Here is a 288,358-nt window from a genome sequence, read left to right as displayed (position 1 = left end):
TGGGCATGCTGTCTGAACCCTGTTTGAGTTGCGTGTGTCCCGCACTTGCTTTTCATTTCGGCGCACATTTGAGCACATGTCGCCTATTTTCACAGCGTACCACCTACGGTTCACAGCACAAAAGACAGTGTTAATGATCTTCACCACAGTTTCAGTGTCTATCAGCTGTTACGTGCTGCAGATGCACCCAATGTGGCCCTGGCGTTACGCATTAGCGTGTTTTAACTACCACTTAGTGTTAATTATTAAAATATTACAATAAACATTGTCAGTTGTTTTATATGTAATGATTCAATGTAACTGAGACAGATATGGTGAACTAAGGTAGTAAATACCTTAATTACATTTTTTTTTAAACATGTGAAATAATGTTACTGTCCATAACTGATTAATTTGATGAAAGCAACAATAGATAACTCAGAGGCAGGAATACTATGTTTGGAGAATATTATCAGTAACACCACATTCTCTTTGCAAAGAATGGAATGAATAAAAAGAGATTGGCTTTTAAAATGAACAATATCTCTGGAGAATGAACCAATAATATCGGGATAAAAGAGGTTTTCTAGTCCAGTTGCTTCATCCCCAGTTGTTGATAGACGAGCTGCAGTGTCATGCAGGGTTTTTTCAAGGTTTTTACCAGTCGTCTGTACCTCCACAGTTCAAATCAGTGTTTTAATTTGAAATAGATAAGGCATTTAAGGGACAGACACCTGTTTTACATAATCTTTGGCCCTGAGGGAGACAATTTCTGGTTTTAAAGAGTTTAATATTACTGTTGGTAATGAATGGTCCATATTCTTATTTAATATTCAATAGCATCAACTACCCAGGGGAAGACAGGGTCTCCATGAGGACCAAACGCACTTTCTTGTGGCAGCGCTGACCAACACGTTTGTCTGGTTCTGATGATACCATATAAAAGATTATACAATAGGTCAACAATCATTTTGAGTAAACCTTTACTATTTGTTTGTATCCCTTTCCTATCTCTTGCATACTAGCATACATAAAGGAAACATTCTCTTTTACAAGCCAAATTCCAGCATTTAAAATCATATTCATCATATTTCATATTACATCTTATCTTCCGAAAGTTGCTGTGGGTACCTCTGGCTTTAGCTTCTGCCTATAGGTGGGCAGAAGTACGATTGAGGAGTGATTTGATTTGATGAACAGTAGGTGGAGGGGAGCTGGGAAAGCATTGTGGAAGGAGGACAAGCCGTGGTTCAGTATACCAAAAGCATCACCTGGGTGCAAGGTTTCTATGTTGCTGATTGACCTGTACAGCTAAATGAGTCATGTTGTGCGACGCTTTTGCAACAATAGCCATGAATGTGAGGCACTCCAGGTATACGGAGTTTACAGGTTTGAGGGTATGAACATCCCTGAGGTCTCAGAAAGTAGGAGATGGTGCTCTGTGGTTTCTTTCCCAATGAGCAAGGGAACCCAGTGGAGCAATTGGATTAAGTGGTCATTAAATCTCATATGTCCAACAATGTATCTATGTTATATCCAAATTAGCTGCGTACTTTTGGGGTGAAAATATGGGGGGATTTTTTTAAAGAAATAGGCTATAAACAAAAAGCTGCAAGCTCAATACAACATGACCATCTTGACCCCGAACAAATACAATGGGCCCCACACAGACACTGCTTTATTGTTAGAGGGTCACAAGTGAAAACTAAATTTAAAAGTATTATAGTCAACAGGAGCAGATTACATAAACAGGAGTTCAGACATCCCGCCGCTCCTTCACCCTTCAAAAGGGGGGAGCTGACATGGTTTGGGCATCTAGTCAGGATGCCCCCTGGGCGCTTTCCATTTGAGGTTTACCGGGTAAACCCAACTGGGAGGAGACCCCGAGGCAGACCCAGAACTCACTTGAGGGACTACATATCCCATCTGGCCTGGGAACGCCTAAGGATCCCCCAGGAAGAGTTGGAACGCGTTGCTGGGGGGGGGGGGGGTCTACTCTCTACGTCCTGAACCCAGATGAGAGGAATATAATGGATAGATGGATTATCATTTCAGAAAAACATGTATATTTTGCAGGATATGCCTTGGTTTTGTGACTTGATATATATATTATAACACAGTTATATGTAAACTTATAAATGAAATTAGTCTGTTTAGATGAGTGGGAAGGTATAACGTTTGCAGTAATAACAGTGGGTCCGTCAGTATCTTTTGGTTATATTGAGAGGGAAAATAACCCTTTAAATTTTCCTCTGCCCCACATCCCTTCATGTTTTTCTTGTAAAAGTATGCGGCACCTTTGTGTGGTTATTTGGAGCCAGATTTAAAAGACACCGAGGACAAAGAGGGTCTTCAGTGGTTTGTATTAATATCCTGGAGCTTTTCTGCAGCCCCCCAGACCTTGTCTGTCTGATGCTTGAGCGACAGCTCTTGAGTGAGTTAGTGTCCCTGACCATCAATTAGCAGCAGACCTCACTGTCACACATAAAAAACCCGGCCATCCTGTGCTTTCAGTAATTGCGGGCATGACAGTTTATCATTATCCATGAAAACCGCTGGGTTTTACAAACACATTGCTGTTTTGATGGTCCTCCATCACTTGAGTGTCACTTAATATTGTGCAGCTGTTTGTTACCATGGGATTATTTTTTCCTCTACCAAGGCCAAATGGTCATTTTGCTTTAATGAGCTCACCGTTCTATGAAACACAAAGCAGCAAAGGAGTGTAAAGTGCAAGGTTCCAAATTCTGATTGAGAGTTTTTAACCAAGGCTACTAAAGGCACACAATGAGCAATTACAGCTAATTGCTTTTGAACATCGCTAAAAAACACTCTCCTTTTTCAATTGCACTCTGTTCGTGTTTTGGGATTTTGTTTTTGTTTGGAATGTAATGTCCCTGAAAAAGCTCCATCACTTCTACAGCCTCAGGTTTACAAATCAACAAATCTGTGACAGTTACACATTTGAAGCATTCATGCTTTTCTTGACAACAGATACTTTACTCTGAGGAGTTGTCATTCAAACACAAACAATACCATGAGAGTTTCTGTTACTAAAATGTAACTTATACACCGATGTACTTGGGAACAGCCCAGAAACACATCTAAAGTGTCAACACTTGACGCCATGATTACAATTTAACAAAGACATTGTTAATTACATCTGAGAAGTTAAGTGAAGTGCTGGCGGGGAAGCATTGATACATAAATGAAGCCTTTGCCCCCCTTCAGCAAAGACAGATAATGGGATTCCACATCAATAAACACTTAAAGAGATTATGTTCACATCTCGTGTTGGCATCCTGCAGGAAAAAGTGCTATTTGACAGAATTATTTACCCTGATGTCACTCAGGAGATTTCTGTCCAACAGTGCTCCTATTTATTTTTATGTGACTTTTATTTGTTTTGGTTTTTTATTTTCTTTTAAAGCCAAATCATTTGATATCTCTTGGTCTTGAAACCTTGTTTCATATAACATCTTCCAGCTAAGATAGCCTTGCCTCCTATCTCTTGAATAATGCATGGCTTACAATCCAATACTATTGGATTGGGGAGAGTTGAATTCAGAAGTTGAATTACAAAACATCACATTCTTTCATCTCATGAAGTTTTGTTTTTTTTACAAAGTGCATAGGTCAATTATGAGTCCTCTGGCAATAGCTGATATGAATAATACACCGGAGGGCTCCAGAACCTTGGGAGAGTTCCTCCACTTGTGTAGATTATTGACGCTGTTACTTTTTTTCTTCCTATCCTCAGGTAAAAAAAAGGACCCTTTGTCTGTGGTCTCCTGCACTGTTCATTGCTCCATTGCCTCGAGGCAAAAGAAGCCTAATTTGCACCGATCTGTTATGGGGCCAATTATTATAATACCAAATGTAGTGGAAACACAATAAAATTGAAAACAATAAAGAATGGGCCTACCAGTATCGTGCATTTTAATAATCATCTCATTAAATATGCATTTTATGTGTTCAGCAATTTGCTTCAGTTTTGCTTCACTCTCTTTAGGCTCTGCCAGATTACCTGCAGAGCCTGGACATCCTGCCCCTGGTCCGCAGAAGGCGGCTGAGAGTTGATCACTTCTGCCTCAGTATAAATCCACTCAAATATTATTCGCATGGAATATGTGAAAAATTGCATGAAGACAGGACTTCATACACCATGAAACTGATGAGTGTGAACTTTAATTAAATCTAATTAAAATACATATTCAACTCGTGACTTAATCTTCACCCCTTCTTCTATGGATAATGACTAAGAGATCATATTACATTGTCACATGAAGTTATTGTCGCAGCGTAATGACTTCCTCATCTAATTCTTTATTTCATATGTGAAATGTGCCTCTTTATGTGATCTCTTCATGGTCTTGCCAAACATTTTTTTTAAATTAGCCATGCTTTGTCTCACATAGTCAGATCTATCTCCTCAGTGCTGTGTCATAGCAAGAGAAAGGTCTGGCTGCACCCATATTGTTCAGCTATTGGGAACTAAGCACTTCTGCTTTTTTTTTTAACTAAAAAAACAACCACCATCATCATGGCCGACACAAAGCCCAAGATGACCTATTGCGGGCTTATTCCACAGTCTACATGCAGTGAGTCAGACTAGTTATCTCTTAAAAATTCTAAGAACAATATAAAAAGGTTGGTATCATAAATTTTTCCTTTGACATGATGCTTACTTCCATAATTAAGCAAGATTATGTGTACAAAAAGGGTAAATATATAGTTAATAGTGATGTATTGTAAAGCAGTGCTTTTCCCTTTATACTGACTGTATAATGTAAAGTATTATTTCTAATAATAATTTAATTCAAATCATTATTTTGCTCAGGGTTGATTGGATAGATTTAACATTACATGCTGAAATGTAGTGTTTACTGATGTTACATTCACACTGGCTTCAAAACATTGATTGATTGATTAGGACTGATAAGATGAAGTGTTGTTAAAATTATTTTGTGGTGCAGAGACAGGGAGGATCTCGACGCAGACAAGCAGTTAGAGGAGCGGAACAAAAACAAGTAGGGCCACCCCACCATCTTTTTGAGCAACTACTCCCGGACAGAGCAAAGACACAAAGGACGGCCTTCCAGAGCTCAACAGAAAAACTCAGTGATGCAAAATGGCAAAGCAGGAGATCTCATTTGGGCAGCCTCAAGACCAGGGAGGCAAACAGGGATGTTTGGAAGAGTTTCTGGAGAGAGATGGAACAAATGGGGGGAAACATTGAAGGTAGAAACATTTAAAAGCATTATAAAGACTCCATGGTGACTATCTAAAAGAGCAGGAGGACAGCAGGAAAGCAAGCAGGAGATCCAGGATGGGCAGAAGAGTGGAGATCAGGTCCATCAGCCATATGCAAGAGTCCAGAGGAAATGGATGGCAGCTAGAATTCTCGATCTCCATCAAGCTTAAAGTGGCCAGCTGAAGACCACAGGAAGTGGGACAAAACAGAGTAATTATCATTGTAATCACTACATGTTGTATAAGATCGTGAAAAAATTTAAATTCTTATGTCCCTATATACCCTTGGGGGGTCACATTGGAAGGAATGCTTCAGAGAAAAGCTTCAATGAATGGACTCTGAGCATCTGTAAGTGTTAGAGCCGGCAAAGAGGAAAGAAACGGAGTCTAAAAGAGTTCAAATGTCAGTAGTTGCTTATATAGGATCCAAATAAACAAACAAACACCAACACATCTCAATCAACATTTTCAATCACAGTATGTGAGTGAAGACCATAACCTTTTATAGAGAACCCCCTGATTGGTCCTTGACCCCTGGAGTTTGTGTTTTTGCCACTCAACCCACTGTCCAGATGTGAATTCAATAAAGTTACCAGCAATCCACAATTCAATGATCAATAATATAAATGGTCAATGGTGAGAAACAATTGGTAACCACCGCAGCCCCTCTCAGACGTGTCCTGTCCTGCAGCAGGACTTGGCCTCTATCAGCACTAGATGTCAGTGTTCTCGCTGCTCTGAGGAGCTGCAGGCAACATGAACTGCAGCCTGGGATACGCTGCAGAAAAGAAATGCATCTTTTTTTTTTTTTTTCACTTGAAAGTCCTCAGTCCTCGTGGATTTCATTCTGTTGCCTCCTGCGTCACAGCCTGATTACTGAGGGCATCACTTTTATCTTTAATGAGCCACAAAGTGCTGGAGCTGCACTTCCTCCTGGAGCCGGTCTCACACAGCACACCGGCTCTCACCACTGGCTGCCAGTTACGTTGTATCTTTCCTCAAGGTTTCCTCAAAGAGATAAATAAATAAAAGATACAACTTTACAAGTCCACAGGAAAAAATCTGTTGAAGGTCTGGGAATGAGTCAGAAAAAGTAACCAAAAAGAGAACCGAGAAAACATGATGACCAAAAGTTCACGCAACTGTTAAGTCTTTTACATAAAAAAAACATGTATATGACTAATAGTTACATTTAGGAGCCTGAGTGAAAAAAGGAAGCTGGATCACAAGAATTCCAGGGGGCTTTACATCTCCTGGGAGCCCATGTGTCAACTGGTTTGTGCAAATTTAATTGGATATGTGTTTAGGTTTATGCCCGACTCATTATTGTGCTTGTTTGTTTAATCCCGTATTATATGTTGAATCAGATCACCATATCTAGCATGAAAGGTTGTAAAAAACGTATATAAAGTGATGCAATATCGGGGCCTAGTAGCTCATTTTGCCCCCAATAACAGAAGAATCCATTGATGGTAAAAGGGACATATATTTTAAACATTAAAATAGGATTGACAACACAGATACATCATTTGTTAAAATTATAAGGCTTAAAAGAAAATACATATTCATCACAAAGTCTGACTCAGCGCCTTGGTTTGAAGGAGAAATAAATAAACTTGTTCCAATTTTCTATTCAACACAATGAACAATTTTTTCATCAGAACATTTTCCTATTTTAATATTATGAGAATAAATGTTACTATGACAATTTTCAATTCGTGACGGGACTCCATTAAATCCTGTCTATTTATTTCGAAACCTCAAAAGAAATCTAAATTAAAATAGCCTTCTCAAAATTGTCTTAGTCTCATTTATTGGTCATATCTGTAATGAAGTTGCCGATTGAAAAGATGGAAAGATGGATTGATCTATTTCAAATAATCAGGGACTAAATCATGACAAATATTCACTTAGACACTAACCCTCAAAATCTGCACATTGAAACACAATTCCCAAAACTCTGGATACCCAGAACAAAAGAACCCAGAATAAACACGTGTGAGATGAATTAAGCAGTGTTTCTCCTGATTGAAGATTAGTTAAAAAAGTAATAGCAAAAAATCTTAAAGTATTCTTCTCCCTTGATTTATTTATATTGAATACACAATAAAACTGCTGCTACCGCTGAGGAGAATGAGGTCTTGCTCTTGTTATATCTCTGGGAATTTGTGCGTTTTAATTACATAAAAAAGAGTTTTCACATTTTACTGTGGTGGTTTTAAGGGCAAATCCAATAAGTTTTGACTAAACTCCTTCAAATCAAACTAAGAGGGAAAAAAAAGGTAATGCAACATAGAGTGTGCTGTCTTTTACTTTTGGAAGCATGTGGGTCAGCAAAAAAAAAAGAGATAGAAAGGTGTTTTTCTTTTGCCCTTTTCAGAATAAAACTGAAATCAAATTTTGTGACACCTCTGGTCCATCAAATCCTAAGTAGCTTCTCCTGAACAGATGTGGTTTAATTTGGCACAAGAGTGTCTCTTTGAAATACGGCTCATATTATGGTGTTGTTACTACCACTAAGTTATAATTTTATATATACAGTCTGTGGTTACTTTGGTATCAGTGCAGCTCCGTGCAGCCGCGTCACAGAGTGGGCGGCCTTTCCTGCTGTCGTCGCTGAGCAGCCAATCAGCGTGCTCGTGTACACCGCATCCCGGAAGCAGGAAGCAGAGGGAGAAAAGAGCGCCTGGATCAAAAATCGGAGACGTTACCTGAAGGAGGAGCAGCTGATCGCCTCAACACGCGAGACAGAAACCACACGAAGACTCCTCATGTAAATATAAACTCCTTCTTACTCTAACGAAACTGCGTTGCTGGGAAAATAACGTTAACATGTTCACTTCTTCTGCGATGTCTCCTTTTATCGCCTATAATGACAGATTCGAGCGATACTGACTAAGTAATACCTCTAGCTTGTATGTAGCCTTAAAGTGACAAAGTCGCTACACAGAAATATATAAACATTTGGTGTACATCTTTGTGATGTATTAACATGCCGGTGCTTCTTTTTACAGAGTTTCACGAGAAAAATAAATATTTTAATCAGTATTATGTATTTTGGTGTACACTAAAAAAATGTGTCATGAAACTCAAGGATACTGTTATTTACTCAAGGCATCAAAATGCCGTAAGATCAAATTTCATAGCTCCTGGAAATTGTCATCAGTGTTATAAATACGTGTAGCTTTTGTTTTTTGCTTGCTCCCTTGATCTGAGCAAACATTATTTGTAAGACTGGAACTTGGACAGAAGATACCCACTTGACTTGTCTGCATCAGGCTCCTCAAACTGTATGTTACCATTAGCTGGACAGTATAATACATGTTGCACAGACATCTGTTCAGTCAAAGTAGGAAGGGATCTCTTAGTTTGCCACTGCACAGGCAGGAGTAATTACAAGTGCATACCTCTACTAAGGCTTAATAAACCGGATCCGCACTATTATCAACTCATTAAATCGATCCCACTCTAATAGATATTTTTGCAATCACAATGAGTTATTCCCTGAAAAATGTACTAAAATATAAATCCCTATTGGAGTGAATAAAAAAAACTGCCATTTAATCAGCGACACCACCGAAATGTCTTGGGTTCTGCCAAGACCCCTTTCCTCTAAGTTTGATCAAATCTGTTAAGTAGCTTTTGTGTAATCCTGCGAAAACAACAAACTGATGCAGGTGAAAACCAAAACCTGCTTGGCATAATTAAGAACTATTCTAATAAATATACATTAGGATATGTTAGTTTGTTTTCAGATACAAAAGTGTGTAAGGGTCTTTTAAGCAAATCCAAACTAACAGCACTTACACACAGTTTATTAAGTGCAATGCCTCACTGTAAACCTGGTCTGCCCTGCTTGCCCTTTTGTCTGTGTAGTGTCCTTGTCAACGTGACCATGAGTGCCTTAACTGGTCAATGCAGCACTATCCAGGAGCAGAGGGACCGCTGGGAGAGGAAACGCAGCCGAACAGCCAAGGAGTTGGTGAAGACGGAACAGATTTACTGCGAACAGTTGAAGCTGGTCACCACTGTACGTAATGTTGCAGTCATACTTTACAAAGACGTGTATATTTGCTTTTATATACACTACTCAGTGTTAGTTTTATACTTGTAATGAATTAGAATTTCTTGTTGTGAACTTCTCCAAAACCACAGATTATAGTCAATCCTAGGGAAATTGCTGAAATGTATCACAACAGTGTACCATTTAAAAGGTTTTATGAGTTTTAATTGAGGATTTTCCTTTTAAATTCTTTGGGGATTTATTTTATATGTCCCTCCTTTTCTTGGCATTAAATCTTTAGTCCATTAAGGGCTATTTTGCTCCAATCAGACCATGACATCTATTTTTTTTGTTTTCTGTCTAATATCTGTAGATACACACCAATATATATAAAATACTGTTCTGTCTTCCCTGGCTGTGTCTACAAGAGACTGAGAAGACACACAGTCATACTGTACCTCTGTGTCAACATTTGGGGAATTTGGGGAAATGTTCTAATGAAAACAGACCAGGTAGAGTTAACAATTCCACTCAGTCTTAAAGGTGCAATGGGGTTATCTAATCAGTCTCCTAAAATCAGTCTGATAAAAACCTTTAATTGTTTATTTAGGTTTTTAATATCTTATAATGAACCTACTAAAATGTATGGAATAATCTACTTCAGGACTTGTTAAAGTCGGGACACGAATAGAGAGTCAGTCAGGACCCTGCCCACACCTTGTTTTATGAATATAATATATTATGAGGTTTAATATTTTCTGCTTTGAAATAACATTTCTGTTGATCAGTAAATTGTGTAAATTAGTGACACAGAATCTCCAGAGTATTTTGAGATTATTTACAACAATCCTTTCCCCAGATGAGTGCAGCTGATTACCACCTTATTGAAATGGGTTGTCATGGCGACATCAACTGTTGGAGAGAGTGCCAGGTTCACACATCAATGTTACATCAGAGAATTTGCAATCGCCTGCTAAATCTCAGACTTGGAAAGTCTCTAGCATTATCTCTAGCAGACAAATTCTACAATCAGTGTAAATATATTTGTAAGATTTTTTTTTTATAGCCAGGAGCAAATGTGGACAAACTGGTCTGACCCGTGTCTGCATTGGTTTCGTGCCGTCCCAATCACAAGCGAAGTGACGTTTGAGGTGTTATCACGTCGGTGATAAGTGTCTTCGTCTGGCAGTAGCACCTTTCATGGCTTCAGGTTCATGCAATTGATTCCATGGACACAAGGCCATCTATCTACTAAGCTCAAATAATTTGGAATATATTGAACTAAAATTTATGCTTCTTATATATATAAGTTACTTATAAGTTATAAGTAAGTTGATTCAATGTGATTTTGTAGTCTAGAACTCTGCCTTAAATCCAAATGCAGACCTCCGAGTAGTAAGTTTGAAAATTATACGAGGTCTATGACTCTGGTTTAGTGAAAGCAGTAAGACTGCTCTACTTGACAGAGGATGGCCTCTATCGAAGGAACAAGGGTTCGCCTGATGGACTGGAATAAATCAAAAATTGTTGTAGTCATTGTCAGCTGGCGAATTAGCACCCGGTCTTTACATCGTGAAGGAGACGCAGTTCTTTGACAGAAAAGTTGGTTGGACTAAAAGTTCTGGCAACTTTGGCTCCAAACACAGCTTTAGTCAACTCACAAAAGTTGTATTAATACTGTTTCCTCAAAATATATTCACAAAAAGACTACAAAACCTCAATGTCAAACATTCTCAGAGTGAAAAGATTGAGCAACCAGGCGATTCCGAACAATGTGTTCCTCTGCCACATTATGAAATGTTCTGTTCAGTATATATTTACAGGCTCAAGCAAGAACTCATGGTAATCTTCCTCCCTGTAGAGAGAACCGACTTTTCCACACAGTAGCCACAATAACTCACCGTTCACCTGTTCATTCCAGTTAGGAGTCATTTTAGACCTAACGCACATTCAAATTGCCAATCTAATTTTCACTTCAATTGACTTAGGACTTGCACAGCTGTTGGTTTATTGTGAACATTGTCGTGCAACTTGTCTCTGTGTTTGTTCTTCAAATGCACAACAAGTCCCTGTTGTTAGAAGTTATGGGTCTTGTATGTTTGGTGCAGTCTCGTCTTAAAGGGATAGTTCACAGCGAAATGAATATTTCCTCCTCATCTACTTACCACTATGGCGATGGAGGGGTGTGTGAAGTGTTTGAGTCCACAAAACACTTCTGGAGTTTCAGGGGTAAACTTTGTTGAGGCAGAATCCAATACAATTGAAGTCAATGGTGACCTAGACTTCAGACGTATAACATGCCTACAGATTGTTTTTGTGGTGGAACCCAAGTGTCCGCATATTTGTCTCCAAACGAGGTCATTTATACCGGGCTAAAATGACACTGAGGTGTCTAAGCTAGCGGACGTAGCTACACGATGGTGTGTCCAAGTGTCCGTGAACTTACCTCATAGGAAGATATCAGCAGGCTTTGAATGAATTATGCTTTGAGTCGAAAAATGAATGTTGTGGCTTGCGGAAACTTGGATGACACCACACGAGCAGTATGGAGCCATGTTACTCCTTAAGTGTTTTGTGGACTCAAAAACTTCATCCAACCCTCCACCAGCATAGTGGTGAGTAGATAATGAGTGAATTTTCATTTTTCTATAACCTTCAATATTCCATTTTCTGGGAGAGTAATTAAGATGTCAGCAGTGAAAGCTCCTCCTTATCCAAATCTAAAGGAGCTCATCAGATTCAACCCGGTTCCAGTTTATTCATACAGATGCTGAGGAATCCTTTTTTCTCCTTCTCTTGTTTCTCACAGTACTTTGTGGAGATCCTGCAGGCTAAAGGAACCCTGAAGCCGGACATTAGAGAAAACATCTTCAGTTCAATTAAAGAAATTCATTCCGTAAACCAGTAAGTATCCTCTGAATAATTTAAAGAATATCTATGCTTGGAGATGTTGGGTGGGGATTATTGCGTTGTATTTTGTCTTCGAATGAAGTCAAGATACACTCTTGCATAAGTACAGTCCTTATCTTCACCGTAAGTACAAGTCAGTAATGTTGTGTTCCACCATCGAGGTGTTCTCCTATCTGATGGATACATTACTGCATATCAGGCTGAATTACTCCAGGTGATATCACGAGCCGAGAGCATTATTGTTTACATTGAAAATTCATGAGCTTGTTACCTAGTCGACCTGCTGTCGGCCGATTAGAACTCCGAGCTGATAGAAGCTGACTGCATGTCCAAAAGTGAATATTGATCTTGCGCTGTTAAAGTAAAAATCTCCAAATGCACTTGAAAGATTTCAGAAAGTTTGGTTGCACAAATAAAAGGTTGATGTTTGAAGTCGGTACCTGTGTAGAGGCAGAGGCGCTGGATTCAGTGACGGTATCCATCAATCGATAAAGAAGAAAAAAAGCAGAACTTATATTAGGAGTGGGTGTTTGAACGATGATACCAAAATGTATGTTTTAGTTTCAAAGAGGTAAGATTTCTACTTTGATCATTCCTATGTCTAAGATAACAATATTTAGTTTTCTCTAAATATTCTATTGGATTTTAGCCCTTTCATAAGAATACTTAGAAAGATGTTTTATCACAAATTGACTAGTAAATGATATGCACAGTACTTAAAGTGCTCTACTGATTGAATATTGTTCCAGTTTTTGATATTCATTGCAACATACGTTTAAAAAAAAATAAAAAAATAATCAGTATTTCAGACCAAAGAATAGATATGATGACAACCCCAGACGATAGCAGGTCTGCCAGTTTATGGATTAAAGCAAGTTACATGTGCAACTATGGTTCTATGACTTCTCGATGACTGCTGGATATATTATGCTGACATTAACATGGCTGGCATATATGTGTGTTGTCAAAGGAAGACATGGAGGGAGGTGTGGCTGCCTTTTAGTGAAGGGTCTGTTTTAACTTTGACGTCTGAAGCAGCGGTCGCAATTGACTTTGAATGTATTGGATTCAGCTGTTACACTGTTTACTCCTGAGACTCCAGAAGTGTTTTTTGGACTCAACTCTTCACCCACCCCTCCATCGGCATATTGGTAAATCGTTCATGAGTGAATTTAAATGTTTCGCCGAACCATCCCTTTAAGTTGATAAAAAAACATTTTTAGCAACTTACAATTAAATCGTAGTTGTAGTAGTTGTAGAAAGAGAAAGGATAAAAACACTTTCTGAATTCACTATTGATGAGTATAAACCTTGTCGCAATGTAAAAAGTGACGGCTCTGGATATGAGAAGCCCATCAGATTTGCAGTCTGCACACAGTGTCGTGGACAAATCCCCCACAGCTCAGTATCACACGGCATGACAAACTGCGGTATGAGAGCTTGGAATACCTTTGATTTTGAGAATTCCATTTCCAGACAGATAATGAGTTGTGTGGGTTCCCACAAGCTCACGTCTCTTGCAGACTGACAGGCTTTCTTGTTGAGAGTTCCACAATGAAGATTGAAGTATGAATTACACAGTCTCATGTATTGGATAAATGGTTCTGCACATCTCATACATCTTCATTATGAGCCCCTCAGTGAATCAATGGTGGAAACATAATGGCAAGCACTCCATTTAAAAAATGGTCCGTGGAGACACAATGTGTTCGCGCTAGACTTATTTACCACTGTTAAGTGATTGATTATAGATTTTCCCATATTCTTTTCACTTTCTCTCACTCTGACTTTTGGCATTCATTGAATATAGGTGTCACAGTGCCGAGAATAATTGATAGTAAGTGGTGATAATAAGCTCCCGTAGATGGATATGTGTTTGACTTTGTCGTCTCTCTGTCACACGTGAAACATCAAGTCTTATATAGTGCAAGTCTTACTGCATTAAACAGGCTGATAATGATAAAAAAGACGTATTGCTGCTGCTTCTGACTGCAAGCATACTGATACTCTGTATGGAGATTGCAGTAGTTTGCAGCTCCAGATTATACTTAATCATATCATAATAAGTAGAAGATGTCTCCAATTCAGTTACATTTTATTTGTATTGCGCCTAATCATACACAGATTATTCCAAGGTACTTTATATGTTATTGACAAGCTCTTACTGAATAGAGAAACCCAACAGTTTGTGTTGGCAAACGTCTTCTAGCTCACAAAGGTCTCCCCGAATAGCTCCTCCATGGCCGTCTTCTTTTGTGGAGGAGAAGCCTCTGAGTCTGGTCCTGTGGGTGTTGACTATGTGGCTTGACCCTGCAGAGAAAACCACTAATCTATTAAAATAACTGGTTTTTTATTTTCAAATTTTATCAAACTAGAACTCTGGCAATAATTCTTTAATAAAAGGCATTATTATTCAAAATAGATAGAAATTTTACATTATGAATAGAGATTTTTTAATTATTTATAAATCAAATACAAACCGTGGGATCAACATGAAAGGCTAAACAAGCAGGGCACAATATGATGAAGCTTCAAATGGATGTTGTGTGCGGTGTGGTTTCTGAAGAATCCAATACTGAGGCAATCTGCGGAGAAGTACTTTAATTGGATGATTTTTTTGCAGCAGGGCACCGTTACCTGAGACGAGTTGTTTGTCCTCACACACCAGCAAGGAACCACTTGCCAGTGTCAGAATCATTCTGTGAGAACTGTGCTTTTCAAATCCACACAGTTGGGTTCTCTGACCCTAAATGCAAGTGCAGAAGGTATATTTATCTGATCGGATCTTCTGTCTTCACTTATCTAAATTCAGAGTTCAGTGGGAAGAGGGGCAATGACCTCTGTCCTCATTAGGGAAAGATTTGAATATATCGATAGGTCGTGCCATTTATTCTGCTTCTAACTGTCCGTGTCAAACAGAGTAGGCAGCAGACGCAGGAACCCAATTATTCCCAGCTACTCACATGACAGACAGGAGAGAGCTGTTGGTGCATTCAGTGAGTAGCAAACAATCTGCAATGAATGTAATGTGATGGGCACGAGGAGGGTTTCTCTATCAGTCGATAAATGTATCGATTATTTTTGTAATCTGTTGATTTTTTTCTAATTAGCATTTAATCATTTTGTTTAAATTAACCAATAAATAGTGACTCTCAGTTCTAACAATTATCTTTCAGCCCTTTACTGAAATACATTGTACATTTATTAGTGAGAACTCATGGAAAGTACTAAGGATTAAAGTTAAGAACCAGTATAACTGAGTGAAACTTAAATTAAGTCCAATATTAAAAAGGATTTTATGGCATCATTCATTTCACAATTAAACTTTTACCTGATGATACTATTCCTTTGATAATGTCAAGTTCAGTGCAGTGGTGGCCCTAATAAGGAAATATGTTTTTTACTATATCAGACCTTGAATTACCACAGGAAGATATGGGTATGATTTACTTTTAGAAGTCATGAGCAGTATGTGACTTAAAGCGCTGTCGCTCTATGCAAGCCATTATTTGCTCTCAGAAGTCATCGTTGAGTTCTTGTCTTAAAACCAATGATAGTGTATAAATAGGAACAATGCGTTTTAACTTCCCACCATACAAAATTATGAAGGCAAACTATTCCCGATACAGGGGCTGCCATGTTATGCCAGTGACGCCTTTCTGTTCAACCAATTGGGAGACTTTCTTAGCTGTCAATCATGACATTTCATGTCAATCATGACATCTCAGGTTTACTATTTTAAATAACTACTTCAAAACTATGGTTGGGTACCGAACTCTGTACTTTTAAGGGTATTAACCGAATAACGTCAGTACAACTGGGTACGATACATGTTAAATCAATCGGTGCAAAATTTCGATACCTGTGAGCTCATCTGGGTGAGAGAGTATATATTCGTGAGTGAGAGTGAAACAGAGAGTATATGTTAGATGAAGAGCGAGAGAGCAAGACAATGTGACTCACCCTGGAACGTGTTCGAGCCAAGCTCATTTCTAATCAGTGCACACAGTCAGAACAATGGTGAGTCAATGGCGCAGGCACCCAGGGAGCCATGCACAGGGAACTCATTTGGGTCTTTTCAAACATGTTTGGAGGGTAAAAAAGTTATCTTTTTCACAGTTCTTACCGTCTCTGTCGCTAATATACCGCTCCTCTCACCAAGAGCACCCTGCATTTCCTCTGGCTCTCAATACTTTGACTAAGTTTACAACCTCTGTTGATTTTACACAGACTGAGTTTACACATGTGTCCGATATCACTGTTTGCGTGTGCAACTGCGTGTCAGCTGAATTATGAATGAATGCTCAACCAGCAATGAAGAAAGATTTGACACCTTGAAGAAAAGTAGGGATCATCATGTGGTGATCAGTGTTGATATTATGGCGTCATTTCAAACAAAGTTCAAATAATACAAACTCTCTTGACATCCTAGTTGAGGACTTCTACGTTTGTCACATTGCTTTTTCACTGGGAGATATATTCTTTTTTTTTCTTTCATTGTTGCGTCTGTCGCGTTTGAGAAGTGTCATCAAACCCCCCACTCGCTAGTGATGAATCCAGCGGGGGATCCCCTGCTGTGTTCCCACATCGACAAATCCTGGATTTCTACAGACTTTATACCAGAAGGCCAGGTGAAGAAAGTCTGCATAAACTACAGAGCGTCTCACTCGGACATTTGCGTTCACACATGTACTTCCTCGTGGAAAAATTTGAGAGGAAGTGCGGAGTCCGGTTCATGTCTGAAAGCAGCTTATACGTGTCAACACAGCGTGAAGCACACCTCGCAGTTCACAGAGAGCCACACAATTGCAGCTCTATTACTGTTTCCTATCAGTGATTCCTGGTTATGTTTATTATTTCAATAATAAGTCATTTATGTCTCGCGGATGTCCTCGCTCCCTGATTACAATTAGTATTCCTCTGTTCAAGCCTTCCTCAAATGAAGGCGTCTCACCCTGAATTGTTTGGTCAAGGTTGTATCCACCCCAGATGTCGCAACTGCTCGGAATTAATGTGGATTAACGCGACGCGCACAGAATGCTAATGTTATCTCCTTCCTTGCCGCTGATGGCCAGACAATTTAATTGCTGTGTGAGGGGGGGAAAAAAGTATAAAAATGTAATCCATAATTTCATATTTATCATAATAGCCTCTGGCAGTGAGAGCGAGAGAGGGGGGGGGGAAACGGAAATACAGTTTTTCCCGCCCTTTACCCTCGTTAGAACTCTCTCGGCTGCTCCTGCATCTCCTGATTATGAACAGAGGCTACCTTGGCACGCAACTTCATTAAAATCTATTTAAATCAACTTCAGCTGCAAAGTGTTCCTTTTTACAGCATGTACGAACAGAAGTCTCTGGGAGCATCATTAGAGAGTAGGACTGTGTGTGTGTGTGTGTGTGTGTGTGTGTGTGTGTGTGTGTGTGTGTGTGTGTGTGTGTGTGTGTGTGTGTGTGTGTGTGTGTGTGTGTGTGTGTGTGTGTGTGTGTGTGTGTGTGTGTGTGTGTGTGTGTGTGGGGGGGGTACTTCCTCTAAGTTTGGATAACAAGCTCCTTCACAAGTGTCAACACCCCCAACCAATTGCGTCCGTGTTACTGTAATGTGCCTGACAGGCTGAACGATTGCTTTGCCTCTGCCTTGATCTGGTTGTTTTGTTCCTGAGTTCAGCAGGCATGTTCTCACTACAAAGTGGCCCTGGGTGCCCCGAAGACAGACCCACCATCTGGGTCCCAGAAATTGCGTCACCCACAGGGAGAGGGGCCTTCAAATGACATGACAGAGCCCCCCACCCACCCCACCCCCCCCTGCTAAACCTCCCATTAACAGGGGAGCAATCCTCTGAACTTTGTTCAACCTCCGCACTTTCTCTAAACATGTGTGCCTTGCGCCGAAAAAGATATCTTGAGGATTGTGATCTTGCCGTATTTGATTGGTGTCTTTCCACTGATGAAAAGCAGCAGTTCATTCGGAACGTACGCTGCACTGTACGCTAACCTGTCCAGTGTGCGTTGACCGGGGAAGAACGACCCCGGAAACAGTGAACATTGACCCAGTGAATTATACACTATAGGCGAACACTCTGCAAATGTTTGATTGTGTTTGATTCAGGGCTGAACGATGTAAAGCAGGAGATTTAGTGGAGTCTAGTAGTGAAGTTGTGTATTGCACCGCCTCGCCTTCTCCTTCCTTTCATGTAAGGCCACTGTATGTTCATACAGTGGCCTTCAGGTAACAACACAAAAACGTTGTCTGTAGAGCCAGTGTTTGTCCTTGCAAGAAGACCAGCTCCTGATATAGAAATGAAGAGATAATTCTGAGACAACAAAAATACAAAAAGTTCTGGTTTGAGATATCAATATATGGTATTGATCCACACACCGGGAAAACGTTGTTGTTACAGCAGCAGGCAAGTCAGAATAAGGTAGACAAGAGAATACAATTAGAAATAAAAATAAAAATGCAGAATATGTACATAATAGACACTGTATTGAGATGTTAACTCAATGCACTGTGGGTGGAGCAGTCTGCTGCTGTAGGAGCTACTCAGGCTCCCCACAGTGTCATGCACAGGATGAGAGGTGTTGTCCATGATGAAATTCAGCTTCGCTCACGTCCTCCTCTCACCCACGTCCTCAGTGGAATCCAGAGGGAACTCCAAGCCCGAGCTGGCTCTCCTAACCAGTTTGCTTAGTCCTTTTTCGGTCCCTCCAAGTGCATCCACACCCACAACAGACAATGGCGACAACACGGCAGAAGCCACCACAGTGTTCTAAATCCTTATTATTGTCCTGCACACTCCAAAGGACCTCAGTCTCCTCAGCAGGTGGAGACAACTGGCCCCTCTTGTACTTCCTGTATCTGTCGGTGGAGCAGTCCAGTTTGTTTTTGGGGTGAACAGCCCCACATCGCTGTTTCCCCAGCTTTCCTCTTACCGCTCCCCTTTGCTCTCCTGTCGGCCCGCAGCAGTTGAAAGCCGTCCAGACAGTTGAGCGAGTCCAGAGTGAATTCACTTAGCCAGATCTCTGTGAAGCACATAATGCTACATTCCCTGAACTCCCTCTGCAGCCTGGTTAGCATCTTTTGCTCTTCCATCTTATACTGAAAAGATCTCAAGTTCCCCATAATCACAGAAGGTCTACGCCGTTTCTTCTCCCGGCACTTAGCTCCAGCTCTTCATCCCCTCCTCCCTCTTCTTATCTCTGTGGGGATCTCCAATATTTCCTCAGGGAGTATCCTCGGGTGATGTAACTCTAATGAAATCATCATTGTCAATATTATTTATATCCATGTATACACTGGTCATATAAAGAAATATTCAATTCACAATTTGTTGGACCGATAACAATATTGTAGTTAAGTCATTCTACGTTAAGTGATAGAGGATATATATGTGTATGTGTGTGCTTAAATATGTCACCTGGTGCATTTGTACATTCTTTATTGTCCCTGTAAGTTCTGGTGTGGTATTATTGTGTTTAATTTTCCCTTTTTTGCAGATCACTTTTGGTCCATGTGGAGAACGGCTACTTTGGCCGAGGCTTCGACCAGTTCTGTCCACATCTGCAGCACTACAACACGTATGTGGACAACATCTATAATGCCAGCAAAGTACTCGGGGTAGGAACTCAACATTTTTCTTTCCACCTGGCTATCACACCTCTGCGTTAGACCTATGAGCAGTTGACAATCTGTTATTCACATTATTTAAATACCAAACATTAAACTTTCATTAACAAAAGTCAGTCAAGCAAGATCATTTTTGCATATTTTCCCTGAATATGCATCAGAATTGTCAAAATGTTACATCCTGGATTTGTGGACTGGGATTCTGGGAACAACCAGTAGTGGTGGTCATATCTATATTGTTTTTTTTAGCAATGTTAACAAAGGACGAGGTAGTGCTCCCGAGTGCTGGGTGCGGGGAATCAGTTTGGCCAATCAGAAGAATTTAGAATTTTAGCGAGGTTTCATAGGGGGGTTTTCCGTAAGGAGGCCCGAGCTAATATTATGACATGATATAACATGACAATATATAAATATTATGAATGTACGTTTCCCCCTCAGTTAATTAAACACGAGAGGCTCAAATGCAGAAACAAGACAAGAAATGGCGCATTAAGCTTTTAACACAGGCTGACTTCTAATGCCTGTTTGCTGCTTTTACCTAAATATATACTTTGCCTGGGGGAGAAGACACGATGTACACAGCTCATTAGTATGACATGTTCTTGTAGTTTGAGAGGCCTACTGCCATTAAACAACATGTAGTCAAGACTGTCTAGTGTGTACAGGACATTTCCGTTTACTCTTTTCATGGCCAAAGGCATGACGAGCATTCAGGTTGGAACAGGGATATCTTTCATAGCCTTACTTTGGATGTAATTTCTCTTGGGTGGGTCGGTGGGGGTTATTTTTAATGTGCTAATCATATATTATCCCATCATGACCCCAAAATACTGGACAGTCCAGGATATCCCGTATTGTACGTCACAAAATATGACTTCTAAATGTGCCTGTATGGCTTAGAGCAGGGGTCTTCAACGCTTTTCAGGCCAAGGACCCCTTAACTGGTGGAAAGCTGGAGCGGTGACCCCCTACTATATATATTGTATAGAATTGTGTTTTAAATTAAATTGGGCCTAGTGCCATATATAAACATAGCTACCCTGTTATTGTGCATTCAATACTAAGCTATTCAAATATTACACGGGCTCATATATTCATGTTTTTAATTTAAACATGTGCTAGGTACAGGATGGCCATGCCTCTGCCATTTATAAACCTACATCTTGCATACAACACTGAGCTATTAGAGTAATTTACAGATTCATGTTTTTATTTTAAACATAAATGTAGAAGAGACAGTGAATCCTCAAGCCATCTGTGGATGGCACACATTATGCACAACTTAACTTAACTTATCTAAGCTTGGACAGATGGAGGTTGTCTGGCAGAGGTTCATATCAGCCTCACAATATGTTGGATGCATGTTAATGTGTATTTACAGCCATTTAAATTTGTGAAAAAAAATTGTTACAAAATAAATCAAAATTATAAAATATTAAAAAAATTGTTTAATCTACAAAACATTTCGCGACCCCCCTGGAGTACTTCCGCGGACCCCTGTTGAAGACCTCTGGCTTAGAGATTAAGAATATGTGTGTTTTTTGGGTGCTTTCTCAGATCCAGCTGAAGAAGAACAAGGCCTTCAGACGTTTCAAGAAACTGCAGGAATCCCGAGCAGAGTTCAAGGACCACAAGCTGGAGGATTTACTGCAACTTCCCGTTCAGCGGATTGATCAGTAAGCCTGCCCTGTTCCTACTGTGTAAATGAAGGAAGTCTAGATGTTCCTTTTCTATTTCGTAGGGTTTGAAACGTTCGTGATACACCAAAGGTTGGGTTAGGTGGAATACTACCTTAAGTTGATCAACTTTGGCACTGGATTACAATTTATGAGCATCAGTGAAAACTATTCAGATTTCTCCATTGTAATACAGAAAATATCTACATTATTATTTGATGTCATTATACTAAACATTATCAGTGTCTGTTAAACCTCAAAGAGATGTCCCCCAAAACACACCATACTCTGACAATGACATTTTTCCAATTGTCTGTATGTAATTCATACTCAAGTTGTATAAAAACAGACAAAGAAAAGACTAATTTGAATGTTTCAGGAGCTGCTGTGGCGCCGCTGTTCCACCATCACGAGTTCTGTTACAAACGGGTCACAGATTTCACACTCGAGTTCCTCGGTGGCTGTTTGGTTGTTTATTTTTTCACCAGTCACCCGCTACGCTGCACAATGTACGGCATCCCGTGACAGATGTAATGATTATTATTTGATGTAGCACACGTGTAGCACTCAGACTGTCCAGAAACTGTCAAAATCCCTTTTGTTAAACACCAGTATTTGTTAGCTGTAATTTCACGCGGCCTTGATCTTGCTCGTTAATTAGTGGAACAAGGAGGAGAAGCGGGCTGAAACGTGCTTCCCAAGGCTGCGGATATCGTGACACTGGTTTATCAAGCTGCTTGCCTCGTGTTTTAATTAAGGGCCTCCTCGTCTTCTCACCTCTCCAGATGTATAGTCGAGCACGCGTAATGTTACATCCATCCATCATGCGAGGGAGATGGGCTGACTCTTCGCCTTTTCAAATCGGAGACACTCTGCTGTATATCTCATTTATGTTCACTTTCTCCTCTGTAACAAAGGATCGGTTTCCCTTTTATTTCCTCACAGTCCCACGCACAAGACTTAATGTGAAACTCTCCATGCAGCTTTTCCAAGCCATGGAGAACGATAGGGATGTGCTAATCCCACCTTTTCTTTTCATACCGCAACTCGGGGTATTTCCAACAATGAGTTTCAACCAGTTTTCTCTTTTTCACATATTCAAAATCTGTGCAGCTCATTGTCTGAGTACCGTGGGTATTATATTAACGTAAGATACATTTTGCATGCAGTGCATCCAGTACACCCTGATGAAGGCATAAGCCAATACGCCTTCAAGCCCATTAAAATGAAGGCCTTTTACGTTTTTCTAACCACTTTGAGTGCCTGCCTAATTTCCTCATATGTTTTGACATTTGCATGCATGTTGTCATATCGTTTGGGGCTCTATTTTCAGGCAAAAAAAACAAATGGGTTCAACCAGAAACTTATTTATTAATTAATCATTTTGTTTTCTATTCATTTGTGGTGACTACAGGCGCTGGTGCAAAACAGCCGCAACCAGGCATTGCCGGATGCAACATGGAGGAGAGGCTGAATTCAATTTTACAGTCAGGAATATAGAATCAGCAGGTGGAGTCGGGCTGAGCTTCAGTCAGGGGTAGACACAAAAAAACAAAAGACTCGCGCCTGAGGAAAATTGCATACAAATTGTGTTTGCCCTTGCACTTGCATTGCCGCTGCAGGAAAACACAGCCCTGGGTTACTCAAAACTGCTGGTTGGTATTTATTTATTTTTGTGAACTCCATAGGTCATCTATTGGTCACTCACTCACAACACTGCAGTGATTTGAAGGGTTGTAATGGAATGGTCGCTGTTTGTTTTTAGCTGCTGGCATACCAAATGCAAACAGGTATGAAAATGGATTGGGCTCTGTAAAGTTGAAGGGAAGCAAATGTGGTTGGACGTTAGCGGTGTATCCTGACCTGTTAGAAGTGCGTCAACACCGATGATACTCAGATGATTTGCCGCCATGTTCAAGTTTTTTTATGTCAGGACTTTACGACAGTTGTGATGTCTCCCATCTGGCCGAAGACACCACAAAACACACCAGTGGCATACAATCTGCAAAGCCATTGTCGCTGGTGGGAGGGATCCTTCACAATGTTGAGGGCATTTTGGGTTCGAGCTTTCTAAATTACCTGGTGGAGGTTATTTCATATTGAGGTAACACTACATATCATAACTCTTTACTACTACCTTTTCTCTCAACCATGTAAATTGGATCAATGTCTTTGCAGATGCCAAAGCCACGTTCACAACACACTAACAAACTTAGCTATATCAAACTCTTCAAAGATGCAGAGAGGATCCCAGTTAAGGCCTGCTGGAAATCTTGTAAGAGTCTGCAACGACTCCAGCTAATCAGAACAAAGGACAGGGTGAAGGTACATGAGGTATTGAGGTGCATCAGGTAGTGATGTCCACTGAAGCATTTCACCTTTGGTGTGAATGTTTATGAGCAGAATGGGAAGGATCAGCCAAACTCTTTGACTTTTCTTGCACGTGTTTTAGTGATCGAGCATATTTTGGAGACCAGACACACTTGCCAGCGGTGAAATATCATGTAGTTTATGATCCCTGTCACCAGTCTGTAACACCTACTGCTTCCTGATCACAAGACAACAAGTCGTGTAAACTACGCAGTGATCCGATGATTTTGAGTCGTGTTCTTTTAATTCAGCTTAAGTCGTAACAGCCAGCAGGTAGTTCCTTCCATCTCCATGTTGCACAATGCACCAACGGAGATTACGCATCAGTGTGGCCCAGGCATTCAACTGTTAGTGAATGATTAAAATATCTCGGCCCTCTCTCACTCTGCCTTTTGCTCCACATTTCCCACCATCACCATTATTGATTCAGCTGTTAAACGGGAGACTCGAGGGACATGTCATAATTTTATGATGATTCTAAGTAGCATGGGCAGACAGTCATCAACGCCGGGTGTCTTACCTTGCTCCGGCTCTGTGGCGGGGAATAGCACGAGATTGTTGTCACTTATCACCATTCAAGAATGATGGATGGCGAGCAGGATGTGTTGAGTGCGGATACTTATGTTGCTGCCAGGGGAGGAATAAAATCATTGCTTTTATTAAGTGGCATTCACTGGAGCCAGCTGGATTGGTGTCCTTCCCACTGAGCCCGCCATTATGACAGTGATGGGGCCTTGAGTTGATTGCGGCACTGAGTAGCAACCTTTTCAGCCTGTGTTGGCCATGTTTCTGTCGATAATAGAGATGCAGCTCTCATAGAGACGGCAGCAATTGGGAATGTATCTGCTCTAGGATGAGCCTCACTTAGTCTAACAAGGGAACGACCCAGCGGCTCGCCTGCTGAATGCAAAGGCGGCAACTCTCCAGAGGTTGTTGGGTCATTGTCATACTTGCTAAGCAGTAAGTGTGTAGCAGTGTCGATGGTCATTTCTAATGTTGTCTTTAATTTCTCATTGTGTGTTTCCACATTGATGTGCACAGGTAGTTCCATCAGCTCCTTCAGCCAAACACTGTGAGGTTCTAAAAACACAATGTTGGTCTTTTGATTAACTTTTTTAAAGGAACTCTGAAAATGTTTCTGAAAGGGCTTCATTCTGTGATCTACAGGCACTGGGCTGTATTTTAGTGAATAGCTTGAATTCCACCTTGTTGTGTTACACAGTTTGTAGAGAGGACGGCAGTAAAGTGCTGCAATTATTGCATGCCAAACTGGTTTGTGGTGAATCTTTACTTAATTGACCCTGAACTTAGAGTCCACATTTCCCAAGTTCAAAATTCTCATCACTGAATATGAATATTGAATATGATTGAATAGTAATTAAAGCCAGTGTGAGCCAATACATCTTTTCTTTTCTATAAATGTTGGTTTTAATTAAAAAGTATGTATTCTGAGAAAACCTCCACATTTATCCTCATGCTTCTCATTTTTTCGGCCAATAAAGATCAGTTGTTGTAGAGTCTGTCTCCCACAGTGAAGATTGAGAGCATAAGAGATGAAGGCAGCATTTCATACAGAATTATTTAAATCATTTTGCAGGGGAGAACATGCAAACCCAGGACGGTCCCTCTCAGGCGCAACAGTTTCTAATAGACGGACACACAGACTAAAGAGTGAGAGAAGAAACTGCATTGATGCTACAGTTGAAACCTTGAGGTCCCCACTGTCTGCGTGGACGGTAAAAACGCTATGGACATTGCACAAGCATGCTGTAGTCGGGCAGGAAGAGGGAGCATGTATCTATTATATAAAATGTAAAACATTTTTTTGGTTCATAAGGAAACTGTGGTGGGTCAAATTAGAATGTGACAGGTCACCACAGTCTAGATAATTAATTGGAAACGCTGATGAAGGCATCTACTGGCTTCCTGTCAGCACATATGAATGCAGTAAAATATTTGATCAAATTGCTCATTTAGACTTTCCAAATGTTAGCATGTCATGTCACCTTGGAAGCAGAGATGGGAGAAGAGACCAAAAGTGTGAATACAGGGTTTCCAAGACAGACCGCCAATACAAAACGATTAGCGCCGCTGATTCAGGATCAGAGCAGAAGCAGCAGATGGTTTGCACCAACACTCATCAGGAGTTGTTAAGACCTAAATAATACTGAAGTTTACTTTGTGTTCCTTTTGATTTGTTCATTTTGTGTGCACTGCAGACACACACAGATGTTTAATATTTATTCAGAAGCAATTAACAGAGCCTGCTATTGTTTTGGTTGTCTGTGGTTTATGTTTTATTTATTCAGGATATATTAATATTTTTAATCCTAATTTAATTCAAATGTCAGGCTGAATATTCTTTAGAATAAAGTTCATACCAGAGGTTTTAAAATGGATTTACAGTGACGACAACAATATAATCTATCGAAATAATTTCTGGGACAAAATATCACCCCAAATTTGTTTTCATTGTGAGAGGCCTACCTTAACATTTTTAAGAATGGACTAAATTAGGGGTTTCTTCGTTCAGTTCACAGCTTTAGCTCCCTGAGAATTTAGTTCATGTCCATGCAAAATTGGCATTGTACCATGAAATATCCTGAAGTAAGTCGATATCCGAAAGAAATGTAATGTAATTGAACCCAGCTCTAGTTAAGAAATCCCAAATCCATATGGGAACTGCCAAGAAAAGTTATCATAGGTGTATTGTTGCGGTGCCATACGGCGAATAAAAAAATGTTGGGGGCACCTAAATGATGTGCTGGTGCAGCCAATGTAAAAGGTTCTCCTGGAGCCCTGTGTCAGGTGAACCCATGCCGGCCTTTTAATGACAGGCTGATGTAGAAGCCTTGGTCTTAAATTGACTAATGCTGCAGCACAAAGTAATAACAGCTTCAGTCCGTGTGCACTTTGAAGTGTTTTGTAATGGCTGCTTTAGTCACACTTTCAGAGAGATAACATGCTCTCTCCACTATTACATATTAATTGCTTAAGTTTGGACCGCGGAGTATCTTGAGTCCTCTGTATTTTCCGCGAATGTACATTCCTTTGCTTTTAAGCTATTAAAGTTGAGTAATTACCCACAAGCCCGAGCCATGTTCACTAACCCATGCAGAAGCCTGCCAGTGCCTCTTGTCTCTTAATTACAAATTTGAATCCTTAATGCATGTATGGGAAGCCAAATAATTAGACAGATATTTCCCTCCTCCTCTTTTTTTCCCCTTTACCGACTTGTGTGTAAATGCCCAAATGACCTGATGTGTCTGCCAGGAGGGAGCCTGCATATCATCTGCATATTACAAAGGAATTAGCAGCTCCTGCTGCAGCGGTGGCAGGCCCATCCCCTCACCAGGACACGCTCTCTGAAGCTGTACTCATTATTAGAATATATATTAACTGTTATAAATATGGTGCAGATTATGTTATTGTCTAATTATCTTTGCTTTGCTTTGCTGCTAATGAGCGGGACAGGACAGCTAAATGGGAGAGTCGGGTTTTACATTATTTGCGATGTGCCGTAATGATGCTCATCAGTGTGTTTCTTTTTTGTTACGCGGTTGCTTTAATTAGCTCTTCGTCTGCACTCCTTAATAAGAAAAGAGGGGCTCCAACGCTAATAATACCTGTAATGTATTTGTTATTACATGATGAGACAAGAAGAGGAAGATGTGAAATTATTCCTCCTTTTAAGTGTCTCTTAATTGAAGGAGGCATAATTGGAGCTTATTGGTGCTTCCGCTTTCATTTCCAATGAGAAGCCGACTACAGGGGCATTTCTCCTATTCCACCCACAGACCCACCACCATGCTAACCTGCTGCTTTCTCCTTCAGCTCCTCTAAAAGCTACAACACACACACACACATACACACACACACACACACACACACACACACACACACACACACACACACACACACACAAACTCGATCAGGCCAAACAGCTTTTTTTCCTGTTAACTTTGACTTACCCAGAAACTGTACTTTAAAGTAACTGTAAAGTGAACAGAGAGGGGTGTTGAAAACAGCGCTGAGTGGGATTCTTTTTGGCGGAGTTTACAGTCTAGCTTCTGCAACTGAATGCTGCATATGTATTGAATCCCGATGCCGATACAGCCTGGATGATACAGTGTGTGGATCAGATATTATGACCTCACAGATGACGAGCAAACACATTAAACGTGTCAGAGTAATTGTTAAAGTTAAACAAATGAGAGAGAGATGCTAGGATGTTAAGCTGTTAGGTGAGTTAAATATGTAGTTTGTCCACTCTGCCATCATTGGACTCTGCTGCAACTAAGTAGGATAAGTGAATAACGTGTTTATCTAATAGAATGGAGGTTATTCAGAAAAAAATCTGTGCTAATGACTATATTCAGTATTTATAAAGATAGAAAATATCATATGTATGTATTCATGGCGTGAAACTAAAGAAAACTCAGGATAACATGTACATTCCAACACACACAGGTATTTAATACAAGCACACACACAAAATGCAAACTGTTTTATTGTTGATATTGTATGAAGGCTATAATTCATATTAAGAGATTCAAACACTAAATACAAGTCAATTAATTCAATTTGTTCATTAACAGAAACATTTTCAAGAAATGATTCCCAACATTTGCTGGCTACAGCTTCTCAAAAGTTTTGATGGTGGTGTGATTTTTGGAGTATAAGTCAAATAAAAAAGAAATCTGAATACACCACCTTTGGGAAATTAAAGAGGCTATACATCTCACTAATTTCTGATATTTTAAAACACAGCAAATATTCGATTAATTGAAAAAATAATTGTAAGATAAATTGGGAATGAAAATAATTAGTGGCCTCCCTAAAGTACAAATCACTTAACTAGTCTAGATGATGAAAATAATTTGACAGCTCTCCAGGTAGTTCCCTGATCTCAATATACAGGATTACCACTCAAAGATTGAGTTAAAACAAGCAGGTTCCTACGAGTAGCTTGAGGAAGCACCATTGTGTTGTTGTTATCCTCTACACACTGTACACAAACACCATCCCACTACACAGTTGTCACTCTCCAACACATGTCTCGTCCCACTCTTGCCACCGAATAGCCCACTAGCAGCGGTGTACAGTCTGCTGGCATCAATAATGGCCTCTCTCATTGGCACCGCTGTGTCTCTGGAATGGGCCCAGACTGCACAAACACAGGGCTGCACAGGCAGACACTGGAAATCAATGTCAATTGTCAATGCACTTCAAGGTAACATCATCCCAGTGAAAAGGATAAAGATTTCAGAGCAAGCCGGTGCTTCGGAACTGTTTCTTTAGATGGAGGTGGAAGCTGGGACAATAAGTTACTTCAATGGGCCACAAATGGATAACGTTTTCTACAGTGAAGGAAGTTTCTATTCGTAAGTTACATGTGCAAGTTTAATAATCAGACTCAATGTAAATTTAGTTACTGGAGTAACAAAAGTTATTAAACCTGAGTACTGAAGAAACAAAAGTAACCAAACCTGGATATTGAAGTAATTGTTTCTGACAGTATGTGTTTACCACATTTTGCATAGGTTCTCACTGATAAGAACCAATCAGCGAGTAATTGTGTCATCGTCTCAGAATACAACATAGCCCTGGAGTTTTCAAACTAAATTACCAAAACTCTGGAATAGTGCTTCCAGCAGGGTGAAACACAGCAGTGATGGTTTTTTTTAAAACTAAAACACACTTGTGTGGATGTAGCCAGAGACATTCAAATGTTATATAAAAAAAAATAGACATGATGGGGTTGAGCCCGTGATTCCCCCCCATCCCCACCCCAGTGCTTTTCTTGGCATGGCTCTGGATCTTTTAGCCAGAAATGCATTGTCGCAATTTCTGTGTAACTCTGGTTCTGAGTCTTACTTTAAAACTGAAAAGTCTCTTCTTTTTATGTTGTGAAGGATGAAACATCAGAACATATCTGAAACGTGTCCTACCATGGTGGAAACATGAGTCATAGAAAAGTTTTAAATATCACGGCAAAGGTTTGTCAGGCAACTGCACTGAGAACCAAGATAAACCATGTTCGTTATTCCACAGTGGATAATGTAAAACCGATGATCTAGCAAAACACTTAACAAGGACTTCAAAGGTCAAGAAGCTTGCTCTGAGCAAAGCATCATTTATGAGAATGTTTGTTTTTATTCAATTTTGCTAAATGTCCATGATGACTACTGTTGTGGATAATTCCTTGTTAAATTAACTCTCAGGTTATTTGCTTAGTAGTTCTATGAATGCTTCTAGGCTGTCAGTCATAGGAACACAATACATTGATTGTTATCTACTCTCTGCCAGCTTTTTGTTCGATGGACTTCATCAGATTTTTATAACTTCTATTTAAAAAGGTGAAAAAGTCAGTTTTATAACCAGGTTGTCTCTTGACTCACTCGATGGAGTAATTTGTTATCTGCCAGGCAATATGTCTGGGGAGGACTCAAAGTAAAAACCAGTGGAGATCTCCATCTCCTGGTGTTCCAGCTGCATCTGTCAGGGTTTGTCACCATCAACAAGTCTTCAAAGCAAAACGCCGTTCTCCCCATCTGCACCACGAGTCTGGAGCCTCACTGTGTGCATCTTCCTGCCTGTTACTTCTGATTTCTCCTGAAGTGTGTTTTGTACGACGCCGCTGGTGCTTCCCCCGCGTTGAGGCTTGAGTGACAGGACAAAGCCACATGACTCAAAAAGTCTGTCGTGCTAATTTCAGCTCGGGTTTTAGACGGTGACCTTTGCTTCTTTTTCTGTTTTCTCCCAGGTATATGCATTTCTTACAGGACCTGACTGCCAACACCACTCCAGACAACCCGGAGTTTGAGCAGCTTTCAAGTAAGTGTCTCTTCTGATCTTGCTGCTGCCCCAATCGTAATTTAGTTTTTGCTTCTCAAGGAAAATTCCTGCAGATTGATCCTGTGTGGGTTTTATCGTGTGTTTCGGGCGACGTGTGTTGAGCTGCCCCCACGTGAACCCAAGGTCGGCGTTGTCGCCTCTCCCGCTCTGTCAGGATCCGCCGTGGCAGCGACCTGACAACAAGCGATGTGTTTGTGTGATGATGTGCTTTGCATCACTATAGACACAGAGACTTCTGGCCCGCTCACAGTGGGACTCCTGCTACCTGTAACAAGCAGCGTGGCGCACAGGAGAGTTAAGCAAAGCTGTACAATCATCAAAACCGTCCAGCCCTCCAACTGTGGGAAAGCAAACAAACAATAACAAGAAAAAGATAATAAAACGCAACCCGTGACAACTTTCATCGCACCAGTCAGACTCATAGTGAAAGACAGCCCTCATTATCTTCATTTGAGGAACAAAGGGAAAGTGCTTCTTCCCTCTCATTCCTCATTTGTTGTTATTGTCACAGCAGCGCGCGGCGAGCGGAGAAATGAAAGCGAGGCGAGCCGAGCTGCGCGTGTAAAGTTCTAGTTTGATGTGGATTTTGACATAATTAATTGGGAGCGGATCAGAGGATATTAAGCGGGAGCTATATTAATAAATAAAATCTCCAACATCAACACGAATCCCGATAATGACTAATTTCAATCGTCAAATAAACAGCAAATCTGACTCAAGTGCGGATGTACACAAGGAATTATTTATGTGTATCAATTAAAATCTCATTGCGGGTGTGCTGCCTTTGCTTACAAATTAAAACAGCCCCTGACTCTAAGATGAAGGTACATATTCTAAATGCGCTCCACCATCGCCTCTTCCTCTTCTCATTAGAGATCCTTTTTATAAACTCCTCTGCCTTTTCTATTGGGGGGCTGGGGGTAGAGGAGAAACTTCATACAGTCAGCCCGCTTGTATTGTAAAGGGAATAATTTAAAAAAGAAATTTCCAGACAAATCACATTGTATCTGATTAAGCAAACGAGCAAATAGAATCACAAGAGGCTTTGTTGTTGTTGTTATTGTTTTCTTGTCGGGCTTCTGCTTTTCCTCGTCTTTGTCTCTTCTTTTTTTCTTTTTTTTTTCCTCTCCTCTTTCTGCCTCCCCTCAAGCCTCCCTCTTTCCCTCGCAGTGCCTTCAGGTCGGATTTAATTGTAGTAATGACATCACTTTAGCAGTTTTCATCCGGCAGCTTTAATATTACACTCTCACAACCCAAACGCCGCTGTAGTCACCATAACCAATTCTGAGCGGAGAAGAGGCGACTGTCCCACCCTGTCAGAGATTTAACAGTAAAAGTTAACAGTCCTCATCCCTCGTTCAAACACTTTTTAAACAGTGAATAAAAGGAATAAAGAGATGTAAGAGGAGGAAGTCGTCTTCAGAATGTGTAATGGGCCAGATGTATTATTAATGCCTCAGCCAGAACTCAGTCCAAGAATACTGTAATTAGGAGCTGTTGTTTTTCTTAAGCTGGCTGTGGAGAAATATTCCAAACACGTACAACAAAGGGAGGGAGAAGAAAAAAAGGAAAGTCTACACGGATGCCTTGTTTGGTTTACATTGTAATTGTTGTGAAGTTAAGCGAGCCAATTAGGCCGTGATTATTTCAGTGTAGACAAGTCGCCCTGAGGATCAAGTTCATCTGCCGAGTTTCAGCGCACGGAACAAAAGCAGGAAAGTTGAGCTTGAAATTAGAATCCATCTGTTTGTTGTTATTTTGGACGCGTTAATGATGTAGGTCTAAATGTTTACAGCAGTTATTGTGGCTGACACACAGTAATTGGATGCTTCTCTCTATTTTGATGATTTGCCTATTTGTTCTGGGGCAAAGATTTTTAAAGCTTTGTACAAAAATAAGTCAGGAATGCAGTTTGTGAGCGAGTTAGTTTCACACAGAGGTTTGGAATAGCACAGTTAATAGAAGATCCATCAGTTTGGTGGAGTTTCATTGAAAAATTTTCAGTTTTGCCATTCTGCTTATTAATTGAGTAGAGCTGGTATAAAACTAGCTTAACTCTGTCCATAATTAAATGTAAGGGAATGTTTTTTTTCATGTTTAAATTGTCATTTAGCCATTTAAACATGCGTAGATAGGATTGTTTTTAAATTAAATGTGAAAAGGCTAATCCTTTGAGTTTCTCACTGATATCTATATATAATTGACAGATCATATGTCACTGCTCCCTCCCATTTAAAAAAAAAAAATTAAGCCAAAATATACAGGTGATGTCGTTTTGTACTTGATAGACGTCCCATCGATACATATACTGAACCAATCACAAGTCAATCTCACCTGTCAATCATGACAACTTGTTTTAGAGCTTTATATAACTAATTAAAACCAATGTGAAAAAATTAGCACTTGATTGAACTTTACATTTACTCAATTGTATTTACATTTATTTTACATTTTGGGCTCCAATTAACAAGCTGCCACATTAAAGTGATGAGCATCCTGATTCTAAACCTGGTCATTTAATAGATACTATTGTGGAATATGCCATTCTCTGCACTCAAAAAGTCTAAAAACATAAAAAGAAAGAAAAGAACAATGTGTTCCCCTCCTTCCTCTCTCTCCTTCTCTCCATCTCTCTCTCACTCCTCAATATCTTCTTCTTCTTCTTCTTCTGCAGCTGCCTCTGGGCCTCCGTGCTCTCCTCAGTGTGCTGGTTTATCCTGAGGCCCACTTTGCCTATTGTTAGACACTGATTAAAATAATAGAAATGCAAGAAAATGTAGTTGTTTATCAAAACAAGATGCTGTTCTCTCACTGTAATCTATTCTTCAAACGCTCCAAAAGACTTCATTTGCATATTATTGTACAGCAGGCTTAGTTTACTTTTTAGTATCTCTTCAGTATCTTTCCACAACTTGAGAACTATGACTGCATTCAGCACCTTTGAGGGCTTTGTCTGTGTGTGGTAAGCTCGCTGGTGGTTGGTGTAGAAACATCACTTCTGAAAAACACGCAGGGTCTTTCAACTTTTCTTCGGACCAGAAAAGTTCAACTGATCTAAAAACACCTTTTGTCTTCTAATCGTAAGCATTGGTTTGAAGAGATATTTTATTTCAACATCCAATTGATGGAAACCACCACCATCAACTCAATGCTATGACAGAGCTTTTTGACAGACTTCTTTATCCTTCTTGATTGAAACAAAGTGACATCAAGTAAAACATCCGTTGTTATTTTGCTAAAAATTTGTGTCCACACTAATATGTTTTCATTTTAAAACGATGCCTGGGACCATAACATTCTTCATTCAGACAAGTGTTCAGGCTCCGGTTTTCTACCACCTCGCCCCTCTCCGCCATTTTTCTCATCTCAACCCCAACTGGTTGAGGCAGATGGGCGCCCACATTGAGTCTTGTTCTGCTAGAGGTTTCTTCCAGTAAAAGAGTTGCTCGTTGTGGCAAATTGAGTTTCTCCATTGTAAGTTATCTTACTATGCAGAGGCCTAAAGATAAAGTATGGATAAATGGAATTCTAATTTGTGTAATTCATTATCCATTTTGCAGTCACCACTTTTTTGAGTCATTACTGATAAGACCCAATTAGGAAGCGGAAAAAATTGACCGCGTCATAATTTCCAAAAGTCTGAGTTTCTGGCTGTCCTGACAAAAGTGCAACTGATGTGTACTAAACTGCACTAAACTGAAACTGGGGCCTGAAGTGTTTCCAAGTGTCTGTTTTAGATGTTAACACACTCATACGTAACAAAAGTGATCCTTTTTAAAACTACAGTTTAGTGTGGATGTAGCCTGTAGCTGCTTAGAGTGTGTTTGCTCCTCCTGTGGTCAATTAGTTTCTTGCCGACAACTTTATTGATTAAAAATATTTAGCTAGTATCAGCTTTATATGTTCATCTCTCAGTCTTGGTGTTGTACAGCAGATAAGGTGGGAAGGGGACTTCTCTTTGTCTGATGTTGAAGTGAACACTTAAACCGAATGAGCTGAGCTTATTTGGGCTACTGTTGTTTGCATACTATTACAGACTGACAGTTTGGCTGATTTGCAGGAGGGCAATGCATTATAAGCTACGAGGGCCCCCGCGGTGGAGACGAGCACCCCCTAATGAATACTACCATGCTTTGGTGCCCCTGCACACGCATTCAAACACAAGACCCAGCCCAGTCTGAGACACACAGCAGACCATCAGGCCCAATCAGGGCTGTCTGGATATTTCAATTTGCGCAGCTCGGTTAAGTTCTCTGCAAGTGCACTGCTGATGAAATCAAGCACAATCAGGCCTCGATGCCGAGTGAGCCTCCAAAAAACAAAGGTTCTTACCTCTCAGTCCTGACATTTCCCCTTTTCTGTGTAGCCTTTGCTAGCCTGCAATGGGCTTAAGTGTATTACCACAAAAGGACCATAGCATATTTGTTGTTTTCATTACATAATTGGTAAAAATGCAGTAATGGAGGGATGGCAGTAAATGAGGACATACAGTTGGAGAACAGCATGGTGTATTGATAAGAGAAGTTGAAGCCATCACATCTTAACAGAGCCCTTCCCTAAAACTACCTGTGATAAAGTATTTTACCGTAAACAAATGAAGACTCAGGTTAAGAAAAAGTGTTCAGGTCTTCATAGCTCCAACCATGTACTTCTATATATACTGTACATCATATGTGCTCCAGGCCTTCTTTCCCTCTTGCGGTTAATGAAAGGGAATTACTTTTTGTCATTTATGGGCATTTTTAACCAAAGAGCACCGGCGGTGGGCTCAGAAAGCAGCATTTGTAAAGGGACTAAAATCCAGTCATTTCTGAAATCTCGGATGACTGCCAGTGGAGGTCACTGACTACTTCAAGCCCCTTTATGTTCTGGATCACCATATATTTTCACAGAAAAGTCTGAAATGTTCTCTGAGGGCACGGCCAGTGTGAACAAACTGGAGCTGTGTCCGCTGAGTGGATGGCACGGATAAATACTGTTTATCATGTCTGTTATGTATTATGCAATGTTTAGTGCAATGTGATTATTACTTGTTGTCAATTTGCTGAATTGATGTTCAGTCTGTTTAAAGTTCATGTGATCATACAGGAATGTTTGTTTTTGTGAAATTAAATACCAGGTGAAGTTACCTGAAAAATGTTTTTTTGCTGTCAACCAGTCATTCTTGGTCATTTTGATCCAAATCTGTTTCATATTATTCCTCAGAAAAGATTTAATCTGTGAGTGTCCTTACATGTACGGTATGACTAAAAGTGTTTGTGCATGTGTGCTGCAGGGGCGGTGACCGAGGTGAGCGATGTGTCCCAGCGCATCCAGAACAATACCAGGCGCCATGAGAACCACCTGCAGCTTTGCCGTGTGCAGAAACTGCTGAAAGGACGGAGTACAAAGGTGCTGGCTGCAGGTTAGAGCCTCTGATCACATATTCCTTTCATCTTGTCCAAGAACCCCCCCCCCCCCCCCCCCCCCCCCCGTTATCCACTGCTCTACGTCCTATGGGACACATGGGAGAGGGGTGAGTATAGAAGTATAGATAAACTGAAGTAGAACTAGCCAAGTATGGAGACATTAGTATGGTTTTTAATCAATGGCATTCTATTAACTCATCCTCGTCATCCTTCAGAATGTGTACTGGGCCAGATGTATTATTCTGGCCCATTATAATAATGGTTCCTTCCCCCCCCCCCCCCCCCTCCTCCTCCTGTTTGTCACGGTTCACTCTCTACTTGTGGAGCTGTGGCCCTCTCCTTCCTGCCACTCCCCTCTCCTGTTGTTGGTCTCCAGAGGGCCCGGCCTCCTCGTTGATCCGCTCGTCCTGCCAATCTCCCCCAGGACCAATTAGAGCCCAGTCTCATCTAACGGACCAGCAGATAAAAAGGAAGCCAAAGTGTGTTTGCTGGATGCGAGTGAGCGAGAGTGTGTGTTTGCTCAGATATATGCAGGCTGGCTTTCTATGTGTGTGTGTGTGTGTGTTTACGGATGTGTTGGTGTGTAGGCTGGGAGCGAGTGCTGAATAGCTGCTCATCTCTCTAATGCCGATGTGGGAAGTTTCAAAAGCTTCCTCTCATCCAGGCTCTCAGGCCCCTTGCAACTCCGCCGGCTTCCTTTCCAGCCAATAAAGCTACGGTCCCACCAGACAGACTTCAGAGCAGGCGCAGCACCACCCCAACCCGTAACCCCATGCAGACCCATTCTACTTCCTTCCCACCATCTCCACTTCTAATGTGGGTAAAAGAAAAGCTCTGCCTTTTACAGATGAGAGGCGTCGGAGCCCCTCAAACATATTAAGTAGCTCTGTCGGAGACGGGGGGGGGGGGGGGGGGGGGGGGGGGGGGGATTGTGAGACACAAAGCCTGAATCAATGGGACACTGATACAGCAGACAGTCGGCCTGTTTCCTGGGAGGCTGCATATTTGTGTCTGCCAGCCTGTTCCTTCAATTTAGAACAAAGATGTTTCACATTCTGCATCGTGTCTCACATTGATTTTTCTCAAATGTACGTCCCCTTATGCCCCTGACTATTGCACATAATTGTGTTTCGTCTTTTGTCATTTATATGTATGCGTTTTCCCTTTTCTTGCCTCAGGTGTCGAGGACTCAGACTACCTCATTCAATTAAGCATTATTGTGAGTCTAAGCAAAATTGGAGAGGCAGAAATAATGAAATGTTTCCTCTATTTCCTTGATAAATTCTTCTCCTACACGGATGTTTTTTCCGCATTTTCGACCTGAAACATTTTAATGATTTAACGGCCAGTTCAAATAAAATGAATTCACACCAATTCGGAGCAGTAATAATGTAAGTCACTGCAGCAATGCCAACCGTTCTCTTGTTCTGGCTTCTCCTGTGTGAGGATTTAATGTTTGCTTTTGTTAAAATGAAAACGGGTTCAGACTTTTGAGCGTCTTGGGGTTGGCCATGCAGGCTGGAGGCTTTTATTTCTGTTGGGCTCCTGAGGGTTGCGTCCAGTTGGGATGAGATCTCTCATGAGGGATGTGAAAACCACACCCTGGGCTAACGAGCATGCTAAAAGTAGGCAATGCTAACTAACTTGCTGCCACAGCCACAATATGACCACTACAGCCTAATGCAATAGAATATATATATAATACCTCTTTAAACAGAGATCTAAACATATAAGAATCATTATGCATGTTTTACTTGTTTGTATATAACCAAACAAAGCTGGCCTGATGAAACCTCAGTGTTTGATATTACATGCTATGACGGTGTTTGGGAATAACTCACTTTCCAAAAGATATTCATTTATTTGGTATTTCAACTATGGTGGCGGAGAGGGGTGTCTAACATCTGACCAACATCTCTCACAAGTGTTCTATTGGGTGGAGAACTGGTGGATGTAAAGGCCGTGGTGCGTGGTTCACATCATGTTCCTACTCATCAAACCATTCAGTGACTCATGCTCTGTGGATGGGAGCATTGTCGCTCTGGGAGAGACCCCAACACTATATTAAAGCGCCAGTTTCCTGATGGGTTAGGCCTCCCCTGCTGTGCGCTCAAAACAAATTCTGCAGACTTTCTGCTGATTTTTCACGAGGGGGCCGGAGGCTCTCACTTGGACGTTTGCGTTTACACGTGTGTTGAGCTTCTCATGTGAGGAAGAATTGCTCTTCTCCTTTTTCCTCCTCTGCTAACGACAATTTTTTACCCCATTTACCGACGTCTTTTCCATTGATCTAAATGCTCCTAATGTTACCCTAATCACTAAGAGCTGCATCGTACCACCTACATAAACTTTCAGCTGGCCGCTCTTGGTTCTTTTGGAATTGCCTCCTCATCTACATAAAACCTCTTACTTACAGTTGAAATACTCCTTGATTTCTCTGACTTATCCTTCATCCTGGCCCACTTAAACCAAGTGTTCGACTTCTCCAACCGCCTTTTAGAAAGTGATGCTTTGATTGAGATGTCATTTAAGTACGACCTCGTGGGTGGTAAGTGCTGCCCTCTCTGGAGCCTCTCTCCCCCTCTTCTGATTTGCACGGCCTTATAATGATAATAATACCCTCCGTTTTGCTTCCATTTAATGTTTATGCAATTTCCTTCTACGTGGATGAATTTGGTCACAGTCCTGATGTGATAATAGCTACTAACACAATTGTTTCGCCTGTAATCTTAGAGAATGAATATTGCTCTCTTAAAGGACATTTTTGTGACTTGCCAAATATTGACAGTATTTCCCTACAATTCTAATAGAAAATTAAATCTGGCGGCAATTAGTTCTTCTTCTCACCAATTTAGTTGATCTATTCTGAAAGACCTGGTTGCAATCAGGTTGTGTCATAATGAACGGATCTGTAACTGTTGAGTTGTTTATCTAAAACATTTTGATGAAACTTTGCAACTCCACATGATGCAGATTTGATAATTGATGGTGAAAATACATCGAGTGTCATCAGTGACCTAAATATTCAAGTTTCCCTTAGCCCTCTGACCTTCAACACACACCTCTGTTATAGTCCATTTAAACGAGGGGAAAGAAATCTTCTGACTTTTCCGTGCTCAACAATGCCCAACCTGACTTGTCCTCATTCTGCCACACTGGCAGCCCTCTGCTCCTGTTATTCCTCTGGCCTTTGACACACCAGGAGGAACAGGACCCTTTGTAGATCAATCTTTATTTCCTGCCCCAGTTTCCACAGCCGCCCCCCACTCGGTCCAGCCCAAAAGACTTTGTAGTAGTGCCGAGGTGCTCTTTGACAAGGGAAGCTGAAAGGCCTGGACATGGAGAGGAGTGCTTGGCACCACCTGCTCTTTGAACCTGCCGCGGCCTCAAAGTGCCGTGGCTGGTCAGATGTAGGCAGGGGGTCTAAAGGGAACCTGGTCCACAAAGAGACTCCTCCTCACCGAGAGCACCTCCAACCCCGTCTGACCCCTTTCAACTCGCCCAGGTAGGGGGTCTGATAGGGAATATCTGATACCATCTCAAAGGTGTGGAAAATCAGAACTTTCCAGTAGGGTCATGTGACATCACAAAACTCTCATATCCTGGGATAGGTCATTTCATAAGCAGTTAATGATGCACATCACAACGTAACACGTTTTATGTAAATATTACTGTGTAAATCAGGTCCATGTCTTAACAGATGTTGATTTCTAACAGCAGCTGTTAATCTCCTTCCATCCCAGAAACTTTCATTTCTCTTCTCATAGGTTGTGTTGCAGGCAGAAGCCTCTCGCAACATCTGAGTCGGGGCTTTGTTTCAAGCACTCCATTCTACTTTGAAACTTTTTTTCTGTAGAAAGTTTTGTGGTTTGTGAGTCTTCGGCTGGGAACGGATTGCAATATAACTTTTTTTAGGTTTTCTGGTCCGTGTCAGACTATTTAAACTAAACCACATTAATGAGACATGTGTCGCCCCGCTAGGTACGAGCTGCTTGTTTTGGCTGATTAGAGTCGTCCTCCCATGTCAACTTCACTCCCCTCCATGTTTGTTGGTGCAAATTCCCTTCCCGAAACCATGTCGTGTGGAAGAACACAAAGCATCGGCCAAACATTTTTGTACGTTTACATATTGTACATTAATATACGCCTATTATGTTCAAGTGTGTACAACAACATTTGTGAAAAGTAACCATTTTCATCAAATGTTTGTATAGTTCAATAGATAATATTTATTGTTCAGCAGATAGTAAGGAATTATGATAAGTGATATTATATTCAGAGTATGAATGTCAGCATCTCCTCCTAAACTGTGAAATACAGGACAGGTGTCAACCTCTAGCACACATCTCCTGGTCAGATGCAACCGTTTGGATACTTGAATCGCTCGTATCGTTTGAATAGTGAAGAGAGCAGAAGATGATACAAACACATCTGGGTAACTGGCAGACTTGATGTCTACTGAAACATGTCAGTTTCGGCACACTGGACCCTGGCAGCATTCGGATGCTTGAGCAGACACTTAACACATAACTGCCCAAGTGTGAATTAAAAGTGATAACACACTGTTATCCCAGAATGCTGCTGTTATGTTCCTTTCAAGCCTGTGTAACCGTACAATCTCAGTCTGATCTGTGAGATGATTTAATCATATTTAACACATTTCTATTGCCACCGTAAATTTGACATCGGGGTCAGAACATTCATCAAACATACATGAAGTTAACAAACTTTGCCATTTAAATGGCCACAATCAACAAATAATACATTCATAGTTTTTTTTTTTTTAAGGAATCCTTCCGATAGAGGTAGAAGTGAGGTTATGAATAAACTCTCTAAAGGGGCATTCTGTAGATTTTACTCAGATGCCATTTTACTCATCATGGTCAGTACTAGGTGAAGACGTATTTGAAAGTAGCCAAACAGAAAATGTATCTCTCAAGCTTTTGCTGTATAGTTTGAGAGTTGTTTGCATTTCCCAGGCAACAAAGGTCTAAAGAATTGTTTCTGAGAAAGTTTTACTTTTCTAGTAGAAATGCAACAGGCCAGTGGTTTTGACTTTCTATCAAAGAAAGAGATATTGTACAGATAAATTTAGCTTGAGAGATTTCGTCTTTATCTTAGCTGTCAAAATACTCCAACTGTGATTCACAGTGTCAATTGAACATAAGACTGTGACTTTAACTTGGTGCCCCTGAAGCAGTCCCCCCCCCCGTTCTTACACTATTATATTAATCCTAGTAACATTGCTATAAAATGGTTTCACTATGATGACAACAATATAATTTATCGCAATACTTTCTCGGACAAAATATAATCCAACAAAATGTAATTGAATGCACTGAGTTAGAGGTTTTAAGCTTAAGTTCGCTGGGAACTTCTTTAATTTTTCAGGCAAAATTGGTATTGTACAATGAAATAACCTGAACTAAATCAATATTGGAATAAATCAAATGGAACCAAACGCAACCCTAGTTAAGAAATGACCAAGGCATATGGGAACTGTCAAGAAAAGGGTTAAAAGGTGTATTATTGTGTGCCTAAAGGCACATTGAAAAACTTTGTGTGCACTTAAATTATAGGCTAAATGAAAAAGTTAGTTGCACCAGTGGAAAAAGGGTTAATCTGGAGCCCTGCTACAAAGTCGTAACACACACCTCCTTGGGCTGTTGGAAATTACAACAGTCGTGTTTCACTATAGTCTGACCTTTTATAGATGAACCAATCAATAGTGCTTTACAATACAATAATCCCCTAAAGAAAACCAGCAAATTATCCCATATATGAGCTGGAACCAGTAACATTTATTTATTGGGCATTCTAAAGATGAAATAACTTAATTGATTTGCCCGATTGGCCTAATGCCGTTTTAGCTTTAAATCAGCTTTTGAAAATCCAACGGTTTAAGGGGGACTTATTTGAGTGTTTCTGTAAATGCAATCCTTCAGATCTTTGACTGGCTGCAGGCTGAATACCAAAAAATAAGAGACAGTAATACATTCCTGGTATACCGTTCTCTTACTGGGAGTTATGGCTATAAGACAGTTGTGTATTCATACTTAAAGGGTGGCTGCCCAGGGCAACACATGTATCCCATTGGAGTACCTTTTTCTTGTACTTGTACCTCTTAAAATCTACTTGATTGTAAATTAGGTGAATGGCCCAAGACTGACCCAGGACTGTCAGTTAAGTTGAGATATTTGTGCAGCATCCAGGTCCCCTACAGTTGTCTTCAACTTGAAAAAATATCTTAATTTCTCTAACTGATCATGTTTGAGTGGTTACTGACTACACACTCAGTAAATGTGTCCTTAAAGAGTTGTATAAGGCTCAAACAGGGCTTTATTTATATCATATTTAATAGAACGATTACAACCACTGCTCCAATCTCCACAGAGCACCTTAGAGAGTCGTGGCATGTCTCTCGACTGTTTTTCCCGTTTGAGACCCATGGCATTTTAAAAGCAATTTGACCCCCGCCTGGCAGTGCCACTTAATCTCAGTAGACTTGTCTGTAGCTGAAAATGTCCTCTCTAAGCCCCAGAGGCACAGCTCCAGCCACTCAGGCTAGCTGCAATCACAGGCTACTGGCTGGGGCAATTACAAAAACATCCTGGAACTCTGGCTCAATTTTCATTTTATCTATCCAAATGTCAGCCTTTTGCTTATTAGCTATCATCACGCCGCTGCCAATCACAGTTGATAGAGATGAGAGCACTCCTCTGTAGCCACACCCTGATATGCCTGCCTCCCACTGAGTCCGTCTCAGATTCTCTCTTGTCTTTTTTGTTCCCTTTGAATAGCCTTCATTTATCTTTCCAAGTCAGCACAGCTTAGTCTCATTATTATTATTTTTTTTGGTTCCCTTCAATTTGATGCTTGGGAGACAAAGGTTATTATCCCTTTTATACTTAATCTGTAAAATGAGATAAACCTGCATTGGTTTGGGGATTCACAACCATCAAGTCAGAATTCAGTATTAAATCCACTGAGTGAATCTGAATCCTTTTGAAATCATTCTTGAATTTATATCTGGTTTAGGTTTCAAAATCTGCAAATGCCTTACGGTAACTAGAATGGCACAACTGGACCAGTTGCACCAGATTGCACACATGCTTAAATATCAGTCCCTGCAATATATCTTATTTTTCATTATTATTATCATTTTATAAAGACCATGAATTATTCCCTAGGAAGTGGGTGAAAATGTAAATGCCCTATCTCTGGATCCATCCCTTCGTCTGGATCCGAGCCATAATTGAATGGGTTCTTTCTTGGCCCATGTCCCATCCGGTCACCAGGTTTGGTGAAAGTCAACCAGCAAACAAACAAAAGAACAGCTGCATAAACATACCCTCGTTGTCAGATTAAGAAAGAGCTTAAACTTAAAGATCTCTATCTCCTTCTGCTGGCAAAGATAATTGTGAGCGCCTAATAGTGAAAACCTTAAAATAAGCTAAGCAGCAAAAATCGTCAAATGTTGATTGCTAAATTATATCAACTGGTCTAGACGTCTGACTGCTTCTGTTTTTCCTTCCAAGTCATGTCCTCAAGTCATTTCTCCAAACACTGATGCACAGACTCGGAGAAAGCTGGAAATTGGATCAATGACCATTAGCTACCGGTGCTGTAATTAGCTGCCGGCTGTGTCTTTTGGAAAACACTCAAATGAGAAGCCTGCTAATCTAACCAGAAGGTCCTCGCACATCTCTATTTGCTAACAAAGAGAAAGAGTCTGCAGAGATAAAGAGAGCTAATGGAATCTGGAGCTTAACTCCTCTGCTCGGGATCCTCCACTAACCTGAAGGTCGGTGGTTCGATCCCTGCCACCAACAGTCTCCATTCCAATGTGTCCTTTGGCAAGGTACTAAACCCCCGAATTGACAGGGGTTTGTGCCAACAGTGTTTGATTAGTGTGTATAAGAGAAAGCAGTGCATACAAAAGTGCTGTGTGAATCTGTGTGTGAATTGGTGAATGTAACTTGAACAATGAGTGGTCAATAAGACTGGAAAAGTGCGATATAAATACAGACAATTAACCATTAAACCCACTGGAGACCAGCTCTAGAACTAGATTTAGAATTTAATGTTGTTTCAATGCCGCTTGTAACACACTCCTCGGAGAGACACCGAACAGGAGGACTTTGTAAGTCTGTGGGTTAAACAGTGATGTACTATAGTCTTTAGTGTGCAAGAGGTATGGGCAGAGTGATGTGTGTCATGTATGAACTGGTCAAGTGTCAAAACCATAGACTGTATATACACATGTCAGCTTTGCAGCAGTGGTTTAGTATATATAAAATGTATACTTGGTGACGAGTTTGGCCATTGCCGTTTGACTATATGCCCCAACATTGGCTTGGTAGATCGGCAACATTGTTGATATCATTTTTGTAATGTGTAAATTATAGAAGTCCTTACTTATTTCGTTCCAATGTACCAGTTTAGTGTATGCCGGTAAAACCCCCAGCTTCCATGAAACTCAAAAAAGGTCTTAGCTGCTGACGAAGGTGACCATTCATGCTTTTGTCTGTTCTCCCCTCCTCTCGCAGGGAGATGGTACATCCGAGAGGGCTGGCTGAAAATGGTTCCTCCGAAAGGCAAGGAGGCTAAGCCCAAGATGTTCTTCCTGTTCTCCGACATGCTGCTGCAGGCCAAGCGCTGCAGTCCCCTGGATCCCACCAATGGAGACAAGTTCACCGGCCAGCACATGTTCCCCCTGAAGGCCTGCAATGTGGAGAAGGTGTTTGGACACACCAAGAGCAAAGGAGGCCTGCTCAGCGTGAGTTACTTACTGTACCCGTGTGGCCCATATGATATAAGAGGGATCAGGGGGTGTCTGGGATATCTTGGAATATTCTATTAGGTTGTTCATCTGGCAGAAAGCAGGCTGAGAAACAACATTAACAAACCAGGAAGGGGAAAATAATGGAGTGTTGACTCATTTATGAACAGAAGCTGAAATATGATAGTAGAGAAAAGAATAACACAAAAGGAAAACAGCAGGAAGTGAATGATTACATTCCTCCTTTCCATACATATACTGTAAGAGACATTCTCATCGACCCCCCCAAGCACTTTCCTAATTTAAAATTGATGAAGCTATTTACCACAATGTGCTTTAATTCTTTATGTTGCATTGATGTCCCAGTTTAAGTCCCTGCACATTTTATAGTCTTGTTAAATTTAGTAAATAACCATTTATCAATTGGTTGAATTGTTGTGCTTTCTGAATGTTATATGTTCACAGCACAGTTGTCTCTACTCTTTGATGAGGGGGGTTCCGATGTAGGACATTTTGAAATATGAGGCCTGGTAACACTAGGCAGATTTGCACAATGTGAATAAAATGGCTCTTCTTGCACGCAGCAATATTACATTTGTTGTTTTTTTCTAAAAACCTTGTGTTGTCAGTCTTCACAGTGCATGTTAATGTAATGGTATGTTACACTAAGAATCACCAGCATCATTAGATCGTGGTCTAAGCATTATCCGTGCTGATTGGCTCTCTGACAGTGATTCAATTCGATTTTGGAAGAGGCATTTTTTAAAACCAGTATCTAACAATTTCAATTAAATTGTATTTTATTTGCATAGCCATCATCATCAATTTGTTTCTATTATTTGCAGAGATATCTTCTGTTGGCTGCCCTTTGATCAATCGAGTTGAGCTCGAGATACAAGTAATAATCCCCAAAAGTTTGTGCATTGTCCACTCACACTCGGGGTTGAAAACAATACCCTTCTTAGCACACAGGGTAATGCTGTTGAATCAAATTTTGAAGTAATCGGCTATCACTGGGTGAGGGTTATATTGTAGGTCATTGACAAACAAGATCTTAGTGTGTAACAGAGCCACTGTAGAGAGGGCTGACTCAGGCTCTGTGATGTCCTGGGGAACTAACTGTAGAAAAGTTGAAAGGGAAAAAGAGAAAAGTTGTTGTCGGGCAGCAGGTGGGGAGACATCTGTTCGTTGGTTTGAGTATACACATGAGTGAGTCCTTAGCAGAGGCATTATTTAATTTCCTCCTTTTGATGAATGCTGCTTTGATTTGTCTTACTTATGGCCTTGATGGCTCCTGTTGTATAATCTGCCAAAGGAGGTTTCCTGAATGTTTTCCAGTCTACCTGAATGAAATGTCATTTAGTTCCGCTTGTCAGAGGAGACCTGCGGTTACCTCGCCTCCTCTTCTCCCTAATCCCTTCAAACCCTTGTCGATGGCGCCCCAAAAGTTAAACTTTTTATTTTTTCTCCTTCTTTTACTGCGTCTTTCCTCTCAGTCTGATCCGTCTTGCAGGTCCCGGTGCAGCTGCTGGCTGACAAATTGTGTCTAAATGATGTAGTTGCTGTCGTGAAACATTCAAAGGGAACGAGTCGCGCGTCATTGAGCAAGTAACCAAAGCGTTTATGCAGCAAGTGTTTAGTGCCAATGCCGCGCGGTATCAATATTCATTTCAGCTGATGCGCCCCTGCTCAAAGAGCTCTTTATGTTGTGTTTCTAATGTGCCTCCCTGTGATGCACAGCGGCTACGGAGAGGTTGGGTTCCTCCTCTGTCTGCTCACACAGCTGGCTCACACACTTTGCGACTTAATAAAAACCAAACAGAAAATTTAGCACTTATAATTAGCTGATATTTTAATTATTGATAAAAAAATATCTGGACAGTAAATAATTGTTCAGGCGACAGTATGAACTCTAAAACCTTGCCGTGCTTATCGACTCAGTTAACGCGATTCGGTGGAGTCTAGGGTTTTTGCAAATGTGTAGTTTATATATTTTCGGATGATGTGCGGCACAGAACACAGATGAGAGGGTGGATGCAGGTAAAAGTAGTTCAGTGTTTAAGACTCCGGCGTGTCCTGCATGTGTGATGGTCTCATCAGCTCGGCCTGCGTGACTTCATCTTTAAAAGGCAGTGGGAATTAGAAGCATCCTTCAGGTGACGAATGAAAAGGCTGCTGATGGGGAGATTAGTCAGAGCTGTATTATTTGGGGTGATGGTGTGTGTGTGTGTAGTGATGGCTGCCAGCTGCAACAGAATCTCTCAGCTGCTGGATCAGATTAGGCTACAGATCCATCTCTTCCGGCCCCTCCAGTAAATACATCTTCCTCAAGCCTGTCGCCGCTCTCTCCGCCGGCCGCGCTGCACATTATCTAATGGCAGAAATGGCATTTCATTAGCCTCTTATCCCGCCGAGGCCCAGATGCATACTCAATAGCATTACATGTAATTTCTCATAAGGACACATTATTGATCCTGGGCCCCTACCTAAGCTCAAAGAAAAGGGCTGTCAGCACTCCAGGGCCCTCGTCAGCCAGGGCCATGAAGAATTAATGCCAAATTAAATTTGACAGCTGTAAATGCCATGGCAATCTATATGCAAAGTTTAGGGGGGGAAAAAAATGCTTTTATTAAAATTCCTGTTATTTTTGCTCTCTCTCTGGTTGCATGTTAGCGGAGAGCCGGCTTTTACATGTGCCTCGGCCCGTTTCCCCCTCTTTTTGTCTTCTCTTCCCTTTTGTCTACCTCGACCTCCCTTCTCCTCTCCCTCTCTCTCTCCCTCCCTCTCTGTCTGCAGTCTTCCTCCTGCTAATATTCCCCCGCTACTTGAATATTTTCCCACATCCCTGACAGATTCTCTTTGATGTATAAATAATCAAGCTAAATTATGTGCAGCGATGAGGCTCCATGCTCTGCCGTTCTTATTATACAAAGTAATTTCTACCTAAGAGGGTCAGATTTCCTGACAAATCCCTAATTACTGCATTCCAATAGAAGTGGAATGCATTTGTGCATAAATCAGCCGCCGTCCCCCAAGTAGCGAGTGCCTAATATCATGCGCCACTCAAAATCGGGCCCCATTCACTGAACTCTGTAATTAGATAATACTTTGGTATTGATGGTACATTTGAAATCTTAATCTATTTAATGCATAATGAGAGAAACTCCCCTCCCTCTGTGTTAAAGCATCATTATGTTTGATGAGCTATATGCTTCTCTGTTCGAGCCTAAAGTTCCGTCTAAATACACATGGAAATGATCAATACCTCATGGCCCGCCCGCTCTCCTCCGCCGCCGGTCGCCCGCGTGGAGGCTGGAGGCACAGGTAAATCGGTGAGGCCATTTAAATGTGGTGAAGGGCTAATTTTGATCCCCTGTAATAGCTTTCCCAGTGTAATTACGCTGGTCTAAAAGCCCCTTTTGTTTGGGCCCAGACGTCTCCCATTGGCTTGTTTGACAAGTACAATCACCGTCTGGCTTTAACAACGTGCGCCAGAGAGTTGATAATTACTGTTGACTCAAAGGAAGAGGACGCTGACAAGCCGGCAGGACGTCTGAGAACACATTTCTGTACAGCCGATTATAGTTTCCCACTAAATGTGACCTGACTGAATCAGATTCTGTCCCCGCCGTTTACCTCTCCGTCTCCTTCACCTTCACATTTCACAGTTGTAGGGCCGATGGATGCCTGTGAGGAGCAGCAGGTTTTGCTCGGATGATGAGGTGACAGAGTGGGATGGATTTTGCTTAATGTGGCCTACCCTCTACTGTTTTTATAGTGTTACTGCAGTTTCAGCCTCTGATGACTGACAGAGGTTGAGGCTTCTAAAATACAACACAAAACGGATAAATAGACAATGTTTATGGTTCCTGTGCCTCTTTAAATACCTCAAATCATGAAACTGTCCTGAGTTACATTTGCTCGCACTACAATCTTACTGTTCTCATGTTTATTGTGCATAGCTGTTCTTGCCATTGTGTATCACAACACACAATCATCCTAATTCATCTCCTCTCCCTCGTCTTCCTCCAGTTAACCTTCCCCAAAGCCAAACTCCTGCTGATGTCCACCAACCAGGAGGATCTGAATGACTGGTACCAAAGCCTGAGCTCAGCAATCAGGTATGCACGCACACACAAACGCACACACAGGCACACATACACACACACACACCTTATTGATCCGATACTCTTATCGGTTCTTATTGGCTCAATCTAAGCAAATAAAAACACTACATACCGTAGTTAAAGGTTGTTATACACTAATGAAAACATAAATACTTTATTCTATTTAAGTTAATAGATCCATTCCATATAGCTGCTTTCAGACTTGCATTGGACTCCGCAGTTCCTCTGTAATTTCTGTCGAGGAGGGCGATGACGCTACTAACATCTGACTGATGCAAAAATGAAAAAACAAAAAGAAAACAAATATCTCCTGGTGAAAGAACGATGTCACAAACATAAAAAGACACCGACAAGGATGTCAGGAGAGTTTGCGGTGATGAGAGCTGACGGCGGTGTCGGGGTGCTGTAAACAATATCACCTGATTTGACGCAGCAGAGTTAATAGGTCACTTCCTGTTTCTGTCTTCTGCACCTGGCTGCTCCGCCTCCCACCTGAATCATGTGGAGGATTTGTTGACGTTGTGAACGCATCTGTGTCGAGAACCTCCCGCTGTGCTCTGCATGTGTGGAAGGCAAACTGCGGGTAAGCTCCCCAGCCGATTCTCCGGATTTCACCCAGAGGTCATGTCTGAAAAATGGCTCATAATTTATCTTGAGTGAAAAACTAAACACAGGACTTTGCACTGCACCAAATCCACTCCAGCTCTGAAGGATGCGAAACTCAAAAAGAAGATTTCTTAACGGCACTTCAGACGATTTCCGATTGAATCTGTGAACGCACACATAACGATCAGCAGTTTAACAGTTACTTTTAAACATCAAGCCATGTTTGTATAAATGAGTTAACTCCTGGTGTTTGGGCTCCAGGCTGCTCGCATACATTACCCTGTTTTACACTAATTACTTAGGCTGCCTCGCCATAGTCTCATTGGTCCCACCACAGTTTCATAATGATCAAACAAAATGTTATATACCTCTCATAAAAACATGAAGGATCCACATGCGTGTTCTCTGGGCTGCCAGGATAATAAAAAATAACATATCTACTATTAGAGGGACAGTTGAAAACGGGTCTTAAACAATCCACACTTTTAAACGTGGCTCAGTGAGAGAGAGAGAGAGATATCTCTATTTTGCGCTGGTAACACTGAAAGAACATCCTAGACAAATGTCTTAATTAAAAAAAAAGAGTTGGTGAGATAAAACGTACAAGATAACTTCTATTGAGCAATAATAAACATGGAAACCTATTTTCTTAATTTCTGCGGTACAGAGAGCGGGACAGATAGCGTCAGAGCTTATCAGCACCACAGTCTTAAATAATTTAGCCCCGAGCTCTGTTTAATGCCAGGCTTCAGTAACTGTCAAAGACCCGTCCATAGTCATAAGACACCAGACAGGTCCTCAACCCACGATGCCCCACCTGAGAAGAGCTGATGCATTTTTAAATGTAAACTCCCCTCCTCATTTTGAATTAAGAATTAAAACCCATCAATGTTATGTCTGCATGATTCCATCAAATGGATTTTTTGGAGATTTCTTTTGCATCACATACATTAAAGTCAGCACACAAACAGTGCTTGGTGTCTTTTCTTTCAAAAACACACTTTACAGATTTATTTTCATTAAATAATTTCCTAAAATATGGAATATTTAAAAAGCCTACATGCCCTCGAAATAATTATGGCACAAACATTACATATATAAAATGATTTCATGACAATATTCATTATTTCTAGCTTCCTATTTTGTGTTACCTGAAACAAGGAGGTCATGTTGTCTTCTGTGTTATTCTTTCTAATAACACAGAGGTTCAAGCAGAGCAAATCGCTTCTGCTGTTGCTGCCTCTCGCTACAGTTTGTATGATCCTCTGTGTGTATGTCTGCTAACACGGAGGACATCAGTTGAGTTCGGGGTCTGCCAATGTTCCCAGGACCACATTCGTTTTCCTCACTGCTAAAAGAATGTAGACACACGTGACCCAGACCACCTCCGAATGTGGTCTGCCGTGATTGGACCGATGTCAGTACGCTCAAACCAGTACTCTGAGATGTCCACAGGGTTTAAGCTGCTGTGAGCTTTGTTGACGTGTAGCTGTTGATTTTGTAAGCATGTATGGTGCATGGTGTATATTCATTGTTTTTACATTTTAGGAAAGTGTCCAACTTGGATGTGTTGTCTCATGTTCTGATGAGAAGCATGTAGCGGTATGAGGTATTAGTAGAAATATGAATATCTGTGAGCGCCGAGCGTTTCCACTCTCACAATGACTCTTAATAAAACTTCCACACACACTGATGCCGGAACCTCAGGCCCGTCTGTCTCTCAGCATTGATCAGCCAGACCTCGGTAACTCCACTCCCTGCCCGCCTGGCCCCCACCTCCCCGGAGCACGGTCCGAGTCAGCCCGGCTACGTGGAAGGGTCCAGCTCTGCTCAGGTCTCCCCCCCACACCACGACCTCTGTGTGCCCAGCCAGGCTTATTAGTTTATCACTCTGTCAGAGCAGGAGAGCGAGAGGAGGCTGTCAGAGAGCTCAGACGCCACCGCCGCCGCAGCAGCAGATGGGGGCCGAGGCTGCAGGCTGATGGCTCTAAACTCCAGGGAGTGTAATTAGCCGTGATGGAGGAGCGAGGAGGGGACAGGCTGAGAGGACCAGGGGTCAGCAGCACTCACACCACTGGGGAGAAGTGCAGGGCGGAGGGGTGTGAGTGTGTGTGTCTACACACAGCTGAATTATTGATTTAACTAAGACTACACACACTCTCTGGACTGACTTCTCTGAATCTATTGGATGTTGCTCTCAGTGATTATCAAACATTTATTATTTTTGTGTGGTTGAGTCATATTAGACTGGTGGGCATGGTTTCGTTATTTCTTATGTCAAAACATCTACTTTACACACACACACACACATTCTTCCCTTTAGCTCCTTATTGAATTTCTTTTCTGTGTTTCCTTTTGTTTCGAAAAAAATCGTACTAATACCTCGTACCTACACACAGACACACACATCTTCTAGCCAGGGGACTTAATTAGTGTGTAGATCAATGCTCGGTGACACTAAGTGAATGGTGGGGCAGGATGAGGCCTGACCACCAGGGATGTAATGAAGGCTAAAGACAGTTTAACTCTGACTTACTTCTCATCTTCACAAGGTGGAGAGGGTCTTCAGGCCGACCTCGAAAAGATAAATTCATAATCGTGTAGCAGGTCACGATTTCCTTATTATCATTTATTAACTCTTTGCTGAACTGAGGGGTTTATAGACAGAGAAGATGTTTATTTATGATTCATTGTTACCAGGAATAACTTAAAGGTGACGTCGCACCAAGACTGAAATCATTGATTGTAACCAAGCTCACAATGTGTGACTAAGTTTCCAGTATGTGTGATATAGGGTGGAGCTGGTGTCAATATGAAGAATAGGGTTCAAATCACACGTTAATGTAACCATACACACTCTACTTTAACTTGGTTTAAGTTATTTTGATTTGTGTATGTTAAATCTAAAATACAGAGGTCGATTCAAGGCGATGTACAGGAACATCAAAGAAAAACATCAGAGAGACAAAAATTACAATTACGTCTGGTTTTTTTTGCCACTGCCGATTTCCTATTTCACTGCATTATGGCCAATTTGTCTTTATTTATCCTTTATTTGTCCAGAACAATGAGTAGACAAATGTGTTTAAGGTCATTCAGTAGAAACATTGAGTCCACTACTACGTCTGTCCACCAGGGGACACTTGTTACATTGTAAACTCAAGCAGGTGAGTCACCTTTCCCCTTTGGATATCCCCCATCTCTACCGGTGGGCATGTCTTTTTTGTGGACTGAACATTGGAAGCAGCCTCTATGAGAAAGGAGGGACACAAGCACAAACGAGGCATAGAGTACGACCACACAGAGATTGACCAGAAACATTAAAAGCTCTTTGCAGTGAGGGTTTCTTGATGTCATTTGGCCGTATGAACTAGATCAGCTGCTAACCGAGCGTGTGTTGCCTCTACAGAAAGCTGCAGTCTAAAGAGACCGTGGTCTATCAAAGAGCTGAGACGCCGCGCAAGAGAGCACTGCACGCCGCCGCTGACAGCCACAACACACCGAGCAGCAGCAGCAGCAACCCCGTCAGGAAGAGAAACATGGTGAATTTAGTCGTCCTCTTCGGTGTAATACTGTACTGTACACATTCATTAAATCTGTCAGACTGGTTTTAATGAAAATAATAACCAGTAAGAGTGATATTCATAGATGTAATGATAGTAATAGTAATAATAATCTTGTAACCCTGATGAGGCCTTGACTGTTCATGGGATCGAATAATAATATTGATGGAAGTGAAGGATTATGGGATGACAGTTGTGAGGTGTCTCTGGTAAAAACCACAAACTAAGGAGGAAAGGATTTATTTTGGATTGGTGATGTTTGGAGTCGAGTAATTATAACCACCACCTTCGCCTTCTGATTTAACCTGTGTAGATCTTTTTCTAACTGGGAGACTTTTTTTTGTCATGTGGTCTGGGGAGACAGTAAAAAATTAAAAAATTGTCATTGGAAACCAAAAAATCTTCCCAGAGTGTCGCAGAGTCATGAAATAATTGCACATTTTTACAGGTAATACTGTGATAATGCAAACTAGAAACATCTAATTTGTCATTTCATGGAGCCTCTACCTTTACCTACTGTATGTACAGTCATGAATGCTGTGAATTTCCTGAGGATATTTCTTTAACTTTAACCTCAGCCGTTGCTTATGTAGTCATTCATATTTTTACACTGCAAGAAGTAAGTTTCCAAAGTAGTTTTTCAAAAGCTTTAATCCTGACCCTGTGTTATTTGGCATCACCACCTCTCTTCAGGAGACCAGTGAGGAAAGGGAACGTGCTCAGAAGCCTCCAGTTGAGTGGGAGGGCAGCGCCCCCAAGAGGATGAAGCAGTCTGATGCTCCAGAGCAGAGGTGGGACAGCTTTAAATTCCATTTAAAAATATGTCTGGCTTATTGTTCCTTCACTTGAATGTTCGGGCTGCACTGTGTAGAATGATGTGCAGTTGCTTCAGGAAGTTATCAGACCGTATTAAGACAGTTTTTTACTTTCATCTGCTCAACAAGAGAAGTTTCTCTGTGCTCTCCTTAAAGCTCAGTTTAGTACATGTAACTGTTGGTTGTTGTCACTCTGTGTTTTGATGTCTAAGAACAGGGGACTACAAATAATGATTTACTAATAATATCAATGATTATTTGGTACCATTTTTTTTTCCCACTTTTGTTTGAGATTCATCTATTATGTTTTTTTATCATTACGAAATAATCCCAAACGTCTTTTTCGGCCTTTTGTTCGGCCTTTAAAAAAAGATGGAGACGTTATATCAGACATCAATAACCTGAACTGTTAAACAACATACACTCTACAGTTTAAAATTACAAAAGCTACAAATTCAAAGATTTCAGATTTTTCAGTGAGGGAGATGAGATATAAAAAGTATTTTGTTTACTTGGTTGTAAGTTGAATTCAAATCAGACTGAAGGAGATCTGTACCGAGCCCAGGCATATTTCAAAGTGAAGGCTGCTGATATTAAGATTATTTTCTGACTGAATATGATTTGACCTGTTATTTGTGTCCAGCAGTGTGGAGGCGTCCACCTCTGGCTGTGTGATCCTCTGATGGACCGACTGGTCCTCAGCGTCTCGGTGGATCCAGGACGGTTTAGTCTGAGAGTTTCGTTTCGGACTGACGTCTGTGTTCCACTCTGCAACACGACGCTCATGCTACTGTTTGTCTGAGCTGCTCACGGCCTCCTTTTTTTATTCCTTCACTGTTCTAACATGAGGTCTGGAGAAGTCTGGCTTGCTACTAACAGCAGCTTCAGCCTCTGCTCACCCTGTGCAATATAAAGTATCGTCGATGTGCTGCTTTAAAACCAAATATCTGATGAATGTTCACCACTTCTGTCCTTATTCACAGTCTGTGCCTAAATGTACATCTCCCGCTCATCTTTTCATTTTCAGTCGGGATTTTATAACACATTTACTGGCCGACTGTGGACAAGAAATGTGGCTCACTTTTCACTGACTTGAAACATGAAGCTGCCACTGAGCTGTTTTCATGTGGAATTCTCTGTAATCCAAAGTGTTACAACATGTGATTATGTGCAGTAATTATGTATGGAAATACAAAATGACCATAAACATTATGAAATGATTTATCTTATTAATAGAGAGTAAAATATCAAATCTATAAACCAAAATTTTTAATGATAAACAAACACACAGAAACATTTTAATATTGAAGTTTATCATAGAAAAATTGTTTTTTCCCAGTGTCCCTTTTATTAAAGACAAAAACACACTCCTACTCATTAATCTTTCTATAGCTGTGAGGACACCCTCATCCTAATCTTAACCATCACTTCTAAATGCTAAGGACTAAAACTGATCCACATCCTGAATTAAACATAATTTTTCCTCTAACATTTAATTGTAGCCCTTCAAAAGGTTCAGCCGACATGTCTTCATGATTGGTAGATGTCCTCATGATGCCAAAATGTCCTTAACACACCAGAATGTTTGCCCAATGATGGTTTTAAACCAAAATGTGTCCTCAGAACACATGAACACATAGAAAGACATGAACGTACACACATACACACACACCCTCCAAAGAAAGATGCTGTTTAGAAATAAACGCTTAAAAATAGTTAATTTTTAAACAACCGTGTCAATAATGACTAAATTCCAATGTAACAATGAAATAACACTCATAAAAAATTAAGAAAAAATATTACACGGTAATTGTATGCTTCGTTAAGCAGTTATTTATTTAGAAATTTATTGGTTCATTGATGCATTTTACCATTTTTAGTAATGTGATTATTTGTTTCATAATGTTTTATTTATTTAGTAACAAACAATTATTATGACTAGGTATTTATTTTTGTTCATCTTCTGCATGCCATCATTTAATCCAACTGAATGTGAATATATAAATGATCACGTTATTGATTCTAGCCAGACGTCATATCACCGTGGGACATTTTTATAGAATGTATGATTTGATTGATTGTTTGTTGCCAAATACACAGCAGGTATTTATAGCTTTGACGTGGGAGACATACAGTGGTGAACTCTGTCCTTTTATACTTGATGTTAAATAAGTGCATTTAATCACGTGCACTGTATTTTAGAAATGACATCATGGGTTTATGGAATTTTCAGTGAAATGCCAACAACCAGGCATGAAAACCTGGTCGTTCAGACAGAAGCTCACTTTGCTGATTATCTAAATACCTTTTATGTTTTTACATTATCACCATTATATCCTTTATCCTATATTATATTATATCCTTAATCAGCCAATATATTCTTCTTTTCTATTTGATCGATTTTACTAACTCTTTTTTGTATTTAAAAGTTCTGTTATTTTTATTTTTTTTATTCTTTGTGTTTTTTAAAGATTCTGTGTAAAGCTGCTTGCAAATCATACAAGGGAATGGAAATTATGGCAACTTTGCAATAAAACTCTTAAAGCAGTCGCTGTGTGTTTGTGTTTTTCATCTCTTTGATTTTCCACTAGATGGATACACAGAGCAGCAGTTCACACTTAAATAAACTAAAAGATTCCTTTCAATTAAAGAGTCAAATTAAAGAAATCCAAAAAATCCCACACACTTCTCTTCATGGTTACTCACATAAGGACCAGAGGCCAGTGTGTGAAAGGGTTTCATGTTTTTTTACAATAACAGTGAGGAGGTCATATGAACACTCATATGTTTTGTCCCTCCTGTTCACTCAGGCCAGAAAAAATAGTGTTGGAAATGGAAGTGATGGGTCATTAGAATAAAGCAAGAATAAGAAGTCACATTAAATCAAGTTGCAAGTTTACTTTTAGTGTCATTCATCCTCACACAGTAAACGGCTGAGCCATCTATCAGTCCAAAGTGCAAAAATAGTGCAAAAAAATCCTAAACCACATGACAGTAGAAATATGTTTCGAGGCTGAATTCACAGATCTCAAGATGTTTGATATAGATCTATCTTTAACTGAGCGGTGGCTCAGGCCAGTGTCACGCTAATGAGGATATTTTAAATATTCAGCGCTTCTATATGTGGACTGCAGAGAACAGGAAGTGATTAGGTTTCTATTTTAGAAGACAGATGATGGTCGGTGGTCACTTCTGTCCTCACACCTCCATCACTGCTTAATTCCAAACTGCAGTACCGCTTTATGAACACAGGGTGGAGGCAAAGACAAATCTGATAAACCGCTGTAGCGCATCCTGAAAAAGCTCAACAGTGTCCCTACTGGACAGCAGGGACAATTGACATAATGATAAACTTTTAATATATTGAAAAAGATGACATTTTTCAAGAGCCAATTATAAATTTGTTAAAGGAATAATATCACAGTGTATAGTTTTACTTTGCTAAAAACATTACTCACAGTTTGTCCCGAGGGTGGCACAAGGAAATATAAAAACAGCTATTTATTTGTTTTTCCACGTCCTTGACAGTTTTAGTTCACGAGCTTCTAACCATTTATTGCAACATTAATAGTATCATCATGGTAATTTTTGTAGCTTATATGTGAAACCAGAAATTGACCATTTAAACAGTGTATTATACCCCAAAAAAGAAAGCTTTTATATGATTTGATTTACTCGCATATCATTCTGAGAGTAGGATAGTAGGTTTAACATCCATCCTTTACTATTCAGTATATTTTCTGTGTAGTCAATGCACGAATGTAAAACGTGAGGTAGATAACGTCTACGCCACGATTTGGTTGGAGAATAAACATTCTGTGTGAACTGTCCATGATGGATATGGTACAAGTTCAAGTTCTCCGCACTGACACATTTATCTGATTCACTGTTCTCTGTTTTCACAGGATCTTTCTTTCATTCTGTCCCTTTAATATATAAACTATAGCAGTGACAGAAAGGCTTTTACATTATGGACTTTCTTGCTGCATCATGACTGAAAACACACTGGTGGCAGATAATTATTCAGGTATTTTATAAAAACGTGCTCATAAGGTCCTTAACTGAGACGACACTGAGTGACAAGGGTTTCATGTTTTCTTGTCACTTATCTATTATTTAATCATTTATTTTACAATAATAAACGTTATTTCTGTAGCACCTTTAAAAAAAACAGTAACAAGTTGTTTTACAAGGTATAAATGAAAAAATTGAAGGCAAACAATAAGAAACAAGAAAAATGGTAGTTGAAGATGAGACAACATCAGTGCACAATTACAAAAAGAAAGGTGTTACAGATGAGAAAAGATTTAAGACAATTAAATTAAACATAAAATGGTTGAAATAATTGTCTAGATCAGAACCAGGAGAATACCCATAAAATTGTGTTATTATTGTCTTTATTTTGTGTATTTAGAGGTATCTGAGGTATTACATGATACACAGAAGCCCTGTAAGCCTCAGAGCCTGAGGACCATTACCAGGACTTTACATAAGGAGGTGACGGCTAAAAGCAGTTTAATTATTCCAAATATATATCATCTGTTATGTCATTTTCACAGGAGTTGAAACGTTTGAGGGCCGTAGAAGGTATTAAAACATCTTAAATACGTCTTCCTAAGTTTCTGAAGAACTTTGCTTGAGAATTTCAATTTTCTCCATTTGACAGCTTCTTCTTTTTCTAATTGGGGCCCGAGCACCGAACCGTAGGAGACCGTGGGAGGCTCTATTGAAATTGTAAGGATTATTAGGGCCCGAGCACCTCCGGTGGGAGGCCCTTTTGTATTTCCCTTTTCCTTTTGGGGGCTTTTTCAGTAGTAATTTGAAATGGGTGTGGAAAAATGGCTCAACAGCGCCATCTAAGGAAAAGCCCCTCAGTTAGCTTTCACTGATCTTGACACAAAAATCGTAGCCCAGGTGTATCATGACCAGGCAAACAAAAAAAGTTCAGCGATGCAATTGGGAAAAAAGCAAGAAGAAGCCCACCATTTTGACCGTTTTAGAAATTTTGACTTTGACATACTTGTCCCAGGGCTTTCATCAGATCAAATTCATATGGACATGAGCGTCATCACAACAAGATGGAGATATAAACTACGCTTCAAATGCATGTGCTTGTTTAATGTTCTATTTATATTTCAACTTAAAAAAGGTCAGAACTCTTTCTCTGTTTCATAGTTTTTATTATTCATTAGTCATAATATTAAACCACATCACTAGGCTGCTGTTGAATAAACACTTTTAAAGACAGAATCATTTTGGTTTCATCACATCAAACAGACAAATGTTCATATATGTTGGATTATTTCATAAGTGAACAGACTTTATGTGATTAAACATGAACCATGTCTCATGAGTGAGTTTTAATAAAATTTGTTGAATGTGAACAATGATCAGCTGTTATTGATAAATGTGTTCTTTATCTGGATCTTCATAAGTTTGCTTGACTTCATGGATCCACACAAAATCTAAATGATAGAAAACATTTTCCATGAAAGTAAAAAACAAACCAAAAGATCAGAAAACAATTAAATCTTTTTACACACGTGGAAAAGTCAACAGTTGAAATAAAAATGAGTGAGAAGTAAAAGGAGAAACAAACAACGCTTTAGAATAATGAGATTAACATTTAAGTTCAGCAGATTTCTCTTAAAGAAATAAACATTACGAATAAAATATATATCTCTAACTGCTCGGATCCAGCGTCACAGAGACATTCACAGGTAACAGCTTCAAGTGATCTCCAGTGCTAAAGTATGGAAACATCTTCTGAGTGAAAGTTTGTGTGAAGGTGTGAATGTTTTTATTAGTATCAGGATCAGAGAATGACAGTTTTCTTCTGTTCCAGTCCAGTTTCACTGTGATCCTCTGGATCTTCTTCACAGAGAGAATAGATGATGCTGATTCTGACACTAATGTGTATTTACCTTCAGAGAACAATATTCCCCATAATCCAGACAGTTTGTCTCCCTTCCTCTGGACAGACTCTGCTCTTACACCCAGTAACCAGTGTTTACTGTCTCCAACCAGGACGTCCCAGGTGTGAGTCCCTGAGTTAAAACCCTCGGATCCCAGGACTGAGGTGTAATAATCAAACCTCTCTGGATTGTCAGGAAGCTTCTCTCTCTCTCCTTGTCTCAAACTGGTCAGATCCTCAGACAGGACGAGTTCTGGATTAGCAGAGTTTGGGTCCAGAACCACAGGACTGTAGGAGACCATGTCCTTCATCTTGTTCCAGATGTTGAAGCTCACATTGCCCAGATGTTTGGCCTGGTCTATCAGAGCTCCTGAGGCCAGCTGTGGATCATCCAGCAGGGGATGCTGCTGAACTCGTTTCCCTGCCGCCTTGTAGTTGAGCAGGAACGAGATGTCTTCAGCTCTCAGCACGTCCTCTGTGGTTCTGATTGTGTCTGCAAGAGCCGTTATGTCTCTGCTCAGAGACTCAATCTTATCCTTCATCATCTGACTCTTCTTCTCCTCTTCCTCCCTCAGTGCAACCATCCTGGCTTCCTCTTCCTCCTCCAGAAACTGATGAAGCTTTTTAAACAGCTCCTTGATCTGCATCTCTGTGAGTCCGGCCTGGACTTTAATGTGTTCTGCTGTTTGTTCAAACTCTAATTTAACACGTTCAAAACACTGTAACTTCTTCTTCAAGGGCTCCAGAGTTTCCTGAAGCTGATTCTTGGGTTGTTGTGCAGCTTCATCGATGGGGCTGAATCTGTGGTTGGTGTGTTTTTTTGAATCTCTGCAGACGAGACACATTGGCACCTCATGGTCCAGACAGAAGAGTGTGAGTTTCTCTGAGTGCCGACTGCAGAGAGCATGTGAAGAGCTCTGATCTCTCTCCTGCATGAAGGTCTCACACAGGTTCTTTAACACCAGGTTACAAGGGGGTTCCATCATTGAAGATCTCCTCTTACAAAGTGGACACTCTTTTACTTCTTTGTCTTTCCACCATCTCTCCACACAGTCTTTACAGAAGCTGTGGCTACATGACAGAAGGACAGGATCTCTGAAGACAGCATGGCAGACTGAACAGCAGAGATCCTCTTCTAATCTGGAAGCCATTGAGTCTCCAGGTGAAGCTGAAAACAGACAGTCAGTCAGTCACAGCTCCACGAACTTCACTGAGGTTTACTTCCTCGAGGTGTTTGTAAAAACTCACGGTCAGTGTGTGGAGCGTCGGCAGGTTGTAGTTTGACTCTTCTCTCCTGTAGCTGGACTCACTCAGGACGTTTGGGCTAGTTTGGTTTAGTTTGGTTTGGAAGGTGAATGTGATCGTCTGGTTTTCAGCCTGCGTCTCTTCCGGAATGAATATATGTTCCTGGTTTCTCAGGTGTGTCAGGACAGGGTGGAGATTAGGGTGCTGGTTCATAAAACCTGTAAAACCTGAAACAAATGCACAAGCAGCTCTTCCAGTAAAAACAAATGCACCACCCTTATGGACTGCACTGTAACCCTTTCTTGATTTATTATATTATACAAACAAGAGCTAAAGATGGGCAATCAGTGTCGGACGGGAGAAATTCAAAGACAAACATAATCAACTGAGTTGTTCCAAAAATGTGAGAAAAAGAGAAAACTGGTTTGGCCCTCTAATGTGGCACTTAAAAACATCTCAACAGGAAGTGGTTTGACCAATGTCTGTCAGGATGTTTTTTCCAAAAAATAAAACTTCCAAATACAGTAAATAAATGCCAAGCAATGTTCCTCTGTGGGACAAGGCCACATTTTACTCAGGTAGCATTACTGGCAAAAACAACAAAACACTCACATCCAAATGAAAAATCTAGGTGTGTAATCTGATTCTGATTTACAAAGATGTTCGGACTTCTCACAGAATTTTGACTGAATTTGGACATTTCTTCTCTCTCCAGTAGAACCTCTGATAATCCATCATTGTGTTGTGGGGCAGTAGACACATGAGGGGAGAGTTTGGAAGCAGCTGACGGCTGTTAGCAGTCATTTATATTAAATAGATGATGTTTTCTTCCTCATATACAGATTGATTTGATCAAAACGTATTTTATTGTGGTAGAGTAGTTAGGTATGTTATATAACAAACACATATACACAGGTGCATCTCAATAAATTAGAACATCATGGAAAAGTTAATTTATTTTGATAATTCAATTCAAAAAGTGAAACTCATATTATATAGATTCATTACACACAATGAAATATTTCAAGCGTTTATTTCTTTTAATCAGGGCCGGAACATTAAACAGTAGGAGACAGTGGGAGGCCCTATTGAAATTGCAAGGGCCGTGCCCTTCCCGTTCCTGGTATTCAGTGTTGATGTCCTCTCGTGCATATTCCAGCCAACCAGCACCCTGCCTCCACAGCCTGCTTTCTCTGCTTATTTGTGCAATAAACTCTTCATTAGTTAGAGATTTGTGTCATCTCAACAAGATGGAGATACAAACGAACACAAAATTGCTCATGCTAAATCAGAGCCCCTACTTGAACAGATCTATTAGTCTGTATTTGAAGGCGCTACCTACTGGAAACAGGGAAAAAGCTTTGTTCTACAACTATCCTTCAATTTTCATAACATTTTCAGAGTGACGTGCAGTGTTGGACAAGTTATGAAAATTTGTAATTAGTTACAGTTATTAATTACTTCTTTTAAAGGTAATTGAAGTATTTCACCAGTAGCTGTATATCAAAAGTAATTAGTTACTAGGGAAAGTAACTTTTAAGTTACTTTTATGTCTGCTTTTTATGTAATGAATATGAACAGTACTGAACAGGCAAACACAGAATATATTGTTTATTTTGTTCTTTATTGTTCAAAGTATGTATAATCTTATTTAAGTTAGAAATGTGTTGTCTTTTTAAGTATAGCGACTCACCTTGCGTAAATGCCTGTAGCTCGCACGGAGCAGACAGATTTAATAGACACACCAAATCTCTCGCTTCCGGTCCTAGCCTGAGACATAAACACCTGCTGTACAGCTGCATCTTCATGACGGTAAGAGCAGGAGACAACAGGACGCCAGCTGTACGGTTTCCCTATCTTACGGACGGTTTATCCTTGTTTAACATGCCTCGCCGAGCGGAATGAGGTACGAAGCTTGTTTGAGTCCCTTTGCTACAGGTAGCGCGGAATGGGAGTCGCTGTCACGTTAACCTGTCAAACTTGTCTCACGCGGTTATTTATTTGCTTAGCTGATGTTTAGGAATTTTGACGGTTGTATTTGTATTTTACTAAATGTTTATGTTTACTTGTTGTCTTCTAGTTTGAAGGTGTTTTCTATGGCGCCTCTATGTGATGTTTAAATAAAGAGCCGTGACGCATCAGTTTAAAACTCTTGTCATTCTTTGCCAGCCAGGGGCTGTTACAGTATCATTGAGCCACCAAGGTCCTGCAACGTCAAATCAGAAGCAGCTAAAGTAGGCCTATCTTGTCTTCTTGTCTGCAAGTGTTCATTTATCACAAAAGAGAGTAACGCGAGCAATGAACCCATTTAAATTTCAATAATTGTAACTGCCTTACTTGATTAAAAAAAATACTTTGTTACATGCTCGTTACCGCTAAAAGTAGTGGAATTACAGTAACGCGTTACTCCCAACACTGGTGATGTGTAATTGATAGTGATGACCGTGATGCGTGATGAGCAATTAACAGGCAAGAAACAACATCAAATGTCAGACGCAGGAAGTGAAGCGTTCATCCTTGCCGCAGTGCACAAAACGCATGAAACGCTTCCAAATGCATGTGCTCGGGCCAGTTCACTGCTGCTTTGCAGCCCTGGGTACAGTTGAGTTTTCACTCTGCTGGGGAGGATGAACAGTGAGTTATGGTATCTTATTACTTACAGCATATTGTGATATTACATGTCAAAGATTCGCAGACACCCTCATGTCTTCATGCTCGTTTCACCACAGCAGAGGTTTGTATGGACACAGCAGAGCAGCACTTCCATGTGTGTTCGGCTACAGGTGGTTTCCATTGAGCCGTCTGTCAGGAGCATCTGCAGAGTAATGTGAGAGAGAAAGTCGGGGGGGGGGGGGGGGGGGGGCTGCTGGACCCTCAGAAAGATCTATAACCAGGACTATGTGTACGACATCATTCTTCTCACCAACATCATAAAGATTCCAGAGCCCCTCACCCCCCTGCATTTAGATATGATCTATGTACAGACCCCCCTGCCCCCCACCCCTCCTCCTCATCTTTACCTGTGTGTTTGTTGAGAGACAGACGGAAGCTTTTCATCACTTATGTTGACCCAAGAAACAAGACTGGCTTTTCTGCTGTTTCTGCTACAGCTAAAATGTGCTGAAAGTGAACAATAATAGTATTTATATATAAAGTAATTATAAAATAGTTTCATTTAATTCAATTAGTTTTATTAGTTCAATACCCCGTGTCATGAACCTCCGGCTGTTTCCAGGTAAAACACAAATTGAGCCTGGAGTTGTCCCGAAACCTGACGAAAAACATTGTGGTTTGCCTGTATATCCTATTCATTAAAGTCTGGACATAATGTACATTCATTTTGAAATGAATCACGCCCTGTTTACAAAAACTAAAGAAGTCATTCAGCAGCTGTAACGGGGACACGAGGTGAACAACACCACTGAAGACCCTTCATGCCCTGTGGCTTGTTCCACAGAGCAGGTTCACAGAATCATCTGGTCATTAGCTGTCGGGTGAATAAAGCCCAGAGCGACCTCACATCTGGAACATCCCACCTGCCTGTTCTCCTCAGATAACTGGGTGAACACTGACCAAGTTACAGTGTTGGTAGAAGAAACAGACTATAAATAAAGATGGAGGACTTCACTGCTCCCCAAAGTGAAGTCAAATCAGCTCAATCACCCCCTGGTGGTTGGCTGCCACATGGGTCATAATTTAGGCTTCCTCCATGTTAGCAGATGGGACATGAACCAAACTAAAAAGTCAAAGTAGACATTAAATACAATTTTTCTAGAAGAAAGTGTCTGTTATCTTAGCTAGTTACTACTGAGCTATATATCGGTATATAAGAGTATACTATTATTTTACCTTCATTTCTGGATAGTGGGAGGAAGTGGAGACGTGTCATCCATCTTTATTTACAGGCATTGGCAGCATGTAACAGGTCTGTCATTCAGTTGTGATGACATTGATCAGCAATGCTGCTCAATCAATGTATTAATGAAAGTAATCTTTGACTTTTACAGATTCGTATGTCATCTAAGTTTTTACTCTTTGCTGTCACCAACTGCTTGCTCGTTGTGAGTTTCTCTATAATGCTGCATTGTGGGGCCTAAGTTTTACCAGAAAATATAAAATAATACATGATATAGCAGCTGTTGGAGTAGTGATAGTTTTTGCTCAGCACACATAAGTAATTTCACTTCTTGAGTCTGAATGTGACACTGATGTCAGGACTCCCTCCCTGCTCTTACCTCCTGCACACTTACTTCCTCTGGTTTGTTTGACAACTCGATTTCAAGATGCAAAGCAAACTGGGGAGATTTCAGAGCTGGAATGTGAAACTGGAGTTCCAACGTGGTTTCAGCTCATGCTAGATAAGCTCCCACAGAGACTGAACACAGCTCGGACCTGCTGAGGCCAAACACAGTGTGGCGTTCAGTGTAGAAAGAGTGTGGACATGATCGTATACCTTTTACTGTGTCTTTAACTTTCAGATCATTCCTAAACTTTACTGGTTCTGCAGCTGAACTGGTTCTTTAACTGAACTAATTCTGCACTGCTGGCTGTGGTCACGTCTCATTAGTATGTTTGCTGTCGTGCACAGGGGGAGTCACAGAAATTGAAATAATATTTCAGCCTCTGCTTTGATTTTGAACATTATGTCTCTTGTAAGATCCTGAGGTTTGTGTCGGTTCAAAAATGGATCAATAAAATCCACATTCCCACTTTAATGATATATTATCTAAGTAAAGCCAATATGAATGTAAATACTTCTGTGGTCAGTCTGTTGGCAGTAATGGGAATTTCTAGAGCTATTTACTGCACGCAGCTCTATTCCACGCCACTGTGTCCAATGGTCCCACCATGTCCACATATTTCTGTATCAAAACAAAACAAAAATGATTTACAGACTAAGACATAAGTTGTTTTTATTTGTTGACTACAAGCTTCTTACATTACACACACACACAAACACACACAACCACACAAACACACAGAGAATTTAACAGCGAGTTGCAGTCGATGGACAGGACAAAATTCACTACACATCATCACTTATAATCAAGTATCAGGTCTTAGTACATAATACACCTGTTACCTGGTTATTATGTGACATAACAGTGTCTTTATTCTTGCAAACACAATATATATAAACAAAAATATTCTACATATGCTCCTGTAAGTAGATATGTGTTCGAATTCAGCTAAAATGCCAAATTTGAATCTGGCTCAACCCAGTAACCACAACATATGTCAACAAGCGACTGCATAATAAACCTGAACAGTTGGTTATTTGTATTCTGCAGCACATTGTTATACATAGCACTGCTCCAATGTGGGAGATCGAGCTGAATAGCTGATGTCAGCTTATAAGGAAGGAGTTGTCCATGTTTTATATGGATATGAAATATTGTTACAATACATATTTGACAGAAAATAAGTAAAAGCATTATAAGTTCCTTTGGACATCTGTGTTTGATGCAAAAACATCGACATTATATCCCATGACATGATCTAATCAAGCTTTATCCACCTTCAGACTTAACCTTAATGGAAATTGGACATGACGTCTTTTCAACCAATCATGCTTGTGATTACGAATGTCATCATCTCGTGGTTACACCTTCGCAAGCTTAACACAAGTCTTTTCTGTCACATGTTTCAAAATAAGAGCCTTGTGCATTCGACACAGCTTCGAAACGTCGGTATTCAGTACCCCATCCCTACTCAGGTCGAGTAAGAGAATTTTCCTTTCAAGCTTCTGGTACGATAGTTCAATGCAATTCAATTCCCGATCTGGCAACGCTGACTTTAAGTCACAGATCACAGCTTTAACTTCATTTGTTTCTCTTGATTTAAATGTTACAAAGTTTTCCTTAGGTTTTTTTTTTTTTGCTGATAACGATCCAAGACACATATCAAGTTAAAAGACCTCAAAGGATCTCGAAGATTAAAAGTATGAATAAGCTACAGAAAGAAGGAAGCAGGAAGCAGGTCATAAAGTAAATACGAGCTGTGTATTACTGCATTATCACGCTGACAGCTGTTTGCACACTAGAGCTGTAAAGGTTCTGAAACTGAAGACTAAACCAGGATACACACCACCACAATCTAATATCACGATTTGGGACGAAGGAACCGCAGTACGCCAACACACGCTAATCAATCAAAGCTAAGGAAAGCTACAATGTACCTTTTGTCTTACAACCGCATGTGTCATGTGACAATATTGGTCCAATCAAGATCAGTGATCAAGTGAGAGAAAAAGGTAATGAGTGATGTGGGAACATTTTGGTTAACCCCCCCACCTCCAAACTAATTCTAACAGTTGCTACACGTCTACACTGTGAGTCAGTTCAATGTAAATCAACAGCAACACTCAACCTAATGAAGTTATGAAGCCATTGGTCCCAGTCTTGACTGACAGCTGTCCTCGTCACACCGATTTCCTCCTCTTGCCAAAGACGTTGTTGATGAGCTTGACCATGGACTTGGAGCCGCTCGGGCGCCTCCTGCGCTCCTTGGCCTTGCTGCCCAGGCTGGCCTTCTGCACCATCTTGGAGAATATGAGCGCCACCTCCTGGTAGTGCTCAGCCACCGACAGCTCGTAGAACTGGCAGTGAAACTCGGCGGCGAGACGCTGACCCTCTTCACGTTGCACCTCTCGCATGTGGCACAGGTCCTGTTTGTTGCCCACCAGAAATATGGGCGAGTCTACGTTCCTGCGGGGAGAAGAGAAGCAGAGCAGGGTCACAGGCGAATCCGTGCAGCACTTTTACATTTCGGAATATGGGACACTCTGCTCAGAAGTTCTGTGTATGTGCAGCACTGGACAGATTTCCACTAATCTCGGTTAAAGGATGGTACAAGAGGGAACTCGTGAAAATTTGGGGAACATCCAGATAGAGGGGCAGATTCAGGAAATGCTCAACTCGTCCTTTTTAATATTGCTAGTTCGGGCTTTAACCTTGGCGGAGGCAGTTTAACAGTGCTCTTGGTCCACACCTTTTGGCAGATCCATGGTGCAGCTCTCGGATCAGGTGCACGATGGCTTTGACGGCGAGGAAGGAGGAGAGGTCGCTGATATCGTACACCAAGATGAAACCATCAGCCCAGTGGATCTGGCTTTTTAAAGCAGACTTACCCTCACAGGCCTGAAACAGAGACAAACACAGTTGATATTAAATCAAGTCAATGCATACAAACATGAATGTTACATTTTGTTGTCACAAGAATTTGCGGAGATCCAACTGTTGTCTGAGTAAATATAAATACTTTAATGGAGGTTTACAGTGTGTGGTTGTGAGGGGACTTTCAAATTTGCGTTGATATCTAACTCAGATGAATGGACCTGAGACTTGACAGTGGTTCAGCTGAGGACAGCCACATGCATGACTGGCTCTGCAAACTGAGATGGATGATATTAACGGGGTTTTGCCGTTTCAATCACACTATTGGAACGACTGCAGCGAGAGGACTTGGCCAAACAACCTCAAGTGCCCCCTGTAGGTTCTTATCTATCATGACCTTATCTATCCGATCAGCCTCAAACATACAGCCGGGATTATATTGAGGCCATAAGAGTCAAAACACAACAACAGTTCACAAATCCTTTCAATTCTATACCACTATCCAGGACTTTACCACTTTGCCACCTCACCTCTTTATTCAAAAGTGTGGTCTTTCAGTTTTAGAGATGGATTTATTAATATCCTGATTCATTTTTATAATGCTTGCCCTCAAGTAGACCCTGCTTGTGCTTAGATTTGCTTGAATCGTGCCCTTGCACTCTGATATTTTGTTGCTTGAACAGATGTTGTGCTGCGCTCCAGCTTCAGTTCTTATCCTTGTTACCTCTGTGTGCGCGTTACACATCGGCTTTTGGATTTCTCCTCTGGTTTTCGATCTTATTTTCTCCTGTACTTGGATTTATTTGTGCAAAAAGTCTGTCAAAATTCCCTAACCAAATGATGGTGATGACAAATTAAATTGTCCAGCCCTTTACAGTAAATATAGGAGAAGACCCCATAAATAATAGTCATTATCCTGAGACTATGTTCCTCTATGAACTTACCTGAGAGCAGGGGTCATAGAGCTCCAGGTGAACCTGCCTCCCATCCACAGACAGACACTTCCTGTACACGCACTCTGTGGAAGACAATCACAGAATCAAAGAGTGTAATTAGGAGTTTAACAAGTTTATAAAGCTAAGGAAAGTTAATTAATGTGATTGTGTTCACTACATTCAAACCAAAAGGTCTTTGTATTATTTTAAGATAAATCTTGGGAATGAGGGCGTCTGCGGATCTCACACAGCCTCTCTTCAAATTCATTGTTTTTTGGCTCGAGCGCAGTTCGATCCCTTGCTGTCAGTAGGCTCATGTGCAGGTTCATGGACGTCTGCAGAGCCCCCCCAAAGTTACATCCCATGGCTGATGATGGACATTGGAGACAATGACGTTACTCAGTAATAAATCCATCAAGGATATTAAATATTGATCAAATCTGTAAGCTCACTTTTTAATACTTGATGTTTTGATGCACGATGACAATGCACTTGTGGATAAAAATAAATTCTTCAAAAACAATGACACGCATTTTTATATATTGTCTGTCTTTGTAGATCACGAACAATGCATGTGTCACCGACAGTCGAACCAATGTCTCTTTCTGCTATGTACTCTGTGAAACCCTTCATTGTGTGACAGTCTGTTGTACAGAGTTTACAACCTTTTGCTAAGAAGTGGTGAGGCTAAAAAAACACTGGATGAAGCCCTGCACCTTCTCTATGGCGAAGTGCATCATCGAATAAACTGTGGAGCCAAATCAACAACACTGAAACTGCCTGTGTGTTCTCAGTTGACTGTAGATCAGGCCAGAAGGTTTCACGTGTAATCAGGTAACTGAGACCAAAGGTAAACAGACTCTGGAGCAGCGCCTCTCAGCTCTGGTGATTTTTTCTGGTCCGAAGGCAAAACGGTGACACACTCAGAGGGAACAAGCTCACATGAAACCAGATTACTCTGAGGAAAACAAAGGCATATTGAGCCTTTATCTAAGAACAGTGTTGAGTCACTATCTGTGCAGGTTACATGACCTTTCACGGAGCGTGGGTCCTCAGAGCAGACGGTGGCAGATTCAAAAATGAGAAGAGATGAATGGATCAGGTCGTTTTAGGGCTCTGCTCTGAAAACTGAGCTGCAGTTAGAAGACAAGCAGGAACAATCTTATACAAGAATGAATAAAGTGCGGCTCACTGTCGGGACTGTTGGGTTTCTCAATATTTGTTTAGGTCTTGACCTTCTATGTAAAGTGTCTTGATATAATGCAGGACATGCATCATTCACGGATCTACTTGGAAAAAGTAATCATAGTAAGTAAGTAGAACAGCTACTTTTTGCACATTATTATTAGTAGTTTTTTATAAACTTGCTGTTTTGCACATTACAAATACATTAGCCTGTCGAGTTAATTTAATTTGGCATTTTATTACAGATAAACATAACGTCACGTAACGTTACATTTTAAAGTCCAGCTGTGCAGCAAAACTGTTTCAACTCCAGGATATCCATCTGGATCTCCTTGTTGATATGTGTCCTGACATGGTTAGAATAGTTTAAATGATCATTTTGTACAATTTAAAGAAATATTTTCAGCGAGTGTCATCCAAAGTTTATTCAATACAATGTTAATCTTGCCCATACATAGCTACAGTAGAAAACTAAGAGAAAGAGAAGTATAATTAAATACATTTACCTATTTATTCAATTGTCTATTTTATTGAATCATTTTGGATAATAATGGACAATAGGACAAATAATTATAATTAGTATTTAAAACACAGATAATTGATGAATTAGTTTATTACCTGAGGATGATGCGTACTCGCCAATAAAACGCCTGGTGAGGAACCGGACGATGAGAGCTGTAGACAGACAAACAGTTAGAGACAGACAGGTACAGACAGGCAGGTGGACAGACAGGTTCAGACAGACACACAGACAGGTACAGACAGTTAGTCAGGTGAGGTCCATGAAATGAAACAAACTTGTCTGAGTTGTCCAGGAACATGTGTCCCAGCTCTCCTACCTGATTTGCCAACACCTTCACCGCCCAGCACTGCAATCTTCATCTCATTCATGTTGGCTGTGGAAACCAGTTCGGGAGCAGTGATCTCCCTCAGATGTCATCCCTCTGAGGAGCCGAGAAGGTAAAGAACCACAGAGCTGATGATCTGCAGGGAAAGAGCTGCTGGAGTCTGCTGCATGCTGGCCAGTGGGCGGGCCCCTCAATTATCCTCCTCCTCCTCCTCCTCCTCCTCCTCCTCCTCCTCCTCCTCCTCCTCCTCCTCCTCCTCCTCCTTCTCCTTCTCCTTCTCCTCCTCCTAGTGTCAGAATCAGACTGCAGGATAGCCTGAGTCAACAGTGTGTTGAATACTGGTTTAAGTCAGTAAATCAAAATGAGAAATATGCACACATAGAAGCTGCAAATCCCTTATACAAGTCAAATCCCAGTAACTATAATCATTATATGATATTTATAATCATAATAATTAACTCATTATTAACTTTTTATATAACTTAAAATAGGTTAAGAGCTTTGGTGACATAAAACAGTAAAACATGGTGCAATACAAGTTTACACAGTTAATGCAAGACATAATGGATGAGATGTCTAATTAAGAGGCCTTTTATAAGCACTGAGGTAAATCTCGTCTGATAAAGGAAGGTTATTTCCAGCCAGTGACAGCTCGACCACCCTCTGTCTTGTCCCGGGTACACAGAGCGACAGCTGCTTAGCAGATTGAAGAGCAGGGGCATAAGTGATGAGGAACTAGGGCCAGTAGGTAATTTATAAACCAAGCATATGATGTTAAAATCAATTCTAAAAACCACAAGGGTCTCTTGCACTATTCCAGTTTGCTCTATACTCTCATCCAATCCACCTGGTACCTTCTGACTGCATACCATGTTGTACTGTGTACTTTGTTTGGAGTACTTATTATGCTGCGTACTTATATTATTATATGTTCTGTCTGACAATAAAGTTGACTTTGACTTGACTTTCACTCTATAATGAGCATTTTACTCACATACTGCTGGAGGTGGAACTAGTTTAACTAGAATGACGAGTTCATGAGATGCTTGATGGAGCTGCATGGAAAGTATAGAAGGAATATTTTATCCTGTTTTAAACAGTGCAGTGGAAATAGACACAAGTGAATGGTATTTTTACAAGCTTATAAAAACTTTTTTTTCTTTGGAAATTCTTTATCTGACAAACAGGCTTATCATCAGCTCAGTGAATTACAGATGATATTTACTGAATAATATTTACAGATAATACAGCACCACTGAATCCCAGTCCCTTGCTTTCTGCCCATTACCTTCTCAGGGTTTTTTTCCAATACAGAATGTGAAGTCAGGGCTGTAGCTAAGCACCTGACACAAACTAAAGAGAAGGTCTCTGATTCTTTCTTATTTTGCATTTGACTTATTTTGTGAAATATTCAGATGTAAATTGAATTTACCAAGCTCATCGTCAATTCAGAACTTTGGGCTCAAACGCCAAGTTGTTTTGAAATGTTTCTTGTGTATTCACAGTATCAAGAAAAGGATTCTTAAAATTGTGGGTGACCCTTGACCTTTCCTCTGGTACCACTGGCACTCATTTAATGCGTACAAGATGGGGACATACAAGAAGGTTTATGCATCGACCTATACACTTGGACACATCATCACTGATAGTAACTAACTGAGACAAGCCGACCAGGAGTGATTAGTTCTCAGTCCATATGAAGTTCATCCTCTTGATGCTGATGCCCAGGAGCCTGCATGCTTGGCACGGTGACTTATCTGCAAAGCCCCTGTCCCCACTTCAATGGGCATGCACTATGCACTCCACCCCTTTACCCTCACCACGTGGTTACGCCACAAGCAAGTACATCCCTCCCTGAATCCTTCAAGACAGCTGCTTAGAAGAGGAGTTCCTCTTCCTCTGCACAAGGGACAATGTAGTGCTTCAGCTTCACCGCAGCCATAGAGGTTGGATGTGCTGCACAACACTTACATAACGCGTCTAACTAGAAAGTAGACTTTTAGGTGTAGTTGATGTATTTGTCAGGTCTGGTAGGTTCCCTTGCAAGATCACATCTGTCCCCATCTTTTCTCCTCAAGTATATCACAGGGCTACTGAAGTAACAAGTGTTGATTCACAATGTTTCAAATTGATCATTTCTTGTGAAGTGGGTCCAGATGTGATACAGAGTCCCTGGATTTAACATGTGCAGGTAAGTCAGTTAAATAACTGCAGTCTTCTGAGGCCCACAGCCCCTCTTGCATTCCTCTTTTTACATAACGCGCTGATAAGCTGCATGTTTCCATTAGCTGTAAACACTGTGGACAACGGGGCCAGCTGAGCTGCCAGTTACACTCTCCTCTGGATCAACGTCGTTCTGCAGAAGGGCTGGAGATGGAAGAGAGGATTTCCTGAGGGATTTACTTCCCGCTGCTCCACCTGGAGCACAGGCTCCTTCAGGGGGTCCAGTAAATTCTGCTGCAGGCCTTATCTGTAGTTTCTCCAAAAAAGGTATAATCATTGAATTTCAGCCTCGCATAGTTTCCATATGTACATCACTGTTTGGAATCAAAGACTAAATCTTATATGAAAAGAAAACATCCTCAATCTTAAAAACTGGTCATGACAATGTCAGATATGTAGACATCCACAGCATAATGCACTGGACAAATCCATTTTATTTAAGTATTTGTCATAATTTGTATGAAATTTGTTGTTCCTAACAGATTGAGAATTGTGATTGTAAAGAGTATGTTAATGGTTCTCTATAAACCAGTAAGAAAAAAATTGGCATTTACAAAAATGACATTTTGACATATATAGCTAATTAAAGCACTTAATGAAATAAAAGATGAATAATATTATCGTTAGTTGTTTATCAATAGCTAGGTAAGTGACACTTCTAACAGAGCAAGGCAACATGGGCAGTTGAGTCTGTTATGAATTATAATTTCAGCATTTCAATATGTGATTTAGTAAACATTTTCAAAACGAAGGGTGATTTTTTTGTTGTCATGCAGAGCATTTTAAAATGCACTGCAGCGCCTCATTGAAAACAGCATGATTGCTTTGAAAAACGCAACCACAACAGCAGACTCACCTAAAATAAATTAAATTATCTAGTTTTCTTACTATAATCCTGTTGACAACATATACTGTACCAATATGTGTGTTAAAAACTCCAGAGATTCTCTGGAGATCCTCCAGACTTTCTCCGTCTGGCCCCCTTGTACATATTCTGCAAATAATCCAGAGGAGAACACGAAACAGACGCAAAAATGTGAAAACAAATAGAATCCAAATATGTCAGGATGAAAAAGCAGTACCTTACATACAGTAAGACACCGAAGAAGGTGTTATGAGGGTTTCTGTTGATAAGGGCCGATGCCGGTGTCGATGTGCTACAAAAACAATAACATGAGAGGATGATGTGAGCTTCTCACAGTCTATACACTTCTGAGTGTCATCAGCATAACAAATCAAAAATATATATCAAAACATGGAGATTAGACTTCACAGTAGCATGTAAATACAAAATAAAATCAGACCGAAAACAGACCCTTGAGGCACTCCATGACTAAGACTTCTTAATGAGGCAGTAAGGGTAGATGGATGGGTAAATATATACTTTTACACAAGACACCTCCAGTTGTTTCCCCTTTCAAATCCATATTCATTGTTGTGTTAACAATATCTGCTCCTCAGGCTAAGATGCAGGTGTATTGCTGTAACCATGGTGACAGAGATTTTCTTACATTGGGGAAGCATTTACTTTGATAATGATCATTTCCTAAAACTATTCAAGTTGATTTAGGGCCCAAATCCATGAGCTTAACCACACATTTAGTACTGTAACCATGACAATGTAGGTCTGGTATGGCTGGGGAGCCATTTCTGGAGACACTTCACTGGGATGAGACCGAGGGTGGGAAGAAGTGGTAGAACTGTTAAAAACATGGAACAAGGTATTCTAAAAGTAAAGTTGGATGAAAGAAGAATTATCCACTGCCCACACATCAACATGTACCAGCACCAACAACTCATCTGCTTCATGGTGACAACATCCTGGTCAACTCAAACTCAAACCAACAGGACTGTCTGGACTCAAAACGTCCTAACTGGACATGAATACAAACCAATAGTACAGAGGCTAAGAGAAGGCAGCCTGGACCTTTATCCAGTAGCTAAAGCAAGTGTGATTGTGACTGACTCTGAGGGAGGCCGACATGGGAGATTACATTATCACCGGCATGTTTACTGACTATTATGCATCTTATCACATAATGTAAATCAGCAGCAACCTGGCATAAATAATTTGAGCTTGAAATAAGCTTTGTCAGAGGAATGAGCTCTGTTCAGTGTCAGAGACGTTTGAGGGGGCAGATCCCCCCCCCCAAGAATTCTGCTGCTCATCATCCGTTTGCAGGATAAGTGGCTGCTTAGTTTGTAGTTTTTAATATTTATAGAAGGTTTTGAAATATCCTCTGCCGTGTCATTTCACTGAACGGGAGCATTGTAAGCAGTGTGGAGATATGAGTCTATATCTGCAGAGGGTCCACAGTGTGACCGTTCTCTCCCACATAGATTATCACAGCGCAGATGTTGCTTCTGCAGGACGGCTGATGGATTATTTTAACACCAGCCTCCTCCTCTCTCTGCTGGCGTTTGGTGGTCTTGCATTTAAAAGGCAGAAACGCATGATTTTATGAAACTCTAGTGCCTTCAAAGTTTGCACTTAGAGTTCTACTCTTTCGAATATTTCATCACAAGCTGTTGTCAATTCGTTTTTCTACAATCCAGTTGTTGATTTTTCCTGTTTCAACATGTTGTTTTGCTGAGACAGGATTGTATTCTTGTCCACACAGGTTATTAATAACATCGTTGCACCTCCTCTACCTGTGTCGTGCTCTACCCATCATGTGTCCACCACCGGCCATCATCTCCAGCTCCAGATGGAGCAATAGGCAGTGTGGCTTCTGTTGGGGAAAAATATGACGAACACAGCAACAGAAGAGACAAGTCGCTGATGACACGAGCACTCTCCGTTTGTGCCGAGTGCCACTCGGAAATAAAGACGTCCATCAAGGGAAATTGTCAGATCACTATTTTCACCCTCATGCTCCTTTCACATGTGGAAACAGAGAGCTCTTTACTTATTTCGCTTGCAGGAGGAGGTCTCCATTAATGGAACACATTTATCTTCCTCAGAAAAAGGAAAATAAATAGGTGAGACACTCGAGGATCTGTCGTGACTACATCAGGGAGTGTGCTCCTCCATAAGACGTCAGTGCCCTGTATTATTTTCTGGAAGCATAACTCCACAAAACATACCTGGCCATAGCCAGGACAAATACTGTGTATTCATCTCATCTTTCAATTATTTTTACTTTACTAGAGTAGAACAATGATCAAATTATGAAAAAATTGAGTAATAAAGGAGCAAAACTGTTATGTGCTGCAGCTGCTCAATTTTCAATTAAAAATCCCTTACATTTTAACCTTGACAAATTATTAAGACTAGACAGAGGAGATAAATGAGCCAAATTTGGGGAATTTCCTGTTCAATAGAATGGATCCTCCAATGTACAATTCTCACAACTTTCCCAGGGAATAATTTATGGATCTGTTCAGGATCAGCTTGATTGACTTTAAAGGAGCTCTACTACATTCCAGTTAGTATTGATTTAAAAAATAGGGATTTCTTTACATCACTGTAAGGTTTGGTTAAGCAGAGGGACCCAGGATGCAGAGTTTAAACAAAAGGTGTCCTTTTAATAGGAAAATGTCCAGAGAAAAAACAACAAACAGAGGAATCTCACAAAAGAGTCTAAACAGAACACACAGGGAACGCCTACAAGAGACGAGAAGAAGCAGGGGATGAAACATCTCAGCCCATGTGATGAAACATAACGACAGGAAAGAGACAGGCATGAAGGGTGATTCCCAGGATTGAATGTAAAAACGGTGGAAGTCTGAGTTTTTGAAAATCCTTGCAAAGGGAGCACTTCACCACATGTGCTCCAACATTAACTTGTTTAGAGTCAAATCAAACAAACAATCAAATTCCATTTGTATAACTCATATTCAGAAATCACAATTTGTATCAAAGGGTTTGACAGGGTGCAACGTCTTCTGCCCTCCACCCTCAGCAAGGATTAAAAAAACCTCAAAGAAATCCTCAGAGAGCCACATGGGCGGATCCCAGGACGGACAGGAGGGCAATAGATGCTCTGAATAACTGAACAAAACAACAACATTTACAACACTGATGAGAAAAACCAGCATCTAACCCAAATGAAGAGGTGTATCAATGCTTTGTATACATAAGAACATGTCTGACAGAGATGAAGGAAGCAGTAATGACAGTTATAATTATAGAGATCTTACCAATAATAGTCATATATATGTGAATAGGCATATTGTGTTGTAATCCACGATATGCCTACTGATCAATATCCACGACAACATCATTTATATTGGATTAAGTTTACCTTGTTTTTATCATCTACTGAAACCATTTGTGTGTTTTTTTTTTCTTATAAAGTGTGTTGTATTTGAAAGGTTCTGCTTTTTCCCAGTCGTATCCAAACCTGATCCAGAAACGTGAGATTGGAACTGGATTGGAACATAGCAACCCAGGCACCTTGTGTTTTGCTCCCATGTGGACACAGATGTGTGGTGGTTGCATGGGACAGCATTTCTAGTTCACTGTCATCTCACTGAACTGTGCTCGAGGAGCCTGTTCGGTATAAATCGGCGTGTCACGGCACCACCACATGTTGTCACTGACTGTCCAAATTCCCACCTCCTGTGAAAAGAAGCTTCATCTTATCTCTGGTAGGTCTGATCTCCGTTTAAGCGGCTGAAACATCTGTAAACACACACCTGGACTCACTGGGGGCCGCCCTCATCCAGCAGAGCCAGGCGCAGTTTCCCCATTTGATGTCAGCCAGCAGGCTTTCTGCTGCTCATACCTCCGTGGAGAGGCCCCCTGCTCTGCTGCTGCAGGCCCACACTGATCCATGACTGATACTCAGCTTTCCTCTGCTGTCAGTGAGCTTTGTCTCGGTCCACGGCCGCCATGGTACAGTACTGTCCCTGCAGGCGGGGGGCCCTTTAATCCAGGTGTGGCGGATTAAACTGTCAGATCCAGGTGTCGGGATGAAGACATGAGGGACTGACTTCTCTTTGATTTAGTGATGGTTGGTTTATGAGGCTGACAAATGAATTTCAAAGAGGACACTACAGGATGACCAGTGTATTACTTGTAGAACCATCTTGTTTAAATGGGGCTCACGTCAATTCTGTGAATATGATGATGTCACTACAGAGAAGTTAAGAAACCTCAAGGATTAGTTTGTCCAAATTAGAAAACGGAAAAAAAAATCACAACTCAAATTTGAAAAGCATTAGAGTGACCATGTCACTCACCAAGTAACATCATATGATGGGGAATCATTTTCTAATGAATATAAGTTCTAGATCCTCTGTTATAAGTATAAGATATCTTGGAAAAGTTGTTCCTCAGATCATCCATCAATCATCACTTTTGGAGCCATCAGCTATCGCCTGACGATGAAATAGCCTCTGGAGCCAATCCACAATATTTTGGTGCGTTTCTTCTGGTGTAAAGAGATAGAGCAATATAACATTTTGGCTAAACTCTATAACAGCTGTCTGTTTGTGATTTCAGGTAAAATAAAAAGCTTATAACAGATGCATTTTGATCCAACTTGAAGAGGTCAAGAGTCAAATCATATTCCTCACAGATTATACATATTCACATGCATGATCTGTTTAAATAGATATTTTTGTTGACCGTTGACCGATCAGCTCCACAAGTTTATCATCAAAAAGTAATATTCAAACTTTTTCACAGACACACACATACACAAACACACACACACACACACACACACAAAACCTGTTCTGGCTAAGCTGGCATGGAAGGTAATACAAATCTGTATGTACACTATCTACAGCACAGACACGACAGATTGAAGTGAACGAGACTGCGTTCCTGTGCCACCTAGTGGTGGATGTACCACAGTGCACCTGTGCGTCACAGTCCATGAGGTCTGTACTTCGAAGGTGTTTGCCCACACGACCAGGAAGAGACCTGAGTAAACTCTTCATGGTGCGTTTGGGTCCGTAAGAAAAATGGTCAGACTAAATCCTGCAGGTTTCAACAGGAACACATAATACTGAGACTATATTCCTCTAGCTTTTTATCATGCGCAATGTTATTACTTACATTTAGTGATAGCAATGTCTTTGAGGGAAATATTTAGAATTGGAAAATGGTTTGGATGCAGACTAATGTGTGTAAAACAGACTATGAAATGGTAAACCTGCTGAGTATATACTAAAACTAGTTCAGGTAGTTACATGTTTTTGCTGGTGTACATAGTTAAACACATCCAAGTGCCATCTAACCATTTATTGAGATATATGAAGTGAGATAGGGTTATTGTCAGTGTGTTATTGTAGGATTTTGTAAGAGTCTCTATCCTCCAGTGAGCTATCAGTGTCTGTGACTGGTCTGAAAGATGGGAAGATGGCCAAACTATTTCTAAGGGGACCATTCTAAGGGTATAAATGGATTGTTGAGTTTGTGTTAAACTGGCTTGTTTCCCTTATTCCAGGGTAAACTTTTGACATAATACAAATGATAGACAATAAGTTCTCAAACACTTGGCACAATAACATCAAGCAATCCCACATGAGCATGACGGGATAAACCCTGACCTTAAATAACCCACCTTACAATCGTGCATATTTCACGAGGTTTCAAAGTTGTGTCCCCCCACTGTTATGCAATCAGGCGATCATCAGTGATTAAGTGAACACTCAAATGCAGCAGAAGTTCTCTGATTTCCCATGTGCTGTGAAGGCGGCATGAGGTAATTTACAGTTAACCGGTTATTTCCTCGAACAGGAAGTTTTACATTTATCCACCTTCAGTCGACACATTCTCATGGTGCTGACACATTGAATTCAACTCACTGTTAGTCGGTAACTTCTTGTTATCATGGCGGAACGTTTTGCTGATTGAACCTGAGAGAGGATCAGTGAGACAGAAGATGATTCTCAGAGGAGTTTTGCTGTGGCTGTGTCTGGGTCTGTCGTCCTCAGTGAAGGTGTTGACATGGCCCCCCCTCAACTGCTCCACACAGGTAACTCCAGCTCTTCAAGTTCGACTTCAACACTCTGTTTCTCAGTGATCCTTTATGGTCCATTATTCTACACCAAGGAAGATCAACAGTGCCAATGTGGATTTTATTTCTTTTGCCCTAATTCAAAGAGAATTAGGGCAAAAAAGAAAATGACACGGAGAGAATGTCGTAAAATATGGAGAAAAGGAGGTATGATATTTTTTTTTCTGATAAAGAAAACAACAACAGATAATGTGGGACAAATCGGAAAAAAAACTAAAAATACAGTGATATAAACAACATAGTGTAATATTGATTATGAGTGCCATGACAAAGAAAAAACAACAACAATGGATCAAATCTGGAACAGAAATAAAACATACAAAGTAATGTTAATGTTGAATACAGAATAGTTACAGTTTAATTTACAGCCACATAACTTTTTTTTACTTTTGAAAAAGATAAAAAAACAGCAACAGTAGATATTGTGAAAAAAGAAACACATATAGAAACAATAGATAAAGGAGAATACAGAAGAGGGACGCAGGTAATGAATACAAACTGTAACAGTAGATTGGGTAAAGAAAAAGAAAAATCTGTAAAAAATAATAAAAAAACATTTCTAGTAACAATAGATTAAGCAGAATCTGGAAGAAGATTAAATCCAATGGCGTCAAATCACAGCAGACATTACCTCAAGGCTCTTTAGGGTCAACACCCGGGGCTTAGTTCTTTTGAAAAAGAAAATGCTTTAAGTAATGTTACAATGTTTTACTATGTTGAAACATTGAGGCTGCTATGAAACAACGATAATGCATCAACAACAGTAGAACTGGGTGGATCAATACAGACAATTATTATGAGAAATTTTACATTACACTTCTAAACCTATTAGGAAGCCTAATGTGGTGGTAGGTTGCAGGCTACTAGGTCATTGTTAATGCTTAACATCAAACGTTAATGCTAAACATTAATACATTACTCTTGTTTAGTGCTCGATAACCAGGAAAATCCCAGCACGACAGTAAAGTGTAAATTTTGGTTGCTCAGCAGGGCTTACTGTTTTATAACAGACTTTGTGCTAATGCTCAAAGGTTGAAAATACAGTCAAATGTACAGTGTATTTGTGGGAATAATAATATACAATCCTCCTTTTTTTTCTGCCACAGGGGTTGGGGTGTACCATCACGACAAGTGAGTAGATGCTGCTCTTGTTCATTCCGAGCTGCATGTAAACAGGGCCCTTCTTTATAAAGGTGTGTATGTGTGTGTGTGTGTGTATGTGCAGGTAACTGTATGGACATAAGTTGGCTGGAGCTTAACAAATACACTCCCAGCAGTCCAGAGGAGCTGCAGGCATCTGTTAAAACCAGGCGGGACAAGGCAGGACACCTGCATCCTGTACTGGACGCCAACTGGACGTTAAGGGATGATGGTGAGTTCGTCTTCGATCGAATTTCAGATTCATGAATCAAAATTAGTTTTTGATTATGACTATTTAAATCAAACACTTAATTAAACAATTAAGGACTAAAGTTAAGTTGATGACTTGATTCCTATAGCTAAAGGTCCAGTGTGTAGGATCTATCGGGATATATATATATGCTGAAATTGAATATGATATTCATAATTATGTTTTTATTAGTGTATAATTACCTGAAACTACGAACTGTGTTCACATTCACTTAGAAGCTTAGAATGTGTCCTTCACAGGGAGCACAGGGACCTTTAGAGAGCCGCCATAGGTTCTCTGTGGAGGGGGAGGGGTCAGATGAAGCTACATCCATACGGCTATATTTCCAATTGAAAAACATCAACTCAGAGTTTTAGAGCTGCTAAAACGTAGAAGTTTGGAAATGCTGATGGGCAGGTTTCGTCTGGAAGGGCACGATGTAGCCTTCGCTGATACGTCAGGCTTCTATCCCACTGGTCACGTGACATGCGTTTTTTACATCACAACGAATATGTTTGATGGGTCAGAGTAGAAGTGAGACAGGATGTGACCCTGCTGTGTTCTTTTCTCAGGAAGCATCAATTACCTAAAGGCCACAGAGCTTCATGTTCTGGTGATGTCCACAAATCAGAACCTGTGTGTTCGATATTCCTTCAAAGGCAAACTCCCGATGAGAAGTCCGTCAGGGGAAAAGGTTGGTGGGTCCAAATCCCTTTTCAGATTGTATTCAAAATGTAAGGCCACATTGATAGTGCATATTTTCAGATCTGTATGTTTCATTTTCATCTCCACGGTATAATTGCTTTTGCATATTGATGTTGTGAATTAAGCGATCAGTGATCAGTTTCCTCCTGGTCATAAGCTTTGGGTAGAGACAGAAAGAATGCAATGCAGATTGAAGCCGACAAAATGACATTTGTCCATAATTTGACTGGGCTCAATGAGGATTTTGGACATCCAGAGGGAGGATAGCTACTCCTGGATGGATGGGTGGGTTGGGGGACGGTTAGATGAATGGCTGGATGCATGGATGGATGGATTTGTGGAAGTAAGGAAGGAAGAAAGGAAGGAATTTATCTGATCAAACTTAAAGGTGTAAGACCAAGAACCTAGTCAAACTTTTAATGTTCACTTTCAGTACTGGACACTTTTTAGTTCACATTTTTAAATTATATATAATCTCAGATTAACCAGAGCAGCAGACACTCAACATTAAATGCTACAGATTAGAGAGAAGACCTGATTTTGGATGACCAGCGTAACACAGTGAACCGTGCTCACAGTTTGTCAAAGTGTAATTGCCTGTTTCCTGTTTCCTGTTTCCAGTGGTCTTTCTCTGCTAACATGGTGATGTTGGAGCCGGGTAAGAGATACCGGGTCTCTGTGTTCAACATCCCAAAACCTGAGCTGGGCCACAGCGACTACGACATCAATAAGGAGGTCAAAGTTCCTGGTGAGTCGATGTGGAAGGCAGCATTTTAGTTATTGCTGTGGACACATAGTCTGTCTTTCTGGTCTGTCCATGCTACTGTCACTGTTTAATTTATGAGTGACTTTGACATGATGTCATCATCCTGGCCTCTGTGACTATGTAACTAATAGATCACCTTTCTGTATAAAGTTGAATATGAATGAAAAGGGGGGCAATGATTTCTTAGAGATTGCTTAAATTCATCAAAAACAATCTAAGCTCATGGTCTAAAGTTCATGAAGCAAGTACACGTCCAAATGCACTTTTTTCTAGATCAACAGCAGAGAAAAGAGTAAAGTACATGGTTCACAATAATGACTAATGGGTGTGTTTAGGGAATAACCAGTATTAAACCATTCACAGCCATTCCTCTGATTACCATTGAAAAACCAGTTGTACTTGCACCCAGGTGGACTTCTTGTTTAATGTCTGGTTAGAAAGAAAGACATGTAAGAAAGTACATGGGTTGTTCAGCCACTATATGCAGGTGCATACTACTTTGATAACGAAACTTCAAAGAACAGCGACATACTGGGCCACTTGTGTTGCTGGTGTTGTGTTTCCTTTCTTGCCACGTCACTAACCTCAGCTAATGACGTCAGTTTTTATGTTTGTCTGTTTGATTGTAGGCAGGATATTGCAAAAGTCAGTTTACCTCAAGACGTCAGGGAAGATAACAAATATTTGTTGATTTTGACTTTCTTTAACATGAGATAGACCATTTTTCAAATGGTCGATTGGAATATTTAGTGTTATACAGGGTTGGCTTCACAGAGAAATGTGGAATATCAGTAAAACCAAGACAGGTCAGACGTCTGTAAATAAGAATACAGTGTGAGATGATATACTCATGCATCTCAACAGCACAACTACTGTAAGTTCCAGGGGGAGTGAAGAAACTAGTGCTTGTGGTGGTATGATTCTCTGCTTCTGTTTGTCTCTCAGATTGTCAAGATCCCACCATGCAGATGACCCGGGTGTGCATCGAGAGAGGTGAGTGACCAACACCCCCCCCCCCCCACGTTCAGGGTGAATGACTGAATCACACGGACCGTTTCTAACACGTGGTCCCATGGTCTGCGCCGTAGGGAGTCTGTGGCGGGCGAACATCAGTCTGGCTAAGGTCCCTGCAGCCGGGGGCAGGTCTGCGCTGGCTGTCAGCTTCAGGCCCGACACACTGTGTGAGGAGTACATCGTTATTGTGAGCTGCTCCGATGAACAACACGCAGACCGCGTAAACAAGGTAAACCCACATGGCACAAAGTATTTGAAGGGTACTCGCGCAGTAGGCCGCCTCTGTCCCTTACAGAAGACGAATGCAGTTTCCTATTTCAGCGATTTGACCTAGAACACGAGGAAATGTAGGGTGCTCATTAAAACATCCTGTGCTTTGTATCTTAACCTACCTTTTACCCCAGTTTTTTTTTTTGTTACTTCACAGAGCAGGAAACTGTTTCTTTTTCTGCTGATCGTGGAACAGACTGCTCATTAGACTTTACAAACAACTAGAGCTGCACAGGCACACACAAAGTAAATCTGGCTTTCCAGCAATGTAGTCTTTGGTGTGTTAAAGTTTATTAAAATGTATTCAGAATACATAATTTGCTACAGTTCATTATTAGAGACATTTCAGCTAAGACTCATCTCTGCCTACTGTTTATAATCATATGCTGTTTGTGAGCCCGGACCCTATGTTTACTGTGCATGTGTCTTCAAAATAGATTGTTTCTTTATTCTCCTGTGTTTTGTTTATTTGCATGTGCTTTCTTTATTCACAGCATGTTGCATTCAAATAATTTTATAATTTTCCTGATAAAGGTAGCAGTAACTATTTACTGTCTTCCAGGGCAATCGCACAACTCTGAATGCGATATTCAGCCTTGATAAATGGCCGAGATCCTGCTGCCAGTTCGACGTTCAGGTAAATCTTTTCAACTCTGCTCTGCTGGGTGACGCCGCGGCCTCCTCCGCCTTCTCTGTCGAGTTAACACGACCGTATTCTTCCCTGCAGGTCAAACCTATCTTCCCACAGTGTGGCCAGGACTGTACCCGTCAGAGAGCAACGCTGCAAATTTGTGATGGTATGTTGGCAGATTTGAAATATCAGTTTCGTGGCCGAGCAGGACAGTGACTGAACGTTCCATCTGGTGGTGGTAATCCCACGTTCAGATTGTGATAAAGATTTGATTCTCTTCAGCTGAAACAGCATTATCTTGTCACCTATTCCACAGTACTTAAACGTCACTTTAGTCAGAGATTTTCATGTCAACAAAGAAGAGCATTCCCATATTTATTTTAGTATCTGAAAACCATTATCTGACAGCAGCACCTTCGCCGTAGTTTGCCATTAGGGTGAAATGAAAAGAGATAAACCTCATTCCTCGAGGCTGGACCACATGCTGGCTGCAAAGAGGAAGTTTGCTCTGACTAAATAGATAAAACAAAGTACTGGATAGGTGCCAGTACAGAAAGATCTTTCCCTGTTTCTTAAAAAAACATCTACAGTGGCTGTTCAGTTTATACCAGGATATACAGCCACCTGTGATCGAACTTCTTGTTGACTTTGGCATGTTTATAGATTTCTATTAGCAACAACATTATCTACTGTACATTCAGAATGGCAACAGGGACAATCAGGCCTTACAGAACAGGTTCAAGCCCCCTGAGCAGTGATCCATCTGTCACTTTTAAGTCCAGGAAGTCACCTTTATCAAAATATGTGTTTCCTTAATTCCTCCTCGACCTTATCTCTTCCTTGTTCCTTGAATGGGAGGGATTAAGACTGAAAGGAGAGAAATAAGACAACATTTAGAGGAACTAGCTCGTAAGGGGAATTAGGTAAACAAAATATCTAAAGGCTAACATGGGTACAATGACCATTTTAATATGTTTTCCATGTTAACCGAAGTAGCTTAGCAGGAGTACGCAAAAAAACACTGAACTGATTTTATTGAAACTTGTTTGAAGGGAGGGGTATTGGCCAAGAAAGAGACCTTTCATTTCTTGATAAAAGAGCGAATCCAGGAACTTTCTATCTCTTTCTCTAACATTGCCAGATAGGGCATTTTTGTCGAAATTTTCATAGATTTACCAGAGAAACAATTCATGGTAATTGATGGAAAAAATCTGGCCTGTTTAGAGGACTGATATTTATACATGTGTGTAATTTAGTGTAGCTCCAAATAAAAGTCTGTACCTAGTGAATTCAAATGTGGATTCATAAGGGGACAGTTGGGCTTTGGTGGAGATATGCTCTATCCTGATTGCCATTCTGGTTGAGCAGGTTATCATGCCAACATTTGCTGAAAAGCAAATACAGCTGAGGCTGAGGTGAATATCATTTGTTTGTCTGAGTTCTGTGTCTACACAGTTACCAAAACATATATATACTTATACATTTTTATACATGGTGAATTGTGTATTTGTCAAACATTTCTCTATAGTTTTGGCATAATTAGGATATTAATTCTAGAGTTGAAGTCAAAAACATGATTTATTGTGACCTATGACCACTAATTCTTATCAATTCACCCTTAAATCTAAATGAATGAATGGTTTGCCAAATTCTAAAAATAAAAATACTTCAAAATCACTGTTTAACAGCAAAGAATATATGTCAGATAGTTTTATGAAACTGGTAATTGTAATTATACTTGTTGCATCCATTTTTATTCTACTATAGGCGAAATAAAAATATTCCGGCTTGTTTGTATTTCTTTAAACCTATCACAGTGGTGACGGCTCCCCAGGAAATGCACATTAAAATGGCTAGTTTCTCCCGGATGAAAACATTGAAAGACGCCTATATACATTATATACGTGTTATAAGTCAATCAATCAATCGATCAAATTTTATTTGTATAGCCCATATTCACAAATTACAATTCGTCTCATAGGGCTTTAACAGGGTGTGACATCCTCTGTCCTTAACCCTCAGCAAGAGTAAGGAAAAACTACTAATAACCCGTTTTAACTGGGTAAAAATACGTAGAAACCTCAGAGAGAGCCACATTTGAGGGATCCCTCTCCCAGGACGGACAGAAGTGCAATAGATGCCACGTGCAGGAAAACATCATCAAGATTAAAGTCTTCAAGATTAAAGATTAAAGTCTCCATCAGCATTTGATGAGGGTAAACATCCCGAAGGACAACCCCAGCATGACATGCCAAGCAGTCCCGCTGCATCACAGTCCATGGTCAGCAACCAGCAGGACCACGATCCACCATCCAGACCAGAACGCCAATCCAGTCCTCAGTCATCGTCCACCGCCGCCCCCCACGAGCCGCCGCCGCCGTCCTGGTCCAATGCCCGTACCCGATGTCAACACGACACAGGGTCCGCCGCCACCACGATCAGCCCACACGACACAGAATCTGCCACACTTGGTCCACCACCACGACCCCCGGTGCGCGATCCACAAACCGCAATCCATGGTGCGGCCACAGAGGCCCTGGATCTGCGGGTGATAAAGCAAAGGGATTCCGGGGAAGGGGGATAGGGATGGAGAAGAGGAAGGAGAAGCTGGAAAAAGAAGCTCCGTGTGTCATGTGTCATAAAATAGAACAAGTAACGTTCTGCCGCACTAATTAGCTCTAACTATAAGCTTTATCAAAAAGGAAGGTTTTGAGTCTACTCTTAAACGAACAGATGGTGTCTGCCTCCCGAACTGAAAGTGGTAGTTTATTCCACAGCCGAGGGGCTTGATGGCTAAAAGCTCTGGCTCTTACTCTACTTTTAGAGACTTTAGGGATGACAAGTAGGCCTAAATTCTGGGAGCGGAGTGCTCTAGTGGGTTTATAAGGTACTAACAGCTCTTTAAGGTAAAAGGGCGCTATATTATTAAGGGCCTTGAAGGTGAGGAGGAGAATTTTAAATTCTATTCTAGATTTAACTGGAAGCCAGTGTAGCGATGCTAATACTGGAGAAATGTGCTCTCTTCTCTTTGTTCTCGTGAGGACACGTGCTGCGGCATTTTGGACAAGCTGTAGAGTCTTTAACGAAGTACTGCTGGAGCCTGATAATAATGAATTACAATTGTCCAGTCTCGATGTAACAAAGGCGTGCACTAGTTTTTCTGCATCTTTTTGCGAAAGGACACGTCTGATTTTTGAGATATTATGCAAGTGGAAAAAGGCGGTTCTAGAAATTTGTTTTAAGTGACTATTAAAGGATAAATCAGGATCGAAGATCACTCCAAAGTTCCTGACTGTTTTGTTGGAAGCAAGGGCAATGTCGTCTAGCGCAGCTATATCATTAGATAATGCATCTCTAAGGTGTTTGGGGCCAAGTATTATAACCTCTGTTTTGTCTGAGTTTAATAAGAGAAAATTGCGGGTCATCCAGGTTTTTATGTCCTTGAGACATGTTCGAAGTTTAGTTAATTGATTACTTTGTTCAGGTTTTATTGATAGAAAGTATAACTGGGTGTCATCCGCATTGCAGTGGAAATTTACCGAGTGTGTCCTGATAATGTTTCCTAGTGGAAGCATATATAATGAGAATAAAATTGGTCTGAGCACAGAGCCCTGTGGAACACCATGGTTAACTTTGGTGCGCACAGATGACTCATCATTAATTTGCACGAATTGGGAGCGATCAGAAAGGTACGATTTAAACCAGTTAAGGGCGGTTCCATTAATGTTAATTAACTGTTTGAGTCTTTGTAATAGAATTTGATGGTCAATTGTGTCGAATGCTGCACTGAGATCTAACAGAACGAGGACAGACACAAGTCCCTGATCTGAGGTTATTAAAAGGTCATTAGTGACTTTTGCCAAGGTTGTCTCTGTACTGTGATTGGCTCTAAACCCCGACTGAAAGTTTTCATATATATTATTTATATTATATATATTATTATAAGTGTGTGATTAAACAATCCAAAACTTGCCTTGAAAATGAAAATTTGAAAATGGTAACTAGTGGTGTCTTTCATGGCATCAGCTAATCAATTAACCATGTTTCCAACAGTAGAACCGAAAGATCCAGCCATCTCCGGGAGTGTTCCCTCGTACACTTATGTCATCCTGATGTTGATGTTGACGTGTGTAGTGACGACAGTTATTTCATGTGCCCTCTGCAGGAAGCCAGGTCAGTTCCAAATACATTCAGTGTCAGCTCTATCTTCATTAAGTCCTAACTTCAAATACCTATTTTTGATTTGTGCCTTGACAGTTATCGGCGATTTCTCTTTCAGGCAAAATTCGTGATGCTGCAGCACCTCTGCCTGGTTTCAAACCGGCACAGCATCAGCTTGAACAGCCTCCAAAAGTGCTGGTCATCTACTCCCAGGACCACTACCTCTACAGGGACATAGTGCTAAAGCTCTGCGCCTTCCTCCAGGTCAAGTGTGGCGCCAAGGTGCTGGTAGACCTGCTAGACTCCACCTCGGTTGGCATGGTGGGTCGCCTCCGCTGGCTGGAGTGGCAACGGCAACAGCTGAAAAATCCGTCCGACAAAATTCTGGTGCTGTGCTCGCAAGGCGTTCAGGCAAAGTGGAGGGCGTTGTGTGGTCAAGATCGGGTGACGCTGAGGGAGGACCTCCTCTCCCCCACAGACGACATGCTCACCCCCTTTCTCCACCTTTTCCTACCAGACATGCACCAGGCAGGCATGCAGGGCAAGTACATGGCGGCATACTTCGATGACATCAGCAGCGAACAAGACATACCATCGTTTTTCGACATCACGGTCAAATACAAGCTGATGAAGCATTTTGAAGAGCTGTACTTCCGCATCTTGGACATTGAAAAGTACCAGCCAGGTCAGGTCAACCACATCGAGGGCATTGGCGGGGACGAGTATTTCAACTGTCCCTCCGGCAGAGCCCTGAAGAACGCCATCGAAAACTTCCAGGCCTACCAGTTGGAGAATCCTGATTGGTTTGAGAGGGAGTGTGTGGAGGATGAGGAGGAGGTCATGACTGACGCCAACCTGCTGATTGAGCAGCTGCAGATCCCTCCAGTCTTACAGTGTGTTCCTCTAATCAGAGACGGCCCTCCTGTCCAAATCCGTGAAGTAGAAATCACTGAAAATTGTGACAGTATTTACGTCCTCACACCCGAACTGAGCTGCCAGCACCCTGGGTCATCAGTGGTAGAACTTACACCAGAAGTAAACCCTGAGTACAACCATCAGTATCCACCAGACCTGGATGAAGTGTTAACAGATCACATGCACCCTCACCGTCCCAGTCCAGAATCTGTCTACATAGTTAAGCCTGTTTTACACAATCCCCCATTGCCGAGACAGAACTGGCTATCACTTGAGGAAGAACCACTGGGCCAAGTTCCCACTGAGGATGATGAAGATGATTCCCTGCTGCAAAGAAGCCAACGCTCTGCTCAGTTGGACCTGAGAAGCTCGGCCCAACAGAACTCTCACAACTCAAACCCTTCAGACTCCTCAGATGCAAACATGAGGAGTGATTATCTCCCTCCGTCTGAAATCGGCCACTCCGTGCCTATGGAGATGGACGAGGATGAGGTTCTGGTTCCCAGTGGAAAGGGTCCAAACAGTGGCTCGGATCAAGGCTACATCTCCAAAATTCCCTCTCAGCATGAATCCCCCTTCAAAGATGAAGCTCTGGCGGCGCTGGCAAGGCTGCAGGAGGAGCTCTTTCAGCAGGATCTCTGATATTCAGATTTAGATCTTGAGGGGGACTGATGCCCATAGTCCACCCTTAGCCATAGGTACCAGACTTTCCCGGGTTTAACCTACATTGCTTGTGTGAGCACCATAAGTTCAGAATGTAAGAGGAATCAGGAACTCTAAATGCTGTATGTGGATATGGACAGTGTTTATCCGCTACTTGTGGCCAGCAAAGTGCACATATAACATATGTTATAAACAAATTTGAATATAATAATCCATACATTATCAATATGCTAATAGTATCAATATGATTATGATGTCATGGAACATAAACAGGTGAACTTACATTGTCGTACGTGGATGTTGCACCATGTTTTGGCCGGATTTGATCATTCTTGATTTGGTCAGTAGGGCTGGCCCCTCACAGCAAGAAGACAGCCGGTTCGAATCCCAGTTTGGCCGGGGTCTTTCTGTGTGGAATGTGACTGTTGTCCCTGTTTCTATGTGGTTTTTGTCCGGCTTTCTCCAGCAGTTCAAACCCCTGCAGATTGGGATTGGGTTATTCGTAGACTATATTGAATGTAGGAGTGAATGTGAGTGTAACTGGCTGTTTGTCTCTTGTGTAATTGTCGTGCGATTCGCTGGCGACATGTCCAGGGTGTCGATGCCTCTCACCCAATGCCAGCTGGGATTGGAACCGGCTCTCTCTCCTGTGGGCCTCAAAGGATAAAAGGTATAGCCCATGGATGAATGGATGTTGGACATTTGCAACACTCTTTTCATGGAGCCAACATCTAGTGGTCATGAGAAGAACTGCGGTTGAATGAACCTCTGCTCGAGGTTTAGGTCTCAGAAAGAAAGATGGATTATAAACTGAGCAAAGCATTTGCCCAGCACAAACCAGAGGATTCATTCAGGATCCTCAGAATCTGCAGGTTCCAGATCCAGAATCTCTCCTCCAAACACTCTCCAAACCAAAATGATAGGAGCTTTAACATCACATGTGTATGCTAATGAAATCTTTAGAAAAGTAGCATTTGGAATATCTGCTTTAAATTGTGTTTTAAGTTCTGTGATATTTCAGTTAATATTGTACTGACACGATGCATTTTACTGCAAATATTTGCTCTCAATTAATACATATATAAAAAGAAATGTGGGTTAGTTTGCCCCACACCTAATTTTTACCCCAGACCCACTAGTGGGTTAATCTGGCACTGGAGCCATTAGCCTTTTGTTCTGAGCAGTTCACAACAACATTAATTAGCAGATTTTTATTTTGCATTGAAGGAAATATTATGAGTTTTAATCTATATTCAAACTTATTGGTTTATGTCATGTAAATGTTAAGTTTTCTTTGTTAAATACTGAATATAACTTGCACTCATCTTTGTTTCCCTTAGCTATAAAATAATGTTTCCTAAATAAACACTTTGTACAGCAATTTCTTCAGATTTATTTCAGGTTTCAACCACATAATACTCTGATTTACATCTACAGTACATAGATTTGATTATATCGGTACAGATATACACCACACAACTTTACAGTACAGAGTATAGTCCTATGTGTAAACAATAGCAATGGCCTATCCCTGTAAACAAGTTTGAAGAAAAAGAGAAACCCATATATTGAAAAATATGAGTGTTTTTAAGTGTACACAGCCCCCCAAAAAACCTAAACATTTGAATCTGTTTAGCATGACCCGCTAATTTGAATAGCCACGTCCATGTAAGCCTTTGGTAGTTTCAGTGTTACTGTGCTTATTCATGCAGGTTAAAGGTTAAAGGTCCACTATAAGTCAGTTTAAAGTTTCATGTAAATAAAACAGTCCTGCTTGTGATTAAACGGCTTGTGTGGTTGGGATGGTGAAGTTTGTGTGCAAATCCAAATAAAGATTGTTTTTCAGAGAGCATAAGCAAAGGTTTAAATTACTGGCACGAGGAAGTTGTATAAAATACTATAATAAATACTATGATATAATATTATTCAAAATTACAGTTTCTTCTCAATACATGAGAAGAAACAAACAATCGGAAACCATTCTGCTCTCAGTCAACACGTAACATTGTTTGCGCAGCAGCACCTCTAAGATCTGTAACCGTCCACAGACACGTCACACATCAGGGACAATGTCACAGCAGCACCCTGGTGTCTGCAGAGGGGACAAACCAACTCTCCAACATTTTAGTGAGAGTTCAGGCTTTGACATTTGACTTGTATTGTGTTGTAATAAGAAATTATTTGAAGATCTGCTGACTTTTAAAGAGTTTTCGATCACATCCAATGGTCTACATCATTGCATACTGTCGTTTTTCATGGAGATGCCTCTGTTTTCATCATGTGACATCAGAAAATGCAATCTGTTTAAAATCAGAATTTACCAGAGATCACCGTCCTCCCTCCATTTAAAACCACTTTGATCCACAGTTTGAGCACATGATGACACGAATGGAAACTCTGGAGAAGACTGTGAGATGTGGCTGAAAACTCTGCAAACATAGCAAAGTTGATCTTCTGAATATTTTATCAATCTATTTGATGAATTTTTCTATTTAATTATAAATTATTAACCTATTATTCTGTCTATTCAACATTCTGCTGCACCGCCTGCAGTTGAACTGACTGAAATCCTGCCCCTTTCCTCCATCGTTGTGAAATCACAGCCGACCCACGACCTCAGGCAGCTGGAGGAAGGACACCCGCGCTGGGAAAATGGCAGAAAGACATGTCAGACAGAATCAGCAGTGACACCTGGTGACACCCTCCCCTGTATCCTAGTGACTGACAGCTGCAGGGGAAGGGGGAGGATTTAGAAACAGTCATCTCAGCTCCATGAGATGCAACGAGATGCAGGTTTAGGATTGTACTTCAGCAAAGGTCAAATATACAGTCACCTCTCACACTTGTGCAGTAGCAGCCAATAGCTGGAAACATTTATCCGAGTTTACATTATTAGAAACGCCTTGTTTTTCCAGGATTCATATGGAGGTTCCCTCGAGAGCTTTCAAACAAAGCCATCCACTTTAAGATGTAAATACAAAATTTGGACTGAAAGCTCTTTAGATCCAATCCTAATTTAAAATGTGAATTAAACGTCACTGGAGTCCATTCTAAGGACCCTGACCTGGAACCGTGACTGAGTGAGAATCCTTAAAAGTAAATTAACAATTCCTTAATTATTCTGCATATTCCAATATCTTCAAATGACTAGGTTTTTGGGAGCAAAGAACTTCACAATGTAATTTTTAACCACCATTTAACTGAACTTTAAAACCTGGTTGGTGCTACGTGACCCCAACATGCCAGAATCATTGGAGCAGAACTGGTCTGATAGGAAGCCAACATACATGACCTCCCTTTCTCTTCATCAAGTCCGACCCCTCCGCAGTCATCGTATGACCGAGGTTTTTTCTGAGGTCGTGGGCCTCCCCTCGGACAAAGCCGGGAAAAAGACACCTCCCACCCAACCTCCTGCTCTGAAAACCTCTGTCCTATGCTGCTCGCAAGGCACAAGTCCTATTCACCTCTGACCTGCATACACTGAAGCAAACAGAGATGGGAAATTGCACTGATACCCTCATTGTGATTAAGTACACCCTAATGAATCCACCTTCATTCATAACTCTATAATCTTTACGTCCAAAAATAATAGGCACTAACCCCTACGACCCATATTGCACAATCTCTTGACCGTACATAATCTTCAGTCACATAAACTCTATTCCCGACATTACTGTAAGCTTGAGGAGGAGCTCTTCATGGAGAACACTGACCATGACATGACATGACATTCCTACTGTTCAAACAAAGCCACGATGTCACTGCAGTAAATCTACTGTGGTAAATAATGCACTGGGAGGGAGCTTGGATTCAACTGACTTTTTTCTGTCCGATGGTTTGACTGTGTTGCCCTAAAGGCTGATATTAGTGTTGATTATACCTTAGGACAATATATAGAATAGTTCTTGCATTAGGCCCAGTGTGGAAAGCAGGTGTCTTGTGACATTCTCCAACAGTTTCAATCACTACAGCTTCATTTCAACCCGAAGTTCATGCAATTTTTTTTGTCCTGGCAACTTTACTCCACCAATCAACCACCTTCATTATGAACATGTGGTCTCAGGAACTGGAAAAAAAAACTGTTTGTCTGTTTCCACTGTGCTCTTTCAACCACGAGAGATGAAGCAAATTATCCTGACTGTTGTACGACCAACTGCTACAACAAGCCATTCCACTCTACTCCACCAGCCGATGGTAATCCTGTTGACATTTCACCGACTTTGACGATCCGTATAGAGACAAGCACTTGCAACAAAGCCTTTTCAAAACGCCTGAAATGCTCAACTTAAAGTAAGGCAACATATTGCACGACCTATAGAGGAGATTGACTGAGATGTATACAAAAAAAGGAAGGTAAGATTATGGAATATTAAGTTCATCACAACTGTGGATAACGTTGCTGTAGACTACATCGAAAACTATAACGTGACCAGACAGGCATCTTGGTTCTATTACTTTCAGAAAGTACTACCACAAAGCAGGGGCATTTTTTTGGATGGAAAAAAAGATTTCGACCCTGGTGCCTGCAGTGGAAAGAGCTGGTTTGGAAATGCAACTAAATTAAGAAGAAGCGCTTCCTTTCTCTGAAGTCGTGAGGTATTAGACATTAAAAAAAGAAAGTGGGATCCAGCAACTTCAACAATGATCTTCTCTACAGCAGGTAGCGTAACTTTACTACTCACAACAATCCTGTGACGCCCACGAGAGCATACAACATCCATTCATAGAATTATACTAAAAACTGCTGCCGGTTGGAAATGTCAGTGGATGGAATGGAAGTGGAGTCAAGGACCGAACACAGCAAGTCAATGAGCTAAAAGAAGCCTGGGGATAATATCTGTGGGTTTCTTACTATGACCAAAACAATCATATAAGACACGGTTAATATAAAAATATTGATTAGCACATACTCATGTTAAAGTTATGATTTACTGGATTCAGACGTGACGCAGACTGTTTTCATCATTACTATTTTTTTAACTTTATAAATGACTTTCTTAAGAGCAATGAGATTCCACGTGGTCCCACCACTACAGGTGTTAACCATGACACATGTCTTTGATCTTGACGCAAACAAGAAATGCTGTGGGCCAATGACAGAGCTGGTCCCTTGGGTGATGGAGAGAACTGGGCTTTTAAATCGACGGGTGAAAGAGTGAACCGTCCCAAGTGATTGTTTGTTGGGATTCCTGATCCAACACGTGACAGAAGTAGTAGAACAGTAGCAGAGCCAGCAAGACCGTCAGAAACTCCTGTCGGCCAGGGGTCCGTTTAAAAGGGCTGTAGAAAAACCTGTTTGTCATGGCACTATCGGGTCTTTAGGTCTTTATGCATGGCACCAATTTACACACACGTGTCTAACTCTAATCTCAGGACCAGACACAGCATTTAGAAGCAGCAAACACCAGCAGACAACACTGTCATCGATAGAAAACACAGAAGTACACGAGTAGAGTCAGGATTCTTCAAATTGCACTTAACGTTCCGAAACACTCCACACAGTCCAGTTGCTGTCTCTCTGCACTTAGTTCAACACACACAACGTAACAAGGTCTGTTGCACTACACTGTCCGTCCTCCATTCGTTGTAACCTGTTGCAGGCGTTGGTGTTCGACTGTAGCACCTGATGACTGGTCGGAGGAAAAAAAAATAAATTGTAAGGCTGGTACAGATGAAGCTTTCTGAATCAAAACCTCAGATGGTAAGTCAGCTCCAGGTTGTTGTTTTTTTTGCCTTTGATAAATAGTGTATAGTCTTTAGTCCTTAACTCCAGTGTGGTTATTGGCTCAACATGGCTGGTCATGGTTGGATTACCCAGCAGGCAACTGCCTCAGGCTGTAGGTGTGGAAATCCCAATAGAGTTGTTAGTTAATATAAACCAATAGTGCCCAAAGGTAACTCCTGTGTTATCATCCGGTAAACAGGCCTGTTGGATTGGCACTACAGATTAACTGGATTGGTTGTGCAGATGAAGCACTGCAGACCAAAAACATGCACTGATTTGCATGCATTTCCTGAACATTGGATTAAGCCACGTTCATTTTGTTGACTTATTGGCGCTAAAGGTTTTTACAGAGCAAATTATGTAATATCTCTTTGAATGATTCCATGAGTCAGAAAAAACAGCACCAACCAACCATGAAAGGTAAAAATCTCCCTTACATTTTTAGGGAATACATTTTTTTACAAATCAGGCTGTGGAACATATAAGATCAAAAGCCTCAGTAAAAACCTTTGGTATATAGACAGGAATTAGATGGGAAAGTTTGTTTGCAAGTGCAAATTTCTGGCTTAACATAAGGATTGTGATTTAAATCTATAGACATAAATGGACAAATTAATGAAAACATAAATGAGCATTTGGCTGTTTTCTGTCAAAATATGGAGGCAAAACAGCCCAGACTCTAAAGTGCATGACAATAATTTATGTTTTTGTCTCAATTCAATAAACAGAACTAAGGTGGGGACCTGGGGGGGGCCTGTTGCCCATTGGGCCTGTCAGCAGGTGAATCCAGCCCTGCCAATGTGTTGAGCACCAGAGGATTGGAAATAAAAATCTCCTCCCAGGATTGGAAGTTGTTCTGTATTTAGATGAGGTGGCTATTGGAGTTCGACCTGTCTGGATAGTTTTGACCTTTCAATCTTAATTTATTTAGCAGAAAGTAAATTAGATTTACCATCTACAACACAGTCTAAATACCTCACACTTGGGTTTGTTGCTTGTCTGTTATTCAGTTCATCACTGGTCTAAATGAAGACACTATCCGGAGCAGAGGTTTGACTTGTGATTCAGAGTTTATCCAGCAGTGCCAGGCGCGCAGCACGACTCCAGCCGCACCCCAGCCCCCCGGGGGCTCTACGACTGGGTGACGGCCAGGGTGTTGACGTATCCGTGCGGACACATGTCGTTCTCGGACACGCAGTGGGAGAACTGGGCCGTGTTGCCGCCGCCCGCCAGCCGCCGGACCCCGCGCACCGCCGCGCACTGCTCCACCAGCTCCAGGAGCGCGCACGCCAGGAAGAAGATGTTCTTGAACATGAACACCGACACGGGCATCTCGTACACGTACACCTGGAAGCAGCGCACCACCAGCAGGGGGGCGTTGACCAGCAGGGCCGTGGCGAAGCGCGCCCACAGCCACCGGCACCGCAGCTCGGACGCGGTCAGCTCGTAGAGCCACACCACCGGCACGGCCAGGGCCACGAAGTACACCGAGATGACGGTGTACTTGAGGTAGGCGGTGGGGATCTCCCTCCGCAGCAGCATCTCCAGCAGCGTGAAGCTGTCCAGCAGGTCCAGGCAGGTGCCCATGAAGCAGCTGTGGGAGTGGTGCCGCGTCGCCCCGTTCAGGTCCTCGATGATGGAGTTGATGAGGCAGAAGAGCAGCGGCGCGGAGAGCAGCACCACGATTTTGAACCCGGTGGCCCCGCACGGCACCTTGAGCGCCACCAGGTCCAGGATGGAGGTCTCCAGGATGAGCACCACCTTGGGGGTGCACGCGATGACATAGATGAGCCAGGCCAGGTAGGCGTAGGTGAACTCGCCGAGGTTGCAGCCGAAGATGGAGCCCTTCTGGTGGAAGCCGCAGGCCCGCTGCCGCTTGCTCCGCGCGTTCTTCATGAAGAAGATGCCCCAGCCCGAGATCACCACCAGGTCCGTGGCGATCCACGAGCACCAGTACAGGTCGGTGAAGATGATGAGGTAGAAGTCCAGGACGCCGCCCTGGAAGACGAGCAGCAGGAAGCAGAGCGCCTTGTACAGCAGGCTCCTCTTGGACCGGTGCGCCAGCAGCGGGGCGCTCTGCATGAACTCCCCCGATGTCATGATGTAGGAGGCGGCCGCGGCAGAGGAGACCAGGGGCTGGATGCTGCCGCTCTCCTCCGGGTTGACGCTGCCGCTGGTGGTCTGGGTGTCCCGCCTCCTGCTCGGCTGGCCGGCTTCCGGAGAGGCTGAGTCGGGGGAGTAGCTCGATTCGTATTGGAGATAGTCGGCCTTCAGATTGTCGTTGCCAGTTTCAGAGACCATTGTATTTGTGCGGTCGCCTCCTTTTCTCCGCCTCGCGTTCCTCCCCGGTGCTTTCCAAGGTGGAGGCAGAGACATGCGCAAAGACAGGCGCGGATCCAGGCAGCTGGAATGGACTAAAGATGCCTCCAACATCTGCCTGTTTGTGTTTACAGGCCAAGAGCAGTTCCCTTCATGTATTCACACATCTATTAGTTATTTATTATCATCATTATTGTTATTTTTTGTCTTATTCTGTATTTTAATCACATGTTTCCATCAACACCTTCATGTGGTCAAAGTAATGCTCATATCCACTCTAACCCATCAGGACATCTGACATATTCCCCTGAAACAACAAAAAATTATCAACAACCATTAAAAAAAACAGACATAGTCAAAAAGCAATTGGCTGAGTTGACCAATCAGATGGCAGCCCTGGAACCAAACTCATTGGCTGGATGACGATCGATGTCACAAACTGTTGTACTGAAATCTCTGCTTCCCTTAAAAATGTAATAAAAAAACTCAAATCATAACAACAACATGGAGCAGGGTCAATGTCTGTGCTGCTCGTCATGTGACTCTGGTTCTCAAGAGTCAAGGGGGGGATTTGATTGGCTGAATGGAATACACAGGTGCTGTTGCCATGGAAGACTCCAGAGTGGAGGGCGAAGGGCTGCCCTCACTGAACTCTGTGTGTGTGTGTGTGTGACTTTTATTTTTAGATCTGGGGGAACTGTCTGTTTTATCGTCATAGTTTTTTTATATCTGTTTCTGTTCATTCTAAACAAGATATTCTGGATTTTCAGGCAATCAATCCAAATTTGAATAGCTCATATTCACAAATCCAAGTTTGTCTCATAAGGCTTTACAAGGTGTGACGTCCTCTGTCCTTAACCCTCAAAAAGAGGAAGGAAAAATGGCCTAAAAAACCCTATTAACAGGGTAAAAAACATGGAAGTCTCAGAGAGAGCCACATGTGAGGGATATCACTCCTGGGACGGACAGAAGTAATAGATGACGCATGCACATATCAACAAAATTATGATATTTACATCATTGATTTGAAGAAATGATTTTACAATGACACATTCTCGACCTGTCGTGCAGATATACAAATATGTCAAATGGAAATTCACGGTGAATAACAAATTTTTATGTAAAGCACATGTAAAATAAAATTGCAAATGCAGCATTATCAAAGACGCCCGTCATCAGCAGTGTATTTAGTGTACCGGTGTTGAGTATCGACTGATGCCAGTGATAACAAGTCAATACCTTCCTACCCACACACTGTAAACAGACTGCTGTGTTGTCTCCCTGTTGCTAAGGGATAAAAGGTTCAGAGTTGAAAACGGACTCTCAATATGGCCAAGTAAAACTCGTTGCCATGGAAATAGAAAATACTGTACATGCATGAAACCCAAAATATCTAAAAGCTCCACTTCTGAGTATAAGCTTCCTTTTAAAATTCCTTTCATAATCTGGTATGGACAAGAGAGTGCAACAACTCTTTGGTTAGAAAACCGCTTGAGCTACAATGGCCCAGAGAGCTCAGCGCACTGCAAATTAAAAAAAAAACACGTGCAAATTAGGGAAACAAATTTATCAATTTGACAACGCGTGCGCTGCAGAAAGTCACACCACATGCAAATACACAAACTTGCTGCAAATTGCAGAAACGACAATGGGAATGTTTCCAGGGGACCCGAAAAAGTGTTGAACCAGGCTGTAGTTCAATGCTTTGTGAGGTTCCAATAACACTAATGACTAGCGGTCATCAATAACTTGGGAGGGGGATTTTGAGATAATTATTCCTAAACGATGACATAAAAGACACAATAAAAAGCTCAGTTGAGCCAAATGGGAACTGTAGAGTTTGTCATCATTCTTTGTGACTACAAGCACAACACTATGTTATGAATAAACAGTACTTTCATAAAACATATGGATTGAAAGTATTTGACTCCGCCTACAAATCCACATCCTCTGCCAGTGTACCAATTATGATTGACAGGAGAGAAATAGACGTACATGGTCCATATTCATGCACCTACATCACAAAAAGCATGTTGATACAGGTACATACTTCAATATCGTACGATACTGATAATTATACTGTCAGCTATTAATTAAATTATCGTACATTATGGGAATTTTGGCAGTATTGATCGTACAGCTTACAGAGGGCTAAGTTATCAGACAAATACAATCATTACTACAGATCTGCCAATGCTGCGTTTGGTGTAGTACCCACTTATTTGAAACTGATGAGACAGTACACAGTAGAGGTTGATAATAAACTTTAATTTCAAGTTAGGATGGATGGCTGTGGAACATAGAAAACACACATATCAGTATAAACAAATGCATTCCAATGGAGTTCAACGGGCTGAGACTCGCCATCAGGAGTCAGTGGATGAGCAGCCTAACAGCAAAGCTCACAATGCAAGAAGCAGAAACAGAACAGGGAGTCGCTCAGCTCCTTGACCCCGCTGCACCATCAGTCTGCTCATGAGTTTTTAGTCACAAGCATTGACCTTTGAGATTTGTCTTGTGGTAACACAGACGTCCGCAGACGCTGTGACTCAGAATAGTGAAAGGGAGAATAATTACCTCCATCTTTATTTTGTCCATTTTGACCGACAGCAGATTGCTGATGAACGTGGGACCCAAAAGCTACAGGTAGGAATCACAGAACGATAAAACGGATCTGGAGAATCCTAACGTTAACATAACATTGGACCTTAGCTACAGTGAAATCACTTAGTATGTTTCCCAGACCAATTGAAAGGCTTTACAGAGGGTGTGCCGACAAGAGGGAGGTGGGGTTCACCTGTCACACAATCAGAGGCCCCGCTAACCGAGACCAACCAGTCACTGAGCAGCTCCTAAAATTCGTTACTCTTAAAGATACAGTGCATTTTGTTCAGTAGTATTGCTGCAATACAGCTTTCAATCACCAGAGGCAGCACTGAGCAGCGCTCTATGGGCGTGAATTTTTGTTGTTGTTTTCAATGGTTGAGGAGCCTTTGAAAAAAAATAACTTTGAGTTTAGGAGATGAAAACAAAGTTTTAGTTGTGTTAATACATGTAATATACAAATTATGGCAGAAGATAGGCTTTGTGTAACCCGATCAGTTTTCGAAACATTTTCTTGTTATTTCTACAACTCCCAATTTTGCTTTTACACATTCATAAACTTGAAACTTAATTTCTTAAACTCAAAATAGGTTTGGCCCATATTTGTTTCAGCTATTCCAGCCAGTGAGTGTCCTCCTGACTTTCACAACCAACAATGTTTTCATTTTTCTTTGAGTAACTTATTCAATGAGCCCCTCAGTGACTACAGTGTCCCAGTAACAAAGATGGCCGCCCGATGATCAGGGCACGACTTCCCACTGCCGCACGGTGCACAAACCCTACATGAGTTTCACACACAGTTTGTTTGGTGTATCTGACCCAAATGTCTCATAAAAGGTTTTTTTCAAAAAAGAAAGTACAGACCTCTATAGGGGGACACGGAAAATACTTTTCCAGTACAACATGAAAGTGATTATGGTCAATTTATTAAACATCAGCACAATATATTGGCTCTCAGCAACTTTAATAAAGAAAAAAAACATTTCGGCCTTCAGAAACCGTTTTGTAAAATCTTACAACATGCCCATCACTGTTACAGTACATGGTGCTGAGTAAGTTCGAGTGCATCCTCAGAGTTTTAGTTTTATGTACAAACACCTGGCTAGATGATAAACAAGTCAAACCCACACCCACAAATGAACTTAACAACTTTTATTAGCAATATTTGAAGAAAGTTGATTTTTCGTTAAATCTTATATCGAGTTCACTTTGTCATTTTCTTATTTTTCCTTTTCACAGGAACCGCACAAGATAGACTCACAAGGATAGATGTCTAGAAAATGTTTAGCACGAGCGCACCGACAAGTTGGATTTTTTTTTTTTTTCCTTTTATCTTTTATCAAGTTCATTTATTAATGGCCTGCTGAAAGGCACTGCCACAATACAGAGGGTGGGGAATAAAAGCTACTGTCCATCACTCGCACAAGACAGTCCATTCTAGTGTCTAGTATACATGGGGGCGGGGAAGGGGGGGAGGAAGTTGGTGGGGCTGCTATAGGTAAATTTCATAGAAATCGTCCAGCTCCTCGTGAAACAAGTCCCATTCGTCCTCTGAGTCTGTCACCTCGTCGTCGGTTCCCGCGGCGAGCAGCATGAGGAGCATCTCGCTCAGCTCGAACGTCACCATCTCCTCGTCCTCGTTGTCGAAGGAGTCGGTGCTTTCCCTCTCATCAAATATGTCCCACAGCGGTGTTCGCCTCGAGCTCTGAGGAGGAGAGGGGGCGGTCAGAAAACATGACACCAAGTCAGATGTGATTCGGCTTCATTTTAGGAGCGTGCGATTAAAACACGTTGTCCTGAACAAATCGTTTTGAAGCCATCAGTATCTCATAACCTCTTTCAATCTAACCAATTATTAAAGTGAAAAAGGAAAAAACAGGCAGAAATCTTAATTTGGACCTTCGGTCTCATTTTGTGTTGAGATGCGTTTCACCCATCGGGACTTTCCCCAGGACAACTATCTATCAATGTATATATTGTATATTACACATCAAATCTCTACAGGATAATAGTGCCTGTCCAAATTCCACAGATACTCCCTTCTCTCTCTAAGCAGTACCCAAGGTCAGGTTATAGATAAAGGGCCAACCGACAGTACATTGTAGCGTCTAGGGACTTTCATATCTAGCTCAGATGTACCAGACACAGAGACAACAATTTCAACTCTCACAGACTTTAACTCTTTTGTAAGAAGTGAGGACACAATGTGATTTAGTTATGCATGCTTAAGTCTTAACTATCCAATAGGATGCAAACACCTACATGTGACAGAGAGTGACAGTAATTGTAGCCATTCATGGATGTGCTGTCTGAATGGGGGACGCAGGGTGAGGGAGATATATGGAGATGCTGTGGGAGACCTCTTCAGACTGGGGGGTGACCATTGCTTGTTACTTTGTTAGCGTTTGTGTATTGTTTCACCTTCTGATGCATCATGTCTACATCAAACCTTCTGATAAGACATCAACTGCTGCCTGAGTTCTCCTTTCACCAGATTTCAGAAAGGTGCCATAACTACTACTTCTTAAAAAATAAAGTGATGATGAATTGAGGCGATTCACATGTGACTAATGTAATATGAAGTCTTGTGATCTGCGTTATTTGAACTAATACAAATTTTGTGATGCGATTTCACACAACCTCAAATGAAACAACTGTTACATTTCTATATTCATTGTTGAGGTTGCAGCTTTAGGGGACTGGACTCTGGTCAGTGGTACATATGTTATAAATGTGTTGCCAATACTGACTCAATACATAAAGTAAGACGAAACTTAGTCTAGATTCTACAAATACAGGCTATTTGAAGTAAAGTAGTATTTGTTACAGGGTTCTCCTTTTTTCTTGCATGCCAGAAATGTTCCTGTTTTTCTCGTCATCCAGCAGAGGGTGCCACAGTTAAAGAGGTGTCGTTATGGTTGTTACCACTAGAGGTAAATATAATTAACGCCCACACGATTTAAAAAAATAATAATTTGGAAGCATCGAGGTAAAGCTAATGTACGGGGTCACTTACCCGGTTTCTGCTGTTGGAGCCCGTCTGTCTACGCTGGGGTTGAGCTTCCTCCAGTCGCCCGTCAGGGAAGGCGTGCTTGTAGAAGCAATTCGAGCCGAAGGGGCATGTTCCGCGGCCCTCGTCAAAGTATCGACACAGTTTAGTCCTGCAGGGTACAAACCAGAGAACACACACATCAGGTCAGATTGTCTCAAAATAAATCACACACACACCAATCATGCAACGGAGATCGGTCATTAGAGTCTTTAGGAGGTGAATCAGTTCTCTGTGGAGCTTTTTTTTGATTGAATGAGGGCAACATTTCAGAGTGAAGGTCTGCACTGGACAGGTTTTTCTTCCCACCGTTACTGCCCACTCCCACAGATTCACCATCCCACTCCTGTATGACTCTGAGCACATCCACCCACAACAGCTTTCTACTCAAAATCTCTCTGCTCCATGCTGCAGGGAGATTGGAAATTGCTGACACTCGACTGTTTAGTAGAACAGCGTTAGAAGACCAGATTTTAGATGAGATAACAGCGAAATTCCTCTTTTTATTAAAGGCAAAGAGAAATCTTTCATAAAAGATGAGGAAAAACTGCTACAGAGAGGCAGTGATACTGCTTTTGACATAGGAACATGTACTAAATATATGGTCCCAGAGTATAGAAAATGGTCTGTGTACCCCATGCCGTCCTTGTATTTCTGGATGAGTTTCTGCTTGTCTTCCTTATCTTCCACCCAGTACTCGCTGGGGATGACAAAGTTGGATGTGATTCGACACTCTGGGCAAGACCTGCAGAGAAAAATCAAAAAGTAAGGTGACAAATAACATTATAGTTAGGACATCCACAATACAAAATGTCCAAAAGACCTTACAATGCTGCTTTGCAAAGTAGTACCAGTATCACAGAGAAATAACCACTAAAATCGTGTCCTCAAATCAGGATCAATACGATTTTAAGCTTCTAATATGATGTTCAGAAAATTATTTCAATTCCTCCAGCTGCTCATTAATATTTTGTAAGTTTGAGACAAGCCGTGCATGATGTCTTAGTCTTGGGGCCTTTAAAACATTCAAAAAGCGAGAGGGGGGGAAAAACTGCCCATAATATCTATTAGACAATCTTCTTTGAAAATCTACCTGATATAGATTTCGAAATTATTTACCCATTCGTCTGAGAGCTACGGAGCCCACAGTCTACCACAGAAACAAAGACACTTCAGTCTTTCAACTGACAAAAACTAAGTATTTTGGAGAAAGACCTCTTCCCAAACCATCATTGTCAAGAACAAATGACTCACTTGATGATTTTGCTCTCAAACTGCTTGGCACTCCTCCACTTGCGAATGCACTTTAGACAGTAGCAGTGGCTGCAGTTGCTGAGGATGCCAAAACGGCGCTCGCTTGGGTTGGCCTTCTCAAACACCACCTCCATACACACACCGCACATCATGTCCTTGCTGCGCTGGATGGCGAACGAAATCTCCATGTCTTTCTCGTGGGCCTCGATGCACGCCTAGAGGAGGGAACGGTTCAATCATCAACACCCAAACCTGATCATTCTGAATTTCATTCAACCTCAGATGTTTCATTCAACTTCTAACAGACTAGATTGTGTTATGTGCTCAGGCTGTGCTCAACGGCAGTAGTAGATACAGATAAAGTAGCTTTATTGTCAATTTCTTAACATGTTCAAAACATACAAGGAATCGATACGACGTTTCCCACTCTCCCACAGTGAAACATATAAAATGCACAGGCACAATATATAACACAAGACATTTCCTAATACTAAGTAAACATACTGATTTTTTCATACAGCAGCATAAGGTTCTCTAAAGTGTAAACGTAGTGATTAAAGTGATAAAAGTGCAAACAGTATAAGAGACAGTTTGTTGCATAAGTAAACATACAGATTTGTTAGTACAGCAGCATAAGGTTCTCTAAAGTACTTGATTAAAGTAAATAAACAGCCCTCTTCATATATATTTGAAATTAGACCATTGTATTGACACAGCTGTGGTCCTTGTCAGGCAACCTCAAGCTATCATGTGGCTCAACATCATCCAGCCACACTGCATTAAACAGAATAATACATGTTAAGCACTCATTCCCTGCAGATGACTTTGTAATCTCAGCGGCTTTAAGCTCATGTTTACTATGCAATCAAAGAGAGAAGAATGCAGTAGACCATGTAGGTGAGGCAGCCGCCTCTTAATGTAGGTAATGTGTTAGCGAATCTACATTAAGCTGCAAACTTGTCATCAGACCAAGCAGTGCTCGGCCGACGTAGAAAAACTGATATCTAGCCACCATTGTTGTTGTTGTCGTTTCTGGCACATGTTCTTTACACAAAGCAACAGAGGGCATGCCCAAAGTAAGCTGTGATGATTCACACACTGATAAACAGATAGATTGTTTTTTAATCTGCACTTTGGAAGAAGTTTGTAAAAATCTCTGTTCTAATGACTCAAAAATAATTCAGGTCGTAGCCCAAGGTGATTTGTGAGAGAAGCACCCCCGCTCTGTACCTGCAGTTTTACATAACTCCAAAGAGTCAGAAGTCCATTCAAGCATTCACTCGCTCTTCAAAAACGCAGCTTCCTCACAGAAAAGTCACCACGAGGATGAATAGATGAGGAAATGTGTCAGTTCTATTATTTCTGCTTTATACTATAACCCCCTCCCTCACCCTCTAATAAATCCAAGGACTGCAGGATACGTATGGCAGCAGGACAATGAAGTCCCCTAACCAGCATTGTTAACGTGAAAGCACCACGAGGCTGTGTGTGTAAGCGTTACCTTAGTGTGCTCTGAGCGCTGGTTGCTGTCAGTGGGGTGGAGCACCTGAAGGCCACACATATCGCAGACGTCGCCGTGGAGATAGGCACAGTTGATCCCGTAGCGGCACTCTCCGACGGCGGCGTACGGACAGAGCTGCTTCCTCCGCCGCTTGTTGTCCTGCGCCGTGTCGCTGTCGAACTCCTCGATGAGCGGGCCGGAGCTCTCCCCGTTCACCTGCTCAGCTGGACAAGAGCGACGCATCATTATTAGAGACAAACACTGTCTGTTTGACAAACATTTATTCTTGATCTTTTACCAATGAGGAAAATTTGATCTGAAAACACAACTTCCCGAGCTTTCCCCGCTGCACTCAACTTTTATCTGGCGCACAGACAAGCCTCAAAATGCAACTGAAGCTGCTTTTCCACTGCAGCTTAAATTTCCCCAGGAACTAAAAACCTTTTACAGAATTTACACAATATGGGCCCTTTAATCAGAACCAAGTCATTGGCGGCTGTGGCTGAGGGGTAGAGTGGTCGTCCTCCAACCTGAAGGTCGGCGGTTCGATTCCCAGTCTGTACCATCTGCATGCCGAAGTGTCCTTGGGCAAGATGCTGAACTCAGAATGCCCCCCCCCCATAGATTAACAAAGTGCTGGGATAGATGCACTGTATGAATGTGTGTGTGAATGGGTGAATGTGAAACTGTACTGTAAAGCGCTTTGAGTGGTCATCAAGACTAGAAAAGCGCTATATAAATACAAATTAAAAAAGGTGGGGACTGTGTCTCTCAACAAGCCTGATTGGTTGAGTTTTCAGGTGATCATCCCTTGCTGAGCTCATTAGATCGGTTTCTATATGTCGATAAGTTCAGATATGCTTTGTAAATAGTAGCCATCTCTTTTTGATCAACAGCAGCATGATCTGAATTCCCTCTATGTGAACCAGTGTTGTAGTATTGCATCATCGTACTTTTGAGGTCTACTTCATGTGGAACAGCTTATTGTATTGTCGGTTGTTCAATAGTGAATGGCTAAATTTGCCCATTCTTTCCTTGTCTTTAATAATAATTAAAAAAATAAAATAATTATAATTATAACTTTATTTGTATAGCACTTGTCTAAACGAGGTTACAAAGTGATTCACACAAAAGTCCATGGCAAAATGAAGAATCGATTGTAATAAAAGATATTCTGTTCCGTCCAATTTAAGAGCTGGGTCACCTTGGGTAGCCAGCCTTGACCTAGGCACAGCCAACAGGGACAGGCTGGCCGATCTCAGGTTACGATAGAGAGAGTCAAGAGCTGTGAAGTGTTTGCTGGGGCCAGCCCATATAGAGATAAAAAATAATCTTAAAAAAAAACCTGAATTGAACTGATAAAAATTGAAGGGACATAAGAATTGGCGTGATATGAGCCCTACGGTTTGTTTTGTTATAATACGAGCGGCAGCGGGCGAAAAAACAAAAGGCATGAATTAGTTTTTCTAGGTCAGGGAGAGAAAGAAACGATTTGATAGTAGAAATGTTTCGTAGATGGAAGTAACAGGATTTAATTATTTGATTAACATGTGTTTTGAAGATTAGAATCAAATTTGACACGGCTAATTGAACAAATTGAAGTTGTCAACAAAGCCAAGGCAGTGCCCTGACCAGGCTGACTGACTATTAAGACTGAGGATTCTGCTTAAGCGCCCAACTCCGCGGCCCAGTATGGGGATAGGACCAGAGATAAAGACGGATTTGCCACAAGTTTTAAAGAAGTTGAAAAGCTGTTCAAAATCCGTCTCGTGAGCTCAGACTGCTGAAGAGCCGTGTCGTTGATTCCCACAGGAACTATCACTCGGGTTATGGACAGAGGGAGTGAGCGCTGTAGCCCCGGGAGATTTCCAAGGATGACTGGGACTGTAGCTCCGGGGATGCAATGAGTGACTCCATTGAAAAAACGGACTTTCCTAATTATGGAATCGCCCACTATAAGTGTTTGTGGGGAGAAAAAGAGGGCTGGGAGAACGCTGTTCTTGGCAGGAACGAGCCTGAACTGCCTCCACGCTGTCTGCCACTGATCAAGTGGTGAATGTGTATGTGAGGCAGATGAGGAGGGCGCAAACTCTGACTTGAATGAAGGACTATTTCCCAAATCTAGGCAAGGAAGAGATCCAGAGCGTCGGGGCACAGCCTCTTCCAGCCTCCTACGACGGTGTGAGGATGTGACTTGTGATGGGGGGGCGCTGAGTTTGCTTTGGCGTGAGTCGCTTAGTTACAGGAAGACTGATATCCAATGGAGGGAGGAGGGGCTCAAGGCCGACAGGTGCTGTTTTCAAAGAATGATCCCGAGAGGGGAGATCAAGTGCCACAGATCGGCTGGATGTGTCAGAGAGTCATCAGACAAGGCAGTGAAGCGGTTGAAAGGATTGAGTGGGGGTGGTGAGAAAACCTCACAAGAGCCCCTCTTGCAACTGCGGACTAAGACCTCAGACCAAAGCGTCTGGTGTTTTGGGGTAGAGAGGGATCAAAGCCGGGGACACGTAGAGGGCTCATGCCTTGAGTATTTTGGTCTGCTCATCAATGAAGCTGCTCAAGATAGAGTCTCTGTTCCGCAGCTCATTCGAAAGCCAACGGATGTCCTCCTTAAAGTCAGCAATCTTTTAGACCTCGTCAGAAACACAACGGTTTGCAGGAGCCTTTTAGTTTCTTGAAAAACAAAACATAAAACTAACAAACTGTTGGACTTCAAGGCACGTTTGGTCAAAAGGCAGCTTCAACCAATCTTTACACTTTAACATGGTTGTGAAGTCTGGTCAAGCTATGTGGCAAGCTATGTGGCATCATTTAATTGGCATTAAGGCCTCTTGTTCAGCTGACTTGAGTACAGCCCACAGAAGAAAGATAAATTATTGACTTTTTGTTCTAGCTGTTGACCAAAAACTAGACAAATATTGTTGCCATTAGTTTTTATTTGCTGATTCTTCAATTTGCCTGCCACCACAGATTCGCAGTCTATTTCCACCAAGACACTGATGCTCACAGTCAAACTGGAGCCCTTGACACATCATTATAGGTAAGTTCACAACATACCATATGATAGGATTTGAATATGTGATGTGAACAGCTGCCTGGTGGCTGTGAATTGATCTCACAAATGGGAAAAATTGGATTGTTTAACTTAGTAAAACACAAGGATCGAATAGGGACATCGTGAAAGAGGTGGTCCCTTCATAAGTTATGGTGTTTAAATGACAGCATCGATATCAAAGTTGGTGTAACCAATGCTAGTCACTCACCCCGTCCACAGTACGGCTGTCCAGGAACAAACTCAGCAGCGTTGACCCAGTCTTGTGCCCCTGTGCCAGGTGTTGGCTCACTGGGTTCTGGGTCTGACGGGCCGGCGGAGGGCAGCGGCAGCATCTGCGGTGTTGACGGCTCCTCGTTTTTTGCCGGTTTACAGTGTTCAAACCTGAGAAGTCACACGGGACCGGGTTTGTTTAACTGAAAATAATTGGCCCTACCCAAAACACAAACACGGCGAAGCTACAATCACAGTAACGATACGGGGCGGAAGGAAAGGAGCTAGATTTCAAAACAGGTTAACCTAAGTTGATAACTGACAGTACAAAATCGTCATTTTGAGACACTATATATGTGCAGCCCAGGATAACTGAGTCTACACATACAAAATAAAAATTATAATAGCTTCATAATTTAATAAGTAGAGCACACAGGATTTTCATCATTAAAAAAGGCACACAAAAAAATCTGAACCAAGTCATTAGCACACTAGTTTGTGGTGCTTACAAGAAATAACATAAAGTATGCATAATGTTAGTCGGCTGCAGACTAGGGATACATCGTTACGCGAGTTAGTATGGATAGAGATTTATTTTTAACTACACTGTAGCAGTATGGATGTAGCCCAAGTTGAAGTCGTAGACATTGCGGTTGCATCAGAACAATACACACACTGAGTCTACAATATTACTTTTAAGAATTTCACATTTGTATGATTAACCATTATCAAGTTGGTAACAGCCAACACACGTCCATAGGTTATTGTGCTCAGACTCAATACTATGTTTTCTTGGAAAGCATGAGTCCCTCAGTCCATTTTTACCATTGAGTTCCCCTCTGTCAACAGAGATTCTATCTCCTCCAGGTAGCCAGCAATCCGTTTGGCAGGAAACTGCACACAGCTCAGACACTAGTTGCTCAATTGGCGATTAGCTTATAGAACAAAATAATATTTTGTTCATGTTGTCTTACTGCTTATTACTAAATCGAAACAAGTTGGATTCAATACAGTGATGTTCACTACTTGTTAATGTTACAGTAGCTCCACTCCACAGTCCTTGCTGTGCAGACTCAGGCTCTAAATGATGTCCCTAGAAGCAAGATGGCAGCATCCGTAATCAGAGATATTTTTGGCTTCACTTTTGCAAAGTGCGAAGAAATAGAGACACGCTGCCCATCTTTACTGACAGTCTCTCACTATTGAAAATGGCAGTTAGCAATACCTGGACATAAAACAGCAGGCCTGGAGGCACATTGCAAACTACCTTCTCTTCTCTCATTTAAACTAGTCACTACAGTACAGGATCCAGTAAAGACATCACCTCAGATATCCCCTACACTCGCACTGATGTTGGAAGTCTTGGGTTCAGATATTATGCACCTTTTACATGGAATGAGCTGCAATGTGTACCACGGCTGCAATCTTACATTCCCCTTGGTGATTTTAAAACTTTGTTATCAGAGGTTTTTCATGATTCTCGTAATTGTTTGAATTAGTCCATATTGTGTTATTTGTATTTATTGACTCCTTTGTATTTATTTACTGGTTGGGAATGTTCTGTTTTAAGGTCTCTCTTGAAAAAGAGATTCAAAATCTCAATGAGAGAGTGCAAGCTTTAACAATAATAAGCAGTGCAGTGCGCATTTTGTTTTGCAACCTGTAAGTAAAACTCTGCCTGATCTGTGCCTTAGACTTCATTGACCCTTCAGTTTACTGACACAGAGGACAAGGACGACTCCAAGATACTGGACTCAGTCTGACCTCAAGTATAACAGTCTGTTCAGACTAGAGCCTTCTTTTAGGCTTGATAAGACGTCTGTCACAGACGGGACCTGTCACACTGTTTTCAACTGTACATTCTAGCGCTTTGAAGTTGAAAGAATATTTTGGTTTTCCTCGTCCCACTGTAAATAATAAGCATGCAGCTGGAATGTAAACTGGCATCCCCTGGGCTGGGCTGTTTTTAGGTGTAGGTTGATCTCCACAGTGTTTCGCTGTGCAGAGGATAACAGTTTCACAACCTGAGACAGACACAGTATCCTTCAGTAGCCACGGCAAAGAAATTAGAGGCACAGAGTGCGACGTTAGGTCACATTTGACAGTAAAGAACATGGGCAAGATAACAGCACATAATTAAATTTGTCTGTATATGACAATGATATAAATCCTTGAGAGCTTATCCTGGGTGCCTATTTTTACTGTGATCACAATCTATTTTGATTAGCCTTGGGCTGAAAGATGAGGATAAAACTATAATATTCTAATGAGGAAACCTCAATGAAGAATTCGTAAAATAGCTTTATTTGGGATAAAAATGTCTCTTTCAGGACCCTCACATACATGGGCTATGGGTTAAGGTGTTTACGGTGCTTCAGACATTACAAAAATAAAATGCTAGTTAAGTGAGATTTATACTCTTACTGGAATGCGTGTAAAATGGTGGGATAGGGCTGTTAGGCCGTGGGCACAATTTTTATAACTGAAACAGATGATCGGAGATTTGTTTTTTAAAATCATTATGTATTACACAATTATCTGTGGTATTTTTATGCCCCATACCTTGCGAATATGACAAACTTTATATAGCCCAATACATCAGTTGAATCAAACCAATACATCCTTGTTGCTAAAAACAACAAAGCACAAGTTCTAATATTTAAGCCAGTGCTAGCAGCTCAAAAGCAGACCACTCCACTCCTACTACTCCTCCTCCTCCTCAGTCTCTTTGCTCCATTATTCTCCACCCAGCCCCTCGCCTACGTCTTTGTTGTGTCATCTCAAGTACTGCAAGTGACGGGAGCTTGCCACCCTGTGAGGCAGCCATAGCTACCTCTTCCAGCAGCTGACACTGTTAAAGCCTTGCTGCATGAGGAGTATTACTACAGATTTATTGACAGACGTGAGCTCCCACCCCTGACTTTGGCATTTTCTTATAGGTTGGAAGGGTGCAGCTCACTTAGTGACTTCAGAAGGAAACCCTTAACGGCACCTCTCCACATATATGTTCGGGATAAAATTTAAAAAAAAATAATATTAGAACGGTACATACTGTACCGCTGCATAATGTACATGTTGTCTGGGACATAAAGCAGGTATGTCAGATGATGACTAACAAGTTCCTCTCTGTTGACGGGCGTTAATCTATGGCTCACGTCATTTGAGGACAGCTGCCTACAGCTGTTACCTGACTCCTCTTGTTATTATATGAACCAATCTATTACTGCAACCAACCACCAGGTTGAGCTTTAAAAATGCAAGTAAAGCATGATGCAGACAGTCGACAAACGTAGAACAACAATACACCTGCTTCACTGTGAATATTGTGCTTTTATGGATTCAGAGGCTCAGGCACAATAAATATAATGAGGCTACATCTAGGGAAAAAAGCTCATAATCACACATGCAAACACACAGATATACACACACATGGCTCCCACTCATTAAGCTCTTACTGTCAATAATCCTGCACAGCATACACACACATGTGCACACACAGTTTCAACTAGAACTGCCATAGAAGCATATATTTTAGTCCCGTTACTAAACATACAGCAGCTGGAAAAAGCTTATATCCTAACATAAACCACATTTTAATTATCTCGACCCAGATTCATATTTGCACGCAATCGCACATCTTCATCACCAGCAACCCCCTAAATGTGTCGGAATTTTTCCCATCGAGATTCAGACACATTTGCCATATCTCACAATGTCAAACAAAAGTGAAAAGAAGAACAGAGAAACAAAGCAACGCAGATGAAACAGAACGTCCTTACAGAAGGTAATTACAGACCTGACATGTCTGCAGGCAAAACAAGCTAGAAAGGATCCTGTCAGCTAGCTAGCCAGCTAACATTATTGATTTGTTGTTGAGATGACTTGTGTTAGTCGATAGTGAAATTAATTTGTAACTAACCTCATCAGTCATCTGCTTTGTATACGATACATCTAGCAATAACAGGAGGATGGGGTCTGGGGCACAGGAGGGATAAGAGTACAGGAAAGTTCTGGATGGTGCAGGATATTTACTGCACAGCAAGTCACCTCTATCTGATCTTACTAAAACATTACATTGTGTAATATTACCGGCAATACCAACAGTTTAACATTTTGTTTACTGTGGTACTTTAGTTCTGGTAAGAAAGAGAGTAACGACTGCTGTTTTTACTGTGAAGCAGTGCCTGTGTTTGTTGGTTATTTAAAATGAGAGGAGCTCAGCAGGCACTTGGTTCAAAAATTAAATAATTATGGGTTTTGGATGCAACATGCAGTAACTCACTCAGTGCAGATATGTGAAGTAAGAAATAACATTATGAATGCTTGACCAGAGTAAACTGTTGTCAGTACTTGTTTGCTGGGTTTTGACAGACACCTGAAACATGACAGGTGTATTGTCACGGTTGGGAAAATAAAATGTTATCAGTTTCATTTGTCATTACTTCTGAAAGTCCCAGTTTGTAACAAGTAGAGTTCCACACACACGCACACAGGCACACAGGCACACAGGCACACACACACACACACACACACACACACACACACACACACACACACACACACACACACACACACACACACACACACACACACACACACACACACACACACACACACACACACACACACACACTTTATAATAACTATGTAGATTAAATTACTAATATTAAAAATGCATCCTTAAAATAACTGAAATACTGCCCCGCTCATTTCCAACTAGCTGTTGATAGCAATGTATCAACAGTGCATCGGCTTACGTCTCGTTTTAAAACCAACATGCCCATGCATGATCATATGCGTGCAAGTGCATTTGTTTATATTTAAACAATGTCGGTGCTGAACTGGAAGATGTGCATAATGTTAAGCGCTGCTTTGCATGGGTGCCAGACAAGGCCTGTAAGCACATCCTATAGCTGAAGGCAAAACATGGAGCAAACAGCTCAGTCTTGTATAATAATAACAATAATTTAAAGCGATCATAATGTTGAGAACTGCAGGGTAATGAATTTCGATTGACTTTTCTGAATCAAGAAATAATCTTTGATTAGAGAACTGTGCTGCATCTTGGAATGGAGACATCTGCACACCTCTAGCTGCTGACTAATTGGACTAATTCTCTGGTTTTCATCTTCAAACTTTACGTGGTTTACTATGTAATTGTTTATCACAATGCACTTGTTTTTCATTTACATTTAAAATATTGCATGCGGTGTACAATTTTGAATGAACACAGAATAAACCAAATTGTTGTGTAGTCATTCCTGTTAAACATACTGTTACAGCGTCCTGTCAGAGTTTTTAAAGAAAGCTTTTTTTCACATATATGAAAAGCATCGTAGTTATGTATTTAATGAAGCCCAAGGGAATACTGCATTTCAGTTACCCTTCAGAATACTTTTCTTTTGTAGGTTCCAAATAATTAAGTCTAATAAAAACTTTCACACTCTCCCATCTCCATCCCACAGTGTCATTTTTTTCTTTTTTTTCTATGAGCAATTTGGTCATGCACAGTTTGTCATGTGGTGTTTTTCAGACATTTCACATTTTCTTATCGAGCAAATGAAAAGTGAGGAGCGTTACAATGCAACCACTCCTGCTGATACACAGCAGAACCATTGTGATGACTTCAAAATATATATTCTCCGGACATTATAGTATGATTAATGGAGCACAATGAGAACAGACCCTCAGCTGTCTGCATTGAGCTTTCTGTAAGAGCGACCTCGTTATAGAAAGCAAAGTCAAGTCCATGGCTATAATACAGCATGACTAACAGCCTATGACAGCCTGTGCACACAGTCACACAAAAGGAAGACCCGGCACTATCTCTCCTTTAGCGTCCTCCATGATGGCGAGCACCATCGCAACCCACTGTTAACCAGTCTGTTCCCAGGGAGAAGGGAGGGGAGGAGGGCCGCCGGAGTTACGCATAAATAAATGAGCAAGGAGGGTGCTGCAGTGGAGTGAACCTGGGGAACCCAGCAACAGCACAGAGGGAGGGAGGAGGAGCGAGGGGCGGGGGGGGGGGGGGCGTGCAGCTCAAAGAAAGAAAACAGGAGGGAAACAGAGAATGTTATGCAATTGCCATGCAGGCTGCAGTGCACTCTGTCTGGCCCTGGGGCTGCAGGAGAGAGAGAGAGAAGGGAGAGCGGCACCGAGACAGAGTGAGAGAGCGAGACAGAGCCAGTCACAATAGATCGAGCTCGGGGAATTCAACCATAATAGACCCCCACACTGAGAGCTTTTCTCAGGACCCATAATACAGGCAGCAGAGCCCCATGGGGTTCACAGACATAATGAGGACATCTTCCTCGCTGCAGTTCCATCACAATGATGAAGGAATGTGACTTATCAACACAACAACAACAGCAGCAGCTTAGTGCTTTATACACTCAGCTGTAGGCTTTCTAAAGGCAACATACCAACTATTGAGGAAAAATGATCAAGTGTGTGGGTGACTAATGCAACCCTGGTGATGTTGGGGTGGTCCTACAAGTGCCCTGGTAACTATAGGGATGCTGGTGAAGCCAGACATGGAGCAGACGCTGTCTGAACCAGCTGTCTGCTGCTGTCTGGGTACACTCAAGCTTGACAACAGAGCTAATCAGTTTCTCAGAGGACCCGTACTGCTGAATGACTGAGCCCCTTTACTATACATCTACACTGATGAATATATTCAAAACACGCCAAAGTGCTCTAGATTTGTGAGGAAGCCACAAGTCAACAAAGGCCTAGTTCTCGTGTGGAGACAAAGATCTGTCTGCAGGGATGGTGATGTTTCCTATGCGAGGCTGAAAACTGTGTCTGCTTTTTACTCTCTGATAAGTCTGTAGGCACACATGCAATGACAGCATATCTGACATAGAAAAAAAAAAAAAACATGATGTTCACGGACACAGATTACCTTATAAAGGCATGCTGTAAATCCCGCACACTGCCCAACGTGCCTTGAAGTGAATACTTGGCTGCATGTGTTTAAAACTCTCAAGACAAAAAGCTAAATATTCACCGGACACAAGCATGCATTTAAATGAGTTGTGTGCCAAAACAAGGGTGTAAATAGTGTGGACGTGAGTAATAGACAATCTATTTTTATGTCTTCTAGACAGAAAGATGTGTTCAGACCTCCTGCATTTGATAGAGTTGAAGATAATGATAATTCTGTTGATTATGCATGTGTTTATCAGATTTTTTTTAAACGTGTGCTTGATGATATCATGATAAACCTCACGACAGATTTTCCACGCTTGCTTTCAATGTCAAACAACCCCCAAACCAACCTCAAGTGTGCCACTCTGCTCTTTCCGGGCGCACAAGGACACGAGTGTTGCCATCCTGTGTGTGAGTCACCGGTTGTGTTTCATCAGCCTGGCTTCATCATGCCTGTACTAGTGTGTTGTCCTATTCCTTTCAGCTTCAGCTACCAAGCGCAAATACGCCTCCACCAGCTCTACACACACTGAAGTCAAGCTTGTAATATTTCAAAATGTGCAATTTCACCAACGCTGTAACGCCACAGGGGCGGGCGATTCAACTTCCTTGGGGCTACAAGCGAGTCGGTGCAGACGCAGACCAACTAAAAGTTCACCTCAGGAAAGAGCAGTCTCGGGTGTCAGCTGCACTTGAGGGGCAGAACTGCAGCCCCTCTCGGGAAGCCCTGCCAGCCGAGCTGCTGCGCTGTCACTTGGCCCGAGAACACGGCCACTTTTAGAAAAGGGAAGTTGTCATGCACCTCCACTGACAGCTCCAAACCTTGCATAGATACAGTTGACTTATTCTATCAGCATATTGGACTTTTATCTAAGTGTGTGTGAGTGTGATTACCTGCAACGGTCCCCAAACACACAGTTTCCCTTCTGGAAGAACTTGCAAATCATGGCTGCGGGTTGGCTGCTGGTCAGATCGTGGGAATACCGGCAGTTTTCTCCCTCTTTGCAGAGTCCATGCATGAAATATCTGGAAAAAAGGGCCAAAAAAAAAAATTAAACCCAACGCATCTTTCTCACAACGAGAGCAAGCGATGGCAGTGCGGTCTGAATGTCACATTTCTCGGGGGAGCAGAGGCTGTTAATTGTGGCGCTGTGTCAACAAACAATTGGGTCTCATGAAGGCAGCTAACCGAGTGTGGATGTGACAACCCCGGCAGGTGCCAGTGTGGAAGTCAGAGTGGAGCTGTTTTTTTTACTGGTTTTAATTTTGGTTGTGACAGCTGTAACAGGCAAACCCGGTGCCACAGTGTTGACATGCCTGCTAACAGTGTTTGTTATTCCCGACGAAGCTAGTGGCCGTTGAGCTGCCACTGCAGACACAACACACACACACACACACACACACACACACACACAGGAGTGGAGCTAAGGCACCGAGCTAACAGCTGAGTCCCCAGGACGCCGCTGACAGGCGCCCGTCGGTCCGCTGACAAAACCACCGCGACACGGACGTGTCTTTGTCCCCGACGGCCCGAGCGGACGCCCGCGCTGTCTCACCTGCAGGTTACGTGTTTGGTCCAGCCTCCTGTTACTCCTGTCGCCGCCGTGGACGCTGCTGCTGCTGCCTCCGCCATAGCTGTTTATGTTGAGGAGCAACAGCCGGATGTTCCGGACAGCTCCGCTCCGGTGTTGTGACAAAAAGAGTGATCGTCTGCCAGCAAACCCAGTGGCGTCAGTGCGCGCGCGCGGTGTGTTAAAGTCGCATCGTCCCGTTTGTGTGTGTTTATGTGTCTGCAGCTTTTATCTGGATCAAACCGCAATAACGTGCTACTACACACACTTTTGCTATATATTGTTATTTATAGTTTATATCAGATAACCAAGGTATGTATCTATGATCACAATTGATGCACAATAAGTGGATTTCAAACATCCATAACCTGTTCTTATAGACATGATCAGCTACTAACTTGGGCCCAGTGCAGTTAGAAATAATGCAGAGTCTTAAGGATGATGGCAAAACAATATTATTTCTTCATTTCATTTGTGACCCATCCATAAATCTAGTTAGTTACAGTTTGGTCTGTGATCTCACTGTCATCTGACTATACAATTAACAACAGTATATGGCCTCAATTGGGATCATTCAGATACCTTGACGTTACATATCATGACAAATACATACATAAATACATACATGGTGATACACTTGTGTTTATTTTCACGTTATACGGATTGATTCTTATAAAAGCAGCTGCAGACCATACACTGTGAATGGAGACGCACATAAACGGGGCAGTACAACTTTAACAGACGGCGCGCGCGCTCACGCGGACGGCGAGCAGTTTGTGGTAGACGATCACTTTTGGGCACAACACCTCCCTCGTATACGACCAGAGTCGAAGTTTGCCGAAAACCTCTCTGGTCGTCGAGTAAGTGTCCACCACGGTCCACCACCACGGTCATCCGCCGCGGGGCGCTGTTGCCTCCTCCAGCCGTTGTTGTTGTTTGGGCCTGGTTAGTTAAAACCAAAAGAGAAGAGAGTAAGAGGGTTTTAAATTCAAAATTTATTTTATTTTTATATATTTGACTATCAATTAGTATATTTTAATGAATCATCTATTAATTTATAGAACAAAAAGGTTGCGCTTCACTTCCTATTTGCAAATAATACAATTATTCTACATCATAAAAAGGGAAACCCTTTATTTATTTAGCCTTATTTCTTTTTATTTCGATTATACAGTGATTGGCTCTTGACTACTCTCTTGTCGTCAATTGTAAAGCTTCTGCCTGCCTTTGAGACTCATGCACTCATCGGTCATACACTGGATTTGGAATTAACACAATGAAACTTCTTATTCCGAAGTTTTGTAGAGTCTACAGCAGTATACAAAACGGTCTTGTTCACACGTCTGTTACAACGATACACCTATTGGCTGGCGGGAACCTTTCCTCCTGAATTACATTCACAATGCAGAAAGCCACTGTCGTCAGCAGCCTGGTTCACTGGATCAAAACCTTACGGTCAGGATTCCAAAATAAACTTTTAGATGAAAAGTTAAAAACACCTCAAAATATAAAAAAGCCTTTGCGAAGCACAACACAGTGGTGTCATCTTATATTGTGGAGTAAAAAGCCACTCCAATGTGGATTTAAGGAAAGATGTAAAGGGAACTTTTCTTTGTGGTTTGTATTAGATAGAGAGATACAAAAATGTTGGAATAACAATTCTGAGACACGACAACAATTTCATCAATTTAATTTTAATTGCAATAACATATATGAGTATTGTAGGATGCTAGGCTACTTTCCTATATATATATATATATTTTTTTTTTTTTTTCCTATTGACCCTTTAATGTGTTTCATTCTCTTTTCTACCTCATTCATACCTACCTGCTGCTGTAACAACTGCATTTCCCTGAGTTTGATCTTACCTTATCTTATCTGGGCGAGCACAGACTTACACAAACATATAATTTAGTATGAGTCATGATTGACACTCCAACAGGCCCTCCTCCTGTCTCTGATTGGAGGATTAGAAAACGAGAGCATTGTGTTCTTCCAAATCGCATGAAAAGAAATAGGAGGGGCCAGAGGAGCAAATTTTGGTAAGAATTTGAACATGTTAAAGCCCTCAAAAAGCCAATTCATTTGGCCCTAATAATAATAATAATCCTTAAAATTTCAATAGGGCCTCACCCTGTCTTACTCTGTTCGGTGCTCGGGTCCTAATTATGCTGTAAGTTATGTCAGTAGATGTTCCCTTCTGCACCTTTGATGTAGTGTCTACAGTTTCTTAATTAATAAAGGGATCTGTGCTTCTTCCACTACTAACTATGGGACTGACTGGTTTTGGCTCAATCTTTGTATGTAAAATTATTCCAGTAAAATGGGTCAAGTGCAGAGTGGCAACATCACAAGCCGCAGAGCTGTGTGCCGCCTTTGCAAATATCTCATCAAAATCAACTGTGCTTCCTGACACAGGAAGCCGGCCTCAGAAAGTGCTGCACTGTGACAGCAGTGTGCTGGCCTGCAGGAAGCAAAACACAAAGTGATGGATGAGAGAATCTGCCTGCAGAAGTCTGCTGCAACCAAAACCAGCGTGACACAAAGGACAATGTGATCAGCATCATAGAAGGTGAAATTAGAATGAACTCAAGTAGAGCGTCAACAGGTGCAGTGCTCTGGGAGAGAAGCTCAAGAGGAAGCAGAGCTGGGAGAGGAGACAAGAGGGATGGAAAAGCTGTGGGCCGACGCCATAATGAGAGTCAGAGGAGGGGATTTTTTTTTGCAGACCTTAATAGCACTCCTAATTAATTAATTCAAAATCAGCTATTCCATATTAAAAAAAGCCTATTTCTTTTCAGGTGCACGTCTTTTGAAAGAAGAAAATAAAGGCGACAATGCAAAGCATATTCTGGAGCAACAAGAGCCAAAGAAGCAGCAGTGAGGGGGAGGATGCTGCAGGCTGTTCAGCTCAGGCTGGACGGGAAAGGAGGAGGAGACGGAGGTGAAGAGAGCAAGAGAGCACGGATCTGTTCTCAAAGCATGTAAAGAGTCAAAATATAATAAAAGATGAAGTATACAGCTACCTCTGTACCTCTAAGTTAAAAATTGTTTGTTAGAGCTTGAAAAGAAAATAAGAAACAGCTGCTCACTGAAACAGAGTCATCACTACTGTTATTTCAATATAAATAATTTAATAAAAATCAATTATGGAAATACTAAATACTAAAATGTTATATGTCTAGAAAAAGTATATTCAACATATTATTTGCTCTGTGTTGAGGTCTTGTGTTAAGAGCTTTTTTTGAGCGAATATCTCCATCTACTGTTAGTACCGACTCCCTACACCACACACCCAAATTAAAGATTTGTGTCTTTATATGAAGTTGTATAGCATATCTGTCTTTTTCTATTTTAAATTATTAAATAAATGAATTAATGAAAATTAAAAAAAACTGAAAATCAAACAAACATCCAACCTCAATATAAGCAATAGTTTATCTTTACTACTGTTTATAAACTTTATATGTAATAATAATAAAATTAAATAAATAATATCTCACACACTTCAAATCAATGTCACACATCCACCCACCCATCTATCCATCCATCCATACATCCATCCATTCATCCACCCATTATCAATATCAATGTAACAATTAGCTCAAAACCTCTCTCTCCCCGAGTTTCCTGAGGATTTTCACTTTCTAAGGAGATTTGCGCTGAGGTTTTCCTCTCTGTTTGGGATAACCAGCAACTGAGAGCAGTTTTTTTAACAAAACCAACAGTTGACTGACTCATCTGCCTGACACAAACGTGATGGCGGCGGCGTTACCGACATTAACGTAATTTACCTGCATTTGATTGATTTTGCCAATACTAGTGTATTGGAAGTGATATATACCTCAGGTTTAGTGAGTGGCCCAGTCCTTGCTAAATTTCTCACTTGAACCAATAGCCTCCATGACAGAACACAAGGGTGATTCTTGGACCTCGGTTATCAGGTGATCTTGTCTACATGCAGTGCACTACCTTTTCTTGCACCGCACCATATACAAGCAGAGCAAGACGAGAACAGCAGCACAACCGGTAAAATTATAAACAACGTATGGCTAATAAAAGCTTGCTGATAAAGTGTTGAGATGATAATCAGCCACACAGTGTTACCATTCAGCCCTTTTCTGACATGGGTACAGGGTGGTTGCAAAAAAATTGAATAAGAGACAAACCACTCAGGTTTCATCATGTTTATTAGAGTAATGGGTGAAACCTTAACTCAAATAACATCACATAAACTTGTCGTGGCAGTTGAGCTCTGTCCAGACACTTAAGGCCGGCGCCGAGCCCCTTGCGTGCCCCTTGCGAGCTTGTTAACCCTTCTTGATGCTTGCATGCGTCGCCCAATTCATCTAACTATGTGATAAAGCTACGCAAGCCTCACGCAGGTTGGTTTGCTAACTAAATATTTTCCGGAGTCACATTTACGGTTTCATGCCCATAATACTGGCAGAAACCACCGTGAAAAGCTGCAGCCGTAGTTGCCGAAGCATGCACTGGCCAATTAGTCTCCCTGGTTCAGCTGGAGGGGCTCTTCAAGCCCACTTCCTTGCCCACACAAGTACTTTCTGGAGTCAAGGGTTCACTGCACAATTCCTGGTGGTCAGCTGGAGCCAGGCATTCGCCGCACGGTCGCTGGTGGTCAGTTGGAAAGAGGGTTTCACCGCCTGGTGCCTGGAGAAAGGGATCTACGGCTCCATCACTGGGTTTCAGCTGAAGAATTGGATCTACGGCACTGTCATCGGGTTTCAGCTGGAGAATGGGATCTATGGCACCGTCACTGGGTTTCAGCTGGAGCAAGGGATCTATGGCACCGTCACTGGGTTTCAGCTGGAGCAAGGGATCTACGGCACCGTCACTGGGTTTCAACTGGAGAATGGGATCCGCGGCACCGTCACTGGGTTTCAGCTGGAGCAAGGGATTTACAGCACCGTCATTGGGTTTCAGCTGGAGAATGGGATCTACGGCATGGTCACTGGGGGTCAGCTGGAGAGAGGGATCTACCGCACGGTCACCGGGGATCAGCCGGCGAAAGGGAGCTACTGCCTGAATCATTGTTTGCAGCTGGAGCCAGGTAGTTTTCGCCCAAGACTTGGTTTTCATCCCAGGGCTTTCAGTTGCCCCCCGAATCCTGGTTTTCAGCTGGAGCCAGGGAGTTACCACATGGTTCTTGGTTTTCGGCTGGAGCCAGGGAGTTACCGCCCGAATCTTGTTTTTCAGCTGGAGCCAGGGAGTTACCGTCTGGTTCCTGGTTTTCGGCTGGAGCCAGGGAGTCACCCCCCGAATCTTGGTTTTCAGCTTGAGCCAGGCAGATACCGCCTGGTTCTTGGTTTTAAGCTGGAGCCAGGGAGTTACTGCCCGAATCTTGGTTTTCATCTGGAGCCAGGGAGTTACCGCCTGGTTCTTGGTTTTCCGCTGTGGGATGGAAGTTGTCGCCTGGTTCTTGGTTTTCCGCCTGAGGCTTACTGCCCCGATAAGTTCATTAAGCCGGAGCATCTTGTTAATTATTGCCTGGATCTTCTTTGCATGTGGAGCCTGCTACTTATTGTAGGTATGGTTATTGTCGCTTGTTTGCTGGATGGCTTGTTTTTTTTCCTCGGTGTACAAACTGAGACTAATTTGAATTGTCTTTCTTCTTTGACCGGTTTATTGGTGTGTAACAAGTAATTGACTAGCTAATCGAATATGCAATGGAGATCAAAGCAGCTATAGAGGTTAGATCAGATATTAGGATTATAGCAGGTATAGAGATCAAAGAAAGACGGTTAAAGGTTGTTTTTGGCTGATAGGAGCCTGTATTGGTCTTTTAAAGTTGCAGTTTATAGAGTTTAGTGACATAAAGGGTTGAAGTTACATGTTGCAGCTGAATACCTCTCACCCCATCCTCCCCTTCTAAACATGAAAGAGAACCTGGGGTAGCCTTCAGTTGTCATGAAAACTCAAAAGGTGTTTAGTTTGTCCCGTCTGGGCTACTACAGGAAACATGGACTCACTGGTTCAAACTGGTTCTAACTGCTTCTAACTGCTTTACACTGTCTCTAACTGGTTCAAACTGATTCTAAATGGTTCAAACTGGTTCTAACTGGTTGTAACTGGCTCTAATTGGTTCAAACTGCTTCACACTGGCCCTTACTGGTTCACACTGGTTCTAACTGCGTCACACTGGTTCTAACTAATTCACACTGGTTCTAACTCCTTCACACTGGCTCTAACTGCGTCACAATGGTTCTAACTGGTTCTAACTTGTTCTAACTGGTTCTAATTTTAAATTAAATTTCTGTCAATATATTCCAAGCTGAAAGGTGTGCGTGAGAGAGAGAGATACCATACCGGTGTCATTGTCCACCGTCTGGCAGCAGCCTTCAGCTTTGTATCGTCTTAACAGCAACAAGATGACGATCTGAGCTTTGACTCCTCTGACGTCATTCGCAGGGCTCTGGGCTGACTCAGAGAGGAGTATGAGTGTGTTGATGCAAGTTACAGAAACCACAGACCTGTGCTAAGGGAAGGCTTGGGGGCCCCCATAGGACTCCCTTACCCACAATATTTCTCAGAGAATGAGCAACCGCACAGGGGAGGCTACAGCTCCCACAGCTCAGCCACTCGCCTTTCATCATCACCATCGTCATAAAACTCATCATCCCTCTGCTTCTCTAGCATCCTCTCCTCCCACCTCCGCCTCAGCATTTCATCAGTTCTACGTTGGTTTCCACTTCCGCCAGTATCAGTAGTACACGGCTGGGGGGAATCCCCATCACTTGTAAGAGTGGATATCGAGGAGAGAAAATCTAGGGGATCTGATCAGTACAGATTTATAGTGGTGTCTCACTGTTCGTTCCTTCATTCAGATCATTAAGGGAAGGCCATTAAGAGCAAGCTGTCTTTTAGTAAGTATAAGATATAAGAAACAATGATAAATATTTAGTAAATACAATTATAAATACATAAGCGGTAGCTAGTGTTAAGTATAAGAAACTAGAAGGGCACTCAGAGAGCACATACCACCCCCAAGGCCGAACAGTCCCCCTGCGAAACAAGTCTTTGTTTGGATCCGCACCAAATAGCACACACTCATAGATTTCAGTACCCTAAATATGAGGGATTTTTTTATCAAGATCCATGAAATATTCTCTGAGAATCTATAAAAATGTTGAGCAATGGATCTCACAATGTTTTAGGAGGTACAAAAAATCCTCACCACGATCTGGATCCACACTGAAATTTAAAGAGTTCTTTCCTGACCCAAACCACATCCTTCCACCAGGTTTCGTGAAAATCTGTACGATGCTTAATCCTGCTAAAAAAAACGAAATAATCACTAACTTGGTAGAGGTTAACATATGAAAATAAAACACAATACGAGTGTGAGTTAAATAATTCACACTGCCCTGAGTCAGCTGAAAGAAGATCAAGAGGGATTAGCATGTCTAATTTGCCTCTGTTCTGCATGTTGTTCCACTTAAAAAAAGCCAATTTCCCATCTCAGTGCGAACACATTGACTTTCCGGGCCAAATAGTCTTGGGAGCGGGTGCAGTGTGAAGCCGAGCTGTAGTTAATAAGACATGTCAGGTACCCAGTGAGTTTGCCAATAAGTAAATAATGCAGTGTAGTTCGTTTCTCTCAGCCATTATAAATCAGAGGGTACAATGATGAATTGCGTCTAAAGATTTAGGTTTGAGTGCATTGAAATTAAATCCAAGTAATCTATAATTTATAAAAAGAAACAAATTGCTTTGTGTAATTCTTGGTAATCTATAACCCTATATCCTATATCCCTATATCCATTTTTGTAAATCAATGTCAATGTCATTCATATTTTTGACACAAATCACAGTTTGTCGTTAACCCCGAAGCCAAGGTATTTGTTTGTTAATGTAAATGGTCTGTAGGGCACCTTTCTAGTCTTGATGACCAATCAGAGCTCTTTCCAGGACAGTTTTGCCATCCACCCATTCACACAGTGCTTCTATGTGATGCCCTTCCCCTATCACACATCATTCCTACACTGTCGGCACTACCCTATGCTGGTTCAGCATCTTGCCCGAGGACACTTCAGCATGCAGAATGAGGGAGAAGGGGATCAAACACCGACCTTCTAGCTAATGGACGACCCACTCAACCTCCTGAGTCACTGCCTTTTTAAAGGATACCCTTTTATATTACCTAATTTGTCCTTACTCTTGTTGAGGGTTAAGGGCAGAGGGTGTCGCTCCTTGTTAAGCCCTATGAGACAGATTTTACTTTGTGAATATGGGCCAAATAAATAAAATTTGATTGATTGATTGAAATTTTGTTCAATTCCTAGCAGTGACAATTATGTATCAGCTTGGCAATTATCATCATCCAACATCATACCTTTATATGTTGATGGATTCAGAAAACACACTTGGAGATGGATACAAATACACAGAGTGTCTATTCTTTGGATTTAGTCTTCAGAGGGACCGTTTCTGCAGAACATGACATCATTTTCGTGGACTGCATTGTGGGTAAAGATATCTTCATGGATAGACCACTTGGTGGCAGCACATCATCTACTTCTGCAGCGTTACTTGTAACACAGCCGTTTGTTTCCCAGCATCTTTATCACGACACCAAACAGGCTCAGGCTCATCTCTCCTGGTTTATCTATAAACGCCATCACAAGTAATGTCCTTGCTTTGTGCTTGAGATAAGACTAGTGATGGAAAGAGCTGTGAGGGTGTGGCGGAGCTTGGCAGCAGCTACTGGGAGCGGACTGACCCTGAAATCCATTAGTAAGGTGCACTCCTAAAGAGAGACACGCTTAAATCATCCCTCATTTCAGTCCACACTAAAATAGAGAGACCTATAAAAGTATGGAGCCTAATTTTATATTATAGTTTACCACACTGGCCTAATGATATTCATTTATTTATTGCCAGTTAAAAGTGGTGTCATTTTACATCCGTGGACTAAACCTTCAGCTCTGCATTTCTTCAGGAGTTAAATTATACTTACCTACAAGAATAGGATTTTTCCATTATTTCCTCATAGTGTTTTTCATTTCGTTAATTACTCTGTCTTTTTTTCATTTGTTCTCAAAAGTCATTTATCTTTTCTTTCATATCTTTTCATCAGGTTCACTACATTTAATTTTTAGTTGAATCACATTTTAGTCAATTGGCTTTTTTTGTTTAATTTCATTTCATTTAAGTATGGAAGATTTCGCCCACCTCAGATTTTGTGACGTGACAGCTTTTTCTCATATCTTTTTTTTGTTTTTGTTATTTTAAATATGTTTTTTTAAAGCATGTTAGAAATTTAATAGTACCATCTCATTTAGCTAATGTAAGTAAATTAGTAAATTTAAATGGTCTGTATATATTTAGCCTTGATGACCTCATGCCACACACCCGTTCACACACATAGATGTCCAGTGCCTCTATTATACATCCTTAACAGACTGCTGGCCAAGTTGGGCTTCATTATCTAGACCAAGGACACTTCAGCACATGGAATGGGGGAGACAGAGATCCACCTGCCCACCTTTGTGATCAGTGGCTTTTCAGTGGCCGACCCGCTCTACCCCCTGAACCACTGCCGTTCCCAGTGGGAGCCTTCAGGACTGGCCTTCATGGAATTGGGAGATGACATTATGAATGTTTTGCAGGGAGCTTTTATGAAGCTTGTAACCTCAGAGAATATTATAATAGGTAATAATGGGTTTGCTTCAAAGCCCATTCAAACAAAGTGGACAGGAATGTTTGGATATGATACTTAGAGTAAATTAAGCAGTTTCTCAGGTCGTAGGCTAAAAATCTACCACTCTAGGCTATGATAATGACATTAACAGTGTATATCAGAAATTAGCAAAACAGATACTGGTTATGGTATAAGACCAGTTGAAGTGGTTTCATTGACAGACAGCCAATCCTCATAAAAGATATCAGCTAATTCGGTGCTGAATCCCCCCCTGTTAAGAAGTGGCACTGGGTACGCTGTTTAAAACTGATTTTGAAGACAGATCTCTCATGCGGTCTCATGAATTAAACATGGCAGTGCTTGTTTATCTCGGGATGCAAATGGCAACATAGGTGACGATGTTAATGCCAGTCATGCTTCCGTGCCTGACAGCCTGATTAAAATGAGAAAAAGGGGCTCGGTGAGGGCTAAGCAGGGATCACAGGGGAATACTGAGGGAGGATTGTTTCCTCTTAATCACTCATGTTTCGGGGGTTATTGCTCGGCGCTATTTAATTGAAAAGCTTTATAAAATAATAGAATCTTCCTTAGACTTAATGCTTGAAGCAATGGCAACACCTCAAGTCATGTAAAAAAATATATTTTATTGCATCTCCACAGTCTCTTCTTGCCAGCAATCGTTCAGGAAGCTGGTTGGTGGGGGGGTAATACAGAATAATGAAGAAGTTGACTTACAAGCATGTTGACGATTAGTACGATTAGCATTCACAGAACCATGGTAACTGGAAAGGTTGTGTTCGTCAAGAGGCCTGCGGTCTGCAGGGTCTCATTACACTGAGCTCGAAATGATCCCGGCTCCTAATCCCAGCGCAGCCATCTACCAGTGTTGGGCAGCCGGAGAAAACATGGCAGGTGAATGATTGGTCCCAACTTGCTGCAGCATCTCCAGTCTGCAGTGTTAAAATCAGATCTCAGATCACACTCACCTGACTCCATCTTACAGCAAAAAACAGGCAACAGTGGGAAAAACCTCATGTCCAAATTAGAACTTTTTAGGTATTTCACTTTTTTGTTAACTGATTCAAATGTAGAACAGACTTTCCTAACCAGTAGATAGATTATGTTATGTAATACGCAGCAAACTATGAATTTTATGTGCAGATTTAGTCTCCTCAACCATTAAAGAATACAGTTGGAGACACATTTTTGACAGTAATAGAGCATAGAATTGAATTGTTAGACAAGGGTACTGCGTGGGTCCTGGTCATCATAATTTACTTTCCATCCTACTGGCTTCAATTATATATAATAATAGATTTTATTTGACTTAACCTTTCTAAACACCCAAGGACATGTTGGAGAGGCGGTGGACTAGTGGCAGAAAAATTTGACTATGGGCAAAAAGTTACGGACATCAACGGAAGGTCTTTGGTTCGACTCTTCGCAGTGACAATAAATACATACCTAGATGGAAAAACCCTGGATGTGTTTGAAAAGTCCAAAGAGCACTCTCCCTACCCCCACTGTCTAAGTGCCCATGAGCAAGGCACCTTACCCCCCCAACATCTGCTCCCCGGGCGCCGTGCATGGCTGCCCACTGCTCTGTGTGTCCTGCTATGTTCAACAGGTGGGTCAAAAGCAGAGGATACATTTCCCTCATCTGCATGTAGTGTGACTGTGCATGTGTTTGGGATCAATAAATGTATCTTGTACAACACAACTTAAATAAACACCTGAATATTTTAAGTAAAACCAAGTGTTAAAATTGGATTGGGAGACACACACATCTATCAATACAACATATGTGAGACATCAAACACATGAGTGGCTCAAAGTAACGTAAACGTATAAATAAATAGACAAAAGTAAAAGAACCATATTAACTTTTCTACTTAAATAAAGTACAAGTATGTACTTAAATTTACTTTAAGTATGGTGAATTGTGTTGGCAGCTGATCGTGGATGGTGCATCATGATGATGGATTGTGGATTATGGTGCCATCTAATCATGGTTGCAGAACAATTTCACTTATTCTCTGTTCCTGTCCCGTTTGTTAGCTGATGATAGCTTGACAAAAACTAGACAGCGATGGACGTGTGCAGAAAACACTTGATGATTGCACCAGTCAGTAGCTCCTGAGCTATAGGTTGAATGCAGAAGGTACAAACAGTCCTGGGGCTTTTTGATGACTGAGTTAATGTTGAATTTCGTACCTAAACAGACAGAAAAATACCTCATAGATGAACTCAGAGGGAAGAAAATCACAGAGGACATTGATGACTCCTGTATCTGCAGCAGCCTGATTTGCACTTGAAGCAGAAAGCACAGTACCACTTTTCTCTCAATCACTCTTTTTTGCTAAAGAAAAAATAGGGACATATAACTGAAATCCTTTATTGTTGCAAAACAATTTATTCATCGTTTGTTTTTCTTTGTGCATCTTTCCTTCAATGCCATCTTAGGTTCTACGATTTGAAGATATCTGGGATTCGGTAGTCCTTACATTTTATGTTTAAGAAGCCTGGTGTGGAAGTTATTTAACTGTAAGCAGCCATGTCTCATTATAGTCTTCCTTATCCTTGTCTTCTGTAGGGATCCCTGTAAACAGTCTGGAATATCTACAAGACGTCAGTCCTTCACTCTGGCTCAAGTCTTTGCAGACGCTCACAGAAATGGAAACCACGTCCAGCTCCACTTCACAAAAGGTCTCTTTTGGGGTCAGCACCCCCGACACAGACACAGACAGATCTGATACAGAGCACCACCATTGACCACCACACGGGACTGTCAACACACATACACACACATCACCACCTTGAACCACATAGAATCAGCAGATATCCAGCACCGAGCTATTAGCAACTAATAAATGAAAATAACAATGTTATTTCTTCCCCTACCAAATGTCAGTGTTTTCTGACTGGCCCCTGAAATCAGTCTAGACAAGCTCTTGCAGCGCCACTGAATAAATGCACCATGTTCACAAATCTCCACAAATCACTGGGGAACAAAAAAGGTTTAGAAAAATTGTGCCGAGAAAGTGGGTTTTGAGATATGTTTTGCAAATATTTAACAGCTGATTTATGCAATGCATAATTCTCAGTAAGTCTGTTCAGTCCAGGTCTAGGTCAGAAGGCTATGCCAGTAGCATAACTTAAACTCATCTTCTATAAAAGGAGAGTGGATCTGATTCTGTTGAATAACTTTATATCCTTTTTAATCTAAACTGTGACACTTGTGGGACTGGAAATGGTATAGGTGGGCTATGCCAAATCAATCATCACAGGGTCAATGGGATGTGTCCAGAAATGTGAAAAATATGCAATATTTGTGTTCATAGTGATAAGTATTATCCGATAATGAGACAGTTTTCTTGAAGAAGTAGTGATACTCAAATGGCATATTATAACCTCTTATGTTAAATCTATAAATGACCATCATCGCCACCCACTCCTGGCAAGAAACCACATTGGCCGCAGCACAAACAAAAAGAAACTCCCAAGCATTTCCCACAGAAGAACTGCATTGATGCCATTTGTGGGTAATTGCACACAACTGCTGCCGAAATTATGAGGTCTGACTGTTTGCATAGACGCGGAAAGTAAACGGTAAATGGTTTTGTATTTATATAGCGCTTTTCTAGTCTTGATGACCACTCAAGGCGCTTTACAGTACAGTTTTTACAATCACCCATACATTCATACAGTGCATCTATTCGCAGCACTTTTATTATTCTATGGGGGGCCATTCGGGGTTCAGCATCTTGCCCAAGGACACCTCGGCATGCAGATGGGTCAGACTGGGGATCAAACCGCCGACCTTCAGGTTGGAGGACGACCACTCTACCCCTCAGCCACAGCCGCCACTGCTGCATACAGCTATACAATACAGCGATGGATCCAAACACTAAATTAGACATGTATTATGTCATCATGAGAGGTGAAGAAAAGTTGTTTGCTGGGGTTCAGTATCTTGCCCAAGGACACTTCGGCATGCGCACGAGGGAAGACTGTGATCAAACCCCTGACCTTCTGGTTTAGAGGACCTCCGCTCTAACCCCTGAGCCATAGCTGCCATCTATCACCATATATTAACAGCTCAGTAGTTCCCACTACCAAGTTACGGCATTAGCTAGCTTTTTGGCAAATTATTTTTCATATAGACTGTAAGCAGATGCGTACTCGCAGCTAAAATCAAGCTCACCAATGAGCTGTTAGCCTTCACCACTCAACTAAATGCATGAGGTGTTGAGTCCCCTTGACACAAACTTCACATGCACACAAACATGGCTCCCATGTCAGGGCCTGCCAGTTTTTTTTCTTCCAGAGATTAAATTAAAGGAGAATTGATGGGGGGGCACCTTTTATTACCATTCAAGTAATATGGAAATCAACATATTACCATGACTACAGATTCACTGACTGAAGGTTGCCCACAGTGAAGTCACAGTCCTCTCCGCTGGACGAACTATGCATTAGCGACACTGGTCGTAAAACAGTTCAAGCACCTCTCTTTGACTTTCAATTACTTTAATTTGACTATTTCTTATCAGCAGGTACAAATGAAACCATCGGATTTATCAGCAGCTGGCTTAAATCTGCAGATAACATCGGCCAGCCGGAGCAGGAGTCGGCTCGTACTCGTCGTGCTTGTTTGGTTCGAGGATCTCATTTCGTATCACCAGTGGGCCATCTGAAGGCAAACATCCACTTCTCTTCACCGGAATGATGAAGGGAAACGTACCTTGTTGCCCCGTAGAAGCCTTCTCTTGGTTTGCCTCTGTGAGAATTTTTTCCACTCGTAGCTCAGAGTCAAATGTTAAATGGTCTGTATTTATGTAGCACTATTAATGTCTTGATGACCACTCAAAGCACTTTACAGTGCAGATTTTGCCACTCACTCTCACATTCATACAGAAGCACTTTGTGTATGAAAAGGGTCAAATTGCCGGTCCAGTTGCTTGCCCAAGGACACTTCAGGAAGCGGAATGGGAACGACTGGGATTGAACAGCCGACTTTCTGGTTAGTGGAAGACCTGCTCTCCCCCTGGAGCCACAGCCGCCGCGAGTTAATCATTTCCAAACCATTTGACTTAATACATCTACACAGTATTCTATTATCTTTCTCACGTTTCACATTCCATTCACCAACACGCACGACAACCCACAGCATTAGTAAACACACCGATGAGATTTATTTTAATGTGATTTTACATTCCACAGTTGAACATTTCCATATTTTTTTCGCCTATTTTATTTTTACTCAACAGACACGTTACTGATGTTAAAGTTTGATAGATCAGTTATGTATTCAACATCTGTCCACGAAGGAAGTTGCAGTATCTCTGTATTGAAACCTCGGCCTCCCTGTCGTGGACTAGCTCAGACATGATGCGGTTTCAGTCCGCTGAAACAAAGCTGTTATGGGCATTATGGGCTGTTATAGGTAGAAGATAGTCTAACTGTATGATGAGTCATGGTGTAATCTGACTTTCTAAGCATGTCTATGTACTTCCTTGCTGTCAGGTGTGTGACACCTCAGCTTTGATTGGTTGTGACAATGAATTTGATGTGATACGTGAAAAGAACGCATTTAAACTTATCACTGTCTTACACATACTAAAAATTTTTGAAGTGCTTTTTTTTTTTTACCTCTTACATGTTATGGCACGGTTGCAGGGTGGGACGAAAGCATTCATGAAGCTGGGAGTAATCCCCTTGACTATATATGATTGTCGCCAACAGCAGGTAACAAATGGATGTTGAAGTAGCGCTCTGTTACCTTATCACAGCTCAACATGTCTCAGAAAAGTATCCAGTCTTGTTTTGGGTGATTTTGTAAGATACAGCTGCAGACTTGGGTTGGGTTCCAGTGTAGTTATTTTCAAAAATAATTTATTTGGACGTTTCTCTCTCTCTCTGACTGAGCCAATGGGCTGCATCCATGTGTGTCAGTTGTCATATATACCTATGCAATGGCCAATGTGGAGAGCTGAAGACCAATCCATCACATTAGCCTGAACAGCTGCCCAACGGACCCCCACTCATAAAATGTTTTATTACGAAATCTCATTTCATCACAATTTTTCCATTATATAGCCTATATATGTACATATATTCATCATTTCAATTTGCTTCATCAAACTAATGCGGGTTAGTTCAGTTTTACAGGATGGCTTGCTTTTTAAAATCACCAGTAAATTTCAATTCTGAAACATAAATAAACCAGCAAATAAAAACAGAGCAGAATCCACAAACATCTATGAAATCATAACTCAACAATCTGATTGTTCCATTTAAAACCAGTCTCTACATATTTCCTGCCTGAAATTCCCCTGTGACAGTTAAAATAAATCATGAAATCATAGCTTGATGATTATATTATTTATAATCATATTTAACTTCAGCTAGCACTTTAACATACAGAGTGCGGATATAGTATCTGTATATTAGTACGTAACTTTAAGTTGTGGGTCAGCATTTTTGGTCACAGCACCAGGATGCAGGTTTGGGACGAGCCTATGCAGAACTTTACATGATCTTACATAAAGATGATGCTTTAATGAATAGCTTGATAACTCCCCCTTTCCTCTCTATGTCCTGGTCTTGTTATACTGATTAGTGTGCGTGTGTGTGTGTGTGTGTGTGTGTGCATTTAGTTCTTTGCTGGGGACGGTTTGGACAAAACAGCTCTTTAAATCCAGTACATTTAAAGTAATTTCATGCTCAATTGCATTATCAGCTTGTGTCCACGTGAACATCTATGTTTGAAAAAATAAACCCTGGCCTCACTTGACTTGTATAGTTTAGATGATCAGTGGCTTTCATTCATTAGTACACATGATACATCTATGGGCTCCAACACCAGCCATGGTTGATGATCTTGTTTTTTGCCCATTACACCTTATCGGATTTTCTTGAGATGGTTTTGTGATGCTCATCTTCAGAGATAATGACTTTAAATTGTTTTATTTAATATTCATTATCCCAGGAAAAGGTCAATTACACTGTTATGACTTCCTCATCATCATTATATATGTAATAAGATTACGGCGTTAGTTGACCTACCCAGACAGTTTATAATCTGTCAGTTAGGCTCCAGTGTCCCTAGAAGCCTCTCGGCAGGCGCAGAGATTCATCCCCATGATAAAACAGACTTTGACAGAACATGTTAAACCCATTATAATGAAAAAATTGACAACCTGATCACCAGAACGGCACATTTGATGTCCCCAGATGGCACTTTAATCACGTTATATTTAAATCCACTCCCTCCGTCATACCTCGTTACCTTGGTCCCTAGCTGTAAGTGTCAGGTACAGAAGGGTAAGTGGTTTTCATTGAACCCATTTGTAGGGGCGGTCGCTACCTAAAGAAGCTGTGATAAAGGCGTTAAATCAACTTAACGCTGTGTCCTGAAACACTTCGCTCAAATCCTGTTTCCTCCTCGCCCTGTAGTTTCCTTTAGACCCCACAAAGAGCAGACTCTGTAACTGTAAACTCCATTCTGAAATAAAACCACTTTATTTTATGTCTTTAACATTACTGAATACATATACAGCCCCATCATTTCTACCTTTATCCTGCCTCTGAAATGTTTTGCATTGTTTGAGCCAGTCCTACAGCAAACCAACACATTAGAGAGATGTTGATTTATATGTATGGTATGTGATGTAACTGTCACCCATGGCTGCATGGAAGAAGCCAAAAGGTCCTTTCCTTTTTGTCATTGAAGGTTAATTCAGGTCTGTTACAACCTTGGGTCTTATTTTTGTAACCTTTGCCACTGCTCACTGAGTTAATGATGAGATTTGGGAGCATGTTAACACTGGAGAGGATGATAATGATTCAACAGTTTGGCTCTGTCCCAATTCCTCTCCTTTGGCCCTAACCCTAGATATGAAATGCACTTTGCTGGGAGTGTCCCCCTCCAGATGAAGCCACAAAGGAGAGGGTTAGAAAAATCTTGGGAAACCACTTGCTATGTTATCAGCAGCCAACCAATGTTATTGCAGTGACAAACAATGTCAACCAATGTCATTAATTTAACAATCCTTATCAAATAACATTATAATTGTAACACATCTGACAACTGCAGGACAGATTGATCCATTCAGTCAGCATGTTATTTCAATGTAACATTCGACCCTTAGACATAGAAACTTCTGCCTAGCACTGAAAATGTTATAACATGAGCAGGGACGTTTTATTCAAAATTCATTCCGGGATTTCCGTCTACCCCTTCATTTCTAGGGGGGTCCTGAATACACTATAGTTTAAGGGGTGTTTGAAGAGCTGGATGACGATTACTAGACGATTCAAGGTCTTTATTGTCATCATACTCAGGTACAACGAAATTGTAAGAGGGTTCTCTCTCCAAGATATATCTATGTACAGGTGTAAAAAATATAGAGAAATGGGAGAACACTGCCCCTTCATGGCCAGGCTTAAAATGAAAGGGTTGGGCCAAATGCTGGGCTAAAGGGTGAAATGGGACAGGGCGTTGATACAGTTATCCACACCATGCCCCAGTCCAAGCCCTGTTGGCTTAAAGATCATATCCGAAAAGGACTTAAAATATCTATAGATATGGCTTCATTCATAATAAGGGCTTATACTCAATATATATTTGTTATCCAATACGTTTTGGGTAATGTTAGAACTGGCTCATACACCAGTTCAGAAATCAAACTCATTGTACACACTTTACACACTGGCTGTCCTGGGGGATTATCAAAGCATTGTTCTGGGTCATCCACATGAAAATTGACAGACGAAGCTTTGTTACATGACAAAAGGGAGCTTTAGGTAGATATTGTGGCCACATATTTGATGCGGACCAGCTGTGATTGGTCGACTCGGTGACATGTGTCATCAATGTCTCTCAGCGGCCGGACAGGAAATACTCAAATCACCCTCCCTCAGCCTAAATCTGGTCATCCAATAATCTCCCTCCAACGCTTTCTTCCTTTTCTGTTACAGTGGTTCAATGTTTCTTAACTCCAAGACAACTTTCAGAACCATTTTTTAAATATTTTTCATACAGGTACACATCGAGAATGATAGACACCACTCAGAGAACTATGGTTTGCCAGTGGATGTGCCATTCCAGAGGTCCAAAATAAGGTTGAGACAGTATGACCTACACCAGAATCTTTTCAAGCCTCTGCAACCTGGTACCGGAATACACCCGGGTATCCCAGCTGGACGTGTAGATAGTTAGATATGTTTATTTTATTATTTTTAAACCAGGATGCAGAAAACAGAACAAGAAATCTCCAACCGATCCTAACTGGAAGACAAAAATAAGACCCAAGTTGTATTAAATGGAATCATTCTTGAAGAACCGTGTCAGTTCAGGTTTTGCTTTTAGATTGGCTACACTGTGGTTTTCAATAAATGGCTTTAATGGGAGAATTACAAAGACTGTGATGTTAGGACCTTTCATTGTGTGCATTTTGTAATGTTTTGCTGGAGCTATTCTCTATGTGGGCCTTCTGCCAAGGCCACACAGCAAGCTGCTGTGTTTGGTCCTTATGAGAGTCGACTTACCCATTTATCGCATCACATTCATAATGCCTGATGTTTATAGAAATGGTCAAGGCAGTGTATGTTTTAATTTCTGACTGATGGGTTGTTGAGGCCAAAAGGAACGCTTGTGTTTTCATCTTCAGTCTAGACGTCTTTTGACTGAGTAAGGTAAGAACCTTAATAATGTTAACAGAACAGTATCAAAGCACAAGGTTTAAGATATTCGAGAGAAAAAGCCATGTACTCTGAAAGACTGGAGCTTCCCCGATTCTCATCAGAAGCAATTAGTTAAGCCTTCCATAGTCGCTCAGAGCAGTAGAATACAAAGTTGAACATGCTGTCCCTCTTTATAACGATTTCTCTTTGTTTCCCGTGTCTGCTGAGAATGTCCTGAAAACATGACAAATTAGAAAATCTGTTGGGTTTAAACAGGATACTGCATCTCCCTATTACATCTGTCTGCTCCTGCCTTTATACATCCCCAAGGCAGAACTCCACTATGTCATTATGATCTTTTTTTACAATATTTTTCTTTAGCAACTTCAAAATAACCCCTCCCATTAGATACACACATTCACGCTCACATATTTACTGTACCTCTATGACTAGAATGGAAAAGAGAAAATCAAAAAACACAACTTTTGCTCTGAACGTACGCTCAGTCGACAGTTCGCTCAAAACAGGAAGGGTTCATCAAAAAGGCAAATACACTTTGAAGAAAAGATAATACATGTATAAAATGCTAAATGGCGTATGGGGTCATCAGACGGAATGGAATGCACCTACACAAGAATGAAAATGGTCCAACATGACGTTTCCTGGTTGTTACTTCTCTGGAATATTCTGTACAATAATGTACAACAGTCAAGGTCCTGGAGGTCCTGGAGGTCCTTGCTGCCCACATGTCCCAAGTAACTGGGGGGACCTCAGAAGCTGGAATACTGAAAATGAATAGATGGCCTCTTAACATGATCCCAGTTAAGCAAGTTATATGGTTTCATGTCTGGTTGAGTCCTTTGTGATTCATACCACAGGAGGCTCCCAGAAGAAATTTCCACAAGATCTTTGATTGATCAGTCTGCCTCTCTCCAATACTGTTGATTCCTTCAGTTCTCCTCAACCAGTCAACAGACCAGTTAACATGAGCTATAAGCAGTTCACAGGTTCAACGCCATTGTCAATCACCTTTTAGGTTTCGAGCCACTCGAGCTACAACCAGTCACTATCATGAACTTTCTGTCTTTCAGTGTCTCCAAGTATTTCCTTTGCAACCTTTCGTGGTCATGGTCCATTTTATCGTCTGCTGCACAACAACAAAACAAGCACGACTTCAAAAATGTGATAATATTTTGTCAGTTCTTCAGTTTTTTTCTGGTATTTTCAAGATAGCAGATCATCAAGACACCCATTTTTAAACACACACATTAAAAAAAAAAGAAGATCTGGAACCAGGAGAGACTGGAGATGAATGGATGAAAATGTTGAATAGTTTTTTCTCTTTCTTTGTTGTTGATCTGTGGGATGAGTTGGTCTTCTCATGGCAGCCATCTTTAGCAGACGGTGCCGTTCTCCTGTCGGGACTTGGGGCAGGTAGACCTGGGTATCGGCTGGACGGAGGGAGCCAGGGTGCAGAAGAAGCCGGCAATGAGGGTAAGGCCGAGGCCTCCCCAAGCGCAGAACATGGACCACCCGTAGCCATGGCCAATGTCATCAGGCAGGCCGAACAGATACCGCGGGTAACGGGAAAGCTCAAAGTTGATGCCGGCAACACAGGTACAGAGGGAAATGATGCAGAAGGTTCCTGCAATGACAGAACAAGATGTTGAAGGAGAGAAATGCTGTGCACCAAACTTCTTTCACAGTAAAAAGAGCAACCATTCCCCAAATCCAAATCTTTGACCACCTTGACATGAGGTATTAACAGGTCACATGCTGACAATATGCAACCCTGTCTCCTACAAAATATGTCTTTCCATCCATCCATCAATCCATCTATTACAAATGCCGCTTATCCTGTGAGGGTCGGAGGGGGGTGGGGGTTCCAGCCAATCCCAGGTGGCATTGGGCGAGATGCGGGATACACCTTGAACAAAATATATTTATACCCGACTAGTATTTTCCAGCTCTATCTGAATCAAAATTGGCTGTATTATGGTCACTGTCACTATTCTATCCCATCCAGGATAATATGAGATTCCTGTATAGCAGATCATTTGTCAGGTTTATAGAGCAAAACTCTTGGTCGCTGTTGGGCAAAGACAGTGGTTTTAGTTACATATTTAAATTGACACACATCATCTTGTGTTTTTAAATAAGCGTTGACCTTTTCCCCATCAACAAGACCACCACATTTTATTTATCCTAAAAAGGATTTTACATAATTTTTCTTGGCTGCCAAGCATTGGGACGGCTGTTTTATTATTATTATATGAGCCAACCAATGGGCACATGCCAGAAAGAGAGCGGAAACCACAAGATCGATGAGAGATGAAGCCCACCCCAGTTTCGTGCTCTTCTTGTTGATTGGCCACAAAGACATTCAGGTTACATTGTGTTATGGTCTGTTATTACCTTGTACAACCATAATGGTCAGTGGGCATGGACTCTTATGGTAGACCTGGAACAAATCATCATAATACTTCTACTGGTGATGTGACTTTAATTCACATGAACTGTTGCCCAAAGTGCAAATGTGTTTGTAGCGGTTGCAAGTGGCCATACTGAGTAAAAAAGAGCCTAAGGGAGAAATTCAAGCCTTGTCTATTTTCTCACCTTCAAAGACACACACTGAGTGGAATAGGTGTGATGACTAGAAATAATCCTGTTTGCGCCGTTAGAAAATACATTTGCAGCATTTTTCTGGCTCGTCTGAGAGATGATTCAACCATTAATCTTTAAAGTCCATCAACTGCTGGGAATTCTCCCATAGACCACCCCCTGATGCTGTCTCTGCATGACGTGTCAAGGACGTTTACTTCCAGAGCCCCGGTTGCCTTATATAATTCCACCCACTTCATCACTCTACTATGTCTGCATTGAGCTCTTGTCGATTCTATTGGAGGCATTTGTCTTTCTGCTTCTTCTCTGGTGCATCTTTTCCTGAACCATCTTTGTATAAAGCGGAATTCTATCAAAAAAATGGCCCCAATCTGACGAACCACAGAAGCACTTACCCAGGAGATCACAAGAAGATAAACCACCAAACCATTTTTCAATTGTCTCCAGTTCATCTCTGAACAAGTCTTTGACTTTGGATTGATTTTAGTTGATGCAGTTGGTGATGCAGACTAAATCTGGCCTCATTTTAGGAGCTCTGTAACCCTGTGGGCTGCTCTGCTGTGACTTGGCTGCTGCGGACTGACCCAGCCTGTTTTCTGTGCCTTTTATTACCAAGCAACCATAATTGACTTTTTAATTGCCTGTTCATTATACAACTGTAGGGCACAGCACTAATCCAAGGCTGATCATAATTGAGTGTGCATTTGCCTCCTGCCAAGCAAGAGCTGTGCAGCACACGACACATCAGTGTGTGTGGGAAGTCACTACCGGTTGTCCACTGACAGTAAAGTGGGACACACAGGGTTTGCGTGTGTGTCTGTGTGTGTCTGCTTGGGTGATGCAGGGGCTAGATTCACACACTCATATACTTTCATCTTCAGACCTCGTTTGTTTTTATGGTAATGTTCCCGCTTGCACTCGAATTTGTCCAGGGGTTCTGTAGTCGCAGTCTTATTAACCATCTTGAGCTAATTAAACTACTCTTACTTGTATCGCAGGCATGATCACTCGATTGCGTTTGTAGCACAATATTCATGTGACACAGCTGGAAATTATGAAATAGGTGTAACATTAACAGAATGTACATCTCGCCAGGGTTTTTTAATAGAATTATAATCCTGTGATGTTCTAGGAAGCTTTATGGGGTTAATTTGCTCAATGAAAAATGGGTTATGTTAGATCACTAATAGAAGGAGAGCTCAACACTGCACGTGCAGCTAGTTTTGGTTTTGCAGTTCCATTATCTTGTATCCAAATAAGATATTGTGGACATTTATACTGTGATTTATCAGTTTCAGAATCGTTACACCCCTCAAATCTAATTCAAGAAGGTTCAAACACCAGTTCAACATCCTGTGTCAGCGTAGGTTTGCTCTGGGTATTCCAGCTTCCTCCAACAGTCCAAAGACACGCATCGTGGAGTTAGTTTTATTTACGACTCTAATCCCTCCATAGGTGTGAATTTGAAAGTGAACGGTTGGTATGCCATCTCTGCGACCTGTACTCCGCCTCTGGCCTAATGTCAGCTGGCATTGGCTCCAGCTCCCACTTGACCCTCAAAGAATAAGCGGTATAGAGTTGTGTGTCTGAGGATGAAATGTTTTATTGGCACCAAGACGGAGAAATGGAGGGAGACAACTGGCGTGATAAAAAAATACACCACTCAGCACCTCAAAAGATAAGCCATTCATGCAGTGTATTTGTTTATTATGTACACAAACAGAAATGTAAAAACTATTTTGACATGCTGTAACTAGTGTATTTCCTGGTAAACAACAAGTGTCAGGTGCAGTGACTACATCAAAGTTTTATAATACACACTAAAGGTGTAGTTAGTCAATACTGTATACAGATTAATACAGTCTATTTTTGATGACAAAAATCAACGTACTCAATGATTAAATTAATGTTAAAATAAATACAGCAAATTTTGTCTTTAGCCGTAGTTGTAATTGGCCATATAATATATATATATAAATGTGTATCACAATTGTATAGTTCCTTCATGTCAGTTGTTCAATCTGTGCGGGAGAAAAAGTTTACACCAGCAAACTCAAAAATCTCTTGTTATTAGTCTGCAACACTGACTGTATTTAATTTCGCCACTTTTCCAGCAACTACTGAAAAGCTTATTAGAATTATAGAATAATTATGTAGCTCGAGGCTTAGAGGTTAAGACGCTGCAAATGAACTGTAACATCACAGAAGAGGGATCCAGCCGGGGCCTTTGGTGCATCTCCACTGCTCTCATTTCATGTCATCCCTCCACTATCACCAGATAGTAAGTGCATTAAAATTGCCCACAAGAAATAAACCTCATATGGAAGAATTAGTATGTTGTCTGGAAGTGGGACACAAGTAGTAACTGTGCGAAACTCCCTAACTCTTGCAACGTTTGCTCCATTGTGTGTGTACAGAGGCGAAAACCAAAATGGGAATGAATTTGTTGATCGTCTCTCTCTCTCTCTCTCTCTCTCTCTCTCTCTCTCTCTCTCTCTCTCTCTCTCTCGCTCTCTCTCTCTCTCTCTCTCTCTCTAGGTTTGTGTCTGTGTACGACATAACTCAACAACCCATTGACAGATTTTCATCAATCTTGACGGGAATAGTACTTCAGAGAGAATCTCTAGATGATTGAATCTTGGAGCTGATCAGTTAGACGGTCAAAGGTTAAGGCCAACAAAGTGACGGCCCCCAAAAATGTCCAGGATATCCACTGCAAATAATGAAGAGTCAACTCTGAAGTTTATATTAATCAGAAAATCTCCCAAATCATATCTCATATGATAACTGCCGTAATGGAAAAGTCAGAAAATCTACCTTTTACAAAAATGCATATACATTAACTTTTGCAACCACTAAGATTAGGGCCACTATCTACAGCATTTAGACCAAACACCGGTCATCATGTGGTATAAATTATGTCATGATGATGTTCTTGTAAATTGACATTACTATATAATATAAAATATAATAATCCTGATTGGTGTATATCCAAAGGGCACACAGGGTATGCGTAGCTACAAAGAGTGGGAACCATTGAAGAACACGTGGCAGTTCAAGAATGAAGACTCGGTTTTAGGGTTAAAGCTCAAGAGTCAAGATAGATTTAAGTTGTGGTTAGGCATTTAGTTGAGAGGAGCAAGGTTAGTGTTAAGGGCTAAGAAATGCATTATATCAATAACATTAATGGAGTAAAACGTGTGGTTCAGATTTGGGCATAGTCTATAAAGATATTCCTTCTGTTGTGAGGACCTTAATCTCTTTACACACATCACAGGGACTTATCGTCCTTGTGGGAACGGTTAAACTCATCCTAAAGTTAGACTAAATCTCCTGGGTACGAATGTCCTCTGAAGCCATGGAGACATGACTCTATATGAGTGTGTGTTGCGTGAGTGTGCATGTACACGTGACTCACCTCCCATGAGGAAGAGGAGACCAGCCACGTACTGCATGAGGCCTCGGTCCCAGCAGCAGCCAAGCACGCCAACGATCCAACCGAACAGGATAATGGCCACCGCCATGCCCATGAAACCTGCTGTCATTCGCCGCAGGTCTGGGGGAGACAACATGGGAGAGGAGCAGAATAAGTATAACATGTTGACACAGACCTGAACAGGACGTTTTGAGGAGAGAGAACATTACGCACACATGTTCATTCTGTCAGAAGAGATCTATAAATGGGATAGATATCAGTGGTAGGAGGAGGAGGAGAACCCAACACCCTAATGTGACCAGTACTGACACTACCAGACACACTGGTCAAGTTCTAATGAAAGCTGTGCTGATGATCCATTTTGACATGGTGGCTTAACCCCTTGTGGACGAATGTCGCGAATTCGCCTCAAACCCCATTCCGGCCTTAATGCCGCCAAGGTGACGATTGTGCCTGATGGTGCAATTACTACACATACCGAGGAAGGTATTGGAAGCACTCTGCCACCATATAGTGGTCGGAGTGGAAAATACATACAAGCCCCTTGGCACTGTGCAGCAAAGTTATTTTAAGGTATTAAGCTGTATTTGAAATACTGTGATGATAGAACAGCAATGATTGTACGGAAACATATGTTGTTATTCAATTTCAAGCAAAAGCAGCATCAATCTACGTACCAGAGACTGGAAAATGTGTTAAATTAAGGTTATGCCCCATTATACCTAATTTAGCTAATTTGCCTCATACCTTAATTTCATTTCTATTGTATACGATATATTGAAATTAACAATCTCCAATTAATTAAGCATCTGTATGACAGCCAAAAACACAAATAATATTTTTTCTATATAATTGGAAATTAATTCAGTCATTAAGGGGTTAACATATCAAAACTGGGTCGTCCCTGCGAGTGAGGAAAAGCCTGTCGGTTGACGACATGTTAAAGTCTCAAATGACGTCACAGCAACAGTGAGTCAGTTTTAAGCCGCAGACTGTCTCACAAATTAAACACCTGATGTCAAAATGTTTACTCTAACCTGACGCAGCAGACGGTGCCGACCTGATTCTGCCTCCACCTTAGAACGCATTATGGCGTGTGAGTGTGGCGTTATGATTTAACATACACACTTTAAAGCTGCATTAAGAGTTTTGAAGTCTTTACAAGTGTCTTCATCAGATGAGCATTAAGAAAACACTCCCATTGCTAATGTGATGACGATCCGAGACCTGACCCTGAAAACAGGCAAGTTCAGTGTAATCAGAAACGTCAGAAAGTGCATCGATTTACTCGTGCTGTCATGGAGTTATTACAGAAAGGCAGTTTTTACAAAAACTATTGATTATCACAAAATTGTGTGGAGGGAAGAACCCATCACTTTTGGCGCTGATTTTTATTTCTCTTTCTATAACTTACTGTAAATAGTGTGTTGGTTGGTTTCCCGCACAACAATATTCAATTACATTCATATAAATTGAATAAAGTCAGTATTTCAGCTTTAATGCTTATATACATATATTGGCTTCAGAAAGTATTCACACCACTTTACTTTTCACAAACTTTTAGTGTAGATTTTTTTGGGGAAAAATGAATTGCAAATTAAACTCCAACAGTTTTTTGAAAATGTACTGAAAAAATAAACTAAAATCTCTAATTTTACAAATGTATTCAAACCTCTTTAGAAGCTGTATTAGCAGTAACTCCAGCCTCAGATTTGGGAGTTTATCCTGATCCTCTCAAGCTCCCTCAGATTGGATTGGGAACTGTCATCTTCAGTCTCTCCACAGATGCCATACAGGATTTAATTCTGGGCTTTTGCCGGGTCATGCTTTTCCTAAGTTGTCTTAGCTGTGGGATGCAAGAGCGACTGTCGTGCTGAGAGGTGAACCATTGTCTGAGCCTAAGGTTACATGTAGACTACGGGTCAACTTTTACCGGACTGTGTTTCTGCTGAGATGATCCTCAGGTTTAATATCTCTGCAGAGGACTTCTGAAGTTCTGTCAGAGTGAACGTTGGATTGTTGGTCACCTCCCTGACCAATAACCCTTCGCACTGCTACTCAGATAGCGGCATGAACTGTGGGAAATTAAGTACACAGGCATGTACCTCTCTTAATAATCTCAATTCAGTTTCCAGTCAAGTTCTAGACATTTTTCAATAGTTACACAGCAAAGGGTCATAATACTTAGATTACACAGTGTATATGTTTTCAAACATTTACATAAATTATTAATAATGACACGTTTATATTGTGGATCTTTGGTTGTAGATGGACGGTAGGGTAGAAATTAAAAAAAAAGTGAAGGAGTCTGAAGACTTTCTGAGGCCATTGCATATGATCTTTATAATTATATATAGTTACTTTACTTGTGGAATTTGAATACATGATACCACTGATGATTAATTGAGGATGAGGCTGATATTGTCATTAAAAACATGAGAACAGTAAACATCCATAAAAGTGCTAAATGAAATGCAGAATAAAAGTTTATCACTTTGTGTGGACCATGATGTTTGCACAGTGAATCATCTTTTAATGAATTCCTCGGGATAAAAACCCAGACTGCAGTTACTGAATGTAGCTCCTTTTTACCTAATCGGTTTACAGAGCACTTTGCAGTTTCTGCCTCTCATTCGCTCGCATCAGTGACCGTGGAGCTGCCATGCTAAGTGCTCGGGTTTGAATTGAGACAAATAATTTGATTTGTCTCACAACCTGTGTCCAATACACCGCAACACAGCAGGAACCGACATCATCTACATTAGCACTGTCACATTAAGAGGTACTGGAACCTATCAAAGACCCCAGACATTTGGTGGCTGCATAATCAGTAAACGTAAACATTTACTTAGAACTATATTGATCACATTTACATAAAAACCACATGACCAGGTCAGATCATTAGCACACTATTATTAAACAATGACTTAAACAGCTTAATTTAACTAGAACTACCTAAGTCCCATGAGGCTTTGCATCCCTACTGTCCAATCAGAGCAAACGGCTCACCGATCGCTAAAGTACCCAAGGACACCTTGGTACGTGGTCAGGAGGAGCCGGGCATTGAACCTCCAACCCTGTAATTAGCGGACAACCTGTTCTACCGACTGAGCAACTGCCAGATCATAATTAAAGGAATGAAGTGTGAACTTCACGAAGAGCACTTGAGCTGATTTTATGAGGTGATCTTGAGTGCATCTCTAAATCTTTTATACAGCGCAGCTTTGTAAATGTGGTCCACTGTGCAGAGCCGGTGGCACTGTGGCGGCGAGCGGAGAGAAGAAACCGGGAGTGTGGATAAGGTCAGGCTCTGCCACAAGGACAGCAGTGTGCTCGGCAGGAGAGTAATGACGGTGACAGTGATTAGCTGCGGAGAGCGGCTGAAATATGAGGAGGACTTGGGGAGGAAGATGAAGAGCTCCAAGCAAAGCCCCCTCTTCCTCGAGTAGATTAGAATGTCATGGGTGAGATGACTCTGCCAGAAGGTGGGTGGGAGGGAGGGGAAGGGGGAAGGCGGCCGGGGGGCTGGCACAAGGCCCGGGTGGAGGACACCATGCGGCGGAGCGAGAAAGGTCAAAACATTTGGCCCGGGAGCGAAAATGAAGAGCAACAAACGCCAAACCGACGCTTGTGTAGTCCCTTCATCTGTAAACACGTTCACAGGCCGCCTCCACTGTAATGGACGTCAATTTTAATTGGCCCCAGCGCGTGAAATCTTCCTCTAACCAATCAAGAAATGTCATAATAACCAGCGGGACAGAACAGGAAGCGGTGTAAGAAACATTTTGCGCTTTCAAAATGAAATTGCTAAATTGCTATCACAAAATTGTATCATATGGAAAACACACAAGGTCTGGTGTAGCACATATAGATGTCGTGTGATAATAGTTTATGAACTTAGCAGGAAGCTTTTAAGTCATAAAACCTTTTCTAACACATTTAAAAAGCCTATTGAATGAGTTCCATCATATATCACGTAGATTATTGAGTTTCTCGTAAATACAAAGCTTTTAAACGGTAAAGTCTCGTATTTTGAGGGATGAAGATTTAAACGGTCTGCATTTCGCCTGCAGACGGCCCATACTATAATTAACTACATATTTAAAGCTGCATTATATCATTTCCTTAGCATTTACTTCCTGTTAGAACAAGCAGCACGCACAACACGGACACATTATTTCGGTACACTGAGTGACCTCTTTTACTCTATCGATTGACAATATATAAACGTTAAGTGGAGCTGCTTTAACGTCAAAGGTAATGGTAAGCAGGTATAACTTCAGTGCTCTGTCTGTACTTACACTATGTATCATATCTGCGCTGTGGGACATGAGAACTCTGAGGTACTGTGAAGTTGAATGCAAATATAGAAGCTGAACAGCTAAAATGACTTCTTTTAAATCCAAAATAACAAAATATGTAAAAGCAACATATTGTACATTGGTTTAAGGAAACAAATATCCAGTTTGTCCTGGATATTAATTGGTATTTCCAGTCGTTTATAGTACTGCATGTGTTTTATCACCGCTGCCAAATTTTACCATGGCTAGCAGCTCGACATGCACAACACGGACAACATGGACAGCCTGCATATCACCAACATCGCCTATTGATCAACATAGGACCAATAAACTCCTGGTATCTGTCCTGAGAGATCTTATCACAAGTGGCCAGCTATAAGTACCTCTTTTCACACCTAGTATTAAAATCTTTCTGCTGTGACCACTTGGGATCGGATCTCAATTCCGTCATTTGTGTTAGTTAAGACCAAAATGTGTTGTTTTGAGTTTACAGATGTGTCCGATGTCACTATTTGATATGAATTAATCTTGTGCAGCTGCGGTGAATAAATATTTTACCGTTTAAGAAAAGTGTCAGTCATGCGGTTGTCGTTATTGTTGATGATTTGGCGTTGGCCCAAAACAAATCAGCGTATGAGCAGAGATAACAATAAAAATAGGTTCAGTTCATAGTGAAACTGTGGTGGGTAGGAGGACGTAGGAGTAGGTTGTCCTTCAGATGTGGACCAGGACACATTCGTGTTCACACTGCTAAAAGAATGTGTTAACATGAAGCCTAGACCACCTCCGAATGTGGCCTGGTGTGATCAGATCTATATCCAGTCTGAGTGTGTTGTACTCATGTTCGGATCACAAAAACCACAAGTTAAGACCAGGAGTGTACTGGGCCAAAGAAAGTGGAAAAGATGTCGACCGAGATAACAGTTTCTGGAGTGAAGCCTTTTCATTGACTATACAAATGGCCTTCCTCCAGCTAGTCAGAAACAAAAACAAAATTGGAGAACATGTTTTGTACGACTCCAACAGCAAGAATACCTGTTATGCAGTTTCACATGTCTCTGGAGGTCTTTGTTACGACAATGATCAATAAAACAGGAATCACAGTTGACATCTGGGGAAATGCAGTGAGAGGAGTGTGACGTGTTGAACAGAGACTACCTGCTGCGAGCATGAAAAGGACAGACATCTGTCGTCCTCTCTGCCTGAACATTAGTGGAGAAATGATGTGGGGGGGGAAGTAACGGTTTGACATTCAAATAACAGTGGAAGAGGAAGGTGTGGCTGTAAAACGGAAGGTTACGTGAGGACATTTACCTTTACTGCAATCCAAGGTCCATCTTTAATGGCTATCTTAATTTTTCACGCTAACGGTTTGTACTCTGAAACAAAAATGAGTGTTTTTGTTTGTTTTTTAAATCATCCAAATTTAAATAATCTCCATATGTGAGAATATTGTATAAATGGATATATAGATGTTATTAACTGGATGAGCAGAACTTTCCATCTTATCCTCTTACATTGACTCTGTCTTTATCATAACTCTGAGATCTCGGGTTCAACTTGCTTCTTGCTTTGGTGTTGGTGAATTAGTGGAACCAACAGTAGTACCACTTGGAAACACTGTGGGGGGGGGGGGGTTGACAACTTTTCTGTTTCCACTTTAAAGAGGACACTTAATCCATGTCTAGTGTTCAGTGAAATGGAAGGAGATCGAGGAGTATGAGTCATAGCAACATAAAGGCAAAGGAAAAGATGTCTGACATGCCTCCAGTTTCATAATGATGCTGGAGCAGTCTACCTTTAGCTCAGTGAGGTGTGTGGGTGATGGAGTTGAATGTAAAAGGTCCTGAAGCTAAAACAAGCTGTCATTAGTGTTATTATCATTATTTAAACACAATGTTAAATGGGGGACTTTTAAACACAATTGAGTATTCATGCTCTAATCCACATACTAGACTGATTACTGACATCTTCCCTCTTACCCTGCACTCAAACCAAAACCTTATCTCTGCACATTAGTGATTAAGAACATCAGACAGCCTTGAGATTTGCTGAGCACATTCACACTTCCCAGAGGCTGAAGTTTTCACGTTGTTTTTATTCTTTCATTCAACCTTTACTTTTTTACTTTTACGCAGAGGTTGAACGGGGGTGAAGGATTAAGATAAAAAAGCTATTGCGTCCATGATTTAATAAGAGAAGGCCAAAGGCTATGGCCAACACTGATGTAGGTCAGGGTTAGTTGCTGCCCTACTTTGTGGGATATTTGCCCCCTCGCTCTGCACCCCGACAGTTGTTCTGTCAGCTCAGATCAGCGCTCAGTATGAGCCCGGACCCTGCAGGTCATTGTGGGACTCCACAAGTTAAAGTGCTGCCAAGAGCAAATATGGAGTAGAACCCCTCTGGGTCTACTATTGAAGAATTGGCCCCTGGCGGAAGACGTCCCGTGACTCCACGGCGTTGCCCCCCCTCTCCTGCATGTGCTGAAACACACATACAACCCTATCTTGCCTTCAGCCACGACCAGTGGGTAAAGAGACAGACTCTGTAGCAGTTCAAGAGTTCATAAGAATAACATACCACATTACGACTCAGAACAATAAACCTAAATTGAACTCGATCCATTTTTTCGCCTCAATGTCCTCTGATATCCTCCTCTGGAGCCACATTTTGGATGTATGGAGCATTGGATGACACCTCAGCAGCAGTATGGGGGCATTTCATGTTTTTTCTCTGTTTTATTTTTTACATTTGAAGACCTGGTCACCAGTTAATTTGTTGTATTGGATTAAGCTGGAAAATGGTTTACCTCGGAAACTGACTCAAACCCTTCACCCACCCCTCCATTATCATAGTGGTGAGGAGATAATGAGTGAACTTTCATTTTCTGATGAACTGTCCCTTTAAGAGGGAAATTCCTGTAGTTCCTCCAGCTCACAATCGGAGTCAGCTACTTGCCTCTGGACCATGACTGCACTTGGCGAGCGGTCTGTGTATGACCTGTGAGTGGCCCTCGCTCTGCAGACTTTTCTTTCTTTGCTCTGTTACCACCGGATTTCTGCTGGCAGCAGCTAAATGTGCCGAGTTCCCTTTGAGGCCCGTCCTGAGGTGTCCTCATTGTCCTCACCATAACACACTTCTGGCTCTGTAGCTACAGTGCTGCTCAGACAGAGGGAAACTCTACATAGAGGACTGAAAAAAAATAAAACACTCCTTCACTACATCTAACAGTTTCAAATATGCTGTCCTTGTGCCTCGTGCTACAGGCATGAAGCCCAAAATTGCCAGCAACACGTTCCAGGCCCCCGTGCAGATCTGACACCGAGCCAAAGACTTAGCCACAAGGACCTTTGGGTGAAAGGAAGACCAAATTGAGGGGAGGGGATCGGAGAGGGGAGACACTTGGAACTCGAGGATATATGATGAGCTGTCGCCTGATAATCCGCTTGAGGTGCCCTCTCATTTCTGCTCCGCTGCTCCAAATGTCAACCTGTTTGTCCCCTCAGCTGTAATTTGTCCAATCTCCTGCAGCCGTCAGTCCATAGTCTGTTTTTGTTGTTCTGCAGTTGTGCCGAATCTCTGGAAACAGGATTGGAGCTTGAAATAAGAGAATGGTGCAGTATGGCCAAATATTTCATTTAAAATTGTTCATATAGAAATACTTTTATTTCATCGATTTAGTTCCATGTTGCATAATTGTGATATAGTCATAGTTTTTGTTTAATGATGTGCGTTCCGTCTCGTCATCATCTCGTCTCCATCAGCAAAATGAGCACTACTCAAATAATGAGTGCATGAAATGATAATCACCATAAGGAGAAAAAGGCTGTTTACTCTATTTCTGCATAATGCGTGTTATCCCTCCAATGCACTACCACTGCGGCCATTGCATCACTAACAGCACATGAATGGAAAGATGGATGTTTAGTCTGGCTGGCGAATTCAAACTCAGTTCCCACAGCACGTCGCCTGACAGCTGACTCGGATACAACGGCCGGTCTGCTGCATCTGCACCGAGCAGAGCTCCTGTTTGCGGGTGACTGGGCCTGGTCACGTTTGATGCCGATATCTCGCTGAGACATTCTGTTGATGCACAGTTTGATGCACGTCCAGACGTCTCCGTCCTGGGTAGGATACATCTCAGCCGTCAGGATTCAGACAGGGCACAAGGCCTGTGTGTCGGCCGGAGCTGGGAGCTGTCAGACGTCATGCGTGCCCCTGCATTCAACTACACCTCACCTCCTGTGCAAGTTTTGAGAAGCACGAGTGACGGCTGTACCCTGAGTTACAGCAAATACTGGGGAAGGAGAGAAGTGAGCATCATTAACTTTTCTGGCTGGCAACCGAATTAGCTCACTGCTGAGCTGAGTGACGATGCAGTCACTTGTGAATTTTCTTTTAATTGTATGATCATTTTCTCACTCTACTGATCTTGTTAGCATTTTGTATACAATATATTTGTAAAACTAAGAATACCGAGACCTGGAAACATAACATTTGAAATAATAGTCTTGTTTCACTTGCAGCCAGATTATTTTTTATAGATTGGAAGCTGTGAGGAAAAACCAGGGGAGCATTTAGTGTCCAGGCATGTCCTCAATTAGAGACCCTGCAGTCCTGTTTACGAAGCGGCTGCTCCCTGCAGGCGCCGGCGATGTGAGCCGGCTAACTGAGAGAAAAACAAGCCTTCCTGAAAAGCTCCCTTCAGAGTGAAAACCTTAAGCTTCAAAACGGAGCCTAATTGCTCCTGCACACCTCAGAGGGAGGTTGACATTCAGTATAATCAGTTTGATGCATTTCGATTGCTACCTTTCGTCGACTTACCCCCTGCTGGGTTGTCTCAGTGGTGATGCAGGCATGTACACAGAAGTGACTTTATGAGGACATTACCCAGGCAGTGTATTTGGGCTCAGTATCAACCGGGTGGTATTTGACAGGTGCTGCTTGTTAGGCTCAACTCCAAACATGACTTCTTCTCAAAGCCACTTACAGTTTTCAGGTGTTTTGCGTGGGTGACATCATAGATAAACTGGACAACCAAGCTGTTCAAACCTGGTAATAACATTAGAATAGCATTAGAATGTGTCTCTAGTGATCCTGTATCACTACTGGTTCCAAGGACATAAACTGAATAGGTAGTCCTTTCATGTGGCCCAGCACAGATTTGCCTCCACAGAGCAAAATAAAGTGGCCACATGTGTCCTAGAGCCGCTCCTGATATGTACTGAGTAATCATATCTCACACTCTTTAAGGACTGAACTGCGGCACAGTCGGAAAATGCTAACATCCGCAGGTTCATGCTGAGACCATGTTCATACCCTTAGTTCAAATGCAACATGACACTGTATAAATATACAGTATATATATTGTAGCGCCGTAACCCCCAGAGCGGGGTGGAGAGGCTATCTGGCACGGAAAACTTGAAAAAAAGCATTACTGAACAAGCACAAGTAAAAATTTGCATTTGCTTAACAAAAAGGTACCTCAACGGAAAGACAAAAATATCCCTGGGAGAGCCCAAAAAAACCTATATCATACTAGAGAAAGAAAAAGAGCACAAAACTAGACAAATCTGTAGACTCACAGCAGGCTGCCAACTTCTCTACCCACCTTTAATACTGACTTTAGTGAGCTAAACAGAAAGACAAAGAGAAACAACACCCACGACAAGACCAAGTTTGGACTCTGGGTTACAGCTGACCTCGCAATTTTATTTATCTGCAAAAATACAGCAGATAAATGCAATAGGTTGTCTAAAGTGTAATCTGATGGAGTAAAGTGTCCCAGTCCCTCCTCTCTCAGAGACCTGATCCGACACACCAGGTGTCACTCTCCCTGATCTGACCCCATGCACATATTTACCTCAGAGCAACATCACCCACATAACAAAATAAACTATCAACACATACTCCCTGTAAAACAATACAACACACAACTCAGAACCAGATTATCTACATAGACATGTTTATAATCAACATTCAAATAATAATCAAATGACCAAATGTTTTAATATAGGGAGACAGGGCCAAGTGGCAAGATGGAGAAAGCACATTTTTCCACAAACACATATATATATATATATATATTTAGAGAGAGAGAGAAAACCACTCCAAGAGCTTCCCACTACAAGTCTCATTCACTTGCCGCCTCCAAGCAGCACCTTTTGTTTTACACATCCCCATGTCCCATCTTGCCCAAGGACCTTTCAGCAAAGCAGACTGAAAGAGCTGGAGATCGAACCTCCGATACTGTAGTTAATTGATGACCTGTTCTAACTCTCACGACAGGGTTGGACGCCAAAATACAGTGCCAATCAGACACCATCACCTACACGACCAGTATCTACCAGACCGTATCCTAACGCAGATGGTGGTGCCGGAGCTCTGTACTGAAATAGCTGCTCTGCTTACAGGCAAAAACAAATCACCACACTTTATTTTAAATTTAAACTTGAGTGCCTTTGTTTGTCTAATCAACTACTGGTCTGTAGTTGTCAAGTGTGAGCGTCCCTGGGGTGACAATTGATGTTGAGTTTTTCATTGTAGTTTAGTGCACTTCCTTATATTACAGAATATTTATTATAAGCAAACTTGAACCGTAGAAAGAAAGAAGAAAAACAGTTCCTGCATTGTTTAGGCATCAGAACCAATTTAGATTATATCGATTATAGTATCGGAAAAAACAAAACAAAACCCAACCCCAACCATTAGAACCACTTGAATCACACACGCACACACACACACAGAAAGAAAAGATTGTGCTCTGTGGGCTACAGCTAAAACCTTAAATCAGGAATTATCATTAAGTTCTTGTTGAGCAGTGAAGTACACTAAAGTCCCTGCCAACAGTGACAAGTGAGGAACAATCTGTGACTCCCTCGTGCTTTAAAAGGACGTTACTTTGTGTTTTCTATAAAAATGCTCTATCTCCATCTCGTCGCCTCATGGCTGCCGTTAATTTGACCACAGATTTCTTCAAATTGTCTCGGCTACTGGCAGTAAAAGACCATTTAATGCTCCTTTAGTGAAAGCAGTTGTCGTTGTTGCAATAAAGTTGTGGGAGCCGCTGCCATTCTGAGAGGAACATGAATGGCTGGAATAATGAAATGTTCGCTAGAACAATAAACGTCCCGAGGAGAAGAATGGGCGGCGAACAAAGGGGCGCGGATGATCAGAACAGCCGCTGCTCCGCCGTCGAATCCTCTCGACTGTTGATGCTGCACTGTGAATGACTACGGATAAAAAACGGCTCATTTGTTTACTGTATCAGCGTAGGACAGGCTGGTGTCTGCTTTTCTCTGCTGCTTAATAGCTTCCATTGTTCAGCTCCTTGCTGCAATTCCTTTTTAATTATGTTCCGCGCTCCAGGACCAATGGCCCAATGAAACGTTATTTCATGAAAGGGAAATGGCTTTTGGTGCCTGCGTGGAAATGTTATTTTCTCCAGTCGGAAAGATGGAGAGGGAATATGTCTCGTCTGGAACGGCTCAAAGGTTGCCTGTTAATCAGCAGCCTGCTGCCTTGGATGCACGGTTCTAATAGGCAGTTCTGTAACTCTGAAGCAAATATTCAGTGAACAGTGAAGTGCTGCAGTGGATCTTGAGTCTGTGGCCTGAGGCAGTTTACTTTTTGGCGGCACCCACATTAGCCTCATCTGCTCCCACTTTGATTATTTATTCAGTTTGTTTACTCGCGCTTCTTTTTCGTCCAGTAAGCCGATTTCTTAAATGTCATGTAAACGAGGAAATCTGGTGTCCGTGATAGGGGTAGGGGATTAGACAAACCTGTCTCCTTGGGAAGAATTTCTCCGGGAGAACACATACAGGCAACCAGGTGTCTAATCTGCTTTTTATGTATGCATGTGCATGAAAAAAGCCTGCAGACGGGGGGAAAGTAGCCGAGCAGCTGGATGAAAGGAGAGATCACCATGAGATTCAGCCTTGTGTTTGAAATAATTCCATCCAAAGTCTGCCTGAAACTGAGACTAACACAAAGAAATCTCGAGGAAGTTTGCTCTCTCCACTAAACATTTGACTGCTTGTTAAATTCAGGCACATTCACGCTGTGAGGAAAAGCTCTGCTCTGCCTTTCCTTGCTGTGCCGACAGACTGAGTGGATTATGTATCACTTTGGTGAGAGCAAACAAGCCACACTTCTAAAATAAAGTCATATTACTGATCTGCTATGTGCATACACATATTTACAATACATCATGTTTTAGTATATCTAGTACCACATTTACACCTGTATTAAAATATGCCTTTTCCACTTCATAGGTTTATATTCATCAGGGTAACATTGTCAATCCCCAACATGGCTGCACTGTATCCTGGTGTCCAAGCGTCCGAAGCAATAGCATCTGTTTGTTTTTTCTGCTTTAATTTACTTTCGGCAGGGATGGACAAGACACCGGCAGACATGCAGCAAATCAGGTCAGGAAACAACAGCAGTCAGATAGGCTTGAAACCACCAACAAATTGTTTGTATCAGGTCAGAGTTGTCATCATGCTCTCAGCTTATAAAGTATTTAGTTATTACAAAAAAATAAAAGACCAAAGTTCGGATAAACCTAGAGAACCATGTCATGGAGACTGGTCTGAGAATTCCCTGGTCATATTGAGAGCATAATGATTGGACTTTGTGTGTCTGACCTGAAGTTCAAGGCTTCAGGCCGGTTTGCCCATGAAAAGCCATCCACAGTGTGACCTGCTGCAGTGTCGAGGCTCACATATCGGAGAGGGATCCAGCACTTTTGATCACAGGGTGTTCGTAGAGGAGAGTTTCTGTGAGGTGGCAATTTGCTCAACTTTTGCTACTGTAAGCATGTGGCCCTGTCACAGAGGCTGCCTGCAGCCACAGCTCAAGTTATTGAGCTTAATTTCATTACCCCATGTCAAGTGCCTCTGGGGAGAAAACAATGGAGTGGGAAAATCAAATTAAGCGAGATGACAGGAAGGGGGGGGGGGGGGGGGGGGATGGGGATGAGTTGGCAGCTTAATGCCTTTAAACATATGTGCTATTTGCTGAGGAAGCCCTCGCAATGCCCTGTGGCTTGTGTGGCACTGTAGTGAAGCCTCCCGCCCGAGTGGGGGGCCATATGCGTGATTTCATAGGGTGTGAGTCAGCGGCGGTGTGAGTACCCCTGAGGAAGTCAGCCAAGCACGAGCCGAGCACGTGCAGAGGGAGGGGGTAGACAGAGGGAGGGGATGGGGAATTGCAACTGACAGCCGTCTCCTGGAGAGCAGCCTGGACGCTGGAGCGAGGGGAGACAGGATGACACCCTGGGCCCCCATTTGGCCCCGAAGGGGTCAGCAGCCATCAATCACCTCTCTCGGGTGGGCATGTACTGAGCAAAGATGCTGACAGGATCGCTGGCGTATGGGAGTGTTACTACAGAGGCATTCTTATCAGCTGTCAATGCAAGTCTTTATGACAACAACAGATGGAACCCTGATAGACGTTTGATAGGACGTTTAATTCGCTTCAATCATTATGTCAGCGGAACCATAATACAGGAGGCATTGGCAGAGAGACTGCAAAGATCACACATCCAAGAGTTGAACGAGAAGGAATCTTTCTTAGAAAGAAATCCTGGAAACTTAGTGCTATAGGACAGGGGTCATTATAAATCCAAAGAGGTTATCCCCCCGTACTCAGTAAATGTCATGAGACAAAGTTGACCTTTTGCTCTGAGAATGGGTTGAAAGCTCAGGTTTTTAGTGATACACCTTGACACTGTGGTAGCTATGAGATACCTTCTCCTTGCTTTGGGGATTGCAGGGAGATTGTGGCTAACGCTAGAAAGGCTACAACCGAGCTATAACAGAGCTAACACATAGCGACAAACAACCAATCATGCTCACATTTTGCAATTTAGAGTCAACAATCAACCTACAAGCAGCAGGTCTTTGGACTTTTGGAGGAAGCTGGACGACCTAGAGAACCACAGGCAGGCACGGGGAGGAAAACAAGCTAACTCCACAAAGATTCGGTCTCTCCGTGCATCACTCAAGCCAGGACCAGTACTAAGACCTTTTTAACCACTGGAGAGATGTCAGGGCTGTGCATGATCGCAATGATCCAGAGTCCAGATGAACAACTGTCTCGCCCTCTCCGTGACGTGAGGCTTTTAATCCTGCTATCAATCGGGGCTGGGAGGAGTGTAAGGACAACGTTTTGTACAAACTTGTTAATTTTAAGCAAACCCAAGCCTCAAGGGCCAGTTAATGGTCCGTCACATCTAGTTTGTAAGATATCCGAGGAGGAGTGAAAGAGCCTGGCCATCAAAGAGACAGGATATAAGTGATTTAATTTAAATACTCGGGTAACAGCTCAGATATTCAGACGGTCTCTCCAGGAAGATACTGACACTGTGGCTATTTGTTTTTCACGTGAAAAGTGAAACAAATAGTACCCGGCAGAGAGATGAACAATATTTGACTCCCTCTCCACACAACTGACACACACACATGGTGAAGTAGGTGTGAACGTAAATGAGTTACAGAAATGTTTGGGCACAGATCACCCCCTGTTCAACATTGGAAAGGTGGAAGGGGGAGTGGGTGACAGAAGCTATTGATCCTGTTCAGACGGAGCAGCAGCCAGTGACCACCTCCCTCTTTCTCAGGCCCCTCCTCCCACATAAACGCCATACAATATCCATAGAATCCGGTCTGGACATTGTTCAGTGTGTTGCGTGTGTAGTTTCAGACATGAAGTGAACCACAGGAGATGTCAGACATGTGCTGAGCAACTGGAAATATAATTGAGCGGTTAGTTCTGGGTAGAGCATGCAGGAGGCAGGATAGAAACATCATCAACACACCCACTCGCTCACTAGTCGGTGAAATGTCCACTTGACACATTTGTGTTCTACAGCTCCTCAGAGTAATGTCTAAATAAGTTCAGGGTTGTAGTGCAGATGTAGACTCTCCGTTTTTAAACCATCCATTAGTGATTTCTAGCCGCAAACTCGAGGACAACTTTTCCTCATAGAACTTCATGTTGGAACCAGTGTTTGTCATGCCCTGCTGGTCAACTACCTCAACCACACCTTATATTTATTATACCCTCAAAGGTTATTCAACCTTTTGGTAAATGGTTTTGTATTTATATAGCCCTTTTCTAGTCTTGATGACCACTCAAAGTGCTTTACAGTACAGTTTTACATTCACCCATTCACACACACATTCATACAGTGCATCTATTTGCAGCACTTTGTTATTCCACTTTACCCCATTCGAGGTTCAGCATCTTGCCCAAGGACACTTCGGCATGCAGATGGGTCAGACTGGGGATCGAACTGCCGACCTTCAGGTTGGAGGACGACCACTCTACCCTTCAGCCACAGCCACCCCATCTACCCATTTCTGTCCGTATGCTACCTGTTTTGTCCATGTTTGCAAATTGTTTGCTCAACCACATATTCAGTATTGTAGCAATGACGACAAAGGTGCTTTCATTTTACGGGATGCTCTCATAGGTCACATGTCAGGGAAAAGACACACTTTATTGCTAAGGTTGCAGTTCTTGCTGGCTTTTGACATGCTGTCAGTTGGTGACCTGAGGAAAGGCTAAGGATTCTGGTGTTGACCATTGCCTTGTGTCTTCAACCTAACATTTTTCCAGGTGCAAATCTGGAACACCATTCCATGTTGTCTGTACCTACTGGGACACCGTGGCATTGCATTAAGGTAGGAAAGTTGCTCAAAACCAATGCAAAAACTGTAATACAATAAAATATCCTCTCTGGAGAATGACTCCATACAGTAAGTAAATATCGTCTCCAGGGATTGTGCATCTATTTTTGCTTGTAACCTATGTTTTGAATATGCTTGGAATCATGATGGGACCTCAAGCTAACTTTTAGCACCTTCAATGGGCGACAAAAACTGGTGAGGATAATGATTTCCATTACTCAAAGTCAGAAACTACAGTTCATATCGCAAAGCTTTTGATTATCAAAAAACAGGGAAAGAAAACAGATGGCAAGGAGAAAAAGGAAATTGTCCAATCTGGTGCCTCAGGAAGCGGTTTCCTTCCCCTGCCAAGCTGTATCACATACTCTGCTGCTAATATGCAAATTATTGTCTTTCTATAAGGAAAAGACGACACGCTGCAGATGGAGCAGAGACACTGACAGCCAATCACTGAACAGCACCGTTGAAGCATTGGTTTTGCATGGCGTTTTCTACACGGCTGTTGTGCATCCCTTTGACTGGCTAATTCCCTGGCACCGCCGATAAAACAGGACTTGGGTGAATCAGCACTTTTCTGAAAGGAGATTTTCTTAATCTTTTCCAGCACTGATGCCAAGTTGTTAAGCAAGTGACACTCAAGCCTGGACCGCGAAAGCTGCTTGAATGAGTCAAAGGCAGAACAGGAGGCAGCAGTGAGGGAGAGGTGGTGAAACCAGTGAAAGGAATTCAAAGAGAGGGAGAGATAGTAAAAGCTCTTAGCCATTAACATGTCTAGTTCTAGACGCTTGGAGCATGTAAATGAGCATGTCGCTCATTTAGAAGGGATGTGCAGGGCTGGGAGCTTAAGCTTGGATAGAAATACAGAGAGTAAATGACAGGAAAGTTCTGGTTAACTTACTTATTGTTACTTTAAAAAACATGAAGGTATGTTTGTGCAAAAGGTAAAACTAAGTTGAAAATGATTTCAATTTGTAGGAAATTTGACTCTAGTTGAGTATTTCCTGTTAACATCGGGGCGTTGGCTGGACTGGTAACTATCATAGGCTGAGATTGATTCATCTCCATCAGGGGCAGGGAATCCCTTTCCCATCAGGCTCAATTTAAATGTTTACAACATCCTTTGCAGACCATACTTAATTATTAAACACATACATATATCACACGGACCTCTCCAATGCATTGGCTAGAACTGCTTCGTCATGGCGAGGTGTTTGATGTCAGATATTAGTGACGATGATTATGATGATGATGATGATGATGATAATGCTCACAATTGGTTTCATCCAAAACAGCACGCTCAAACAAATTCTCAGTTGTGTTAGTACTATACATGGATTGAAATTACATTAATTCCTCCCTCGCATCAAACTCGGCAGAAATCCCATGATCAGCAATCCCACCATCACAGACACCTGACAGTGATATGTGTTTGACACATCTAAATTATTTGGATTGAGGGGTTATTATCTATTTTACTCTGACATCTATCATGAGAGAGCAAACTTTTTAAACTGACAAACAAGATCAGCTCGGCTAGTAGCCTCAAGCTTTACTTAATGGAAGCCGTGCTAGTAATATATATGGATGATTACTTTCTCATTTATTTGTTTTAGTTGTATACAGGGAGACCACTGAGTAAGTTGAAGTGTAAAACAGCAGAACAGCGCTGCCTATACAGATCTCAAAATGATGTGACCTGAAAAGGCAAGAAACAGTCGGGAAGGTAACAGAAAGAAAGAGATAAGCACCTCATTACAAATGATTACAACTCAGTGACGGACTAAATATCACCATGGACATGCAGCATGGTGTTGATAATAGACTGCTGTAATTTTCAGGTTTTCACGGGCTGCTGCCTTTACCGTGAAAAAAAAACTAAACATTCTGCCTCAGGCAGAAAGGAAGTGAGCTGTGGAGGGCCGTCATTTTCTCCCCTCATTTCTGTGGGTGGCTCTTCATACAGGCTGCCAAAAGTCATTCTGTTAATGGACAACAGAGGAAGTCACGTGATACCACAACTCACGAGATAATTGCTGCTATATTGAGCATTGCCTGGGGACGTGAAACATGCATGGAATATCTTTGGCTGGCCAACCCAAACCAAATGAGATTATTTTGGAAATGGTGAACGTTTGCACTGCTGGGATTCTGTTCGCGTGACGTGTTTGTCGAGGCTGATGCAAAGCACTGCTTGTCAGGACAATACTGTGTTACAGCATTCGTGCGAGATGTTCTGTTTTTATCTGTTGAAAATACTTCTAGTCCAATTCTTATTCCAAAATGTTCACAAATCAGATTTGAAAAAGCCTCTTGGAAAGTTGCCCTCATTTTGGGGGTTTTCCCAAGTTATATATCCAATCCAACAAGCAGTTCTAACAAAGTATACAGCGTTTTAATCCTGACTCCAGTCTACACCAAATCTAGTTTCTGATCTTAACCGTAAATTTCGATTCCTCTGCAGTCACCCTGAACAACTGGTGACCCCCAAAATTCACTAATTTGCAAATGACTCTAGTCAAAGAGCCAGACTGCAACTACAGAATAAGAGCACGCAGGCCACAGACACTAAAAATAGCTTCTTCTTTCTCTGGCATGAGTTGCCTCCATTTCCATTACTTATCCTTTCAGTCAGGCCTGTCTGAAATATACAGTGATTGTTATCTAAATAAGCGGCCGGCGGGAGCTAAAAAAAGCGAGGACGGAGGAGAGACGGTGGCAGCAGGACGAGGGCGGCAGTGGAAGACGGTGAGAGTAATTACTTCTTAAATTGCGGGAGCTAGATTACGGTGACAGAGGGCAAAGGAAATACACTTTCCCTCTCAGCTCCACGGGAGATGAACTGATGATGAGGTGACGGATGTAACTGGGTGCTGCCATCACACCACCTTAGGTTCCCTGATATTCTCAAGGACTATAAAGTACAATCCTTCAATTATTATTAGCCATAAAATAAAGATGAATACATATGAAAAGTTTTGGTGACATTTGTCTTTAGCACGATTTTATTTCTAAATTGGAGTGTTTATAATACAGATGTTGGATTGCAATTCATGTATTGTATTTTGACTATTAATATATTATAATTCTTTCCTTCTTATAAAAAAAAGTTTGTATTTCCGTCCTTTGGGGGAAACTCCAGGTTAGTTTGTGGTAATTTGATTCACTGCAAATTGAATGCTGGGTAATATTGTATGCTCCATTATAGTGAATCCACAAAGGCCTTAAAGGCATGGATGAGTGAAGCAGAACTGGATGCTGCATTTCTTCCTATGAAAATTGCTCACTGATGACCCATTGTGTGAAGTCTCAGTGGACTTCCTCTCCCTGCTGTTCCTTTGTGCCCGTGGAGCCTGGTCAGTTGTGCTCTTCTCTGGTAGTGACATGCTGCTGGATCAAATTCTGATTACACAAATTGTCCTTTTAGGGTATCTGTAACAAAGAACAGTATTCAATGGCTTTCAAGTGCTCCTGACACTTTGGGAAAAAGGCTTTTCAGCTCTGGGTGCATCACATGCTCTATTATTTTTTTACCTTTACACCAACATGGATCCTTCATATTTTTACACTTCTTTGAAAAATGGAAACACACCATTTAATTATGATTGTGATCACTCACAACAGCTACTGGTTTGACCTTGAGATGTGATTATGTCAACTACTCCAAAGGCGTTCAGTCTGCAAGGACAATTAATCAATCAATCAATCAATCAATCAATTAAGAAACTGCCTTTTCTTTTACAATGGCATCTGCTATGTGACTAAACTCAGACTGTGTCATCTGAAGTGAACAGACCTGCCAGGCTCTCCGCAGAGACTTAGCGTGTCTGTAGGTTTTCCAGCTCGGGCTGTAAGTGCCCGTCTCCCCAGAGGAAGTCGTCGTCTCTCTCCAAAAAGTGGAGCAACAGACGCATAGAGGGTGAGAGCCAGAGTAAAAGTGTGGGAGGAGAGGGCAGATGGAGAGGAGTGAGAGCTGTGGGATGGCTTAAACAAACAGAAGGAGGAAAAGATTCTGCCTTTGATGGAAAGACTCCCACCCATTTGCCAGTCCCATTTTGAAATCAACAGGTTTCAAAATGTTGAAACCTGTACAGCTTAGTGTCTGCTTAGTACAGCAGTTCCATCACGCCATATTAAGAGGACCTGTGATGTGGTGTGTTGGCAAAAAAGAAAACACCAGGGCAACACTAACCACAATCCTCTACGCACCGGCTGCAGATAAAGGTGTTTCTCATTGAACCCTGTGATGGAGCTGTGCGGCATGTGACTGAGACAGGAAGGTGCCGCGAAGCTGTGGCCAGCAGCAGGGTGGTGGACAGCTGAGAAACAGATATCCCATCATCCCTCACTCGCTCCTGCTGCCATGCTGATGATCGCCCAGTTGGTGCAGTGACCTGCGGCCCTGACTGGATGGACAACAACACTCACAGCGTCTGACACCCGCTGCTCTGTGCTGCAGGCGAGTGAGTGAACATTTGTAACGAATAAAGATAAAAGAAGGTCGAACTCGGGAAATGAGACGACTTTAGCTGGTTCGCAAATGAAGATTAATGCCAGGAAAAGTTTATGTATGAATTGATTACATTGCATTGCTGACCAAACCTTGAGAAATGTGTATTTTCTCATATAAGTTAGAGTTAATTGAAAAAAATACTTAATAGCAATCAATAACTATACAACAAAAAATCGAATTGATATTCATTCTGTTTTAATAATGTATATTTCTTCTCATTTGTGTTGTCAGTCTAATGTCAACGTTTTTGATTAATATTTGAATTACATCTTGTTAGGATCTGGCCCTATCAGCGACTTTGAAGGGACTATTGAATTGTATTTGCACTTATTATTTCCAGCTTTATTTTGATATTTCCTATCTAGTGTGTGTGTGTTGTGTGTTTTACTTCCTGTCTTAGGCCTTGTCAATTGTGGATATTTTTTTAATTGGTATTATTCTTCCCCCCCAAAAAAAACTTAGAGACGAAAACAAGCATACTTGGCCAATAGGTGGCGATAAATCTACAATAAAATTTGTTGTTAGACGTTGCAGTGAGAGCCAAATTAATTGAAACCAGTTTATGGCTGCCATTGTTTCTTGTTATTTCTGGCAGATGCTCATTACACAACGCAACAGTGGGCATGCACAAGGTAAGCTGGGATGTCATTGTTTCCCAAGTGTTCCATTTAACATTTTTTTCCGGGGGTAAACCGTTACTTTCACGATTATCTCTCCATGTTGTTTCCCCTCTTTCCAGTCATTCCCGACCTCCTTGTGTATTCACGTTGCCTTCAAACCGGTTAAGAAGAGGACATATGAACGACCCCCCCCCCCCCCCCCCCCCCTCGTTGTTTGAAGAACTGGAAATTCTCCCAAGCTGACGTGTTTGCTGACGTCTTCAGAAATGGCTGAGGCCATAACTCCATTCCCTCATTCCATGCTCAATGAATGAAGGGTAACATTAGTCATGCCGAGTTTTTCTCTGTAATTATACATCACTACATCTACATTGTTGTTGCCTAGCACAGAGCTCTCACTGCAACAACTTGAACTCACAGCACACGTAGATGTCTTTCCACGTCGTGACTTGACCTCACAAATTCCATTTGAAGGGAGCATCGCTGAGCTCCCACTCCTCATTTGAAGTTGTGTTCTGTGTTCTTGAAGAATGTGGACTCACTGTTTTCCTGCCTACCTGCTCACCAGAGCCTCAGTAAACTCATCTATCTTTATCAAACGCTTCTCACTGCAACTTCCTGCCTTTGTCCTGCGTCTACATCGTGCTGAAATCTTCCTTCCTGAACTTAAAATGATGTTGATCAGTTTTAATGAGGTTTGAATAAATTGTAGGAGTTTCAGTTAGTATATGTGTCTGTCGAACTTCAGGCAGTAATGTTACAAATTAAAAGTTCAGTTATCTTCAAGACTAATACGGTAACATTATCCAAACCTGGCGGACAAATTAGTTTTGCAGGGTAAAATTTGTTTAAAGATTTTAAGTGGCTTTAACATATATAATTGGCCTCTTTGGGGAACTAACTGTAAACACATTTGCACCGTTTAAAAGCAGATATGATGACTGTGATACCAAACAGCTCAGCGGACACAGAGCAACAAATTGCTCAACTTAATCAATGTCTGTCCATTATTCACTCTCAGAGAAAAATGTGTTTCTTTACCCGCTTAATGTTCTAATGGCTATTTTCTCACAGTAAGCGCCTGCTGTCTGGAGCTGGAGAGGTCGTGAGCAGTGGATTTATCAGAGCTTTGTCAATGTAAACCTGCGTAATGCTGCTGGACGGCAGGTCGATATGAGCCCCGAGAGCGAATCCAAACAGGGAGGTTGCCGGTGTTAAACCCAAACATTAAGAATCTACCGAGGGGAAGTGGAGAGTTGGTGATAAGTCTGAGTGAATTTCCCACTAACAAGCTACACTGTCCAGTAAACATATAGTTATTTGTGCTATTAACAACAAAATAATAATTAGTAATGTGTATATCATTTTACTTTACATTGTGCTTAACTATTCTGAAATATAGTTTTTTGTTTTTAAACACATTACCTCTAATAAACTGTTTCAGGACATGAGAACTTGTCTCTGTATTTACTGTATGAGACGACCATATATAGACTTCTGTGTGCACTGCTTCATAGGAACAGATACACTTCCAATACACTGAGGCTCAATGCAAGAATGATCATCTTATTTGTCATCATGTAGGCTTGCCTGTGAAAGGTAATGTGGGGAGACAATGTCATAGGGTTACATCAGGTACACAATGACTAATAAATGCAGCCATAAAGCTGTGTTAATATGCAGACTTTTCCATTTACAAAGATTGAATCAGTTTTTCTTTTCTTCTCTTTATGTAAATGTAAACTCCTACTGATGTGAACTGAGGTAGGGAGCGACATGCACGCAACAACATTTTCTTCCTCGTCTCTCTCGGCCTCCACCAGCTTTCCCTTTGTCAGCACACGCTCCGCTGTCTGAGGAGGAAGTCTCACGAGAGAGAGGCGCAGGGTGAGGGTGATGACCTTGGTTTCTCAGACTGTGGAGTCGCCCTGCTGCCCACATGTGCCGAGGAGATAAGCAGCAGTGCTGAGGAGCCAACTTGACAAACCCTGACGCCACGCGGCTCCAAAGCTGGACACTCAGTCTTTCCACAGCGCAGAGATAGGCTGTATACAGTGTACGGGAACACTGTGCCAACTGCTTATGCGACGCTTCCATTCAAAATGTGCACACCCCCACACAGTGTCCCCTTATCTGCCCTATATACAAACTCATTTTAAACCAACCTTAATTACCATTGCATGGTTCTGAATAGTAGAGCTTTAAAAGTAGTAGTGGCAGCAACAACAATTTTAACGCCTGGGCATTGCTACGTTTTGTGTTGACCATAATGGAATATGCAGGTAAACAAAAATCAGTATTCAGGGCGCAGGATTAGCTTAAAGGGATGAAAATTATTTTCTCACCAGTATGCCAATGGAGAGGCGGGTGAAGTGTTTGAGTCCACAACACACTTTAGAAGTCTCAGGGGTAATAAAAACACATAACATGCCTCCATACTGCACGTGTGGTGTCATCCAAGTGTCTGCAAGCCCCAACATTCATATTAGACTCAAAACTAGGTAATTTTCATCAAGTTTCCAGCCGAAAAGTCCAGTACCGGAAGTAGCGATGGTAGAGAACCTAGCAAAGCCTGTGCCCTTGGGCGAGAGGGTGTGCAGTTTTCCGGTTTGTCCATGAGAAAGTGAACAGGCCACCGAGGAGGATATCAAACGACCTTTAGGCTTAAAACAAGGTGTATAAGAAGCCGTTTTCAAGTAAAACATTTTTAGTGAACTATACCTTTAAATCTAAGGGTGAAAATGTTCCATACAGGGAGGGCTTGTTTCCCAGAGCTTTGCCTTGACACAACAGAGAACACAACAATTTATGGTGTCACTCAGTGGTAACCTGATAACAGTGTAAGTTGGAAAAAAGGAAAAGCTTCACCAAACCATCCTTGTATACCAGACATGTAGATCAAGATTAAATTCAAGATAAATTCAACAAAGGACAACATGGCACAGACAGCAGGTTTTTAAAAGGGTCAGATAGAACTTGATTGATTCAGTAAAATCAGCTTTTCACCGAGACCACATTTAAATTTTACAACCTGTCAACAAAATATTGTCTTTTAGGTAATTCTACAATCTGGACGACTGTTTTTTAAAGTTGAAAGTTACATTCAAGCAGTTAAAGCCTCTAACGCGTGTGGCGGATTAATAGGCCAAAACAATGAATTGTTCGAACGCTATTGCATGTAAGATAATTCAACAAATGACATGCTGCTGTTTTTGGCAGTACAACCTCCATGTGTTTGACCTTCCAAACCTCTGTTTAGCGAGGCTACCATACTCCCAGATAAAAAATAAATAAAGTGCAAATATCAATGATAAATATTCATTCCAGCCTTCTTTCTTCTTTCTAAAGTCAAGAAGGAGCTAATCCCGCAAACGCTGCCATAGAAACAGACAACTCATCAAAAAAAGTGACTTTAACAGAGTTTAAGTGTGTTCTGGCTGGCACATACTCCATGGTGGAGAGCAGCTCTTTAGGTGGCTAACTTTGAGCTAATTACAGTAAACCAGGAGGATAGCAGTACACTGTGAAATCTTATGTGGCAGTTGGTCAAAGTAAGCTTAGCTCTTTTCTTCTTTTCTTCTTTTTTCAGTCAGGGTAAATGACTTGAGGATTTCCGAGCTGCTGGATACAGAAGCTCTGTGATGTGACGAACCGGATTAACGGTTAGCCAGGACTTCACGGGGGGGAAAATGCAGTGTGGACTCATCATCCTCTGTCGCGATGGCAACACATGCCGCATTAAAAAAAACGTGGAAGATACACTCCCACTGCAACCACACAGACGCAACTTTACTGTTTATAATAAACTGCTAATGTAAAAAAAAGTGGGTAGAGCAAAAATACTTGCTTCCCAAAGAATGTGTCCCTCACAAGTCCCCCATTAAAGATCTTGTTTCTACTTTTGTGGATGCCAAACATCATTCTTTAGTACCTTCGAGCATCCCATTAATTCATATGACTAATTCCTCCTTCATTCATAGTAAATCTTTGTCTTGGTTAGGGGGGTTAGCGTCTTCGTAATCTTGATGTGATGAATCATTCCTATGGACCATTTTTTAAGCTCAGAAAAACAATAATACAGAAATTGCTCTCACATCCTTATCTGCAGTCTGCTTCGCTCCTGCGAAAATGTCCAATGCAGCAGTGCACAGTGGAAGTCCATCAGAATATCCTGCCGATTGAAAAATCAATGTTCAAGGGTTAAGGGGTCCGGGAGTCCTGGCCAAGCGTCCATATGTGCCTACTTGGGACTGAGAATGCCCTGGACCATTGTTTATCAGTAGGACCACTGCAGTAGAGATATTTACCCTTTACCAAAATCAAACCTAAGTGTATTATCCTTTGAAGCTGTCTCCGCTCTTATAACCACCATGTTATACAGCAGTCGCGTGACACAAATATGACAGTATCCCCATTTATTGTTCCTTAGCCTATAGTGTAGAACTGAAGATACTTCAACACAAAGTTTTTCAGATGCTCTGACATCCTCATTTTCCCCTCAGGACGGCTTTGCTTGCTCGCCTCCTCCATTTTCAATGTAGAACATACTAAACATTATTGGCTTGCTTTACGGATCTGCTGGATCAAGGGAGTCTACTACAGGCTAATGCGCTTCTAGACTGTATTTTATTAGTTTAAAAGGGTCATCACAGGTTAAATACCCCCCCCCCCCACACACACACACACACACACACACATTCGAAATAATGTTTTAATATCTAATAAAAAGTGACAGTCAAGGACGATGTTTTTTGTCCGAGAGACAAGGAAGAAGTGCCGTCTCTGTGAGGTGGTGCTCTGCTTTGATGTCTGTGAAGTGCTGCTGCAGACAACCATGAGATGGAGCTTTCTGTTCCCAATTACTCACGGTTCGGCGCAAATATGAGGGAACTGATTCACTCAGTTGGCGAATTATGTCAGTCTCCTGCTGCAAATAAGCGGGCAGCCTGCCAGTTTCCTGTGCATGTTATATGTGGTGTGCCATGTAACACTTGTTACACTGTATGTCGGATTTAGCATTTTTGCATTTCCCTGTGTTTTCAGGCATGCGCGTCTAACTGCTGTTCCAGAGGAGCATCTACCGTGACGAGAATAAATTCCAGAGAAGTTTCTACCATTAGTCAAACCAAGATGTCTGTCTCGAGCTCCGGTAGCGAGAGGTAAACATATAACAATATAACATTTAAGAATATCATAATTTTTTTGTTTTGCTTTTCAGTTATTAAGCCTGACTACAGGCTTTTGCTACAAGGAAATATATTGACACCACAAATATGTCTCATCATATAATATGAAAATGTATAAAGCAGGTACAAATAGAATAAACAAATATGATTCCTGCTGATTCCTGAGTGTGTCCGCTGCTGCACATACAGTACCTGCTTAGAAGAGAAAAGCTGTATGGGAAAACATTGCCTGGATGTGTGTGAAATCCTGCCAGCTGGATGTGCTACGCATGTGTTTTAGGAATATGGGAAAAGCCAGGGCAGCAGAAGCCCTGAAGGAGACAGAGGCCGAGCATGAACCTGAGGCCCAAGTTGGCCATTCAGCTTGGCATGCTGGAAACACAACAACAGAAAAGTTGTACAGGTGCTGTCAGCGCTACGACCTTCGGAGCAATTTCTACCAGGCCCCTGGCCAACGGCAGCAATCTTCGGAGAGAGCTGAATACCATGATCACATCCATCTGTGCACCACTAACTATAAATATGCCAAATACCTGAAGTACATAAGCAACAATGACCCTCTGACTGTGATGGCAGCTGCAGCACCGAGTATAAGAATCAGAGTTTGAGCTAATTGTTACCTTAGTTTACCCCTCTCACTATAGCGGCTGGTGACATTATAGAGGTGAAAAATGATGATGATGGATGAGAGATATTCCTCTTCAGTGGCATTGAACTCAACATGCGGGCCCACCAATAACTGGGCTGTATTCAGAGCTTAACAAGGTGATATAGCTGACGCACAGTAACTGTGATAAACAGCATAGTTCTCTCTCACACACACACACAAACCCGAGTCTCTTGGAGGAGGGGCTGCAGCTCTAACACAGACGTCCAAACAGTGACTCCCTCAAAGAGCTTCTCGTGACTGTCAAAGCTCCAACAGACTCTCCCTCTCCTCCCAACAAAGATGAAATCTGGCAGCAGCTTCTCGTGGCTGGTTATCTGACTACCAGCTCTGCGTCCTCCTGTCCCGGTCTCCCTCGTGTCTTGCTAATTACATCACATACTACAAAGCCCAGAGGCCACGACTCCAACAGAGAGGCTTTTAGCCGAATGCTATAGCTGTGTGTAGCTACCATTTAATCTGGTTATCTGCAGGTCCAAAGCAATCAAGACACTGTGGCTATAAATTATTTAAACGTTTTTATAGATGTTTTAATTACAAAAGCTTTCGTCAATAGTTAAAATGTTTCACCCACTATAGGGACCTGTTTTCCACCAGTCCACCAATTGGGCTTGAGCACTGATGATTCTTTGCATTGACTGCTCTTGGACTTTTTGCAAACGTTTTCGTAAACTGGACACAGCAATTCAACAAAGTCGGTCAGGTGAATGAAACCTCTGTGGTGCTGAAACGTGGTTTGGTTTGAAATTAAATAAATGAGTTATGGTCAGCGGAGAGACGGGCAGTAGGGAAAATGGACCTAATGCAACTGCAGCCGCTCCATGGAAGGATCACTATGGAGTGAAGGTTGCACTCGCACGCAAATCCTCCAAGCCAAAGCTCTACCCTGATGTATGCACTTAACCGTGTGCGGAGGGATGGGCACAATTCTTCCACCATCTATTTTGGATGGGATTGTGGAGTAGGGGACACAAAGAGCTCACATGCAGAAAGGGATTATCTACATGGACAAATATAGAGCGGCAGAGAGTGGATTAGCAGAAGCACTATAGATTCTAAATGCAGCACCTAGGATACGGGCAATACAATTAGATTTATGTTGAATTCAAAGCCAAAGAGCTCATTTAATATGAATGTTTCCGCTGCCTTTACCATTCTCCCTCATGATCTCATGGAAGTGTAAATGATCAAAGAAGTTACACTAAATATAAAAAAATCACACTCAAGGCTCAGAATAATTTTTGCTTTTTATATTAGTTGTATTTGAGGTTTGAGGTGCAGCTAGCAAGAACAGTTATCTATGATTTGTATGATCACTGAGATGATGAAAGGTCATGTATTGATTATGGCAAGATCAATACTAGTCTGGAAATTAATTAATAATGTGTTTTAAAATTCACCCTCAATGGCCATGTAAATACTTGCCAAGCCCTTCATAATGAACATCTACTTATTCATGCTAATCATTTCGCCCCAGTGCAGATAGAGAATCCTACACACTGTTCACAGCAAATTTTAAATTGATGGTCTAAGTGATTTTGACTGTGAAGTGTGTTTTGGTGTCAGACAGGCTGGTTCGAGTGTTTCTGAAATGTATGGTCTCCGGATAATGTTCTCAAACTAGCGGCAAAACAGAAAAACATCCATTGAGCAGCAGTTCTGTGTTGATGAGAGAGGTCAGATGAGAATAGCTGGAGTTGAAAGAAAAGCTCAAGATAACCACTCTTTAAAACTGTTGACCAGGAAAGCACGGAGCTGGACCCCACCCAAAATGTGTGCTGCCATCATCCATTAGGCCTCTTTTCGTGTTTCTTTGGCAAAGTTCAGTCTTCACCTTGGATTTTGTCTGTAGAGGTTGACGAGGTCGACTTCTGTTCTGTCATTTGCACTGTTTGATCGCTCCAACACAATTTCCCGCAGATAATCCTTGTGCCAAGTGAAAACCACTTTCCCCATTAGTTTCTTTAATGCAACCCTGTAAACAAAGTAGATTGTGTGTTGCATAAATTCTCAAGGACAACCAATGCACTCTTCCTCTACCCTCTAACCACTGCTGCAGCGGTGTTTCAGTTCATGTTCAGTACCCGACTGATATTTCCTCATCTTTATAAATTCTCACAGTCTGTTTTCCTACTAGTTCAGGTAATGGATGTAATGTTGCATGATACACAACTGAAGCCAGGAGTCAAACAGCCCTGTGGTGTTAACAGGGTTTTTTTTACAATCATGTCCATGCAACCAGCCTTATCACATCATATAATCAAATGTGCTGCAAGAATCACAGATGAACTGACTTCTGCTTCAGCGGTCACATGTGTGCTCACTTATTACATTGACTTTTTATTGGGCCTGTATTTTCAGTTTGTGAACACTTTTGTGTTTGATTACATACAAAACCAAGTTCACTTCAACTTTAAACGAATATTATCATTTTAATATGAGTTCGCTAAAGTGATATGAAGAGGAGTTTACTCAGCTGTGTTGTTATATATAATGAGTAATATATCTACATCATCTCATCTTGCACTGGAATAAACACTATGAGAGTCAATATGAGAGTAGTGGTCTGTTAACCCTATTGCACATTTTGAACAAAATATAAAATAATGTATTAACTGCTTATGATACAGACCAGCTTTAAATTGCATTTAAATCTGAGATTCTGCAAAGAGATTGGAACACTGGCATATGGGGATATAACAAAGGCTTGCTAATGGGTGATAAAGGCCTTATTAACTCCAGATGTAAATACTAAGGGGGTAGATAAAACAGATTATATAACCAGATTATTATCAGGAGTTAGTAGCAGGTGGAGACAGATTGTGATAGTTTGGAAAAAGGTCAAAAAAAGGGCTGCTGTGTTTCAGATGGCTCTGTACATATAAATTGTTAAAAAGTTACTAAAAATGAAAATTGTATATTTCCTGTAGCTGTCTTTTTTTGAGCTATCACTTTTTTCTAAAACACGGAATCGCTGATTTTTCCTTTTTGTAATCACAAAAAGTGTGGAAATGCTTGAGAAGTTTCTTTTAGTAAATCATCCTTTTTCTGTTTACTCCACACTAATCCACCGGAGCAGTAAGGCAGGCAGCTATTATCCCCCGCTGGAGCGCTAAAAGAATTGGAAAGCTTAGGTTGCGGAGGAGTTCTCTAATACACAGCTGTCTTAGAAGACTCGACTGTGGCTTATAACGAGACTTCCTCCTCTCCTGTGATCCGGTGATCCTGTGACCCTGAGGTCGGACGCCAGCCTTCCGCTCTCTATCACCCAGGTCCAGTTTAGGGACAGCTCTCTCTGCAGAGGGCTGGCCAGAGGTGACGGGAGCTGTCGGCTCTTTTCCTTCCAACCCACTCTGTCACTGCTGTGCGTAAATAATCAAACTGCATGCCACTTAAATTCCTCCTCTCCCGCACTGATCACAGCCCTGCTGTCTTAGTCTGAGGATAACTGTAGTTTTTCTAAAAGGCTTAGCCCGTCTAAATTTAATTTCTCTCAGACTTTTCATGAATATTAATAGGCCGCAGCCCAGCAATCCAACAGGACTCCAGTCTTTTGTTCCCGCCTCTCGTCCCCATCCACAGAGCACACAACCTGTCAGAGCGGATTTACCACTGGCATAAACAGGTGAGATATAGAGGTGGCCGCCATCATCCCACAGTGATGAACAACCAACTACGTCAAAGTCTTATCATACTTACTACATGTCTGTTACATGAACAAAAGATGGCGCTGCGACCGGCTGCCACGGTGTGTTGGTGCGCACTTCTGTGTTTGTTTTTAGTATTTAATTCTGTTAATTGCGACCCAACTCTCTTTAACTGTATATACTGTTGTTGTTTTTTTTTACATTGTTATATTGTTCGATATTGTTTATTTTTTTTATTTGTTGTTTGTAAAGCGCACCAACCACACCAAGGCAATTTCCTGTATGTGCAAATATACATGGCAATGACAGTTGTCAAAGGTATTGTGTGGATATCACTGTGATGTCATCAGGGGTAAGCTTAGCTGTGTTTGTTTTTTCCGACGTCTGCTGAGAGGATTATAAAAAGACTGCCGTCAAGTCTGACACATTCTGCTTCCCGCCGAGGGAGCGAGCTCACAACAGCAAGTGTTGGCTATGTATATAGCATCTGAAGGCTAATAGAAGCTAATAGAAGAAGAACACACAACATCTGTTCTATCGCAAAATGGCATCATCAATAAGCAACATATCCTTGCGCTGAACACCTGTATCACAGCAGCAGGTTGATCACACAACTCAGTGTGGAAAGAACTGCACAGCTGGCCCGTTTTTTTTTCCAGATATATGAGTCTTACCATGATACTAAGATCAGGCTGTTTTACAAAACCTTTTTTAACTTGTAAACATCTGGGTATAAGGTGTATGGACACATCCAGTGCCACCATATAACAGGAGGATGTAACAAATACAGATTGCTTGCTGTAGATTGAAATTGCAGTGTAGACAGAAGTGATCAAGCAGCTTGCACTGGATTTGAAGTTCTTAGAATAAAATGCCATGCGTCAGTGAAGCCTTGAGCCAATCAGGGCCAAGTCATCGCAAATGCAGCGCCTGACTCAGAAAAATGCAGCCGCCTTACACCCCCCCCCCCCCCACAAGCTTTTAATGTCACGTGACATGGTGACATTCCGCCAGAGAGATATTTTAACCAGCATGAATCATGTTAAGTGAGCGATACTAGGCTTGGCCTTTTCCTGTCGTGGCCCTGTATATTATGCTACCACTCTCCATCCACCCACTAAATGCCATCCTTCCCATTGGTCCCAGTCTCTTCACTCCCACATCCACCTGCACTGCGTGATCCTCCCCGCCCACTCACACACCTGTTCTCACTTTCTTCCTTATCTCCTTTCTATTTATTCCAGACAGATGCTCGAGCACGCTGCTGAAACGTTCTGTTCCCATGTTGTTATCGCCTTGTACTAAATGTTCCTCACTAATTTGCCTGTTACTAGTTCTGTTTATGTCATGGGTACCAGATCTGCACCTGGCCAGAATGGACTCCTCGGACCTAACTGTTTCTGTGGAGGAATATTATGATGAGAGCCACAGAATTCATCATCTTCAGATGTACCGTCAACAAAGATGCACCTCTGCAACTGGAACTCAATCTTGCCTTGTCCAGACCTTGGTTAAAGTAATTGCTGCCTCGCCTGGCAGATGCTGTGGGCCCTTGAGCTTCCAGGGCCTGTTCCTCAGAACAACCACCTGTTCATATAAGCTTGATTCCGGTTCTCAATAAGCTAACCTCTGGCAGTCCAGCCTCAAACTAGTTTAATTAGTTTACTTGCCGGCTGTCGGATCCCGAAACCCAAGACGTCCCCCTGCAGGCACCTTTCCTCTGAACTTGCCTTGTCATTTTTTAGGGGGTATCCTCATGTCAGAGCCCCTGAGGAGAATGTGTTGTCCATTTAGCTGCAGAAGGCAACGGCGCCGACAGCAACCCTGTCGACGCCCAGCCAGCTGTCCCCAACAATGCCTCTGTACTCCAATTACCATCTTCTTGCCCTGCCCTCAAGCTGCCGTCCTCTTGCTCAGCACTCCAGCCACCATCTGCCTGCCCAGGTTCTTACTCGTCTACATGATGTTCTTGCTATTGATTTGCACTTTGGCCAGCCGGCCTCTTTTGTGTTTGGTTTTGGTTCCCGTCACCTGTTTCAGAACGTTTTTGTTTCAATCATCTGTGTCCTCCTGAGCCTCCACTAACCAAAAGGGTGGTGGTTCTATCCCTGGGTTGTACAGTCTGCGTGCCAATTGCCGATGTGTCCCTGGGCAAGACACTGTTACCTAAACTGTCCTGGCAGTGCTGGGAATGTTTGAGTGATGTGTGAAAGAAAAAGGGTTGCATATAGAAGCAATGTATGAATGTGTGTGTGAGTGGGTGGGTGAATGTCACTTGTTCTCTGAAGAACTGAGTAGTCAATAAAAGTATAATGGGCTACAATGAAGTATATTTAGCCCTTCTTTAGTGTTGCCTGAACAAGTACTAGTGACTATTGTCAAATGAAAGGATGTTATCAGGTTTAATGGGTGGGGAACTGGGAAGGGGCATTATAGGAGCTGAAAGTCAGACGCCAACCTTTGTCTTTAAAACGCAAAGTTCACACTAGTTTCCTAGGAAATCTGAATTTAGGGATCCAATTCCTGGGAGCTGGAGGCTGTAGCCCATTAACAGTGTTCTAAGTGAGACATAATTAGACATTAGACATTAGATTGACCTGGCTGTCCAGATTAAGGCTGAACTTTTTACTCAGGACCGCAGTAACTCTTCTGCACAGACAGAATGAGACCTCACTGAACAAGGTGTGGTAACAGCAGAGCCGGGGATAGGGGGCGCTGTGGGGACCAGCTGGGAGACAAATGTGTAATTTTGTTCATGCAAATGATACAGAGATCTCAGAGAAAATCAATGTCTGTTAATGTGACTCCCTGTGACCTACCAGAGAAAGGTCTTAGGGCTGTCACTTTATTATCGGTATTGTGATACAGATAATTTTCTAAATAATAAAGAGTGTTTTAATGCACATCGCTGACAGGTTCATGTTTATGTATTGGGTTTCATTTTACCACAGCGGAGCTCTTCAGCAACTCCACATGAATGCACCGTAAATTGGTGATCAGTGATGGAGCTTTGTCAACAACACACTGTAAAAAACACTCAACTACAAGTATAAGTCATTCATAATTTCAAAAACACAGAAGCAGCTAAAAATATCACCACCTTTGCAGTCATGGTAATAATAACGTGAGCCATTAGAGTGTATCTAGTTCTCCCTGGCAACCTGTCAAGGGTGTATCTCGCCTCTCACTCAATGTCAGCTGGGATCGGCTCTCGGCCCCTGCAACCCTCAGAGGATAAGCAGTGTAGATTATGGGGGAGAGCACTAGTGGCAGACATAACAATACGACCTGTATGAGTGAATTAGCAGCAGGTTTACTGGACATTCATTATGATGGTAACAATAATAAACACGTGGAAGGGTCGCAGATTGATTCGAAGACTTTTAGGAACTTGTTTTGGTCTAAAATAAGTACTTCCTTGAGATTAAAAGCTATTGTTGTCATGGTTACAACCTCCCACTAATATGGACAATATGTCGCTCTTTATATTTATTGCTCTATACGTTACCTGACCTCCTTCTTTCCACCGGACATAATTACTTTAGTGGCAACTAGAGGTTGTGTAATCAATTGCTAGTACAGGGAACCTATTCCCACTTTTGCATGTCATGCATATTGTAGATCCAAGTAGATTCAATCTGTGAATGTACAGAAAAGACATCTGCAGATTCTTAACTTAGACATCTTTGCTAAACTACTTTTGAAGAATAGTCAATTTTGAGAAACTTGCTATCAATGAACATTCAGGGTTACAACTTTACATTTTGTTAGGACAATATCTACATGTGGACATGAAGTGTCACTGATTCAAGCCTGTTAATGAATAGCTTCAATTCAACACATGAAGCTGTTAGTTTCCATTAATTTAGAAAGGCTATACTTAGTGCTATCAGACTTGGGTCTTTAATTCAAATATTTGAAGATCTCCCGTTGATCTTTGGGAAACTCAGTGACAACGTTATAGTGAACAAGCAAAGTTATCTCTCAGAGTTAATTAGTGCTAGCTTTGCTAATGATATGTTTGTGTCCGGAAATGTCCATAATTTTTTGCAGCCACTATATGTGAAATATAAGCAAGAGACTGTGTTATATTAGGATTCAGGAACTCTAGAAACTGGGTCCAGGCCTTTAGCTCCATGTGCCATCCCAGAAATCTTCAATGATCAGACAGGACGACTGGGTGTTGTGGAATAAGACCAGTGTGAAAACTCTCACTCTGCAGCTACTTCTGAGGAGCAAAATGTCTGAATGAAAGGTAAAATGAATGCCCCACTTGAAGAGACTCAGTCGACTGAGAGTTCTCTGACAGATGATTTTAATCTTCAACTGTCAGGGTGCAGCCCTACTAACCTCCTTATTCACTTTTTACTTAAATTTTTCTGTAGGGTAGACATTTCACAACATGTATGCAGACTTGATGAGCATTAACGATATTTTAGGGGGTACATTTAAAGATTATATGAACCTGTACAGAATCCAGAAGCTCCCTTGAGCAGCATCCATTATAAAAAACATAGAGCATGGTTACAAATATTTGTCAATAAGAGTTTTATGGAAATGTGTTTCAAAGTGAAGGAGCATTTTTGACCCCTTAAGCCCTTCACAACATGTCTCCTTAAAGCAGTGTTCAGTGTCCATTGACCACTGAACACTGAGCAAATAAATCAATGCATGAAGCACATGAAGCTTTGACAAAGACCAGCCCTGGGAGCATGCGTACTGGTCAGCTTTCCAGCTTCCCATCTGAGCTACAGTGGTTGTCCTGCTGGATTGAGACAGTTCACCATTCTTCCCTCTGCACTGAGGTCCCTGGAGAGGAGCAGTGATGAATCACCGGGCCTGCAGGGCGACGAGGTTACACGGCCGGACACAACAGATTTCCTCTAATACGTAGGGCCTGAAGCACATCAGGTTAATGAGGTGCACCCAGGACTGCCGGCTATGTGTTTCTGCAGAGTTTCCTCCCTGCAAATTAGGCCTGATTGTACTTCCCATCACTCATTCACAACCAGAGCAAACTCATCCATTGCAATGTCTGCTGCTGCCGCATCCTGCACTGCACCTCCGGATCTACTCTATACTTTTATGTGAGAGACGGCGAGATAGTTATGTGAGAATGTGAGCAATACCTATCGTGCACCTTCACCGTGTCTAAATATGGCAACATATGATTGCTCCTCTAATTATTATCGCCATAATTACCTGCTGCTTAGCATGATTCCTTTAACGTCCCGTCAGACGAGAGGAGAAGATGCAGGAAACGTTTTTGACGCTTCAACACTCAGCCCTGTCGAGGTGATTGGAATGAGTGTTTCCTTCAGCCACGTGACAGAGGATGTTATTGACAGCAGCTCAGTGAGAGTGTTTTAATTGCACGTTGTAACCGTTCTCTCGTCACGTATGAACATACAGCACATTATCTGCAAATGTTCCCTGTGAAGAGAAACTTGTAACATCCAGATGACAAAGTTCACTGTAGTGGAGCTGCACTGTTCCTTCATAAATTCTGCTGAATCTTCCCGAGATACGGTTCAAAACGGAAAATGATGCAGTTAATTTCAAATGAGATAAGAAGTTAAAGTGCCTAAGATGCAAGGCAACAAAGGGTTGCTGTTGGTTTTCCAATGCAAATTGTTACAGCACATGTAAATGTTATGAATATGAATAAAAAGTATCAGAGACCTACAAAATTACAGGAGAAAAAATCTCCAGGTTTGACTCCTATCAGCTTCTTAGGCCTTATTTTCATTCCTTTATTTAACCTTGCACTTAGCTACATTAAATCATAAATGTGATGTGTATATATAAACATTTCATGTTTACACAGTGCAGATAAGGGGCCGACAACTAATAAACTCAATTTTTTGGGTGGGTTATTGGGGCACACAACTTCTAGGAAAAAGCCACAGGCTCACATGCAAAAGAGAGTTTTATATAATGACTGTCGGAGATGGAGATTGAGGCCTTACAACCTGAGTGCTACAAACTCAGCCTTCTTTAGACAGTGTAGGTGGTGATGGACACGTTTCTCCCTCCGGGCTGACAAGCTGTAACCCTGGTGGGCTCCGTCAATGCCAATTTTAGTTTAATATGCAGCTGTATTTTAGCATCATGTCACTAGTAACGACTGGAATACCTCAACTTCAAATATTAGCTAAAAGCATCCCAAGTTCAATCGACAGAATCGATGACGTGAGTATGGTTAAAATAGAAAACATAAGAAAGTTACATCTGGAAATGTGTTTCTCCATCACTACTGGACATTGAGTATATGGTATATTAATTTTCTTAATCAGTGGATTAACAGGGTTGCACTCAGTTTAACACATCAGGCATCAAATCTCCATGTGTTAATTTCTGCTGTGAAAGAAAAGTAATGGGCCACTTACGGGACCTAAAGTGAGAACTTCCTGAAATAACCTCACCAGTGGAGATTTGCTGAGAGTAATAAAGTTGTCCGTTATACAAATGATCCAGTGTAGACACAGAATCCGTATATGCACCTGCTCGTAAGTGTGTGGAAGTTTATCGATCCTTAGGTTTATAGATGTTGCAGTGATTTAAGTTTACTATAGATCCCCATTAGCCACTGTGTCGTAACAGTGGCTCCTCTTCCTCTGGTCTTTAAACAGCACTTCGGTAAGAAAACATCCATCAACTCATCGGTGGCCTTCATACTCACGATGAAACCTAAACCACTATGACAGATTACAACCGAAATCTACTTGAAACCTCTCTAAAACATATGGCAGCTCTGTATAAAACATTATAAATTTCTTAAATAAGAAACCTTTTAACAGATTAAAGCGGATAACAACCCCTGCATCCATAATATATCTTTAAAGTCAGAGCAACTAACATGTAAAACATCATGTCAAACATATATATCTCAAAGTTTTACCCTATTCCCTGTGTAAACAAATAAGATCTTTAATTTAATTTAATTTTAATTTTCTAAGTAATGAATTCCGTGCCATGATATGTTTTGTTATTTTAACAGAACATTTTACATGGAGGCAAGAGGGAATGAAAATCTGAAAACTGTCAAACAGTCTCTATTGTATATGACTAACACAACCTAAAAAAAAAACAGCCGACCAATTTGGGGTAATCTTGTTTGTCATCATCCCTGTGTCCAGTATGGATATGCCGCAGGTCTGGGAGGTGATTAGCTTAGTGCACCTCAAAGGCTGGAAGCAGAGGAAACTGCTCGCCTCTGTCCGAGCCAACAATATGCCTTCCAACAATTCTGCAGCTGTTTGCACCGTTCGTACGCTTCTGATCATTCGATCTGCCTCACATCAAAGTCATGCCCCCTGGCAAGGCATTTAAAGAATTTTTGGAGAAATACTGATCCTACTCCCCCCTCCCCTTCCATAACACACAAACACTCATAACGCACACGCACACACACAGACAATAAGGTTCCAAATGAACACAGGGCCCTGGTGTTAAATATGGAAGAGATAAAACTACTGCTGTTTCACTTCCTTTCTCTCTCTGCTTGACATTTGTTCAGTGGGGTTAAACAGGTATGGGGTCAGTTTTTGGTAAAGGAAACTCACGGGGGCTGTCAGGGAGACGGGGGCCTTTCTTTATCACCTCAGTCCTGATAAGAATTCTTCAGATGTGACATGTGAAATATGGTTAAAGCTGATCTTGGAACGTAAATGAAATCTTCGATGTGATATTACACATTTAGCATAACTTTTAGTTGCAATTATGTTCTAAAATCCCCTCAAACCATTTGGGTCTCTGGTTATTCTGGATTTATAGTCTGGTTTTTGGTGATTTTCTTCTGCATTGAGTGTAATACCAATAATGGTTATATAAACTGTATCCACTGCCACTACATGTTGTATTAGCTAATGCCCCATGCTGTTCTCAGCAAGGTGTTGCTTATATCATGGACACGCAAACGGCGCCTACCAATGTGTGATTCTTCTCAAGCTGCCAATAAGTCACTATGTCTTTTCATAGAAAATAGATTTTTGGCTGCTTCTCCAATTTATCTCACATACATATGGCATATATATTAATTTTAGGTTTCATATCAATTCCAGGCATAATGAACGGAGTTAGTATCACATTCCCATAAACATGAAAGACAGAGAGTGTCTACACATAATACCTCTTAATGGTATTTCTTTGTTTGACCTTCCATTCCATGGTAAATGCCCACATCTTTCAATTTCACGCCTCCAAACAAAACATGCTAAGTCTCTGTGGGACTAACCACGAATAGTTAACGGTCCCTTTCATGTAAATTCAGTGAAGTGCCCTTCTCAAGCTCCAGAAATCCTTAACTAAAAATGAAAAGTTTCATCATTAAAACTTCACAGATTCTGCTCCCAAGAGTCTGCAAGGTTAAACAGGGTCCATTTCCACACGTGACATCTTTACTTGTACGTTTTGAAAGAAATGTCCCAGTTTCATCGGGGGACTCAGACTGGTGGTCAGGTTTACTTAACCCCAAACCCAACCGCTGCACAGGCAAACTGCTGAGGGACACCTTCACACCTGATCGGCTTCCAAATGGGCCGACGGACGGATGACATTCTGTTTGTTTGTGTGGGAGAGTGAAACTGATTGTAAGAGAGGTTGCGGGGGTGAAGAATCTACCGTATCAGCTTAACTGGATGAAAGTAGTGGCCCTATGCAGCTTTTAAATAGCAGTGAGTCAGTGCTTCTCATTGAGATAAATCCCTGTCATCTTCACGCAGACCTGCTCGGCGCGCAATCTACAAACTGTAGCCGCCGTATCTGCGTGATGAGACTGAGTGGGTGTGGCTGCTCGGTGAACAATTAGCTTCAGCCACAACCTTTGGCTGCTACCTTGGATTAGCCTGTCGCTCACTGACAGCTTTTCCCAGCTCACAATTTATGCTTTCTTTTGAAGTAACAAAATCCCTAAGCTGCAGTATGGGTAAAAAAAAAAAAAAGAAAGGAAAAACTCCTTCCATCCTGTCCTCTCTAAAAAGCCAAAAAATGTACGCACCCTCGCTGCTATCTGCATCTGTGACAGAGAACGGGGGGGAGGGGGGTATTGTGTACTCTGCGCTGTTGCTTTGATGTTCTGCAGTAATAGAAAAAGGGGGTTTTGGTTTCCTGCTTCTTTTTTTTTCTTTGACTGACAGAAACAAATGAGAATCATGTTCATCTCTGAGACTTTGAAGTGTGTCAATGTCAACCCCCCTCCCTGGTTCCTCAACTCTATGCAATGGGAGCGGGAGAAATTGTCAGGCCTGCCCAAGTGCAATTTCACACACTTCATGAAAAGTCGAGACTAGGTTGTCATTCTTACTTAATGCATACAAGGCCCGAGGCAGTGTGGGTGGATTTAGTCGAGGGCATCTCTGAAGTTGAACAGCAAACTATTAAAACTCTGCCTGCTGACCAAACACTAAAAATATAATCTGTAAAAAAAAAAGAAAAGAAGAAGAACTCGATCTGCCACTTTCAGAGGCTGGAATGACTCACAAAGTTATGTCTCGTGTTGAAAAAGTATAATTGACTCTGGCCTTTTGATGCACACAATCTTTACTGCTAATACGTAGCTATGTCAATATGTGGTCTACATCTAATGATAGAATACGCTCAATTACAACGGGAAAGAGCTTTCTTGCTGACATGCAGTCATGAGTCAGCAGCTCAGGGGGTCTCACGTGGTCGCAATATCAGATCAGACTAACTTATCTGGCACAAAAGACCTTCCTGTCATGATCACCTAAGTGAACTGCGTCTAACTACACTTGACATTGATTGGTTTGTAGACGTTGTGCGTCCGACGTGGGAGTGGTGTCACTGTGGATGTTGTAATCGTAAACTTTTTTGATTAAAGTACACTGTAAAAAGGAGTCTTCCTGTTTGAATAGAGAAAAGAATAACATCTGTGCAAAGTATACAAGTTTCTTTTTTCTTCTTCTATCGTTTATTGAGGTGTTAAATTCCTGCATCCCTCTGGTAGTCTGACTACCCCCAAAAACATTTCACTGTGCAAACGATGGTTCAGTTTGATCTGGACAAAGAAGTATTTTGGTTGGACTAAAGTTTGCTCCATTGGTCTAGACTGTGATGCAAGGAACCTTTCACTCACTCTCACACACACACACACACACAGACACACACACGTTATGTTGCTCTGGACTGCACTGACTGTTCGTCAGAAAGTCTGAATAAAACTAAGTAGCTGTGATAGTCGTGTTCTAGCTATAGTTTTATTTTCCTCTGTTGCGGTGCCTTTTTTCCATAGTTAAAATACAGATATGTAATACAGAATCTGGAAACACATATTGGTCCAAAAGACAAACAATTTAGTATGTTTTAACGAAAGGTAAGTGTCCACGATTAACAGTAAGCATGACATCAGTCACAATTTAGCTGCCCTATCCCAAGGCTGTTACATAACACTATCTCTGTGGTTGTGCTCTAAATCAGAGGTCTTCAACAGGCAGTCCACGACCCCTAGGGCGTCCGTGGAGGTGCTGCAGGGGGGTCACGAAATTTTAGGTTGTCACAATTATTTATTTTTTTCCAACCAATTTTTTTTCCAAAAAGTTTTTAAAAGCTTTAAATACAGATTAACATGCATCCGAGATATTGTGAGGCTGACAACCTGCCATGACCTGCCTGACAACCTCCATCCGTTCAAGGTTAGATAAGTTGTGTGCTACCCATCAGGGTCCGACATCTCAATAATGTGGGAGTAATGTGTGCCATCCACAGATGGCTTGTGGATTAACTGTCTCTTATACATGATGTATGTTTAAAATAAAAACATGAATCTGTGAATTATTGAATAGTTTAGTATTGAATGCACAATAACAGGGTAGCTATGTTTATACATGGCACTAGGCCCAGTTTAATATAAAGCACAATTTCATACAATAAATATAGTAGGGGGTCCCTGCTTCATCTCTCCAGCAGTTTGGGGGTCCTTGGCCTGAAAAACGTTGAAGACCCCTGCTCTAAATCAATCATTCACCCATTCGCTGTGAAAATACTTTTAGTGACATAGTTTGCTCTTTGACCGAGAGACTTTAGAAACATATGAATCATCTTCAGGTTGCTTCATCAGTGACAGGCGAGAGCACAGGATTGTGATTTACATTCATTTAAAATGTGATGCATTGCATAATGTACAGCATCTGCAGTAAGACCCTGGACTCATGGACTCATTCGAAGCCAACTGTCACTGGGCGAGCTTGATTTGTGTTTCGTGGATCGGTCCGAGCTGTGCCGGGCCTGCTATTGATTTGAAGGTGAGGGATGCTTACTCAGTGGACAGAGCTTTGTTTATTCACACTTTTGCTATTTCTATTTTTCGTTTTCATACCCACAGTGACAGGCCATCGATTAGACGAGAGGAGTTATCTCCCACGGAGATGGTGTGTGGATAGGCCGGGTAATAAGGACATTAAACATCTCTGACTAGCCATAAATATAAGCTATGTGTTTTCCTCCGTTTACCAAGATAGCAGAGAAACACACCCTTCCCATTCCCCATGCACATGAGCCAAGACAAAAGGAGGTAAACAGCAGTGAGTGAGCCAAACGTTTTTAGAGCACGTGCATCCACGGCATCAGCTCTCTTATTCAGTCCATTAAATGTGATGTCATTCGTCCTTGGCTGGAAATAAAAAGCCAATCCACGGGAGATTATTTGGGGTCGATGATGTCCTGGTGGGAAACTCATCAGAGCTGAATATGCCTAATGTAATGCCATAAACTGTCAAACTGATAGATTCAATTCACTGATTTACCACATTTGGATTATGGGGGGGGGGGGGGGGGTAATATATTACTGATCTGCTTTTGACTGCAGAGAGCATATTGTATTTCTCATCAATAGTCACGCAACAGTGGTTTTTGCTCTGGCGTGTCTGTTTCAGAGGAGGGTAAATGGGATATATTCAACTCGGTTGCGTGCAGGAAATGCTGGAGTAAGCACTAAACCTGAAAGCATGCAACATGCAACCCCTTACCCTAATTTGTGTCTGTGTGCGTGTTTGTGTTTGTCTATTGGAACAGATATTTTGGGAGGACCTTTTTCAGCCTACAATCTACAGAGTGAGGACATTTTTGGACACTTGGTTTCAGGGTTAGAATTAGGTTAGGCTTAGGGTAAGGGGCTTGGGAATGCATAACATTACATTACATTACATTTAGCAGAAGCTTTTATCCAAATGAGAGAACAAACCCAGAACATTAAGAATCAAGAAAGTACAATTTCTTCAAGAAAGCCAAACGACACTATGCACTAATGCACTATGCTAATGAATGTCCTCACTAAGACATATGTACCAACATGTGTGTGTGTATTAGTGCTGTACCTGATTACCTGATTTAGTCAGTCCAATCATCCACTATTTGTTTTTCATACACACTTTCAAGCAATGTTTCACTGTACTGACAGATTTTTGAACAGGATTCAGTGTGACAGAAACATTCACGTTTTATAGTAAACAAGTCAAGCCATCCCTCCGAGCAAAGGCAGTTTGTGCCAACACTTGATCGTCACAGACATCTTCACCAAGCGGACAGGACGGTTTGATGTAGTGGAATGATTTTAACTCGAAGCCTGAACAGTGTTCTCTCTGTGGCGACTGCTGGGGACCTGACCTCTTCTGGGGATCGAACCCTAAAAGTACATTGTACACTGCCTGACAAAAAACAAAATCCGTAGCTTAAAATTAACTCTATCAAGATGTCTATGACTGAGAATTCATATATGTATCTTGTTCTGAGTGCATATATGTATCTGTTTTCCATGAGGTCTTCCTCGTCCCTGTCTGTTTATTTTCCTGTGCCCAAAAAGTGGAACTGGAAGAACTGATGTAAAATTATAACATTATATTATATATATATATATATACATTTATAACTTTAGTTAACAATACAACGCAGTACTATTCTACCCTGTGTATGCTCTCAAATAGCCTCCGAAACAAAAGTGTTTTCCTCTCCAGTTTTGTGGGACAGATTGTTTCCAGGGAGGAAGACAGAGGGAAACAGACAGCAGAACAGTCCTCTGCGTTTTAGAGCTGAGAAGAGCTCTCCCCAACCCTGTCACCTGACAGCCAAGGACTAGTCAGTGACAGTTTGGGGTCAGAGTGTGTTTCCACTCGGCTCAGTAGCCGGGCGACTGAAGAGCTACAAGATGCCCAGAGGAGCGGCTCATGAATGGCAGGTATCCTAAAAGTAGATCGACTCCCCACTAACAGCACTCATACCCGTGCTGATATAATCTAACAGGCAAACAGCACCGTGGAGATGGAGCTCCGCAGCTGCTGAGTGTATTCTCTCCAGGCCCTGGACTTACTGGACAAATATGCAGTTAGCGAGGCTTAAACTAGATCAGAGCCTAACGTAGAGACTTGAGTCTTTATCACAACCACAAATTAGTTTTTGGCTGAACCCACTGATGGGGGTCTTTACTCTGAAAAATCACTAAACCTGTGAAATTGACATCTCTCTGCTATAGTTTAACCTGAATGATAGCGCTCATTATCTGGGGTGAGATTTTATGCACACACAGTTTCCAGGTTGGTGTTGACAATATGTTTAAAGACATACAAAGTTAAATGCTCATTACAACCTGATGAGATCAACATGGTCCAACTCCTGGAAACCATGACTGGTATCTACTGCTTTTTTATATGTATCCCAAAACTCCAGACCCCAACAACCCTTCACTGGATTAACAGGTAATGAAGGATGAATGAAACCTGATAGCCTTACTGACAGAAAGTATAGTTAAACAAAAACACCTGGATTCATGGAAACAAGAAAGACAGGATTCATCCTCTCAGGACCATAAACTCCAAAAGTATCATGGGAATTCAATTCAAAAGTTCATGAGCAATTATCCTCAGTAAACCATAACACCATGCATGTTCCATTATATACCCAGAAGTGGCTGTTTCTCGCGCAAAAAGGCCCGAACTGACTAATAAATAAAAATCAATGATCATTTAGGGCAGGATGACCTAATGCTTAAAATGTCTACCACACAGGAAATGCTGTTTGCTTGACTCCACACAGAACCTGCCCAGGAGCACACTTTGTTGCCTTTAGTCATCACCAGTGGAGTCTTACTGTGAAAAATAAACAGCTCCGATAAAAATGAAGGCTTCAGCGCGTCAGTACTTCTGCCCAGCTTTAATCACATTGAAATTGTTCGGCTCTTTGTTGTTGAATGTTGCTACATTAGAAGCTGGCACCGTCAGCCCAAGGGAATAAAAGAAAGGAGAGCAGGAACCTGAATAATTCTCCGGCCAATGTGGTGTATTTCTATTTATCTTCCACTGTACTTTCTATTAAAATATTTGCATACTATTGGATAGTTAAATAAGATAAAGCATTTAACCTACAAAAATAAAATGATATGTAGTCGTGGAGGAAAGGAAAGAAAAGTAGAAAACTTACGGAGGGCGTGCCACTCGTCCTGCCTTATCGTCTTGGTGATGTTGTTGGAGAGATTTTTGGGTATCGTAGCTGAGGAGTAGTGATATTTGATGTAGGAGCACCTGGCGATGGAACCTGCAGAGGGGAAAAAGACACTTTTTAAAAATCCTTTTTCAAATCTAGAAACTACATGACTCGCGGGTCATTACATAACATCCACAGTGATGACACAAAGCAGGAAGTAGAGATAACATTGTTCTGCAGTGGCATGATTCAGCTGGAGAGGCCATGTCGGCAGTAATTAATTAAATACCCAGACACTGGCAAATCGCTCATCTTCCCTAAAACAATGGGCATCTGCCGTTGTGTTATACCCCATTGTGTCAACGCTGACGGAACACTTTCAACATACATTTCTATTATCTACAACTCGGATACAATGGCTGTCAGAGAAACAATGAGTTCTTCAAAAGCTATTAACTAATCAGTCAAGGGAACCATTCAGCGAGTAATTACGAACGTCTCCATGAGTCCCCTGGCCTGGTAATGCGTGTGGGATTTCTATACGCAACATATTTCACTGACGATATACTGACAGGCACGGACGTGTCTGAATTAATGGAGATGCGCGGAGGTGCAGAGATACTGAACTACAATGGTTCGAGACATTTTTCCTGAAAGGAGCTGTTGTGTTCTTGATAAGTGACCTCTTGTGGACGTGTGAATAATGCAGTCCCGTTCCCCAAAGTCCTCTTCTCACTATTCCCGACACGCGTTCCCACTTTCCACTGTTTTTGCCATCACCGCGGCGACTCATACAGGGGTGTTTTGAGCTAAATGCTAAGGTCGCCATGCTAACATGTTCATATTGACGAAGAAAATATGCTGATGTCATGCAGTTTGAATTATTTACCATGTTCACCATGTTAGTTTATCACGTTAACCTTTGTCAACAAGCTGACTTACAACCGAAGATGCAGGAATTTCAATATTGACTTGATGATGGTCACAGAAGGCTAGAGGTTCATAAATGTGTCAACTCCCATAACAATATGACAATGTCACACTCGAAAACACAAACGTGAACCACATGGTTGGGCTAGATGAAAAGTCAGGGTCCACCAACTCTATTAAGATCGATCTTCCAAAGCCAAAGGATGTCTGCGCAAAATTGGTTTTTAGTGGATCCAGTATTTGTTCTATACTGGTACAGCTCTACAGTGGTTGCAATAAACAGGTGGGTCGACATTTCGAAACAGAGTCTTGATTTCAAGTGGATATTGTCGGACGAGCTCATGTCGGGTTTGGCTTTGTCGCGGAGGCTGGACACACGCAGGCACGTGGGCGAAACAATAACGGGATCGCTCCAGACTAATTAACAATTTAGTGGCACAGGGAGGAGAGGACAGAGTCACTGCTGCCCGACAACTCAGATGTGGACCGCTTTACTTAGCATGAGACTCAGTATTGACATGTAACTGCTGACTTGCTACAATGAATGCTGAAACTCTAACTTGTTGCCCTTGTTGAGTTTTATTGAATATATCATCGTCTTACTATGATTACAGGTTGTTTCAGAAATGTGGATATTTTCTGTTTCATATTACATGTTAATAGATTTGGAGGTGATTGGAAACCCATGTGCACACTTGGACTCTGAGGGTTTTTTCCTGTCGTGCAGAATGTTAAATGTGGTGGCAGGCCATTTTATATCTGTTCAATATCCGTTGTGTTTATTTGCTCACCTCCCTTTCTCAATATGTAGGAACATTTTCATATCACATCAATATGTAAGGCATTACCCTTAGCTGATTTTGCTATTTATTTCATGTATTAAAACAAGTTGGCTCTCTCTGGTTGAACCAAAGCTTCAGTGGACATTCAACTCACATGCTAGCTGCATTATGATTTAGCAGCCTGTTCTTATTGCACCTCACATTTAAATTTTGTCCATAACACACACATTTCCCCCCTTAACCAAAATCATATTCACAATCTCCAGTCTCTATTTCACCACTATCATAGGAGTCCAAAAATGCAGTAATTGTTTATCTAACCTCTATATTTTCTATTTCACCACTATCTTCTCAATGACCTGTGTCGGTGCGTGTCTGTGTTTCCCTGTATGAACACAAAGTAAGAATAGTGGCTGCGAAACACAATTGGTTCATACCATGAGTGTAATTTTCTGGCTGGTGGAGGGCAGAGCACTGCTTCCTCTCGACACCATTACATTACACCACATGTCCGCTCTAATTATTTCTGGCAAGCCTGTGTGGCCCGCTGAAAATTGCATTCATGGAGTCCCGTTAGATTTGAACTGCACAAACAGAGACAACTGGGGGATGACACTCCACTGCCTCTCCTCTGTCCTGCAGCCACGCACGCACGCACAATGCAACAACGCAAACCTCACACACTGGCATTAACACGCACGCCCTGGAGACCCCAATTACAGACAATGATAATTACCCATTCATGACTATCTCTTTAACTGTGCCCAGCACCCAGTCGCTCACACAGAGACTCGGTGTGTCTGATGAAATTACAGTGCATGAGATGGAGCTGTGTACATCCTGAATTACGACTAATACAAATCACAATTATACTGTAAATTGGATTCATAATCCGTGAGGTTACAGGATGTAAGGACGGCTTTCTTAAAATATGCACTTAATTCATTAAACGTTATAAGATATTTCCTTTCCACATCTCCAACCGTTAAGAGGAGGCCAGAGTTAGGGGTGGGAGCTAACGGCTGTCAATCAATACGTGATCACACCTCTGGTCTAGCACTCCTCTCAGAATGAGACTTCAAGTTAGGATGAGCTGTCGGGGACACGTCCCTCTGGTTGAAGTGAAGAGCTGGACAGAACGTGACGCAGCAGGGGGGGTGGGCTGTGAAGGCGGGTGCATATCATCACTTTATAAAAGCTTAAAATTCTGAAAACATATGGGTTGTATTAACTGTCTTTGCCGTTATCTGTCCTGGGTTTTGCCCAACAAACTGGGGGGAAATTGTAAATATTAACAGATGGCAGGTTGTAAATAATCTCTTTAGGTGCCATACATTAGTCATGTATAATACTGGGGGTTTTATGTTTTTATAACTGGTGACAGCATGTGATATGAACAAATACCTCAATACGTGATTATTTTTAGCGCCGCCTGGCAGTGGGCTGGTCTGTCTGTCTATCAACCGCTCAGCTCCATGATGCTCAAGCCGGAGTAGATAATCCTAAATGAATGGCTGTGAAGTTCTTCTGCCTACCACCTTGTTAATGTATATTGACACAGTGGTGCATATTACGATCCTTATATTTAGATCCTTATTTCATCCCAAATAACCAAAGGGTTATTACTTTTATAGTTATATCATTATGATTAGAGTTATTTATAGTTACAGTTGAAAACACTGTTATTTGTATCTTTTAATCACACAATGGAGTTTTACAGTATTTTTCACATACTGTAGTATAAATGTAGTGGAGTTGAACACATTTTATTTTTCAGAAAATTAACATTTTCAAGAACAAGCTCGTCATAGCTGGATGAAAGTACAGTTAAAGAGACAGTGCCAGCTTAAAAGTGTTTTTTAGCTGTAAACTAAATTATATAACTGTATTTTACACATTTATGCTGGTCTCATGGCACATTTATTACCTAATGTATGAAAAATAGGGACTTCGCTACGTCCTTAAGAATATGCCAAACCAACGCTGGCAGCCATTGATTAAATCAGCAGAACTCCGGACACCTTCTGAAATATTTGTGCGACTTCACCAGTGCTGCAGCAGATGGATAATTCCAAATACGATTACAAATCTGGAATCTTAATAATCTAAAATCGTTTGTATGACGATGCCTCACCAGGATGAGACTTTAATTGGATGGTAAATCTGTGCGGTAACCCAGGACATCTGGTAAATGTCATTCCATTCCTGTTGCCAGGAAGTTGCTTCTATTCACGAATAACATCCACCGAATGTTCCAACCTCGCCTTGCGTTCTCTCGTGTCTGGCATCAAAAATGCAGCACAGATTAATCAGTGGTCTTCCTGCGTGATGCTTGTGCTGTGTAATTCATGTACTCGGTGCTGGAATTCCTTAAGGCTCCCACAAGTCATCTCAGGTTACTTCAGATCTGTTTCCCCCAGTGAAGCGTTTGAAGTTGATCCTAACTGTGCGATCCCGCTGGCTTTAGAACACCAATTTCTGTTGGTGTTACAGCATGAGCAGAAAGGTGGCTCGCAGGGATCTGTCTTGTGTAGTAGAGTCATGGGGCTGCTGTGGATTTTTCCTGATGTTTCAGGGAAGCCTCTGAAACCTGGAGGGATTTCAAATAGGCCAATAAAACTGATGACCCCGGCAAAAGACTCATCAGAGCAACATGGCGCTGGGCTTCTATTTAAGGAACCAACTTATTTGAAGGCAGCACACCAGCGCTTGCATACTGCTCACAGACAGGTTGTAAAGACACCACAAGAGGGGATATTACAAATTATGTCCAGTGGTGTTGTAGGGTTCATTGGCTGCAGTGTGGACGGAAAATACAGCAGGGACAATCAAGAATGGGCTTTAATTAGTGCCCGTTCTCATGAACATTTGCATTCAGGTGATCAATACTACTCGGCTGCCCGTTATGTGAGAACAGCCGTCCTATTATGCGCTGGGCGGAATGTTTTGATGAATATGTGCTTCGATTCAAAGAGCGGACATGACAAGTGGTCAGAGTCCATTAAGTCCAGAGGGTTTTGAGCAGACGAGTGCAGAAAAAAAGTTCCTCTTGTCCTCTTATCAATGGCAAGAATTCTTCATTCTGACAAATATAAAGTTTTTCCCCTAATGCATGGGACCAAAGACACACGATGGAGAAAATCTTCTACTGCAGACTAATCTATACTGGTAGTTCCATTTCCCTCACAGACCTTTCTAAGAAAGCAGATTTCAAATTCATCTTGTCTTTTTCTATCGCTTCAGACTTCTGATACGAAACCCTCTATGAACGATCAAATGGCTTTTTTCGGACAGACCCAACATGTTCTTCTACCTCTAAATAAAAAAATTGCATCACACATGTCACAGCAAGGTGGACTATTGTTATCTTGCATGCAAGCTTGATAGTTTGGGGAGATTTGAGTCCTCCAGCAGCGGCTGCAAGGTCAATTCTGACCTGACCCTCTGCGTGTGTCTGGGGTTTAATACTCTCTTTGCATTGCACACATGCTGTCCACTGTCCTACCAAGTGAATAAAGGCAAAATAATCTTAGTAGTTTGGATCCATTTTTGAATTGATTGGAAAAGGTTTTTTCCCAAAATGGAGAAATGTTCTCTGGGGAGCAAAGAAAAATGAGGTGGTGGCAGTACAATTCACAGTAACCTGCCTTTTCAAAATATCTGGCCTAAATCCCAGGGTCATATGTCCTAAAGCGAACAGCACTACATTTTAAAACCAATTGAAAATGTGCAATGCAGGAAGAAACTTTTTTTAATAAGGTACCAAAACCAAGAAACTGGTTGTCAGCCCGAATAAGATAAATAGTTGGGCAGTCACATTATTCAGAATTTTTTAACATTGTTTTGGCAGCCCATGTCTCTACCAAGTTACTTATATCCATCTTAAGACAATAGCTTATTAATCAAGTCATCACTGTGCATTGTTATTACAATCATCATATTAGGATATTCAGCAACAAGAGTATGAAGTGTCTTGCCCTTCCGTGCAAGACACTTACACCCGGAAAGCCACCTCGATCGTGACTGACACCAGCCACCCCGCACACGGTCTGTTCAGCCTCCTACCCTCTGGAAGAAGGTACAGGAGCCTCCGTTGCCGCACCACCAGACTCGGAAATAGTTTCATACACCAAGCTGTCAGGAAGCTAAATTCTCTCCCCTCACTCCCCCAGCCATATCCTCTAGTCTGACTGGAGGCTGAAATCCCCAACACTCAGGACTCTGCAACAAACTGTCTCTTGTACTTCTTGTACTGTTTGCACTTTATCACTTAATCACTACGTTTAAACGTTAGAGAACCTTATGCTGCTGTACTAAAAAATTCTGTATGTTAACTTAGTATTAGGAAATGTCTTGTGTTATCTGTTGTGCCTGTGCACTTTATATGTTTCACTGTGGGAGAGTGGGAAACGTCGTATCGATTCCTTGTATGTTCTGAGCATGTTAAGAAATTGACAATAAAGCTACTTTATCTTTATCTTTATCTTTATGAAGTATTTCTACAGCGTGATGCATTTTGCTGACATATTGAAGAGATGGATGCATGGAGCTTAAAATTGGGCAAAAGACATCATCTCATCTCAGAGGTGTCTACTGGAGTCCAGAATAAATCCTGCATAAATCACCCTTTACATTTAGTCCCCATATACCAATGCCTATGGGAAAAAAACACTATTGCACAACCAACTAACCTACTATGTATTCATTTCCTCTACAGTGTCAGTCTACAGTGACGTCCTGCATGCAACATTCATCTCTCAGGAGCAGCTGGGTATATCCCCCCCCCCTTCCCACAGGGAACTCGGGTGTCAGATAGCAGGGATACACCTGAGTGTTAGGCCAACAGGAGGATCTGTCAGCAGCTTGTCTCACAAGAGATGATCTCATATTGGCCGGGAGGAGACCACTCATAAGTGATTTCAGTATTGATCGGCTCATTTTGCAGATCAATCACAACATTGCATAGCATTGTTGAGATCTAAGAGCAGCCATTTCCACCCATGTGGTTAAGGTTAAGATTCAATTTTGTCAAGTAGTATTTAATGAGCTCTCGTTTTTTTTCTTCATTATTTTATAGTTTATTCTATTATTATAGTCCACCTTTCAGATTGAGTAAGCGTGCACAAAGCGTTCACATGATGTGTGAGTTGCTCTGAGGCCTCTTTTCCCTCAATGACGGACCAGTCATCAACCACAACAGCAGAGAAACAGGACTTTACTAGAAACAGGCATACAATACACACCGATGTATACCAAGAGGCCTTCATGCTCCCGTTTTGACTTTCTGCTTCTCCTTGCTAAACTGTCTTGATAACTTCAGAACGCTGCACATCTAGAGCTCTTATACCATCTAAACTATAACACAGCCATGTGGCCCTCACCACAATGCCATATTGTATTCACCCTAGCCGAGGAGGTCATGTTTTCACCCCTGGCCTTTTCTCTGTTTGATCGATGCTCGAAACAAAACAATTCCCAAGACTACTGAAAGTATTTCCACATAACAGGGCCGAAGGATGGAACAAGGGCCAAGAAAGAACCCATTCAATTTTGCCACAAACTCAGACGAAGGAGAGGATCCAGGAATCTCTTTAACTGAACAGCCTGATTGAATGTGTTGGGCCTTGGGAAAGGCATGTCTCCACTGACTGCTCTTCTTGTTCTAAAATGAATGTTAGTACCACTGCTGGTTTTTTTAATGTTTGATCACCATTAAGCTATGATCAGTGAGACTCAAGACTTCCTACACACATTTGTCACATTAAAAACCTTCCAGCAGCTCAAATTTCATGATCCTCCAAATTTCTAGTAGGAATAATGATCTAATTTGCATATAATTAGGGCTATAATAAATATAAGTATAATCCATCCGTTCATTAGCTATACCGCTTATCCTTTGAGGAAGCCACATTACCAATCACACCTACAGGCAATTTGGAGTCACTTAACCAGTCCATGTCTTTTGAATGTTGGAGGAAGCCGGAGTAGGATGCAGACACAGAACTTCCAAACTCCACACATAAATGCAGTTTGCAAACTAGAACCTTTTTATTTTCAAGTATATGTGCAAATATCCAATCAGCCATTCTTGTTGAAAGCACATTCCATGAACCCATTTTGTTCTGCTATTAGAGTACATTTCCTCATATGTATTCTGGCCTCAGGTATTCCAGTCTCCCTGTTTAAATATTTATAGAGGGATGAGGCACCACGCAGCGCTCACGAAAATAACCTAAAACGTGTCAAATGCGATAATCAGCAGCCTAGTCCAGACTATTTACAAATATTTGACTTTAAAGACGTACATTTTGTATTTCACTCAAAAATATTTTTTCTACAAAGGAAATGAGTTGACAGCTTTGTATAGCAATGAGCAGAATTCCGGAGCATTAGCAGCCGTGTGACTCAGTCGTGCGTCTGGCGAACACACAGGAACACATCGAGGGTGAAGGTTTGGTTTAATGGCTTGGATGTGAGTCCACACCTTCTTCTCTTCTGTGCTGACTTTTGTCTGTGCTGGTAACTGGTTACTTAACATTTTGCACTGGTAATGGTACCCACCCCTGGTACCCAGCCCTCCGCCGCTCGTCTGCAGCTCCAACCCTGCTTATCAAGCACACAATCCTCTCCTACACTACATCATGGCAACAAGTAATTCTTCGGATTTGCGCCAGAGAAGAAAAACACACTGCACAGGGTCACTTATAAGTCTATGGTTGGTTTGTATTTCATGTACAACTCTTGTCTTCATAAATCATACGGAAAACCCCACTCCCACTAATGATACAGTAGATTAGTTCGATTTGTGATGTATAAAACCATGGCTTGGTTCATTGCAGTTCCAGGATGCAAATGCGGTTGGTAACGTATGAAAACACCGTATATGCGTCAGACATTATGAGTGAATTTCAATGAATCTCTTTAAGACTTTTCCAACTTGGCTCAGAAGGCTTTATGTTGCTGGATTAGCGTGTTGATAATTGAGAGCAACCTAGACGAGTGTGTAAGCATTTTGCTGGACAGTCAGGAGATTTCTGTCGTTTAAGTCAAACTGAATCTGGAAAAAGTCTTGAGAGCAGGTCACATTCCACATAACTTAAAATAACAGTTTCCCTTCCACACAAACCTGTGATGCAGTGGTGCACTTATGTAGCGTAAAATCATTTGGAATTTTATTGAAAAAACATGCGTATTGAATTGTAGTTACGTCTCAAAATGTGCAAATCCACATGGATTGGGGGGGGGGGCCTCACAAGGACGGATGTAGTAATGTGTGATTAAAGGGTGGAGAAGGAGGAAGAGGAGTAATCTGATGCCAGGCTTGTGTGATACGTCCAGTATCCTGAATCATTAACTGTTACTCTCCATGGCCTGGAGCTGCTCTACACACACACAGGAAAATGTTTTCTATAATGTTGAATTAGTGTGAATGAAGCAAATAATAAACTTGATGTGATGTAATTAGATAAAGTTAAACTTATACATAAATATATACATTAAACAAACTATTTATTTAATCAAATCAACATGTTTTGAGTGCATGGAGAATCCTAATCGAACCTTGACAATGTACTTGCACTGCACACATTTTACACACTATTAGGCCAACTGCATTCCCAAATAGTAGGAACAGTCAGAAACCCCCTGACCAGAAGACGACTGCAGCAGAGTGGGGAGGCAGGATCCTGACCATCTAAAGCTCTATGGGAGATTTAGTTACAAGGATTTCATTTGGATTCTGAATTTAATGAGGAGCCAGTGAAGAGCAATTCAAATTGCTGTCACATGTGACCTTTTGGAGGACCGGGTCAAAAGCATTTTGGACGACTTGTGTATAGACGTTTTACTGAGACAGATGAAAAGGTGGCAGCGATAGTCGAGATGTGATGAAATAAAACAATTAACATTTCAATATCCACTTGAAATGCAATGGGTTAGGGCTTTGCAAAGGTTTCGCTGCTGGGAAAATGAGAAACTAATCAAACACTTACAATTTTGGTCCAGATGAGTCAAAGCCTGGTCCATATTTACCACTAGATATCTATGAATGATTAAACTGAAAGACACGAGACCATCAATTATGCTGGAGACGACAAAATGGTCAGATATTTCAGCATTTCCAGCATGTATTTTGGGCTAATTTAAATGGGTTTTTAGATTTGATTGACACATTATTGAATATCATCTGCATAACGGTGATAGGAGTTAACTTCAAAGGGCCTTGTTAACTGTCCAAGTGGATATACCAAAATAACAGAACAGGATCAAGGACTGAGCCTTGGGGCATTATTCAACACACACTCACTTTTCTCTCTTTGTTCCTCTCGTCCACACAAATGGCCTTTGAGTCACTAAAGTGGAGATTAATACAAACGCCTACCAAAGTGTAGATTTCTAAAAATTCACTGCTCAAGCCTATCAGGCAAGTTGGGGTGGTCCACCGTATCCAAAGCCGGCTTTTGCATGTGAGAGCAAAAGATATTGTGCCAGTGTAAGGAAAGCAGATGACAAATTTATTGGAATATCGCTCCTCAGAAAATAAGGAATCAATATTCATACCGAGAGCAAAAGCAAGACTGTGCCCTCAGCTGTGAGTCAAACATATACTGAGAGAGAGATTACAGACTCTGTAATATTAATAGATTTTGGGCTACAACTGTTGCTAGCATCAACGTGAATGTAAAAATCAGCAGCAATCAAATCTGGGAAGCTTAAGGAGGGGGTCGGGAAAAAAATCCGTGGATTCAGTAAAAAATGATCAGTTCAGGCTGTGTGGTCGGTAGATAAAAAAACACAGTGGAAGAAAAGCAAGGATTAGTGCATCCGACTTTAATCATTTGAAGCTACACATGAAGACGACGACCCGGCGTTCACCAGGCGACACACAACGTGGTTCCTGAACAGCGCAGCGAGTCCTCCACTGCGGCCAGGAAGGCTGGGTGTGCTGATGAAAGTCTAATCCTTCGGGCAGAGCTCGATGATGGGGCCAAGTCCCGCATTCCTCTGCCAAGTTTCAGTCATGAACGGAGGGTTTAAGTTTTTTCTCCAGACAATGCTAAATCAACGCAAATAACTTTTTCTTTGGGGGCGATTATTCAGCACTGCTTTTCTGAGAGGTGCGGCGGAATGGCTGCCAACAGAAGAACCTGGGGGGGGGGGGGGGGTTCAGATGATGGGGATTCACTCCACCACACAGGTAGATTTCCGCTCACTGGAGAAAAGGGAGCAATCATCTCACTTTGAAAGAAAACAGGTCGAAGAAAGGAGAGTCTGACATTCCCACCCGTAGATAAGGGAAAGTCATTCCACTGAATAATGGGACACGCCAAGCCAAAGCTCAGAAACATGAACACTGCTGTTATCTGACTGAGCCTCGCTTGCAGATCTGTCTTAGCTTCACCTGGACTCCAACCCGTCTCCCCTCTCCTCCTCTCGTACCACCACTGCATAGAACAAAGTGCGGAGATAAAGGATGGAGGAATATAATTGAGCGGAAACACCATAAGTTCACCATATTCTGACTTACAGGAGAGTCGTGCGATTGTACACCCAAGCAGAGAACAAAGAGAGAAACTCAAAGAACAGGTAGGATTCGTGGAAATGGCTCAAAAACAGGCACCATCATGCCCAGGAACAAGGTGCTATTAAACAGAAGCATTCCTCGCAGCCCTGAGATGGAGGCATCTTGCTTCCCCCCCACCCAAATGGAGCTCTAGCTCGTTTAAGCCAAATTGCCCTTCAGGGTTCTGCCACCTTCTCTCAGCCAGAGACTGTTTGTAGAGTGATTGCAAGCAGAAGCGATTCCACTGAAGAGCCTGTGTGGGTCTGTGTGTATGCATGCCTTCCCATATGGGTATCTCAACTCAATGTATCCGTACTGTTTGGATGATTTTCTAGCAGGGGAGTATTTTTGGCTCAGAGACTTCCGATTGACTGGGCAGTAGCGAGGGAGTCTAATCTCCTCCTTGAGCGGTCGTGCTTGACCTTTGGGGAAAGCTTAATTTTAAATGTGTATTTAGCTCCCCGCTGTCTTAATAATAAAGATGACGGGTTGTGATGTACATAGAGATTTTCTTCTTACTTCCCCATGGCTATTTGGGTGAAGTATCACAGAGAAAGGGACTAAAGTCAATCTCATAAATGGCTGCAAAAACATTATATCAACTTCCTCTCTAAGCGTTTAGTATAGACAGAGGTGAATAATGCATTTAGCAGCACAGACACTGGAAATATGGGAAACTGCCAGTCTGACAATACACATTCCAACAAATGAAGAATTGTGTCAATTTAACAATAATTTTTGAAAGGTCCTTATAGATGTTATTCCATTTATCTGCATCGGCTGAAATTAGAAAGCTTCTAAATACTTGTATTTTAAACTGGAGTTTCCTAGCTGGAAAGAGGTTAGCAAATCTGTATATTGCTCATATGATATTTAATTTTTTACATGCATGAAATGCAGCTGCTCCTATTGCACAGCCAGATTTCAAAGAACAGTTCCAGCCCTAACGTCCTAAGGTGGAAAAAATACAGAAGAGTTCAATAGTTCAAGGACCGGCTCATACTCGACCCTCGCTGATCCTTAAGATCAGCCTGGAACATCTGTCTTAGCACCAATGCAGGAAGTACGTACAGAAAAGAGGGAGCAGAGATTGGAGAGGTTTAGGCTGTAATTCACATCCAGTTTTAATCCAACAAGGTTTGCTGGGTTGTAATCATGACCACAGTATTAACCTTTCCTAATACAAGTGTTGGTCATGGTCTTGTTTGTAAAAAAACATGAATCATTGCTCACTATCACTGGCACTATCCCCAGAGACAGCAACTTTAAAGATGCTGCAGAAAGTCTTTCCTCAGTTTTCGGTTCGGACATGTGGAATACACGAGGAGGTCGATTGGAAGCTTTCCCAGTTGTTCCTAGTATTAGGATTACGATTGGGCATTGGTCAACGGATTATGGTCCCAAGATGTTTCGCGGTTGTACTGTATAGATGTTCTTTATTATGCGTTGAATAGTCGAGCTGGAAAAATCTCTAAATTCAAATAAAAACAGTTCAGATGAAGTCACTTATTCTTGCTAATTTCTAAACATTCTTCCTTACTGGGATTTGGCTGCCGCTCAACAGAAAGTGTGATCTGCTCAACTGAATCTGGATAAGATGGCAAAAAGGACTTCATCAATCTCACATTTTAAAGACTTAGCAGTATAGAAACTGAAGCAGTAGACTTTCTGGCTCAGAATACATATGTGCTCAATTATTTAAGAAGGTTTCAATTCTCCTAAGTTGACTTAATGAATTATGGGGAAAAAACAAAGACTTGAATAAAATCATTGTTGGCACTGTGGTGAATACTGTACTCAGATTGGAGAACATCCCCGGGGGAAACCTGAGCCAGCTGCCTTGGCCTGTTTCATATGTGCCCATGGCAGATACTGTAGGTTGGGCAGCTCCCTGCCAGATGGGAGGTCCTGCTGCAGTTCAAGCTCTACATGGCCTCATTTTTGTTTGACCCACTTCATCCCTCCCTCTGGCCCTCCTCCCTGCACCCACACCCAGACCCACAAGATTAGAATGGAGAGCAGGCGGGGGGGACAGCGGTACAGGCATCCTGATGCAGCACCCACCCAGCTGGGAGGAGGCGCGGAGACAGATGGGGGCTGGGAGGCTGGAGGGAAAAGGCCGGGTTCATCCTACACAGCCAGACCATTCTGTCTTCGCCAACACCAGCTGTCTGTTATTTTACCTCTGTCTGTATCCTCCCACAGTCAAACTCATCTACTGCAGGATTACAGGACATTTTGGGGGCTACATCAGCTCTGTGTGTGTGTGTGTGTGTGTGTGTGTCTGAATCCCAAACAGAAATTTAAACAAGGCTTAAATTGTTCTTGTGTTTTCGGGTCACACTTCTTATCACACAAATATATCTTCACATTATGTCCTGCTATAAAAAACGTGGTGAGACATCATGACTGACAGCTGAGACCGACTCGCTGCAGGTGGAGCGTGTCCATGGGCGGGATGTCGATACTGCGGCTCCGAAGCACAATCACTATCGGGCACTATCATTTCATCTATCATTTATCATTTTTGCACAATGAGAGGAAGTGGGTTCGCATCATCCATCTTCATGTGTCCATGTGTTAATGCTGAAAGCACTTCACTGTAGCCTGAGAGACGCGAGCATGTGCTGACGTCAGCGGTGCAAATCATTAGAGTGGGTGAAGGCAGCTGGAGAGATTCAACGCAAACTATCTGCATGGAAAGACAAAATAACCCATGAAATGATAATCTAGTTTCTTTTACGTAGGAGCCTATTAGCAGAATCATTTTTCTTTTATGAATATAGCAACCAATCATTGTCCTTGTGTTTTACACGCTGTCTGGCTCATTCAGTCATATATCAATGTTTCATTAAGGTTATTTCAGGCTGCTTCTAATGTGGTTAGCTTGAAAGGGATGAAGTGAGATGAGTCCTTTGCAGCATGGTCCCGTCGACCGTCAGCTGGTCTAATTCTGCCTAACACGGGGCTGTCGGATCCACGTCTCCAGTAATAACCAATTAAGGGAGAAGAAAACCCGGTGTTTTCTCCAGCGAGGCTCGGTGGGATTTCATTTGACCCAGTCCGTCTAAGCAGTCGCTTTTCCAAAAACCAATGCAAAGCTCCTGAACACACTTTCACCGCAACCAGAAGGCAGCCCAGGACTGTTAAAGTAATTATATTTATATTGTGCATTTAGAACTGCACTGGAGAACACAAAGGCAGGAGGAAGGATTATTCTGAGAAGATTATTCCTGGAAGAATGAGGCTGTCCCAGAGAAAAAGGTCATCCTGACTATGCACACGTTTAACGCTGAATTTGGCTATATATGGCTAAACAGCAACAAACTCTCCATCCTCTATATATATATATATATATTCTTAAAGTTTAGTTTAGTTTAGGCAACTAAAACTACTGAACAAGTTTAGAGATCATGGTCATGGTAAAAATAAAAAGCTGACCCGGGTATCATAGACGCTCTGTCACTCTGACAGTAAAGCATGTACCTGCACACCTTGAAGCTTGTTTTTGGGGTAATATTAGGTTCAGCAAATTGTTTTTTAGTAAAACTATACTCTTGAGTCCCCGGTCAGGTTCAGGTATCAAATGTTAAAGTACCAGCTGGATATAAACACGTCATGTTGTTTTATAATCTTCCAGAATTTACGAATGAGTCAATTAGCTAATGCCCTCCCAAGCTTATAGCTTTCCAGATCCACCTTCTATTTGAGTTTTATAAAAGTACCTACAACACAATCGGAGGAGTGATCCAGTGTTCAAGTCATTCTTGCCCAACAGCCCAGTATAAGAAGACCCTTACTCAGGGCCGGCCCTAGCATATTTGGCGCTCTGGGCAAGCTTCTCTCCTGGCGCCCCCCCCCCCCCACACACAAAAAAAATAAACTTATTGTAAAATTATTTCTTTCTTCGTCGAAGTTGCTTGGACACATAAGCCTCAATGTGCTAGTATGTTCTGACAACACCAAGGAGGTACGTACTTCGATTTTTGCCTCATTTTACCCTAATGTTAGATACATTTTTTTAAGTCAAAATATTGTTTGGAGATATATGTTATGAGTCCCAAAATTTATACCACAGCAACAAAGTATATCGGTAGAATACAGCAAGAATGTAGCAGCAGTAACGACAGAAAGCCTTCATTTCCTCATCCAGACTGCATCTTATTCAAATTAAACACAATTTCAAGTACAAGCATTTCTCTGAGCGTAACTGCATTTTAAAGTGCATAAAACATACATTCAATTATTATAGTGTCTATTTCCTCCAAACATCTTAATATACATGATCACTCATGAAAAAATATAAGCATTTACAATATAGACCTATTGAACATTAGCTTATAACTGGTCTTTATAAGGCACGATAACAATACATGAATTACAGAGTCTGTGTGTGTCGGAGCTGAACTACACACTGTAAAGTAAACAATATACTATCGCGCCCCGCCTGCAAGACGACGCGCAGGTAAATAAACACCTATACAGGCGAATGTAGCCCCGCCCACCTAGTGGGCGAGCGTCTCCCCTCACTGCCCAGCGGAGTTTCTAAGTTTTACAAGTCTAAGTAGGCAATCAAAACAACATCAACACGTCTCAATGACACCCGTGGTGATCAAGCGAGGCTTTAGGAGCTAACGTAGGTGACTCTCACCCGCTACTAACCTGTAGAATACAGGATGAATGTAGCAGCAGTAAAGACACGGACCATTCAGTTCCTCATCCAGACTGCACCTTGCATGTGGGCGGAACCCCCAAAGAGACAGGACGGGGTGCAACTGCTCCCGTGCCGAACGTTCCTCCTGAGTGCTGCTGTCATTTACTGATTTCTCTAATTAAACTACTTAAAATACTGTCAAAGTAATTAAATACAATATTTTGGGCCATACCACATATAGAAGGGGGCGCAAAAAACTCTGCCTACCATATTCTTTTTTTTCTTTTTTTTCTTTGCTTGGCGCAGTTTTTGGCGCCCCCCTCTGAGTGGCGCCCTAGGGAACCGCCTATGTCGCCTGTAGGAAAGACCGACCCTGCCCTTACTGGACAGGGTTGACTGGATCAGTGCAGCGGGCCAACACATACTGAAATGACAACACCGTGCTTGGTTATGCCATCTTCAGTGAATGCACAGGCATTTCAACACCTTGCACCCACACAGCCTGCTCTCGTCTCCCCTGAAGGTCTGGGTGCTTTTTTTTCCGGTAAAGGTGGCAACCCCCCTCCCCTGTAACAAATCACAAGTCAGTCATGTGTAACACGGGGTCCAGCATGCCTCGGAGGCTTCGGTAAAGGAGAGTAAATGATGGATTCATTGCGGTAGTGCAGCCGCCTTCACCCCCACCCCCACCCCCCTCCTGTGACCCTGACAATGATTGAAGTCCACCCGTCGTCCTCGCCCCACAGAGGAAGGCGAAACACATCTATATGTTGAAAAGCAGCTGAGAGTATAGCGAAATCTAACAAAAATCAATGTTATGTGTTACCTCAAGAGACTGTCCACTCAATCCACATCTTTTTGGCGTTGTGCCTTCTTCTCTTGACAAAGTGAATAAGAGACAGGAAACGAAGTGAGAGAGAAGGGGAGTCACACAGTAAATGGTGCAGCCAGCCAGCGGTCAAACAATAAACCTGCTGCTCAATGCGTTGGCCCTATACCCCCTCCTAACCATTCGGGATATCCCCATTTGCTCAAAGGTTGTATAACTGTTCGACTGCCGAGTGTTTGACTATGTGACTTATGATTCTTGTCTGTGAAGAGCAAAGACAAAAGTGCCTTTGTAACATTCATGAAGAGTCTCGGAGTTTCAGAAAGACGAGGTCAGGTTGGATGGAAGCGGGGCAAGCACAGCGTCTCTGACTCAAGAGACCCCTGTTCACATCCTGTTTCCCAGCAACAGTCGATGTTAGCTTCTTTTGACTCTGATCATGATCATTCCCTGACTTGAAAAATTCAGTTCCTTCCACCCAACACCTCTACAGGGTCAACTGGAGCTAGTTTGCTAAGGATTACAGAGGAAAAGAAGCATCCAGGAAGTGTAATCACAGGGCAAGCAGCTACCTCACTGACTGCTGTTACTGTTAGTTTCTCAGTTTACAGTAGACTTGGCACCAGTGGCAGTAGCTCAGCAGAATTTTATTTGGATTTATAGACCGAATATACCTTCTGTCAGTGGGGGGAACGTCGCCCCCTCTATGTTCCAACCTCAGAGAGCTGAAGCTGACAGTATTCTAATAGAGGAATCTTGCCTAGTTCAGCTTTAAAGTTGAGTCCCTTACAGTAGCGGATATACTTCATTGTTTTGATTCATTTAGATTGGTCTGGTCCTTGCTGAGCTGCAAGGTTGTGACAGATTGTGTTAAAGCCTTTTGTGGAATATCTGATGCCCGAGGCACCTTCGTCCAATCCTTTGATGTGACTGGCACCTCGGTGACTGTCAGCAAGTTCCTTCCAGAGTCTGCAGCGCCCCGGTTCTCGTTGTTAGCACAGAAGCTGTTATTTTAATTTGGGCACTACTTTATTTCATCTCTGTGCGAGTTGACAGCAAGGCCTGCTGCTTTTTATGGAAGCAAATTACTCATTAAACACAGCGTGTTCCAATAACCACGGAGGAGCGAGCGATGCTGTTGATTCTGCAGATGGTAAATCTTTGTTTTGCTCTTAAAGATTGATTCTTGACCAAAGACGTTGGTAATTGATCATGAGCTACGAGATGAAGTGCACTCAAACATTCAGAAAGAGAAACGGCTCACAGACAATTGTGTAGGAAGCTTTCATGAAGATGCTGTGTGCTCGAGGAGAAGCAGTCTTTAAATTGCTTTTAACAGCAGGAGGCGTTTAAAATGAAATGTCGGTCGTACAGCAGCCCTCAGGTACTGTACGTCTGACAGGGGAACCGTGAAGCAGGTGGACTTTTAAACCCTAATGTCAGCAAAACCTCTGTTGCATTAGATGAATAACACACAGGACTATAGTAGTTATACATTTGGAATATATCTTTAACCTGGAATTCAATATAGTGCACATAATTCCTTTTTGCTGTTTCCTCGAGCAATGTATCTACTGTATCTAAGCACTAGTTCCCACTACATGATTTCCATCCTGATTTGCCAATGACCCAATTAGAGAGGCTTGCCAATGCTTCGCAAACTCCAGTCCAGCCAATCACACCAGAGGATGGGGTGACGGGGGGAGGGTAAATGTACTGGTGAGGTGCCCCCCCTCCCGATTTAATAAACTGCACTTGTGAGTAATCAGGAGATTGCAGCAATAACCGTGCGTGGGAGGGACAGGGTGACACAAACTCGGCGCAGCCACATTAACTGCATCAGGCCCGGATTGGCTAGCACAGGAAAACAGAAGTCCTGCTGGAGTCGGTCGGGCTCGGCTAGTTGTCGGTTGGGTGTGAACAGAAAGGGAGCCCACTGAAGCATTTCACCTCCTCCAGCTTGATGTGTCATTCTGTAGCAGAAGGATCAGTCGGACTCGCCGTGTCTCTCCTTATGTGTGATTTGATCAAAACATTGGAGACAAGACAGGCATGTGATGTGAACTCATCAGTGACTACAAGACTCCCGATCACAACATGGTGAAGTGCCGAGCGATCTGACAACTTTGAAAATCATGTATTGTGGCTATAGATCCCTTTCTAATTCCCTGTTCAGACCAGGCATTAACATCCATCCTGAGAGATTTGATCATAAGGGGGCAGCTCCGAGGTCGTCAGTTCACATTGGAATTGGTCTCCCGTGACCGATCGAATCCCATGTCTCTGCTCTTTATGCAAATAAACACATATTATTGTTCACGAAAACTAAAAATAGTTTTTAGCCATATCAACTATGCAGATGGATCTTTTGTCAATGTTTGTGTGTGTTGGTATAAGAGGGAAAGAGATGGAGAGGGGAGCCAGGAGGGGCTGAGCGAATCACTGTGTTTCACGCGGCTTTACAATGAAATAAGATTTAACACATTGGAAAATTAAAAAAAATGAATATGTCACAGTCAACAATCATATTATGGTGGTGGCCAAAAAGAAATTCAATGCATTGGCAAATACATTTTCGGGCTTTTGTAAAACTATAACAGGTCAGAGGACGTCAGCTGAGTAGGCGGTACTTCAATGTGACCCAGGACACATTTGCATTTAAAACAGCAAATAGAATGTGGCCACATGCACCTACCGATGTGATCAGAGTGATTGTATCTCAAATGAAGGGAAAACTGTCCTCTAGCAATTATACCACTATGGATGGATGTTAATATCAGGTCTGAGCAGAAAGTTGGAGAAGAGAAAAATCCTGACTGTTCTCAATGATAAGTGAGCATTAAATATTAAATAAAACAAATGTTGGACGGCAGAATTGTGCAAGCAACATTTCTTGCATTGATATTTCAATAAACCTGCAGAATTCCAAGGTCTGTTTATGCGAGACTCATTTCCTCATTTTCCTCTGGCCCGTCTCCTGAATGTGTGTCACGCCATCTCCGCACACTGTGGAACAGCTGGAGTCAAGCTGGGACGCCACTCAGCAGTGTGCTAACCTGGGACGACACCACAGCGCTGACCCACATACGCTTCATTTTACACTCTGCTCTTCGTGGAGAACAGACGTGCTGACGGGCCAGAGACCGGCGCTGGCTTCACTTGGTCATCTGGACATCTCAGACTGCCTACGCTAATGCATATGGTGTAACGGGACATTTGTTCACTCTGCGTGTTGGATCATCTTATTGAGGTTAATCTGTCCATGCTGGTAGTTTGGCAAAAATAGGTTTTTAAATCAAACATGAAAGAAAAGAATAACATTGGTCCCACGGCGGCTGAGGGATCAAATCTGAGCTTCTGTTAGTAGTTTTACTGACACCTTTGGTGAAAACTGTTCCCACACTTCTCGTACTTGGTGTTATTGCTGTTTCTGTTGTGAAACAAATCACTTCCCCTGCTTCTTTCATAAAAAAAAAGGCTCAAAAGGTTTTAGGTGGAATCTACAATATCATTTGACATTATAGGAATTAACTAAAGCCAAATTACTGGTTTGAGAACCAGTAACCAGTAAGATAATCTCACTGTATAGGCTGTGGGACCCTGTAACAACTTTTTATATTCCAAGATTTAATTTGAAATAACAGCTCATTTCAACGTTCATTTGATATTTGATAGTCCTTGTGCATGAGCTCTGATGACTGTGATTTAAAATAATAAGACCTGAGTCTGTGGCCACTCTTACTTAAAGCCCATTATTCAGAATCAACCAAACCAGGAGTCAGGAGTCGACAGCAATGCAAGTGGTTCAGCTTGGCTTTACAAACACAGTAGCATATAAGCAGCATGCTAACATCACCAACATGCTCACACAGACAATATAATCTGCCAATGTTTAAAAAAACAAAAACATTCTAAAACATAGGAATATGTATTATAACAGCAGTTACAAGATAACAAATAAGCAACTAAGCTATATGCTTCAAACAAAATGTATGCTTTTTGCTGAAGGAGACCTTTGCTGAGATGTATATGCTGTTGTCTGTAAATCTGATATTAACTTATAAAGTGTTAAGTCTTCAGTGCAGCTGAAAGGCGAACTCAGCATATTAAGGCTCTTTTTTATATTTTTGATTTATGAATTTTCTTAGAAGAAAAGAAAAGAGATATTTAAGAATTATCCTCTGGGAACCAGGAACAGCAGAAGTGTTGATGTCTTCCTGACTGACAGATGACCAGGACTTGTCATGGTACAACTAAACAAGGCTCACTATTACCACAAATGATGAGCTGTAGTTGTTAAAGGCTCAGTAGGATATAATTGTGTAATGAGGCTTAGTTATGACATGGATATTATACAGGGGATTAATAGCAAATTTGAAAGGCTCCCACTGTTCTTACCTATTAGTTGTCCCTGCTTGCTGCCATTTACATTTAAATACTGTTCCCTGCATTCAGTATAAAATGGAAGAGTGAAGGTGAATAATTTAAACCATGGAGCGGCGAGTGGAAGGTTATTTCACATATTGATGAAACTGATTTTCAGACCCGACTGGCCGAGTCCAATTAGAGTGCCCTTTGGTGGGAGAATCTGCATTGCATAAGAAGAGAAAGATGGGAATTTGATGTTAAAGTGTATTAATCAGCCAGAAAGGTTCTGGCCCCGATTCCAAGATAAGGGCCTCTCCGTGTCATTGGCTCTGTTTTGATTGGATTCATCCTCTTCTGATGCTTTTTCGCTCATTCCCCTTCCTCATATTCAAAGTTCCATTTCAGGCAAAATGTGGAATCAGTTGGAAGTATGCAATTTGCATCACATTTGAATAATGATGACAGAATTCCCTACAAATTGCTGCGGGCTGCATTCTCCCCTCTGTTCCTCTCTCTTTCTGCCGAGCCTCCCTTTTTCCGCTAGCTCCTGTCTCCTCTGTGTTCTCCGTTTCTCCTCTTTTTGCCCCTCCTACTTGACTTGTGAAAAGACTGATGGATTGGGACCAGCCCTAAGTCTCAACCTAGTGCTAATATTTGTCCTGTAATCCCAGCATGCACCGCTCATAGAGGTGAGTAGGTAATGATCAAAACAACAGAAATCTAAACACAAACATATCTGTGGAGGTGGGTTGGGTTCTGGCACTCAGCTGTCAGATCAGAAAACAGTCCAATGCTCACATAAACTCGCCTAATATGCACAATTACCACCTCCCCAACCCCCCAACACTGTCACCACCCACACACACACGCACACATCCAGACGTCATATGGTACAATTGCAGCTAGAGCAGCAGCCTAGGATCAGGTGGCGAACAAGTCGCTGTTTGGTTATTTACTTTTAAATAGTCTTCATTATTTATATATATTTATGATGAAAAACTAAAAATATAGCCTACTAAAATGCCTGAGGGGGTTTTGACTCGGCCTGCATAGATTTGTGACATGGCTACAGTCCACCGTGTAGCCCCGATGTAGCACTGTGCTTGACTATTAATTACATTATAGCACTACGGCTACAGTAGACCTCATCAAATGACTAATTCAGAAACATAGACAGAATCCATTTTTAGAGATTTATTTGGTGTGTAGTTTGACTTTTGGCCCACGTCCCATCTGCTAACATGGAGGAGGCATGGTTTATGACCTATACACACCAGCCACTAAAGGGGACAATCAAGATTCTAACACAAGAAGAAGAGCAGTCTATAGTCACTGTTTATGTTAATTCAAATGCTAACCCTGGAACAAGGAGGCAGACTGAATCATGACATTTTCACATACTGCCTATCTCTGGCTAGTTCGGACTATCCAGCCTTTCTTTATAAGTAGACTCATCTCCAGGCCTGAGTCAGGACACTGAGTAACTCGTGGGCTTTTCCCATTGATGGCATTTCGTTTCATTTCTGCCTAACATATTGGGTCCATGTTGTCACAGCAGGCCGTCCCGGGAAGAGAGGAGCTTCAGGCTGCATGTCGTTCCCTGGGGGCCCGCTGTCGCACAGGAGCTCTGTGAAGGAGAGCTGTGCAGGAAGTAGCGAGTGTGACAGACAGGGGGAGCATATTTAATAGACACATTGCCCTGTTAGTCATAGTCATACCCCTCAGGAGTTAACTAGTTAGGGGAGACCCCTCCACTGAAACCTCACTAGTTGATCCTATTACAGCTGCATTGAGTCCTCATACCTTCACGACAATATTTCAGAACTTTAGATAAATCTTTACCCGTGAACCTAATATCTTTTTTCATAAAACTGGCTTTACTAGTCTAATTTCAATTTCCAAATGATCAGTTTTATCTAGAGTTTTGCTTTGGCCTAAAGCTGACACCTACTACCATGTCTTCAGTATCTGACTCAAAAACAGCTAACTAGTACTTTAGAGTTTGAGACTTATCCCAAATTTTATAGATTTTTAAGGATTGTCAGATAAAACAAATTTTATTTAATCAGCCAGCCACAAAAATAATTATGCCACCAAAAAAACAGTAATGCAGCCAACCAGCACTAATATACTGTAAATAGCCAGCTACCGGCGCAGTAGACCCTGGTGAAAACAATGTACAGATCAAATAGGCAAACATGGATTTTTTGTTATAGGTACATCCCAAACTACACTTCATCTTTGAAAGTTATGTTTGTATTTGGGGGGGGGGGGGGGGGGATGCTGGAGGAATCCTGATCCTATGACATCAGCGCTTTGCTTCTTCAGGCACGTGTGTTCATGCACAACAGCACACATGCAGATATACAGACACTAACATCCATCATCAGCGCTTATCTGCTTCTCTTGACCAACTTTTCGGAGGTTCCAGCTAAAAACAGGCTCTGCATGCATTTAATTAACACCAACCCTGCTGCTGTGCTTCCATCTGATCCGCTCCTCTGGGGTGTGAAAGGATGTAGAGGGAATGTGTTTGTGTGTTTGTTTTTTAAATGATGTGCTTTTCTGGAGCATACAGCTTTCACTATTAAAATCACGGTTGCCTCAATATGTCCCTGTGTCTTGATCAGCCCCTGGGCTTTTAAAAAAGGAAAGGGGAAATGAGGCTGCTGGTATCTGAGTGATGATCTGTGCCCGCAGCAGCAATCATACATCTACTGCCAGACACGGAGATGCCAGCTGCAACCGTAGGAGGCATCCGAAAATGGAAAATCACTGCAAACCGCAATGGGCTGTCTGGCACAGAACTGGACTCCGAACCAGATAGGTTCTGTGTCACTTCTTGTGTGACTAAGCCTCTCCAGCAATGCTGTCATTCAACTTCAATGTAGTCCTGAACTGGATTGCAAAGTAGCATTGAATATTGATGGCGTTGTACACCTTTAGTCAGACTTTTCCCCGTGGTGCCCTCTAGTTCAGTCCTCATCAGTTTGCCCCCTGCCTGCCCCTGCCTCATCTTGCCCCAGAAAAAACCTGAACAGTCTCGTGCAACTTTGTGGAGGAAATCTAGGGTTGGAACCCCCAGAAGAAGGAAGTATGGCCTTCATAGAGCTCAGTGTCCTCTGCTCTCCAGTGACTCTGAGCTTCAGCTGGCCACCAACTCAGCTGACCCCCAGCCAGGCCTGTTGCCATTTTCCACTGGAGCCTCTGGTCCACTGCAACCTGTGGATGTTCTACTGCAGGACCAGTTCCTGTTGCTATCTGCCACCTTCACCTGCTCTGGTTTGCCCTGAACCCCTGTATCCTGCTTGCCCTCCAGCCCTTCATCTTATGCTGCCCGCCTTCTGCTTTCTCTCCTGGGAGGTTCTATCTTCGGGGAGGTACCCTCCACAGCACCTTTGCACCCTGTCTAGAGAGTTGCCATCTGCATGTCCTTTCATTTGGTCATCTTTCTGAGGGGCTCCCCCATTCAGCTCTGCCTTGGAGTCCTGTTTTGAGCAACTCTGTTCTTATCTGGTACAGAGGCTGCCCACTTAAGCCTCCCAGTGTTCCCAAATTCTGGGCCATCCCTCCAAGGACAGCTGCTCTGCGGAATGTTTCCTGTTTTATCCTTCTGGTGAATGAGGCCATCTGTCATTGGTTTTGTGTTTCTGGAAGCCAGAGGATCCGCCTGTCTGCCTGTAAGCCTTTATTATCACAATCTCTGATGAAATTATTGAACTGTTAAGCCTGCCTGGACCGTCTGCACTTGGGTCCTCCTTCATGATTATGCTGTCGTTGTGTTTGCATTCAGTTCATGTGATGTGATGGAACAGGCGTTCATGCAGTGGCAAGATTAGCCATGGGAATCAAATTGAATTGTTGAAGGAGTACAGTAGAATATTGTCATTACATTATTATGAATTATTATCATGGCATCTCTTTGAACCTTTTTTTAGGGCTTTTGTCATTCTGCCAACATATTTTTTTAAATAAGTAACTGAGCAAAAGTTTAGTTTAGTATTTGAAATAGTTTATTCACTCTCTTCAGAGATACATGCCAACTGCTTGCCTGCCTCCACTACTACTACTGTGAAAATAATAATACCGAAAACCAACATTTCCAAAACTGAGACTTTATCTGCAGGACAGAAAATCCACCTGGAGTTTGGCGAAAAGTTTGCTGACAACACCAGATGCTGAGGATAGAAACTACCCCAGACAACCAACCACAATAAGCAAAATAACCTCCAATTTATTAACTCCTGAAATAACTGCTAAAGATGAACTCCCAGACATGATACCCACTGGTAGATTAGTGATAAACATTTGTCTAATCCCTATTTTTCTATTTTATGATTAACATTCTTCTTTTGTCCCACTTGGTTATTGTTCTATTTGGACCGGTCATTGACTGTGTGATCTTGTGGATTAGAGATCAGAAGGATATCAATTGAATCAGAAAGTCCTGGCCTTTAAACTGACTAAACTGTACAAATCTTTCTTCTCCGGAGACGGTGACCTGCTTATGGATAAGAATAAATATCAGCTGGTGTCCACATAAAGTACAGGATGCACAACCATATGAGAGGCTTGCTCAGACTTGCCTGCAGGCCTGATACCAGACTAGAGCAGGTTATTGATCCATTCTTGTGAATCTGAGGCCCAAACACCTGCCTGGGCTCAGTGTGACGTCAGTGAACTGCAGCTGCACTCGTGCGCCTGTTTCCTTTCCCTCCTGTTTGATATTCCCGTCCATGTCTGTTCCAGTGAGCCGCTGACAAAGAGATGTGCACACCGAGGCACAGTGAGGCGGAGCTCCGCTGCACACTGCCCGCACTATAATTACACTGAAGCTCTGTGCAAATTTAGGAATAAGGAAATCAGCAAGCAGTTGTGTGCTCGCAGCGGCACAGGAATGATGGAACTCAACAACCACCATGAACGGGAAGATGGAAAGATTCACACTAAATTTCCACTCTGATCCGAGAGGCTGCAGCGGTGCTGGCTCACTGAATTAGAGAGGAAATGTGCTTTCTGGCTCAGCTGTGCTCGGGGGGGGGGGGGGGGGTTGAGCTGCAAACAGAACCACAGCAACTTCATTTTCCAGCAGATGAAGCTCTACAAATTGTGATTAAATCAGCTCTTGCCGTTTGGTACAATTACAGTGGCGCACAAATATAACACAAAGGACCCAGTTAAGATGCAGACACCCTTGAACTACAGTGGTAGCCGGTGCTAGAACAAAAAGAAGTACCTGAGTGGTTTATTGGATTTTTGTTTTATGATTTTTAAACCAGAAACAGTTTTTATACAATATCATTTACATATTTTTGGTTGAAGGACATATTAAAATGTAAACAGACGACTGTATAGCTTGTAAATGTATTAATTTACAAGTTTGTCCACCTCCCTGATTTGCTAGTGCGGCTGGAAATTACACTTTAAAATGTGTATTTTTACCCACTAATCGTAGACAGACATTACGCAGTTTATTATCCAAGGTCATCTTTGCTATCCCACTTGGGGAAAAATGGATTTACACCTGTGATTTTCCTTCTGCGACATGTCAAAATGTCTGCTGTAAAAAAAAGACCCGTTGTCGCTGGATCCGTTGTTTCTGTCATTTTCACGGGTGTGACCGTATCCCAGAGTCTGGGGGCTTTAAAGTGAAGGGGAGAGCTGATCTCTGATGCGTGACTGGCTGGAGCTTGTCCCAAACAAGTGTGCTTGTCAAACTGCCCTCGACGTGGCTTCAATTCTACCTGTTTGAGGTGTTTACTGTCAGTGCAGAGGAGTAATCCTCCCACTTTGTCAGTCAAGGGGGAGCAGAGAGAGGTGATGAAGTCCAGGCAGAGTGCAGCAACAATGCAGGAGGGAGACTTTCAGCACAGGAAAGACAGGCTGCACCAAATCACAAGACAGGACAAACTCGAACTTTCACAGGAGTTTGCTGATAATAGCGTTTGAGTCTGATTCACGTTTTCTCTTTAGTGCGGTAAAGAGCTGCTGCTTTCTTTTCTATCTGTAGCACACTGATTGTGTCAATCTGTAACCACTGATTTATACATAATATCCAAAACCTAACATTAGACTTTGTATTTAATTTCTTTCAAATGGAATTTTTGGTGTCAGTGTAAAAAGTAGGTCCCAATAAATTATTTCAGAAACAAAAAAGAAAATGCAGAAGGCTCATTTGTTATGGGTGGAGGCTTTAAAAAGCATTCAGTCTCCTTCAGTGTTAGCAAATGCAATTTTTTTGTAGATTCTAAATGTGATTGCGATTTTTATCCTTCTACTTACAGTCTATAGTTGTTTTATAAAGCACTGAATGGTTTAGGGACAACATTTGTTCTGATCTCCTTCTCTGTTACGAACCACCCAGACCCCTCTGGATGGCAGGTCTGCTTTCTGTCCCCAGAGTCAAATCTAAACATGGAGAAGTTGGTGGAACAAGCTCCCAGAGGAAATGCAGGTCAGCTGCAAATCCTATTTCTTTTCAATTGATGCTGAAGACTTTTCTGTTTGCCGCAGCCTATTATTCAATCAAATAATTAATTATTTATTACACTTCAGAATTATTTTAACTATTTTATTTCTTATTCTAGTCATCTACTCTTTTATTTTTTTTGTCTAATGTTGCTTTTACACTTTGTCATGATGCCTTGTTGTTGAAATGTGCAATACAAATAAGCTTGCTTTGCCTTACACTTTTACTTGTAAATATCATATTTGCAGAACTATTGGGACGCCAGATCGTGTTCAGGTCCATCCTGGTGTTGTTAATATCTTTGAGACGGGTCTAGGATTCGAACGGAGTCCATCTATTGGCAAACTGAATTCTGAAGGTCCCACAGTTCACATTGTATGTCAGAGCAAAAACTGAGCCCTGAAATCCAAGAAACTCTCTGTAACCTCTGTTATAAAACTGTGGCTTGGCACAGATCAGGGCAGAGGCAAAAAAAAAACATTTCTAAATCTGTGAGTGTTCCGAGGAGCACAGTGGCATCGATAACTGTGAAATGGAAGACGTTTGGGAAACAACAGGACTTTTCTTCAGTCAGAGTAAGAGTAACTGGGAAAGAAGGGCTTTGGCTGACTAAGTGATTAAGAGCCCAGTGGTCATTATAACAGAGATGGAGAGAACCAGGACGCCCATCTCAGCCACCCTGCATCAATCAGGCCTGTACAGTCGAGTTGCTGAACCGTACCATGATCCACCTTCTCGTGTTTTTGGCAAACAGAAACTATAGTACAAAACGGTGCTCTGCCATTTTAGAGGGTTACAGGACCAATAACTTCCCAACAAACATGGCTGGCTGCCCGGCAACTTCACGGTAGCTTTCCCCAAGCTCTCAACTTCTCTTCCGGCTCTAAGCTGCGAGGTTGAGGCTGAAGGTCAACGGGGACTTTGCTGTAAGGGCTCCAACTCTTTGATGTGTTATTTCACTTGTTGCCTTTTACATCTGTTGGTTTGACTTTGACAGATTTCTTGTTTTTAATTTGTCTCTGTGAAGCACTTTGAAATGTACTGTAACGAACAAGTGAGGTTATTATTATTAATACAGATCAGTGCATCTTACTAAACTGAATCTCAGTGACCTGTCAGTATCTAAACACTCTTGTTACCAAATTAATTGGTTCCACACAGTCATTTTGAGTTAGATCAGGAAAGGCTCAGGTATAACCAACACCGACAGTGGCTCCGCTCCAGCTATGATTATATTGCAATGTAATACATAATTAATAATGTTATCAGGGACACTGAGGTTTAACAAGTAAGAAAATACCTAAACCCCAAAGAAGATTTATGTGGCCTGTAAATGTGTGTGTTTCCTGTGCTTCCTGCTCCAACCTGCATCAGTGTGTTCTGACCCGACAGCTGCAGCTTCAGATTCTCCAATGATTTGGTCGGCTTGCTGCGGCTGTACTACACCGTGTTGCAGGGAGGTCACCGTGTGTTCCCATCTGTCCCGTGTTGTTGTCACAGCAGTTGGGAGATCGGGAGTGTGGCGAGGAAGCCGCCCCGAGGGCAGCTAGGTGTTTGTAATGAGACCCGAGAGCCGCCCCGACACCGAGACACTGACACCGGTTGGCACAAGTCAAATTCTCAGCAACTCGCAGACACGGTCCACTTTGACGCACACATCTGTGTGTGTGTTTGTTAGACAACTAATCCCCAGCAGTAGTCCCTTCTCTCTGGTTAAAGGTGAAATAATAGTATTTGGATGCTTATGAGAAAGATTTATTTTTAGCATCTGTACAATCATCTACACTGAACAATGAGCTCTTTAAATGTAATCTCATCAGGCAAATACCTTTTAAAGGCATTCAGAGCCTCCAGCAGCTCATTTGACCTCTTGTTGATTTTCGATCAAGGCCAAGAGAGTAATGGAGAGACTCCTATTCCCCCGAGGAGACCTCATTCTTCCAACGTTCCTTGGATCGTTGGAAGCTCGAAAGATTCTGACCCCAACCTTTCCAGTTAACTTAGTGTTGGCCCCACGTGGAAGTACAATCTGTCTTTTTTTTACAGACAGAAGAGCAGGCAGAGGAGATATAAAGTCCAACACACACAGATTAATCAATTAAATAGGTGCAACTGCCCAAACAGAAATCTGCTTTCTGATATTACGAAACGCTTGTTCTATAATCATCGATCAAGATGTAGTCAATATTAGCATATTTTAACCTCATTAGATTCTATCAAGCCGAGCACATGCATGCAATGCAAACAGCACAGCAGCACTGATTGATTGCACCGAATGAATTCAACACATGTTGCTTTCCCTCTCTCTCTTTGATAAGAGACTAACCACTTGTTTGTATGAAGGTCTCTGTGTGTCGCTTCTAATCTGTATATAATAAAAACACAAACACTTTGAAAATACAAGTGTGTCTCGAAAATGGAAGTTCACCAGTTAAATGTAGCTTCTTATTCCACTTAAGGATGTGAGAAATCATCCCCAATCAAATGTCTGGATGACCACCCAAAGCAGGGTTAGGTTTTTGCCATTCACCCATAAACACAGTGCTTCTATGAACAGCACTTTCTCTATGGGTTTCAGGATCTTGCCCAAGGACTCCTCGGCATGAGGAACGGGGATGACTAGGATCGAGCCAGCGACCTTCTATCAGAGGACTGCTGTACCCCATCAGCCACAGCCGCCACTTAATTATCTGCTATTTTTCAAAACCATTTTAAGCATCAACAGTAAGCTTAAAAAATAAGTAACTCTAAATATCTTTTCTTTAAAACATCCATTTTCAGATGATTGATTGAGCTTATTTAGTTGATTCTACGATATCTAGATAAGAACTATGTTAATTATGATTTCCTTGATCCCTGCTATATCCCTTTTTTTTTTTTCTAGGATCACTTTGTATCTGGGAAAAAAAACATGAGGGCAGCAATCTCCACTTCCTTTATCTCACCCTACATACCTGACTGAGTCGCTTCACGCCACAGGCATCGGCAGCGCTAAAAAGATTATGGAAGGCAGAGCGGTCGTGGCGAGGCTGAATTCCCCCCACCATCTTTGGGATACGGTTTTCTTAATCTATCCTGACAATGAAGAGGCTGCACACGGAGTTGGTTTACAGAGAGACAAATAGAGGAAAAATCAGGGAAGAGCTGATGCTGAATGAAATCAATCAATTCTCAGGGGCATTTTTTGCTTTATGTTCCGGGTTTCCCAAGACTTGAAAGAACTAGACCCAAGATTCTTTAAGAGCCTTGGATCCAGTCTTCTTCAAACTTACACTACTTTGTCTAGATACCGGACGTTTTGTAAGTGGCATAAAGACAGTGCCATAAAGAAATATGTTTACCAGTTTGGTTTGGAAGAACTTGACTGGTTGCAGAGAGTCAAGTTCTTTCAAACCTGTTGCTGACCAGTCAAGACCAGAACTCAACCTCATCCGGCAACTAAAAAATGTGTAAACTGATATATAGCAATACATCAATGCTACATATACAGGAGAGTCAGGTATGATGCTCATGGTTACTTAAGCATGTATGGTTTTCACACCTCAGCCATTAGCTTTCATTAGAATCACAGCCTCACCGTGTATTTTTCAGCAAATCATGTTGAACGTGGCATGTGCAGTACGTGCACCTCCATGAACTCATTAAACCTTTCTGCATGCCTCAGAATTAGCTCAATAATGCATCGCTATCCGGATCAAATAAGGTGGCTTGTTTTGACTAAACAGTTATTTCATGGAGCTATAAAAGGATGGGTTTATATATTTGTTTTATGTCTGTCTTAAAATAATACTCAAAATCCCTCATGTGCACTGAAAACAGCTTTTGTTTGCTGGAGCTGTTTCCCCCTGCCCATACCGGCTGTGCACATACACCTTTCTAATTTGCTTCCAGTGGGGGGACAAAATCCACATAATTAGTCTGGTGCAATAAGGCATTCCTATATGTTCCATGAGGCCTCAGCGATCTTTGTTAGACGAAGTGTACAGCTTCCAAAAGTTACAGTCTCTTTAAAGTTAAAGTGTTTACCATCACTATTGAGCAAGGACACGCAGTATGAACAGACACACAAAGAAGAATTTTTATAATTAAAAAAAGATTCAGATTGGATGTAATGGTGACTTTTATGGGACGTTGGAGGAAAAAAACAAAGCTGTCCCTCAACAACATCTCATTGTTTTGATAAGCATATGGAGTTTGATCATTTATCATCAGCTGGTTGAGCTGTGAGTATGGAACCTCTGTCACGTGACAAAAGAAAGTTGTATTCAATCGAAGGAATTGTGCGTTAAGTTTCAAACTAAAAAATGAAGTTAACTCTCAAGGTAATAGCCGTGGAGGTTCACAGTCTTACCTGTGCTGAGAGCTTGCATTGAATTATCCCCCTCCATGCAAAACCTGATGAATGTCACAATTTTACAAACTATTTTGTGAATAACAAGTTTCCTTTTCAACCTTTTTTGACATAGTTCTGAAAGAAAAAAGCCTTTACCCTTCAGTCCTTATTCAATACTGAATAATCTATAACCAACACCAAGTCAAATTAAGTAATTGGACTTGCTTGTGTATTCATTAAGTTATCTCTCGTTAACAAAGTTCTCAGATCCTAAACTTGGTACATTGTAGCAGTCTACAAGATCTGCACATCTGGATTTCCCATTCACAAGTCCGGAACTTGGCAGGGCCACATTTGAAGATTACAGTTCACGGACACCTCCAATCCGAGAAAGAACAAGATGAACAGCCTCAATCAAGGTGTATCATCCAAACAAGAGAATCATTTTCCACATTCTCCTTTCAGTCCTTTAAAGGCAGTTGGGCAAACTCCGAGCAGGTTCTATGTGCTCTCTCATCAAAGTAGTTCCTGTTTAGCTCCTCCACAACAAAGGCCTGATTGATGGAGCACTGCTGGTCATCCTTCCGGCAGGTTCCCTCTCTGGGCTTCTGAAGCTCTGCACACTGACCATCTGTTTTTTTGGTTATCTCCCTAAATAAGGCCTTTCTTGTTCAGTTCCGCAGTTTGGGCTGAACAGTCGACTCTAACGCCACTGGATGCTTGTGCACAGAGGAACACCTTGCTTTTTCATTCAGGTAGCCCATGTTATCTGGTAACAGCGGCCACACTGCCTCTGTGAGCTGCAGGTTTCAGGCATGTGTCCTGTCTGTGAGCCACACAGCTTTTTCTAGAGGGTCGGGGTCTCTCCTATTTTCTCCACGTACCACTTCACAGCAAAATAGACAATGTAAATTGACTTTTAAACACAGTTTCAATGTCTATTTGTTGAATAAGTCACACTTCCTTGACCTGTTTTAAATGAAAAGCACTTCTGTTGATGAATTTGTTTTGACAAGGTTTTCCACGTGAAATATTTGCAGCATCAGAAGATGCACAGCTTTATACCGTAGTGCCCTGGCCCCTACTTGAGTATATAGCTGTACTTTTATTCAAGGATATACAAGAGTCATATCAGAAACCTCACGTAACACCTCTGCCGCAGAACCACAGCAGTCATGCTCCCTGTGGGAACAACAGACCCCCGGGAGACAACACAGCCGTCACACTCTTCACATGCCCCCAGTACATATTTTTTAAACCTGACATGTTCTCACTTTGTCACTATGGGTTTTTCAATTTTTGATTGGGTAATATTATTGAACATTTCCATAGAATCTAACACAAAAAGAGAGCCAGGTTGGAACACTTTCTGGATTCACTTCACAGCATCTGCCATAGTTTGTTGATTGGACAGTCCGTGTCAGATTTCTTCATTATTGCTTTCAGCATATGACACCGTCTCTGCTGGGAGCCTCAGCTCAACACCGTTACGCCGTCTCGGTAGCAGCAGGACTTTAGATCACTTGCGCATTCAAATAATCATTAGACTCACAGCTAATTGACAGCACTGCCTATCACCCTAATATTGTATATATTATGCAAACGTTTATACTGGAAGAACCTGTGTGTGGTAGCTAAACAGGTGCTGGTTTTCATATTATGTGTGTCTGCAATATTGAATTACTAAAGTTGAAAAGGAAGAATTTAAATCCAAACTGAACAATAACGACAAAATCGTTTCTTTATTGCCAGGTACAATAACAACAACAAGCAACCTCAATAACTCCTCCACCTGCGCTAACCAAAAAAAATACTTTTCCTCTGGTATTTTTGGAAGTTCGATGCAAATAGACTTCAAACTGGTTGATAATTCAGGAAATAGTCATATATTTGTACTTGATAGTCTCCGCCTCCAGTCTTATCTGTAAACTTTCTGAATTAGCTAAACTAGTAAGGACCAGATGGCAATTTATTTTCTTCAACTTGACTCATCCAAAACGAAAAACCCTAATGCAGACCAATAGTTCACATTTATTCATTGCATGCCATGGCACCAAGCTACCGAGCCGCCCTTCAAATTAATGTCTCAATTATTTTGGTCAGGCCCTGTTGGTCAGCCTTTGGTCGGGGCTTGCTGGAAGCGCTCCAATCATCTCTGGAGTAGTTTAACTGAGGATCTAAACCTCATAGTGTTTCTATTTTCCCCATCAACTCAACAAGCAAGTCAATATAATGCATTTTGTTTTTCAAGGTAGATATGGACTGCATGGCCACTCCCACCTCTAGGTTCTCTCATGTTTTGCCTGGTCTTGGTTTTATCCTGTGTTTGCCTTTTTCTCCAGTTCATTGTTTATACTCTGTCCAGTCAGCCTGATTTGCCCTCCACCTTGTCTGACTGCCTGCCAGCTCCCGCCCCCTGCCCTGCTCCTCTGCCAACGCTGGCTCACTTTCCCCAAATCCATCCACCGTTTAAAGAAAAGACGACCTGCCAGACATTGAAATGTCTTTAATATAACTCGTTGAACTTTCCAGCATCTAGATTCTTCATTCGACAATTGTTCGTTTCCTGATGGCTGATTTAATGACCTTAAAAGTTCAGTTTGTATCATATCAGTATGCTCAAAGAATGGAAGATATAGGAGGGTGTTTAATGGGAGCATCCTGTATAACACCACGCAACAGGCTCCACAAAACGCAAATATACATCTATTGCGTTTGCACACAGTATGGTGTATATCTATTTAGCTAAAATAAAAGTTAAGTTCACCAAAACAATCATGTAAACTGGTCTTTTTCCTGGACGAGGACGAGGATTGACAAAAGTTTTAGCATCAATGGAAGTAAATTAATCCTTGTGGATTAATGGTAACAATCCCTACAGGTGTCCTTACCTTTGGTGAGGACTCACAAACCGTGTCTGTACGAGGCACAACAAACTGTGCCTCTACAGACTCTGATGCATCATTGGAGAACGGCTGCTCTGTAAGAATTATTCCTGTGCATTTCTATCAGAATGGTGAGACAGACGTAACTAACAAAAGGACGACAGACTGGTTGTTCAAGGTTTCATCCAACAGCGATATTCATCCATTATCTGTTTATCCTTTGAGGGTCACAGGAGGGTTGGACCCAATCCTAGCTGACATTTGGCAAGAGGCAGAGTTCACCCTGGACAGGTCGTTAGTTCATCACAGGGACCTTCATACAGAGACAAACAACCCCAACCCCGGTCTGTGTGTCTTTGGACCCTGGCTGAACCTGGATCCCTCTCGCTGCGACAGCGCTATCCACAAGATAATGAGCCAAAACATTAGAAGACGGAAACCTAACGTGATGAAAATAGCAGCACAGTCTCTCCACTTAAAGCTTTTGGGATAAACTGGACAGCAAAATCGTCCGCAAGTGCAACCCGGGATGAATCTGACAAACAATGTTTGATTTCCACTGTGAGTTACAAAAAGTTAACTAGAATACAAGATTCTGTTATAGAAAAAAAAGAGACATTCATTCTTGTAAATTTGAATAACAGGGGAGAAATGGCAGGGCTCTAAAACTTTTGAATGGTAGTGTATCTGAGTGATATCAGTTACAGGCCGCTGACAAATAACAGGGGCAGAGAGATGAGACAGAAGCGGAGCGGGGAAAGCACCACATTCCTCTGGAGGGAGCTTTTAAATGGCACTTAGTGTCAAAGAGGCAAATAGTTATTTCTTTAAAGCTGGAGTCAGGAGTCAAGACAGTTCAATAAAAGACAAAAACTCTGACTCCGCTGTTCTATCACAGAGGAAAGTTAGACAGATCCGAATTGCCTGCGTGTGTACGTGTGTGTGTTTAATTTCCCTTTGTTTACCTTCATTTTGCAGACTCAGTGCATGTTGTTACAACTGTATACTGTAGTGATATGTTCTTACTTCCACAATGAGTCAGTTGATGAAGTTTGACGTGCATCTTCCTCCATTTTACACTCTCCAAAGGAGTCGCCATCACAAGCAGGCAGAGTGGACAATCAAGACAGAGCATCTGAGTGTGTGCGAGCAGGTTTTAGAAATGTTTCGGCTCTTACAACGTAGACACCAAAGTAACGGACATGAAACATTTATTCGATTCAAACTTCAATCAAACTTTATTTATAGAAATGAGCAGACCCTACTCTACATGTTAAAGTCAAATCTCAAATCTCTGCAGTTTAGTTTTGCTCCCTTTACTCCGTTACTGGTGACACTAGAAGACAAAGTCTAAATATGCTAAATATACTGGATGTCTTAGCCTCTGCTGCATTGAATGTACCTGTGAGTTTTAAAAATTCATAGAACATCACTCTCCACTCGGTTACATCAATCAATCAATCAATCAAATTTTATTTGTATAGCCCGTATTCACAAATTATAATTCGTCTCATAGGGCTTTAACAGGGTGTGACATCCTCTGTCCTTAACCCTCAGCAAGAGTAAGGAAAAACTACTAAAAACCCTTTTAACAGGGTAAAAATACGTAGAAACCTCAGAGAGAGCCACATGTGAGGGATCCCTCTCGCAGGACGGACAGAAGTGCAATAGATGCCACGTGCAGGAAAACATCCTCAAGATTAAAGTCTTCAAGGTTAAAGATTAAAGTCTGTGTTAGCCTTAAATCATTGACTGTTTGGATCCTATGCAGCTGGTTTGCATTTTAACACCTGAGATCCAAACTCCTCCCTGAAATCAATCATCAATAACACCTCATCCTCCCTGTGTATGAACTGAACTGCCTACACGCGATCAGTTCAGCTTCCTGGTCGACTCCTCAGAGGCGACCTCTGGGGTGCGAGGTGACAGTGAGCCGGGGAGCTGACATAACACCCTCCACTGTCACATGCTCTCTGAAGGTTCAGGCTCACAGCCCCTTGAAACTGCACTGAGATTACTGATGAAATCGTCTCCGCGACATCTGGCACCTGGACATGAACCTCACATGAACCCGAGTTGATGGCTTTGGGGATATGTTGCCTCGAGTGGAAGAGTAACTAAAATAAGAACTGTATCCAATCCACCAGTGCTTGTGCTCCTCAATTATGTATCTACGAATTCCAGAAATCTCTGTCTGTATGTGGAACGAATGTCTCAAGAGACTTATCGGCTTCAAACTTGGCATGTGCATTGTTAAGGGCCCAGGGAAGTGCTGTGTCAAGTTTGGTGTGATTTGTACAAACTGTGAGCTCAATATTAAAAACCTTCGAATAAACAGGCCACCATTGCTCATCAACATAAGTGTTGTTGATCACGACAAGAGCAATGTACACAACAACATGCTTGTTCACGACAACGACAACTGATCTACAGTGGAGGGTTCTGTGCATTGAGTCTAGCTTCACTGAACTTTGAATAAACAGGTGGACAGTTCTCTGTGGACTGTGGCCTTCTGGGTCAATTTGAGTCATCACAACAACACAATACTTTAAGATAAACTGTGAAAAGTGTGGCTGTATTTCACATGATAAAGGATTCTATCATTTTCTAAAGAATCCTGTGTAAAGGGAGGAACACAACACACTTGTTGAACGGCTGGCGATGCACGGATACATTTAAACCAGAGGGATGCTCCGTGTTTGATTGTGTGTGACCCCATTACCAGCACATCATGAATTCATATTTGATATGAAATTATTGTAGTTAGCCATCATTTAGGCTTCGTCCAAAGTAACATGCAAATGATCAGTGTCCTGATGAGCGTTTTGTCTGTATGAGAAATAATCTCTATCGTTATGACACACCTGAACATGACCATTCATATGCACTGGGCGTGTCGGTGTAAACAGGAAGAAGAACGTCCTCTCTGCAGATTGTTGCTTAGTGGCCTTTACGTTCGGTGCTGTCTTAAACATGCATAGAAAATCTTTCAAATTTTTCTCTCGTCGACCTCAAACTGAATTTTCATCTTTCAGTTTTGTTATTTAATGCTGTTCATTATGCAAAGTGGGTTATAATGACAAATTTTCTTTTACAGTTACTTAGTTTTTAAAGAGAAAGTTGTGAGAAATGGCCCACTGAGCCCCACCTTCCATTATATCACCCGTTCTAATTTCCTCCTGGGTCATTAATTTTGTTAGCAGCTAAACTCTATTTACATAAACTATGCATTAGCTTGCTCACATCATAATAGTAACTGGCAGTAGAATGGATGAGCAGGACAGCACTATTTTCTAACAACCCTCAGTGTGCACCTCCAGATGTGAATACAGATCTCGTTGTGACAGACACAGATAGCGACACAGGCTGTGGCTTTCCGTCTCGTAGCAGACACTGACATAAAGAATTCAGTGAGCTTTGCAAAGGAAAGTGAGCAGCGGCTGGACTCCTCATCGCAGTCATCGCAGTCTATTTCTCTTTTCCCACGAGTTGTTTCCGTGACAGTCAGTTCCATTTAGGCTTTGGGAACGTGGAGGAACACTGTGGGATGGAGAGATACGGAGATATACGACCGTGTCTGCGTCTATGTTGATGTAAAACCTCCCCGGAAAAAAAACAAAGAGGCAAAAGCAATTGAAGAATCAAATAGTGGAGTGAAGGAGATAAGGGACACACAGCGGCACGTCGTGAGGTGCGGCAAGGTAGACGCTTACTATCTGCGGGGGGAAGAGTTTTGTTTCTGCCAGTGTGTGTGTTTGTGTGTGTGTGCACGTATTTCCTGTATCTGCTGTGGAGATCCTGGTCGCGCAGAGGCAGCGTTCGGGAGCCCGACACCTATCTCCGCCTGTCAGCAGACAGGCCTCGGCCAATTATTCAGGGAGAAATGGATGTCATTCAAATGTCAAAGCCATTCCAGTGTCCTGCCGAGCGTCGGCCACATGTCAGGGCGGTTAATTAAATGCATCACAGAGGCTGCGCGAATCAGGAGCCTGCAGCAGGTTTTAATGCAGCAGGGGAGCGGCTGTGGCTGAGGGGTAGAGCGGGTTTTTCCTCGTACCAGAACGTTGGCGGTCCGATCCTAGTCTTCCCCATCTGCATGCCGAAGCGTGCCCATTGATGCACTGTAGGAAAGTGTGTGCGTGAATGGCAAAAGTGTACTGTAAAGTGCTTTGAGCGGTCATCAGGAATAGAAAAGTTCTATATAAATACAAACCATTTAGCATTTTACCATTTAATGTGAATACACAACTGGGTTTGAGTTGCTGCCTGCACATAGCTCACAGTCGGCTGCATTAGGTAATGAAAAACAGCATAAGCACTGAATCCTAAAATGGGTTTCTCTGCTATCTATAGATATTTATATTTATATTAACCAGGGCCATTCCTGACTCCCGAGTTATCTCTTCAATCATAGACAGTCGGGGTAAACATACATTTAACACTGTAGCCATTAATGATGCATTTAGAACTTACTATGAAAGTTTGTATAAATCTGAACTACAAACTGATACAACTGAAAAAATGAACAATTGTTTCTCCCTCTTAACCTTCCTAGCTTATCTGAGGACCAGAAAGCATCTCTTGAAACTCCTATATCTAAGAAGGAGGTACTCGATGCTATTAAAGGATTACAGTCTGGTAAAGCCCCAGGTCCAGATGGATTCGGTAGTGAATTCTACAAAGAGTTCTGTGATTTACTGATTGACCCACTTCTAAATATGTTTAATGACTCTTTTAAGAGGGGCGTTTTGCCGCAGTCTTTGAGAGAAGCGCACATCTCTCTAATTTAAAAAAAAGGTAAAATCCCCGAAGACTGTGCGTCATACAGGCCTATCTCCCTATTGAATACTGATCTGAAACTTCTCTCCAAAATACTAGCAACAAGACTAGAAGGCTTACTCCCTATTCTTATAAATGATGACCAAACTGGATTCATTAAAGGTCGTAATTCATACAATAATATGCGCAGATTATTAAACACAATTCAGGTTTTTCAACAGCAGTCTTTGAATGGTGAAGTGCTTTCTTTGGACGCTGAGAAGGCGTTCGATCGCGTAGAGATGCCATACCTGTTTTTTACACTACACAAATTTGGCTTGAGTGAACATTTTACAAACTGGATAAAGTTACTTTATACAAATCCCCTGTCTGCAGTGCTTACCAATGGGTTACAATCTTCTAACTTTCCAATTTTTAGAGGTACAAGGCAAGGGTGTCCTCTGTCACCCCGTCTCTTCGCCTTAGCAATTGAGCCACTTGCTGAGGCTATCAGGATAAATGATAACATACATGGTCTCACCTTGGCCACTAAACAACACAAGATTACTCTTTATGCTGACGACGTCCTGATTGTTTTGACTGAACCTGAGATATCTATTCCAACCCTTATTGAGACCATCAATATGTTCAGTACTTTTTCTGGTTACAAAATAAATTTTAATAAATCGGAAGTGATGCCATTAGGCTGTCTGAAACAGATGCCTAAAACCCCATCTCCCTTCCCGTTTAAATGGTCGCCAGAAGGTTTTGTCTATTTGGGAATACGTGTAACACCCTTGTTTGAACAGCTATACAAAGCAAATTTCCCACCCATATTTGAGCGCATAAGGCTAGACCTGGAAAGATGGAATACCCTCCCAATTTCCTGGTTAGGCTGTGTCGCACTTCTAAAAATGAACGTTCTCCCTAGGCTACTTTACCCCATACAAATGATCCCAGTCATGTTCCTCCATAAGACTATCAAACAGTTAAATAGTTGGTTTAGCTCCTTTATATGGTCTAACAAGAAAGCCCGCCTGAAAATAGCTACGCTATGTCTTCCATCCTCAGAGGGGGGTCTCGATCTCCCGGACATTAGAAAATTTCAGCTTAGTGTTCATTTGCGTACCATAGCTGACTGGGTGCATAATAAGTCCACGTCTCTCTGGTTGGATGTAGAAAGTTCAATGTCTAAACACCCTTTGGTTAATCTTCTGTTTATTAGGAAAAATACATTTTTGAAGTCTGCTTGTACTAACCCTATTACAATCTCCACAGTTAAAGCATGGTATGCCATTAGAAAATTAGAGGGCAGATCTCGATTCACATCTTTATTCACTCCAATATGTGACAATCCTGAATTTCCCCCTGGACTAATGGACAATAACTTTCGGATTTGGGAAAATAAAAGAATATCTACTTTACACAAACTATTGGAAGGCTCTACCATGATGTCTTTTAGTCAGTTGAAAATGAAATATGATATTCCAAAACAGGATTTCTTTCGATATTTGCAAGTGAGAGATTTTGTCACGAAGGATACCTCAATCCTTCAGTGTCAGGATATCTCACGCCTAGAGAGACAGCTCTTTTTGCAAAAATCTGGCAGTTCTATTAGCCTATTCTATAATATCCTTAAGGAGTATAACATCACAAACACCTCCTCTTTGAAGGGCTTATGGGAAATGGAACTTAATGTTAGGATAACAGATAATGACTGGAATGATGCTTGGAAAAGTTCTAAAATACTGAATATCTGTAACCGAGTGAGAGCTATGCAACTGAAGCTCCTACACAGGGTTCATATCTCTCCCTCTCAGCGTAATAAATACAACCCTAATACATCTCCACTGTGCCCCAAGTGTAAGATAGAATCTGGGGGTCTGACACATTGTTTGTGGAATTGTAGAAAAATACATCAGTTTTGGCAGGTCATAGGGCAGGAAATTAATAAGATTCTGTCTATTAACAGTAATAATAACCCTTTATACCTGCTACTTGGTACATCTGACATGTCCATCACTGACAAATTTAAAAGAAGACTTTATCAGACACTTGCTTTTTGTGCTAGAAAGTGTATTCTTTCGAATTGGATCACAGATAAAGCTCCATCTAAGGCTCAGTGGCAAAGGGTTGTATTTGAATATGTTGTGTTGGACCATTTGACATGCAAACTTCACAACAATGATGATGCCTTTCGTAAAACATGGGAACCCTTTCTGTCATATGTTGGTCTGAATGTTTCCACCATTCTCACAAGAGGGTTTGTATCATAGATCAGAATGCTCTGCCTCAAAAGAGGCACTCTGTTTTACCATTTAATTGATTTACTTTTATTTCTGTATACTTCTATTTTACTCTGTTTTAAATTTTTTCTTACTTGTATAGGACGTGACCCCTGAATCTTCTGCCTGTATTGATTTGAATATGTGTGTGAGCCAAATGTTTGTCTTGTTTTTGTTTTGTTTTGTGTTGCATTACCTGTTGGAAAACTAATAAACATATATATAAAAAAAACAAAAAAAAACAGGGCCATTCCCAGGATTTCAGAGGTGACACTGCATCATGACATCTACAGCCAATGCTGAGGAGACCAGAAAATAAGTACCTCAATTCTTGTTTCCTTGCACATGCTCTCTAAGTCACGAGCACAGTTTTCCTGCTATTTCTAAGCTCCACCTGCTCATCCTTGTTTCCATCCAATCCCAACAAGACATGCTCACCTTTTGGCCAATCACGTGTGAGCTGTCAAACTTTAAAAAAAGGTGCCCCCTCCATGCCTGCTGTCATTAAGCTGTCACTTCAGCACCGTGATCATAGGATGACCCACTTTCACCCCCTGCCCCACCTCAACTCTGGATGCCAGGCCTTCTACCATCAACGCATCCGATCAGAAGCCTCTCGTGAGACATCCCAACCTCCATCTCCCATCCCTCATCCCCCCCCACCAGTGTCAAGGCTCCAGGGGAAGAATGTAATTCAGCGCAGCACTTCCTATGGTGTTCTACTTCCTGCTGAGGTCTATGAAGGATGCTGCCCCTGAATTGGGGACACAGCTGTAGGGTCATAATTTAAACAACCACTTCGAGGTTGCCATGAGGAAGGTCAGTCTCTATTTGACAAAACAGAAAACCATATTGGCATGCAATCAGAGGCCTTTTAGAATTGTGTGATGATTATATTTTTTGTTGTTGCGTGTCAAAATTTTGAATTACACAGTATTTGTTAATAAAGAACTGCAGGCATTGCTTATACAATAACATACAGTTGGTAGACAAGTTGGAAACAATAAAGATGCATAATAAAAATCATGTTAAGCTCTTCCATTTTGTCACAAAGAAAAGTTCACTATTTAAAATGGAGGATGATGATGAAGGTGATGAGATGATGATGGTGATGGAGGCCCCTCTCCTCTTTTACCAGAAGTTCAGTTGAGTTGTGTCATGCCACCAGTTATTTCAAATGACAGATTATAACTGCAGATGAGAATATGCAATATAAGGATTTGATTTAAAGAAAATCCAGTTTTTCCTCTTGCTAAAAACAATATTGTAGCACCATCGGTTCTGACTCCACTTCTCATCTGAATGCATTGAGCGGTCGTGTGTCTGCCTGTGGCGTCACCGTGCCTCACTTCACCTCCGTTCACCTCCCATCACTCCGCACGTCCTAATTATGAATCATGAGGGTAAAAGGAGGTGAAACCTGAGGTGAGGGGCGGATGAATGTACGAGGAGACGAGCTGCTGAGCGGAATGAGATGCAGGCAATGAGAGATGGACACAGGCCCGTGGCCAAAGGGGGGAGGCATCGGAGTGCAATGGCCATCCATGGTGCAACGTGCACCCCTACTCCTCCCAAAATGAACTATAAAGGAAAAGAAAAACACCAGACCGGTTGATATAAAGTATGTCTATGTGTGAAAAGCCTTCGTGAGTAATGAAAGCTTTTTGTTTCGGTGCCATAAGACACAGGGGGTCCTGAGGAGAGTCGCTGCAGAGATGCTGGCGGAGGCGTATCATTATCATCATTATCATTATCATTAGAAGTAGTAATAGTGATATTTTATTCATTAACTGATGCAATACACTCCACTCTCTTGGTCTCCGTCTTCCTCAAGAGGTTTGTCCTTTTCAAAAACCACTAAATGCAGTAATAGAATTATGTATGGGCCTATTGATCTGTTGTGTCAGAGGGTTTGGCTCGGATTCAGATGACCTCTCCGGCCAGGACAGTATATACGCTTTCAACCTGAAGCAGCTGCAGAGGTGAGGACTTGTCAAGAACAATGACTCTGCGTGTCTGACAGTGGAGTTAGAACATCATCAGTTGAAATGTGTCCGTCAGCATTCCCCTTAAACCTATGTCAAGTAGAAAATCCAGCTTTAATTTGAAGGAAATCTTTAGGAAAGTAAGCTTTCGTAAAGTTGTTCTTTTGCTCACTAATTTGTAAAGAAATGAACAAAATCGAAATCTTGTTTTATGGTACAATGCTTGCTCCATGTACAACAGAGTCCAGCTATGTGTTTGGTACATGTAGCTCTGCTAAAGGCTCACGTTGCTTTAACCTGCACAGAATAGAAGAGCACAGCAAGTCAACCAGCCTTTGAATGACCTGTTAGTTTAATAATATCATAAGTAATGGTGATGATGGTGCTTCTTTCATCAGCATCCTCAGTGACACAAGGCCCCTCTCCTCTCCTCTCCTCTCCTCTCCTCTCCTCTCCCACAGAGCACACAGCAAACACACCCAGACAGCAGCGGAGGTGCGGATGGCTGGAAACAGTGAAGCTGTCGCCGTGGGAACGCGGCCTCTCTTTTCACGCCTGTCATCATCCGGAGCCGGAAGCTCTGTTGTCCAACCTCCTGAAACACACCACAGAACTGCTCCCGCCCCCCCCCGCGCCTCATCCCCCGTCGCCTCGCCTCGCTCAGCTGCTGGCTCAGTCGGCTTGAATAACATCTGTCAAACGGCACTCGTGCAAAAAGCAAGAAAGGACAAGCCGGGTGCTTCTTTACAGTTACGGAGCAGATGATGATGATGATGATGCTCCTATTCAGTAACCTCGGAGTGAGTGAGTGAGTGGCTGCAAAGTGAGTGCGGGGCGATGTGACGGGCGAAGGCAGCAGACTGCTAAGATAACTAAAGCCTTTCACTTAACACGCAGGCTGCGTGCTCCACTTGCACCACAATGGCCCTTTTATTGCACATAATTCTCGTATTGTCCAGTCGTCCCGAGCGGTAAAAAGGCCTTTTCTTGTGAGGGGAGGCAGCTGCGGCCACAGAGCTCCCTTCATCTGCTCTCCTTCCTCACAGACACTCAGTCTTCGGGCAGGCAAAAGAAGGGTCTGATTGATGCAGGCTCCTGCCGCAGGCCAACAGCGCTCTCTGGGCTTGATGGGCCATTGATTAAATGAACCAGAGGAAGACAAAGGCTGGAGAGTGAGGGCTGCGTCTTGAAGAAAGGAAATGTCCCCTGACATGAAATCAAAAACGTTTTGTTTTTTAATCCCTAACACTTCAGGAGGTCCCAGTACCGGACTGTCTGTAGCAGGAACTGCCCTGTTGTCGTTGAAATGAAGCATCAGGGCAGTTACATCTTCTTGAATCCTGTGTCGGTTTGCACTATGTCCATTAATAAGGCTGTGAAACATAATGGAAAGTGCTTTTGACTATGTCCACACTCTGTTTTAATATGAAAACGCGTCCCTTCACATTTGCACCTGGCGTTCACACTACTCTGTGGTTTTCAAGCCCCTACAACAGAGTCTGTAAGAAACGCTGCTGGCCAGGTTTTGGCGTCTTTAGAAAATAATGATACAAAATATGTTTAATTATAAATGACCATATAGGTGGACATGCTGTGGCTAGATTAGCGTCTCCATAATGCCCAAATTACAATAACCCATACAACATTAGTTGTAATGATCCATTGTGAATAAAACATTCTTGGGCTTTAATATGGACCCGATGTCGTCCATCTTTTGCATTTTAAGCTACAATTATAATGTCAAAATGAGTCTGAGCAATGAACACAGATGTATTAAAACATCTGAATCATTTAAAGTATTAACAACTGATTGGGAGGCTGTGACTGAGGGGGTAGAGTGGTCGTCCTCCAACCTGAAGGTTGGCGGTTCGATCCCCAGTCTGACCCATCTGCATGCCGAAGTGTCCTTGGGCAAGATGCTGAACCCTGAATGGCCCCCCCATAGAATAACAAAGTGCTGCGAATAGATGCACTTTATGAATGTGTGTGTGAATGGGTGAATGTAAAACTGTACTGTAAAGCGCTTTGAGTGGTCACCAAGACTAGAAAAGCGCTGTATAAATACAAAACCATTCACCATTTAAAGCAGCAGTTCGTTCTCAGAGATTGTGGTGCCAGGGAAATGGTTCTGTTCAGTTCAAGGGTATAGCCACATCACAGGGGCAGATACAGGGGCGGGGCAAGGGGGGCAATGGCCCCAGCCGAAATTTCTCTGCTATAAAATCAAATATATGTTAATTTGTTAAGAATTTAAATTTTCAAAACTATTTTGAGGGACAAAATGTGCTTGAACAAGTACATTTTCTAAATATATTTAATGTGAACAAGTAATGACTTAAATATACAGCTTACTGAATCAGGAATTGTGTATTGAAGTATATAATTGGCCCCTCCAATTGTGGTCTCTCTATGGCCCCCAGTTTAGAAAAATCCTAGATCCACCTCTGCCAGATCATTAGGGCAGGTGTTGTACCCATCACTTTTTTATGTATACTGCCTAAATGAAGGCAGCAGGACTTGCATTACATTTTCGAAGACGTTTCCTCTTCCAGTTCAGTCAGTTAAAAATGAAGATGCCTTTTGGATGAAGGTTGAAACTGAATGTGAGAGCTGTCAACAAAGTGAGCTCCTATGCAAGCAATCCAAACACGGCTGTATGCAGGTTCAGGAAAAGCAAATGGACGGACGCATCCTAAAACTTGCTGATGAAAGGGTTATTGCCACCCTGCTGGTGGATGAGTTTGTCAAAGTAAGTGATGGATCCTTCCTCTAGCTGAAATCCACTCAGACAAAAAAGGTGGTCATGGGTTTTAGAGGGAATTCATCCCACCAGATATGTCAGTCATTCAAAGGACTTGGCTTTGAATTTGCTGAGCAGTATATATATATATATATCTTGGAGCACTCATTGACAAGAAGCTGGAATTTGATGCCAATTCAGGGACGGCCAGTAAGATGGGACAGCCATGCTTTTTCTTCCTGAAGAAGTTATTTGTTATTCATGTAGGTAGCTGTCCGTGTTCGACAAGTCTGTCGACCAATCTCTCCTCGGTGCAGTTTCTAAATTTGTCTTCCAGATTCATTCAAGGTCCCCACGACATTTACCTTTGAAAACTAAATTGTGATCAGTTGAGCCTTAAGTCCAACTGAATGTTAAATTAGTAGATATTCCCTTGACGTGTTCCTGAGATGTTACGTTGACCAACAAATTCCAACCAGGCCGTCCTTTTTCAAAGTGAATGTTTGTGCACAATCTCTCAAGCTGTTCTTAAAATATCACATTAGAGAAAAAGGTACTTTAGTGATGCCCCTGTGACTTTGACCTTTGGCCACCACGCCAATTTACATTGAGGCGTTCTTGGGATATTGCGTTCACGAGAATGGGATAGACGGATGGACGGATGGACAGACCAGCCATATATTGAAGGTAACTGGCAGGATGACAGGTGTCCCAAAGACATGTCCTCCGCAAGGTGAGGAATAAACCAGACTCAATCCCACATCACTGCGAATGTGAAACTTGATCCCCTCTGGCCAGACATTTAGAGAACCTTAGTCCAAATGCGGTTGGAGCACTTTAGTTTTGTAGAAATTGCTATTGCTGTATTGCATTTTGTGTATTGTTTGTAATAGGAGACGATTTGTGTACTCTTTGTACTCGTGCTGTACTTTCTTTACTCTGTCGGTGTCTTTTATCTAGGGCACCATCTGGGAGAGTAAAACGACTGAAGTAAAATGAGCAAAAGAGCAGGGGATTTTCCCTGATGGATCTGAAAGTGACAAGGCATTCAAACAGAATTCTGCTGTGAATCTATTAGGAATTTGTTCCTCGTTGAAATTGATATTATTCATCCTGTTTTTTTACAACCTGCTGCCAGTCACCAGGAAAAAAATCCCACCCGTGTTCATGGATCACTTAATCTCCCTTGGTTGTTGTGTTACATCAAGTCAGTGTGAAGTGACTAAAGGGACCAATTTTGTTTGGTCCATGATGATCTGAACCCTCAGACCAAAGACATAATCTTAATCAAACACTGTGAGTGCCTGAATGTGAATGAGTAGTGCGACAGAAGAACAATATCAGAGGGATTAAAATGAAAAGGGTTAATCCGCTAGAGAACATGTCGCAACAATTGATGGTAGCTTGGCCCTAAATTGTATTGTATTGTATTTGTACTATGTAAGAGTTTCACCAGATTCTCAATGTGTCACCAAAGTGTGTGGGATTCAAGGGAGATGCGTTTATATCGCACTTTCCTGAGGCCACTCAAAGTGCTTCGCTCTACTAGTCACATTCACCCATTCACACAAGCATTCCAATGAAAGGCCTTGCTCTTCTCTTTAATTCTATCACACACTCACGGCACAACCATCAGGGCGGTTTGGGGTTAAGTGTCTTACCAAACAACGTGTCAAGATGCAGAATGAGCTGCACACCCCGCTGGTAAGTGAACAGCCAGTTCCCCTTGTAATCATGCTTAATTACCAACGCCAAGGACATTATGGTTTTATCCTCATTTATTTGTTAGTTAGCAGCATTGCCCAAAAAATATGTATGGCATGGGTCAGGGGAGAAACCGTTAAAAATCTATCCAGTGTCCGTTACCTCTGCCGGAGCAATTCCAGTTGCTTTTTCACTTCACTGAACCAGGACCAAAGTCACTTCTTAACGATAATCGAGCAGTTTTTGCCTAAGGCTGATCCGACGTCAGTTAAAGTGGTCGAAGGATCATGACGGATTTATTTCCTTGTTTTACCCAAATGCAACATGGTGTTCAGTTGACTCAGATGCCGTGGTGGTGATTGTTACTCAGATATAAACTTAGCAATCGCAACACCGGTTGACTATGCGGTTCAGCGAGTGTCCGTTAGAGATGACTCTGTAAATTTACCTAAAACAACCTGAACCATCTCACTGCGTCGACCTCATCCTCGCATTTCACAACTCTCCTCTCGTAATCCATGCCGATGACGCTTTTATTGGCATATTTGGAGCAGGGTTAGAAGAGAAACAGCTGTCAGTCAGCACAACAGCAGAATCACATGAATTCATGAAAGAAGTGGACATGTCGGGCCAATGGTTCAAAGCTCCAAGAACCAGGCTAAGGATCTTGTGCGGAATACAGTTGTCAGTTGTCACAATGTATAAGTCAAAATCACCTATCAAATGAGCTTTAATCAGTTTCAACATGTCAAATCAAAAGTAGTTACATCTGACAGGCTGACGACTTGGTTGTTACCCATCAGCTGACCCTCCAAGACGTCACCATCACCATCAGAGGAAGAAATACACAGAAACAACAACTGAGCTCGACTTGACTTATGTCAATGACGACAAATTGAACTGGACCAGTTGTTGGTTGACTTAAAGAGTCCGCGCTGCGGTTAAAGTTTGCTCCAGTTGACAATAAACTGAAATAAGTTTATTGAAATAAATGGTTAAAACACACGTGACACCATGTAGGCGGTCTTTATCAAAGAGAAACTGTAATAAGTGATGTGCTGATCTTTTCAAATTAAGACTCAATAGTCAAACAATGGCAGCGTTGTCAGCAGAAAAACTATCTACAAATCTGCAAATCAAGTATTGTCACAGCCCTCATGTCTAATTGGTTTACAGTGAATCTTTGGTCCTCGTCATTGCTATTCTAGTAACAAAACGTTCCAATTTGAGCTCAGCTTACGAATCTTATTTCAATTCAACAAACTGAATCCTGAAGGTTTTTCTCTCAACTCCGCAGAGGAAAAAAAGAAGCAGAGAACCGGCGGCTCCCTACTCCTCTCCCTGTGCGAGTGAATCATATGCATACACATTCAACACACAGCGTCGGAAGAGGAGCATTGAGAGCATCATTCATTATTCATGTTGGATAAATCATGCTCTTTATACGTCTGTGATGTGTGGCGTGTAGAGCGAATCCACCTAAGTAGGTATTATGTGTTTTGCGTATGTGTGTAAATGTGCACATGCATCGGCTATAAATGTTGGCCTCCCTGCGGCTACACATGTAGAGCTGTGTGTGTGTGTGTGTGTGTGTGTGTGTGTGTGTGTGTCCGTAGTGCTATGGCTGGTCTGTGGGTGGGAGCATGAGGTCATCAAAAATGTATGTCGGCTGTGGGGAAGCGAACCACATCGTGCTTCTTCCTGCTCGTCTCTCCCTCCATCTACTCTGCCTGTGGTTACAGGAGTCAGACTGACTTCAGGATGAGTAAGTCTCCCAAAGTCTCTGCAGAGTCGCTCTCTGACTCTGGCCTTTTCAAACACTCACACACACACACACACACACACATAAGTCTAAATGGTTATCAAAGTTACACACTGCATGTCAAGCTGCTCTCATCATATGCGTGTTTGTTCATTTTCCCTTGAAAAGCACAACATTTGGATTTCTCATGTTTCTTGATGACCAGGATATACTCTGTGTATTGTGTTTCTGTACAACATAGCAGAAAGGGCCACACGATGTAAAAGTGGTTGTCTGAAATAAAACCAGGTATTGCAGGTATAAATGTTTAAAGATCATGGCCTTAAAAAAAGTTTCCATGAATGTATAATTCTTTTTCCACAATTCCTTGGATTTCTTGTCGTAATTAAAATCAGATTATTTTAACCTTAGACCTGTACATTTAATGAAGACAATTATAACATGCTGTTTAGTGTCAGATTTAAAGAATCATTAAAACATTTCCTGATCATATCTCTGTGGAAGTGAGGTGTAGATGCTGAGTATCAACACTATAATCTGCACGTTCACGGTTTGATAGATATGTAGATGGTTGGCAGACCTTTGGCACAGACACTGCTGATGGAAATCGAACCTATAGACCAATGACTGTTAATTTTCTTAAATAAAACAAACCTATTATTCTCACGCACGTCTCTCAGCTTCCTAAGTTATGTTTTACGATGCTTTTTCGTGACTTAACGCTTGAGTAACTGGCTCATCATCAGTCGGTCAATTAATCCTTGTCCCTAATTATCCTTTCACCGAACCAAAAATTCTGAATCACATCGTGAAAACAGGAAAACCATGAAATTCCGACCACAGAATGGTTCCTTATCTTCATCATGCACTGTGGATGTAAACAACGGCCTCATTTAAAATGTATTTACATTAATTCATACTAGTTCATTTTATTTGCTAACACTTGACTTCCTGTACTTTTAGCCTGAAAACTTGTTCCATTTATTAATATCTATTTGCATTTAAGGAATGTCTGGGCTGAGCTTTCCATGCTCTTGGGGCAAAGTTGGAATTGTGTTCAAAAATGATTACAGATGTTACAAGTGAAACATGCTCATTACTACTGTTACTAGTTTGATCATTTCCTTATCTCTTTTAGTCTTTATTATGTCATCTTCATGGTTTTATCTTTCTTTGTTGGCCTGCCTCTCATGTTTCCTCATTTCAAATTTGTGAAATCTTTTCCTCTATGCGTGGATAGGGATGCAACTCATTGCTGTTATTCTGTAAGGCATCATTGATCTATTGATTGATTGATTGAATGTGCAGTGAAAAGCATCCCTCTTGTGGGGTTGAGAACAGACAGTATTGATGGTGAGCCAGGTGTACCACTAAAATGATGTGGTCTCTCATGATGTCCTCCCTCAGCTGGAGTTCTTACCTTAACAGACCCTGAAGCTTGTAGGTGTAAGTATATTAAAGTGCATTTAATGTAGAAATAAACTGCTCTTACAGTCTTATTGGTCTTTGAGTTGAATAAATAAAACAAATTTAATGCTCACATTGTTAAAAACACACAAACAGGTTTTATTTTAACAAACCATTATAACTTTACTGTACTTTATTTTTGAGTCAACATGTTTGTTTACTGTTTGGAGTGAAGCCAGATTAAATTTTAACAGCTTACCTTCACCAAAATACCTAGGACTATCCAGGGGACACACAGGAAGTCAGAAATTCCATCAAATTGCATTTTTCCTGATAGTCAAGTGCCTTCCTCCAACAGCCTGGAGAGCAATCCTCCTGCATTTTGAGATACCTTTGAAATACTTTCACCTGTATTTGTGTGGATGTCATCATGGAACTCCCGGTGATAATACAGTCGGAGTTGCATTGCATCTCTGTTTCATTAGTCTCTGGGGCGTAAATGGCTGCAGAAGCAGCGAACAGGCAGTCAGTCAGTCTCCTCGGCTGGGCTGCAGACTGCAGGGGCACTAATGAGCAAGGAGTGCTGCCATATGTGTCTGAATAATTTAGAATGTTTCCAGGAAGACGTGAGAACCCCTGTGTCTGCTGCTGTGGCCACACAAAACAACAAAAAAAGAGAAACTACCTCACACGTACGTAACCTCATTGTTCCACCTCTGCCTCACCCTACTTACGACCTGGCTGCAGATTTAACTAGTTTCGAGCACAGGACAAATGAGACCCTATAAGCACACTGAGAGAAAGAGCAGAAAGCATTATGGGTCGCTGATATCCCTCCCCCTCGGCTGGTTGAGTAGAGCATGTACTGAATCCCTCAGGTGCAGCTCAGCAGGATGCTGTGAAAACATGTTGAAGATTTTTGCACTTAAAATTCATGACGGCATTTGAGAGACATTCTATCAGCGCTCCATCTCTTAAGCAAACGATGGAACAGATTCTCCTCACTCGTAATCAACATGGCTGAATTCATCTCTTGGCTGGTGCTTGTCGTGCGCTACTGGAACCGAGACTATCCTCAGCTGAGCTCGAGTTTGAATCACTTCACTGATCAATCCACTTCTTTTTAAGCTGCAGACCCCCAGAGCTTTCTCCTTTTCAAACGTATGGCCTTCGGCCCCAACTGACGCAGACTCAGGAGGGGAGAAACAGCGGGTGGTCCAAAAACCAGAGAGGCGAGTGGTTTGATCCCAGTCTCCCCCATGCCGAATCGAACCCCCCTGACAGCTGCACCCTTAGTGTGTGAGTGGCATATATGCACTGTATGAATGAGTGTGGGTGAATGGCAAAACTATAATGTAAAGTGCTTTGAGTGGTCATCAACTCCAGAAAAGCTCTGAATAAATACAGATAATTTACCCTTGGGGATAGGTACAGATATCTATCAGGATGCAATACACTGCACACAACTCACATAAACAGTACAGACAATTAGTAGTCATTCATTCATTCATATAACACCTATCTTTTATGGGTCGCAGGGGGCCCAGGAGCCAATTCCCCAAAACTTTGCCCAATCCCAGTTGACATTTGACCAGAGGCAAGGTGTTGTGTATTGATATCCAGTTAAGTTTGTTCCCTCGGGGCATCCGTAATGACCCACTGTTTACCTGCATTGCATGCTGGTTATTTTCTGTCCTGTGATACTCACAGTAAAGTACGCACGTCTTTTCCATCACGGTCTCCTGTCTCATCTCAAATAACCATCTACACTCACATTCACACCCACAGGGAGTTTCGAGTCTCCAGTTAACCAAAACTGCGTGAAGTATCCGGAGGAAATCTCAAAAGGCACAGAGGGTGCATGAGAACTCCTCTCAGAGAAGCACTGGCAACCACTGCTAACCACTGCCCCGCCGTGCCACACCTCATGTCATTGTCACTATAATTAAACCTTGAAAAACAAATGATCCGCTTCCAGCTAACTTCCACTAATAGTCATCCGGCAGTGGGTCATACTGGAAGTGAGGGCAGCCGCCCCACCCGCCCTCCTGCTCCTTCCCTGTGCCTATTAGATGAGCATCCTTGCCAGCAGGCTCATTGGCAGGGATTCTATGAGGCACCTTTAGCCTCCCGTAGTGTCTAATTTAGCCCTCCCTATGCTACAAGACCCCTGGGGAGTAAGGTAATCCAATCCAGGGCCTCTCCCTGTTCTCTCTGCTTAGACAGAGCTGTGAGTATCTTGATCAGGCCCAGAAAGGCCTTTTTTTCTCCCTCACAGAGCTACAACAGATGGTGCAAGATGAGTCCAACACCACCCCCACCACCCCGAACTTCTCCCCGACTCCTCTCTGTAATCCTCTCCTGACATCCTCCAGCCTTGGCGTATTCACTTTCTCCACATCCTCCACCTCAAAAACCACTTCTTTTATTTTTCCGCCCGGTGCCTCTCAGACACTCTTTTATCTCTTCTCTTCATCTTCCGCTCCCTCTCGAGGAGGTCTTTACCTGTGACAGACAGAATGAGAGAGGGAGCTGCTCAAACAGCAGGAGGCTGTGTGTACGTCAGGCGCCGAGTCACGGTATAAAAAAAAACAAGATTGCATATGCCTCCTGTTCAGGTTATCACCATGAATCATACTGGGAATGAACATCAACAATTAGGCGCTGGTATGGCAGTGACCTATTTAAATGAGAGGATGACTCCAAAACGATCATTTACAACAGCAGGGCTACACAGTATATAGTTATCTATGTTGTGATGCTCCATTGGATTGATTGTCAGAGATCTAGTCAGGAAAAACTGAGAAATAAGAGATATTTGACTTTGGATACACATAAAAAAACATGTTTATAGGCTCCATTCATTGTTAGTGTTGGTCTTTTCGTGGGCTCTGTTGAAGGAGATCATCGGTCATCCTCTGAGAACCCACTCCGTATTCGCCAGCACGCACATTATGCTCAGACTGTATCGGCAGAACTCATTAAAATGGAGGGTTTAGTGTTTTGCGTTGACCTGTTTACACTGCTTCTCTCCCCGACGCTCCTGCCTCCATTAATCTGCATGAAGATGCAGCTTGTGGTTATGCAAGAAGCCTCCGAAATAAGGAGACGAATGGATGCTGCTGATCCGGCCAAACACTGAAGCATCATTAGTGCACGCGCCAGAGAGATGGATGTGCTCGGAGAAATGAGACTTTCAGAGTTGTTCAATATGAAGTTATTAGCGAAGGTGAATGGAGACTAATGATATCTGTGTACAGAGACAGTATGAGGAGTGCTGGGGGGTTATGATTCATTCCTGACATGATAACTATTATTATGTTTATTTATACAAAATAAAACATGATCTCATTCAAATGGCCAGGAAATTACTTATTAGGGTTCAGATGCAGTGTGTGTAGGTCATCGTTGCATTAATGGATTCTGTTACTTCATCTCATGTGTCAACTACATGCGTACACAGGAAGATGTTGAGTCATTATGAAACAGCAGGCCGCTATTATCCTGTGTGTGTGTATGTGTGTGTCTATGTGATTTGATCTGAGAGATTTAAATCGAATAAAAGTGAGACAGCATATGGTGGGCAGCTGTTTTGCTCCCGACCTTCCACCTCTTAGAATACCTGTACGACTGAAACCATATTCTTTCTACACTACATGTTAACAGATGACAGGGTGGAGGGCTTACACATGTTCATGAAAGCTACTATAATATAAAAGGAACAGTGCTGAAGTAGATGCATTATGTGGATATATTATGGACTAGAATTCCAGGGCCATAACTATCATTTCAGACATAGTGAGGTCCTCAGTTCTGAGCAGTTTAACCAGACAACAGGAGCAATGTCTCTACAAATAGCAATGCTGGCAGTATTAAAAATAGGGGTAGGCATAGGGGAATAAGTAGCAGTAGCAATAGGGGTAGAGGTATTTGAGTAGCTGTAAGAGCAGCACTGCCATTAGCAGTCGGGTTAGTTGTGGGATAAATAGTAATAGAAAAAGTAGAGGTTGTATTGATAGGGGTAGTTGGAGTAAAAGGTGCAGTAGTACTAGCAGTTCCATAGCAGACATAGTAGCAGTAAAAGCAGTGGCAGTAGCATTAGCAGTAGATGCAGCAGTAGCACTGACTTTGGCAGAGCGGTAATACTGGGCTAGTGGTAGCTAGAGTAGTTAGTAGCATCAGTATCACTAGTGGTAGCAGCAGTTGAAGTAGCAGAAGTAGATCAGCAACAGTATTATAGCATAAATAGAAGCACTGGCACTAGTAATGGGAGAATAAATGACAATGGAATGAGCTGTTAGTACTACTAGTGCTGGGAGTAAGAGTTGTAGCAGTAGTAGTTAAGGTAAGAATAGCCACAGTGGTAGCAGTAGCAGATGTCATTGCCGTGGCTATAGCAATAACACATCAGAGATGGTTGAAGGAATATCAGAAGCTATAGCAGAGCAATACAAGTATGCAAGTAATAGCAAGGGCAGTATTTATAGAGACAGAGTCAGTAACACTAGTGGTAGCAGTAGTTGAAGAAGCAGCGAAAGCAGTAGAAGAATTGACTGATTAGCAGAGGTAGTGGTAGTATTAATGGGAGTGGAATTAGTAGTACTAGTACAATAAAAGTAAGTGTAATAGCCTGACCAGGTCGAGTACAAGTAGTAGAATCAGGTAAGAATAGCAGTAGTGGTAGTAGAACAGGTAAGAGTAGCTGTAGTAGTAGCCTACAGGTAAGGGTAGCAGTAGTAGGTATGAGTATGGACCGAATTAGTCCCAGTTGTGGCAGTAGTAATGGCAGTGGAATCAGTAGTACTAGCAGTTAGTAAGTGTAACTGCAGGATCATAGCGAGTATAAGTAGTAGGATATGGTTAGAGTAGCAGTAGTAGTACAGGGAAGAGTAGCAGTAGAATAGCACGGGTCAGTATATGGACAGAATTAGTACTAGTTGTGGCAATTGTAATGGCAGTGGAATTGGTACTAGCAGGGGTAATAGCAGGAGCAGAGCGAGTACAAGTAGTAGTATCAGGCAGCGGTATCTATAAGTGTTGTTGTTTACTGCTGAATGTCATTGTGTCATGACCCCGCAGCTGAATGAGAACTCGAAGTGTCGACAGCCCGACTGCACATCTAGAGCACGCAAAGATAAAAAAGGTGTTAATCCTTATTGACCCATCAATGTGATGTTAGATGCATGAGGATGACAGACCACGCTGTTCTTTTTCATGCTGACGGAGTAGAGAGCCGGAGCAGCTCCAACCCCTCTGTGGAGGCATTCATCTCATCACTGAACACACCGACTGTGGGCTGCCCATTACTGCAGATGGGCGGCCATCAAGGCCATTGAGGCGTCCTCAAAGGAAGGCGCAGCTGCAGCAGACACACAAACACACTCGCGCACGTGCTTTCAGGGGCCACACACACCCTCCTTTCTTCCGGCTTGGACTCAGAGCAGTGACTTCCATCAGAAACCTCAGCCTTCCTGTCTTTCAAACCTGCAGCAGTATTATCAGCAGCGAGGGCATCTGTGGGAACTTGTATTTGAGGCAGATTTATTGACAATTAAAAAAAATTTAAAAGCTTCATGCTGGTTGTTGACTATGATTATATCTCAGCTTAATTGTACTTTTCATCATTTTCTATATTGATCAAAACTTCTCCTGACCCCCCCCCCCCATATCTACTGAAATGATTTCTGGTTTCAAAATTGATTTGTTTATTGCTTATGTTTAATTAACTGATTAAATCAATGGTTTGTACAAATCAATGCAAAAGAAGATTTAGTATTTTTTTTTTCTTACAATCCTTTTCAAATGTTAGCTTTTGCCTTGTGACTAGATATTTTCAGTTCCGTGGGTTTTTAAAAATCCCTGAAACAATTGAGATGGAAAAAAAGAAAAAAACATTCCTTGTTTGAATTTCTCTTAACTCCCATCCAGGTTATGGTGAAGACCTTGGACGTTGTCACCTTTCACTCGGTCAAAAGCCACAAATATTCAGAGACACTGGATTAAATGTATATTCTTGAAACTGTAACAAAATGACAACTTGTTTAATCTTCAAATTGCTTAAAAAGTGATCAGCCAAGTCAATACATCATAAGCACATTGGCAAATATATAATTTTAAGACTTTTTTTAACTCCCGAATATCAACAACAGAATCCACCTGAAGAACCCAGTATCGTCTGGCATGTAGAAAAACTCTAATGATTTCACAGTACACAGAAATGAAGCCTGATAAGCATCAAGTCTTTACCTGATAAACCCTTGACCATGCTTTACATGTCTCCTGCTTATCAATGGCCACTGAGATCCTGTCTTGAAAACAGGGCCTGTTTCTAAATCTAGTGATGTGTAAGTAAATCCCTCTGTGTTATTCCTGGATGTATTTACTTTGTACAGTGTGGGAGGAATGGGCTCCTAATAGCGGCCCGGCAGCTCTCATTTTTGCGTGGGGTCACTATAGGTGCATCTAGCCACGCACACACACAGACCTGGAAACTGAGCAAATCCCTCTGCTTGTTATTTGCAGTAGCAGGGTCAGAGAGAGCTACAGTCAGAGGGATCATGTCTACATGCTGTTCACCATGGCATTTTGGTTTTAGCAAAAGAGCGTGACAACAAGCCGTCTGCAGCCAGAGGCCGTGCATGTACCCACGCACACGGAAGGCAGCGGCGCCGTTGTGCTTCTCTGGACCAACGTTTGATTCCCGGCAGAGGAAGGAAACAGCTCGATGCCCTTGCTCGCCCTTTGGTCAAATGGACAATCACCACAGAGCTGCCCTGGATTGATTTTTCTAATGATACATGTAACAGCTTGCTCGGGGTCTGCGATTCTGCAACAACTCCAAACCCCCCTGGATCTCTGGTTGCATCCTCTCATCCCTTACCTTTCCGGATGCGATCTTCGATTTCCTGGTCGAAGCCGAACCGGTGGCATTTCCTCCACAGCCCCATGTTGGTGGAGTTGTACTGCCGGCTGCACTCGTCCGCGGCGCTCATGGCAAACAGCTGCCGCCGGTTCCGGGCCAGCAGCAGCTTCTCCTCCCAGCGGGGCGCGCTGCTCCGGCTGGCCCGCAGCGGCAGGCTGATGTTGGGGATGTAGATGAAGCCCGGGTCCTTGCGGCGGCTGGAGAAGCTTCGGCACCGCTCCTTGTACCTCCTGGCGTCGGTCTCGTACCAGTGGTCGGAGCACATCGCCACGGCCAGCATGCCCAGGGCGCAGAGAGAGAGCGAGAGCCCGGCGTAGAGCAGCAACTTCCCGGCAGCCATGCTCGCTGGTCACAGCCGCATCAGCACCTCAAGAGACGGACAGCTCCTGCGCGGCTCCCCCCCGAAGCTCGGCGGGCTCAGCTCACATCACCTCTGGAGAGCAGCGCGGGGACCATCGTCGATAGCAGGCAATAGCTTCCGCAGCTCACGGTGACACGGCTCACTGCCCGAAGTAGAAGATGCACACGCACACACACACACACTCTCACACACACACAAATCCCCTGTACTCCAGTGTTTTCCCGATCACAACGTGCCCACGTCGTTTGCGCGGCGCTGCTGCAGCTCGGCGGAGATAAGAGAGGAGGAGGCTTATCTCATATCAGCCGCGGATCCTCGGCATCCATCTGTCTGAGCAGGGGTGACACACAACACAAACCGAGCACATCAGCACAGCACATCACATGTAGCCTACATATCTCAGTGCGTTACCCACCCTGGTTAGATACACGGTGCACAAAGAGGAGCGCGGAGGAAACAGCTACACAGAGAATCGTGCGGATGCATTTATATGCAAGCCCATAGCCTACATGTACAACGTCATGCTACATAACACTAAACCACCCCTGGAATTAAACTTCATATCGACCTGGATGAATGACTGAATGAATGAATGAATGGATGAAAGTACCTGGATGATCCAAAGGGAGCAGGAGAGTGAGGGATCGGACTCAGCATCCACACCACGTCTGACCGGATGACGGCAGCTGCTACAGAGCCAGCCTGTCCATGGACCAATCAACAGCAGGCAGCCTGCAGGAGATCAGTGTTAGCTTACAGGCTACATGATATCTGACTGACTATACCACAGTGTCCCTATTAATTATACACAAGCTTGATTTTAAATCCTGTGTTATACCAAGTCAATGGTGCAGCAACACCAGTGGATTTGGACATTTATTTAAAATTTTGATTATTAATCTGTTGGTTAACTTAAATGAGTTTAGTTTAGTTTAGTGGGATATAGTGGCATCTAGTGGTGAAGTTGCAATTTGCCACCAACTGAATGGCTGTGCATGTGTGTAGGAGATTCTATGGTGGCACTAAAGGGATAGTTCACAGGCAAATTTAAATTCAGTCATTATCTATGACAGACAAAACACTTTAGGAATCTCAGGGGTAAACACTGTTGCAGCCAATACAATTGAAATAAATGCCCATAAAACCCCCATAAAATGCCTCCATACTCCTCCTATAGTGTCATCCAAGTTTCCAGATGCCCCAACATTCAAATTTGACTCGAAACTAAGTAATTTACTCCAGGATTTTGGCTGCAACACTTTTTACCCCTGACACTCTAAAGTGTTTTGTGGACTCAAACACTTCATCCCACCCCTACATCGGCATAGTGGTGAGTAGATAAGTGAATTTTCATTTTTCGGTGAACTATCCCTATAATTTCCAAGGATTTTTTCGTCAGTTCTGAGCTGTAGAAACATGGCAGTGCAACGGACTCGATGTGAGAGACCCTGCTCCCGCTGGAGATACGAGGGGTTTGTTCTAAAGTAACCAAAAACATAGTTCTTAGTTTCAGAGGAAATATGATCACTGTGTTCCACATCTGCTCATAGATCCCTCTAATCCTCCACACCGAACCTTCTTGCAGACACAGGAAATGGAAGTTGGAACTATCATTTTAAACTGCAGTGATGAGGCTTAGAGTTGGTCGGGTATTATTCCTCATCTTGAGTCAACTTTAGAATACTTGTATTACTTTCATCTCTTACATTGTGTGATTGTGCCGACATGGTAGCCTACATTTTACTGAATCAATGCTGCTTAGCCGAATAAGAATCAACAAATTATTGACAGCTTATACACATTTTGTAGCGGATAGTAGGACTTTAGGCTGTTATCTTCTACTTTATAGTGCACTTGGCCTCCTTTGGTATTAATGTGCTGGATTCAGTGCACCTTACCATCGGTTAGGTTCAGGGAAAGATAAACGTTTGATTCTAATGAAGACTCATTCTTTATAAAGGTTATATTAACAAACAAATATGGTGGTTACATGTAAAAAAATATCACTGTCAGTTTCAAATGAGAAGTGTTCCATGTGAAGTTTTCTTTAATCAACCAACAAGTCCACAGTAATCTCCTTTGTCTCTCTTTATCTAACCTGGCTTCCTCCTTTTGCTCTTGTCATGATTATCACATCATTATGAAACAGAACTGTGGGTCATATGACCTATCAAAAGTGACTAGGGGAGTAATTTTGGATTTAACGCAAATACAAGACCAAACCAAATAATAATTTGGAGACAATACTTTTTGAATTTCAGAGAAACTTTGTAAAGGAAAGTGATCAGATGTATGGTGTGTTAGACCTGTGACACAGTAAAATTGATTTGTTGAGCTGGCTGATGGCACATTAATTAAAAGCACAGTGCATCTCGGAATTGAAAAGTTGATTTACAGCACACGTCTTCAATCATATTTTTTTCATTTTTAGTCTTGGGGAGGATATTAAGTCTTTCAGCTGAATTGATGTTTCAGTTAAAAGTTGAGCTAAAAGTTTATTCTCATTTTGTTATCTGGCTATCATTCAGTCCAAGGTAGGCGACTCAGCACCTCTGACTCTTACTAATTACACGGACAATAATCTACTTAAGAAAAGGTCAAGATTATATGATTGCTGACCTCAGATATATCTCAAAATAAAAATAAATGATCGCAAAACTTCCTCATCAGTAGGTGGTTCTATAACCTATACTGTTAAAGTTTCAGACAGTTGCTATTGCACTCTGACCTTGACTGAGGTAAGTCATGTCTCACTCTCTCTCTGTATTTACCCAGCATGCTAAACAATACAATTCAGCCTCATTATTCAAGTTTGAAATGAAACCACTGTATAATATGAAGCTGCTACTGTTGCATGTTGATAATGTGCTGTTTTATGTTGCTTTTATGACAAATGTGAAAATATTATTGCTGGCTTCTTTTGTGTTTTCTGCTGCTTATCTTAATGAGTGATATGTGTTAACGTAATGCTAAGTAGTGTTAGGAAGCTGAGGCCAGGCAGAGCGAGGCATTGTGGAAAAAACACCTGTAGCACCAGGATAATTTCACATTTCACATCTTATTCTACCAAACGATGTGATTTTTGTAACATTGTGAAGATTAACCTTGGTGTTTAACTTTAGTATTAAAGACAAAGTAAAAAAAAAAACTGCCAATCCAATTCAGATTCAAATCGAAGCGTCTGGTTGCAATGGTGATTGATTTTTTGGTTAATGTGGAGTTTGAATGTGTTTATGGACAAGTTAACGGGAGCTTAAGCTAATGCTAGGAGCACATTACATGAGGTGGGTAGCTCCTTTAAGGAAAAAAACTAATGTTATTTCAGAGAAAAGTTTTCTGGAAGGAGCATCAACTCGCAATACTTGCTCATACGGTCACATTTTTTTACTCTCACAAATTTCACAAATATCTGTGTGTCCGGCAAAGTCTTGGAATTCTTACGATGTCTTTATTTCACAGATAGGACTTATAGTTTCTGAATAATAGTTGTTTGAGTGGTGCACTCAGAGTTTAGATTTCTCTCTTCCCAGTGAGGAGAGAACAGGTGCATTAAGTTGAGTTTCCATGCGAGTTTCCTCCGAGCAATCAAGGAAATTACGGCTCTTAAATATGGAACCGTGTCTCTGAAGGAGAAGGTGGAGCAGCTGGAAAACCAGCTTAAAGACAGAGATGATGTCATAAAGAAGGAGGTGGAGAAGGAGAAGGAGAAGGAGAAGGAGGTGGAGAAGGAGAAGGAGAAGGAGAAGGAGAAGGAGAAGGAGAAGGAGAAGGAGAAGGAGAAGGAGACGGAGAAGGAAAAGGAGATCCAGGCTCTAAAGGAGAAGGTGGAGCAGCTGGAAAACCAGCTGAAAGACAAAGATGAGGCAGTCAAGTTAGGCCTCAGGGCCTATCTTGACTGCCTGGCTGAGCTCACTGACTGTCAGGCCAAGATTATGGAAGCAAGTCTGCACCAGGAGCCACCTCGGCCTGATACAAGCTGTAGCAGTGAGGTGGAGAAGGAGAAGGAGAAGGAGATGGAGAAGGAGAAGGAGACGGAGAAGGAGAAGGAGAAGGAGAAGGAGAAGGAGAGGGAGAAGGAAATCCAGGACCTGAAGGAGCAGGTGGAGCAACTGCAACATCAGTTGATTGACAAGGATGGTGTCATAACGAAGGAGGTCAAGAAAGGGCGAGCTCGACTCAGGTCCTATCTTGACTGCTTGGCTGAGCTCACTGACTCTCAGACCAAGGCTAAGATTATGGAAGCAAGTCTGCACCAGGAGCCACCCCAGCCTAATACAAGCTGTAGCAGTGAGGTGGAGGTGGAGAAGGAGAAGGAGAAGGAGAAGGAGAAGGAGACGGAGACGGAGACGGAGACGGAGATGGAGACGGAGACGGAGACGGAGACGGAGAAGGAGATCCAGGCCCTGAAGGAGCAGGTGGAGCAACTGCAACATCAGTTGATTGACAAAGATGGTGTCATAAAGAAGGAGGTCAAGTAAAACGGCGTGCTCGCTTCAGGGCCTACATTGACTGCCTGGCTGAGCTCACTGACTCTCAGACCAAGGCTAAGATTCTGGAAGCAAGTCTGCACCAGGAGCCTGCACCAGGAGCCTGAGAAAAGAAGGAGCAGTGACGTTGAGGTCAACAAGGAGAAGGAGAAGGTGCTTGCTTCAGGGCCGAAAGGAGACGAAACTGCAGCAGGAGACAACTCCGACTATGGGACTGAGCTGCAGAAAGGAGGAGGCCGAGATGAGCTGGAGGAGAGAGAAGAGGTGGAGAAGCACTTGTCCCCCATTGTACATATTTGAAATAATTTAATTATGTGAATGTTGTAAATATGTTAAACTTTTTGAATAAATATAACTAGTGCAGTAACATCTACCTCTGTCTTTCTGAATACAGATACAGGATTCATTGATCAATTACCACAGTGTTGGAGTGAAACAAATCAGTGTGATTCATTTAGTTTGCCATTCATACGAACACAGCACAGCAACAGAAGACAAACAATGTTTCTTCACTTTATTACATTTGGTCAAATCTATATATTAATGACAATAATACAATAATAATTAAATATATCTGGAATTAGTTAGTAGATGAACTGGATGAAGAAATAGAAACTGAGGTATAGATGCATTTGGCAAAGTTGAATAATTGATACCAACAGACTGAATAATGCTCTTATTTGAGTGAAAAGAAGTTTCAAAAGTAAACTATATCTCCCTAAACACCTTAATACAACTGGAAAAACCTTAAAACAACCGTGGACAACGTAAGAACTTGTGCTTCTTCGGAGGGTTGCTAAAAACATAAACCTTTTCCTTCGAGAAGTTTGCGTCGTCCAAGGAAGTTTGTGACTCTACCGCATGTAACATTTCACAATAAAATAACAGAAAGACACTTCTGGCGATATAAACAAAATCAAATGTTGGGTTGGTTACAATCCCACCAAATTATGAGTGTTTTGTATCAAATGACAATAACAAATATATATATATATATAATATAAATAATAACAATAACAACTAATATTTCTAGGACTGCAAAGCAGCACTGGGCAGGCCCGAGCACATGTATTTGAAGCGTTGCATGCGTTTTGCCTGAAAAAAATGAATAAATATTGACACATAAATAAAAAAAGATAAAAAGATAAAGTAGCTTTATTGTCAATTTCTTAACATGTTCAAGACATACAAGGAATCGATACGACGTTTCCCACTCTCCCACAGTGAAACATATAAAGTGAACAGGCACAACCGATAGCACAAGACATTTCCTAATACTAAGTAAACATACAGATTTTTTAGTACAGCAGCATAAGGTTCTCTAAAGTGTAAACGTAGTGATTAAAGTGATAAAAGTGCAAACAGTATAAGAGACAGTTTGTTGCAGAAGTAAACATACAGATTTAAACACGTAGAGCTGTTCAGGCTTGAACTCTGATCATGAGACAGAAGTTTGGGGGTGATAGGACAAAATGGCCACTATGTGCAAAATAGCAGGCTTCTTGTTCCGTTTTTCCAATTGCACCTGAAGACTTTTTTGTTTGTCTCTGATTTTTGTGAAGATCGGTCGATGTGAACACGTTCCGGGGGTCTCTGGGGCACCATTGAGCCATTTTGCCCCGCCCATTGAAAATTCCTCCAGAATAAGTAAATTTTCACCACTTTCTAACTTCCTGCCAATTTTGGTAAGAATTTGAGCATGTTAAAGCCCTCAAAAAGCCAATTCATTTGCCTGAATAATAATAATAATAATAATAATAATAATAATCATTACAATTTCAATAGGGTCTCACCTGACCTTTGAAGTCATAGCTCAGGCCCTAAATATCTTTTCTCAGGTATCCTTTGATGAAGGCTTACTCCACAAACTGGGTACTCGACATGTTTCCAACAGGCAGCTATGGAAAAAAGCACAGACAAACCAAATGTATCTGCTCAGCACCAAACTACAAAGTCACAGACTAACTGTTGAACATAGTGGAGTATTTAGCAGCTGAATAGACAAGACCAGATCTAAAAGAGAGGAAATATTGGACTGGATTCATGAATTGGCTACAAAATATGTCAGAATGAATGATAATGCTGATTTATATCTGCAGGATGTGGAAATAAAAGCCATTTGCTCACATGGGCAAAAGGTTCTTTGAGTTTTAATGGTGCATTTGTTGTGGCTCCATCCTCAACTTACTTTTATCTCCTCTAGTCATCCCTCATTAATCAATGTCACTCATTTTGTCGAACACTTTAGGGTTTGAGATACAATTCACCACATCTGCGGCCCAGAGAAGCTTTGAGTCATGTTTGTATATCGACCGGCTCTTAGTCATCATGAAAAACATATTTTTGTCACTGCTGAAAGAGAAGCTGTATGTGTCTGCATGACAAAGTACAATGTTAAGTTTACAAATTAAACCATATACGGTGGCTTGCTTGTTCAGACCTTCTGGTGTAGCTGAAATGCAGGAAGGAACTCCAATTCTGTTTTATGTTTCCCCAGCAGAGTCCATGCTGTCAGGCCCTTATACGTCTGGTGGGAATTGTCAGGCAGTGACACTGCTGTGGAGGGGAATGTTTAAAAATGTCCAGAGGAGTCTGTGGCTGAAGTTTCAATTCTATCTGGCGCCCTCTTCTGTTCATAAATTGCAACTACACTATAAGAATAACGACTGCTATGATTCAACATTATATATATACTGTATATATATATGAGGGAAATTTGGGGAGAAATTAGCAAGACTATAAAATGAGAATATAATATAGAATGTGTGTAATGTAGTTAATAAAAGGAATACATTTCTGAATACGCAGAATTACGCAGATTATTAAAGACCCCTTTCACCCCAGCCATAAACATTTTTGCCTGCTGCCATCTGGCCGACGGTACCGCAGCATCCGGCCCCGCACCACCAGGCTCAGAGACAGTTTCATCCCCCAGGCCATAAGACTTTTAAACTCCTCTCTGTGACATATTTGCATATTTGCACTATTGTTGTTTTATTTTCTCCTCAGCTGTTTATATATACATATATATTTAGATATATATACTTTATTTTCTATTTTAAATTTTGATATTCTATTTTATTCTATTTTATACTATTTCTATTTTATTTTATTGTATAGGTTGTAATTACTTGAGCATTGTTAGAAGAGAGCCTGAGACTCAAGCATTTCACTGCCAGCGACTGCTTAATGTTATTGTTGTGCATTTGACAATAAAAATCTTGAATCTTGAATCTTGCATGTGACGAATCAACTGAAATATTAATTGTCATTAAAACAGAGGTACATTGTATTATTGAGAAAGCGACCATAAGTGTCAGATCATCACTCAGTTGAGATATTGGAATGAGGAGATAACACTTTGGATCAGTGCAACTCTGAACAACCTTTGGTTGAATTAAAGAATCTTTTATCTTCAATTTGACTTTAAACGATGGGTACCTCAGTAGACCGCCCATTCTCAGTTTTAATTTGAATAGGTCTAGTTCACTGTGACCTGCAATAGGTTTGGGGAGTTACTTTTACAAGAAATATTTTAATATAGCTTGACTGGTGTGGCACCTGCGTATACTGCCTGAGGGAGGGAGGTATGTCTCCTTTCCATGAGTATAATATTTGGGGTTATAGGGTCAGGTTCAGCTACACCCGTGGTTACATATCCGATGGGTTTAGAGTTTAGAATCCCTTCTATTTCAGTCAGGACAGTTACAAGGACTTCTTCAGTTACAGTTTGAGTCCCTAACACGACCCTTAAGGCAGACTTGAATGATCTAACTTCTCTTTCCAACATACCACTAAAACAAGGGGCATTTGGTTGATTAAAGCAGAAGTTTATTTGTTAGTTTTCCAAATGTTCCTCTAGATTTGGATTGAGTGTGGAGAAGGCGTCTGCAAGTCCCTTTCTCCTCCTTTAAAGTTGGTAACACAATCAGATAATAACTCATAAGGTTGCCCTCTACCTGCAATGAAACTGCGAAGGGACATGAGGAAACTGGCAGTATCAAGGCTGGTAAGTACCTCTATGTGAGTGCACAGAATCCCCCACCTTTATCTTGTTTTCTCCCTATTATGATGATGAATGGGCAGAAGCAGTCAACACAGTTTTTCCCATGGTAGGAGGTTATTTAGAGTCATTTTTAACATTGCAAACTCACAGGGGGGTCCTCATGTAGTTCCCATCCTGCTGTTGCCAAGCTGGAGCTGGTCAGGGTTGTGGTATGTGGGGTAACTGGTACTTATATAACTGATCAGGCTGGAAAGGGGAAACAGGTTGTGATGAAGATCCAGGCAGGGGGGGATATACAGGCTGTTATGGATAAACATGAAGTTGGATTTGGGCAGCATGGGTTGAGAGGGGGTAGATGAATATGCTGTGTGCGTTAGTTGTTGGCACTTGACTAGAATTCACATAGGTCAGGGGCATTTGGTCTTGGGGTTTCATGGGCCACAGGCTGATTACTAAAATGCACGATGGTTAAAGGCCTCGAACATGTTTAGGCTGAATTGGCTTGGTTGATAAGCGCAGGAGCTGTAGACATTTGGTTGGAGTGTGCATAGGAAGGTAGGTGCTTGAGCTGGGGGCGCTTGGCTGGCAGGTAGAAGAACTTGGGACACTGACTGGCAGATAAAGTGCAGGAGACGTTTGACTGGCTGTTAAATGAGATCGATTCTCATTGACTTGAGGTGCAGGTCGGGCTCAGGTTTTCCGAGGTTTGTGGGCTGCGTTCATACATTCTGCAGTGTCATGCTTTGGTCCACTCTCCTGCTGCCATGGGAGTGTCTGTACTGACTGAGAGATCCTACCACATTCGGTTACGTGTGCAGACTCTGAAAGTGCAGGTTCTGAATTCGCTTTGTCATAAGGTGTGTATTTCTCTTTGTAAAAAGGCTTGTGCTACTCTATTAAACAGTTCATCACTAATTCGCTCATCATCTGCCTCGGAATTCTTCCTTTGGTCAGGTTCTCTTTTAAGGTTCTGCCTGCTTGGTAACAATATAGCTTGGTTGGTGTGGCAGCATGGTCTCAAACAAAGGAATTGAAAGAGGACATACGCGGCCATTATATAGCCTCCCCTTCTCTAGTCTCCTCCCCGGTGACAGGTAATTCTCTGGTTTTTCCGTACAATACATTAACTGCTGACAGATCATAAAACCATGAATTTACTTGAGGAGCTTTTGGGCTGCAATGTTGTTTCTTCCCTATCCGTCTCCAAGAAAGTGTCCTCTCACCAGGGGCGTTTCCAGGGTTGAAAGAAAGGGGGGGCTTAGCCCCTAAGGATGCTGAATGTTTGCGCGGGCTGCGGATATCCATGTTTCTTACAGTTCATAGATTGGTTCAATCAGAAAGAGTGTGATTTTTCTCTGTATCTTTGCTTGCATTCATTCAGTGTAAAATAACAGAAGAGACAGAATTTCAGGGTCATTGTGAAATTTGACAACACAAATATGAACTGATTATAAACAACAACATTCTATAGGCACTGATATTATTGTTTTAAAATACTAGAGATAGATATTAATGCAAAGAATAGAGAGCTGTCGATAGTTATTTCTTACATTTCAAATTTGCTCGTTCACACTCTTGCTCACTGGAGACATTTTCTAACAAAATAGCTAACTAGCTAGCTTAGTGTTAACATAGCTCATTACAATATTCCCTTTCATTTGCCTCAAGTAAACCTAAATTTAAGCAGGTAACAATCGTTAGCAACTACAGATAGCCACATTCTGTAACTACCTGTACTTACAATTTCACTCCGTGCATCATTTACTATGAGCTAAACTCCTTGGCTGTAATCCTGCTGTCTTGATGAGAGACGTTACTTGACAGAGTGAGAAAGCCAGCGCAGCAGCCCTAACCCTAACCCTAACCCCGGCATGAAAAAGCCCATAATGTAGACCCCCCTGTTCCTGCAGGATCTCTGGAGGCCAGTGTCTCTGTGAAGCCTCCGGGGCCAAACATCTACCTGGGTGAGCGTGTGCTCCTGCAGTTCACAGTGGAGTCCCTCTCTGCTTTTGTGAAGAGCTACTGGTGGTTCAGGTCCAAACCACACAGGGCTCCCCCCCCAGGCACCTGATCTCTGGTGACAGCTACTTCATCACAGCGGTAACACGGGAGGAGGCCGACAGGTACTGGTGCCAAGCCGAGTGTCGGGAGAACCGGACTGAGGTTGAGCTAAAGGCCCAGGCCGGTCTCGCTTGGAGTGTCAGGTGAGCAGCAGCTACGACTGCAGCCACTGCAGCGCGGCATCAGGTTTCTGCTTTGCACAGGACGAATCAGATGAGTACAGAGGTTGTGTATTCTCAACCTGACTAATGCAGAGACACATAGAGGCTCTTATTTTCCTCAAAACAGCCTCTGTCACTCCTCCCTATCATGGGTAAAAACATGGTTTATACTATTTCTAATTGATCAGAAAACTGTCAGAAGATTTTAAAAAAATGTGTTATTTTGGCTTCATGACTGACTGTGTTTAGCAACAATAAAATGTTGAAAACCCCTTTGAGGGTCCCTGGAGCGAACCCTAGCTGACATTAGGTGAGAGGGTACACCCCGGACAGGTCAATCTCAAAATGAAAAACTGTATATACAAAAAAATGTATATTATTTATCAATAGGATATCTTCATCAGTCATACATTTTTTTGCCAAACATTGAATCCAAAAACAGACACAACTCTCACTGTAGTACTTGATTTATTACAAAATGTTGCTGCACTCGACACAAGATTTTTTTTGTCTCTTTACTATTCAGAGGTGTGTTTTGGGCACAACATGCAATAAACCAATCAGAGAGCCATCTACCATTACCTTTATAAGTATTAGTGTCCTTGCATCAGCAAGGTTATTATAAGAGCAAGTCATAATATTTTACACCCTTTTATTACTCAATTGTAATATGTCTCATTAATAAAAAATTGTCATCACTGTGAGATGTGAAGCCATTGTCCTGCTTTAACAACAGTGAGCAGGACACAGCATGCTAACATTAGATACATTGTTGGTTTTATGTTGTTCATGTAGGAATTAAATAGGCAATCTGACCCCTACTGGAGAAATTTATGTTGACTGGGTTTGACAGATTATCACATGAGAAGGGTGTTTCCTAAATGTATAATTGTTAGTGAATTGTAGGCACAGGTGATTTTAGAGACTACAGTCGAGCAAGTATGGAGATTAGAGTGCAGCTGAAGGCAAAATCACAATAAGTGAGAGCACAAGTTTCACAGACAGCGGAGATTTACAGTTAAAACTAGAAGGGCATTCGGTGGAGCGCACCTCCGCCAAGGCCCAACAGTCCCCTTAAATTCAATCAAGCTGCTACACTCACTCATAGATATTAGTTCCATAAATGTGCCAGATCTTTTTTCTTCAAGATTGCTCCCTTGGAAAATGGTGAAAGTGTTGAAAAACTTAGAATCTCAAAATGTTACAGGAAGATCCAAATATAATGGCTTTTTCTATGACTCAAACCAAATTGTTCCACCAAGTTCCCTGCAACTCTGTTGGGTTGTTCTTGTGTTATTTTCCTTACAAACAAACAGACAGGGGTGAAAACATGACCTCTGACCTCGGCAGAGGTAACAATGGCAGACACATCGATGGATTGCTTTCAAATGACTTTACTCATCCCTGATTGGTTGTCCAAACTTTCTGACTGTGCCAAACACATCTCTGTTTTTGTGTTGTTTCGGACATTTTGTCAAGATATGTGGCTATTTCAGTTATGTCCATTACAGATTGACCAATCGTCAAACCAGGATACGTCTGAAAAGCCTCAATCTCAGACTGTTTCTGTTGCTTCTCTCATCTTCTCTCCCCTTTTCCCCCAATTTCTCTCTATCAACCTCTGTCCTAGAGTTGCCCCCTCCCTCGCTCTCCTGACTCCTGACACCAGACAGATGTTCAGTGGGGAGTGTTTCACTCTGCAGTGCCTCACATCTCAGACTTACTCCTCAGGGTGGAAGCTGGTGCATTTCTCTCCTGACCTAAAAGCAGGGACCTCAAACCTCACCGTTCATTATTCACCGCCAGGAGGTAGCATGAGCCCTTACAAGTCTGAAGCATTTGTGTTCACTGCTGCCAGTGGGACCAGTGGAGTGTACTGGTGTGAGGGCGCCAGGGGCCGCAGCAACGCAGTCAACATTAATGTTGACTACAGTAAGCTGTGAGTCTTGTGTAACAGAGAAGTTTCAGGACAAACTCAGGAAGAAACCACCGACTTCTGTGTAGCACTGATGATTAAATAGGTGTTGGGCCAGAGCCCAGCGGGGGGCCCCCAGACACTGAAGCCAAGAGGAACAAAGGGTTGTTAAACTTTGGGCGGGAAACATCCTCCTGCAGGCTCAAGAATCTCCCCCTGGTGGTGGAGAAATGTCCTGGGGTTTTCCCAGAAACCCCCGCTCAGTTCCAAGCCCCGCCCACTCAGATCCATTTCTGACACTCAATTGGCTTAAAGCCAGCATCATCCTATGACCAACTCCTCAAGGAGGAGGACCTCTCAGGTAGAACAAAACCACTGAGACCCCAATAATCGCTGCCATTTTTACCCTGCTCTGAAGACAACACCAGGCCCCCTTCGGGGCCTCTCAGCTGATTCAGTTGCTAACGGGGGCAACCTTAACTTTAGTTTATCAACCAGAGTTATTTTATTTCATTTCTTTTATTTCTTTATTCAGTCGACGTTTTTATTTTCAAAAGGACTTTTGTTATTTTAACTTGAAGAGGCCGCGCACAGGAACTCGCTCGCCGGTCGAGCGTCACAGACTTTCTTTCCAAATCCACAGCGGCGTTACCGCTGTTCACCCCCTGCAGAAGCGCGAGATTCATTCCGCTGAGGAGCACGAGCTCCACATCCCTGAAGAAGAAGGACGACGTTCATCTCGTCGAAGCAGCACGAGCAAATCCGCTGTTTGTCCGGTCCAGCGGCCGAAGACCGCTTGAGAGACCACGTGATTCACTGGCCCGACGCGCACGCACACCGCGAGGGTGGTACAGTAAGAGGCTTTATTGTCTGGGCAGATGTTAATATAATACGTAGCGTATTGTTTTAATAATTGAACGTATTTGTTTTGTATGAGACCGCCGAGTCTCTAATGTTTAGCGGCGACTCGCCACTTCCGGTTTCCGGTTACGGCCTTGTGCCACAGTTTTTAAGCGCCGTGAGCAGCGTCTCCAGCTCATTGTGACCGTTTGAACAACTTTAAAGAGACTTTACCGGTCAAACCTCAGCACACAACGCCACTTGGGTGCTGAGTGGTAAAGTAAATGTAACTTGTCTCTGACGGTGCTTTTAAGAGCTTTGCTCTCTCTCTCTCTCTCTCTCTCTCTCCTTCTAAACCGACCTATACACACATCCGATCTGTATTTAGAATACAGTTCATGTAACATAGTTAAATCTATATTCAGAGAGGCTGGACACATCTGGAAGCCATGCGGCCGAACGCCAAAGCAGAGACAAAGAATTCTCTTTGTCTGAAAATCCCTTGGTGTAATTCATGTGACGACCACCAGTGTGAGCTCCGGCCACATGGTGTCATTAACATAGACTCCATTTTGAATAACGCAAGTTAAACCCACCATTTTGAGTCTATTATTGCCACGCCTCCTCTCTCCCTCTCCTCCCATTCTGGCTCTAAATTCATAACGGCTCCGCCATCTTGTTTTGTAGTCAATCCGCCATTTTGAGAGTTTTTAGGCCTTGATTCCACGAATCATGATCGGCCGCCATCTTAGATGTGACGTCACCAAGTGACTGCGTCATCGCCACGCCCCCCCTTCTTTTTCTCTCTCTCTCTCGCTCTCTCACACACCCACACACACACACACACACAGACACACCCACACAGACACACATTGATAGACACAGACAGATACACACACAGATACACATAGATGAATACATGTGTTTTTTCTAAATTGTGATAAGCGGCTGCTGTTGTTATCTTTGAAATATGGGAGTTTGTTAAAATGATGAATCATTAAATAACACTAACTTTATTTCACATGCATACACATAGACATACACACACACACAGAGAGACACTTTGACACAGACACACACACATACACATAGACAGACATACATAGGTAGACCGCCGGTTTTACATGTATTTTCTGAATTGTGATAAGTGCTGCTGCTGTTGTTATCTTTGAAATATGGGAGTTTGTTAAAATGATGAATCATTGAATAACATTAACTTTATTTCCCCTTTTTAATAAATGCTTTTGTAATTAAAGTATCTGTAGTCTGTGATTATTTGTGCATATGTATGTGATTGCAGCTGGATTATGATTGCCTGTGCTCGAACTTAGTAGCCTTCACTGTTAATTAAATAATTATTAATATTAAATATTGAGATTATTGATTTGACATTTATCATTATGAGACTGATATTTATAGATTGTATCGTTGGTCCCTGTAACCAGGGTGGTGCCCCGCAACAATAAGCAATGATTACAGATTTGTATTATTCTTAATTGATAATTTTATTGTTTTCATTAATTATTTTAACTATTATTAATGGATAACCGTATCATTTCTAATTAAATGTGTTACATTTCTTAATTAATGGCTTTATCATTTTTGATTATTTTTAAGAAATAATTGTTATTTTAATAATCATATTTCATGATTATTAATAATTAGCCAACGTCAATTCTACTCCTACTATTGCACAACATAAATGGTGCCCCGTGTGAGGCAATCTAACTCCAGCTGTATCATAATACTGTACAATAATCCAGATTCATTTTCCCCCAGAAATTAATTTTTGAAGAAAAAGATATTAATTAATTTTTTTTTTTTCCTTCCAAAACTTTTTTTTTATCCCTCACAACATAAATGGATCCCCGTGTGAGGGCGGAACGCTTCACGCATGCAACATAAATGGTGCCGCTGCTTGAGGCTATCTAACTCCAACTGTATCATAATACTGTGTACAATGATCCAGAAATAATTTTGAAAATTATTTCTCTGCAAATAGTTTTTTTTTTAATTTCTAAATTCCCCTGCACCTTTGCAACACAGGTATACTCGTGCCTTGCGTATCTGTGGTTGGCTGCAGAGTGCAATCGGTGGTTGTGTATTCGCGATGCACAATATTTATGATTAATTTCTTAAAGAGAAAAATAATTTTGGAAATTTATTTCTTTTTGAATTTTTTATTTGTAATCCCTTTGCACCTCTGCCAAGCAGGTATGCTATTGCCTTGTGTATCCGTGGTTGGATTCTTATTGCATATTAGTGGTTGTGTCATCTCCATGCACAATAATTATAATTAATTTTCTTAAGAGAAAAATAATTTTGGAAATTTATTTCTCTTTTTGAATTTTCTTTATTCTTAATTCCCTTTGCTAAGCAGGCGTTGTGTATAGCTATGGTTGGTTGCTGACTACGTTTCAGTAGGTTAGTAATATTTTTATAGGAGATTTTCTGCATGCTTTTTAATTTTAAGGAAACAAACTAGATTTGAGAGACTAGTTTTGTTGAGACTTGTTTGTTAACCAACTAGGTCTTAAGGATTGAGCCATCGAGCTATCCTACATAGCGCTACTATATAGACACAGAGTGAAGCTCACCTGTGCATCTTGTGTAGTGTTTATTAAATGTTTATCCGCTTTTAACCTAAGCAAGCTTGAGCGGCCCACCAGGCTCTTTCCGCACTCAGAAGATCCTGGGGCAAGGGCTCTCTCAAGGCCAGACGACCTGTCAGAGACAGTCCCCAGTCTGAGCAATTTTTATAGAAATGCTATAATTGAGTTTTTGTCCGCTTTTATCTAAGCAAGCTTGAGCAGCCCACCAGGTGTTTGCGCACTCAGAAGATGAGTAGCATGGACCACACTGGGGCAGGGCTCCTTCAAGACCAGACGACCTGTCAGAGACAGTCGCCAGTCTGATCAATTTTTCTAGTGATGAAGTGAGTGAGTTGAGTGAGTATGATTTAAGTACCTGCGATCGTAAGATTAAAGAACTGTCCATTCACCTGATCAACCCCACTGGCCCGCATCCAAAAATACCCCATGCTCTGGGTCAACTGACACTCCTCTACCAGCAGAGAGCCGAGCTGCAGGCCCAAGAACATGCGAAGGAGCTCCAGGCCATGCAAGCAGCATGTCGAGCGGAGCAGGAGAAAAACTCCCACCTGCGGCATATCATCGAGACCCGCACAGAACAGGACCAGGCGGTGCAGGAGCACGAAGCTCTGCACGCGAAGGTCAAAGGTCAGCAGAAAGGGGGGCACAGTCAAACAGAGCTGCCCCCCCTCGAGCTGATATCCCTGATGACAGGGCCAGGAGCTGACGTCATTCCCGGTGGAGCCAACGGAACAGAGACACTGGGAGAAAAGCTGCGAGCACAGCTACGCAACCCTCTTGCAGAGGAAGCTTTGCTCTGGAGAGCCAGACACACCCAGCAGTCGACCGCTCCAACCCCCTCAACTCCAAAGGGGGGGGCTGGACTCAACCCCTAGACGTGCAGTGACCTGGGACCGCTATGAGGCACTCCAAATGCCTTTCCAGCGGACACACAGCATCCACTCCAGCCAGAAGGAACACATCCTGCACGGAGCCATGCTGATCCACACCACAACGACGGAAGGAATCCGTCCTGGAGGGCTGAAGGAGATTTCCCAGTCTGCCACTCAGGCAGGGGCGCACCATGACTCACGGTCGCGTCCTGGATGGTCCTCCACTCCCGGTGCAAGAGATGGTGGCCACAAAGATGAATACTGTGGCACACACAATTCAGAAGACCCTGATGACTCAGCACCCCCTCAAAGAGAGGAAATCTGCACCCGGCAGCTAGAGCCCCTTAAAAAAAAGACATTTATCGCTTCGACCCAGACAACCGAGGGTTCAACGAAGACGACACCGTGGTTCTGGCAGTTCAAATCCAACTAAATGTGGACCCGGCGCTGGAAGATGACAACTTTCCCCACGCCAAGATGAACCCCAGCAAAGAGAACCAGGAACAGCGACCCTTCCAACAGGGCGCCCCACAAAACCAAGGGGGTGAGGATTTCAACCAGCCCCACAAACAGTTTCGACCTCAGCACCTGAATCCCTCTCAACAGAGGAGTAGGGGCTGGAACAGACGGAAACCCTATCAGTACCAGGAGTATAGATGTGGTGACCGAAATCCAACACATGGGATGCATCCTGGGACAGAGGAGTAAATACGGAGATGTGTGGATGAAGCAATGAGAGACATTGTGCCACGTGTTCCTCCAGGCTCCACTGAGAGACCAGACACTGAACCCCGTTGGCGAAACTAGGAGCAGACGCCCTCCTTCTCCACTCCCAAAGATGACTTCAATGACGGGGAAGGACCAAGGCGCTGCCAGAAACCCCCTCTCACCTCCACATCTGAAAAGGGGGGGAAGAAATCCCAACTTTAAAACAAAACCGCTCAAACCACTCACTCCATCAATAGCTGCATGCTTTAGACCCTCTGTCAGCAAATTGTATAACGTAGTTCAGGTAGTGAACCTCCTTAGACCTCGTTGAGGATTTTGAAGTCGTTACCACTACGGTTGTGCAGCCCTCACGGGTACACTTGGCAATTCAGTCTTGGCAGTGAAATTCCAATATCTGTAGATCTGAAAACCTAGAAATAGGATTTATCATAAATTCACAGATTAGCGAACAACAGAACGTGACTCGCCGTTCTAAATGTTTTGGTTTGACAGGATAACACACATGTTTACCTCAAAACACCAGCACCTACTCAAACATTTTCTTCTGTTCGTGTTTCCACTTTTCTTTCATTTCACTCTTCACCGAAATTCATTGGTATTTTAACTAACTGCCGATAAGCATTATGTGAAATTGAAAGTGTGTGCCGTGTTTTAGAATATATGTTATTTAGCCTGTCTGCCCAGACAATTACCTCTCTCTGTTTAGACTCATGCCTCGAAGACATTTATGCCTCTCTGCCTCATAATGAACTAACTTTCACTGCTTCAACTCCACTCAAGGATTACCTCTCATGGATTATCACTGGACTCTCGACCATAGTTTGCCCTGGAGACCGGGGTCACAGCCCACTCTCCAGACCAAAAGGGGGACTGTTGGGCCAGAGCCCAGCGGGGGGCCCCCAGACACTGAAGCCAAGAGGAACAAAGGGTTGTTAAACTTTGGGCGGGAAACATCCTCCTGCAGGCTCAAGAATCTCCCCCTGGTGGTGGAGAAATGTCCTGGGGTTTTCCCAGAAACCCCCGCTCAGTTCCAAGCCCCGCCCACTCAGATCCATTTCTGACACTCAATTGGCTTAAAGCCAGCATCATCCTATGACCAACTCCTCAAGGAGGAGGACCTCTCAGGTAGAACAAAACCACTGAGACCCCAATAATCGCTGCCATTTTTACCCTGCTCTGAAGACAACACCAGGCCCCCTTCGGGGCCTCTCAGCTGATTCAGTTGCTAACGGGGGCAACCTTAACTTTAGTTTATCAACCAGAGTTATTTTATTTCATTTCTTTTATTTCTTTATTCAGTCGACGTTTTTATTTTCAAAAGGACTTTTGTTATTTTAACTTGAAGAGGCCGCGCACAGGAACTCGCTCGCCGGTCGAGCGTCACAGACTTTCTTTCCAAATCCACAGCGGCGTTACCGCTGTTCACCCCCTGCAGAAGCGCGAGATTCATTCCGCTGAGGAGCACGAGCTCCACATCCCTGAAGAAGAAGGACGACGTTCATCTCGTCGAAGCAGCACGAGCAAATCCGCTGTTTGTCCGGTCCAGCGGCCGAAGACCGCTTGAGAGACCACGTGATTCACTGGCCCGACGCGCACGCACACCGCGAGGGTGGTACAGTAAGAGGCTTTATTGTCTGGGCAGATGTTAATATAATACGTAGCGTATTGTTTTAATAATTGAACGTATTTGTTTTGTATGAGACCGCCGAGTCTCTAATGTTTAGCGGCGACTCGCCACTTCCGGTTTCCGGTTACGGCCTTGTGCCACAGTTTTTAAGCGCCGTGAGCAGCGTCTCCAGCTCATTGTGACCGTTTGAACAACTTTAAAGAGACTTTACCGGTCAAACCTCAGCACACAACGCCACTTGGGTGCTGAGTGGTAAAGTAAATGTAACTTGTCTCTGACGGTGCTTTTAAGAGCTTTGCTCTCTCTCTCTCTCTCTCTCTCTCTCCTTCTAAACCGACCTATACACACATCCGATCTGTATTTAGAATACAGTTCATGTAACATAGTTAAATCTATATTCAGAGAGGCTGGACACATCTGGAAGCCATGCGGCCGAACGCCAAAGCAGAGACAAAGAATTCTCTTTGTCTGAAAATCCCTTGGTGTAATTCATGTGACGACCACCAGTGTGAGCTCCGGCCACATGGTGTCATTAACATAGACTCCATTTTGAATAACGCAAGTTAAACCCACCATTTTGAGTCTATTATTGCCACGCCTCCTCTCTCCCTCTCCTCCCATTCTGGCTCTAAATTCATAACGGCTCCGCCATCTTGTTTTGTAGTCAATCCGCCATTTTGAGAGTTTTTAGGCCTTGATTCCACGAATCATGATCGGCCGCCATCTTAGATGTGACGTCACCAAGTGACTGCGTCATCGCCACGCCCCCCCTTCTTTTTCTCTCTCTCTCTCGCTCTCTCACACACCCACACACACACACACACACACAGACACACCCACACAGACACACATTGATAGACACAGACAGATACACACACAGATACACATAGATGAATACATGTGTTTTTTCTAAATTGTGATAAGCGGCTGCTGTTGTTATCTTTGAAATATGGGAGTTTGTTAAAATGATGAATCATTAAATAACACTAACTTTATTTCACATGCATACACATAGACATACACACACACACAGAGAGACACTTTGACACAGACACACACACATACACATAGACAGACATACATAGGTAGACCGCCGGTTTTACATGTATTTTCTGAATTGTGATAAGTGCTGCTGCTGTTGTTATCTTTGAAATATGGGAGTTTGTTAAAATGATGAATCATTGAATAACATTAACTTTATTTCCCCTTTTTAATAAATGCTTTTGTAATTAAAGTATCTGTAGTCTGTGATTATTTGTGCATATGTATGTGATTGCAGCTGGATTATGATTGCCTGTGCTCGAACTTAGTAGCCTTCACTGTTAATTAAATAATTATTAATATTAAATATTGAGATTATTGATTTGACATTTATCATTATGAGACTGATATTTATAGATTGTATCGTTGGTCCCTGTAACCAGGGTGGTGCCCCGCAACAATAAGCAATGATTACAGATTTGTATTATTCTTAATTGATAATTTTATTGTTTTCATTAATTATTTTAACTATTATTAATGGATAACCGTATCATTTCTAATTAAATGTGTTACATTTCTTAATTAATGGCTTTATCATTTTTGATTATTTTTAAGAAATAATTGTTATTTTAATAATCATATTTCATGATTATTAATAATTAGCCAACGTCAATTCTACTCCTACTATTGCACAACATAAATGGTGCCCCGTGTGAGGCAATCTAACTCCAGCTGTATCATAATACTGTACAATAATCCAGATTCATTTTCCCCCAGAAATTAATTTTTGAAGAAAAAGATATTAATTAATTTTTTTTTTTTCCTTCCAAAACTTTTTTTTTATCCCTCACAACATAAATGGATCCCCGTGTGAGGGCGGAACGCTTCACGCATGCAACATAAATGGTGCCGCTGCTTGAGGCTATCTAACTCCAACTGTATCATAATACTGTGTACAATGATCCAGAAATAATTTTGAAAATTATTTCTCTGCAAATAGTTTTTTTTTTAATTTCTAAATTCCCCTGCACCTTTGCAACACAGGTATACTCGTGCCTTGCGTATCTGTGGTTGGCTGCAGAGTGCAATCGGTGGTTGTGTATTCGCGATGCACAATATTTATGATTAATTTCTTAAAGAGAAAAATAATTTTGGAAATTTATTTCTTTTTGAATTTTTTATTTGTAATCCCTTTGCACCTCTGCCAAGCAGGTATGCTATTGCCTTGTGTATCCGTGGTTGGATTCTTATTGCATATTAGTGGTTGTGTCATCTCCATGCACAATAATTATAATTAATTTTCTTAAGAGAAAAATAATTTTGGAAATTTATTTCTCTTTTTGAATTTTCTTTATTCTTAATTCCCTTTGCTAAGCAGGCGTTGTGTATAGCTATGGTTGGTTGCTGACTACGTTTCAGTAGGTTAGTAATATTTTTATAGGAGATTTTCTGCATGCTTTTTAATTTTAAGGAAACAAACTAGATTTGAGAGACTAGTTTTGTTGAGACTTGTTTGTTAACCAACTAGGTCTTAAGGATTGAGCCATCGAGCTATCCTACATAGCGCTACTATATAGACACAGAGTGAAGCTCACCTGTGCATCTTGTGTAGTGTTTATTAAATGTTTATCCGCTTTTAACCTAAGCAAGCTTGAGCGGCCCACCAGGCTCTTTCCGCACTCAGAAGATCCTGGGGCAAGGGCTCTCTCAAGGCCAGACGACCTGTCAGAGACAGTCCCCAGTCTGAGCAATTTTTATAGAAATGCTATAATTGAGTTTTTGTCCGCTTTTATCTAAGCAAGCTTGAGCAGCCCACCAGGTGTTTGCGCACTCAGAAGATGAGTAGCATGGACCACACTGGGGCAGGGCTCCTTCAAGACCAGACGACCTGTCAGAGACAGTCGCCAGTCTGATCAATTTTTCTAGTGATGAAGTGAGTGAGTTGAGTGAGTATGATTTAAGTACCTGCGATCGTAAGATTAAAGAACTGTCCATTCACCTGATCAACCCCACTGGCCCGCATCCAAAAATACCCCATGCTCTGGGTCAACTGACACTCCTCTACCAGCAGAGAGCCGAGCTGCAGGCCCAAGAACATGCGAAGGAGCTCCAGGCCATGCAAGCAGCATGTCGAGCGGAGCAGGAGAAAAACTCCCACCTGCGGCATATCATCGAGACCCGCACAGAACAGGACCAGGCGGTGCAGGAGCACGAAGCTCTGCACGCGAAGGTCAAAGGTCAGCAGAAAGGGGGGCACAGTCAAACAGAGCTGCCCCCCCTCGAGCTGATATCCCTGATGACAGGGCCAGGAGCTGACGTCATTCCCGGTGGAGCCAACGGAACAGAGACACTGGGAGAAAAGCTGCGAGCACAGCTACGCAACCCTCTTGCAGAGGAAGCTTTGCTCTGGAGAGCCAGACACACCCAGCAGTCGACCGCTCCAACCCCCTCAACTCCAAAGGGGGGGGCTGGACTCAACCCCTAGACGTGCAGTGACCTGGGACCGCTATGAGGCACTCCAAATGCCTTTCCAGCGGACACACAGCATCCACTCCAGCCAGAAGGAACACATCCTGCACGGAGCCATGCTGATCCACACCACAACGACGGAAGGAATCCGTCCTGGAGGGCTGAAGGAGATTTCCCAGTCTGCCACTCAGGCAGGGGCGCACCATGACTCACGGTCGCGTCCTGGATGGTCCTCCACTCCCGGTGCAAGAGATGGTGGCCACAAAGATGAATACTGTGGCACACACAATTCAGAAGACCCTGATGACTCAGCACCCCCTCAAAGAGAGGAAATCTGCACCCGGCAGCTAGAGCCCCTTAAAAAAAAGACATTTATCGCTTCGACCCAGACAACCGAGGGTTCAACGAAGACGACACCGTGGTTCTGGCAGTTCAAATCCAACTAAATGTGGACCCGGCGCTGGAAGATGACAACTTTCCCCACGCCAAGATGAACCCCAGCAAAGAGAACCAGGAACAGCGACCCTTCCAACAGGGCGCCCCACAAAACCAAGGGGGTGAGGATTTCAACCAGCCCCACAAACAGTTTCGACCTCAGCACCTGAATCCCTCTCAACAGAGGAGTAGGGGCTGGAACAGACGGAAACCCTATCAGTACCAGGAGTATAGATGTGGTGACCGAAATCCAACACATGGGATGCATCCTGGGACAGAGGAGTAAATACGGAGATGTGTGGATGAAGCAATGAGAGACATTGTGCCACGTGTTCCTCCAGGCTCCACTGAGAGACCAGACACTGAACCCCGTTGGCGAAACTAGGAGCAGACGCCCTCCTTCTCCACTCCCAAAGATGACTTCAATGACGGGGAAGGACCAAGGCGCTGCCAGAAACCCCCTCTCACCTCCACATCTGAAAAGGGGGGGAAGAAATCCCAACTTTAAAACAAAACCGCTCAAACCACTCACTCCATCAATAGCTGCATGCTTTAGACCCTCTGTCAGCAAATTGTATAACGTAGTTCAGGTAGTGAACCTCCTTAGACCTCGTTGAGGATTTTGAAGTCGTTACCACTACGGTTGTGCAGCCCTCACGGGTACACTTGGCAATTCAGTCTTGGCAGTGAAATTCCAATATCTGTAGATCTGAAAACCTAGAAATAGGATTTATCATAAATTCACAGATTAGCGAACAACAGAACGTGACTCGCCGTTCTAAATGTTTTGGTTTGACAGGATAACACACATGTTTACCTCAAAACACCAGCACCTACTCAAACATTTTCTTCTGTTCGTGTTTCCACTTTTCTTTCATTTCACTCTTCACCGAAATTCATTGGTATTTTAACTAACTGCCGATAAGCATTATGTGAAATTGAAAGTGTGTGCCGTGTTTTAGAATATATGTTATTTAGCCTGTCTGCCCAGACAATTACCTCTCTCTGTTTAGACTCATGCCTCGAAGACATTTATGCCTCTCTGCCTCATAATGAACTAACTTTCACTGCTTCAACTCCACTCAAGGATTACCTCTCATGGATTATCACTGGACTCTCGACCATAGTTTGCCCTGGAGACCGGGGTCACAGCCCACTCTCCAGACCAAAAGGGGGACTGTTGGGCCAGAGCCCAGCGGGGGGCCCCCAGACACTGAAGCCAAGAGGAACAAAGGGTTGTTAAACTTTGGGCGGGAAACATCCTCCTGCAGGCTCAAGAATCTCCCCCTGGTGGTGGAGAAATGTCCTGGGGTTTTCCCAGAAACCCCCGCTCAGTTCCAAGCCCCGCCCACTCAGATCCATTTCTGACACTCAATTGGCTTAAAGCCAGCATCATCCTATGACCAACTCCTCAAGGAGGAGGACCTCTCAGGTAGAACAAAACCACTGAGACCCCAATAATCGCTGCCATTTTTACCCTGCTCTGAAGACAACACCAGGCCCCCTTCGGGGCCTCTCAGCTGATTCAGTTGCTAACGGGGGCAACCTTAACTTTAGTTTATCAACCAGAGTTATTTTATTTCATTTCTTTTATTTCTTTATTCAGTCGACGTTTTTATTTTCAAAAGGACTTTTGTTATTTTAACTTGAAGAGGCCGCGCACAGGAACTCGCTCGCCGGTCGAGCGTCACAGACTTTCTTTCCAAATCCACAGCGGCGTTACCGCTGTTCACCCCCTGCAGAAGCGCGAGATTCATTCCGCTGAGGAGCACGAGCTCCACATCCCTGAAGAAGAAGGACGACGTTCATCTCGTCGAAGCAGCACGAGCAAATCCGCTGTTTGTCCGGTCCAGCGGCCGAAGACCGCTTGAGAGACCACGTGATTCACTGGCCCGACGCGCACGCACACCGCGAGGGTGGTACAGTAAGAGGCTTTATTGTCTGGGCAGATGTTAATATAATACGTAGCGTATTGTTTTAATAATTGAACGTATTTGTTTTGTATGAGACCGCCGAGTCTCTAATGTTTAGCGGCGACTCGCCACTTCCGGTTTCCGGTTACGGCCTTGTGCCACAGTTTTTAAGCGCCGTGAGCAGCGTCTCCAGCTCATTGTGACCGTTTGAACAACTTTAAAGAGACTTTACCGGTCAAACCTCAGCACACAACGCCACTTGGGTGCTGAGTGGTAAAGTAAATGTAACTTGTCTCTGACGGTGCTTTTAAGAGCTTTGCTCTCTCTCTCTCTCTCTCTCTCTCTCCTTCTAAACCGACCTATACACACATCCGATCTGTATTTAGAATACAGTTCATGTAACATAGTTAAATCTATATTCAGAGAGGCTGGACACATCTGGAAGCCATGCGGCCGAACGCCAAAGCAGAGACAAAGAATTCTCTTTGTCTGAAAATCCCTTGGTGTAATTCATGTGACGACCACCAGTGTGAGCTCCGGCCACATGGTGTCATTAACATAGACTCCATTTTGAATAACGCAAGTTAAACCCACCATTTTGAGTCTATTATTGCCACGCCTCCTCTCTCCCTCTCCTCCCATTCTGGCTCTAAATTCATAACGGCTCCGCCATCTTGTTTTGTAGTCAATCCGCCATTTTGAGAGTTTTTAGGCCTTGATTCCACGAATCATGATCGGCCGCCATCTTAGATGTGACGTCACCAAGTGACTGCGTCATCGCCACGCCCCCCCTTCTTTTTCTCTCTCTCTCTCGCTCTCTCACACACCCACACACACACACACACACAGACACACCCACACAGACACACATTGATAGACACAGACAGATACACACACAGATACACATAGATGAATACATGTGTTTTTTCTAAATTGTGATAAGCGGCTGCTGTTGTTATCTTTGAAATATGGGAGTTTGTTAAAATGATGAATCATTAAATAACACTAACTTTATTTCACATGCATACACATAGACATACACACACACACAGAGAGACACTTTGACACAGACACACACACATACACATAGACAGACATACATAGGTAGACCGCCGGTTTTACATGTATTTTCTGAATTGTGATAAGTGCTGCTGCTGTTGTTATCTTTGAAATATGGGAGTTTGTTAAAATGATGAATCATTGAATAACATTAACTTTATTTCCCCTTTTTAATAAATGCTTTTGTAATTAAAGTATCTGTAGTCTGTGATTATTTGTGCATATGTATGTGATTGCAGCTGGATTATGATTGCCTGTGCTCGAACTTAGTAGCCTTCACTGTTAATTAAATAATTATTAATATTAAATATTGAGATTATTGATTTGACATTTATCATTATGAGACTGATATTTATAGATTGTATCGTTGGTCCCTGTAACCAGGGTGGTGCCCCGCAACAATAAGCAATGATTACAGATTTGTATTATTCTTAATTGATAATTTTATTGTTTTCATTAATTATTTTAACTATTATTAATGGATAACCGTATCATTTCTAATTAAATGTGTTACATTTCTTAATTAATGGCTTTATCATTTTTGATTATTTTTAAGAAATAATTGTTATTTTAATAATCATATTTCATGATTATTAATAATTAGCCAACGTCAATTCTACTCCTACTATTGCACAACATAGGACTGTATTTAATACAAAGGTAACATAAAAGAAGTAGGAGTTCAATCTTGCCTTCTATTTTTCTTCCACAGATGGCGACATCATTCTGAAGACCCAAGCCTCCCCTGTGTTTACGGGTGACGATTTCACCTTGTGTTGTCAGTATCAGAGCGGCAAACACAAACAAACCAGCTTCTTTAAAAACGGAGCATTGATTGACTCTAACAGTTTGTCCAGTTCAGACCGAGTCATAAAGATGACTCTTAAGAATGTGACACAGGAAGATGAAGGCTTCTACAGGTGTGCGTCCAACGACAGACAGCTGCAGAGTCCAGAGAGCTGGTTATCAGTGAGACTGGACAGAGGTCAGCTGAACATCATCACTCTGCTGTGTGTTCTATAGAAGTGGATCAGTGTCACATATCAACTGTTGTTTCTTTTAGGAAACTTCACATCAGAGGAGACTCCAGCCTCCACTGGTATTTTTCTTATTTATATACATCTACTTGTTTTGGAGGAAATACTCAATATTAATCAACACATTTTCCATTATTGAGTGAAGCCTTTTGGTTGTCTGGTTCTCCTCCTGCTCAGTCTTTTCATCAAGGTCTAATTTCATAAGGAAGATCCCTCAGGATCTAATGAGATGAAAGAAACTAGAATGGGACTCAGTAGAGCGCATATTCACCAAGGCCCAGCAGTCCCCTTAAATACAATCAAGCCGCACCAAATTTCACACACTCAAAGATATCATTCCTCTACATACGGCAGATTTTTTTCATTAAGGTCCAAGAATTATTCCCTGGGAAAACGTTTTAAAAGCAAAATGTTAAAGAAAGAGATAAAAAATGACTGGATCGGCTTAATACCAAAATACAGTGGGCCCTTTCCTGACACTTACTACATGTGTCCGCCAAGATGATTGGAAATCCAATTGTTGTTGTTATTATAACAGTTTTATTTATTTAAACAAGTATTATGTCGTCTTGATCAGGTTCCTGGAAATGGATCATTATATTGGGGTTCTACTTCTGATCGTTGTTTCAGTTGTCACATTTGTCAATGTCAATACTTTTGCACATTTAAACGTCTCTCCTTTGAGTACATTTTGAAACTAAGAATCGTATTTGTTATATCTTATTATCTTATCATTAATATAATTGACTGTTCTAAATCATTTTGCATGTATCATTTCTCCTGTGTTTGTTCGAGGTTCCATGTTGTTTGCTCCCTTTGAATCGTTATTTGCTATTTCTTGTCGTCCGAAGTTATAAAAGTCATGGAAATCGTCGTGCTTGTTTTATATCTTTTAAGGCAGAACAAACAACTACCAAGAAACTAAAAATAACTATAAAGATTAACCAAACAAATACAATTTGACACAAATCCACTGCAAACAGACAAAAAAAAGACTAAGAGACACAACACAAGTCTGAAGTGGCACAAAATGGCTACAGAGAGACACACAAAAGTACTACAAACAGACAAGAAATGTAGAAAGAGAGAGAAAGAAAGAAATACTCTACATATATATTCTACATGCACCTGATAATATATTTCCATTAAGCTGATTGAGTAAAATGGGTTTTTAAAATTTCACAATTTACTTCGCTAATTTAGGCTCTGGATTTAAATGCTACATTTTTTTTAGAAAGACCCGAAACCATTATGTGTCCGACAAGATAATTATGATGCATGCCATACTGCATTATTCCTCATATACTACACTGTTTATCATTTAAAAGAAGCACATTACTGTAAAATAAATACATGTGCATGCTTTTAGAAGCCGGCATCTTTGGTAGTAATTTAATGCAGTAAATTTTATTTTTTTATTGCATTAGAGGATGAAAAGGAACCTGAGAAGAATAGTTTTTTCCACTTTGTTTGATAAGCAGGGGTTTAAACAAACGGAGCTATTACTAATAATGTTGAAAATATTGGCTGTGTCAGGAATTACATCTCTTTGCGAGGACTTCACTCTTATAATGACTGATATAACTAACAGTATGAGCAACAAAGTAAAGACTCAAGATCATCCAGTGCTGCTGTGTGCACACAGTTTGCCAAAATACAGTATAAATATGACATGGATTTTCAGGAAAGCATTTGGTCTGAGTTACCAGAGGAACAGAGAGGTGACGTGAGGTGCAGGACAGAGAGCAACATTAATATTACAGCCCTGCACTGTAAGACATGCTGAAGAAGAATCTGTCAAAACATCAGGTTAGAATTTGATCTCATAAAAAACTTCTCTTACATAATGAATGGTGTGTTATGTTGACAAAGAAATGAAGTACAAAAGGTTACTCCTACAGTTCTTGTTATCTTTGTACAATAATACACATTTCTAAAGAACATCTGCAGCAGACATTGGTTCTTTATTGTCGTTGATATGCCGTTCATATAAAGTTCATATATTCCAAAAGCCTCTATAGCGGTCAAACCAGTTAGGCCTCATTGATAGACCATGTTAGCTGCCAATTTGTTGCATTTTGCATTAATAGATCACTACAAACAGTACACGTCTTCTTAAATAGACCTAAAATCGACTTTAGACAGAAAGATGTTAAGGATCTCCAGTACTAAGAATCTAAAACAGTAAAAATTAACTCTGAGATGTTTTTGAAATCTGACCTTCAAAATCATACTCTCATGCCATGTGTAAGGTAGGGCAGTCGGTGGATGAACAGAATGTGTGTCCATTGATCGTTGAGGAAGATATCAGGAAGTTCTACTGACAAACATTGTTGTGCATTTTTAAAGAACAAGGTATTTTCTGCTGCAAAACACTTGTGCAATGGAATTTGTGGTTGTAGAAAATCGTCTTTTCTTAAATGTTCTCCATACAGTGTGACATGAAACTCTTGATAAAATAAATTTAAACTATTTAAGTCTGAATTTTGTTTGGAAATATCCTGGGTTGTATAATGTTCACATGTTCGTTTGTGATGAAATACTGCGGCTAAGAGTTACACGACGAAATGAACAATAGAGAATTAAATGAAACAAAATACATTTTCTACCATCACACAATGTGTATGTGTATGTATGTATACATGCATATGTATATGTATATAAACATATATGTAAGTATATATTGTATATATATATATATATATTAATACTAAGACAAGAAGGTGATAAGACAGGAGCCATTAAAAAATTAAAGATCAGATGCTGCAAGAATGACGCAATTAAAAGTCCACCAAAATGAAACGTCCTGTTTTTATTTACCGAAATAAATGATCGCAAAACTTCCTCATCAGTAGGTGGTTTTATCACCATAGCAACCAGATGCTAAGATTTGAAATAGAAGATTATTTTGATTGACAGGGACACTCTCTCAATACCTCCTTTGATGCTTTGATGAATAGCATCATAGTTGGTATTTTGATAGGAGACCTCTGATTGGCTGTTGATTGCTTAAAATACTGTTAAAGTTTAAGACAGTTGCTATTGCACTCTGACCTTGACTGAGGTAAGTCATGTCTCACGCTCTCTCTGTATTTACCCAGCATGCTAACCAATACAATTCAGGATCATTATTCAAGTTTGAAATTAAACCACTGTATAATATGAAGCTTCTGCTGTTACATGTTGATAATGTGCTGTTTTCTGTTGCTTTTATGACAAATGTGAAAATATTGTTGCTGGCTTCTTTTGTGTTTTCTGCTGCTTATCTTAATGGGTGATATGTGTTAACGTAATGCTAAGTAGCTTTAGGTCGCCGAGGCCAGGCACAGCGAGGCATTGTGGACAAAACACCTGTAGCACCAGGAAATGTTCCCATTTCACAGCTTATTCTACCAAACGATGTGTTTTGTAACATTGGGAAGATTAACCTTGGTGTTTAACTTTAGGTTTTAAGAACAGGTAAAAAAACAACAGCTTCCATCACTGCCAATCAAATTCAGATTCAAATTCAAATCAAAGGGGCTTGGTGCCATGGTGATTTATGAGGGAAGTTTTATTTCAAAAAAACATTTACTGGTGATTTTTTGGTTAATTTGTAGTTTGAATGTGTTGAAGGACAAGTTGACGGAAGCTTAAGTTAATGCTAGGAGCACATTACATGAGGTGTGTAGCTCCTTTAAGGAAAAAAACAATCCCTCTCCATTGGGTCTAATGTTATTTCAGAGAAAACTTTTCTGGAAGGAGCATCAACTTGCATAACTTGCTCACACGGTCCCATTTTTTTACTCTCACAAATTTCAAATATATCTGTGTGTCCGGCAAAGTCTTGGAATTCTCACGATGTCTTTATTTCGTAGATAGGACTTATAGTTTCTGAATAATAGTTGTTTGAGTGGTGCACTCAGAGTTTAGATTTCTCTCTTCCCAGTGAGGAGAGAACAGGTGCATTCAGTTGAGTTTCCATGGCAACCAGATACACACGTAGCAGGAGGGGAGTCTCTCTCTCACTCTCTCTCTCTCTCTCTCTCTCTCTCTCTCTCTCTCTCTCTCTCTCTCTCTCTCTCTCTCTCTCTCAATCTCTCGCTTAAACCAGCCAGTCTGTCTCTCTCCCTCTCTCTCCTTCTCTCTGCGTGTGTCTCTCTATCTGTGTCAATTGTTTTATATTGAATGTTTGATAGATCAAATTCACCTAAATATTTCATCCTGTCACCTGCAGACAAAAGCCATTTGACTTCAAGTTCCAGACAAGAACGGAAACTTCTTCTGAAAATAGTGCATCAACTCATCCAACAGCTTCTTCAAAAGATAGATCTACTCTCTGCTGTAAACCATGGAAAAACCAGATATTCTGAAGATCCTCAATGACGAACTCCTCCAAGCCTACAGGAAGATTAATGCTCTTAAGGATGAGGTGTGGCAGCTGGAAAACAAGCTTCAAGACAGAGATGATGTCATAAAGATGGCGGTGGAGAAGGAGAAGGAGAAGGAGAAGGAGAAGGAGAAGGAGAAGGAGAAGGAGATTGAGACTGAGACTGAGACTGAGACTGAGACCGAGACCGAGAAGGAGAATGAGATCCAGGCCCTGACGGAGAAGGTGGAGCAGCTGGAAAACCAGCTGAAAGAGAAAGATGATGTCATAGCGAAGGAGGTCAAAAAACGGCGCGCTCGCCTCAGCGCCTATCTTGACTGCTTGGCTGAGCTCAGTGACTGTCAGGCCAAGGTTAAGCTTATGGAAGCAAGTCTGCACCAGGAGCCACCCCAGCCTGATACATGCTGTAGCAGTGAGGTGGAGGTGGAGAAGGAGAAGGAGAAGGAGAAGGAGAAGGAGAAGGAGAAGGAGAAGGAGAAAGAGAAGGAGAAAGAGAAAGAGAAGGAGAAGGAGAAGGAGAAAGAGAAGGAGAAAGAGAAGGAGAAGGAGAAGAAGAAAGAGAAGGAGAAGGAGAAAGAGAAGGACAAGGACAAGGAGAAGGAGAAACTTGTGATGATCTACAATGTCGAAATCCTCCGAGCCAACAGGAAGATGTTGGTGCTTAAGGAGGAGTTGTGGCAGCTGGAAAACCAGCTTAAAGACAGAGATGATGTCATAAAGATGGCGGTGGAGAAGGAGAAGGAGGAGGAGAAAGAGAAGGAGAAGGAGAAGGAGATTAAGATTGAGACTGAGACCGAGAGGGAGATGGAGACGGAGAAGGAGAAGGAGAAGGAGATCCAGGCTCTGAAGGAGAAAGTGGAGCAGCTGGAAAACCAGCTGAAAGACAAAGATGTTGGCATAACGAAGGAGGTCAAGAAACGGCGCGCTCGCCTCAGGGCCTATGTTGACTGCTTGGCTGAGCTCACTGACTGTCAGGCCAAGGCTAAAATGGTGGAAGCAAGTCTGCACCAGGAGCCTGCACCAGGAACCTGAGACAAGAAGGAGCAGTGAGGTGGAGGTCAACAAGGAGAAGGAGAACGAGAAGGTGCTTGCTTCAGGGCCGAAAGGAGACGAAACTGCAGCAGGAGACAACTCCAACTATGGGACTGAGCTACAGAAAGGAGGAGGCCGAGATGAGCTGGAGGAGAGAGAAGAGGTGGAGAAGCCCCCCCCCCCCCCCTCACCCTTTTTCTACTCCTCAAAACAAACCCCTCCCCTGTCCCCCTTTGTACATATTTGAAATGATCTAATGATGTGTTGTAAATATGTTAAACTTTTTGAATAAAAATAACTAGTACAGTAACATCTACCTCTGTCTTTCTGAATATACATACAGGATTCATTGATCAATTAACACAGTGTTGGAGTGAAACAAATCAGTGTGATTCATTTAGTTTGCTACTATTTATACGAACACAGCACAGCATAGACAAACAATGTTTCTTAACTTTTTTACATTTGGTCAAATCTATATATTAATTATGACAACAATACAATAATAATACTATCATCTCATCTGAGGGCCCACCCATCACACTGACCACGCCCATCTGACACGCACACACACTCACACACACACACACATGCACACACACACACACACACACACACACACACACACACATACACGTACACACACACGCACGCACACACACACACACACACACACACACACACACACACACACACACAAGTCATTATCATTTATATATTTATGGATATATACACATTTATTTCAATTTATTCAGGTTGAGGTCAATATCAGATCAGAAGACATGTTCATGGCACTGAAGTCAATTTAAAATGACATTTAGGATGTTAGAGTTATAAATAACTTGTCCATGTGTAAAACAATTGTTTAATTAAAAAAAAAAAAAATCACAATAATTATTTTGGGGGGCTGAAGCACATTTTAGGGGGGCTTCAGCAGTGTTTGAAGGTAGGCAGACATAAAGACAACTCAGATATCCAAACTGAAAATGTAGACTAGCCCGCACTACATTTCTGAAATTGGCCTGGTACTCACTGGCAATCAAGTAATTATGTAGTATGTATGATGCTCTTCTTCATTGTAACAAACAATTCAGCTGCCACCCCAGTGGAAAGTTTATTTGCCAGCAAATCAGAATGAAATAGAAAGGCGCTCAGTATAGTGAACTCCACAGGTGGCTCACTCAAAAAACAAATTGCCCATACTCTTGATATTAGTTTAGCGTTTTCATTCCAGTTTCCAAAGTCCACATACACATTGTCAGTTTATTAGATCATGTGCTCTCCACTTCCATCCCCTCCCAGATTCCTAAACCCAGTGTCAGAGGCAGGCAGTTCTCTGATGCCTCCTCCTCTACTTTCATTCCAGCTCCCCCTGCTGGTCTGGCCACAGAAGATCTAATGAGAATATTCAGGTGCAGTAGCCCTCACATATATAAATTCAGTTTTTCTCCATTACTGCAGTTGCGGAGAAGCTCTCCGCAAAAACAAAAGATAAAAAGGAAAAAGTCTCATCAGCATCTGAGATCCTCTCTTAGCTACCAACAATTTATTCTCTCAAATCATCAGATATACTTAAACACACCAACAGAACCAAAGTCTCAAGATTTAATGTTTGAAGGACCCAAAGGTAGATGATGGAATAACCAGAAAAGATTTTTGTTTTTTTATTAAATACACATTCAGTCACTTGAAGGCAGGTAGACAAACTTGAAAAACAAAATTCCAAAAGGCAAAAGAACAAAGTAGAATGGAGGAGTAAAACTGAAACGTCAGGAGCACAAAACTGGAAACATGAAACAGCCCTGTTCCTTAAGACAAAGGGAAACTTGACAGAGACTCTTTACACAAGGGAGCCAGGATAATTGAGCACAGGTAAAACACATGCAGACGAGAGACATACAGGAAATGAGAAATTCAAAACGAAAAACACAGACAAATACCCAATTTTCATCTGTTGGTTCTAAATTGTGGAATTATACACCTCTAACAATTTGTTACCAGGTGGATGATGATGTTGTTCGACTTTAAAAAGGTGTACTTTTTTTTAAGCAATGCAAGTATTTCAACAACTCTTTCAGTGAATGCATGATGCAGAAAAGTAAATCACCTGAACTACATGTATTGACACATATTGATACATATTTATGTATATTTGTTTTATTTTATATTCAACCTCCACATTCAAATCCACCCTATACAATTGAATGCAATTAACATTTACACTATAATCGCTGTTTACCAAGTATATACCTATACAATCTACTATGTATTTTTTTTTCAGTGATGAAGATGAAGTTGAACCGATTTGTAGAATTAATACAAATGATTATTATATTTCAATACAATTTGGAGCGATTCGAAAAGCGGAACCCTGTGCAAGGTTCAACAAACTCACGGCTCTTTAATAGCGACGGACTTCCTGTCAGGGCTATATCGCATTACACAGAGATTCAACTGATGTAATGGCGGCTGTTCCGGATTATTTATTCTTCTTTATGATCGTGAATAATTTTAACATCCTTGTGAGTTTTGTAGAAGCGGTTTATTAGAAAATAAAATTGTGGAAAACCGGAAGTGAAAGCAACTGACCAATCAGCTCCAGGGAAAAGTGTCATGCGCGTTAGAGCCTGATACAGTGTGGCGAGTGTCTGTGTGTGTGTGTGAAGGTTACAGATTTGACTGGAGCTTCAACATTAATAACAAACAAATGGAGCTGTGGTCATTCAGCTAAGATTAAACACGGTTTACTACTTTCAATTATTTTTCGTCGACTACAGACTGAGGTAAGACGCCATGTTGTTGAGAAGAAGTGAACATATGCTGTCATTCATGTGAAGTCAGGAACCTGCTAACACTTAGCTTTAATGTGGAAGCTACCAAAATAGAAACACATACAGTAACATTTACTCTTTCACTTCTACAGTTAAACATACGGCTTCCAAATATTTTGTTGAAATCATGAAGCAGATGGAAAGATTGGCTCATACTAGTGTTTAGAGCCAAGAGGGGACTTTCAAGCATTTGATTTTATGCCCTAAAACGATGATATTTGTTCATTGTGTTTTTGAATTGACCAAACAGTTTTCATGTTCACTACATGCCAGACCAGAAAGTCTGCAGGCTGCCATCTTTGTTTTGATTCTGAAACACAACAAGTGCAACTTGCAGAAAATCCTCACTGCATCTTTCAGTGAACTGGCTGAGAGGAGAATGTGGAAACCTATGAGGTGTGAACCTAGCAACAGGTTATGGAAATGAAGAGTAAAGCAATGTGAAACAAGATGAATAGTGTATTATATTTGTATTATATTAGGAAATCTTTAGATAAACTCGGACTAGTCAGAATTGCGTTCCAAGAATTTGTGCAGTTGCTGATCCTGTCCAAATATAAGTTTTGACTCATCATAACTTCAGCATCTGATATAAAAACAATTGTTGATGATATAAGTATAAATATTAAAAATAGTACAATGAAGTTGGTGATGTCCAAAATGAATTCTGAGCAGTTGAAGCCAAGCATGTTAGTATATATCTTCCTCATCCCAAGTAGTCAACATGCAATAGCTTATATCTTGAATTATAATTGTGAGTTATCAAAATGCATTTTTACGTATCCAAATAGTTATTGACTTTCCACAATTAAACGTTAGGGCTCACGTGCGGCTCTAAATTCTCAGCATCACTTCAAAATGTTCTGATTCACCTGTAAAATGTTGTTTGAAGGTAAACTGCACTGATTTACAAGACCCAGAACTCCTACAAACACAGAGGGTCATCACAACCAAATCATGTTTACCTTATAATTGTGAGGACATAGAATGTAATTCTTACAGTATAGAATGTGAATATCAAAATGTATTAATCGACCAATTGCCCGAGGTCTAAGGACATTGCAATACAGGCAAAAAAAGAATATAGTCAAATATATGAAGTCATTGGTGTCCACCAGACAGCACTGACAAGTGTTTTATTACTCTGTCCTGCTCAATACAAACCTATCTGTTTAAAACCTCGAAGCATAAAGCTCAGTATCTAACTGGATCAAGTTTAACAGCATAAGCTAATACCATCGTATCTCTTCCCTGTGTGACAAGTCTATCTGCTCTGCTTTGCAGCCATGGCCAGTGTGTCTAGCTACGCCATCCGCATGGCCAGGCTGAGCTCGCAGATCTTCAGTCAGGTTGTGCGTCCGACAGACCCCAACTCCATGAAGGTGGTCCAGCTGTTCCAGGAACCCCCCATGGCCAAGACGAAGGAGGTGTACGAGTGGTACCCTCATCACAAGGTTTACTTTGCCATGACACAGAAGCTCAGGTTCATGGGACTCTTCAGGTACTGTAGACACTGATGACTCGGGTTGTGGCTTGATCTTTGACAATATTTGCCTTTCTAAAAATAAACTAAAATGTTATTTTATGTATTTTTTTCAACCAGCACAGCTGCTGATCACAAAACATTACTGATACTGGCACATTTGCACTTTAAAGGATTACACTAATGAAAGTGAATGGATGCCATTGAAATCATTCTTTCAAAACAATTCAAAGCAAATTAAAAAATATATAAGTCCCACATTGAGAAAAGCAAATTAAAATCACTATAATCTCAAACTAATTGTGTCTCAATTTCATTGATTATTTTAATTCATTCTTACTTTGCAATGTTTTTTTGTTTTGATTGCTGTAATACCTCCTGCAACTATTTTGCATTAAAATCCCACCAGGGGAGGGAGTTATTAGATTCTTTGAGCTACTGGAAGGATTTTAATTGGACACACGGGCCAAATGCAGGAAGTGTTATGTTTCATTGGCGGTAGCTTGGCAGCAATCAAACAAGATGGCGGAGTTCAATGAATTAGTGAGAAATTCTGAAAAAAATTTGAGTTTGGTTGTATCACCATGGACACATAAAAAATGGTTCCCCCTTCCTTTTCAGAGATGAGCATGAAGACTTCAAAGACGAAATGCGTCGCCTGAGGAAACTAAGGGGAAAAGGGAAACCGAAGAAAGGAGAAGGGAAGAGAGCGGGCAAGAAGAAATGAGCTGCGACGTTTCTGCGTTCTGCAATCGTTTTACAGGACTTACCATTTTTCTTTTGTCTTATTATGGAGGCAGACAACAGTACACTGTGAACACTATCACTATGTGTATGGGGGGGGGGGGCTGCTAATCATGACTGTCCTGTTGCTTTGTCTGAAGCTTCACTATGTTGGCATGAAGAATACCCGAGATCAGCATAAAACATACTCATCTACGTCTGTTGTGCTCACGCGAATGACATCCTTTTATGGTTGAACGTGAATAAGCTCTTGTATTCCAGATGCAGGGGTTGAAAAAGTATGGAGAAGAAATTATTATTATCTTACCATACGCTAAGGCCTTTAGGTACAATGTGATATAAACACACTGATCCCTTCGACGGAAATACAAGTTCTACTTTCATGTCTTTTCAAGATTCATGGGTTAATGACACAGCCCTCGTACCAGCACACGTTGTTTGCCGGTGCTAGCTCAACTTTCAATGGAATGGTTGAAAAAGGATGTAAAGAAACTGATATCTTTTATGTTTTTCAAAATAAAATCAATGTGAGAAATGCATATCGTTACAAAGCCTATTGTTTAACACAATACATGGATGTTGGTCATTGTGCTGTGCATCATGTCTTCCAAGTTTTGTTTTTAAGCTTTGGCAACAGAAGTGTCTCTCTGCTCTGTTTAACCTTGTAGCTCCAAAACTCGAGGTCTTGGAAATAATCTGAACCTGTGCTGGGTCACTGCTAACTACTTGGATATTCATACAGTGCATCTATGTGCAGCACTTTCTCTGTCACTCACACAGCCACTTCAGATGTCAGGGGCAGGTTGGGGTTCAATGTCTTGCCCATGGACATTTCAGCATGTGTAATATGGGAGACTGGGATTGAACTGCCAACCTTCTGGTTTCTCAGCCCTCTCCACAGCATCACATACAGAGGTACAACTCCCCATCTGGATTATAAATTCAATTGCACACACTGACAACTTTTCCCGAATCAGATGGCAAACTTTCAGTTTGATATTTAAGTGAATAAGATGTGGTAAATTTCCAGTATTGTACAGTTTTCTGCAAGTTTCAAGAGTTTATTGTCAAATGCACAACAATGACATTAAGCAGTCGCTCGCAATGAAATGCTTGGGTCATAGGCTCTCTTACAGTAATGCTCAGAATATTACAAGCAAAACAAAAAATATTTGAATAAAATAATATAAAATAGAACATCAATTTTTTTTAAACAGACAAATAAACAAATAAAATATACAAATATATATATATACACCTGTCCTGAAGAAAAAACAATAGTGCAATTATGTGCAATATTGCAAATATGCTAAGGTGCTGGTTAAGTGGAGTTATTGCAGATTGGAGGAGTTTAAAAGTCTTATGGCCTGGGGGATGAAACTGTCTCTGAGCCTGGTGGTGCGGACCCGGATGCTGCGGTACCGTCGGCCAGACAGCAGCAGGCAAAAATGCAATTAAGAATGCACTATTTCTTACTGAAACAGGATATTTTGGTAACTTAAAAAAAATCATTTTGGTCTAACAAAATAGTTTTCCCTTTAAATTGTGACTTGTTTTTCTTAGGACAGAGTTCCGGGTTTAATCTCAGAATTAAGACTTTAATATTCAAATGCGTTTCCATTGCAAACATCATATTTAAATCAACTGAACCCATTTTCTTCAGGGTCCTAATCTTCTAGCATCCCATAAACATGCAGCGAACCAAAATTGTGTTTTTGGTGGATTTTAACCCAATTTTTGTCACAGCACCACTTGGTCACTTGATAGGGTATTTTTAACCTCGGCTAATGAGTTTCACTTTTCCATCATCCAGTGGAAATTCTAGAGAGGGCTTGTATAACCTTCCAGGCCATAATAATGACAATAGTGATGATGATCGCGTATGTGTGTGTAGCGGTTGTGTGCCATCCATCCACGGATCAGCGCTGTGGTCCTGCGCCTCCCTCTCTGTCTCCCCCTCCTGTCCTCAGCACCAGCCTGCGTTTCCCTCTATTATTTTCCACTCAGTTTCTCGCAGTTTAAAATGGCGGCGTTGAGCAGCGCCGAGTCCCCACCGCCCGTCTTTAACGGAGACACCGCGGAGCGGGAGCCGGGCCTGGAGGAGCTGGGCGCCGGGCTGGACGCCTCCTGTGCGCCGGGGATCCCCGGAGGTCCGCAGGATGAGGAGGTAAGCGCGCACGGCGGCGGGTTTGCGGATGGAGGCTAGGCAGGGGACACGGGCTCCGAGCTGAGGTAATTGGATGTAAATCTTCAGGAAACACCGGCTGGAACATGGATCGTGGGGGCTGCAGTGCAGGGGGCAACTGACGATGGGCTCAATGTAAACGAGCCGTCGGAGTGCTGGGGC

The 288,358-nt window shown here is 41.9% G+C and overlaps 9 protein-coding genes across 10 annotated transcripts in view; 4 read left to right on the top strand and 5 right to left on the bottom strand.

Moving 5' to 3' along the window:
• Nucleotides 1–7,892: 7,892 nt before the first annotated feature.
• arhgef39 (Rho guanine nucleotide exchange factor (GEF) 39) lies at nucleotides 7,893–56,524 on the top strand. Its single transcript, XM_053414862.1, has 12 exons — nucleotides 7,893–8,005; nucleotides 9,109–9,262; nucleotides 12,045–12,139; nucleotides 19,640–19,760; nucleotides 21,327–21,445; nucleotides 30,582–30,652; nucleotides 35,949–36,077; nucleotides 44,631–44,860; nucleotides 48,896–48,984; nucleotides 53,006–53,138; nucleotides 53,853–53,950; nucleotides 54,621–56,524. Exons 2-12 carry the CDS (start codon nucleotides 9,128–9,130, stop codon nucleotides 54,655–54,657), a joined length of 1,257 nt encoding a protein of 418 aa, XP_053270837.1. The 5' UTR covers nucleotides 7,893–8,005; nucleotides 9,109–9,127; the 3' UTR covers nucleotides 54,658–56,524.
• Nucleotides 56,525–59,133: 2,609 nt separating this feature from the next.
• Nucleotides 59,134–61,311, bottom strand: LOC128428649 (nuclear factor 7, brain). The gene is made up of 2 exons (XM_053414872.1): nucleotides 61,137–61,311; nucleotides 59,134–61,056 (listed from the first exon to the last, which is right to left on the bottom strand). Exon 2 carries the CDS (start codon nucleotides 61,037–61,039, stop codon nucleotides 59,657–59,659), a length of 1,383 nt encoding a protein of 460 aa, XP_053270847.1. The 5' UTR covers nucleotides 61,040–61,056; nucleotides 61,137–61,311; the 3' UTR covers nucleotides 59,134–59,656.
• Nucleotides 61,312–67,554: 6,243 nt separating this feature from the next.
• On the bottom strand, nucleotides 67,555–71,325 carry rergla (RERG/RAS-like a). Its single transcript, XM_053414695.1, has 5 exons — nucleotides 71,208–71,325; nucleotides 70,987–71,043; nucleotides 69,193–69,266; nucleotides 68,124–68,272; nucleotides 67,555–67,840 (listed from the first exon to the last, which is right to left on the bottom strand). The coding sequence occupies exons 1-5, from the start codon at nucleotides 71,257–71,259 to the stop codon at nucleotides 67,555–67,557; spliced, it is 618 nt and encodes a 205-aa protein (XP_053270670.1). The 5' UTR covers nucleotides 71,260–71,325.
• An 8,761-nt stretch (nucleotides 71,326–80,086) lies between these two features.
• il17ra1a (interleukin 17 receptor A1a) lies at nucleotides 80,087–92,309 on the top strand. 2 transcript variants are annotated; one of them, XM_053414694.1, is made up of 11 exons: nucleotides 80,087–80,371; nucleotides 81,520–81,544; nucleotides 81,639–81,785; nucleotides 82,376–82,497; nucleotides 83,130–83,256; nucleotides 84,220–84,267; nucleotides 84,363–84,517; nucleotides 85,121–85,195; nucleotides 85,286–85,355; nucleotides 89,246–89,362; nucleotides 89,469–92,309. In XM_053414694.1, the coding sequence occupies exons 1-11, from the start codon at nucleotides 80,279–80,281 to the stop codon at nucleotides 90,905–90,907; spliced, it is 2,418 nt and encodes an 805-aa protein (XP_053270669.1). In that variant the 5' UTR covers nucleotides 80,087–80,278; the 3' UTR covers nucleotides 90,908–92,309. The 2 variants fall into 2 exon arrangements, with proteins under 2 accessions (XP_053270669.1, XP_053270668.1); XM_053414693.1 differs by having other exon boundaries at nucleotides 89,243–89,362.
• Nucleotides 92,307–98,954, bottom strand: tmem121b (transmembrane protein 121B). The gene is made up of 2 exons (XM_053415441.1): nucleotides 97,629–98,954; nucleotides 92,307–93,572 (listed from the first exon to the last, which is right to left on the bottom strand). Exon 1 carries the CDS (start codon nucleotides 98,952–98,954, stop codon nucleotides 97,785–97,787), a length of 1,170 nt encoding a protein of 389 aa, XP_053271416.1. The 3' UTR covers nucleotides 92,307–93,572; nucleotides 97,629–97,784.
• Nucleotides 98,955–101,221: 2,267 nt separating this feature from the next.
• Nucleotides 101,222–119,271, bottom strand: mkrn1 (makorin, ring finger protein, 1). Its single transcript, XM_053414933.1, has 8 exons — nucleotides 119,132–119,271; nucleotides 118,470–118,601; nucleotides 110,644–110,816; nucleotides 107,381–107,604; nucleotides 105,880–106,094; nucleotides 105,260–105,370; nucleotides 104,593–104,737; nucleotides 101,222–103,281 (listed from the first exon to the last, which is right to left on the bottom strand). The coding sequence occupies exons 1-8, from the start codon at nucleotides 119,206–119,208 to the stop codon at nucleotides 103,069–103,071; spliced, it is 1,290 nt and encodes a 429-aa protein (XP_053270908.1). The 5' UTR covers nucleotides 119,209–119,271; the 3' UTR covers nucleotides 101,222–103,068.
• Nucleotides 119,272–139,888: 20,617 nt separating this feature from the next.
• tmem178bb (transmembrane protein 178Bb) lies at nucleotides 139,889–248,327 on the bottom strand. The gene is made up of 4 exons (XM_053415025.1): nucleotides 247,946–248,327; nucleotides 189,610–189,723; nucleotides 144,535–144,672; nucleotides 139,889–140,139 (listed from the first exon to the last, which is right to left on the bottom strand). The coding sequence occupies exons 1-4, from the start codon at nucleotides 248,325–248,327 to the stop codon at nucleotides 139,889–139,891; spliced, it is 885 nt and encodes a 294-aa protein (XP_053271000.1).
• Nucleotides 248,328–283,420: 35,093 nt separating this feature from the next.
• On the top strand, nucleotides 283,421–286,550 carry mrps33 (mitochondrial ribosomal protein S33). The gene is made up of 3 exons (XM_053414869.1): nucleotides 283,421–283,736; nucleotides 285,069–285,285; nucleotides 285,889–286,550. Exons 2-3 carry the CDS (start codon nucleotides 285,071–285,073, stop codon nucleotides 285,992–285,994), a joined length of 321 nt encoding a protein of 106 aa, XP_053270844.1. The 5' UTR covers nucleotides 283,421–283,736; nucleotides 285,069–285,070; the 3' UTR covers nucleotides 285,995–286,550.
• Nucleotides 286,551–288,034: 1,484 nt separating this feature from the next.
• The window catches only part of braf (B-Raf proto-oncogene, serine/threonine kinase), a 22,948-nt gene continuing 22,624 nt past the window's right edge, over nucleotides 288,035–288,358 (top strand). Inside the window, exon 1 of the mRNA XM_053415097.1 lies at nucleotides 288,035–288,178. Within this exon, the coding sequence (XP_053271072.1) occupies nucleotides 288,035–288,178 (144 nt within the window). The remainder of the gene's footprint in view (nucleotides 288,179–288,358) is intronic.

Source organism: Pleuronectes platessa, chromosome 22 (genome assembly GCF_947347685.1).
Source record: "Pleuronectes platessa chromosome 22, fPlePla1.1, whole genome shotgun sequence".
NCBI lineage: Eukaryota > Metazoa > Chordata > Actinopteri > Pleuronectiformes > Pleuronectidae > Pleuronectes > Pleuronectes platessa.
This window is presented reverse-complemented; position numbering and strand designations above follow the sequence as displayed.

Bases quoted from the DNA above. Each gene is read 5' to 3' on its own strand.
- arhgef39 (XM_053414862.1), top strand. From the start codon at position 9,128: ATGAGTGCCTTAACTGGTCAATGCAGCACTATCCAGGAGCAGAGGGAC. The intron at 21,446-30,581 runs GTAAGCCTGCCC...GTTTTCTCCCAG, and splicing joins CCCGTTCAGCGGATTGATCA to GTATATGCATTTCTTACAGG. The intron at 30,653-35,948 runs GTAAGTGTCTCT...TGTGTGCTGCAG, and splicing joins GGAGTTTGAGCAGCTTTCAA to GGGCGGTGACCGAGGTGAGC.
- LOC128428649 (XM_053414872.1), bottom strand. From the start codon at position 61,039: ATGGCTTCCAGATTAGAAGAGGATCTCTGCTGTTCAGTCTGCCATGCT.
- rergla (XM_053414695.1), bottom strand. From the start codon at position 71,259: ATGAATGAGATGAAGATTGCAGTGCTGGGCGGTGAAGGTGTTGGCAAA. The intron at 69,267-70,986 runs GTAATAAACTAA...TGTCTTCCACAG, and splicing joins CGAGTACGCATCATCCTCAG to AGTGCGTGTACAGGAAGTGT. The intron at 68,273-69,192 runs GTAAGTTCATAG...TCTCTGTTTCAG, and splicing joins TCTATGACCCCTGCTCTCAG to GCCTGTGAGGGTAAGTCTGC.
- il17ra1a (XM_053414693.1), top strand. From the start codon at position 80,279: ATGATTCTCAGAGGAGTTTTGCTGTGGCTGTGTCTGGGTCTGTCGTCC. The intron at 81,545-81,638 runs GTGAGTAGATGC...GTGTATGTGCAG, and splicing joins GGGGTGTACCATCACGACAA to GTAACTGTATGGACATAAGT. The intron at 83,257-84,219 runs GTGAGTCGATGT...TTTGTCTCTCAG, and splicing joins TAAGGAGGTCAAAGTTCCTG to ATTGTCAAGATCCCACCATG.
- tmem121b (XM_053415441.1), bottom strand. From the start codon at position 98,954: ATGGTCTCTGAAACTGGCAACGACAATCTGAAGGCCGACTATCTCCAA.
- mkrn1 (XM_053414933.1), bottom strand. From the start codon at position 119,208: ATGGCGGAGGCAGCAGCAGCAGCGTCCACGGCGGCGACAGGAGTAACA. The intron at 110,817-118,469 runs GTAATCACACTC...GTGACTTCTCAG, and splicing joins GTGTTTGGGGACCGTTGCAG to GTTTGAACACTGTAAACCGG. The intron at 106,095-107,380 runs GTAACGCTTACA...TCCCTCCTCTAG, and splicing joins AGCGCTCAGAGCACACTAAG to GCGTGCATCGAGGCCCACGA.
- tmem178bb (XM_053415025.1), bottom strand. From the start codon at position 248,327: ATGGCTGCCGGGAAGTTGCTGCTCTACGCCGGGCTCTCGCTCTCTCTC. The intron at 144,673-189,609 runs GTAAGTTTTCTA...TGTCTCCCCCAG, and splicing joins GGACGAGTGGCACGCCCTCC to ACCTGCGGCGAATGACAGCA. The intron at 140,140-144,534 runs GTGAGTCACGTG...CTGTCATTGCAG, and splicing joins TCTCCTCTTCCTCATGGGAG to GAACCTTCTGCATCATTTCC.
- mrps33 (XM_053414869.1), top strand. From the start codon at position 285,071: ATGGCCAGTGTGTCTAGCTACGCCATCCGCATGGCCAGGCTGAGCTCG. The intron at 285,286-285,888 runs GTACTGTAGACA...CTTCCTTTTCAG, and splicing joins AGGTTCATGGGACTCTTCAG to AGATGAGCATGAAGACTTCA.